The sequence below is a fragment of the Mercurialis annua genome, linkage group LG4, assembly GCF_937616625.2.
Source record: "Mercurialis annua linkage group LG4, ddMerAnnu1.2, whole genome shotgun sequence".
In the NCBI taxonomy this organism is placed as follows: Eukaryota; Viridiplantae; Streptophyta; class Magnoliopsida; order Malpighiales; family Euphorbiaceae; genus Mercurialis; species Mercurialis annua.
Window position 1 is genome coordinate 40,757,567 of NC_065573.1, and position 283,745 is coordinate 41,041,311.

At 30.7% G+C, this 283,745-nt stretch overlaps 36 protein-coding genes and 3 long non-coding RNA genes across 49 annotated transcripts; 22 read left to right on the forward strand and 17 right to left on the reverse strand.

The window, feature by feature from the left end:
- The first annotated feature begins 2,396 nt into the window (after positions 1–2,396).
- Positions 2,397–3,874, forward strand: LOC126677978 (RNA polymerase II transcriptional coactivator KELP). The gene is made up of 3 exons (XM_050372801.2): positions 2,397–2,768; positions 2,850–2,955; positions 3,579–3,874. The coding sequence occupies exons 1-3, from the start codon at positions 2,514–2,516 to the stop codon at positions 3,668–3,670; spliced, it is 453 nt and encodes a 150-aa protein (XP_050228758.1). The 5' UTR covers positions 2,397–2,513; the 3' UTR covers positions 3,671–3,874.
- A 69-nt stretch (positions 3,875–3,943) lies between these two features.
- Positions 3,944–6,232, reverse strand: LOC126677976 (probable protein phosphatase 2C 55). Of its 2 annotated transcripts, none has more exons than XM_050372798.2 (4): positions 6,054–6,232; positions 5,366–5,693; positions 4,659–4,811; positions 3,944–4,457 (listed from the first exon to the last, which is right to left on the reverse strand). In XM_050372798.2, the coding sequence occupies exons 1-4, from the start codon at positions 6,116–6,118 to the stop codon at positions 4,170–4,172; spliced, it is 834 nt and encodes a 277-aa protein (XP_050228755.1). In that variant the 5' UTR covers positions 6,119–6,232; the 3' UTR covers positions 3,944–4,169. The 2 variants fall into 2 exon arrangements, with proteins under 2 accessions (XP_050228755.1, XP_050228756.1); XM_050372799.2 differs by having other exon boundaries at positions 5,366–5,652; positions 6,054–6,220.
- Positions 6,233–8,799: 2,567 nt separating this feature from the next.
- LOC126679170 (uncharacterized) lies at positions 8,800–9,577 on the reverse strand. Its single transcript, XM_050374123.1, has one exon. It carries the CDS (start codon positions 9,452–9,454, stop codon positions 9,110–9,112), a length of 345 nt encoding a protein of 114 aa, XP_050230080.1. The 5' UTR covers positions 9,455–9,577; the 3' UTR covers positions 8,800–9,109.
- A 3,807-nt stretch (positions 9,578–13,384) lies between these two features.
- LOC126679433 (uncharacterized protein At3g28850) lies at positions 13,385–14,978 on the forward strand. The gene has a single exon (XM_050374459.2). It carries the CDS (start codon positions 13,630–13,632, stop codon positions 14,716–14,718), a length of 1,089 nt encoding a protein of 362 aa, XP_050230416.1. The 5' UTR covers positions 13,385–13,629; the 3' UTR covers positions 14,719–14,978.
- Positions 14,979–18,726: 3,748 nt separating this feature from the next.
- LOC126677549 (B2 protein) lies at positions 18,727–21,735 on the reverse strand. The gene is made up of 5 exons (XM_050372223.2): positions 20,780–21,735; positions 20,576–20,676; positions 20,399–20,482; positions 20,203–20,313; positions 18,727–19,059 (listed from the first exon to the last, which is right to left on the reverse strand). Exons 1-5 carry the CDS (start codon positions 21,531–21,533, stop codon positions 19,018–19,020), a joined length of 1,092 nt encoding a protein of 363 aa, XP_050228180.1. The 5' UTR covers positions 21,534–21,735; the 3' UTR covers positions 18,727–19,017.
- Positions 21,736–29,344: 7,609 nt separating this feature from the next.
- Positions 29,345–29,800, forward strand: LOC126678707 (uncharacterized). Its single transcript, XM_050373602.1, has one exon. The coding sequence runs from the start codon at positions 29,345–29,347 to the stop codon at positions 29,798–29,800; it is 456 nt and encodes a 151-aa protein (XP_050229559.1).
- Positions 29,801–35,748: 5,948 nt separating this feature from the next.
- LOC126676632 (uncharacterized) lies at positions 35,749–37,246 on the reverse strand. The gene is made up of 2 exons (XM_050370867.2): positions 36,994–37,246; positions 35,749–36,926 (listed from the first exon to the last, which is right to left on the reverse strand). The coding sequence occupies exon 2, from the start codon at positions 36,782–36,784 to the stop codon at positions 35,825–35,827; it is 960 nt and encodes a 319-aa protein (XP_050226824.1). The 5' UTR covers positions 36,785–36,926; positions 36,994–37,246; the 3' UTR covers positions 35,749–35,824.
- A 6,657-nt stretch (positions 37,247–43,903) lies between these two features.
- LOC126678708 (putative FBD-associated F-box protein At5g56700) lies at positions 43,904–45,219 on the reverse strand. The gene has a single exon (XM_050373603.2). The coding sequence runs from the start codon at positions 45,142–45,144 to the stop codon at positions 43,930–43,932; it is 1,215 nt and encodes a 404-aa protein (XP_050229560.2). The 5' UTR covers positions 45,145–45,219; the 3' UTR covers positions 43,904–43,929.
- Positions 45,220–52,276: 7,057 nt separating this feature from the next.
- LOC126676332 (3-oxoacyl-[acyl-carrier-protein] synthase I, chloroplastic-like) lies at positions 52,277–55,424 on the forward strand. The gene is made up of 7 exons (XM_050370511.2): positions 52,277–52,662; positions 53,293–53,651; positions 53,801–54,232; positions 54,314–54,601; positions 54,829–54,930; positions 55,025–55,091; positions 55,174–55,424. The coding sequence occupies exons 1-7, from the start codon at positions 52,515–52,517 to the stop codon at positions 55,239–55,241; spliced, it is 1,464 nt and encodes a 487-aa protein (XP_050226468.1). The 5' UTR covers positions 52,277–52,514; the 3' UTR covers positions 55,242–55,424.
- A 17,739-nt stretch (positions 55,425–73,163) lies between these two features.
- LOC126676140 (auxin response factor 9) lies at positions 73,164–77,697 on the forward strand. The gene is made up of 14 exons (XM_050370274.2): positions 73,164–73,630; positions 73,716–73,834; positions 73,999–74,094; positions 74,260–74,316; positions 74,436–74,588; positions 74,680–74,764; positions 74,889–74,979; positions 75,070–75,234; positions 75,337–75,450; positions 75,540–75,612; positions 75,735–75,888; positions 75,999–76,564; positions 76,666–76,853; positions 76,973–77,697. Exons 1-14 carry the CDS (start codon positions 73,582–73,584, stop codon positions 77,109–77,111), a joined length of 2,049 nt encoding a protein of 682 aa, XP_050226231.1. The 5' UTR covers positions 73,164–73,581; the 3' UTR covers positions 77,112–77,697.
- A 3,137-nt stretch (positions 77,698–80,834) lies between these two features.
- Positions 80,835–86,127, forward strand: LOC126676139 (cellulose synthase-like protein G3). Its single transcript, XM_050370273.2, has 6 exons — positions 80,835–81,617; positions 83,467–83,616; positions 83,696–83,821; positions 83,990–84,439; positions 84,695–85,042; positions 85,433–86,127. The coding sequence occupies exons 1-6, from the start codon at positions 81,021–81,023 to the stop codon at positions 85,988–85,990; spliced, it is 2,229 nt and encodes a 742-aa protein (XP_050226230.1). The 5' UTR covers positions 80,835–81,020; the 3' UTR covers positions 85,991–86,127.
- Positions 86,128–88,398: 2,271 nt separating this feature from the next.
- Positions 88,399–95,912, forward strand: LOC126677031 (cellulose synthase-like protein G3). The gene is given in 7 exon segments (XM_050371458.2): positions 88,399–89,025; positions 90,586–90,735; positions 91,391–91,516; positions 92,447–92,896; positions 93,442–93,642; positions 93,645–93,791; positions 95,182–95,912. Coding segments are annotated over 7 exon segments (2,199 nt in total). The 5' UTR covers positions 88,399–88,449; the 3' UTR covers positions 95,731–95,912.
- Positions 95,913–95,973: 61 nt separating this feature from the next.
- Positions 95,974–108,076, forward strand: LOC126677032 (cellulose synthase-like protein G3). Of its 3 annotated transcripts, XM_050371459.2 has the most exons (6): positions 95,975–96,706; positions 103,785–103,934; positions 104,238–104,363; positions 105,146–105,589; positions 106,650–106,997; positions 107,411–108,076. In XM_050371459.2, exons 1-6 carry the CDS (start codon positions 96,083–96,085, stop codon positions 107,957–107,959), a joined length of 2,241 nt encoding a protein of 746 aa, XP_050227416.1. In that variant the 5' UTR covers positions 95,975–96,082; the 3' UTR covers positions 107,960–108,076. The 3 variants fall into 3 exon arrangements, with proteins under 3 accessions (XP_055961553.1, XP_050227416.1, XP_050227417.1); XM_056105578.1 differs by lacking the exon at positions 103,785–103,934 and having other exon boundaries at positions 95,974–96,706; XM_050371460.2 differs by lacking the exon at positions 104,238–104,363.
- LOC126677034 (uncharacterized) lies at positions 98,037–100,264 on the forward strand. The gene is made up of 3 exons (XR_007640471.2): positions 98,037–98,659; positions 98,797–99,005; positions 99,151–100,264. It is a non-coding gene; the product is annotated as an uncharacterized LOC126677034 (long non-coding RNA).
- Positions 108,077–108,100: 24 nt separating the features above from the next.
- On the reverse strand, positions 108,101–110,358 carry LOC126677033 (probable E3 ubiquitin-protein ligase RHA4A). 2 transcript variants are annotated; one of them, XM_050371462.2, is made up of 3 exons: positions 109,940–110,358; positions 109,762–109,838; positions 108,101–108,727 (listed from the first exon to the last, which is right to left on the reverse strand). In XM_050371462.2, the coding sequence occupies exons 1-3, from the start codon at positions 110,162–110,164 to the stop codon at positions 108,373–108,375; spliced, it is 657 nt and encodes a 218-aa protein (XP_050227419.1). In that variant the 5' UTR covers positions 110,165–110,358; the 3' UTR covers positions 108,101–108,372. The 2 variants fall into 2 exon arrangements, with proteins under 2 accessions (XP_050227419.1, XP_050227418.1); XM_050371461.1 differs by having other exon boundaries at positions 109,762–109,847; positions 109,940–110,357.
- Positions 110,359–115,374: 5,016 nt separating this feature from the next.
- Positions 115,375–117,370, reverse strand: LOC126677807 (30S ribosomal protein S6 alpha, chloroplastic). Its single transcript, XM_050372596.2, has 2 exons — positions 116,976–117,370; positions 115,375–115,804 (listed from the first exon to the last, which is right to left on the reverse strand). Exons 1-2 carry the CDS (start codon positions 117,333–117,335, stop codon positions 115,565–115,567), a joined length of 600 nt encoding a protein of 199 aa, XP_050228553.1. The 5' UTR covers positions 117,336–117,370; the 3' UTR covers positions 115,375–115,564.
- Positions 117,371–117,566: 196 nt separating this feature from the next.
- Positions 117,567–120,354, forward strand: LOC126677806 (26S proteasome non-ATPase regulatory subunit 8 homolog A). Its single transcript, XM_050372595.2, has 6 exons — positions 117,567–117,748; positions 117,865–117,943; positions 118,157–118,259; positions 118,721–118,984; positions 119,534–119,645; positions 120,071–120,354. Exons 1-6 carry the CDS (start codon positions 117,644–117,646, stop codon positions 120,209–120,211), a joined length of 804 nt encoding a protein of 267 aa, XP_050228552.1. The 5' UTR covers positions 117,567–117,643; the 3' UTR covers positions 120,212–120,354.
- Positions 120,355–125,030: 4,676 nt separating this feature from the next.
- LOC126677804 (protein ABIL2-like) lies at positions 125,031–128,470 on the forward strand. Of its 2 annotated transcripts, none has more exons than XM_050372592.2 (10): positions 125,031–125,282; positions 125,394–125,547; positions 126,027–126,109; positions 126,220–126,370; positions 126,907–127,006; positions 127,213–127,293; positions 127,406–127,448; positions 127,539–127,627; positions 127,788–127,888; positions 128,075–128,470. In XM_050372592.2, exons 2-10 carry the CDS (start codon positions 125,443–125,445, stop codon positions 128,243–128,245), a joined length of 924 nt encoding a protein of 307 aa, XP_050228549.1. In that variant the 5' UTR covers positions 125,031–125,282; positions 125,394–125,442; the 3' UTR covers positions 128,246–128,470. The 2 variants fall into 2 exon arrangements, with proteins under 2 accessions (XP_050228549.1, XP_050228550.1); XM_050372593.2 differs by lacking the exon at positions 125,031–125,282 and adding an exon at positions 125,712–125,939 and having other exon boundaries at positions 125,482–125,547.
- LOC126677802 (uncharacterized) lies at positions 128,187–133,640 on the reverse strand. Of its 3 annotated transcripts, none has more exons than XM_050372590.1 (13): positions 133,379–133,640; positions 133,005–133,278; positions 132,830–132,904; positions 132,434–132,508; positions 131,685–131,782; positions 131,028–131,277; positions 130,740–130,837; positions 130,170–130,302; positions 129,953–130,015; positions 129,640–129,741; positions 129,088–129,209; positions 128,742–129,000; positions 128,187–128,589 (listed from the first exon to the last, which is right to left on the reverse strand). In XM_050372590.1, exons 1-12 carry the CDS (start codon positions 133,484–133,486, stop codon positions 128,842–128,844), a joined length of 1,557 nt encoding a protein of 518 aa, XP_050228547.1. In that variant the 5' UTR covers positions 133,487–133,640; the 3' UTR covers positions 128,187–128,589; positions 128,742–128,841. The 3 variants fall into 3 exon arrangements, with proteins under 3 accessions (XP_050228547.1, XP_050228545.1, XP_050228546.1); XM_050372588.2 differs by having other exon boundaries at positions 129,953–130,033; positions 133,379–133,638; XM_050372589.2 differs by lacking the exon at positions 128,187–128,589 and having other exon boundaries at positions 128,627–129,000; positions 129,953–130,033; positions 133,379–133,638.
- Positions 133,641–133,689: 49 nt separating this feature from the next.
- LOC126677803 (cyclin-dependent kinase E-1) lies at positions 133,690–136,319 on the forward strand. The gene is made up of 2 exons (XM_050372591.2): positions 133,690–133,847; positions 134,294–136,319. The coding sequence occupies exon 2, from the start codon at positions 134,377–134,379 to the stop codon at positions 135,793–135,795; it is 1,419 nt and encodes a 472-aa protein (XP_050228548.1). The 5' UTR covers positions 133,690–133,847; positions 134,294–134,376; the 3' UTR covers positions 135,796–136,319.
- Positions 136,320–147,562: 11,243 nt separating this feature from the next.
- Positions 147,563–152,498, forward strand: LOC126676927 (protein NLP7-like). The gene is made up of 5 exons (XM_050371267.2): positions 147,563–148,113; positions 149,118–149,689; positions 149,889–149,936; positions 150,070–151,000; positions 151,149–152,498. The coding sequence occupies exons 1-5, from the start codon at positions 147,765–147,767 to the stop codon at positions 152,288–152,290; spliced, it is 3,042 nt and encodes a 1,013-aa protein (XP_050227224.1). The 5' UTR covers positions 147,563–147,764; the 3' UTR covers positions 152,291–152,498.
- Positions 152,499–152,709: 211 nt separating this feature from the next.
- Positions 152,710–155,156, reverse strand: LOC126676928 (bidirectional sugar transporter SWEET4). Its single transcript, XM_050371268.2, has 5 exons — positions 155,047–155,156; positions 154,918–154,954; positions 154,338–154,716; positions 153,635–153,754; positions 152,710–153,064 (listed from the first exon to the last, which is right to left on the reverse strand). The coding sequence occupies exons 1-5, from the start codon at positions 155,087–155,089 to the stop codon at positions 152,885–152,887; spliced, it is 759 nt and encodes a 252-aa protein (XP_050227225.1). The 5' UTR covers positions 155,090–155,156; the 3' UTR covers positions 152,710–152,884.
- A 7,725-nt stretch (positions 155,157–162,881) lies between these two features.
- Positions 162,882–166,029, reverse strand: LOC126677382 (protein KINESIN LIGHT CHAIN-RELATED 1). Its single transcript, XM_050371958.2, has 3 exons — positions 165,039–166,029; positions 163,787–164,695; positions 162,882–163,318 (listed from the first exon to the last, which is right to left on the reverse strand). Exons 1-3 carry the CDS (start codon positions 165,710–165,712, stop codon positions 163,084–163,086), a joined length of 1,818 nt encoding a protein of 605 aa, XP_050227915.1. The 5' UTR covers positions 165,713–166,029; the 3' UTR covers positions 162,882–163,083.
- Positions 166,030–167,918: 1,889 nt separating this feature from the next.
- On the reverse strand, positions 167,919–169,098 carry LOC126678709 (F-box protein At1g30790-like). The gene has a single exon (XM_050373604.2). It carries the CDS (start codon positions 169,077–169,079, stop codon positions 167,919–167,921), a length of 1,161 nt encoding a protein of 386 aa, XP_050229561.1. The 5' UTR covers positions 169,080–169,098.
- A 4,856-nt stretch (positions 169,099–173,954) lies between these two features.
- Positions 173,955–177,339, forward strand: LOC126677538 (luminal-binding protein 5). The gene is made up of 8 exons (XM_050372211.2): positions 173,955–174,146; positions 174,642–174,909; positions 174,994–175,208; positions 175,297–175,539; positions 175,632–176,111; positions 176,200–176,354; positions 176,444–176,526; positions 176,620–177,339. Exons 1-8 carry the CDS (start codon positions 174,092–174,094, stop codon positions 177,122–177,124), a joined length of 2,004 nt encoding a protein of 667 aa, XP_050228168.1. The 5' UTR covers positions 173,955–174,091; the 3' UTR covers positions 177,125–177,339.
- An 804-nt stretch (positions 177,340–178,143) lies between these two features.
- Positions 178,144–183,503, reverse strand: LOC126677537 (glutamine-dependent NAD(+) synthetase). Its single transcript, XM_050372209.2, has 13 exons — positions 183,054–183,503; positions 182,656–182,961; positions 182,352–182,575; positions 182,120–182,223; positions 181,788–181,922; positions 181,058–181,226; positions 180,363–180,498; positions 180,047–180,185; positions 179,603–179,779; positions 179,148–179,315; positions 178,766–178,861; positions 178,549–178,677; positions 178,144–178,469 (listed from the first exon to the last, which is right to left on the reverse strand). The coding sequence occupies exons 1-13, from the start codon at positions 183,245–183,247 to the stop codon at positions 178,263–178,265; spliced, it is 2,184 nt and encodes a 727-aa protein (XP_050228166.1). The 5' UTR covers positions 183,248–183,503; the 3' UTR covers positions 178,144–178,262.
- A 10,120-nt stretch (positions 183,504–193,623) lies between these two features.
- On the forward strand, positions 193,624–197,310 carry LOC126677110 (glutamine-dependent NAD(+) synthetase-like). Its single transcript, XM_050371566.2, has 13 exons — positions 193,624–193,728; positions 193,856–194,059; positions 194,190–194,495; positions 194,580–194,803; positions 194,892–194,995; positions 195,081–195,215; positions 195,297–195,465; positions 195,540–195,675; positions 195,773–195,911; positions 196,001–196,177; positions 196,291–196,554; positions 196,644–196,772; positions 196,865–197,310. The coding sequence occupies exons 2-13, from the start codon at positions 193,866–193,868 to the stop codon at positions 197,027–197,029; spliced, it is 2,142 nt and encodes a 713-aa protein (XP_050227523.1). The 5' UTR covers positions 193,624–193,728; positions 193,856–193,865; the 3' UTR covers positions 197,030–197,310.
- A 2,952-nt stretch (positions 197,311–200,262) lies between these two features.
- On the forward strand, positions 200,263–201,739 carry LOC126676822 (uncharacterized). The gene is made up of 2 exons (XR_007640426.1): positions 200,263–201,330; positions 201,530–201,739. It is a non-coding gene; the product is annotated as an uncharacterized LOC126676822 (long non-coding RNA).
- Positions 201,339–205,885, reverse strand: LOC126676821 (glutamine-dependent NAD(+) synthetase-like). Its single transcript, XM_050371111.2, has 14 exons — positions 205,761–205,885; positions 205,470–205,675; positions 204,648–204,953; positions 204,323–204,549; positions 204,142–204,245; positions 203,903–204,034; positions 203,487–203,655; positions 203,112–203,247; positions 202,874–203,012; positions 202,464–202,640; positions 202,263–202,385; positions 201,935–202,030; positions 201,736–201,864; positions 201,339–201,655 (listed from the first exon to the last, which is right to left on the reverse strand). The coding sequence occupies exons 2-14, from the start codon at positions 205,661–205,663 to the stop codon at positions 201,494–201,496; spliced, it is 2,094 nt and encodes a 697-aa protein (XP_050227068.1). The 5' UTR covers positions 205,664–205,675; positions 205,761–205,885; the 3' UTR covers positions 201,339–201,493.
- An 886-nt stretch (positions 205,886–206,771) lies between these two features.
- On the forward strand, positions 206,772–214,880 carry LOC126676820 (ABC transporter F family member 3). Its single transcript, XM_050371110.2, has 18 exons — positions 206,772–207,097; positions 207,583–207,795; positions 208,112–208,301; positions 208,473–208,681; positions 208,791–208,949; positions 209,221–209,349; positions 209,438–209,539; positions 209,632–209,778; positions 210,251–210,313; positions 210,420–210,466; positions 210,585–210,644; positions 210,755–210,837; positions 211,919–212,013; positions 212,324–212,410; positions 213,224–213,311; positions 213,560–213,645; positions 214,321–214,383; positions 214,521–214,880. Exons 1-18 carry the CDS (start codon positions 206,894–206,896, stop codon positions 214,638–214,640), a joined length of 2,145 nt encoding a protein of 714 aa, XP_050227067.1. The 5' UTR covers positions 206,772–206,893; the 3' UTR covers positions 214,641–214,880.
- A 1,191-nt stretch (positions 214,881–216,071) lies between these two features.
- LOC126676368 (uncharacterized) lies at positions 216,072–218,539 on the forward strand. The gene is made up of 2 exons (XR_007640273.2): positions 216,072–217,425; positions 217,714–218,539. It is a non-coding gene; the product is annotated as an uncharacterized LOC126676368 (long non-coding RNA).
- Positions 218,540–221,229: 2,690 nt separating this feature from the next.
- On the forward strand, positions 221,230–225,044 carry LOC126679240 (probable trehalase). Its single transcript, XM_050374228.2, has 11 exons — positions 221,230–221,954; positions 222,032–222,151; positions 222,763–222,878; positions 222,966–223,066; positions 223,152–223,261; positions 223,355–223,427; positions 223,510–223,677; positions 223,750–223,837; positions 224,084–224,183; positions 224,262–224,475; positions 224,579–225,044. The coding sequence occupies exons 1-11, from the start codon at positions 221,359–221,361 to the stop codon at positions 224,669–224,671; spliced, it is 1,779 nt and encodes a 592-aa protein (XP_050230185.1). The 5' UTR covers positions 221,230–221,358; the 3' UTR covers positions 224,672–225,044.
- Positions 225,045–236,332: 11,288 nt separating this feature from the next.
- Positions 236,333–238,921, forward strand: LOC126679258 (short-chain dehydrogenase TIC 32 A, chloroplastic-like). The gene is made up of 8 exons (XM_050374246.2): positions 236,333–236,859; positions 236,937–237,168; positions 237,258–237,337; positions 237,437–237,593; positions 237,709–237,790; positions 237,936–238,023; positions 238,105–238,151; positions 238,547–238,921. Exons 1-8 carry the CDS (start codon positions 236,739–236,741, stop codon positions 238,754–238,756), a joined length of 1,017 nt encoding a protein of 338 aa, XP_050230203.1. The 5' UTR covers positions 236,333–236,738; the 3' UTR covers positions 238,757–238,921.
- A 1,832-nt stretch (positions 238,922–240,753) lies between these two features.
- Positions 240,754–243,978, forward strand: LOC126679510 (uncharacterized). Of its 2 annotated transcripts, none has more exons than XM_050374557.2 (12): positions 240,754–240,952; positions 241,027–241,295; positions 241,387–241,460; positions 241,542–241,636; positions 241,842–241,939; positions 242,072–242,155; positions 242,327–242,407; positions 242,547–242,630; positions 242,749–242,844; positions 243,071–243,150; positions 243,310–243,398; positions 243,547–243,978. In XM_050374557.2, the coding sequence occupies exons 1-12, from the start codon at positions 240,838–240,840 to the stop codon at positions 243,897–243,899; spliced, it is 1,518 nt and encodes a 505-aa protein (XP_050230514.1). In that variant the 5' UTR covers positions 240,754–240,837; the 3' UTR covers positions 243,900–243,978. The 2 variants fall into 2 exon arrangements, with proteins under 2 accessions (XP_050230514.1, XP_050230513.1); XM_050374556.1 differs by having other exon boundaries at positions 240,755–240,952; positions 243,544–243,978.
- A 1,055-nt stretch (positions 243,979–245,033) lies between these two features.
- On the reverse strand, positions 245,034–246,217 carry LOC126678116 (myb-related protein 308-like). Its single transcript, XM_050372997.2, has 2 exons — positions 246,078–246,217; positions 245,034–245,819 (listed from the first exon to the last, which is right to left on the reverse strand). The coding sequence occupies exons 1-2, from the start codon at positions 246,208–246,210 to the stop codon at positions 245,149–245,151; spliced, it is 804 nt and encodes a 267-aa protein (XP_050228954.1). The 5' UTR covers positions 246,211–246,217; the 3' UTR covers positions 245,034–245,148.
- A 2,466-nt stretch (positions 246,218–248,683) lies between these two features.
- Positions 248,684–253,400, reverse strand: LOC126677730 (uncharacterized). 3 transcript variants are annotated; one of them, XM_050372493.2, is made up of 9 exons: positions 253,087–253,400; positions 251,577–252,816; positions 251,374–251,464; positions 251,112–251,269; positions 250,965–251,016; positions 250,640–250,719; positions 250,457–250,550; positions 249,780–250,338; positions 248,684–249,306 (listed from the first exon to the last, which is right to left on the reverse strand). In XM_050372493.2, exons 2-8 carry the CDS (start codon positions 252,771–252,773, stop codon positions 249,788–249,790), a joined length of 2,223 nt encoding a protein of 740 aa, XP_050228450.1. In that variant the 5' UTR covers positions 252,774–252,816; positions 253,087–253,400; the 3' UTR covers positions 248,684–249,306; positions 249,780–249,787. The 3 variants fall into 3 exon arrangements, with proteins under 3 accessions (XP_050228450.1, XP_050228451.1, XP_050228449.1); XM_050372494.2 differs by lacking the exon at positions 248,684–249,306 and having other exon boundaries at positions 249,596–250,338; positions 253,087–253,142; positions 253,310–253,373; XM_050372492.2 differs by lacking the exon at positions 248,684–249,306 and having other exon boundaries at positions 249,596–250,338; positions 253,087–253,399.
- Positions 253,401–270,489: 17,089 nt separating this feature from the next.
- LOC126676131 (dof zinc finger protein DOF4.6-like) lies at positions 270,490–272,280 on the forward strand. Its single transcript, XM_050370260.2, has 2 exons — positions 270,490–270,678; positions 271,049–272,280. The coding sequence occupies exons 1-2, from the start codon at positions 270,655–270,657 to the stop codon at positions 271,916–271,918; spliced, it is 894 nt and encodes a 297-aa protein (XP_050226217.1). The 5' UTR covers positions 270,490–270,654; the 3' UTR covers positions 271,919–272,280.
- Positions 272,281–275,043: 2,763 nt separating this feature from the next.
- Positions 275,044–278,464, reverse strand: LOC126679339 (uncharacterized). The gene is made up of 3 exons (XM_050374354.2): positions 278,076–278,464; positions 276,537–276,685; positions 275,044–275,418 (listed from the first exon to the last, which is right to left on the reverse strand). The coding sequence occupies exons 1-3, from the start codon at positions 278,250–278,252 to the stop codon at positions 275,277–275,279; spliced, it is 468 nt and encodes a 155-aa protein (XP_050230311.1). The 5' UTR covers positions 278,253–278,464; the 3' UTR covers positions 275,044–275,276.
- Positions 278,465–279,053: 589 nt separating this feature from the next.
- On the reverse strand, positions 279,054–281,397 carry LOC126679394 (BTB/POZ domain-containing protein At3g05675). Its single transcript, XM_050374411.2, has 2 exons — positions 281,177–281,397; positions 279,054–280,586 (listed from the first exon to the last, which is right to left on the reverse strand). Exon 2 carries the CDS (start codon positions 280,508–280,510, stop codon positions 279,206–279,208), a length of 1,305 nt encoding a protein of 434 aa, XP_050230368.1. The 5' UTR covers positions 280,511–280,586; positions 281,177–281,397; the 3' UTR covers positions 279,054–279,205.
- Between the last annotated feature and the right edge of the window lie 2,348 nt (positions 281,398–283,745).

Below are 283,745 nucleotides of genomic sequence, written 5' to 3' on the forward strand. Positions count from 1 at the left end.
CATCTTTTATTTATTGAACAAAGTCAACGCACCTCCCTGAACTTATAACACATGATCATCTAACTCAATTTATACTTTTTTAAGCAACCAACCCCAAAATTTTTCATTTTTAGATCAAACATAATTATATTTTTAAAACGCGTAAAATACAAATCGGAGGTGAGAGATGCAAAATAATAATTAGATGTTTTCCTAATTATTGCGATATAGTTATTCTAAATCTATTTTTTAAAATAAAAATATAAATTATCGGGTTATTTGACCCAAAAATAAAGAATTTTAGGATTGTTTGTTCAAAAAAGTATAAATTGGATTAGATGATCTCGTGTCATAAATTTAGGGAGCGCGTTGGACTCTTTGTCCTTTATTTATTAGATGTGATATATGTATTAGTATTCATTTCTTGAATTGATGACGAAATTGTAAATGGACGGCCATGATAGGTTCCATCACGGATTTTGTTTTTAAACCCTAACTCTAGGGCTTTATGAACCGACAGAAAAAGCAACTTCTGTGCACGCGGCTGTACAAGAATAACTCCTCTGATTCACTCCGAGTCACAGACACATCAACTTTACCACTTGCAAAAAAAAAAAAAAAAAAAAAAAAAAAAAAAAAAAAAAAAAAAAAAAATTGGAATAAAGACAACAAACTATCAAAAGCAACTTAATAAGCAATCGAGATGAGCAAATTCTCAAAAGATCATTGCAATCAAATTTAAACAACAGTTATCTTTGTGTTGGAGAATGAAGGTAGTAACCGCTACAATGCGCTAGAAGATGATCTTGATTATCATAATCATGAGTACTCATCATCAACTTTTGAAGAAGCAGAAAGTAATTGTGACGAGGACACCGATTCCGCCCGCCGTTCATTATCCATTGCCGCTCGCCAACAATATCATGCAAAATGAACCCATTCGGAAGAGCAACCACCACCGTAAGTAAATTAGAGAAATAACCGCCATCCATGAAGAAACTGTGCAATAACCGTCCTTGACAATTTGTTGATTGTGGGATCTCTTCGACGACAACAGCGTTAGCAAAGGCTACAAGATCACATACAGAAGTAGCATGACCTCCACTGCCTGCGCATCCACCCACAGTCTCCTGCATCTTAACTAATTTGACAGGTTTATTAAAATTGATTTGTGAGACAAAATTATGCATGCAATTGGAGTATTACAGGTTTGATCCACTATACTCATTTTACTTTATGGTTCTATTTTGGATTTTTTTAAATGTAATTCACCAAATTAGTCTCCTGTTTGTTCATATGATTCTTTGTTTTTGACTTTGTTTTTGTTTTTTACTATTGAAATTATAATAATTAATATTGATAATGCTAATGACTATTATTGGATTCAGTTTTTTAAATCTATCCAATCTCTTACTAAATTTTACAAATAATTTGATAAAATAATTTAGATCTGATGAAATTATTTGCTAAACATATGAATCAACATTTCTACGAAATAGTAACTTTTCAAAGAGGTTAATGAATTTCAGAGACTATTTTTTGTTAAAAACTCATTGTTTGAAACAATTAATCAAATGATTTGCAATTTAGATCTAATCAACATTACAATTCATATATTTCTATGCTTTGATAAAATTACATAAACAGTTTTTTTTTTTTTTTTTTAAAATAACCGCCATCTTACCAATTGTTGTTCCTGCCTTTTGCTAATGTCCAATATTTTATTTCATAATTTAATTTAAAGTTGAAGTGTTAATTATTCAACTCATAGTTATAGAATTTTATAGAATCTGAACTGGTTTTTGATAAGGAAATATATATTTCTTATTAAGTTTTACCTATTAACCAAAAGAACAATCTCAAAATTGCTACAAGTTACAATTAACAATTTGATTTAATTGGATATTTCATATCATTGCCAATTCTTATCAAGTTGATTTTGATAATTTGTTGTTTCTATTCCATCCCCAATTGGGTGTTTATTTCCTCTTTATGAATAAAATATCACATATAAATACTATTTTATAAATTAGAATTGCTAATATTTTCTTTGTTTGTGTTTTTTGGTTTTTTGGACATGTACATCTAAAATGGGATCTCCAAGCATTCATTCTCTCCATCGTCAATTGATTCAATCATGTGTTTCTACAAATCAAGGTGATATTTATATTATGTCATTATATGTCAACAGTAAGTTGGTTTTTCTATAAGTAATTTATTTATTTTTGTTGCTACCGTTCGTTTAGCAAATTATGCAAGTTTTGCTTTTTAAGTTGTTAAACGAATGTGCATTTGGATGGCTCAATTAGTAGTCGCGAAGTCCACTTTATTTTCCTGTGTTTAAGAATGGTTCATCATCTTCATGAGGTGGCCATTCTTCTCATTGTTATATATTGTTATCTTTGGCAAAAAAAAAAAAAAAAAAAAATAAAAATAACAAAAAAAATCAAACGTCACCAAAAAAATTTCCTGATCCGGAAATCAAATTCATTCCGCCATTAGACTGTGTTGATTCAACACCCAAAAAAGAAAAAATGGAGCCAAAGCTGAAAATAGAAATAGAACAAACTGTTAGGGAAATCATAGAACAATCAGATATGGAAACCACGACAGAAGGTCAGATTCGTAAAATAGCGTCGCGAAAACTCGACCTTGACCTCAATCAATCGGAATACAAAGCCTTTGTTCGTCACGTCGTTAATAACTTTCTCGAAGAACAACAGTCTAAAGAGGAAGCACGTAACAAGGAGCCTGAGTATGACGACGATGGTGATCTCATCATTTGCAAGGTCTGTTTTTTCTTTTTTTTAGTTTTAATGTTTTTATTTGAGCTTTAAAATGTTTGTTTTTGATTTGGAATTTTTTTGCAGCTATCGGATAAGAGAAAAGTGACTATTCAGAATTTTAAAGGAACTACTTTAGTGTCTATTAGAGAGTTCTACAATAAAGATGGCAGAGATCTTCCTACTTCTAAAGGTTTTTATTTTTCTTTTTAATTTTGTTATCTGAGTGTTATGTTAAGGTTTACATTGTCCGAAAACCTAAGTGTCCAATATATTTTTAAAGCGGGACATGTTGATTGAATGAAGTATCCGTGCTTACTAGTTTGTTATTAATTAAGAAATTAATTTAACTGAAAATGCTATACTGATGGTATCAGATTAGTTAAATTATTGTACTATGCTTGTTACTGCCAAGAGATTATAATGTTTGGGCTTCTTGAATTAGTAATTTGGATCAACTGTTAAACTGAATTAGACTAAACTAAACTGTGTAAGGTTTAATGATATGCTATGTTATATGAAGTTTCAGTCTTCTTATTTACTGCATTTCTGGATTGCAGCGTGTTATATGATGTGCTCAAGCTGCTTGTTTTATGTATAATATCAATATATATTTGATTTGAATTAAAACTAGGTTTATTTCTTACAGTGACGAATAATTTAGCCTCAACTGTGTGTATTGTGTCTCTTTGTTATGTGTTGAAATTGGAAATTCAACTGTATTTCCACTGGGAGATAGTTGATATGAACTTTTCGTGCTGCTAATATGAAAGTTCCGATGGTACTGATACTACTGAACTTCTGCTATTTGTTCAGGGATTAGCTTGAAAGAGGAGCAGTGGGCTGTCTTAAAGAAGAACATGTCCGCAATTCAGGAAGCAATTAGAGAGATGAAAGAAAGGCTGTGACAACTTGCGCATATTTTGGTAATGAAATGTCGGACTCTTGTTCGGCATGATGACTTTTGAACCTTGTTTTGTGGACCTTGTCGTTTCGACAATGCAGTTAAGTAATGCATGATGCTACTTTTGTGGATTTGTAATTTGTAATGCAGACATTGCTAGTTTCTAACTGCTGGTATGGTCCTAATCTATGAAATTGCCTTTACTAAATGTTTACATTGCTTATTAGTTTTTCTTTGAGCATTAGTTGTGGAGATGAATTCTAATATGGTATACAAATACAGGAAATAAATATTTTTATTTAGTGCTTGTTTTCATCAACATATACAGTTGGCTTGGCCACTCTGGTTCTGGCCAAAACGAGACTGAAACCGCCAGGCGATTTCATTTCAGGAACCAAGACCGAAACAAAATGAAGGCTAAACATTCTGTCCATGTTGCTTCTTAATAGGAGCATTAGGGAAGCAAAAAGCAAAATTAGTGTTCACTGCTCAGAGACCTAATACTACGAACCAATAACATAAGAAACAATGACAGTTATGTCATCTTGTTTTCCTCCAGGATTATTACGTCCAGCCTTGGTAGAAGCTCGTGAAAACGGAGTACGAGCATTTCTATCCATTGAGGTTTTATAGGCATACTCAGCTACTGTCCAAGCAATATCTTCTGGAGCTAAACCTTTCTCTATCCCACTTCTTGCTGCTGCTTCAATGCGACCTTCAGATAAGTTATCAAAGAGCCCATCAGTACCGGCAATGACAACATCTCCGGGTTTCATTGCGATGTCGAACACCTACATTTGAAGGAAGCAGTTGTATGCATTAACATACTATTGGAAACTATGCATTATATAAATGAAAACGGCGAAGCAGGAAACGGCGAAACCATATATTTTTTATAAAAAAAATAGATAGAATTTCAGAGTTTCCAAATTGTTTCTAGAAATGGAGAAATGGAAATGAATATGCGATATGGGTTATCCAATCAGACATACCTGTGCTTTTTTTGGACTGTTAGCAGGATCATTGTTATTTTGCAGCTGATATGGGTAGTTGAAACGATGTTGTTGAATTGGTGACTTGTATATATCTTCACCCTTTCTTATCAGCATAAATCCACTATCTCCCATATTAACCACCTTCAAGCTCTACAGCAATGAACAACCACAACCGATTACATATTACAATTAGGGTGTCAAATAGTTGGTGGGTCGAGTTTGAGTTGTACCGTACCAATCCACTCTAGTAGTACGATTGTGGTTAACACAAACACAGATCCTGTTAGTAATCGTGTCAACACAGAAATTAACGAGTTATGCTTGTCAAATCGTCTAATTCAGTGAGTCGATTAACATGTTTATTATGTATGAAATGAATATGGATCATATCAACACGCCACGTTTAATCCATTTATTTAAATAGTTCGAATATGATTAACACCAATATGACATGTTTAGTATATTTATTGATAATGTGTTGGGTCAGGTTACCATACGACACGACACGTTTTAAAAAACGAGTTGAATAGGCTTGTGTGTCAATCCGTACACTACGTGTTTTAAGCCATGTCATATATAGATTGACTCACATTTAACCTCAACTCTAATCCATTATTTTTTTCGTGTTAGTTTAATCATGTTCACGTCTCATCATCCATTTTGACACTCCTAATTCCGATCAAGGAGAAAAAGTAAGTACGTACATTGTTTTGGAGTGATAAAATGCAAGCAGTAGCGGAGCCTTGAGATTTAGTTGCTGACCATGCTTTTTGCAAGACTCTGCTAGGATCAACTTCATCGTCCGGTTCCTCTCGGACAGCAATTTCAGCATTAAGTATAAGTTCTCTTGCATAAATTCCGGCGTCGACGCCTTTACGAGACCAACCACCGACACCATCTGCTAAACCAATTGTTTGCTTCTCAAGATTGATAAAATGTGCATCATCCCCTTGAGGTTTTGACTCTCTATCTTTTGAGATATAGAAAGACCCTGATACCAGCATCAATTTCTCTCTGTTATAATTAGTGTCACTAAAAAAAAAGGAAAAAAAAGTGTATTAATGCATATTCCAATCATCCTTAAATCATAAAGGTCACATACAAATAAAAGTTTAACGTTTCGCATTTCTAGCGATTTATGTACGAAATAATGTCGTTTTCCTTTTGCAGTTTTTAGCGAATGGAAATCTCATATAAAAAATCAGCTGGGTTTCTATATGAAACAAAAATAAATTTTGAAGGGGATTGAAATGAAAATATCTCATCAATAATAACAATAATTCTCATTGTTTACTCTATCAAACACTATATGATATCATTGATTTATGTTTTATTGTGATTTGTGATATTAAAAAGAAAAAGAAAAAGCAAGCGTAATGAATTTGGGCATACTCATCTATGTAATCATAGTCTATGTCTTCATCACAAATTAAAATGGCGCTGTCGGCGGAGGACATAGCGGTGATCAGATCGGAGCTGTTCACAGAGGAAGAGGAATAAACGTGAAGAGTATTTCGGAAGATTTTGTTGAACTGAGTAGTTAGGAAGATAAGTTACTGTATGCTGTTAGAATTCAATACAGTCAAGAATACTCATTAAGTTAGAGCAAATTACTTTTAAACCCTCTGTATATGTATAATTTACTTTATTTTATTTTATTTGAAAATCAAATAATATGAATTTTTATTTTTATTTCGTTAATATTTTAATTCTTTTGTATATTTTTAGTGTTAGTCAGCTAATTACAAAAATTTAACTAAAAGTTTAATTTTAATATAGTTCTTTATACTTATTTTGATTCAAATATATATAAAAATTATATTTTCATAAAATTGAATAGTTTCAAAAATCCAATTTGATAAATATTCCTTCTTAAATTTAAGATTTAAATTTTACTTCATTTTTTTTATTTTTCTTACTAAAATATTAAAATATCAATAAATACTTTTAAAAAAAATTGAAGTGTTAATAAATATTAACTTAGTAAATTGAAGTCATTAAATTTAATAATAATAATTATATGATTTTAATTTTATACATATTAAAATGAAAGGTTAAGGACTAAATTAAATTTTAACTTTTTAAATTAAATCTTTTAATTTAACTAATTAAATAGAAAAACTAAAACGTTAGCAGAAATAAAAGTAGAAAACCATATCAATTGATTCTTTTAATAAATGGAAAAAAATATAGATTATGATATATATGAGAGACCAAAGAATTATTTGTTCATTAATATATTAGCGATAAAATCGTAAAACAACTAAGATTTTTTTAAATACTAATAATAATAATAAGGCGATGTTATTAGGTCAGAATCAGATCGGTCATAAATCAATAAAAATTAGTTTCAACCCTTCAAGTTGTCACTTTATCAAAAAGCTTAAACTTACATATTTTGAAGAAAAAAAATTAATTTACTTCCATCTATTTATCATAACATCTGAATTAGTTTCTTTAGTTTTATATTTATATTTATATATACTTTTATTTTTTTATCAAAATCTCTATATTATATTTTTTTTCTATAAATAATTATATACTTTCATAAAAAAACGGAAAAAGATTAAAAAAATTTAAAGTTGAAAATTTTAATTATTGATATTGTAATGATGTTGTTTTGGTTGATAAGTTGAAACTCTAATTTTTCTAATTTGAATTTTAGAAAATTATTAGAGTTTGTTACTTTATTTTTAACTGATTGTAATATCAAAATACTTATAATTATTATAAGGACTTAAAAACTCTTTATAAAAAAAAGTTTTTGATAATACCTTTTACCTTCTATTAATTACTTTCTGGTATTTTTACCCAGAATTATTCTGAAAAAAATGAAATTCTTTTAGAAATAATACTAGGGCCTAATCATGAAAAATATTTCATTTTTTCGAGTATAACATTACTTTTAAAATTTTAAGTTATAACTAAATTTTTAATTTTTAATTTTAATTATATTATTTAAATTGGAGTGAAAATTGCTCAATATATATTATTTCATAAATTGAAATTTTTAATGGTATTAAAGTAAATTTGAATAACATAAAACAATATAATATTTACATTTAAATTATTTTACACTCCAATTGAAATAAATGGTAATTAAAACTGAAAATTAAATAATGAATTAATATTGATGATTATAAAAATTAGGATTATAAACAAAAAAAGTTAAAATATATTTTTTAAATGATTGAATATAATAATAATAATAATAATAATAATAACAATAACAATACTCTCTTTCTCTCTCTCTCCATTCTGTTCGTCAATTTTCTAGTTTTTAATACACAAAAAATGTTTCTTTTGTATTAAGACACATTTTCCGTTTTTATCCTCAATATTAATAAATTTAATATATGTGTTTGTCTTTACCATATGTTTTCTTGCGTGTTGAATTTGTGACACTTGGCAATTTTAAAAGGAAAGTTTCTTATCAAATAATTACACAAAATGCACTAAGGCCTAGCCCAAATAGTTAAGACTTTTTAAGTGCATTTTTAAAGCTTTGGTTTCAAATTTTAGTAAGATCATATAAAATTTGAAAATCTAACTAGTAACCATAAACTAATAACATAATTAAATTCTACCTCAGTCCAAAAATAATTACACAATATATTTTACGTCAATTTACGCAAGTTTGTTTATAAAATAAAAATACAAACATAATTGCTATAATATATTAAAAATTACATTTTTTTTCTAAAAACTCATATTTTTATAAAAAACGGACAAATAAAGTATTCATAAAAAAATGACGCACAATTTTCATAAAAAAGGACACACAACCAAATCAAATATTCAAAACAATAAACTCGGTATAGCCTAAGAAATGCATGATTCCACTTTTAGTGTTGCAAGATCATGATCGATATAGCCCTAAGAAATACGTAATTCCACATTTACTGTTGCAAGATCATGATCGATCTTTAATTTTGGATTCGTATATAAATTATAATTGATTTGTACGTCATCAGAATTTTTATCTCAAAATGGAGATAAAAAGTATAATATAGATCATATCTATTAGAAAGTTGAAATAGGAAATTAAGTAATAAAATAAAACATTAGAAGTTTTAATAGATGTGACAACAGTTTTCATGCCTGCTCTTATATATCAATGAGGAAAGATCAACAGAAATACTATTCTAAACTTCTATTTTTTTCTTTCACGAAAAAGAACACACACATAAAAGCTAGCATTAAGCATATACATGTAATTAAACATTACATTTACCTTATGCATTGCTTATATTTACATCATACTTAGAAGTCAGTTCTTCTATAACTATAACACTAAATATCAATATTTATTTCTTCCTATGATCACTAGGCCACACCTTAAATATCCGTCGCCAAAAAATTCGCATCCGGGTTATTTGTGACGAACAAATTCCGTTGGAAAACGTAATTTCCGACGGATATTTCCATTATCCTGACGGAAAATTCCATCATGAATCCGGGTTTTGATGATCAATAGGAGACACCTTGAATACATTTGATAATATGCTATGCTTCCATGGCACTCCCCAAGAACTTTTGCTTTTCCTAGGTGCTATAGTAGCTGAACTTGCAGCAGCCATTCTCATCTTCTCGATCAACGCCTCAGTGTTCCCTTGTTCAGACAAAATTTCCTCCAACTGCTTGGAACTTATTACCAACTTCACTTTCCAAACTCCATCACTTTGTTTTGACCGCAGAACCTCCATGGCTGGACCAACCAGTGCTTCTCCAGTGTCGCTTCTGTCAGGAAATTCAGCAGCAAGAGCAACCCCTTTTAGAGAGCAATTCCCCATTTTCAAAATTTGATTTACAATTTGAAGAATATATCAAATTTGCATATATATATTGAGTGGAGAGACAGTGAGAAGTGATTGTCAGAAGAGACAATGCGATTCTGCTATTTTTCAAAAATTAACCTTAATCGGCGCCCATGTGACTACAGACCGTTGAAACCATTAATTTAAGTTAAAAAGATGGAAGTGATGTGATCTAAGGCTAATAACACCAGAATATATGGTTAATATATAGTAATAGTAAGACACAGACAATTTTATTAGCGGCTAAGTTCAAATTTCTGTGCTAGGGGGAGTGTTTTTTCCATTTTTTTTACCTTCGATTCTCAAGATAGGAATCTATAAACTGCGACAAAAAAATTATGGTGCATCTGTATTTTATAAATTTGTCCTAAGAACGCACGGACAGAAATTATTGCGTATTCCATCGTCATCTATTGTCGAGTTTCTTTTTTAATTAACATATTAGTATATTAGATCAAACTTTAAGGCATTACGAAGCTTAAAACATTTTCATAAATAAATGACATCATATATGAAACTGCAATCCAATTTAAAAAATTGACCACAATATTGATTAATTTTATTCTTTTTCTGTTCCGATAGAGTTGTTCATTTGCTCTATGTTTTAAGAGTGTAGATGGTATTCAAACAATTTCAGCACTTAAAATGCGATGTTAATTTCTTTAAAAGAATTGTTTAGTTGTTTATTATTTTTAAAAATATCAATTGTTTTTTCTTTTGAGATTTTTTTTTTAATATAATATAAGTAGTATTTCATTTGCATCACCAAATTATCAACCATTCAAAATAACTCCTGGGCCTTATTTCCAATTCCAAGAGGAGTGAATGGTAAGAGAACCTCCGGCCCATTTTAGATGGCTTAATATGTAGTTTAACTTCTGAATTTGTATTTTTTTTATCCATCTCACCTTTAAATTTAGCATGTCACTTATCGAACCTCTGAACTTGTTAAATAATCCTATTTGACTTATGAACTTGATAAATACGTAAATATTGAACCCCTCCGTGTCCACCTGTCACTTGAAACATTTTAGAAAAAATTGTGTACGGAGGGGTTCAATGTTTACGTATTTATCAAGTTCAGAGGTCAAATTGGATTATTTTACAAGTTCAGAGGTTCGATAGGTGAGACGTTAAATTTATGAATTAGATGGGTAAAAAGATGCAAGTTCAAGGGTCAAATTATATGTTCAGCCTATTTTAGATAGTATCAATGCAAAGCTTGAATCTTTTTATTTCTTTTTCCGGTATATGAACATATATGAGGTGCTCTTAGTGAATTTTAACTATAAAACAACAATTTTAAATTTTTTATATTTAGATTAATTCTTATTTGAGCCGAATATTTTTTTTACAGGAAATAAAATTTTATGTCTAAATTTTAAACGGATACATATCAAATCCGTAATCTCATTTAAACTAAAAAAATGACAAATCAACTCACATGGGTATTAAGATTTGAATCTTATTAGTAGTAGTATAATGAGAAAATTAGGAAAAATACTCTCTTTTTGAAAACAATATGATTTCCTACCTCAACAAGAAAAAGATAGAGAAAATACCTCACCCTTTTAATATAGTTATTTTTTTACTCTAACACATGTTTATATTATAATTATACCTACTTTTTATTATTATTTTACTCTAATCATATTTCTTTTACTCTTATCATATTTATTATACAACCTGTCACTTTCTTCTCTCTCTTTCTGTTTCTTCTCTCTTTCTTCTTCTTTCTTTTCTCTGGTTTCTTTTTCTTTCGCCATTTTTCTTCTTCTTCTTCTTCTTTATTCTTCTTTTTTCTCTATTTTTATTCTTTTCTTCTTCCTCGTTCCTTCATGGATTCGCCGTCGCTCCGCCATCGTTTCGCCGTCGCTCCGCCATCGTTTCGCTGTCGCTCCGCCGTTCTTTCATATTTGATTTTAGCGATTTTTTTTTAATTCGTGGTGTTCTTTCATATTTGATTTTAGCGATTTTTTTTTTTAATTCGTGGTGATAAATACACTTTATTTTAACTTTCAGATTTAAATAAATTACTCTTAATTTTTTTCAACTTTAGATCTAAAAATCTGCATAAAAACGATGTTATGATGAAAAAAAACGATTTTCTGCCAAAAAAACAGCATCTGATTATCATATAATTATCACTGCATTATCATGTCATTATCATAAAACTGAAGAAAAAAATATTTTTTTAATAAAAAAAGTCTGATTATCATATGAGTATCACGGCATTATAACACTATGATAACTAGATGATAATGAAGCATGATGATAATTGGATGATAATGTATGTGAAAATATAATTACAAAAAATTCATGATATTAGTGATAAACAGATGATAATTAAATAATAAAGTTACGATAATAGTATTGGAAAAAAAATTATATAAAAATTATGATAACTAGATAATAATAAAGTATGATAAGGTTATGATAATTGGATGATAACGCACGTAAAAATATAATTACAAAAAAAATCATGATAACCAGATGGTAATTAAATAATAAAGTTATGATAATTGGATGATAACGCACGTAAAAATATAATTACAAAAAAAATCATGATAACCAGATGATAATTAAATAATAAAGTTATGATAATAGTATGATAATATGATACTTATAAGAAAAAAAATTACATACAAATTATGATAATAAGATGATAATGTGAAGATAATAGTACGATAAGGTTCTTATCGATAATAAAATGATAATAGTATGATAATATGATACTTGCATGAAAAAAAATTACATAAAAATTATGATAATGAGATGATAATAATCTGCTACATACAATACTGAAAATGGCATATGATAATAAGATGACAATGCAATATGATACATTGATAATTATATGATAAGGTGAAACTGTGATAATTATATGATAATGTAATACTGTGATAATATGATAATGTATTTTGTCTAATATTATCCAGCAATATCATCACATTATCATATAATAATCTAATACATACGATACTGATAATGACATGATAATAAGATGTCAATGCAATATGATATACTGATAATTACATGCTAAGGTGAAGCTGTGATAATCATATGATAAGGTGATACAGTGATAATCATATGATAAGGTGATACAGTGATTTTATCTTATATTATCCAACAATATCATCACAGTATCATATAATAATATGCTACATACGATACTAATAATGACATAATAATAAAATGCCAATGCAATATGATACACTGATAGTTACATGCTAAGATGAAGCTGTGATAATCATATGATAAGATGATACAGTGATAATCATATGATAATGTGATACTATGATTTTTTATTTAGTTAATATAATTTTTTAATATGTTATTAATATAATAAAATTTCTAAATAGTAGCATATATTTTTAAACTATAAAATATTTAATAATACTAAAATAAATAAATAAAAAATATTTTATTTATTAGTAATTTATAATCTCCATATTTGTTAATTTAAAAAATGAAGAAATAAAAAAAATAAAAAAATTGGACATTTGAATAAATAAAAGAAAATTTAAATTTGTTAATAATTTGTAGTGGCCCATGCATGAGAGAGAGAGAGAGGGCAAATGGCACATGCATGAAGCAGAGAGAGAGAAAGAGAATGTGTCAGAGTGCACATTTTATACTCAGAGTAAAATTTCAATTTTTTTACACACGGGAGTATAAACACAAAAGAATAAAAACCGTGATGTATTTTTATTGACTTTTCCGCTTTGAGGTATAAAACCCTATTATTTTTCTTTTTGAGGTAAATTTCTAAATCTCTCTAGTATAATTCGCATTTTTGTCATTGTATGAAAGAATTATCCTTCACACCTATAAGGCTACAACCACAAACCCTCCCCCAAGTCACCTATCAGTCCAAGACAACCATGCACACTAAATCCATCTCATTATTTGTCACCAATATACACTTCCACTTGGCCAATCCACACACCATACACCAATCTTAAGGCTCAAATCATATTCCAACTCACACAATTACACTCTGATTATGAAACTGAAGAGTATGGTTGAAGATAAAGCAAACTCCACCACAAATTAAACCTCATTCCTCTCCTGCCTACAAAACCCTACAATTCATTTCTTTATTAAGTTCAATTTTTCATCATCTTCTCCAACACAAAAATATTCGAAATATGGGATGCACCTCCTCAAAGGCAGTTGACGCCACCGCAATACAAGTGTACCGACCACCGCCCTCAAGCTTTGCTGTTTTTGATATCAACTCAATTCAAGAACCATGGCTCGCTTTCGATATTTCTGCTCAAGAAAACCAAGAAAAACCTAACCATGTTCCTGCTCCACTTCTTGAAAAGCTCAACAAGTTGGAATCCGACACTCCTCATTCTTGGGACGAGGTTAGCAAAGTCCTGGAAGATCTTAAACCAACACTCCACAACAAAAATAACCTTCTTGCCCTACCAGCACCGCCACTAAAGGCGGACGCCATAAAACCGCCGGCGAAAGATAGCTCCGCTGAAAAGAAACAAACCCTAAAGAAGAACGCGTCTTTTCATACACTTGAAGAACTCGACACCAAACTATCTTCAAAAGAACCAGAACCCAAGAACCACTTCAGAAAAACAACTGAGTCATCATCACCAGTTGTTGTCGAGCCACAAACCAACTCAGGAAAAGTCATCAAGCCGTTGAAAGACAACATATTCATATTAAGAGACAAGCAAGAAAAAGAAAAAGAAGGCAAATTAGCGAACTACGACAAAATCAGAAGATTCGACCCGTTAAGTGACTACCCAGAGAAGATTCCACCGAATGGAGGAGCTGACTCAGTGGTAATCTACACGACAACGTTGGGTGGCGTACGCAAAACGTTCGACGATTGCAACCGTGTAAGGTCATTGTTGGAGGGACACACAGTGCTGTTTGACGAAAGGGATGTGGCGTTGCATGGTGGTTTCCTGAACGAGTTGCGAGAGTTGCTGGGTGAAGAAGTGAGTTTGCCTAGGGTTTTTGTGAAAGGAAGATACATAGGTGGAGTTGATCATGTGGTTGAGTTGAACGAGTTGGGTAAACTCGGTCGGATATTGAATTGGGCACGTGTGGAAAGAGGGATAGGAAGACAAGCGTGTGAAGGGTGTGGTGGAGCGAGGTTTGTGCCATGTTTGGATTGTGGTGGGAGTTGTAAGGTTGTAGTGGATGGAGTTAAGGAGAGGTGTGGTAAGTGTAATGAAAATGGATTGGCCCTTTGTCCTCTTTGCCTTTGAAATATAATTTTTGTGGTGTTTTTTTTCATATTTATAAATATATTTAAATTAATTATTGATTTTTGCCATTTTATGGCTACAAGTGGATGATGTGATTGGTGGTGGTGGTGGTGGTGGTGTGGAGGAGCTTCTAAGTTTGTAAATTATTTATATTTCATGTAATGCTTTTGAATTTTGATATACTAAAGACCATAATATTAGATTTAAGATAAATTGTAAATTTGGCTGTAAGCCTATAATGATATAATGCTTGTATGCTACTCTCTTTCTTTCCTTCTACAACTTTACATTGAATTGTACTAATTCATGGTACTAAAAAGTTTGTGTAACTAAATTAACATTAAATTAGTTTCAAAAATTAATATATATTTGTACAAGTCGTAACTTGTAAGCCTCTGTAAGGAGCGAAAGTCACATTTATTAAGTAACAAAAGGGATGAAATATTAACTCCAATGCACATGAGTTGATAAGACGCTTTTCTAATTTAAATGAGGTTGCAGGTTCGAACCGTATTCATGTATGCAACCGTTTAAAATTTGGGGCTAGAACTTTGCCTCCCGCTATCCGTCTATAGTGGGGATTAATCAGAATATGAAAGGCTTAAAAACACCGTCTCATAATTGGAATCTGTTCAAAACATCTCATGATGATACCGAAAAAAAGGAATGGAATATTGCTTACAAATAATCTCAAAAATCAAATCCTTAAATTCTTAATCAATAATTTAATGAAATGAGAAACAATAGATAAAAGGTAAAATTAATTAATATATCCACAAAAAGGATAAATTAGCTAATATGTCATGAATAAAAAAAATTAACAGTCTGGTCCAACAATGTCACATTTTCAAGAAATTATTTCAGAGAAACAAATAAAATAATGGAGAATTTAATTAATAAATTTAAGATATACTTCAATATTTTAAGGAGAAATTAATTTTTTATAAAAGAGTTTAATAACATAAATCTTAATTTGCATAAGCTTAAATAAATAATTTCTTCAAATTTTATGAATTCTTATGTATTAATTATCTATTATAAAAGTAAATGAAGAGACTAATGTATTTATACGGATTCAAGCCGTATTTTTTCTGTACTACATAAAAAATTTATACAATAATACAATTCAAGTCGGCGTACAAAAATCAGGCATTATGCGTTCGACTTTAGGTTGGTCATTTGAGATAAAATTAATTGTCCAAACTCGGCTCAAGACAGATTGAACTAGGGGTGGGCATGGACCGGTTAACCGGTCCATGAGGATAATTTGTAAACCGGTCCATTGTAATACGGTTTTTAAAATTAAAAACTTAAACCTAAAATTTTAAACGGTTAACCGGTAAATTGGTTAACCATAAAAAACGGTTCGGTTTTTCGATTTTGCGGTTTTTAACCATATAACCATTAGAAAAATTAAAGACAAAAAAAGATATATTTTTAATTCTATTTGATTTTTTAGCAAACAAAAAAAAACTATAGAAATTCAAATTATATTAAAAAAATATAAATCTAAACTATCTTATAAATAGTTAAGTCAATGCAAATATTTAAAACTATTATTATTTACAAATAATTTATGAGTAATATTAAAACTAGGTTTGTATTTTTTGAATTTTTTGTAGTGTTGTTCACGTCCACTTTCTACTATTTATAAACTTAAATATTCCTATTTTTGTTAAGTAAATATTTTAATAAGGAAAACAAATTTCTTTTACAATATTTTCATATATAAAATCTCCTAAAATATATAAATATTCCTAAATAAAATATATGTCAATATATTTTTATATTTAGATTTTATTGTGTATATTATAAAATCAATATTATTTTATAGATCATAAAATATATCTTATTAATTATTAAAAATATATGAATATATATATATATATATAAACCGGTTAACCACGGTTTTTAAAAATCCAAAACCTAAACCTAAACCATTAACCATGAAAACTAAAAATCAAAACCTAAACCTAAACCGTTGGACTGGTTAACCACATTTTCCGATTCGGTTTTTCGGTTTCGGTTTGGTTAATCGGTTTGACCGGTTTTTTTGCCCACCCCTAGATTGAACTGATACCAAGACTCATAATCAGAGCTAACCGCTTCTAAAGATAATATATGTACTAATATTTATCTTCCTTAAAAAAGTTTAAATTTAAAACATTTATAATATATGGTTTTATTTTTATGCTAAATTACTATATTAAATTCAAAATTCTTATATTATCCCCGATTAAAAAACTCCAAAAAGAAATAATATAATTGATTACAATTTCAGTTAAATTTTTCTATTAGTATTTAATAAAAAAATTGAGCGCAAGGTTTAAAATTTTGCAGTTACATTTTTTCTATAACACTTAATAATAAACACTCAATTAAAAAGATAGTTAAGTGACAAGATAAACAATAATTTCTTTGATGAAAAGATGAAAAAAATATCTTATTTTTTCTTATCTTTGTGTTTCTTCCATCTAAAAAATCAAATAAAAATCATAAAAATGAAAAGAGAAATCAACAAATTAAAAAGGTAGAAAAAGTTTTTAAAAACACAATGTGTTGAATATTAATGAAAACAATTATAATTAAATAATTAAACATTTATTGAATTTCAAAATTTGGTGCATACTATATTTGTTCAAATTTGACACTAAATATAGCCTAAATCTGATATTAATTATAGCATTATGTATAGCTAGATTTTTAAATGTCTTTCATAAAAAAAAAAAAAACTTTTAAATGTCAATATTAAATTATAGTCTTAGCATTCTATTTTGACATTATAATAGGATTTTCTGGACCATAGATAAACTACTAAGATTTTGACAAATAGCTTCCAAGAACAGCTAGAAGATTTTTGAATCACACTCCGTTCTTGATAGCAACCATCTTAATAATTTAATTGATCTATCTATTCAAATAATGTTTATGACTAATTCCATGAAAATATTAATAACTTTATAGCTAAGTCCATTTTTGAGGAATGACAGATTCATGAGATTGCTCATCTACATTGATATTTAAAACAATAGTTTTCAACATCTTGAATAGGTCTCAATACTGCTTTATTATGTTCTTTCTTCACCCTTTAAGATTTCTTTGCATATAAAATCTTTTGTGGAGAATTAGTCCTTTTTTTGCCAAATCTATTAGAATTGGTTTAACCGCAAAAAAATCCCATTTTTGACTCTCTTTTCCACGGTCCAAACTTTCAAAATTATCAATTTTGACAATTTTTTCGACTTTTCATTTCAACTGTGACCGTTAATCCAAATTGGAGTGAAGAAAAATTCAAATATCTCTATACGTAGCTTTATACCGTTTTAGTCTATTTCAAACATGAAAGTTTAAACTTTTTTTTCACTCCAGTCTAAGAAAATGATTATAATTGAACTGAAAATTGAAAATATACTAAAATTAATACTTTTAAACATTTGAATTATATAAAAAAAAGAAATTCCTATAATTTTAACACATTTAGAAATTTGAGTATGGTTCACATAGTTGACAAAGGAGGGCAGCCCCCTTTCTTGGACTTGAAGTTTAATATAGCTGCTCTAACCAACCCATTGACACATTGCTTTTCCTTGATTGGTGGATCAGTCTTTCAAGTGCCTAACTAATGCAATTTTCAACTATCCACCACCACCTATCTTATTGCTCACTTTCTAACCTAAAATTTCTAACTTTTCTATGGCTCTTCATTAACAATGCCTGATTCTTGTGAGTAGGATTTGCAAAAACTGAATCAAACTAAATAACCAAATTTGTAAATTTTATCTAATTTGATTTGACATTAAAAAAACTATTCAACTTAAAACACACATACAATTATTTAAATAATGCTATATTAACTTCAAGATTATTCATTTTCAGAGCATTGTATGCACATACAATAAGCTCGTGGATGATCGTGTTATTTATCTCTCGTTCTATGTTTTGTAACAGTAACTATGTCGAATTTGAGTTAATGAAATAATCCGAATTAAAAAGATGCACATATAGAGATGCAAAAAGCACACCTTAGGTATACATCAAGTCCTATATATATAACTTACATAAAAAGTTCATCTTTAGCATAATTTTGCTTATTTATATGCCAAACCAGAGAGCAAAAACAGCCATTGATACAAACAAAAATATACATTACATTAGGCTGGAAAATTATATCCTCAGCTCTTGTTCAACTTTTCAATATATTAAAATCTAAATAACTCTTTTTCATTTTTTTTATTCTGTATCAAACTCTTCTCTTCACCTTGTATGTGTATCTCTATGATTATCTGTATATCCAATTGTTCAAGCGTTCTGCTCTTCAAATATGTCCAGGAGAGACAGAGCCTGAATAAAAACCAACACGAAATGATGAGTAAGATTACTAAATCATGTCAACTATTCAAGACTAGCAAATAAAATATAACAAAAATTACTATCATTCCTAAATTTAGATCAAAATATTGTTATTTCCTCCAGAATTTTAAGAATTCATTGTTACCTTGACTCTTAGATATTAGATTAAAAGAACTCTATCATTAAAAGTTTCAGTTAAATAGATCGAAATCATCAGTGAGAGAACACAAAGAGTTCTTAAAATTCAGAGAATGGAACCAAAAGATCGACGAGCAACGGTGAAGTCTTAAAAAATTCGACCTAATCACTGGGCACGGTGTTATTCTAAGTATCTCTGAGCTAATCAAAGAGACACTGTTGAGTTCTAAGTAGTTTTGAGCTAATCAACAAGACACGGGGTGAGTTCTAAATAGTTTTGAACTAATCAACAAGACACGGGGTGAGTTCTAAGTAGTTTTGAGCTAATCAACAAGACACGGGGTGAGTTCTAAATAGTTTTGAACTAATCAACAAGACACGGGGTGAGTTCTAAGTAGTTTTGAGCTAATCAACAAGACACGGGGTGAATTCAGAGTATTTATGACCTAATCAACCAGACACGGTGTGTTCAGAGTAATTTTGAACTAAACAACAAGACACGGTGAGTCCTAAATAGTTTTGACATAATCAAAAAGACACGGTAAGTTCTTAGTTCTGAGTAATTTTGACCTAATCAAAGAGACAGAAAATTATGAGTCATTTTGATCTAATCAACAAGACACGGTTTGATTTTGAGTAAATATGCTCAAAATTTGACCTATTCAACGAGACAGAGGTATTTCTTGAGTCATTTTGATCTAATACACGGTTTGATTTTGAGTAAATTTGACCTAATCAACGAGACAGAGCGAGTTCTGAGTCATTTTGATCTAATCAATAAGACACGGTTTGATTTTGAATAAATTTGACCTAATCAACAAGAGACAGTGAGATCTGAGTAATTTTGACCTAATCAAGGAGACACGGTGAGATCCGAATAATTTTGACCTAATCAACAAGACACGGCGAGTGCTGAGTAATTATGACCTAATTAACTCAATTAGAGTAATTTTCCTTTACATTTATAAGATTGAATGTGTTGACAAAGTAAATTACCTCAGGGATGTTGAGTTCAAGTCTGAATTTAGGGCCATCATAGTGGTGAAGAATTGGCCTGAAAGAGTCCTCTTCCAGGGGTTCACAAATTTTCCTTGTAACAACTCTAACCTGAACCAAGGAACAAATTAACTTTATTTACACCAACACGATTCAATGCTTAAAAACACCTAAACCGTCCAATTCCGAAACATACCTGAGCAGGAAATCGAGATTCTCCATGGCATTTCTTATCTTCCCAGGCAGCAGGATCAATGTTTGTTCCTCCAAAGCTTGCAGCCTAAACAAACCATCCGCAATTACAACATCAGATCATTTTTAACCAAAATTGACAAATATTGAAATATGCACAAAAGAAAGAACAAACACAAACCTCAAAGACTCCATGGAGTTGATGAGTTGAGTAGTTGTAGAGGAAAAGAGGCAGCCCTGGAGTAATAGCCCTCACTGAATCTCTGTAACGAGGAGGCAAACCTGAACAAAACCAACAATTCAACAAACAGTTCATCAAAATCCAACCTCAGAACCAAACATTCAAACCCAAAAACAGTCATAAAAATTGACAAAGAAAACTTACCAAAAAGCTGCCTCTTGAGATTCTCTTGCATGGTATCATTATTACAAACAAAGATATACCCACCAACAGTTTCATTTCTCGGAAGAGCTTCAGTTGGTGGCAGTGTCTTAAACCTCTTATCACCACCACTCTTAGTATCCTTACCATCATTATTATCACCACTAAACTTTTTATTACCGTTCTTCTTATTGCTAGGTTTAACTCCAACTTCATCTTCACCTTTGTTCTTATAACCCTTAACATTAACATTAAGATTATTGTTAACATTATAATTACCCTTTGATGGATAAATCCCCTTATTAAACCCACCATTAAGGGTAACATTTTTTGGAGATCCAACACCACCAAGAACTTGACTTATAGGACCAAGATCATAACTTTTCGGACCAGATCCCATTTTCCAACTACTGTTGAATCCATTCAGATCAGAAGATCCTGTCTTCCAAGTATTAATATTATTGTTGTTGCTGTTAATATTAAAACCAGGAGAAGCAACAGAATTACCTGACTTTAACTTCCAATCATCATTACTGAATCCATTCAGATCAGAATTTTTTGGCTTGGGAAAAGAATTGGTGTTATTGATAGCTTCACCACCAACTCTTACATCAAAATTTCTTCTTTCGTCTGGCCTTTTTGATAGATTATTACTATTGCTCCATATTGAATCATTGAGTGATAAATTTGCTAAATTTGAATTATGCACCCTTAGCTGATCACTGAACTGCCAAAATGATTGCTGATTGTTCTCCATTTTTAAACACGAGTTTACTTCAAAATCAAACAAAATACCAAAGATATGATAAAAACACTAACTGGGTATTAAATTTTTTAAGAAGAGTATAAATGAAAACAGGGGAAGCTTTGCAAGGGATTGATGAAAGAGAGAATAGAAGTGGGTGCGAAAGGAAGTGTTAAATAATGCTTAAGACAAGTTCAGACTAAAGAGATGGGAAATTTCGAGGAAAGTGAAGGAATTTGAGAAATTTAAGGGATAGCGTGTGGATTTGTCAAAGTAAAAATTTTACAAAACAAGAAGTTTTCATTTTAATATCATTAATTTTAATATGATTTTTTATTTAAAATTTGATTCAGCTTGGTTTAATTTAATAATAATATATTAAAATTAATTAATTAATTTATTTTTATTTTTATTTCTATAAAAAATATTTATTTTATTTAAATAAAAATTAAATTAGAAATATATTTTACCATTTAATTGCATAAAACTAACAGTATCTAAATTATACAATAAAAATAGATTAATTTTAATTTTGTAATTTTAACTTAAAAAATTAAATTAAATATAGTCAAAATTAAAAATATATAAAATATATTTATTGCGTCCTATTCAAGAAATATTTTTTTTCTCGTATTGTCATATTAAAAATCTATATCATATTTTTAGTATCTTTTATATTATTTTAACTGTAAATTAATGAGTATAATATTTTTTTTTTGAGAAAAGTGAGTATAATATTAAACACAATTTATAAAACCAATATTAATATGGATAAAATAAAATAAAAATTAAGTTGAAAAAATATATTTTTATCGTAAATAGACTGATAATTCAAGATTTGATTTAATTTTTTATCGATTTGATTCCCGAACACCCTCCTAAATTAAGTCCTTAAATTTAATATTTTTCTTGTTTTACCAGTCGGATTAAATTGTTTACATGAGAGTATAAACCAATTTGTTGTGTTTTAATTTACTTAAAGGGTAATTGATTCTAGGGGTTACTGTACTTTTTAAAAATTGCAAAATGGTGACCGAACTTCAAAACATAACAAAATGGTTACTAAACTTTCAAATATGTGATTTTGGAAGGTTTTTAAGTGTTTTACGGTCAAATTATACATGTGTAGTAATCAAATTTTGATTATTTATGACAAATAATACCTTATATTTCATATATACATGCAATCAACAAAAAATCGACTCGAAATATTTTTCTTCAGTGACCAAAAATCCTTCTATGTTAACATAACCAAATAGTACAGTAACCAAAATGTTACGTATTGAAGTTCGGTCACCATTTTGCAATTTTTGAAAAGTACAGTGACCTCCAAAATCAATTACCCTTACTTAAAATTTGTTAGTTATGTAGGAGGCAGATAAATATATGTATCGGTTAGTTGAGGTGAAAAGGAAAAGTACGCGGTATTGGTATTGTGGGGTAGGGAGTGGTGGCCCACGTGGGTGACGTGTCAGATGCAGAGGCGAAGAGAGTGTTTATGTTACGTGTTACTTTCTAGAAGCTCTTTTTTGCAACTTCTTTGGCATTACCTGCCACCTTTCTTCTTTTCAAAATCTCTTGTTGGATTTTCAAATTCATTTTGCTTCCTTAAGTGTTAAGACTTGAAAATAAAATCCACATTATTAATTTAATTTTAAAAAAAAAATCAGTAAAAAAAATGTTAGTATATTGTTATTTTTAATTTTGATTTATTAATTAAGTATAGCAATTTTAATAAAATAAAAAAATAACTGTTTAGAAAATATTGTTTTCTAATTTTTAGATAGAAAAATTTGCTTGCTTATTTTGATACTTTTAATATTAATATTACTAGTAGTACATGCATTGCCTTAATAGCATAAACGTTGCTGTGAGAGGGACATTGATGTATAGAAACAATAAACACTTGGCAAACTTTAAGAATGTGAGTGCGGTTGAGAGATTTATGGATTTACCTAAAAAAAGAAAATAATTTGAATTTCTACCTCAACACGGAAAAGTCAACAAAAATACTCCATGATTTGGCCACTTTGATATTTTTACTCTCCATGTCTAACTTATTAGAATTTTACTCTGCCTTTATTATAGGCTTCTCTGACACACTCTCTCTCCTTTTCTCTCTTTTTTCTTTCTCTTTCTTTCTCTCTCTCTTTTCATACCTGACGTCTCTTTCTTTCTTTTTTTCAAACTTTTATTTTGTTTACTTGTTTCAAACTTTTTTCAAACTTTTTTAAATTAGATATTTTTTATTTCTTCATACTTTAAATTAACAAATTTACTATTATAAATTACCAATAAATAAAACATTTTCTTTTCATTTATTTCAGTATTATTAAATATTTTATAATTTATAAATATATACTACTATTTAAATATTTTATTATATAATAGCATATTCAAAAATTATTTGAATTAAATAAAAAATTACAGTATCACATTATCATATGATTATCACTGTATCACTTTATCATATGATTATCACAGTTTCATCTTAGCATGTAATTATCAGTGTATCCTATCGTATTGTCATCTTATTATCATATTATTATCAGTATCGTATGTAACAGATTATTATATGATAATGTGATGATACTGCTGGATAATATTAGACAAAATCATATTATCATGTGATTATCACAATATTATATTATCATATGATTATCACAGTTTCACCTTATCATATAATTATCAATATATCGCATTGTCATTTTATTATCATGTCATTATTAGTATCGTATGTAGCAGATTATTATCATCTCGTTATCATAATTTTTCTGTAATTTGTTTTTATATAGGTATCATATTATCATACCATTATCATTTTATTATCAATAAGAACCTTATCATACTACTCTATCTTCACATTATCATCTCGTTATCATATTTTTTATGCATTATTTTCCATATAGGTATCATATTATCATACTATTATCATAACTTTATTATTTAATTATCATCTGGTTATCACTGGTATCATGAATCTTTTAGTAATTATATTTTCACGTACATTATCATTCAATTATCGTATTTCATTATAATCTAGTTATCATACTGCAGTGTTATATGATAATATTACGATAATAACATGATGATCAGATGTTGTTTTTTTCATGCAATGTTATGATAACAAAATGATAATATAGTGATAATAACATGATAATCATGTTATTATCACTATATTATCATATTATCATACTATTATCACAACTTTATTATTTAATTATCATCTGGTTATCACTGGTATCATGAATCTTTTTGTAATTATATTTTCACGTACATTATCATCCAATTATCATACTACTCTATCTTCACATTATCATCTCGTTATCATAATTTTTATGCATTTTTTTCTATATAGGTATCATATTATCATACTATTACCATTACTTTATTATTTAATTATCATCTGGTTATCACTGGTATCATGAATCTTTTTATAATTATATTTTCACGTACATTATCATCCAATTATCATAATCTTATCATATTTCATTATCATCTAGTTATCATACTGCAGTGTTATATGATAATAACATGATAACCAGAGGGTTTTTTTCCTGCAGTGTTATGATAACGAAATGATAATATATTGATAATAACATGATAATCAGAGGTTGTTTTTAATAAAAAAAATCAATTTTTTCTGCAATGTTATGATACTTACATGATAATGCAGTGATGATACTCATATGATAATCAGAATCTGTTTTTTTTTTGCAGAAAATCATTTTTTGTGTATAAAATTGTTTTTAATGCAAATGTTTAGATCTAAAAATGAGAAAATTCAAGAGTAATTCTTTTAGATCTGAATATTAAAATAAATCGTATTAATCACCACGAGTTGAGAAAAAAATTCCAAAATTAAATATAAAAAACGGCGGAGCAATGAAAAAACGGCGGCGGAGCAATGAAAGAACGGCGGCGGAGCGACGAAGGAACAGCGGCGGAGCGATGAAGGACGGCGGTAGAGTAAAGAAAAAAATAAAGAAAGAAAGAAGAAATAAAAAAGAAGAAAAAAGAACCAGAGAATAAGAAGAAGAAGAAGAAGAATAAAAGGATGAGGAGAGAGGAGAGAGAAAAGGAAAGACAAAAATAAAAAAAAAAGCCAACTGTAACATGATAGGAGTAGGAAAAATATACTTGGAGTAAAAAAATAATAAATAGTAGGTATAATTATAATATAAATATGTTTTAGAGTAAAAAAATAAAAACATTAAAATTGTGAGGTATTTTTTATATCTTTTCCTTGTTGAGGTAGGAAATCAAATTATTTTTAAAAATAGAGTATTTATCCTAATTTTCTCTTAGAGATAAGCACACATCTGGATGGGAAGGCCCGCGCCTGGATGTCGGCAGGACTGGACATCAAGAGGCCAACCAACAAGAGAAGAGGTACACTTTCTTATCTGGGCTTTTTCAAAATGTTTTGAACTTTTGCAGTCCAAAAAATATGTTTTGAACTTTTATATATATATAAATGTTTTGAACTTTTATATATATATATATATATATATATATATATATATATATATATATTATTGAATATATATTAACGCTATATTCACATAATATATTTTATATTAATATATTATCAATGTCATTTTTTTCCTTTTAACAAAAACTGAAAAATCAAACCAAAAAAGTACGGTTAATTGGTTCAAAAATTTAGATTTAGGTTTTAGTTAATATTTTGTATGATTAATGGTTTAATTTTAGAATTTAGAGTTTTAAAATCGCGAGTAACCGATTTATATATAATATACATTTTTATAAATTGTAGTTGTTTTCTTTATACAAAATAACAATAGCTCATAAAAAATTGAATTTATTTTACTATTGTAGATCTAAATTTCACAAATATATTTTATAAATCTTTTTGTGAAAATTCCTTTAAATATTTTGTTGTGATGTCGGATGGTAAAAGTGGAAGTCAAATAATTGTCAATAGCAAAATGAGCTTTGAAGCTTGGCCCAGTCAGTAGGGGTGGGAGAAAGATTATTTATAATCACAATATTTAATAAGTAGTCTCAAAAATTCTTATTTATCAAATATAAATTTGAAAGTTAAAACTTTTTCTTGTTGCTGTATTATCCATTAATTATAATAATTCTTTGTTGTTTTTTTGGATTGGTTTTAATTAGACCATACACCTTTTCAAATAAGAACTTTGAAAATCTTAACTATATATATAGTGTTAATTAAATTGTTCCATAAAACTTGATTGATTTGTTCTTTTATCTTTTAACTATATATATTTATATATCTAATAGACTAGATGAGTCGACAACACTGAGCAGCTCGAGAGCAGGGGAATTGGATAAAAGGTGGTAAATAAATTCGCCAGAGATGTAAGCATTTACCAAGCGAAGAGAGACGAGCGATGTGAAGCTGCAACCAGAGCCTAACCGCTGCCGCATTGGTTTTTCCAGATTAAAAAACGTACTGAAATCTATTGACAGGCTCTTTACTCTCTTTTTCATGCCCGTGTGGTAAAGATTTAAAACCTGATCATGGGGCAAACGAATCCTGAGTTCGGCAATAGTTGGTGTTTCAGGTTGTTTTAGACTAAAGTTCAGTGTCTTGGCAAGATTGTATTTACTTTTCTCATCGTCTGGATACAAATATTCCACAAAGGTATGTTCAAAGAATTCATCAGAAATAAAAAGGCCTCTCAAAAGAAATCTCCATCGGCGTGACAGAATGCTGGTTAATACTGCTTCTTTGACATTCAGGCGAGACAATATGATCACAAGGGTATCATCAGGCAATTCATTAATGTAAGACTTACCTCTCCGGCACCTTTTCAGATTGTCGTCGCCTATTTTGCTGTCCAAGATTTAAAATGGGAACCAAGAGCTCAGGGGAATTTCAATCCCAAAACATAGAATTGGATGCTCTTGCTAAGCTATCGTTGTGTTAATTCAGTTAGCAAATTATATTGTTGAATCATTCAATGTGGATTAATCTATTCTAATCTTAAGGGAAATGAGAAAAAGAGAACACTAGTACAATAATATAGCAGCAGAGTTGATTATTAATGAGCCATTACAAATTGCACTATAAAAGCGGTGAATTGAATTAAAGTATCTCCAACTCGACCGATAGAGGCAGCATGGATTTTAGATTCTGAATCCGACAAGTAGTAAATTCGTTGTTCCTGGAGGCGCAAGGCCTGACACTTATCCTGTGAAGATTTGCAGCATAATGAGCTAAGTAAGTGCAGAGTTCATGATAAAAATAGTGACCACTAACTCCAAAAATCTCAACCACCTTAAGACATTGATGCTTCGGACGTCCGGTATAATCAGAATTCCAGCTAAGCTCATTATCATAACGCCAATATGCGAAATAATACTCCAAGTTAAAGGATGCTTTGGTCAAGACAGGAGAGGCATCTAACAAGTTAAAGCAACTATGTAAATCTTCAAGGCAATCTCCATCTAATGTCAGATTGATTTCCTTTAGGTTTCTCATCATTAAGGGTTCCTTAATCACAATGCAGCTACAAGATACTCGGGTCAGACAAGGAATATCCTTGAAGATAATGTTTATATCTTTATTGCTTGGAAAAAGCTCGAGTGATTCAAGATGCGGTGCTGCAGATATTTCAAGTGTCCGAATCACATTACACCTCAATTCAAGGTGCTTAAGCTTCAGACAAGGACCGCAAAATTTCAAGTGACCGAGATCGCCTGGTGAGCCGACAACACTGAGCAGCTCGAGAGCAGGAGAACTAGATAAGAGGTGGTGAACCAATTCAGCGGAGATGTTTGCATTTTTCAAGCGAAGAGAGACGAGCAATGCGAAGCGGTAACCAGAGCCTAACCGTTGCATTGGTCGTGGCGGATATATCTCCACCGATCTGAAGTCTATCAAGAGGCGCTTAACTCTCTTATTCATGCCCATAGCGATCAAACTATGGAGTTCGCGCTGGTAAATATGATAACCCCAAAGATAGGAGAAATGGATCCTGAGTTCATCAATAGTTGGTCCTTTATGACGTTGTTTCAGAATATTCCGCACTCTCTTGGCAAATATGTTTCTCCATGGCTCGATTAACTGCTCCTCAGGAAACAAAACTTGCGCATCAAAATCTAACACGCCCGAAAGGTAGTTCCAAAGAAATCTCCATCGGCGTGATAGAATGCTGGTTAATACTGCTTCTCTCAGATTCAGGCGAGACAATATGATCATAAGGATATCATCAGGCAATTCATTAATGTAACACTCACCTCCCTGATGCCGCAGGCTCTTGTTGTCGTCTATTTTCCCGTCGAAAACTGCATCAGAATGAAAGGCTGGCTTTGCTTCAATTTCCAGATCATTGCTGTAAGCCTTCCCCTTCTTGTTTGCAATCATAATTGCCCGTCGTTGTTGAATTCAGGCTGAATTATTATTTTTCTCTATAACTAGGGTTATTGCGAGTTGAATTAGCACGATCATATATTTATATAAGGCCTAATTATTTAAAAAAAACTCCACCTTGTAATATTTTTTCGTTTATACCCCGATCTAGGAAAAAATTTATTTGTACCCTTTTTTTGATTTTTCGTTTTCAGCTATACCTCAAAATTTATTTTTTTGACAACTTAATTAATTAAAGGATGCAAATATTACAACCAAATAAATAGAAGGGTTATATTATACTTTTTTTCTATTGGTAAAAATATAAACAAATCCTTAAACTTTAAAACTATTCAAATTAATCCTAAAAATTAATTGTTTTAAAATTTTTATTTAAAAAACTTCCGACCCACCATAGTACTCCTTCGAATAACGAATCCGCTATCAAAATCCGATTAATATTTTTTACGAAAACAAAATGGCCACGCTAGGTTTCAAATCGTTCAACCACACACAAATCCCATCAATTTCAAAACCAGTAATTCATCTTCCTCTCAAAACCCAGCTCAAATTCCCCAAAACCCAATCAAAATCTCTTCTCTACGCAACAAACAACGACCAAATCCAAGAACCCATTAACCCGGACCCGCACACCAACGGGTCACCGGAGAATGGCGGAGACGGAAGCGGCGACGAAGAGAATGATTTGAAAGCAAATAGAAAGAATCTGTTGTTTAATGTGAAGCTGGGTGATTTGTTTCTGGACCCGGATCCTGATAACATATTGGCCGTTGGATTGACGGGTATACTGGCTTGGGCGAGTGCTCAAGTTCTGTGGCAGCTTTTTATTGTTTCATTTGTTATTCTCACTGCTGCTCTTAAGTATTCTTTTATTGCTGCTTTTCTTGTTTTTATTCTTATTACTCTTCTTTAATCTATACATTTTCATTCTTTAAATGTTTATTTGAATTGCTCAAAATTCCTATTTTCAAGCACTTTTTTAATTGTCGGAAACGGGGCTCCTTCTGGAGGAGGAGCAGCGGGCTCCTACTTCGGACGGAGAGTCGGAATTTTTTTTTAATTTAAAATTATTTATTTTTACGGTTTTGTATTTAATAAATTATTGATAATTAATATAAATTAAATAATAATTAAAAGTTTAATTTTATGAAGAAGAAGGTATTTTTGTACCATTAATTACATTAAGGTCTAATTAGAATATATGTTAAAAAATGAAGGACTATTTTAAACTTTATTTTATATAAAAAAATTTCAATTTAATATTTTAGGGTACAGTTGAAAACGAAAAATCAAAAAAGGGTACAAATGAATTTTTTCTAGGTCGGGGTATAAACGAAAAAATGTTACAAGGCGGGGATTTTTTTTAAGTAATTAGGCTTTTATATAATTCAAGAAAAGGATCAATTAGTGCCTCAACTTGGAACCGTTATATTAAAATAGTCATTATTATCACTTATCAGCACAACTAAGTAAAAGAAAAATTCTTATTTTCGCATTTTGGATCACTTTTACCCCTCTATAGGAAGTGTTTTTGATTAAAAAAATGTCCCGTGGCGAAAATATTCTCAAGTTGTGCCACATCCGAAAATAATCCCAGTTATTGCGGATTGGTTGGCACTTTGCTAATCGGCGATTAGCAAAATAATTAAGACCAATGTCATATTGTGGATTGGTCTCAAAAAATTGTAAAAAGTGACAAATTAAATGAGAAAAATTGTGATAATCTTTTAAATATATATATATAATTAAACCCACAAAAAGCCTCGCATTTGACAGTTAAAGACCATTTTCAAAACCGCTTCACGTGCGTCACTGTTGTAGCTATCGCTATATTATTGAGGCGGTTCTTGAATGCGCCAGGGTATGCCAGGCACTTAATAGGGCCGTTCCTGTAAGCAAAAACCTATCAGAGGTGTATAGGGAGGGATAAAGAACTGTTCTTGTAATCTTTGGAAGTAAATAGGTAATTAATTTTTGTTATTAAATCAGATTTAAAGGTGTCGTTTCATAATTGGAATCCGTCCAGAACACCTCATGGTCAAAACCAAAAAAAAAACAGTAGTCATAAACACATACAGAGAAACAAAAGAAAATGAAAAGGTTACAAATATTCACTATTTACAAAATAATCATCTCATGAAAGATTCATCATCTAAAATAAAGGTCCTTAAGCTAGCATGATTCATCTCAAGAGCATGTGCTTCTGTGTTGAAATCCCACTCATCTATGGGATGACTGATCAAGGTTAAAACAGAAAATAGAGTACTTAAGTGTCTATGCAAGGCAAAAGCTATGTATTTACTAGAGATTCACATCAGCAACTATAAACTATAGCTTAGCAAAGATTAGGTTAGCACACATCAACATTAGCAGAATCGCGATCATATAGATCTGCATCAATGTGCAGATTACTTGACTAAAAATAATAATAGACTATTGACTTCTGCTAAGTTATTAGTTTTATTATTCAAAACTACGTAGTTTTGGTGTTTTGTTAAATATAAATTTTAGAATTATATAATATATTTATATAAATAAATTTAAATACGAATTAGTTCACGAACATCTAATCGAGTTTTAAACGAGTTTGTTCACGAACTCTTATTCGAACTTGTTCACGAACTTGTTCACGAACTTTTATTCGAGCTGTTCGTGAACGTAAACGAGCCGAACACCACTATGTTCATGTTCGGCTCGTTTATATTAACGAACGTAAAATTAAGCTCGATCTCGGTTCGTTTAGAATACGAACGAACATGAACCGAGCTCTTATCGAGCCGAACACCGAGTTGCTCGCGAACGGCTCGGTTCGTTTACACCTCTACTTGAGTGCAACCAAATACGTATTCTTCTTTAAATTTTTAAATCAAATCAACAACCCATAGAAGTTTACCAAAATGTTTTAATTTTCTATCAATCCTCTAATTTCATTTCCTTTAAAATTAGAACCTAATTCTCTAATCTAATTTCCATATATTTAATCTTTTAAAATCAAACTAATATATAAGTAATTGTCTTGCAGTGATCAAAATTAATATATAAGGTTACTGTAATATTTACTATTACTTTTATTAACGTAAATTTTTATATAAATGATTCAGAGTTATTATCATCAAAATTCACCAACTTTACATGTTTTATCATTTTAATCAAGCCGTTTAAAAATTATCATTTTGACCTCTAAAAAAATCATCATTTTCATACACCAACTATCAATTTTTCTCAAATACATACACAGATTAAAATTAGGTGAAAATTACTGAGGTGTCACTATTCAATTCGTTATGAAATGTCACTGAAATGTCACTGTGCGGTCGCTAACTCAGTAATTTTCCCCGAATTTTTGTACGGTGTATGGATTTTAAAAAACATTAGTAATCCGTATATGAAAATAATAATTTTAAACGGCGTGTGAAAAAACGTGTAAAATTGGTGAATTTTTATAACATTAACCCATTTATTATTTATATGTAGCCCGTGCTGAAAAAAATTCCTGGATCCGCCACTGAAAAGAACAAAAGGGCAAAGTTTAACTTGAAATCTACCTATATTACAATTCGACAGCGTCCATGGCTAGATAAGCCAAGTTCAAACCGTACCTCTGTTCCATAACGAGGCATGCAACTTGAAAATAATCACTTTTCACCAGCTGATATGAATGGAAGAATCTTATAAAAAAATCATAAACAGTTGGTAAACAACATAACTACAACGTTTGGTTCAAGATTGGAAATGTGAATCAGAATGGGAATCGGAATGAGAATGAATGGGAATGGGAATGATTGTTTTCATTTTTTGTTTGGTTCAAAATTAGTGTAGGAATGGGAATGGATAAAGTTTAATAAAAAAATTATTTATTATTTATTAAAAATACTTTTTTTATTTTTTTTTAAATATTTTTTCATATAAAAAAATTAAATTATTTAAAAAAAATAAAAAAACTATTTTGAAAAAATTAAAAAAATATTTTAAAAAAAACTAAAAAAAATATTTTCGAAAAAATTAAAAAAATTATTTTCGAAAATATTAAAAAAATTAATTTTTTTTTTAAAATAAAAATTATTTAAAAAAAATAAAAAAATAAGAGAAAAGGGTCATTTATGCTCTTAAAGTTTGCTTCTAGGGTCAAGAAAGTCCTCAACGTCCGGAAAGGTTCAAATATGCCCCCAACGTTTTAAAAAATGAACAATCAGGCACTCCAATTTTGACAATCAGATCCCCAACGTTTTATTTATAAGTCAAAATGCGGGCTTGGTTGTTCACTTTTTAAGACATTAGGGGCATATTTGAACCTTTTTAAACGTTGAGGGCTTGCTTGATTCTTGAGGCAAACTTTAGGGGCATAAATGACCCTTTTCCCAAAAAATATTAAAAAAGATTTTTTTTTATTATTTTAAGTATATTTTTTAAAATAAATATTTAAAAAGTTTTTTTTAAATAATTATATATTTATCATTTATTATTAAAATATTTTGTAAAATTTTGATTCCCATTTCCAAAAGTTCATTCTCATGGGGTAAAGGGGGGATGAGTGATTTCCATTGAGGGGGTAATCACATTCCCATTTCCTAGTATAATTTGACAAAACAAACATAAATAATGGGAATCATTCCCATCCCCATTTCCATTCCCCCCTTTTTATGGCGAATCAAACAGTCCCTTAGAATCTTCATTATACACTTTTAATTAAAGGCAAAAGGTCTGAAAAACTACCGACCTTTCAATTTTTTTTCAATAACACCCTCACCTTATAATTTTTTCAATAGCACCCTATTTCGTATTTTTCGATTTCAATAGCACCCTAAATTTAAAAAAAAAAGATGATTTTATTATTATAAGGATTAAGCTTTTTAAAATAATTAAATTTAAGGGTCATTTTATACTTTTTTCTACTTGAACAAATTCAAATAAGTCCCTTCACTTAAAAACCTTTCAAATAAATTCAAAAAAATATATATTAAATAATTTAATTTTAAATTAAAAAAAACGAACCCGCTCCGCTCGTCTTCCTCCATGGAATACCAGCAGATCTGGTCTTTCCACATGGAAGACCAGATCTGTTGGTCTTCAATGTGGGAAGACCAGCAGCTCGCTGGTCTTCCTCGGAAGACGAGTCCTCCGGAGCGGGTTCAGTTTTTTTTATATTTTGAAATTAAACATTTATTCATATTTTTTTTTATTTTGTGAAGAAGATAGCATTTATGTATAATTTAAAACGTTGTAGAATATTTAGAACTTATGATATATATGAAGGATTTTTTTTGAATATTAACCAAATGAAAATAGTTCAATTTGATGCTTTAGGGTGCTATTGAAACCGAAAAATACGAAATAGGGTGCTATTGAAAAAATTACAAGATCAGGGTGCTATTGAAAAACAAATGAAAGGTGGGTAGTTTTTGAGCCTTTTTGCCTTAATTAAATTATTTTGTAAACTTGATTTTATTCTTTGTCTAATAGATTTGTTAAGACTTAAGTAGCAATATGCCCCCTGAATTTGTAAAGAATGAACAATTAACACATATATTAATTTTGTGGGCAAATTAGTACACGAACTTGGTGATTATGGACAATTTGCCCATTTTGACAATTTGTCCCCTCAATTTATAAGTTAATTGTCTTTTAATTTGACAATTTTCCCCCTTAATTTGTAAGTTAATTTGTTAAAATGGGCTAATTGTACATAATTATCAAGTTTGTGTACTAATTTGCCAATAAAGTTAATTTATGTGTTAATTGCCCATTGCTTACAAGTTGAAGGGGTAAATTGCTACTTAAATCGATTTGTTAATGTACTGCCACAGGTAGTCCACTGAGTTACGCTCATTGTAGCTGCATACATGCGATATATTTCTTTTAATCATTCAATAAAAAGTGGTGTACTAAGAGGCAAAGCATTTATTAACGAAGTTTAAGTTAAGAGAAGAACACTAGACAATAATAGCTGCTGAGCTGATTATTAATTAATTTTTCATTATAGTAGGTACTGTGAAAGAAATGAATTGATTTGAAGAAGTCTTATGCTTAAAATCATTCAAGTATCTCCAACTTCACCGAATGAGGTGTTCATGTTCGGTTCATGTTAGTTCAAATTTTGAATGAGGTATTCATATTCGGTTCGTTCGTTTAACTGATAAATGAACGAGATCGAGCTCGTGAACGTATTAAACATTCAATTTAATCCTTAAACTTTCCATTGCCTCACACATTACTTCCTAAATCTTTTAAACTAATTTACAAAAAATTTAGGGTGTTATGTAATCTTAGAAAACTCTCCCGTAGTTAAATGGAGCTCAAACGGCTTTAGTTAGGATATTATCATCATATTAACTTTAAGGCCATGTTTGGTTCATGGAATAGGTCCGGAATAGAATAACTATTCCGTATTGAATAGTTATTCGTCACTTTGTTTCATGGAATAGTAACTCCATGGAATTGCTATTCCATGATTTTGTGAAATAACTACTCCTCTCAAAAAGTAAAGAATAGTTATTTCATTCCTCGTTGAATATCATGCTACTGCATTCCATAAACCAAACATGGGCGTAAGTAATATATGTTTGAGCCCAAGGTTTTTTGTTATTTCATACAATGGTTTGTCTCTGTCTCAGCAAGTGTATTTGTAAATACGACGCTATTTTCTTCTACTAACTCTATGACCTGTTTCTGTCCTTAAACTAGTTTATGCACAAATTGTGTTTGTGTCAAAGATATTGGGATCCAATTGGTGTCTGCTTGTTTAAGCTCCAAGTCAATTTGCTCTGAAAATGGAGCCTAATTAGCTATTGTTTTGGTGATTCAGTTAGCAAATTTGTTGGTGAATGATTCAATGTGGAATATTGAATGTAAACTTAAGAGACATAAAAAGAAAAGAGAACACTAGAACATTGATAGCAGCTGAGTTCAGTTGACTATTAATGAGACATTACAAAAGGTACTAGAAGAGCAGTGAATTGACTGAAAGTATCTCCAACTCGACCGAGGGAGGCAGCATGGACTTTAGCTTCTGAAGCCGACAAGTCATAAATTCGTCGTCGTTGTAGGCGCAAGGCCTGACCCTTATCTTGCGAAGATTTGAAGCATAGTGAGCTAAGTAAGTACCGAGTTCTTGTTCATATTCGTGACCCCTAAATCCGAAAATCTCAACTACCTTAAGACATTGATGCTTCGGACGTCCGGTATAATAAGAAAGGTTGCTAAACTCATAATCATAATCCCAATATGCGAAATAGTCGTCCATATTAAAGGATGCTTTGGTCAAGACAGGAAAGGCATCTATCAAGTTAAAGCAAGAATGTAACTCTTCAAGGCAATCTCCATCTAAGCTCAGATTGATTTCCTTTAAGGTTCTCAACATTAAGAGTTCCTTAATCACAATGAAGCTACAGGAAAGTCGGGTCAGAGAAGGAATATCCTTGAAGATAATTTTTATATCTTTATTGATTGGAAAAAGCTCAAGTGATTCGATATGAGGTGCTGCAGATATTTCAAGAATCCGAATCTCATTACGCCTCAATTCAAGGTGCTTCAGCTTCAGACAAGGACCGCAAAATTTCAAGTGACCGAGATCGCCTGATGAGTCGACAATACTGAGCAGCTCGAGAGCAGGGGAATTCGATAAGAGATGGTGAATAAATTCCGTGGAGATCTTTGCATTTATCAAGTGAAGAGAGACGAGCAATGTGAAGCTGCAAACAGAGCCTAACCGCTGCATTGGTTCTTGCAGAATAAAAAACTTTCTGAAGTCTATCAAGAGGCTCTTAACTCTCTTTTGCATGCCCATAGTGATCAAACTATGCAGTTGGCGTTCGAAAAAACGATGAACCCAATGATCGGGCAAACGAATCCTGAGTTCGGCAATAGTTGGTCCTTGATGTTGTTTCAGAATATTCATCATTATCTGGGCAAATTCAGGGCTCGATGGACCGATTAGCTGCTTGTTGGAAAACAAAACTTGCGCATCAAAATCAAACACGCCCGACAGATAAGTCCAAAGGAATCTCCATCGTCGCGACAGAATGCTGGTTTTCACTGCTTGTCTGAGATTCAGGCGAGACAATATGATCATAAGGATTTCATCAGGTAATTTACTAAAGTAATCCTTACCTCCCTGCTGCCGCACGCCCTTTTTCCGATTGGTGTCGTCTAACTTCCGGTCGAAAAGTGCTTCAGAATTAAACGCTAACTTTTCCGGATCATTACTGTAATCCTTGAACTTCTTGTTTGCAATCATATCTGGTCTCGGAGGATGAATTCAGGCTGAATTATTCTTTTTCTCTGTAACTAGGGTTAGTGCTTTGGCTAAAAAAAAAGCTAGGGTCAGTGCTTTGGCTAAAAAAAAGCTAGGGTTAGTGCGACTTGAATCAGCACACTCAAATATTTATATAATTGAAGAAAGGGATCAATTAACGCCCCGACTTGGTACCGATTATTAAAATAGTCACTAGTTATAAATGGTAATTACCTAAAATACATGTTTTGGCATTTTATTTACAACTTTACATTGCAAGTTTTGACTTTTATTTTCTGACTTTTTTTATTTACGAAAAATACTTTTTTTTTAATTTCACAAATACCTTTTTCAGTTTTCAATTTCGATTTTCGGTTTTTTCGGTTCGGTCGACCGAACCGACCGGCAGTTTTTTATATAGCGTAAGATTAGTGTATATAGTGTTAATTTTTATTTTTTATAGATTTTTTTTCTGAAATTTTTTATTTTATTTTTTATAGTGTAACAGTAGTGTATATATAGTGTTTTTATGGTGTTTATATAGTGTAAAATTAGTGTATATATAGTGTATAAGTAGTGTTAAGTGGTGTATAAGTAGTGAATAAGTAGTGTATTTATGGCATTTTGTAGTGTTTTTTGTGGTTTACACCATGAAACACTGCAAATATATCATAAACACTGCAAATACACCATAAACACTGCAAATACACTATAACACTGTAAATGCACACTAAAAACGGCAGATATACACTATTAATACACCAAAAATACACTAAAACGTAAAGGAATCGTAAAATTATTACAAATGCACCATAAATCAATATTTTTTTTTACAAAATCAGTTGCAATAAACAAATATATGAATAAGAGAAGACAAAATAAATAATTATATAAATAATAGAACAATTTTATAAACAAGAAATTATAGATTTATAATAATTTATTTACAAAATATTTAAATCATTATAAAAAATTTAAAGTATTACACAAATCTAAAAACGAGTCGAGAAATCCATAGCGCGAACGAACTAGCGCGAACGGAAAAGACGAACGGAAAAAGGACCGGAAACGACGGAAAATCCATCGGAAGTAGCACTACAAGAAAACAGGGTTTTAGCGACAGAAAAATCCGTCGCTAAAGCCTTACAATCCGTCGCTAAAGCCTTACAATCCGTCGCAAAAGACCTTTTGCGACGGACGCGGTCCGTCGCAATTTTATTGATCGCAAATACAGTTTATAAGCATCACATCGCACAAGCTTTTTTAAACATTAAAATAGCTTGTGTGTTCTTTTAATTATGAACTGAATAAAGTGTTATTTGGAAATGAATCTTTTAACTGAGCTGTGATATGCTCTCTCTGTCCCAAATTAATAGGCACTATTTTAATTTTTTTATCTCAAATTATAAACACTCAGTAATTAGTTTATTAAATGATTGTCAAACATATCTTTATTAGTATAATGATTTGAGAAGTCAACAAAAATTTATAAAAATATATAGATAAATACTACAATAAATAAGGACAATCACATAAGAGTTCTATAAAATCATTTTACTTAAAGACATTTAAGTTCCAAATTATTGTATCTGTCATAAAATTGTATATCAATTTGAGATGGAAAGAGTAACACTTTTAGTTATCAAATTTATTTATTTAATTATGATGTAGCTAATTTTTATAATTATTTAGCTTTATTTTTATAAAATAAATGTTATTTTATTTATCAATTATAACCAGATGAATTATTCTCATTCCATTATAATATATTCAAAGTATATTAAAAATAAACATTTATAAAGAAAATTTATGATGCTATGCTAAAAAAATCTTATAGTTTATAGGCAGTGACAAACACAAATATAGTCCAAAATTTTAAACCTTTTGTATACATATATAAATAATACATTCCCTTCACATGTTTTTTTTACACAATTATAAAGTTTGGAATTCGCCAGTGAAAAATCTGTTTGGCAAGCAAATAAACATAATACATATATCTAAATAATTATGTTTCAAACCAATATTTGAATATCTTGATATGTTTTTTTTCTCTCTAATGTTGATTAAGTAAATTTTGAAGAATGTGTATTTTACTATGAATAATACAGGGAAAGGACAAAATATTACAAGAATTCAATATATTTTTGTCTAATAATATGAGCTATTTTAGCGGATAAAACTAGTTAAATAAGCAATCTATTTAATTTATTAAAAATATCTTATACATTTTTAATATTACATCGGCTTTCAGAATTTAACATTATTATTTGAACAAAGGATCACTTTAGCCCCTCAACTTGGCACAAAGTATCAAAAATGTCCAAATTGGCGAAACCTGATCTTTTATCCTAAACTTGTCAAAACCGGTACAAATACACCCCTATGCTAACATGGCACCTTAATTGGAGAGTGGGTTTCTAATTATTCATAATTTACTTTAATTAATCATATTTTACCATTAATTAATCATAATTAAATCTTAATTAATCTTAGGGGCCTTTTTTAACTTTTTACATCAAAAATAAAAAAAAAATTGATTTCCAGCGAGAATCCTCGCCGGAGAAGATGATAACAGATCGCGTTTTGCGATCTGTTCTTGTTCTGAGAACAGATTGCAAAACGCGATCTGTTCTCAGAATAAGAACAGATCGTGCGATTTGTTCTCTGCGGGTAAAAAAAATTAAAAAAATTTAATTTTTTTTGAAAAAGTTAAAAAATTAGGATTAATTTGTTATATATGTAAAAATAAGTGTTAATTTGTTATACATGCAAAATTCAGGGGTTAATTTGCTATTTTAAATTTTTAATTAGAGGGATTAAATTATTCTTTTATTATTATTAGGTATTAATTTAAAATGTTTTAGAAAAATTAGGATTATTTTAAACATTTTTCTATCAAAAACCACCTTCCTAAAATGAAACCACTCTTAAAACCGGAGAGTGTGTCTCACTCTCTTAGGTGAGAGTGGGGAGGGGGGTTTTTGTACCAAATTTGATAAGTTCAGGGTAAAAGTGATACTGTTTTGCTAATTTGGACGTTTTTGATACTTTGTGCTAAATTGAGGGGCTAAAGTGATCCTTTGTTCATTATCATTTGCTTCCTATTTTGGAGATATTCTAACATTTTCCTATTTTGGAGATTTTTTTGTTGTCAAAGATTTTGGAGATATTCTAAACACGTGACACAATAATGAAGCGCCACATACATTTATGAAATGCTATGAGTTATAACTGAAAGTGGGATATTAAAAAAAAAACGTAAAAGAAATCCAACGGATTAATTAATGAAATATGAGTTGAAAGTGACGTGAAACTGAAAGTAAACGTTACAGTTGCACAAATCCAACTTCAATATGGATTTATTTCAGCGATATAAAAATGAAAGGTTTGTTTCAGTTTCTATTTTGTCTCTGTGTTTATCTCTGTGCTTTGTCTGTGTGGCTGTTCTTTGATGTTTTTCTTTGTGTCTATGTGCGTATGTGTATGTGCTTCTATGTCTTGGCTTTTGTGAAATAATTAGAGAAGAGAAAATATATTATTGAATCGAATGATGATAGATTGATTACAAGCATATATATATAACTAGAATAGTTCTAATCGAATAAGAACTTCTAAGGATATGAACCTTTAATCATAATAGGAGAAGGAGATATATTCCAATACTCCCCCTCAAGTTGGAGCATGAGGATCGATCATGCCCAACTTGGACAATAACATAGTAACAATTCGACCATCAATAAGACTAAACTTGTGTTTAGGCCAATCGATAATTTTCAGTTTTAAGACTTGATGGTCTTCTTTAATATTTGCAGTTTAAGGACTTGCGTCAGTCCCAATTAATAATTTTCAGTTTTAAGACTTGATGGTCTCCTTCAATATTTGCAATTTAAGGACTTGCGTCGGTCCCAATCAATAATTGGACGAAGAACATTCTTCGTAGTTTTTGCCTTTCTGAGCCACCGGGCTAATTTTAAGACCCGAGTGATTCGAAGGGTGAAGATAACATGGAGACTTGAAGTGCAGCGGCGGCGGCGAGTATGGCGGCGGCGGCTACATCTTTCTTTTCCATATAAAGTAGAAAAAAAGAAAAAAATAGAAAACAATAATAAACTAGTAACATATAAAAAAAATATCATTGGAGACTTGAAGTGTGGCGGCAGCGAGTATGGCGGCGGCGACATCTTTCTTGTCCACATAGAGTAGAAAAATTAAAAGAAGAAGAATACAAAACAGTAATATATAATAAGAAAACGAAAATTAAAAAGAGGTGTGAGGTGATTTTGGTTAAAAATAACCAAAATCGCCTCCCTAAAATAATAAGATATGTGCGGAGATCAAGGATCAATTTTGCTCTGATACCATGTGAAATAATTAGAGAAGAGAAAATATATTATTGAATCGAATGATGATAGATTGATTACAAGCATATATATATATATATATATATATATATATATATATATATATATATATATATATATATGTATATAACTAGAATAGTTCTAATCGAATAAGAACTTCTAAGGATATGAACCTTTAATCATAATAGGAGAAGGAGATATATTCCAATAGCTTTATTCTTCTGTTGCTATCTAGTCCAGGGTTTTGTTTGTGTGAAGGTTTCAAATGCATTTGTAAGTTTATGTCTACTGCTCTCATTTCAATTTTAATTTTCCTTCTCTCATTATTATCTAATTTCTACCACTGCTTTTGCTCTTCTCATCTTGTTTTCAGATGCCTTGCTATCAGGTGCGATGTGATGCTTCTAAAGTTTGGGTCCATCACAACCCCCATTTTAAGCTCTGTTTTTGGTGGTTTGTGTCTCCATTCTAATCCACTTTTCTAACCTATTTAATAAAGCTTGTGTGTTCTTTTAATTATCCGTCACTAATTACGTTGCCTAAACACAGCGTTTTGGTTTCAATACAATTTAGTGACAGGAATAAATTTCCGTCGCTATATTTGGGAAAACCAAATGGCGCCTGGCTTTCCCTCCAAAAGCCCGCCAATTTAGAGACGGGTTCCGTCGCTAAATTGGCGGGCTCACTCCCGCCAGATTTTCCCCGTTGTTAGCAACGGATGTAGCATCCGTCGCTACATCCGTCGCTAACACATGATATTTGCGACGAAAACTATGTCCGTCGCAAATGTCCGTCGTGAAACTGATGTTTTTTAGTAGTGTAGACGAACGGAAGCGCAACCGGAAAGACGAACGGAAAAGACGAACAGAAAAGTAATTGGAGGAGATAAACTGAAAATCAAATGAAAAAGAAGAAGATAAAAAGAGAGAAAAAGAGAGAAACGATTTCTTTATATAGTGAGTATTTTTGATAAATAAGTTAGCTTATTAGGTAGTCTTGTATAAGAGGAAAAGATGGGTTAAAATGGTATAAATACTTTGTCAAAAACAGGTATTTGAAAAATAATCCTTAGTTATAACTCTCGCGTATTTACGTGGAATCATATTAATATTTATTTAAGTAATAAATTTATTGAAAAACATATATAAAATCAAAAAAAAAAAAACTGGACTATTTCTGTTAGTTTATTATTAAGATATTTTCATTTAAAAATAAAATGTATATTATTTTTTTGAAAATTGGAGAAGGAGCATTTGTCAGTGAACTTAAATCCACGATCTAGCTGCTTTTAAATTGTAAAAAATTAACAAATATAATGACCAGAAATAATATATTAATAACTTTTTTTGAAAAAATATTATTCATTAGTGTCGTATGGGATAAATATTATTTAAACTAGTTTTAAAAAGGCTTAATGACGCAAAAAAAATCACGAATCTTAGCGTGTTTTGCAAATTTAACATAAATTTTTAATTTTAATAAATTAATACATCAACTTTCGATTTTTTGCAATTTTAGCACCGAACAATTTTCTGTTAGAAAAATGTTGATGTGACGCCGGAACAATATGTACACATCAGCATTTTTTTCTATTTATTTGAAGAAAAAATGATCAGTGTCAAAATTGTAAAAAAAAATTATTTAGTGTATTAATTTGTCAAAATTAAAAGTTCGTGTTAAATTTGCAACGTCATTGAGCTTTTTAAAAGCAGCTATAGTTGAACCCACAAAAATGGAAAATAAACTAACCTGGCCTTTGACATTAGCCAATTCAGCAGATGTTGCCTTGGATGAAATAGCCGGGCATCACAGCATCTTCATCAACGTCTGAGAGCATAATATCCATCACCAATGTAATCAGTTTCACCATTATGTGATCTTCATTCAAACATATTTTCTACTACTATTTATCATCAAACTCATATTGAACACAACCCGTTCGATCAATTTACTTACAGTGATTACTTGTGAGATTGTGCACATCTTTCAATAATTCCTTGTTGCTGTGTTTGCCAATACCTTAATAATTCCTTGTTTTTTTTATTCCATTTGTTTGTTACTTTGCTTCTGGGATTGGTTTTCAATTTTAATTAGACCTTTGCACCTTTTTAAATGAAAACTTTTAGAATATTCAGTATACACTTTTAATTACATTACTAAGAGGCAAAGCGTTTATTAACGAAGTTTAAGATTAAGAGAAGAACACTAGTACAATAATAGCGCTGAGCTGATTATAGAAGGTAGGCTATGTTTGGAATAGCTATTTCATAACAAACTATAAAAAAAACGAAATAACTATTCTTTACTTTTCAGAAAAGTGTTTATTCCACAAAATCATGGAATAACAATTCCATATAATTATTACTCCATGAATCAGAGTATATAATATTAATTCTAGTAGCTATTTCATTTCGCACTATTTCATGAACCAAACATAATTGTACTATATCATTCAAGTATCTCCAACTTCACCGATGGAGGCAGCATGGATTTTAGCTTTGAAAAACGACAACCCTCAATGCCCTCGTATCTGTATCTAGAACCCTTGACACTTATCTTGTGAAGATTTGCAGCATAATGAACTAAGTAAGTGACAAGTTCATGATCGTTATCGCTACCATTAAATCCGAAAATCTCAACCACCTTAAGAGACTGATGCTTTGGCCGGCTGATAAAATCATGGTGCCTGCTAAACTCAAGGTTTTCGTATGGATCGGACCAGAACATTCTAAAGGATGCCTTGGTCAAGACAGGAGAAGCATCTATCAAGCGAAAGAAACTATGGAAATCTTCACGGAAATTTCCATTCAATGCCACATGGATTTCCTTTAGGTTTCTTATAATTGCAGGAAAATGTGCGCTATGCTCATAAACCCTATCAGATCTAAAGGACAAGGCCATCATTGTAAGTGACTCTAGTTGAGGACACAAACTATTAGTTACGAGTTCCTTACAGAAAATGAGGCCGTAAGAGACTCGGGTTAAAGAAGGAACATCCTTGTAGAAAATGTTTATACTTCTGTTGATCGGATAAAGCTCGAGTGATTCGAGATATGGTGCTGCAGATATCTCAAGAACCCAAATCGCATTATACCTCAACTCAAGGTGCTTGAGCCTCAGACAAGGGCCGCACAGTTTCAGATGATGGAAATGGCTTAGTGAATCGACAATACTGAGCACCTCGAGAGCAGGAGTATTGGATAAAAGGTGGTGAATCATTTCAGCAGAGATATTTGCACGTACCAAGCGAAGTGAGATGAGCGACGTGAAGCTGGAAAAAGAGCTTAACGGTTGCATTGGTTGTGGCGGATACATTCTGAAGTCTATCAAGAGGCTCTTAACTCTCTTTTTCACGCCCATATCGATCCAACTGTGCAGTTGGTGCTCGCAAACTTGATTATCCAAATGCTTGGGGAAGCGAATCCTGAGTTCAGCAATAGTTGGTCCTTGATGTTGTTTTAGTGTGTTCCCCACTGTCTCGGCAAATATGTTTCTCGATGAACCGATTAGCTGCTGGTGGAAAAACAAAAGTTGCGCATCAAAATCAAACACGCCCGACAGGTAGGTCCAAACAAATCTCCATCTGCGTGATAGAATGCTAGTTTCTACCGCTTCTTTGAGATTCAGCCGAGACAATATGATCATAAGAATATCGTCAGGCATTTCACTAATGTAATCTTTAGCTCTGTGCTGCCGCACTGCTTCAGAATTAAAGGCTGGAATTTCGAGATTATTACCGTAAGCCTTCCTCTTCTTGTTTGCAATCCTAATTGACCGTCTCATATTTCCTCCATCAGGTAATTAAAACAAAAGGTTTAGATTTATAGGATCTGATTTCTGAGGACTCTTTTATCGATAGTATCCTCACATATTAATCCACCTATACCATCTCGAATTAGGACTCTTTTTAGTTTCTGGAGTCTTGCTTCTCCTACTCAGATTGTTTTGGGTAATCACTACTAGGCGTTATTGTCAATATAATCCTAAAGTTTTACATGCCTTTCAATTTTATCACCAATTTATAGATTAAACAAAAATAATTATAAACTTCCGCATACTTTTCGATTACCATAGCCTTCTTTTAAAAAAATTAATATTAAACTTCGGCCTCATTTAGTTCATTTTAGATTATTTTTTGAAAAGTTAATTTGTCAAGAACTTTAATATACGTTTTAAGTTAAAAGATACAATTTTGTTTTTGTTTTATTAAAAAAAGTAATAATTTTTTTTCTTTTCATTAGAGCATCTCTAAATGCAATGTTATAAATGAATGTCAATTCTCTAATTTAGCATTTTATTCTTAAATTTCACTCCGATGCAATGATATATCTCATGCTAAACTTAGCATATACTATACTTCATGCTGAATTTAGCATTCAGTATAGCACATGCTAACTTTCATTATTTGACTGCTTCTTTACAATTTTGCCACAATTTTAACCACATTTATTATTTTTAGGGTTAATTGATAAAAAAGTCACGAACTTTACACGAAATTTCATTTAATCATGACTTTTAAAAGTTGTCATTTAAAGGCACGAACTTTCATATTGTTTCAAATTCATCATTTCAGTGTATTTTTATTGACTAAATTTTTCACTAAATCATTAATGAAAGACCCAAGTTATTAATCAACATCAAATCTTATTATCTTTCGGTTAGAGTATTTAGGATTAGGAATTTTTAGTTAGATAAAATACACCGAATTTTACTTTGGTGATAGATTTGAAATAAAATGAAAGTTCGTGCCTTTAAATGACAACTTTTAAAAGTCATGATTAAAATGAAATTTCGTGTAAAGTTCGTGATTTTTTTAGGAATTAACCCTTATTTTTAGCTTTTCTGTTTTATTAAAACTCTTCAATTTCTTTCTTTTTTCTTTCTTAAAACATTCTGCATGCATATTTTTTACGTTCCTTTTTCTTGATCAATTTTTTTATAATGGAAGAAACAATCCAATATAATGAAAAACGTTAAAAAATCTTTTATTGTTAATCAATATATAATTATTCGTAATTCTTGGATGGCTATTAAGATCTAATTATAGGTAACTTACAATCATGAAATCAATTTTGAGATAGAGTGTTGGATAATAATATGAAGAATGTCAATGATCAAAGTGTACGCTTAAAAAATTAAATTCAATCTCGTTGGGGAATCATCTTGAGAAGTTGCAATAAATTTCATGGATATCTCATTCAAACCGAAAATAGAAAATAAAGCAGAATGACTAAAACTGATACAGTGAAATTTATATATCTAATACTGCTTTTACTGTTATTGTTTTTATTAAATTTTAATTTTCAGATATGAGTTTTCGTTTAATTAATCAAACATGCTCTTATTTTGAATTAAATTTTGGACGGCCGCAACCCACGTTTTCATTGGTCAAAAAGATAGTTTGTGGTCTTCCATGTTTGTTTTTTATTTTAAAATCCTATAGAAGTGCAATAAGCACAGCTATGCCTTTTTTATTTCTATAGTTCAGTGAGGTACTATTTCAATCATGCTCTTTAGTTTTTTTGGTTATGTGCATATTTATGGATTAAAGACTTATTTTTTTATGTATAGTTTTAGGTTTTCAAATACTGTTCTTTGAATATAATATTGACAAATGACACAATTATGTGATAAACGTTTTAAAAATTTGAAGTTTTAGAGTGCTTGAAGTTGTCATTGGTAGCTTGGAATTCTTAATTTTTGTTTCTCAGGCATGTATGAAATATAGTAGTTTTTTTGGTGGATAAATGGTTCGGTCAATGGCTTGAAACTCAATGATGAGATACTTTCTGCTTGATCAAGTCAGAATCTTGATGATTAGTTAATATTGAATTGAACTTGATAATCTGTTATTCAGCCAACTATTTAGTAACCAAAATTGATGATTTTATTATTATTTTTATTAGATTTTAATTTTTATTATTAATTTATGTCTAGGTTCTTCAAGCAAAAATGTTGTACGTGGAACTCGAGAAAAAAGAAATTGCATTTGGACATCGTTGGAAAAGTTTGCAACAAAGTATAAAGTGGCCTGACTATACAGAAAAAGAAAAACTCTACAATAAACTATCCCACCGATGCTTTTCAATCCATCTTCTCCTTCTGAAGATATGGAAACGCCTATTTCTGTAGACTCTAATAATGATGCTAATGAGTCAAAATCTGAAAGACCAATAGACAGAAAAGTTACAAAGAAATCTAAAAAGAGAAGCAAGGTAGTTGATATTTGTAATTCACGTTTATGTGATTTGATGTGTGAATTTAACAAGTAAAATGTTGAGACTCAACAACAAAAAGCTTTAGCTGAAAAAAAAATTACAAATATTGAAAGAGGCAAATGCCAGAGCGCGTAGAAAAACAGGAATAGAGTTGAAACTAATAAAGGACAAGCATGAAAGCGTACAACAAGAGAAGGATGATAAAATAATGATGATGGATACTTCTAATACGGATTCTATGACAAGAGCTTATTATGGGGAAATTCTTAGGTATACTTAGTCCAACACGTTATTTATGGAATAAATCTATCATATTATTACACGTCATTAAAATAATAGCACTATCGTAATATTACTATTCAAAAGTGTAAACAAGTAATAAATAAAATTACGATATTGCCACTATTTTAATGATGTGTCATAATATGATAGGTTAGGCCACAGATGACGTGGTAGACTAAGGGCATCTCCAACCTAATTCTAAAAAAGAGTTGGGGCCCACCATTTAGAGTTGGACAACTCCAACTCAACTTTAAATACCCATTTTTTAGTGTTTTTGAATAGTAAACTCTACATGTAGAGTTTCACCATTTACATTTTTATAAGGACTATTTTATATTTTTTCATGTTTATCAATTATTAATTTATCCTATTAACTTTAATTTATAAAATTATGTCATTATAAATTGTTGTCGAGATTGTTAGGCTTTTTTAAAAAAATTGTGCTTATTCACTTTCAGTATGAGCACGAATTTTAGGATCTTAAATAGCGTTCAAGATATATATTATTAAAAATATTAATATTTTATTCAATTTTATTTAGTAAAATATATATTATTATATGATAAAAGTATTTATTTAAATTTTATAATTTTACTATTGATAAAAAATATATATTTTTATTTTTAGGATGAATACGTAAAAAAATTTAAATATAAGTTAAGTTGTTAAAATAATAAAATAGTATAGTTTTAAAATATTGTTTTAGAGTTGGAGATCGAGTCAGATTTAGCCAAACCTTTAAAAGCCATCAGATTTAGCCAAATCTTATATGTTATGTGTCAATTGTAGCCAATTTTGAATCGAACCGAAATTATTGCCCACATGTCATCCATGTCATCTCCAACTCAGCAAAATTTGCTTATATGGCATATTCCAAACTACTAACCCAACTTAATCAAACCAAATAATAAACCAAAAAAAAAAATCAAATCCAACTAAATCAGATTAATTATTAATTAACATATTTTAATTATCTCAATATTATTATATTAAAAAAATCAATGTCACATTACTTCGACCTCGCCATTTTTTCCGACTCTGATATATATATATTTAAAATAATTAATTATTTATAATTAATAAATTAACATCACGCAATTTTGATGCCTAAATTATATTATAATATAAAATTACCGATGCCTAAATGATTTTTTAACATAATTTCTGAAAAAAATTAAATAAAAATTTTTAAATTTTTTTTATCGGAAATTCAGACGCACCGTGGTGGTGGGTTTGTCAAAAAATGTCAGACCCATCACCTGTGGGTCTGTTCTGAACAGACCGGTGGGCCGGTGAACTATACAAACTAGATAATTTTCATTAATATATCATAATTAATAATATATTTTTTTAAAACTAGAAAAACTCATATATAGGAATAATTTTTTTTATATTGTTATAAGAACAACTTATATATAATACATTAAAAACAAAAAGGGTAAATCCCAAATGTGATGTTAAAGTGCGAAAAGCCGGCGGCGGGAGTGAATGATGGCGGTATCGAAAATTTCAGAAGGAATTTTATTTCGCGAGAAAATCTAGTTTAATTAAATTAATTGAAATTTATAATTAGTTAATTAGAGAATATTAATAATTTTAGTATATATAGATTTTATAGTAGTAAAATTAATTAATTTGATTTGTAGATTTGATTTGATTTTAGTTTGATAATTATAGATTTGGTTGGATGAAGGGGGTATTGCCATGTCAGCAATTCGCTGACTTGCCAGTGATATGGCATTGACGGATAAATTGGAAAAATTTGGTTCGATTCAAAAAATAGCTATAAAAAGTAATAAATGTGTTAAAATGGGTTAATCCCGCGACTTTTAAAGATTTGATGGTAACTGACAAAAGTGATAAACATTTGGTACTTTATGGTATTAACCTAAATAAAACTACTATTATAATTACTTTTATTTTTATTTCAATATTTAAAAGATCTATTTCACCTAATCACTTTCAATTTATATTTTCTAAAGACTAGCATGCTCTTTTGAGAACATAATTAAAGTTTTGTGTTTTTTTTTGTTAAATGTGAAAATTGGTGCCAAAATTGAAAGACATTCAAAATTTAAGATTATGTTGGCAATTATACTATTAGTGACTAAGAGCATCAACTTCTCTTTTTTATACTTAAATTTAGCATCAAAACCAGTGACATATTATATCTAACATTTTACTTGTTTAATTTAATTTTTAATGTAATATATTTCTGTTTTTATTTTCACTGGCCTAAGAACAGTTCCAATGGGCTAATTCCGATTTTTGAATTCTAAAGCCATAAATTATTTTTCTATTTTTATTTATTATTGATAGATGCCGAATCATATTCTACTTACAATAGAGCCGAGTCGCAGGAGATCTACTTCAGACGACCCCAGACTCCCACCAAAAGGGCCGAATCAAGATAAACCAGTGGCCGAATCCACAGGATCCGCTTCGACTGGAATATATCATTCAACAAGATAAAGACCGAATCCCTGAGAACTCGGACAAAGCGCGTCGACCCTGAAATTCGGATAAATCACCAAAATTTACGCGTATTCGAAGTATCTTTTTTATTTGGATACAAATTTCAACTTAGAAAGATAGTCTCCAACTTAGAAAGACGAGACTATTTAGAAATATCTTCCTAAATCGGACTCCTGTCTGAATAAGAAAAGACACTCTTATTCAGGGTCAAACCTTACTAAATAGGAATCACTTTCCTATTCAATATATACAAAGTATACATTCAACTATTATAAAAAGAGTTTGAGGTATGCCTAAATACACAATTTACAATAAATATAAATATTCTCCCTTAAGCCTAAACTGACTTAAGCACCGGAGAGCTCATCGGACAAACCGTCCGATTAGCCATCTACATTGTTTTGCAGGATTAACGCCGTCGAGATGCCATAATCCATCAATTGGCGCCGCTGGTTTATCTTGATTCGACCCTTTGGGCGGGAATGTGGTGTCGTCTGAGAGTAGATATCCTGCGACTCGGCTCCATTGTAAGTAGAATAGGATTCGGTATCCATCAATTATCATTTAATTTAATATTTATCTAAATAAAAGATCGTATCTCATTAATTTAGGCTTTTTTTATGAGTGCCTGACCTCTATAAATAGCTCCTAAACTCAATTATCAATCAAAACAACTTTGGTCTTGTGTTTTTATATCTCCAATTCCTATGATTGGTTAACTTAAAAATAGGAGCAGTTTAAATATTAATTTTGTATAATTTCTTAATTTTCAGATTAATTTTATCTTTTAGTTCGATTCAATTTAATCAAGTTCTGTTCAACTTTTCGGATCAAACCGGTTAAAATATCGAGTCGTATATGGTATCGATTTATAAATTTAAAAAATTCGAATTCGAGGCAAACATCTGAATCAGTGTCACAAGTAATTAGTATGATAAATATCTTATTAGTCTAATCTTTCTATTTAAAAACTTTAAATTGTATTTTTACAATTTTGTAATTATATTCTTTTTAATAGGACATATATTTTAAAACTTAGAAATAATTATAATACTGTATTAAAGTGAAATTTTAAAATTTAACATTAAATTATAAAATTAGCACCTCATTTTATGCATTGTATCTAAAAATTTGATGTAATATATTATTTGTTCTAGATTTATATTTTACCAAAATTATCTTAATAGAATTTTAGTTATTCAATATTTTATTTATTATTAATTTTTTTTTAAAGTATATTTTATATAATAAATTTATAATATTATAGGTCAATGTTATAAGCGCTACGCTAGATAGTAAACTGTTAAAGTCATGAGTTCAAATACTCTCACAAATGAGAAATTCTTAGGTGAATCAAGTCCACCACATAGAATTATGAACCATCTATTTAATATGTGACACGTGACGTGATTATTTACATGAGCCAATTAATAAAAGGCACATAAATTCTAAATAAAACACATTAAATACTCATTAATTAATGTGCCTTTTATTAATTGGCTCATATAAATAATCACGTCACGTGTCACGTATTAAATGGATGGTTCATAATTTTACGTGGTCGATTTGGTTTACCTAAGAATTTCTCCATACAAACGCTCCGCTTCCCAGTAAAATTGATAGAGGAAAATAGAAATTTACATTATAGAATGGCCGAATTTCCTTTTTGATCTTTATAATTTCTACCGCCTCACGCAATGCTAAATTAGCTAATTAAATTTTCTCAAAAGAATAAAGCGGAAACAAAATTAAATGCAGGCATGAATATATAGTTAGGCATTTATATACCATGCCAAAATTTGCAGCTTGTTATTAGTTGTTAGAACTTTGAAGTAGTTAAGCGGCCACAACGAAATGAAGAGACCAAACCAGCAAACACTTTTTTTTTCGCAATCATCGCCCAAAGTTTCTTGTTTCACAAACAAACTTGGGGCGGATTCTCCGAATTCAAATCAGACCACCAAACAAAACTGTGTCTTTGGTTCCACTGATAACCCAAAGTTTGAAAAGCTTTAAAGATTTCGCATTTTTGGAGCAAAATTCAAGAGTTTGAAGAAGATGGCAAGCATTGCTGGCATTTCTTCTTCTAATGCTCTGATCAGAAACAATGGAGTTTCTGTTACTCAGTTTAATGGGCTCAGACCATTGGAGAATATGCATGTGGCTACAGCAGCTATAAACCAAATTGGCTTTCTTTCTACTTCAGGTATAGTTCAAGGTGTAATCGTGTCGAGTTGAAACACGTCCAAGCTCGACTCCACTCTCGAACTCGGTCTAATTTTGTTATTTTAGGAGCTCGAGCTCGAATTTAGTAGAATATTCAAGACTCTGCTAGACTCCAATCGACTTGATTATCTATATGAATACTTAATGTTTAATATAAAATTAAAGATATGTATAATTTTTTTGATAATTAAAAAAAACTAAAGTTGATTAGTCTAGTGAGCTTATGGAGAGTATTTTGATGCTCGAACTCGATTTCGTCAGGTAACTCAAGTACTTCGAACTCGAGATCGACTCGATATTAGTCGAGTCGAATTCAAATATTTTTTCGAGTCAATCTCGAGTAGCTCGGGAGTTAGGTTGACTCAGTTATACCCTTATTATTATCTCAATACAAGCAATTGCCTTAATTATGGTTTTATTGGTTTTTTAGAATGTGTGATTATTAGGTTCAACACCATGATGAATATTTTTTGATATGATTGTAAATTTTGCTAGTTAGCCTAATTCTTTATTGAGATCATAAGCCTATGCTGTGCCATATCATTTACTTCCTCTGCAGTGGCATGACAAACTGAACTTGAATCTAATTAATTTAATTCAACATATTCAGCTACAAAATCTAGAACAATCAGAGCAATGGCTTCAACGAATGTTTCAGCTCCGAAAAGAGAAACGGATCCGAAGAAACGAGTTGTTATAACAGGAATGGGACTAGTGTCGGTTTTTGGCAGTGACATTGATACATTTTATAACAGACTTCTTGATGGAGAGAGTGGGATCAGCCTAATAGATAGGTTTGATGCTTCTACTTTTTCCGTTCGTTTCGCGGGTCAGATTCGTGATTTTTCTTCCAAGGGATATATCGATGGGAAAAATGATCGGCGGTTAGATGATTGCTGGAGGTACTGTCTTGTTGCTGGAAAGAGAGCCCTTGATGATGCAAACCTTGGCTCTCAAGTTCTTGAAAAAGTAAGCCATTTATATGATTCACATGTCGCAAAGTCTTATGATAGCACTTTCGGTCACAGTTCTATCACAAAGTTGTGAGGAAAATTCCGTCACAAATTGATAGTTCTTTTGTTGTACATAAGTTAATTAACTATGAATATTTCGTCTAGATGGATCGTACAAAAACCGGAGTGCTTATAGGAACAGGAATGGGAGGATTAACAGCATTTAGCAATGGAGTTGAAGCACTAGTCCAAAAGGGTTATAAGAAGATAACTCCATTTTTCATCCCTTATTCAATCACCAACATGGGCTCAGCATTGTTAGCTATAGACACTGGCCTAATGGGTCCTAATTACTCCATTTCAACTGCTTGTGCAACCGCAAACTATTGCTTCTACGCCGCGGCTAATCACATCAGAAGAGGTGAAGCAGACATAATGGTAGCCGGAGGAACTGAGGCTGCTGTAATTCCAACTGGCATCGGTGGGTTTATAGCTTGCAGAGCATTGTCGCAGAGGAACGAAGATCCCACTAAAGCTTCAAGACCATGGGACAAGAATCGCGATGGTTTCGTAATGGGAGAAGGCGCTGGTGTTCTGGTAAATTAATCAACATAACCTCGGTTTATTTGATCGTACGAGTTTATAAAATGTACAAGTAGTAATTAATTCTGATAATAGGTAATGGAAAGCTTGGATCACGCGATGAAGCGAGGAGCCAATATAATTGCAGAGTACTTAGGAGGTGCTGTAACCTGTGATGCTCATCATATGACTGATCCTCGGTCCGATGGTCTCGGAGTTTCATCTTGTATAACCAAGAGCTTGGAGGATGCCAAAGTTTCCCCTGAAGAGGTAAACTATGTTAATGCTCATGCAACCTCAACATTAGCAGGAGATTTAGCTGAGGTTAATGCCATCAAGAAAGTCTTTAAGGACACATCAGAGATCAAAATGAACGGAACCAAGGTAAAATTCGTTTATCCAATTCCACATACTTACGATATATTTAGCACAAGAATTGAAACACTGAAATGAAAAACACCCAAAACGAAAGAAACATTGTTTATGAAAATAGGTTAAAATACATATTTTAGAGTTTTAAAAGTGTTTTCGAAAATGAAAGACGCAGCGCTGAAACTTAAGACTGGAGAATTTTCCGTGGAACTAATATTATGATGTTTTCTTGGTGTTAGTCAATGATTGGACATGGGCTTGGAGCTGCTGGTGGACTAGAAGCTATAGCAACCATAAAAGCAATAACAACAGGATGGCTCCATCCAACAATCAATCAATATGTAATTAACATAAATATTTACATCAAACTCCGAATTTGGAGCTATTTTGATGATTCTCCATTTCAATAACAGTTTGTATTATGAATATTTGTAGGATTTGGAGGCTGATGTTACCATTGACACTGTCCCTAATGTAAAGAAGCAGCATCAAGTTAATGTTGGTAAGTGTTTATATGATCCTGTCCGAAACTGCAGTCTTTATATGTTGCATTATAGTTTTGACAAAATGAAATTTGATTGCAGCTATCTCAAATTCATTCGGGTTCGGTGGACATAATTCAGTGGTTGTTTTTGCTCCATTCACGCCTTAAAATCTCATGCCAAGCAACAAATATTTGGCTCAAGGCTGATTGAACAATAACGGATACGTTCATTATTTTTGCTACCACATTCAAATCCTAATTTTCATTTCAATATCTTGTAACCTCCTTTGATGATCACATTGGATTTAGTGTTTATTAAGCTAATAAAAGGCAGGATTCATAATATTTCAAGACCTGAGCTCACACCATTTAATATCACATAAACACAATAAATATTTGCTTTATTGAATAGTATCATCAACATTGCAGTTACCTTTAAAACTGTACAGTTAATATATAGGAGATGAGCAAATTGTCAGTTCCGTTAAAAATTTATCGATTTATTATAACAGAATTAATGGAATTATTTCATTTTTTAACTGAACTAACCAAATTATCAATTTATTCGAATTAATCAAAATCTATAAAATGCAAAGCAAACCGACCGCATGAGTAAGTTAATTTTGGTTAATATGGTTAAACATATAAAACATGTAAAAAAAATTTGGTTAATTCGATTAACAAATTTTAAATATTTTAACCGTAATCGTAAGCGAAGTAATTTAACCAAACTAACTAAATTAATCAAACGTACAATATTTAGTTTGAGTCGTCACTCTCTGTGTATGGCTGTGGTTGCAGCCGCAATTGAATCAGGTGTCGTTCTCAATCCTTGTTCGATTTGATGGAACTAGTTAACAAAAAGAACAGTAAAAGCATAAGAAAAATAAGGAAGAATAAATTGAAGATTAGAGAGAAAAATATGGGTGGAAGTGGCATAAGGAAAAAAGTGTAAGCATGGAATCAACAAGTTGGCCATCACAAAGATATTGTCAAGCGAATCATTATGTAAGGAAAAGACAACTGCTGCTCCTTAAAGAGGTTCTATTGGTTTAAATGGTATCATCCCCTAATTTTACTTATTCTCTTCTCACCGACTTTTTAATTATAACAGTTATTGAATTGAATTCAAATTCCCACTTGCTATTAGGTGTTAATTACTGTTTTAGCCGGTGGATTAGCCGAATCACCACGTTATAGAAATGGGGTACTTTTCTTGTTTCAAAGATAGAATCTAATTTAGGTTAGATACTCTATTATGTTAAGTAAGCTTTAATTTAACTGCGATTAAAAGTATATATATTTGCTCTTAATAAGTAGTATGATGATTAAAAGATTTTACTCCTATTTGGCGATGACACGAATCCAAAATTTATTAGTTTTAGGTGGAATGATCTTACCATTTGAACTGTATTTCTTTTTAAATAGAACTAAACTAGATTTATAAAAAATATATATATTTTAAGAGAAAATTATTCTAACACCTCAACACTCACCATAATTTTGCATTTTTTTTGTTTTTTTTAATAAATGAGTGATCCTTAAGTTTAAATTCCGTTAACAATTAAAGTAAAGAAAAAATAGATATAATTGTTGAATTTATCAGTTCGGTTTAATTTTTCAGTTTGGTATATTTTTTTCATAACATTATAATATTTTTATAGATAGTACAATATATATCGTAATTGAGTTAAATGTAAATGGTATACTAGTATGTGTCCAGAATTAGATTAGGCCATCATTAGCTAAACTACTCTTGAATACCCTTCAAGTCTAAGAGCATCATGTGCTTTTAAGTAAAGCCAATGATGGATATGATTCTTTTGTTTAGTTAATTATGAGAATATGCCTCTATAGGGAATATTCAACTTGGTGATCCATTCTTTCCCTAATATGTATTCCATGTAAATAAATTTTCAGTAGTGTTTATTTTTAAATTTTCACTTGCACCTTTTTCTTATTTACTTGCCTTCTACTCCAAGTTGTGTATAGGGTATAAATTTAAGATTCAGCCTGATTTATATTTAAATATGTATCAAAATCAACTCATAGTAATATTTACTCCCTAGTTTAGATACTAATAAGATTTCTTTTTCTACCTTAAATAATTATATAATAGTTCATTTTCAAAAATAATTATATAATAGTTCCTTTTCCATCTGATTGCACAATATAATTTTAATAAAATTATTCACAGATAAAAGCTCGATCAACTGATATTGTAGTGTTAAAATTAATAACAACTTAATTAATTAATAAATTAAATAAAAATTATGTATCACTTATTTTTAATGATAAAAGTTCATTTAACTATGTCCTGAATAATATATAGTACTAATACACTTGTTAACATTTCATAATATTTGTATGTAATGTAGATATTTTGTAGACATATCTACTATATATATATAAAGCAGGACGTTTTTTCCCATGGTTTGAAAAATTGACACTTGGCACACTCCTATTCATTTTGAAAAATTATTATTTTAATTGTTTTGAAAAATATCTGTCATATTTAAAATATTTACTAATTATAATAGGCATTACTAAGGTAGTAACAAATGTATTAAATTGCTAATATTAGTATCAATAATTTCAAACGAAATTTTTTTAAAGGTCAATAAATTGTATAGCTCATAAACTTTGGTCAAATAACCTAAGAATAAGTATGCCTTTGATAAAAAAAACTAAGAGTAATTATCAAAATTAATTTTACAGTTACAAAATTTAATATACTCATTAACATTCAAAATTTAATACTCATTAACATTAAGAAAAATCTTTTGATATACTCATATATCACCATTATATATATCTATACTTTTATTCTTATTCAATTGGTAAGTTTTTTATACTTTCTCTTATTCATTAAATTTTTTTCTTTACAATTTTTTAGTTGTTCTAATTACTTCTTTTTTGTTCTATTATTCAAATACTATGCTCTAACTAATAATTTTTTATGCAGATATTAAAAGGACTTGCTGAATAGAGAATAAATCAACAAGTTTTATCACCATCTTTGTCTTCAAATTTTTAAATTTTTTGTTCTCATTTATCTTTTTTTTATTCGTATGTAGAGCTTTTATAATCATTCTCATTTTTTTTTTGTTTTTTTTTGACATTTATAAACTTTTTTTTTAAAAAATTAATATGGCAAGATCTATATGTTTAGTTAATATTTGACACTCTCACAATCATCTCATACATTTTTGTTTTAAATCTTCTTTTCTAAATGTGTGTGGTAAGAATAAATTGATTTATTAATCTAATTTGGCAATATTTGTTTTTTTTTTAATTTCTCCATATTTCTTTATAAATTATATGGTAATATTGGAGAATTTAATACATCAATTGAATTTCTATTCAAATTTGTTTGGTAACATTTTTCTTTAAAATTAAAAAATAATTATTTTTAATTGGTATGACAAAATCGACGAAGTTGAAATATTACTTGATTTTCTAATTTAATTTATGGCAAGATCAACATTTTTTTTAGTTGATGGTTGACACTTACGATCATCTCATATATACTTCTTTTCAATCTTTATTTCTAAATGGGTGTGGTAAAAATAAATTGATTTATTAATATAATTTGACAATATCATTCTTTTAAATTTCTCCATATTTCTGTTTAATCTATATGGTAATATTGAAGAATTTAATTATTTTATACATCAATTGATTTTCTATTCAAATTTGGTAACATTTTTTTCTTTAAAATTGAAAAATGATTTTTTTTTAATTGGTATGGAAAAATCGGTGAAATTGAAATATTACTTAGTTTTCTAATATAATTTAGTAACATTTCTATCTTCTAAATTGTTAAATTACTTCATTGTATTTGTTATTATAAATTTGGTCAAATTTAATGCATGTACTGGTCTGTTGAGCTAATTTTTTTTATTTGTATTTGATAAAGGAAAAATGATTAAAATTCAAAATAGAGAAAATAATAAATTATAATCATACTCTTATTAATTTGTTTTTAATTTTTACAACATTCCTTTTTAATTGGCATAGTAAGATTTAATTGACTTGTTTAATTAATTTTATAGCATTTTTTTCTTAAAATTGCAATATCATTTTATTGAAACAAAATTGCAATGACATAGTTTTAAATTGATAAGGTAAATTGGCGAATTTAAAGTTTTAGTTAGTTTTTAAAAGCTTAGAACTATGACTTTGATTTTAACAATATTCTTTGAATTTGGTAACAGTTGACAGTTTAAAAATATGAAAATAATATTAATTATCAATTGTGTAGTATATCAGTATTTGTTTTTTGAGTTTTAATTTATAATTTAATAACTAACAAAATAAATTGATATATCAAAATTTAAAAATTAATAAAATTAAATAGAAAACGTGCAACGCACGGGACAAATGCTAGTCTTATATATGGATAGCTATTATGCAGTATTCATTGATTTAGGTTTAATGTTTAAAAAAATCAATTTTTTTTGGATGCAGTCAGTTTTAACTAAACCTTTTGAAGATATTAAATATACCGAATTTTATATTTTTAAATTTTAATTATAGCTATTTATTCAATTTAATGATAATTTTTTAAAAAAATTAATTCTAATCAAACTTAACCCTTCTTTCTTAAAAAAGAATTGAATTGTTAGTTGAAATTGGAATATATTTATTCAAAATAGGTTAAAGGTATTACTTTTTTTTACCTAATTAGCCCTTGATATTATGTAATTTAGTACAAATTAATTAAAATTAACATCATTTTTTAAGATTATTGTTAAGCCATAATTTCTCCCAGACAAGGCATGTCAAGTTGTCAACAATCCCATTTTAAAATTCACTTTTCAACTTAGATGCACAGCTAAAACTTACTGGTAAAAGATCAATATTTGTTTTACATAATTCAATGCGGTTTTTTGAATGGGTGTCGACTGTGAGATGACACCTTTAAACCTTTTATATATTCAGATTAATCTCCGCTTGAACTAGGTAGGTTCCTTACAAAACGGAAAGCTCTGACTCCAAATTTTAAACGGCTGCATGCAAGAGTATGTTTCGAACCCGCAACCTCACTTAAAAAAGAGAGCGCCTTATCAAATCATTTGCACCTTAGGGTTGAAAATCAATTATATTAATGAGTAATTTTTTCTAATTTTCAGGGGCACCCAGTATCCTCTTGGATCTTGAGTAGGTCCGTCGCTCGGTTTCAGTTATTTGAATTTTAAATATTGCAGAAAAAAGTAAAATTTTAAAAAAAAATGTAGAGAAAGAAAAGTAATTATGATCTAAAATTTGGGGTTGATATAGTAATTATTTCTTAATTATAGTTGAAAATTTACTTTTTATAGTTCAGAAGACATTTAAAATACTAAATAATTTTTGGATGTAATAATGTTTTTTTTATAACAAGGAGAAATCATAAAAATATGAAGAATAAATTATTATAAATCTATGGTATAATTTGAAAAACGTTGATCAGAACATGAATATATAGCAAAATGACTAATTAGTGGCTGCACAAGCGTCCCAAAAGACAGATTCATAATTGAGCAGAGCAATGTATTATGTAGGTGGTTGGGGAGCTTATATAGCATACAAAATTGGGTCAATTTTTGTAATCTCAAACAATAAGACCTTGTTTTCAGTCTGATCAGTACAGTTGAACCACTTGGTATATTTACCCTTCAAATTGTTGGTAGGTAAGCTAACACCAAAGTCTTCAACCTCATACATTCAACTCAAAAAATTAAAAGAAAAAATCCATACTTAACTTTTATGAGATCATTTTGATGATTTTTTTATCTATACTGAGTCTATGAACGAGGCGTTTAAATGTCGAAAATCTTATATTAAATTGATAAGGTTCTCATTTCTAATATTTAATTGATTGAATACATTATGACTTTTAAATAAATTAGAAGCAAATGATAAAAGAAAAAATTATTGTTAGACTAAATTTTCCAAGTCAAAACAATTGAGATCAATTTAAATATCAATTATATGGCTTTTATTACTGTAAAATATTGTTAAAAACGTAAGTTAATTTTCTACTACCAATTAAAGAATTAAGGTTATGCAAATTTGATCCAAAAGAATAAACATAATTATCTTTGAAAAAGTATATTTATTTTGACTTTCTCAAATTAATTAACTGCTCACCAATATTAAATTTCTGCTAATTTCGTAGATGTAATTAACAATTTTTGCTAACATATATGAACCAAGTTTAATTACTAGTATCACTTACTATAATTTTTTTTACTATAGATTTTGTAGATAAGAGATCGCTTGTAGTAGAAATTAAAACTACAAGTCTACAATTTTAATAATGCTGCAAAATATTAATATTATTTGAATTACAATTCATTCCTCGCATCTTAAAAAATTGGATTCACTAATGATTATAGTGTTTTCTAATTTTATTTATTCCAAGATAAGTGTTCCGTACGGCCATGCCTACAGGAGTAGCACTTATAAAGTTATATTCTCCAATCATCAATTATGGCACAAAGCTTATCACGACTCAATGGCAAATTAGTCATTATGTGAGGTCGATACCCTCTTTGACCTACTTTTTGGCACTAAATTCATTGCTAATAGGGCTTTATTTGACCAATTAGTCAGCAGTAACATGGACATTAATTTTGTTAGTGCTAAGTTAATTCGTGTTAGTATATTATATTCCTTTATGTCCACGATAGACTGGTTTTTATTTTAAATTGTTTAAATTGTAAATTTATTTTCATTATTAAAACTAATTAATTAAATATATTCTCAAAATAGAGATTTTTTATAACTATCTGAAAATAAAACATTTACAAAAATGTGGACAAGTTTTTGCAGTTTTCCAAAATACTAAAAACAAGGAAAACAAATACACATAAAAACGCTATTTATTGGAGGTTCAAATTCATTTTTCTTTTCTCTTCTATTGTGAAAATGAAGAATTTAATTTTTATAATTTTAAAAGATGATTTTTTTTAAGTTTCACTTAATCAATTATTATTCCAAGTTAATTAATTCTGTAACATTCAGTATAATCTAAATTAAAGCTGTTATTAATCGGTCAAGGGGGAACAGTATTTTTGGAATTTAGCATAACTTTCACAAGATTTTTGGACAAAGAAGTTGGGAATCCACATCCGAAGGTAGCAAATCTTTTTGTAATGAGATCCAACGGTGAGGGAAGGTTCAATAAGGTCAAAAGAAGGTCAACTCGTTCTAACAAAAGGGATACCAAATTCCCACTCGAGCAATCCTACCTTCAAATATTAAAAAAATCAATACCATACACTAATTAAGTTTCATAACAAAATATGGAATCAATTGAAAGGGTGTTTATATAAAATCCCACTAATTAATCAATTTCCTAAAAAACCCATGATTGTCCTCACATGAATTCCAACCCAAAATGCCACAATTTTGTTTAAAAAAAAAATAAATGATTTGTTAATTGTTTTTGATAGCTATCCACCAACATTAAATTATACCTTAATTGCAATTTGTTTATCTTTTAGGGCTACCCCACATGAGAAATTTTCAAATTCTACACAAGAAAACGGGAGAGGCTAAACTTTCAACCTGTGTATTAAAAGTACTTTCTATCAAATTTTAGGGGTTTAGATTTGGTTTAATAATTTCTCACACAGTTCATTTAAAAATATGACATAGTTAAGTGAGTCTGAATTGAATTATATAAACTTAAATTATTAGCAGATCAATCTATTTTAAATATGACTCCCTCCGTCCCATTTTATTTGTCCACTATTCTATATTTGTATGTCCCAAAATGATTGTCACATTTGTATTATATACACATATGTTCCTCTTTTACCCTTTATATAAATGGATATAATTTATAGAATATTGTGTACCATAAATACATATGTTTGACTATCTTACATTTTTAATTAAAATATTAATGACTACTTCTTTTCTAATATAGTAATTCTAAATTAACTCAAGAATCAAAAAGGGTATAAAGGGAAGAATTGTTAGTAATTAAAGTTTTTTTAATATGTATGAAATTAGAAAGTGGACAAATAAAATGGGACGGAGGGAGTCATATTTAACTCATCTTATCCACAAGACATTCAAGTTTATTTAATTATTAATTATATTAATAAACTAATATATATATATATTCAAATATTCTTATATAATACATCCAATAAATATATGTTTTTATATGAGTTTTGTGATTGATTTATTTAGAATACATAGAGTATCAATTATTTTAGAAAAAAAAAACAAAATTCATTAAACATTTGATTGTAAATATTCAATCATTTTATTGTGTGAAAATTTATTTAAATATTATGATTTTTTGGATATTATATTTAACTATATTTATATTTATGTATAATATGTATATATAAATTAAGTATTATTTAAGATAGTTAATATATTACTATAATTTAGGCTGTTTAGAAGAGTAAGTTGGGTTGAATAGATTTCATATATATTATGATCTAATCTAATATAGTTATTAATAATATAATTGAACAACGGCAAGTAACCATAATGCTTTTATTTTAAAATTTTAAGACAATTACTTATAAATATTTTTTATATTTATAATATTGTCATTACATGCATTTTGTGACCGAGTAATACAAATTATTGTTTTATTTGAATTTAGATTATGGAAATGCTGATCGTCAAACGACTAACACTTTATTTAAATTTTATTTTCCATTTTAAACTCATTGTCAATTTCTGTAAAATTTTATATTAATCTATGATTCTCTTGAATATTTGGCAGTTAAAGAAAATGCGCGTAATCATATGCAACAAAGATTGTTCCCACACTAGTTATCTTTAATCTCTTTTTAATTATTTAGAAAAAGAAAACTTTCAACTTGTGGAGGCTAAGGGCGGCCATAGAACACCAACCAAACTGGTCTCCACATGGGGTTTACATTATTATAACATAAAAATCTTATCACCAATCATAGTACAAATCAATTTTAATTGCGTTTTATTGCTAATATGAAAAATTAATATATTATTAAGGATATATAATTATAGGTCTCTTTCTTAAGAAGAGTGTAAAGCATCCCTTGTTTTAGGGGCTGGTGGGGAATTCTACAGCATGTCCCTTTTAGAGACAAAATCACTTATGACGTCACGATGGTTCCATTTTAGCCCTATATATTTTATACATTATTTTTCATGTGATAATTTTAAATTTGCAATTTTAATTTATGAGCTATTCGATCACTTGGCTTACTTTTATTTGGTTTAATTTAGTGTCAGAATTCATTCATTTGATATATATATTAATGTCGTTTTACCTGTTTTACACGTGTCTCGTAATATGACTCGTCAAATAATAATAACATTTATTATGAATTAAAAAAAATTATATTTAATTAATAATTATTTTTATAATTATAAGTCATATTTAAATATTAAATAATTATTAAATAGTAGACAACTAATATCTAATTTATAGAGAATATAAATAATAATTAAATTAATAATTTATTAGAAGTATTTTATCTTAATTCAAATTTTACATGATTGAATAATAAGTAAAATAAAAATTATTAAAAATGTAAAAAAAATTGTATCTTGGATAATTTATGAATTGAAAATACAATTAATATATCAAATAAATAAATTTAAAATACCATAATAATAACTACGATATAGTAATTAAAAGTTATCAATGTTTTACGTGCTTCAAATTGGATACATCCTATTCTACATGTCTAAAGAGATTTTGTGTTATAACAAGAACTACAATCTGATCTTAGATCAATAAACTAATAAGCCACAAAAAAATCTAAAAATATCTCCTTTTGAACATCTTTTTCATAAATCTAGATAAACAATATAGAGACTTGCCATTGATTCCTCGGGTCTCTAATAAAGCTCAAATGACCACATAATTACCCACTGCTTCAATTTGAACTACTTCTACCATCAATTTGCTTAACTAGGCTAATATCTGAAGCATCCTCTAGACTAGTGATTCTGAACATCTCATAACCTCCTTGCAAACAGTAGTCCAACTATGTAATGTACAAACATGCCAAATGTCAAAACTTACACTCAAACCATAATTGTTCAAAATGTGAGCATAAATACTTGAAAATCTACAAGATTCTGCGACCATCAACACATGAACCATTAGTAGATTTGAACCAGGAATCACTTCACCAACAGACATTATATTTTCCATATAAAAATTGTACATATAATTTAAACTAACTACCGACCCGTGGTATGAAACTTGAGGAAGTTGGTTTGGGTAAGAACTCGTCATTTGAATGACTCTTGATTGTGGATATATAATAGGCTGATTCTGCATTACAGTGTCAACTTGCATCCAAGTGGCATTCGGTTGAGCAACCTGAAAGCCATCAATATATACTGATGATACTTCAATTTTATTTCCATCAAACATATTTGAGTCACCCCCACAACTGAAACATAATCTTGAGCAGTAAACATATCGGTAACATATGATTTTTGTTATGCAACATTGTCTTGAAGAATAGGCAGCCTCCACCCATCCCCGGTAATCCAACCCTTCCTTAGAAAGGCGGATGCTTTAATCTGATCAATGCATCGTACAAATAGACGAACATCTAATTTTTTCAAATCCAAAGTGAATTCAGCTAATTTGAACGGATACCCTAACTCGCTGAAGATTTATGCGAGTTGCCCATGTGGTTGCACGCTGGATCTCACCACAATGAGTCAAGTTATCTGTATCATATTAAACTCAAACTCTTATGCATTTAATTATTTTGTACTTCTACGGAAAAAAAAAGCAATCATAACTCAATTATAATTCTATTACTTGCTAATTTCTATTTCTACATTAGAATTAATTTTTTTAGAATTGAACTTGTTAATTTTATCATTTCCTTAATAATTATACCCTTAATGACGTCTATTATCGTAATTTTTCCTGCTCCCCCCCCCCCCGCCCCCCTTTCACACATATATTATAGTTATTAATTTTTGTCATGTATAAAGGTTTACTAAGTTTTGATTAATAAATTATCAAAATTGTTTAACAAATCATTAATTAAATGATACATCATCAGGGAGATCGACATGTGATTTGGAACATTTCAAAATCTCCTTGCAACAACTTTCCTAATTACGCACGTACCAACATTCATGCTTTTTAAATTTGGTCAATACACTGAACAAATAGATCAACATTCATGCTTTTTAAATTCAAAATGAATTCACCCAACTTAAACGGATCTACTAAAGCTGCCATTTGAATGTGGAAAAGTAAGAAATGAGGCAGTGGGTCGTTAGGTTAAATATCCGAGTTTATGCCTTATTTATCCCAAAAATTAGTAGAAATCCCACTTTAGCCTATGCATGGGAAATTTATTCACTTTGTGCCCTTTTCCCCATGCAACTCGCAGAAGTCTTCTGCGAGTTAGCCTAACTCGCTGAAAACTTCTGCGAGTTGCCCATGTGGCTGCATGCTGGATCTCATTTGCACGCTGGATCTCATTACAATGAGTAAAGTTAACTGAATCATATTTAACTCAAACTCTTATGCATTTAATTATTTTTTACTTTTACGAAGAAAAAAAAATCATTGTTTTTAGAATTGAACTAGTTAATTTCATTATTTTCTTAATAATTATATCTTTAATGAAGTCTATTATCGTAATTTGCATGTCCACTGCCCCACACTTATAGATAGTCATAGATAGATAGACTATAGATAGATATATAATTAATTAATTTTAAAAATTAAAAAAATAATTAATTAATTAATTTAAAAATTAATAATATAATTAATTAATTAATTTTAAAAATTAAAAAATATAATATTAAATAAATTTACAACTATATTTATTTAAAAATAAAATTTATAGAATCTATCTGAACAAAACGCATTTTTAGTGTATCAAAGTGTCCCGCAAAATTATTAAAGTTGATAATAAAAATGTCTTACAAATTAAATACTCCCTCCATTCTAAAATAGTTGTCGCTTTAGGGAGATTTTTTTGTTTCATAATACTTGTCACTTTAGACTACCAAGAAAGCATTTATTGCTATTTTTCCACATATATCCTCATCAATTCATTGAAAGAATACAAAAATACAAATAAAAAATCATACTAATTAATGTTAACAAGTTTCAAGAAGGGCTAATTTAATAAAGATACTTACTCCCTCCGTCCATTTTTAGTTGTCGCTTTAGACTAAATTGTTAAGATTAAGAAAGTGCTTATTTTGTCTTAAATTATAAACATAAAGACTAATATAACCCTATTTATAAACTCCATTATTGAAAATTTAGTTTTGAAAATAGAGTTATTAATCCACTATTAGATGATTTAGTTTTGAAAATTGAACTACCATTTAATAAAGTGATTTAATAAGAAGGTTAAATTTGGAATACTATTGTAAAAATCACATAGAAATCCTAAAGTGACAACTATTGATGGACAAAAATATTTTACTAAAGCGACAACTAAAAATAGACAGAGGGAGTATAATTTTAGACATATTTATTGATTTCTTAATTTGTGTGAAAAGGGTTAAAGCGACAACTAATTCAGAATGGAGGGAGTATTGTGTACTTTATTATGTATCTTATATAACCTTATGGGCAAATGCTCAAATTAGATCCTCAACTTTTGTAAAAAGTTCAAATTGGAAAAATTTATTTTTTAATTTGCAATTGAAACTCAATGTTTCAAAAATAAGTCAAATTGAACCCTACTTTGGTATGAACATATGACATTGATATGAACATACTATACTGTTCCAAATTGAACTCTCAAATTAGTAAAACGATCAAATTTTGTCCTTGACTAATATTATTTTTATCAAAATCAAATTTGTCTTTTGAAAAAAAATGAGAGTTCAGTTTGTATCATCATGTTCATGTTGATCCATAAATTTTTTAAGAAATTTGTGTTAACAGTCCACATTATTGTATTATTTCTTAATACACCAATAATTAAAAAATATCACACGTTTTCTCAAAAACGTTTTGATTTATGTTAAAATATAGTGTATTATGATTCTTTTGAGAAAAAAAAAACAAAAAAAAAACAATTGTCCAATTGAAAATATAAAAAATATGGAATTTCGATTTGACATGTTTATTAAAATCAAGGGACCAACTTGGAATTTATCCCTTAAACTTTATGATCCATAATTTTCTAATTACTATGAATAACTATAAATTTTACTTCAATTTTCTATAGCTATAATTGAGCATGGGTTGCATGTCATATTTTCACAACCTTTCAAAACAATGTAAAATTATGGACATAGACTCTTCAAAGAAGGAAGGGTCGTTATTAAGAATTTTAAATATTAATTAATGGACACAAAGCAATAATTAACAAAAGTATTATATCATAATAAAAGACAGATGTCGATCAATAAAGTTATGTATAAGAAATCTGCCTTTGGTGCATAATTATGCATAGAGACAGACAAAGACTCACATATGTAAGCCGTGATTGGTTTGTCCTTATTCTTGCTTCATGTTCTCTAATTAAAAAAGAGCACAATTCTTGGTTTTTAATTCCATAAGCTAAACAATGCTTATCCACATCATAAAACTCTAATTACAACTAAACAAATTAAAGCAATGCTGATGTGGACACACCAATTTATCGTTCCACTTGGACTATGAAACTTCTTGTATTCACACGGGAGAAATTCTAATTTTTTTATATATAAATACTATGTGATATTATTAATCTTTTTAGAAAAAAAATTTATCAAATTAAAAATTATTTAAGCTATCAAGTTAATCTTAATCTATACTATATATAAAAGCACGGATGGGGGGGGGGGGGACAGGCAAATTTACCGAATAATCCTTTTCAGTTTAGTATTAAATAAAGGTTTTATAGTCATTATCTAATTAGTTATTTAATTAATCACTATTGTAATTAAAGTCCTAATTAGAATAGGTAGCTAACTTATCTCCGATTTAGTTTTAATATGTAAAAAATAACTAAATTGTCTCCAAATTAGTAGGAATACCTATCTTTTAGTTTAATTAAACTACAAAATTAAAATATTGTATCTGGTCAATATATTATTATTTAAATTTCTATCTTATTATTATTTTTAAAAATATTATTAATAAAATTAAATTAATTATTTAATTATGGTTATAAAACCAAAAGAAGAATAAATTCAGTATGGAACAAATTTAATAATCGAATATATTATATTTATTTTTACAAAAATTCTTATCTAATTTAATATTAATTATAAATAAAAAAATTGATATAATTATAATAAATTTACTAATATATTCATTGACGTGTTACGTTACGAGCCACGTGCATAGCACGTATGCGAAACTAGTAGCTAAAAAAGCCTTTATCGATGACTGCTTCTGCAGGTCTCATCGTACTGTTATGGAATGGCTCACTCAGATCTGTTGAGTAGTTATTCTAATGTGTACTTTTCATTATATTAATGAAATCCAGCTTTTAGTAAAAAAAAAAATTAATCTTTACGCACCAGTAAATTTTAAAAGTTTGACTATAGTTAAGAAAAATATTATATTAGTTTATACAAATATAATCAACGAGCTGTAACACAAGTATATGTGCGTCAAGCAAATTTTTGCTAAAGTCGTGTGATCAAATCATATTATAAACGCTAAAAATTCATTTTTCATAATAATAAAAACATGTAAAAATAAATTCTTTTATGAATATAATGTGTATTTTATATATAAAAACTTGCTATATTTATTAGGCTTAATTATTTAAAAACCACCCACCTTGTAATTTTTTTTCATTTATACCATCACCTAGGAAAATTTTCAATTGTACCCTATTTTTGATTTTTATGTTTCATTTGTACCCAAAAATTTAATAATTTAATTAATTTAAAGATGGAAATATTAAAAACAAGATACATAAATGATTAACATTAACGTTTTATTATAATATAAGTTAAAAATGAATGACCAATTTAAATTCTTTTTTCAAAGAAAATAGGTCAATTTAACTCATTAGGGTAGAGATGAAACATAAAAATCGAAAATAGGGTACAATTGAAAATTTTCCTAGGTCATGGTATAAATGAAAAAAGTTACAAGGTGGGTGGTTTTTAAGTAATTAGGCCTATTTATTATTGTGAGAGGGATTTATGGGGTTAATGACCATTAAATTGGATTTTTGTTAATTATTTCCGAAATTATCACCCAAAATCATAAAATTCCCAATTTATGGCTTCCAGACCGCGGAACTGTTCCGCGGTTTACACAAACCGCGGAACAGTTCCGCAGTTTGTCCTACGTGGCTCCTCGCTGGAGGAGCCACATAGGCAAAAGCGAACCGCGTAACACTTACGCGGTTTGCATTGCCAACGTGGCAAACCGCGTAAGTGTTACGCGGTTCAACCACTCTGGTCAAGGGAATTTATTCTCTGTCAGAGGGAATAAATTCCCTCTGTAAACCGCGGAAGCTTTCCGCGGTTTACGTCCACGTGGTTCCACCTGCGTCCAGGTGGAGCCTCGTGCTCAAACCGCGGAACACTTCCGCGGTTTATAACAAACCGCGGAAGTGTTCTGCGGTCTGTATGCCACAAATAAAGAAAAATGCATAATCAGGTGCTAATTTAAGAAATTCTCTTAATTTTAATTGCAAAAACGTCATTAACCCGGATTTATGGAGAAAATGGTATAAGTAATTTTATTTTTGTTTATATTTATATGAAAAATGCTTAAGAAATTAAAAGGAAACCTAGAAAGTGATCGCCAATGAGCTCATTTGTTTATGGGAGGGGACATAGAAGGCATTTTAGATTTAGATGTTCTTTATAGGGGACAAATGGAATTGCTGCTTTGTGTTAAAAATACAAAACTAGGTATTAAAATTGGTTTAAAACATTTACAATTTGATTAATTTATCTCTTCATCTCTTCCTTTCGATGATCTTGTGTATTAATGCAAGATATTAGATATGTAATGGCATTTGTGGGTATTGCCACTTATCAAATTTTCTGATTGAATAATTGGGTAGGTAATCTAGGTATGTTAGATTATGCAACAAATAAAGATAAAAAGAATAAAAATATACGAATATATTTATTTAAAATATAATTCCTTTTTTTAATAATTGGGAAGAGGAGAGCGTTTGTGGGAAGAATCGAACCCACAACCTATCAAATTAATGTCTTATTTTTATACTATTTGAGATATAGCTAATAAAGAACTATATAAAACAAAATTTACAAAGTTAAAGGCTAAAGTAAATTTGATGGTGATATATATTTGGACATTTGTTTATGAGCTATTGATTTGTTATTCTTAGATAATATTATTTTGATGAGGGTTTGCCAGTTTATTACACAAATGTACTCCTCCGGTCCATAATATTTGTTTATTTGTTTATTATATTTTTCTAATAAATTAATGAGGGGTAAATATAAAAAAATGATAATTAATGTTCTCTTGATTTTCTAACATGACAAATATTATGAACAAAAAAAATTTCTCAAATACGACAAATATTATGTACCGGAGGGAGTAGTAGATTGTGGTAGAAGCATTATAATTACAAATGTCGACAATAAAATTGCTATTCGTATAATACCATCATCTAATTTTAGAAAAAGTTATCAAGTTTTTATAAATACGATAAATGATTCTTCTAATGATGATAGAAACATTAATTAGTATTAAAAACATTTTTAGCATAGTTTTTATTTTATTTTTAAAACTTAACTTTAATTTATTTGCAATAACTATAATTGGATGACATACTTGAAGTTTAAAGAAGTTGTATATTAAAATGGATAGAGAGACTAACTCGTTGACGAAAATAAAGATAGGAGACCATATCATTTAAATTTCAAACAAAAGGGATTGAAATGTAAACTATGACATATATAAAGGATCTTATGGTAATTTGTTCTAGATTCAGTTATCAAATTCAAAGCTCTGCCTAAAATGGTCAATGATTACGTGGAACTAACACACAAGTGGCAGTGGAGCCTACAAGAAACAACGCCACGTGGAACCACTAAATATAGATGCAGTATGACATGTTAAAATGTGGACCACCGAACCGTTCGCAGATTGTCTCTGGAAATAAAAGCAGAAAACCCATCACAAACCACGTGTCGCTGGACCCCACAACCAGTTATCTGAATGGCAAATCCCGTAAATAACAAATATACTAAAGGTCAAAAGTGGGCGAGAGTATTTAATTTGGAAAATAAAAGAAATCTCCCCAAATTCTGCCGGGTTAACTCGAGCCAACCCTGTTGCCTGCTTCGAAGCAGACAACGAAAGAGACGGAAAGTAACAACGATACGTCACTCTACCCTTCACTAGCTTCCGTTAACCTTTACCACACACAACCATCCCAATTCTATTTATTTCTTTATTAAAATCAATTATATTTATTTATTTAATTATTAATTATACAGTAAAATTGTTAATAATTTCACAGTTTCAGATTTTTTAATATTTGTCTCATTTTAGATAATTAAGCTAATAAATAAATAAATTATATAAAAATATCATATCTTAAATTTTTGATGGTATTATATTAATTTTTAACTAAATAGTATTATACCTGGAATTATAATCTAACTTTATTGTTAGATTATATACATATTATAAGTCATAATTATAATGCTATTTCTAAATTGACAATAAAATTGACATTACCACCAATTTATAGTTTAATCGGTTAACTAATTCAATAAATTCAAAAATTGGACTGTAGTTTTAACATTTTTAAAATAAGTCGAATCAAACTGACTTTAATTTTTATTCGAATTGGTTCTATTCGGTCCGATTAAGTTCTTAAAAACACTAATCCTGGGTAAAACAGCATAGCTTACTTGCTAGGATTTAATTATTATAGCTAAGCCAATAGGTTGTACTAGGTTTTAAATATTGGGATAATTACATCCTCTGAAAGTGCATTACAGCACGAGCTAGAATTAGAAATCCATTAAGCAACCCCACCGTTATCTCACGGCAATAACCACGCCTTCAGTACTATTATTTCCGGTTAACTAGCCGTCCTTTTAACCTGCCGCTCCGGTTAATCCTCTAACCAAAGTTAGTTCAGTTAGCGTTACATTTTCCTTACATTAAAACATTAACACAACATAAACACAAGACAAAGCAAAAGCAGGAGATAAAAATAACAGTTAAAGTAAAGCAAAGCAAAGAACACGTAATATAAGACGCGCGCGAAGAAGCGGTTTTGTTATAACGGCGTTTTTATTGTGTCTCTATTTACACACAAACTTTTTATTTAGTGAGAGAAAAATCAAAATCCACCAAATTTCTTACCCACCTCAATTTTTTAGAGAGAGAAACACTGGTTTTTCAGCTGATTTTAAGTCGTTTTGTAACCGTTCTAAGTGGTTTAGCGTTACTTCTTTTAATTTCTTGGGATCTTTGGATCGTTACAGAGTTGAAGATAAGAGTAACCGGTGTAATTATTGCTGATTTAAGTGTATATATTAAGAGTAATTTTAAAGGGTGTTGAGAAAGTTTGAATCTCTTTGTTGTTGACTTGGATTTTGTTCTAAAATGATGGCTTCAAATCGGGTCGGGTCGTTTTCTCAGGGTGGTAATGAAGGTGAAGTCTGAATGAAATGTTACTGTTTGTTTCTTGGGAAAGTATGGGAAAATGCTGAGAAGTTTTGTTTTTCTTTGGGTTTCAGGTAGAAGCGGTGGAGATGATCTGTATACTGACTTATGGAAGGCTTGTGCGGGCCCACTTGTGGATGTTCCTAAGGATGGTGAAAGAGTGTTCTATTTTCCTCAGGGTCATATGGAACAGGTAAGATTTTTTTGTTTTTTCGAGTTTTTTTTTGGGGTTTTTTTTAGGTATTATGGTGAAATGATGAATGGGGGTTTGTTGGTTTAATTGGGGTTTAAAAGTAGTGGTTTTGTTTTGGATGAGATATTTGAATAAATGTTGCTAATTTTGGATTGTCTATGTAGTTGGAGGCATCTACAAATCAGGAGTTGAATCAAAGGGTTCCTCTGTTTAATCTTCCTTCCAAGATCCTTTGCCGTGTTCTTCATATTCAGCTTCTGGTAATTCACTCTCTGATTTCAATTAATTGCCTTTAAATTAGTTTCCGGCTCTTTAATTTTCGCCTTTTCTATTTGTAATGTTGATTCAATTTGTTAATTTTCCATGGGAATTATGAACTTAATTGAGCTAAATCCGTTATGTGAATGATTGTACTACTTGCGTAGGCGGAGCAAGAGACAGATGAAGTTTATGCACAAATTACTTTGCTGCCAGAAGCAGATGTAAGAACTTACCAGACTTTTTTTTATTTTAATTGCAATACCCTATAATTGTAAATTTGTAATGATGTTCAAGGCTTGATTTCATTATAATGGCTTTGAAATGTTTTAAAATTCTGCAGCAAACTGAGCCTACCAGTCCAGATCCATGCCCAGCGGAGCTGTCAAGACCTTCAATTCACTCCTTTTGCAAGGTTTTAACTGCTTCTGATACTAGCACTCATGGGGGATTTTCTGTTCTCCGTAAACATGCTACTGAATGCCTTCCACCGCTGGTAATTTTTGTTAATGGTCAATTTCTTTTGGTTTTATCCCTTTGATCTCAAAATAATTGTTAAACTGATGTCGTTTTTGGATATTTTTTAGGACATGGCCCAACCAACTCCAACACAGGAATTGGTGGCCAAGGATCTTCACGGTTATGAGTGGAGGTTTAAGCATATATTCAGAGGTAAAGTTTGTATATGCCTTGTTTGTTTATGATGATAAGGATTCTTTTCACGTGACAGTCATGTTTCCTTTTATGGCTGGTTAAATTATTGATCATGTTACTGTCATCTATATCAAATGAACAGGACAACCACGGAGGCACTTGCTCACGACAGGTTGGAGTACATTTGTTACTTCTAAGAGATTAGTTGCTGGGGATTCATTTGTCTTCCTCAGGTATTCAATTTGTCTTATCTTCTTTCTCCAATGTTTTCAGATAATTCAAGGGATGAAACGGCTCTTAACGGTTCATAATTAACTGTTCAGGGGGGAGAATGGTGAGTTGCGTGTTGGAGTGAGACGAGTTGCTCGTCAACAGAGCAGTATGCCATCATCTGTGATATCAAGTCAGAGCATGCACCTCGGAGTGCTAGCAACAGCATCTCATGCTGTTGCAACGCAAACTCTTTTTGTGGTCTATTATAAACCGAGGTAGAACAGATCCTCTTTTGGATTTAAGTCTTAAATATTTTCTTGTTTAAAAATCTCTATTGTATGCGTCAATATGCTTACTGATCTTCTTTAATCTATCAGGACAAGCCAGTTCATTATAGGCTTGAACAAATATTTAGAGGCTGTCAACAATAAGTTTGCAGTGGGCATGAGATATAAAATGAGGTTTGAAGGCGAGGATTCTCCTGAAAGAAGGTAGAAATTTTTTCATTTTAAAAACATGTACCAAGTGAGTTGAAAAAAACTCGACGGCCTCTAATTTTGATGTTTGTTGATTTATTCAGATTTTCAGGTACAATTGTTGGAGTTGAAGATTTTTCTCCTCACTGGGCTGATTCCAAATGGCGTCACTTGAAAGTAATACATTTTAGATTAAGTTGTAACTTTTTGTAACTCTTTTCTATATATGAAATGAAATAGATGATCTGAAGAATTGATGTCAATAATTATCTGTTCATTCAACTTTTTTCTCTTTTTAGGTTCAGTGGGATGAACCTGCATCTATTCCAAGGCCTGATAAGGTTTCCCCATGGGAAATAGAATCATTTGTGGCCTCAGTTCCATCAAACATGACTCAACCAGTCCCAGTGAAAAACAAAAGGCCCCGACCACCAGTTGAAATTCCCACTCTTGGTAAATATGATAACTCTATTCTTTTTCTTGACTTCCTGCTTGCGAATCAGTTGGGTTTTTTTCTAACATATTGTTCTCTATGCTATGGATTTCCCTTTTATGTTTGTTAGATGTATCTACAGCTGCATCACCCCCTTGGAATTCTCGATTGACGCATTCCCATGATTTAACGCGATTGAGTGCTACTGCTGAAGGCAGAAGGAATGAGAACCATATCATGTGGCATCAAAATCAGACTGATGTTAACAGCCATATCACTTCTATGCCGAGGACTCCAACTGAAGGGGGTTGGCTATCTTCCTCACGTATGAATATTTCTCCGCATCTATTCCAGGAAGAAGACAGCAAAAGTGTCTCCAACTGGCCTGCTGTCTCAGGCTATTCAACTCTGCAGTCGTCAAAGTTGAATGAACCAATCCTTGACCCTGTGGAGAAAGTAAGAAAATCAGAGGCAACTAATAGTTGCCGATTATTCGGCATTGATCTCATAAATCATTCTGAACCAATCAGTTTGTCTTGTGGCACTACTGAAGCACACGTCTTGACTACTGTGTCAGCAGCCGAGTCTGATCAAAAATCTGATATATCCAAAGAAAGGAAACTGGAACAGTTGCATGTCTCACCAAGAGATGTTCTTAGCAGGCAGAATTCTGCTCTCACAAGAAGTCGCACCAAGGTATTAAAAGTTGGACGGTTACTTGAAGTACTAGTCACTATATGAAAATGTAAATGCGTAAGGTTTCTTAAAACGAAGTTTCTTGCACTTGTTGTCAACAGGTTCAAATGCAGGGTTTTGCTGTTGGCCGGGCAATTGACTTGACCATGGTAAGAGGGTATGACCAGCTTTTAGACGAGCTAGAGGAGATGTTTGACATTAAGGGGCAACTGCACCCTCGGGATAAGTGGGAAATTGTTTACACTGACGACGAAGGGGATATGATGCTTGTTGGAGATGATCCATGGCCGTGAGTGTTTAGTACTGTTAATTTTCAGAAATTAGTACAATTTGCAACATTTTAGCGATAATATTACCATCATACCATTGCTTAGTCGTAATTATTGTTCAATTTGCATTATGATTCAGTGAATTCTGCAACATGGTTAGAAGAATCTTAATATGCTCAAGTCAGGATGTGAAGAAGATGACAACCGGAAGCAAACTACCAATGTCCGCAATGGAAGGCGACGGGACTGTAATAAGCTCAGATTCAGCTGATAACTAAGTCACGGGGCTACAGCTTTCCAGTTTCCGCCAGTTATGTTATTTTTTTCTCGTGGCTTGCTGTTGTTGTTTGTTTTCCGGGTTACGTAGGGTTGCATCTGGAGGAAATGATTAGAGGGAAGATTGGCTAGTAGCAAGGCTCAGTTTTTGTTTAGAGCTAACTACCTAAAAGAGACTCTAAAAGATTAATATTTAACTCCGGTTCTAATGTAGTGGGATAGTCTGTACATGTTTTAGTATTTGATGGTAGAGTGTCTGTAAATATATTTGGAAAATGTAATTTTGGTTCTTGGAGTGGGAAGTGCCAGCTCTCTATAATGGGCTCTACCTCTACGGAATAATTAGCAACTGGATGGTGGTGGAAGTGCAGAGCAGTGACCCATTTCCTTTTATGTGTGCTGCTCTGAGCACTGTGGTGTCACGGGTTTGTGTTGTGCGGTGTGGTCTCATTTTTATTGCTTTGTTTGGGCAGGCAAAACATGATGTACAATGTAATGGCCCCATGGGATGGGAAGGACAGTGTTGTGCTCTCTGTTGTGTTCCATGTGTTGGTCTCATTACTTCTGCAACACTTTTACTTTCCTTCAGAGGAGTGAGGTGAGGACCCAGTTTGCATTCATTTTTTTGTGGAATTGACCCAATCTCTATGCACTTATTTTCTTTGCAGCCCCTCACTATCTTCACCAATCAACTACTTACATATCATCAAATTCATCCAAAATTTTAACATTCCTCTTCCAATATCTTTTATAAAAAAAAAAATCAAACGCACAAGATCTAAAATCTTCATCAGTGGAACTCTTAACATAATTCTAAAACTCAATATTTAAAAACTACTACTAGTATATTTTAAAGAACTCTTAACATAATTCTACAAGCTGTTTTTCCTTTTTACTTTATCTTGATGGAAATTCATGTTGTTTTTCTTTGCGGAAATTCATTTTGTCTTCCATTATAAACGTATAATTCTAACTAAACAACTATGTATATTGGTTTTAGAATTTAATATGTGCATCTTATTCAAGCGTCTTATTAATAATTATATGCTAGGTTAGCTGAAATATATTCTTAATTTCTAAATTGTCACTTCTGTAGTTGTTGGCTCAATGAAAATTCTTATTTTTCACAAAAAAAGATATCAATATAAATTGGCTTATAATCGAGAATAGTAAAACCATCAATAAAAGTACATTGGACGACAAATAAAAGCATTTATAACACAATCTATAATTTAGGATACTCAAAATCCGTGTTTTCGGACTGGGCTTTTTGGTTTGACTGCAAACTGGTGGCCAATTCAGTTTGCTTCTTCTTAAGATCTAAAAATATGGTTTAGCCAATCTGAACTTGAAAAAATTGTATGAACCGTAACGAACTGTAACTCAAATGATATAAACGGTAGACAATAAATTTTCAAAAAATATGGGTTGAATTTCTCCCATGAACGCTCCCCTCCCAATTTATCAAAAAAAGAAAAGATAGAATCTCATTAATTAAATTATTTGATTCATTTATTTTTATGAACCAAACATCGATCTTTTATAAACGTGGCCATGAATAAAATTAATATATAGATATTTTAATTTATTATAGTAATAATTTCTGATAATTTTAGTAGCCCCTTATGTGTATTGTCATAAAAGTGTTTAATTTTTAAACTAAAAAAAACTTAATATTTTAATATAGTATAGATTTAGATGTTGATATAAATAGTGGTAATTTTATGAAATACACCATAAATCAATTTGTTCTTTACAAAATCAGTAGCAATAAATAAATCTATAAATAAGAGAAAGACAAAATAAATAATTATATGAATAAAAGAACAATTTTATAAATAAAATATTATAGATTTACAATAATTTGTTTTCAAAATGTTTAAATCATTACAAAAAACTTAAAAAATTACATAAATCTAAAAACGAGTCTAGAAATCCATAGCGCGAACGGAAAAGACAAACGAAAAAACGACCGGAAACGACGAGAAATCCATCGGAAGGAGACGAATGGAAGCCCGAAATGGAAAAGCGAACGGACAGACGAACGAAAAAATAACCGGAGAAGACAAACTGAAAATCAAACGAAAAAGGAGAAGAAAAAAAAAGAAGAAAACTTTGAGAGAGAAAAAAAGTGGCTATGTAAAAATTTAACCTGAAATGAAATTAAAATTTCTATATATAGTGGGTACTTTTATAAATAAATTAGAAAAATAGGTAGCGTAGAAAATAAGGAAAAGATGGGCCAAAATGCAGTAAATACTTTGCAAAAAACAAATATTTGGAAAATAATCCCGTATAAATATCAACATTTCTGACTGCATAATAAAATGTTTTAATAAGTGATTTGCATTATATCAATGACACACACACACATTACATATAGATATATGTTTACTTATTTTTTTATTGGATGATAATTAACATAATTCATTCAATAGTGATAAATTAATTAATTACAATATTTTTTACAATAAGTAAACATATATCTATATATGATGGCGGATTTTCTTTTATTTTGGCTAATATTTGACAATATTTTTTTTATCAAGATTTCAGACACAAATGGAGAAGTTGTTATTACGACGTCTTTTCATCTTTAAAGAAATTATCAGATTTATTGAAATTTAATTTTTTTATTGATGATGGGAAGCTGAAGTGACAATTATTTTTAATTTAATTTTTCGGTTTATATCGTAAATACTTTTTCATTGAATGAAATTCATATAAAAACTACTAAAGGATATATGTAAGATTTAATTATTTTGAAGGGGTTAAATTTGTTGAATTGTGAAGCCGAAAGTGTTTTACAATTTTCAGACAGATGAAGCAATTATTTTGATTCGACAACCTAACCTCATACTCTATACTTTAACTGATCAACAACCTCAATTCTTATATTCAAGTAGGAATACTCGTTATTCCCGCTTAATTGTTTTTGAAGAAGTTTAAGTTCAAATCAGTGTTTTCAAACCCGGACCGGACGGTTCAACCGGTTAAATCGGGAACCGGAGGCCAGTCCGGTTCAATTGCTGCTTAATACCCGGATTTACGGTTCAACCAGTTTGAACCGGAAAAATCCGCAAGAACCGAAAACCCGTTGGACCGTAAAACCCATCAAACCCGGCCGGTTCACACTAAACCCAAATAAAAGGGATGATTCCAAATGATAGGGGTTGAGAAGATGATGGTTTGGTTGGTTCTCTAGATCGGCTGGGATTTAAGAGATTTAATTCAAAGAAAAATAATAGTAAATCTTTACCTTTTAGTTTATATATGACAATAGAAGCTTTAGTTTTAGTTTATGTATAAGCTTCATTAAAGAGATGATATAAATATATGCTCTTATATTTGGTTTATGTGAAAGCTTTAGTTTGATGGTGAGAAAGATGATTGTGGCGGCTGGGTGTTAATATTTTGAGAAAAGAGATGACAATAGCTAGGTTAAAAAGTTGAGGTAATAGGTTATTTATTGGGCTGGGCCCATATGATTGTTTGTTTTTAAATATAATAAATTTAAGAAAGTCACATGATTAGTTTATTTTGTTTATGTTTTAGATTTGTTTTTACATATATTATAATTTATGTAAATATTTTTATTTTTTAGTTAAACGGTTGAACCAGCGGTTGAACTGGTTAAACCTTGAACCGCTGGACACACCGGGCCTGCTAGCGGTCCGGGTTTTAAAACATTGGTTCAAATAGCGCAAGAAAAGTCAATTACAGTAACTTAACTGTATAGAGTAATAAAATCCTAATCCAACGATAATGACTTGCTGGATTTCATCAAGAAATAAGACCCACGACTCAAAATTTTCAACTTACTTATCCCACTAACCCACCAATAAATACACATAACTTAACCTCATCAATCATTAAAAACCTGTAGAGTACTGAACCAACGATCCCAAAGAATGTCCACCACCACCGCAACCACCAATGCGCCGCCTCTTCACACCGTCAAACCAATGCCTCAGACACTTTTCAACCGTGTATTTGCTCCAATTTACGCTTGTGCCATCCTCGCCTTGCTTTATCACCAAGCAAGCAACCTCTTCTTCTCCACCACCTTCATTTCTTCATCTATAAACTTTATTTTGCTTATCTCCGACCTGGTTCTCGCCTTCATGTGGATCAACACGCAGGCTCTTCGTATTTATCCTGTCCATCGCCAACAGTTTCCAGAAAATCTCAAGAAATTAATGGAGAAGAGTGAATATCCAGGTTTGGACGTGTTTATATGCACTGCAGATCCTTATAAGGAACCGCCGATAAGTTTAGTGAACACAGCTTTGTCCGTAATGGCTTATGATTATCCGACGGAGAAGATTTCTGTTTATGTTTCCGATGACGGTGGTTCTTCGTTGACTCTGTTTGCTTTGATGGAGGCTGCTAAGTTTGCTGCACATTGGCTACCGTTTTGCGACAAGGAGAAGATTATAGATAGGAGTCCTGAAGCATTTTTTCAATCAAAACAAAGTTATTTTAGTCCGGAGTTGGATAAATTAAAGGTGAGATTAATTTCTTATTTACTAGATTCGTTTTTTAATTATTGCTTTGATTGGAAGATAAACGGACCATAAAAACAAAAAGATAAACTGTTTTTTAATTTTGACAAAGATATATTTTAGGAGGGTCAATCATTAAAAAATACGTGCTTTTTCGAATTTTGTAGTTTATTATTATAGTTTAATTTTTTAAAATCGTCAATTTTAATCCTTTTTAATTGTAACTCTTTATTTAAATTAGAGTGAAAGTAGGTTCAAATATGCTATCATGTTTGAAATTTTTTGATAGTAAAATAGTAAATTAGGAAAATATAAAGCAATATGAATGACATATTTACATTTTTTTGCCCTCTATTTAAATAAATACAGCAATTTAAACTGAAAATTAAAAAATAAACTAAAATTGATAATTCTAAAAGTTTGGACTATAAAGGGAAAAACACATAAAAGTGGGTATATCTTCAATAATTAAATCTTTTTAGGAAGAAAAGTGCTTGCCATTTATGTTAGAATTCAACATATACATATACACATATTATATTATAAATTTTCTTTTTGGGTAGATATGATATGATTTGATTGAACATTGCTATATCAATTGGATGTTTGTGAAAAATAAAATAAAAAATCTGGATGTTAATGCAAGAGTGGGATATGCTAGATAGGGTGTATATTCGCTGAGAGATTACTGATTGACTCGCTAATAATGCAAACTGTTCTTAATTACCATATAAATTATAATTAGTCCTCACTATTTTTTTTTGCTTGCTTACTTACTTACTTACTGTAAAGGTTGTTGGGTCTATAATTGGCCATTCTCTTCTTCTAGTTATTTAATTATTTTATGTTTTCTAGGAGTCTAATTGCAGAACTGTTACAACCGTCTGTTTAATTATAGAATTGTTTATTCATTATAAAAAGTAGAAATTTATAATGAGTGGGTTGGTACTTGGTACTATACAGCTGAAAATGACGAGAGATTCTTAGAAAGACTCAGTCCACCACGTCATCCGTGGACTAAGCCTATCATATAATGACACATCATTAAAATAATGGCAATCTTGTAAATTCGTTTATTACTTATTTACACTTTTGAATAGTAATATTACAAGATTGCCATCATTTTAATGATGTGTCATTATGTGATAGGCGTAGTCCACGGATGACGTGGTGGACTAACTCTACCTAAGAATTTCTCGAAAATGACGGTTTCTGTAATATAGTATCAGAGTCGTGTTTCAACTTGAGCTGGAGACTCGGAGTGGGAGTTTAGGTTTATCGAACCCAAAAAAATCAAATCTTTTCAACTTTTTATAATTCTAACCAAAATTTCGAAACTTTATCAATTTAGTCACATTTTAAATGTTTCTAGCGATTTTAGCCAATCCGTTGTAATCAATTTAATAGCGTAATCTCACTGACTCTCTACACTGTAAAAAAATTATGGCCATGACCAAAAGACTCTGCTATCTTTCACTTTTTTATACTTATTATTGCAGTGTGTCACACGATGAGTGAATAGTTCATAATTTTACGTGGCGAACTAGGTTCACATAAGAATTTCTCGTCAAGTAGAGGCCTCTGAGGAATCAGGATAGTCTAATTGCTTGGACAGCCTCAACCGCTCCTACTATATTTTTTTCGTCTTTATAATTGTTAATTGAATTTTTATTACGCAAATTATTCCGCTTTTGTCATTTTATTTTTGAGGAACGACATATAATTTGGTCTAAAAAATTGGAAACAATAATTAATAGAGGGTAACTAAATAACAAAAATTATAGTCTTAATTAAGGTCTAGAGAATCAAATGAATAGTAGTGAACATTATGGATTGGTATGATTTGGCACAGGACATGTACGAGAGCATGAAATTTAAGATAGAGCATGTTCTTGAGAGAGGAGCAGTTGACGATGAATACATTAATGGAGACCAAGACCGAGAAGCCTTCGACAAATGGACCGATAAATTCACAAAACACGACCATCCTACCGTTATTCAGGTTTGCATTTCGCCGCCATAACTAATCTCATATACCTTAACATGTAATTAATAAACCAATTAGCTATAACACTGAGCAGGTTCTGCTAGACTCGAGCAAAGATAGAGACACCACTGGACGTCAAATGCCAAATTTTATATATTTCACTAGACAAAAGAGCAAGACTTTTCCTCACCACTTTAAAGCTGGCGCTCTCAATGCTCTGGTATGTCATTTTCAAAGTTTTAATAACTGTTGTTAATGAAATTTGATTATTCTAGCTAACCGAAGAATGGAACGAACCAAAGCGAAAATTTATCGTAGTTTTGTTTTCGATTAATTCGGTTTCGTTATAACACATAATAACGTTTGTATTTCATATATTTGCTTGCAGCTAAGGGTATCAGCTGCCATGACGAATGCGCCAATAGTCTTGACCTTAGACTGTGACATGTATTCTAACGATCCACAAACGCCACTACGTGCACTTTGTTACATAAGTGATCCTGACCCTCAATTTAATTCCAAATTAGGGTATGTCCAATTTCCTCAAAGATTTCGTGGACTCAACAAGTATGACATTTACGCTTGTTCATACAAACGTCTATATGAGGTACAGCCAATTGGTTTTGATGGCCTGATGGGTCCCAATTATCTTGGAAGTGGCTGCTTTTTCTCGAGAAGAGCTCTGTTTGGTGGTCCTTTAGCTCTAGTGCCACCTGAAATATCTGAGCTGAGACCGGACCATGTTGTGGACACACCCCTCCAGTCCCAATCAACTTTGGCTCTAGCTCATCAAGTTGCAAAATGTGATTATGAGGAACATACTCTGTGGGGCTCCAAGGTAATATTATATATGAATTATTAAATGGTTATCCATTTAGTCAAATCTTGGTTCCAAAGAAATTGATATGGGAATCCGAACTCAAAATTTTGAAACCGAACTAGTCGATTCAGTTAATTTTTTAGTTTGGTTTAGTGTGGACTATAATTTAACTGGATTTTATGTTTAAATCAAACCGAACCGACTAATGAATATATATTGACTCAATTTCAATTGTGAGTTATTTTTTTAATTTTTTGATGTTAACATGTGCAGATAGGATTTAGGTATGGATCGTTATCTGAGGATTTTTTAACAGGATTGCGTATGAATTGTGAGGGATGGAAATCTATATTTTGTCATCCTAAAAGAGCAGCATTTTTGGGTGATGCTCCACTCACTTTGATTGATCTATTGACCCAGCAAAAGAGATGGACTCTAGGAGTTCTTCAGGTTGGGTTCTGTAAATATAGCCCGATTACCTTTGGGGTTAAGCATATGGGCCTTTTAATGGGCTTGGGTTATGCACAATCTACATTTTGGGCTAGTTGGTCAATACCCGTTGTCACATATGCTGTTCTTCCCCAGCTGACCCTTCTCAATGAAGTTCATATCTTTCCAAAGGTATGTCCTCAACTCCTTTTTAGAGCTATAATAATATAATACATTATATGTGATATCTGCACTTTTATAAATTTGAAATTTTAGAATTTAAACTTTTTATTTCTTTTAAATTCGTTTTTCAATTTTTTAAAAATTATTATTAGCTACGTTCCGATCACAGCAGTACTATATCATATTTGCACACATTGTTATTTTTTTTTATTAATATGGATATGAGATTTATTTTTGTCTTTTCAGTGCACACAGATGATCCGAAAACAACTAGAAAAACATTTTTTGGTATATTTTTAAAAGTTAAGACACTAATGTAGAAAAATTAAAAACCCAAACACTAAAAAATCTTTTGATTATAAAATTAAATTACCCATTTGAAGCCTTGATTATGTGCAGGCATCAGATCCATGGTTTCTTCTGCATGTGTTTCTATTTCTTGGTGCATACGGACAAGATTTTCTAGACTTTATCTTGATTGGCGGGTCGATCAAATCTTGGTGGAATGATCAGAGAATTTGGCATATAAGGGGACTAACATGTTACATATTTGGCTTCATGGAGTTCTTCCTTACAACATTAGGGTTTTCAAGATTTGGGTTCAATGTGACAAGCAAAAACATTGATGACGAACTAAGCAAAAGATACGATCAAGAAATGTTTGAGTTCGGAGTTCATTCGCCCATGTTTGTTACCCTAACAATGGCAGCTTTACTTAACTTGAGTGCACTTGTCAAAGGGATGATCGATGTTTGTAGAGGCACCAGTATTATTGAAGGAGCTCTTATGCAAATGCTGGTTACTGGTTTTGCTGTGGTGAATTGTTGGCCAATTTATGGAGCTATATTTTTGAGAAGCGATAAAGGAAAAATGCCTACTGAAACTACTCTTACGGCAGCGTTTTGGGTAAGTTTGTTTTATTTGGCATCGTTTTTTATTCTCAATTTAGGAGCTTGAGGGAGAGTTGATTCGTTTTTTGGTTTAATGATCCTGTTGATATAGGATTCGCATATATTTTGCTCAACTTTCTAAAAATTGGGAGTGAAAGGAGTTTGAAACTGAATGAATTAATATAGCACACTTGAATTTATTTATTTACGCACTGCGCTTTAAATTTCATTTTAATTCATTGCTTTTCTTTATAAAATTGTGGAGGGAGAATGCTTATCCAAAAAAATGAACATATGACATTAGTAAAATGTTGTCGAGCATTTATATTATTTGAATTATACTTTGTTAGTTTTAGTTAAATTTAATAGATATTTTATACTTGAGTCTAATTTATCTTATTTTATCTCTTTATCTGAGATGACGTAAAATGTTTGAAGCAATTGAGGCTGAAAATAACAACAAATTATCTGATCATTTGAAATTGAAGGAGTAAATTAAGTGAAAACGTCTACTATAAGGAATAATTATACAACGCAACGGTTGCAACACGTCATTCGTGCAACAAACCAATGAGGCGTTAGCCATGTGCAAATGTTTAATGATAAAAAAATAAGTAATAAATAAACATTGCCTATTGAAAATGATTATTGGCTTGTTGTAAAAATGACGTGACACATCCGTTGTGTGGGATAAACACTCATACTATAAAGTTATTTTTATTTAAAGTGACTATTTTAAAAATGTGGTTGCTTGAAATAGGGAACTTGGTCTTATTTGATTTTTAGTTTTAGTTTCAAAGAATAAAATAAATTTTGGTTCGATTTAAATAATTAATAAAGTTTAACAGTAATTTGTCTGATCTTGAAATACTATTTTTGGAATTTGAATGAAGTCAGATCACGTGATTGACCACATAACTTGGACGGGTCACAGGTGTGTATATGTACTATGACATATTGACATGAGGTTGAGACCAAATTTTAGTTAAGCACAAGGTATAAAAAAACCCTTGTAGTATTCACAAAAATATAGATTAGCTCTTTTATTTTTTTAGGTATAATTAAGCCCTTTTTATTTTCAAATAGAACAAATAATCCCTTTCATCCAACATTATTAAAAACGCTCGTTAATGGCTGACATGACTTTCATAATCATATAGGAAAAAAGTTCAAAAAAAAAAATTAATGTGTAAAATATTTACCAAATATTTGAAGGGGGTAATTGTCCGAAAAGTAAATTAAAAGGGTTTATTTGTTCAATTTTAAAATAACGAGAGTTTTATTATTCAATTTTAAAAGTACGAGAGTTTGATTGTGCCCAAAAAAGTAAAAGGACTGATCTGTACTTTTGAGGAAAAGTCGAAGGTTTTTTTGCACCTTTTACCTTTTAGTTATATTCTGTATTGGCACAATATATGTGTATACTTGGGCCGGTAATTTTTTACATGATCCGTTAACACAAAACCGCACGAAGTTAATCCACCTTTGGAAACAAAGCTTCCACCCACCAAAATATAAGAATTTGATGTAAGTTTATTAGTAGTATATTATATTGGATTACTTTCCAACAATCCGACCTGCCTTAGTCAGAAGCTTGACACCGAATATGATTGCTCAATAATAGCAGGACAACTAGCATCAATGGTTGCCATCAAATTGATGTACATATACGTCCACTATAATATATAAAACAATCAATCAATTCCTTAACAAAAATAAAAAAATCAATTGACCCTAAAATTTATATTTATTCACGCATTTAACCTTTTGTCTTTAGTTTAATCTAGTTGACATTTTTAATTGCAAAGTGTGCCTTCTTAACATTTAAAATTCTCGTTTTATAATTATTTAACTGCTTCTTATCTAGCTGAAACTAGATCTATTTATAGACCAGATTTTTTTATGTAAATTTAAGCCTATTCTGAATCCGTTGGGGCTTTATATTTCATAATTAAACCAAACACTTATACTTTTATATGCGTACTCGAGCCGCCTTTAACAGACTTATATAAATATTATATAAAAATAAAATCTGCACCCGTCTATAAATTAGCGGATTTTTTTTAAATTCAAACTTTAGTCAGGTTTGAGAAGAAAAATTACTGCTCAAGTCCGGTCTAAAAGACAGGTCTGGCCGGGAAACCATGGGCGAATACCCAGACTCATACACAGATATAGCTGAAACAAGTATTTAGTTACAAATTAAAAGGAATTATTGTAAATTGACATATAATATGACTAAGTCATATTTTAATCTAAATTTGAATTTGTATACTTTCTCTCATCTGATTTTTTGACATTTTAAATTTTCATATAATAAATTTATTACTATATAAGAAATAAAAAAAATATTTTTTATAGAATTAAAAGTTAACTTTTAGAATAATAAAAAATCATGTATTTTATACCAATCATTCAGAATTAAATTATTACCATTTTATAGGAGCCTATAGAGAATTTCTCCTCTTGATGGCCTTATATTATATCATCACCCTTTGGGAACAAAGCTTCCACCCACCAAAAAATATGGAAAACCATTCCCATTTTCACACAGTTAAACCAATGCCCCAAACACTCTTCAATCGAATATTTGCACTAATTTACGCTTGTGCCATCCTGGGTTTACTCTATCACCATACAACAAACCTCTTCTTCTCCACAACCTTACTCTGCTTCTCCATAACCCTAATCTTGCTAATATCTGACCTAATTCTCGCGTTCATGTGGCTCAACACACAGACTCTTCGCATGTATCCAGTTCATCGCCAACAGTTCCCTGAAAACCTCAAGAAAGTACTGAAATCGAGTCAGTATCCGAATTTGGACGTGTTTATATGCACCGCCGATCCGTATAAGGAACCGCCGATAAGTGTAGTGAACACGGCTTTATCGGTAATGGCTTATGATTATCCGGCGGAAAAGATATCTGTTTATATTTCCGATGACGGTGGCTCTTGTCTGACGCTTTTTGCTTTAATGGAGGCTGCTAAGTTTGCTGGTCACTGGCTACCATTTTGCGAGGAGAATAATATTATAGACAGGAGTCCTCAAGTTTATTTCGAATCCAGACAGGCTTCTGTTTCAGAGACCGAAAATATTAAGGTGAGATTTTTACTTGCGGTATATCAATATTGCATATCGGGAAAAAATTTAAGGTGAAATTACGTATATAGTTTTACTAGTAGCTATTATATATTTTCACGAATTATGTGTAAATAATTTTAATCAAGATTTTTAAGTTTATCAGTTATAATAAATTTAAGTAATTTAGTTTAATTTCTTTTAACTTCCCTTTTGAAACAGTGAGTATGATTTTGCTCGTGTGGTAGCCTTTGAATATTTATCTAATAAAATCCGTCAATTGAAATTAAAAGAAAAACATAGAAATAGGACACCAGGTGGACCCATTTAAATAGGATGAAGGGTTAACCGTTCCTCGATTTTTTTTAAGTTTTACCAAATAGGCAAATACTACTTCAAAATTTCAAGTTTTTAAAACATGGTTATTAAATTTATGTGTTTTTACAATCAGCCCCCCAAATTTCTTTTTGTACAATCAAGCCCCCTCATATTAAATTCCTAATGCCGCCCCTGTTCACGTGGCCAAAACTAAAATTAATTGACTGAGTTTGACTATAATTGAATTATTTGTTTAAACTAGCAAGGTTTCTGTTGATGTAATAATTTTTCTTTGATTAAAATTGATAAAAATAACAAATGTTTGATTTCTTGTAAAGTCTTTAGACCATTTAAAACTAAATTAAAACATCATTTTTGTGGCTATAATTTTTTTTGAGGATCTTAGAATAAATATTCTAAATTTTAATTGGGTATTATATATTTGCAGTACCTATACTTCAGTTAATTTTTTTACTATAGTTTTAAAGGGTAAGTATGAGGAGAGGATAACGTAGCAGACCCTAAAATATATATAAAAAGTTATCAGGATCGTCTTATTTGAAGTTTGAACTTTGAACTTTGAAGAAATGTCCACAATGACATGTGAATTAGCAAGAAGACAATAATCAGTACTACTTCTTCTTCAACACTGATGTCATTTTTTTATATACACTAGGAAGCAGTTACTTAACAAGTGAAATGTATACTTAACTAGAGTATAATTAAAAAAAGAAATGCATCTATCATTAAGTCAAAACATAATTCAATAGAGAGATTATTTAACTTAAACTTTAATGATGCATAAACTATTTTTTGGTGCACAATTTAATTATGAACATTAACTAACAATGTATGACTATAAGTCTATAATTTTTCCATTTTTGTTGAATGAGAGTTATGTACCGAAAATATATTTAAAATAAATGAGATATATTTCTCATAAATTATAAAATAAACCGGTTAGATTGTCACATATAATTTTTAGGGATTTATTTATCATTTTGATCGAAGATAAAATATATAAAATCATTTTTTTCTAAAAATATTGCAGTTGTTCGAGAAATTTTAATTAATTAATTTCCGTCACTAATTGACTTTTTTTAGTAGTGACTAATAATTGTATTTTATTTATTAATAATAATGTAAATGTTCGAAAGCTGATCATGACATGTTTATATAATTTCCTAATATTGTTAATATTATTTGTTTTGCAATCGGTTTCAAGCAGCATTACTATGGTTGTTGATTATAATTAATGGACAGATAATGTACGAAAGCATGAAATTTAGGATAGAAGATGTTCTTGAGAGAGGAAAAGTTGATGAGCAGTATATCGATGGAGATCAAGAATCCGAATTCTTCAACAAATGGATTGATAAATTCACACGACAAGACCATCCTACTATTATCCAGGTTTGCAGTTCTACTATATACCCTGATAACTGAGAAAATAAACCATACATTTGAAATTTTAATTTTTAGTATAAACTATAATTAAGATTTATAAATGACAAATCAAGAATTTTGACTGTTTTTTTAATTTCATTATTCTGAATCAAAAAAATTTGAGTGTTTATTTTCATGACAGTCACTTGAACAATTTAATAAAAGACTTTATGTAATAATTGTCCACTATTCAATATTCTGCAGTGTTTATAAGCTTTCACTACCTCAAAATTATTATAGGTTTAGTCATCTAAAAATATCTCATCTTTTTAGATTTTTTTATATATATTAATATACTAAACTGTTAAAATTATTAATTTTATCTTATTTTTAATTTTTAATTTCAGTGTATTCATTTTTTTAACGTGAAGTTTTTTCACTCTAAAAATAATTCAAATACGTCCTTCATATTTAGTGCGTAATCTAAATAATCTAGTAATATTTAAAAAGTACTAAAAATTGAGAAATGTGAAGGACATATTTGAACGTATTCTAAATGAAAAAACTTAAATTTGAAAAACTTGATACAGTTTAAACAGAGAATAATGAAAAAAATAATAAAAAAATGGGATATTTTAATGATGTCAGCATTGTGATTTATTTTGACAAAAAATGTGGACAGGCTCTCTTAGATTCAAGCAAGGACAGAGACATTACTGGTCATGAAATGCCAAACCTCATATATGTTTCTAGAGAGAAAAGCAAGACTACACACCATCACTTCAAGGCTGGAGCCCTCAATGTCTTGGTATGCATTTTGTACTTATAGACATTTAAGAACCCCAAATTAAAGAGCTTTGATAAGGTTAAAAAAATTGCACTTCCTGCAGTGTCATTCTTTTACAGAATGGTCGTTCGGTTCGGTCGTTAGATTTATTAAATTTTGATAATTAAACTTTCATTTTTACATCAACAGAAGATTACCATAGAAATTCAGATCTATAATTTGGCAGTTTAAAATTATTTGGTTACCCAATTTTTATTGTCATATAAGCAGTTGTTATTGCTATATTAATCTAAAAATTCAATATTGTAATGTAATAAATTGAACCATGGAAAACATTTTGTAAATTATGTATAGTTTAATAATTGCAAAAAATTATCTGTTGAGTTGAAATTACTATTTTTTGTAACTAAAATTCTCATTGTAAAAGGTTTCAGTTATTTAAAAACTGAATATTTTAAAATTCAGAGAAAGAAAGAGTAATTCGGGATAATAGTAAGGATTAACACATTTTAAGGACCTTGAACTTTACATTTAGTTTATTTGGTTCATGAACTTCAATGTGGTCTTATTTGATCTCTGAACTTTAATTTTTTAATTCATTTAGTCCTTGAATTTCTATTTGGTTTATCTGATCACTGAACTTTGATTTTTTTGCTTCCTCAAATTTTCAAAGGATAGAAATTCAGGGACTAGATAAACTAAAAAATGTAAAGTTTAGAGATCAAATAAGACGAAATGAAAGTTTAGGGGCCGGATAAACCAAAAACATAAAGTTGAGGGATCAAATAAGACCAATGGAAGTTAAAATACCAGATAAACAAAAAATGTAAGGTTAAGAGATTTTAAAATGTATTACTCCTAAAACTAGTAAATAACATATTTAGACATAAAGATACTTAATCAAGAAGTGTTAACGGTCAATTATTGTTATAATTGATGATTTTTTTGCAGCTAAGAGTATCAGCAGCACTAACAAACGCACCGATGATCTTGACATTAGATTGTGACATGTACTCTAATGATCTCCAAACTCCATTAAATGCCCTTTGTTACCTATGCGACCCAGATCCAGCTTTTGTTTCCAACTTAGGTTATGTACAGTTTCCTCAACGATTTCATAGCATCAACAAACATGATATGTATGCTTGTGCCTTTAGACGCCTGTTTGAAATTCAGGCAATAGGTCTTGATGGGTTAAATGGACCCAATTATGTCGGAAGCGGATGTTTTTTTTCTCGACGAGCTTTCTTCGGAGCTCCGTCGACTCTAGTGCAGCCGGAGATTCTTGAGCTAGGTCCTGACCATGTTGTGGATAAACCCCTGCAATCTGACTCAGTTTTGGCATTGGCTCATCAGGTTGCTGGTTGTGACTATGAGAACAACACTATGTGGGGTTCCAAGGTAAGCCATGAATTAGTACATATTGCTGGATAAATGATCCTAATGGTACTAAATTTATTCATTAGTATATATTGCCATGAATTTTAGTTTTTTCCGGTCAAAATATGTGCGGCCGGATTTTGACATGTGTCAATCGAATTTTACTAGCTTTATTTTGAAAACTTGTCGCATATGTATAATTTCATTTTGAAGTGAATTTTTCAGCGAGATTATGCATAAATGGTAAGTATTAAGGTAAAAAGAATAAAATCTAACTGTCATGTGAACATTTTTGGCCAGAAAATCTTCCGATTGAAAAATATAAAACTAAAATAAAATAAACAAAAGTTTGGGTAACCTCAAAATCAATTACCCATCATAGCATTCGTACCACCAATTTTTGATTTTCTGTTTTAATCCAAAATGGTACCGAATATTTTCCCCGAGTTTTAATTCGGTGCTAAAGCTTTAGTTCGTATCAAAGTGGTACACTGTAAATTTAATTTATATTATAAATCATGCCTAAAATGTAACATAAATTTACGGTAATACTTTAAAATGTGCAGATTGGATTTAAATACGGATCATTGGTTGAGGACTACTACACAGGGTATAGATTACAGTGTGAGGGATGGAGGTCTGTATTTTGCCACCCTAAGAGGGCAGCATTTCTGGGCGATGCTCCGATCAGCTTACTTGATCTTCTGAGCCAACAAAAGAGATGGTCCGTTGGGCTCCTCGAGGTTGGATTTTCTAAGTATAGTCCTATATAACCTTTGGTATTAGCTCTATGGGACCTTTGATGGGGCTAGGCTATGCTCAGTACTCGTTTTGGCCTAGTTGGTCTATCCCCATCATTGTTTACTCTTTTCTTCCTCAGCTTGCTCTTCTCAACAAAGTTTATATATTTCCCAAGGTATGTTCTGCAATTCATAATTTGCCAAATTTTATTTTCGCTAAATAAATTAGCATATTCAATATATTATGAAATTGATGAATATATTTTGAACAAATGTTGTATCAGTTTCATCCCATAATCTTATAATTTATGTCAATTATATTTAAACAGTAAATAATGTATAAAGGATCTAAATGATAAAAATAAATAATATTATAGTTTTTTTAATTTATTTAAATTATATAGTATTAGTTTGTAGTTTGAGAATTTTTGAAAACAATATTATCTATCTAATGTTATCAACATTGTTATCATTGAATTTTTTTTGGAATTTTCATGTTAATATCAAAAAATAATTACTTTTTCTCCTCTAATATTACGTCGCAACTACTGATGTTCTTATAATTTTTAAAAGGGAAATTGGCAAAACAAATCCTAACGTTTCACCTTTCAGTGATTTAAGTCTAACGTTTAAAACTTTACAAAGCAAATCCTAACCTTTCCAATTTTTGCATTTTGTAGCCTCATTTTGAATTCCAGTTATTTTGTCATATTTTTTAGGATACATATTGCAGAAAGGAAAAAGGTTGGGATTTTATTTACAAAATTTAAAACGTTGGGATTTAATATGTCAACAATATGGCTGCTACATGCGCAAATAATCGCCGGAAAATAGTTTGGGCTACAAAATGCAAAAATTGAAATGGTTAGGATTTGTTTCGGGACGTTTTAAACGTTAGACTTAATTCGATAAAAAGATGAAATGTTAAGATTTATTTTGCTAATACCCTTTTTAAAAAGTACTAATTAATATCGTTTCCGTACTAATGTTTGATCAAAATTTTGCAGTACTTCTTTTAATTAAATATTTTTTATGGTCAAAAAACAAAATTAGCGCATGAACTTATTTTTATTTCTCAAAAATCCAATAATAAAATAATTTGAATATTTTCTAAAAATATTTTACATTTATTCAATAATATAACAACATATTTACAACTGTTTATATACCAAAAATTGTCAAAGGAAAAACAATTGAATTTTTTAAAAATCATGAAAGAAACCTAATATCAAAAAAGAATAGTAAAAATTCTTTATTTAACTTATTATTAATATTTTCTCCAATTTTGACTAATTTATCATAAATCTATGTTTAATACTGAATTATAATTTATTTTTTTATTTTTTTTATGAACTATATTGTAATTGATGTAAATTAAATTATTAGATCCAAATGTTAAAATTTTTATTTATAATATATTTATAATTTTTTCATATTTATGAATATATTAATTAATTAATTTATTGTGTGTGTTTTAATATCTATTGAGCTACAGTCAAAGTACGTCATACCAATGTATATTATTAAAGTTGATCGAGAGTGGCTTCATATTTGAGTCATGTGCAGGTATCAGATGATCCCTGGTTTGTTGTGTACGCATTTTTAATTCTTGGAGCATACGGACAAGATTTGCTCGACTTTATCTTGACTGGTGGATCGGTCCAATCTTGGTGGAATGACCAAAGAATTTGGCACATACGAGGACTCACATGTTACTTATTTGGCACCATTGAATTCTTACTTCATACTTTTGGGTTTTCAAGATTTGGGTTCAACGTCACAAGCAAAGTAGTTGACGATGAACAACACAAACGATACGAGCAAGGCATCTTTGAATTTGGAGTTCATTCACCCATGTTTGTTACCCTAACAATGGCGGCTTTATTAAACTTGGTGGCTTTTGTCAAAGGAGGGTTTGATGTTTCAAGAGGCGTCGGACGTTTTGAAGATTTGTTTCTGCAGATACTGATTGCAGGGTTTGCTGTGGTGAATAGTTGGCCAGTTTATAAAGCTATATTCTTAAGAAGTGATAGTGGACAAATGGCTAATAAAACTACAAATATGGCATCTTTTTTTGTATGTTTGCTTTGCTGTATAGGCTATTTTGTGTTCTGAGAGTCGAGAGTAATGCTGATTATAGTTTTCACATCATGTGCCTGTAATTTAAATAAAAGTATTAGTAGAAAATAATTATCTATATAGTGTGGAAATGAAAAAAATACTTATATTCCATAACTATATTTATGTAGAAAATAAGTATTTAAAATAAAAATATATATGCTACTTTGCTAGTGATATGCCTATTGTTACTTAAAACGAATAATTTGGAAAAATACAAAAAGAAAAAAAAAATCATTTTGGAGCGAGAGAGTATAATTTTGATTATACAAATATTATTTCCACTAATTGAAAGTAGCATAAATAAGCAACTTGTGGTGATTGAGCAGCGCCATAACCCACCAGAAACATGGAAGGCAGCAACATCACTCAAAGTCAAACCACCAATGTTCCGTCGCTGAACACAGCTGAACCTCTACCTAATATACCTTTCAACCGCATCTTCGCCGCAGCGTATTTATTTGCTCTTCTCGCATTCTTTTACCACCATGCACAAACACTCTACTACGCCACAACCTTTGCTTCTATCTGCATAACCCTCCTCTTGATTTCCTCCGATCTTGTTCTCGCTTTCATGTGGGCTACTGCTCAAGCTTCGCGTCTAAATCCAATCAAACGCAAAGAATTTCCTGAGAATCTAAATTCGGTGATCGAAAGAAGCGATTATCCAGCTCTAGATGTGTTTATTTGCACTGCGGATCACACCAAAGAACCACCGATGAGTGTGGTGAACACAGCTTTATCGGTTATGGCTTATGATTATCCGGCGGAGAAGATTTCGGTTTATGTATCGGATGACGGTGGCTCTGCACTCACTCTTTTTGCTTTCACGGAGGCTGCTAAGTTTGCCGCCCACTGGCTACCGTTCTGCAGGGAGAATAACGTTATGGAGAGAAGCCCTGAAGCATATTTTGAATCAAATTATCCTATTGATTCTTCTTCTTCTGCAACACACCAGATTGAGAAGATTAAGGTAAATATTATAACCTTCTTTCACCTCAGTAGTAATTTATCTGCTTCGACTATATTAATTAAACTCGATTACTCCGTATAAGATTAGTAACATAATAATTAATGGAATGAGTAATTTATTACGATATGAGATATTTAGTAAAGAAAATACTATATTTCTTCTTCAAAACAAAAAATACTATTTGTCACAAATCTAATGGAGAGGTATAAGTAAATGCATTTCCTACAGATTAAAGACCTTATAAATCAAATTCAAACGCTTTTCACTCTTTATAATTTTAATTAGAGTTTTGAAATTTTGAAATTTTATTCTATTTTAAAATATTTACAATAGTTTTGGCCAATTTGCTTTAGTTAGGCTAAGATTAAAAAATTAAAATTTAATTTAAAATTATAAAAGTTTGGAAAGGGATAATGAATTTCACGTTGATATAATTCTTAAACATCAAATAGATCACATGAAATTATGCACATTACTATTAAATTTATTGAAGTAAATTGGCTAAAATCGTTGTGAATGTTTAAAATTTAGGCAAAACGCCTTAAAATACTCTCATATTTTAGTATCTTTTTAATTAGGCTTAATCACCAAAAAAAACCCTCACCTTTTAGCCCCTTTTCGGTTGCATCCTGACGTTGCAATTTTGTCAGTTGCACCCTAATTCGCACCTTTAAGTTTCAATTCCACCCTTAAAATCAAATTAGACTTTTTTTCACTCGGAAAAACTCATAAAAACCCTTATAAAGTACTCGTTTGAACTCTTTTCCACATAAAAAGTTAAAAATAGATGACTTATTTTAACTTTTTTCAAATGAAAAAAAGATCAATTTAGTACTTGAGGGTGGATTTGAAAACCAAAGGTGAGAATTAGGGTGCGACTGACAAAATTACAACGTCAGGATGCATTTGAAAAGGGGCTAAAAGATGGGGTTTTTTTTTGGTGATTAAACTGTTTTAATTATATTTGTACCTTTTAAAATTATCAGTTTTATCCAATCTTTCACTTTCAATTATACTACAAGTATTAAATTAGCTTTTTTACTCAGAAAATTTTAAATAAATAATCCATTTTGCATTTTTAATTGAGAAGGAGTTCAAATAAGTAATTCACAAGAAATTTTTTTTTTTTTTGAATTTTTTTCGAGTGAAAAATAGTCCAATTCACAAAATTGGTACAAATGAAAGAAATGCGGTAATTTGGACAAACTTGACAATTTTATAAGATCATAATAATTGAAAAGAAATTAAAAAAAAGTGGTGTTTTTTTTGAGTCATTGTGTCTAAAATTTAAGCTAAAATTATTAAGTTTTAAAAAGTACGGAAAAAATTGATGTATTACAAAATATAGTAGTCCATAAATTTGTGATAGAAACATTTGGCTGTTCTTGCCTCATTGATGGCGTAGATGCCAAATTATTGATGCCAAATGTTTTGTTTTGGAACTAACATCCTGACAGCAACATCTATACTATATTATAATTCTGAACTCTCAAAAACTTGTAACATAGTTGTGACAAGTGGCACTCTATAGTTCTTACATGTGGACTTTTCATACCTATTAATTCTGTCAAAACTAAAGCGTTACCAGACTGGAAATCGTGCGCAGCCGTTACGCGTTATGCTAACATGTGGACTTCTAAAATTCTAAAACACTTTAGGAACTCTTAAATGACAAATTTTAAATTTTCAAAACGTTTCTCTAAACCAAAATACTCTTCTACAACAAATAGATCTTCTATTTATATTGCACCAGCAGCAGAATGGTCCCTTTCCCTGTTTTTTTTGTAGAAGATAGAGAAGAAGAAATAGGGCCTCTTTCTATATCTATTCTTCAGCTTATACTTCAGAAATCACTATTTTTGCACTGTACCTTTCTCTAATCTACTGAAAGAAGAAGAAGAAGAAGAAGAAACGGATTGTGGGATAAAGATATGGTGAAGGTTCTCCCCTAAGGTCACTCCGTTTCTCTCTTTTTTTGCAATTTATTTGTATGATTGAAAATTGCAATGTAAAAATGATTGATCACCAATTGTTTGTTGAAATGCCTCATTGAATTATAATTTTTCTTTTGGATTAAATGACAATTTCAGATTACTGAAGAGCGGTGAATAAGGAGAGAGTGAAGAGGTTTTGCTCTAGATAGAAAGTGGTGTCCACTTACCACTGCATTTGTTCGGTAACATCGTTTCTATTTCTTTCACTTCTTACTAACTTAGTGTTGTTTTTGGTGTTGTAATTTTATGGTTTCAGACGATGACAAACAACACTATGTTGCTTATTGAGGATTATTGATCCTAAGGTACTTAAATTACTGTTTTTTTTATTCTGGTTTCTAAAATTATAGTATGGTGTAGATTTGTTCAAATACTGAAAGGTCTCACACCTATCATTAAAGAATACTTATTGTATAATGTATACTTGCTCTTTCATCTTTAATCTTGCAGATTTATGACTCATTGAAGTCAATATTAAGATGGGCGCACAACAAAATAATGGTTACAGCTTCAAATAAATGTTTGGAAAAGAAAACAAAAGGATATATCCAAAAAAGGGAAGCTCCCTTCAATTTTTTTTTTCTACATTAGTTTCAACAATCTATAGAATTACTTAAAGAGGAAGCTAAAAAGTTATGGTAATGGCAGCAACCACTGTGTTATCTTTAATAAATCACCTCAACCACCGCCTAAGATTGATGGCCTTTGTCTTGGTGCACTTTGAGATCTTGATCTAGCTTTAGCAGACTCTGTTCCAGCCATGTAATTAGGAAATGTAGCATTCCAGGTATTGCTATTACCGCTATCACTAGCGTTTTGATGCAGATTGCCAGTGTAGTGGTATGTGGACCTTAGGCTTGGTGTTTGAGATGGATTGTAGATTTTATCTTCTCTTATGCAGCGCGCGCTTGCTGACCGCACTTAGAGTACAGGCCTGGTTTTGGACGGAGATGGTGTAATGAGAGAATGATGGGCTCTATGTATTGGAGAATTTGGCTGGTGCTGCTGCTGGTAGTGTTGCTGTTAATGATGATGATGATGATTTTGTTTTGTTCTTCTAAAATTAGGTGGTGTTAAATAGGAGTAAGGCTGAGAAGTGTCTATTTCTAAGGTTTTAATGGGATCTATTTAATCAGTTGAAGCTCTTGCTCTTGTAGCCATATTCCACCGGTCAAGCCGCTGCGGTTTTTCTTGCAGCTCATCCACATTGCCTGTTGATGGACTCCTACCAGTCCTCCAAATCTTTAGAATAGCAAAAATAGAACCAATCAGCTAATAAGAAAAACAGAGGAAACATGTGCAAGAAAGGATCGAACCTGTTGAGAAAAAGCATGAGATGGCGTCTTTTCTTGCTTCATTGCAACTGCTTTCCTGTGTTGTAACATGGCCTTCACTTCTTCAATTGTGTGCGCCTCTCATCCCAATTATCTGCTATGTTACTTCCTTCTCTTGACTGCAATAGACATTAATTTAATATTACTAGATACAAGAGACAAATAAAGAGATATACGATTGCAGATTTGCGTTATGTGGTTCAACACAGGTCGATATCTAATTCAATTTACTATTATTTCTACCTCAGTTTTAATAAAATTACACTATTATATTACAGCGTTTTTTTAGAACACTATTATATTATAGGCTAAATGAATTGATTTAGTTAATCTATTTTAATATGAGAATCCAATATATCAAAATTCAGTCATAAATTGGAATGCCAATATGTACAATATAATTAAGCTTTAGTTCATCTTTTATGTTGTTAAGCTCCTAGATTTTAATTTGTAGATATTAAATATTTTAAAATGCCTCTTGAATCTCATTGACTCAACTCTTTCTCTATATGAACAAATTGTTTCAAATGTTTTAAAGAGTATACAGTGTTTCTCTTCTATGTATGATTTTTTTTTATCAGTTTGTTCACTTTCTGATGTTACCCTGTTTAACATAAGCTTTATTTCTTTTAGTAGAAGATCCAACACATACCATCGACCTATGTTTTGTTTCCACTAATAATGTAACACATTTTTTATGTGTATTTGCTACGATTTCTATTTGTGAGTCTTTTATATTTTGATTAATAGGCACTACCATAAGGAACAATACTTAAAATGCTTCGGAGCTCTATGAAGGAATGTAGGCAAGGAAAAAAAACAAATTTGTTGGTTTACCGTGGTTTTATGAACGGTTTTTGCAAGGAGAGGGCTCACTCCTCCCGGCAAGATTTCTTTAAAAGTTAAGCAATCAATTTTAGAGCAAATTACGCTAAGGTTCCTGAGGTATACCATAATTAACAGTTTGGTTCCCCTTGTTTCAAAAGTCTACTTAATTGTCCCTCAGTTTTAATTCTGTTAATTGTTAGGTCCCTCCGTTAATTTCGACACTTACTTTCAAACGATTTGATCCCCCACCTTTAATTTTGTGAACGATTAGGTTCCTCACTTTTAATTTTATTAAACGATTTGGTCCCTCACTTTTAAATGATTTAGTCCCCGAGTTTTAATCCGTTAAACGATTTGGTCCCTCAAATTAACAGAAGGATCTCACAGTTAACGGAATTAAAACTGAGGGACCATTAAGTAGACTTTTGAAATAAGGAGGACCAAACTGTTAATTATGGTATACTTCAGGGACCTTTAAGTAATTTGCTCTCAATTTTATTATATTGTATTAATATGTTATTGATATTAATAAATTCTGTTATTTAAAAAAATGTAAGATTATTATTATTTATAAGTTATAAAATATATATAGTGTTTGAAATTAAGTTGATTTAATTAAAATTAAAGTTTATAAAAGAAATTAGTTATAAAAATTAAAGAGTATCTATTTATTGTTGAAATCTGTATTATATTATTCATGATTACAAATTACAAATATAATATAGTTTAAAAGTTATTTTTCGATTTAACAAATAAGAGTTTAAACTTAAAGTTTTAAAAATTATTATATTAATTTTTTTTTTCTAGCTATATGAATTCTTATGTCACACTTGCTCTTATGATAGTGTATGAGATTGGGGATTCGACCCCCAATTCTCTCGGGTCGTGTTGCCTGATTAAAAATTCTCTAACACTAATAACTAACTCCCGCTAATCTCTGCTAATATTTAGAGTAGGTCTATTTTTGCTAAAAAAATTCATTTATCAATATTTAGACGTTATTAAGTCATGTAAAATTCTATTTTGTAATTTTATTTTAATATTATTTCATCATTGATGTGCTTAATTATAAGAGAGTTAGTTTTTTTATATCTTTATTCATCATTAAGACTATCATCAGTGGATTATTTGTAAAGTTTATGGTTATAGATATTATTTTTTAAATATTGCCTAAAGATATTTCTTATTATGTTCAACATACTTAATTCTATCAAATTTATATTATCTCGAATATTCAATTTATATAATATTAATGTTATTAACAATAAAGTTAAAATTATTTAAAAAAAGTTAAATTTATTTAATTTCATCCGCGCAACGCGCGGGCATCGACCTAGTTGTATTCTAATACCACATGCCGGCTGGCCAAATTACAGTTTTGACCCCTCTTTTTCGAAAACTATCATTTTTTAATGTAAATATATTTTCTCCCAAAAAAATATAAATATATTTCCCTCAATTTTATAAAATATCAAGAACAATTTTTATGCTCTCCGTATATAAGATAAGCTATAGTTTCATCCTTCTTATTTGAAAATTAAAGATTATCTTTATTCATTTTCATTGCCGATAATATTTTAATTACTTCATTTATTTTTTATATTAGGTAACTAAAACAAAGGGAGTTAACCAAAAAATTAGATTTTAATTCAGTCGTCAAATTTATTTTTGACATAAGTATTAATAAAATTTATTTTTGACATAAGTATTAATAAAATTTATTTTTTTATAAAATTTGATAGCTTAATAATTTTAATTTATTTTATTTTACTTTTTTTACATTTAATTTTTTTCTTACTTTTTTGATTTTTTTTCACTTTATTTACTTTTTAAAACTAACAAAATAAAAAAAAATTAACGTCATTAAATCATTAATTTTCATAATAAAATAATTTTTAGAGTTATGTTCAATAAAATACCAAACATTTATCACGTTTGTCAGCTATAGTCAAAACTTTGAAAATCGGCAAAATTAATCCATTTTATCATATTCGTTATCTTTTGTAGCAATTTTTTGAATCAAACCAGATTTTTGCTAGTTTATCTGCCGCGTCAATGTCAAGTTAGCAAATTGCTGATATGGAAACGCTCCCTCATCCAACCAAACTCGTGATAACCAAACTCAAACTTCAAACAAAATTAATTAATTTTATTATTATAAATTTTTTATATGTTATTATTAATATTTTCTAAATAATTTAATTAAACCGGATTTTATCCCAAAACAAAATACACTCCAAAAATTGTTAACAGCGCCATCATGCTCTCCCGCTGCCAGCTTTCCACACTTTGATTGTCACTCTGGCCACCATTCACCGCCATTCGTCTTCTACAAGATAAACTCAGATATGGGTTCAATTTAAAGAAGACGAATCCAGTTGTTCGTCTTTTTTATTGGAGAAGACGAATAGATCTATGTCTTTACCAATGGAGAAGGCGAACCAGTTCATATTTATATATTATTGTCTCATAAAAAGTCGGTTTATGAAACTTTGGTACAATAATTTTATTTAGTTATAGTCATGAATAAAATGACATAAATAATTATAATAAAGATGAAGAATTTAATAAATAAAAATAGATAATTTTAAGTATTTTAACTAATTTTTATGATAAACTAGTCTAGTATTAATTTTATCTACATAATTTTATAAAAATTTATACATATTTATCATAACAAAATTAATTGATTTTTTCTTCTAAATATGTACTAAGTAATTATCTTACTTTAATTAATGTAACTCTATATTTTTATATTTATTTTTTAAATATAATTATCTTAAATTATAAAATTGACAGATTAAATTATATTTTTTTGTCATTTACTCATAGATATAATTATAAAATTATTATTTTTAGAAATTTTGACAATTTGTTTTTAATAATTATAGCATAAAAATGAATAGTCAAATTATTCTACAGATACTATATGAAAGCATGAAAATGAGAGTAGAACATGTTGTGGAGAGAGGGGAAGTTGGAGATGAGTACATCAATTGTGGCATTGAACGTCAGGCTTTGAACCAGTGGACCCATAAATTCACTCGTCAAGATCATCCTACTATTATTCAGGTTTTTATTAATTCCAACTTCCATATTATACAATTGCATATTTTAATTTTAGATTGATTCATGCCATCCACATTTTTAAAAAATATATATAACTTTTAAATGAATTTAACCACTTATGTTCATTAGAACTTGAGAGTATTTGGCTTCTTACGCCGCGAATATTTTTGTGCCATTACTAGCTATTTAAAGAAAATTTAAAAAATTGTTTTTACTTTCAAGATGTTCTCAAATTTAACAATTGGTTTTAGGTGTGGCGTTCTTTCTTTGTCACCAACACTTGCTAATTTATTGATGAACGTGTAGATTTTGTTAGAAAGTAAGAGGAGCAAGGACGTAAGTGGACATTTCATGCCTAATCTTATTTATGTTTCTAGACAAAAAAGTAAGAATTCTCATCATCACTTCAAGGCAGGCGCCCTCAACGTCCTGGTAAGCTATCCTATTAAATTATTAATCATTAGGAGAAGAGTCAATTATACTCCTAAAATTTGACTTCAGGGTCAAATAAACTTTTAGTGTTGGAAAAGTACAGTTATACGCCTAACGTTTTAAAAAATGAACAATCAGACTTCAATTTTGACGCATAAATGAAATGTTGGGCGCTTAGTTGTCAAAATCAGAGGGTCTGGTCGTTCATTTTTTAAGACTTCGAGAGCATATTTGAACATCTTCGGATGTTGAAAACTTACTTGATTTTGAAGTCAAATTTTAAGGATATAAATGACCTTTATTTCTTAATAATATGAATTAGTACATCCAAAATTATAATAGTAACACATACATCATGAAAAGAAAAATATACCAGTTTGTTTTAATAATAGTATAATTACATCAATTATATTCAAATTAGACGATATATAAAATGGGTATAATTGATAAAATAAAATATATTTTAGTTTTTTTTATTTATTTTAGTCCACCATAATTTGAAAACTGCATATTCAAATAATGTATGCTTTTATCATAACATTTAAGAATTATTTTAATTAAATTTGAAAAAAATTATCATAAAAAAGCTCAAAATAATCTATTTTTATCAATTAGACTCTTCATCTTTTAAATTTGAATTTTTTTTAATATAATTCAAAATTCATGGATCAAGCCGATAAATTTTTATATTCATAATATATTTATTAAATCCATCATAAATTAAGAACATAAAATTTATTTTGCATATTAATATTCAACATTACTTATATGTTCTATTTTAGGTAAGAGTATCGGCAGTTATGAGCAATGCACCCATAGTGCTGACTTTAGACTGCGACATGCGTTCTAACGATCCACAAACTCTTTTTAGGGTTCTATGTTACTATTGGGATCCTGAAATACGAAATAAATATGCATACATACAATTTCCTCAACATTTTGAAGGGATCAACAAAAATGATATTTATGCTGTTCAATTCAAGCGCCTGTTTTTAATTCAAGCCATGGGTTTAGATGGGATAAAAGGTCCCAATTATGTCGGAACCGGATGCTTCTTTTCTCGAAAAGCTTTTTCGGGTGGACCGTCGAATTTCGCGTTGCCTGAAGTTGATGAGTTGACATCAGTTTATGCCGTAGACAAGCCTATAGGGTCACAAGAAGTCTTGGCATTGGCTCATAATGTGGCCGGTTGCAATTATGAGAACCACACTTCATGGGGATCTAAGGTTAGTTATCATATAACTCAAATAATGACCAATTCAGTATTCAAAGTTCGATAGATTCATAAATACGTCAAATTGAGTATTTTAAAATTTGGATTTAATCAATTTGATAGCTAACTCAAACCGATTTTAAATATTTTTAAATCCATTTTGAGAAAGTCGCAAGTTCACTTGGCTTTGTTATATAGACTTGGCCACATTCCAATAATCCAAGGGTTCTATTTTTCAAGGTTCGAAAAAGTCATTTTTAAAATTAAAATAAAAAATATATGGTTAAATATACAGCTCAGATAAAAAATTTACACATATACGATATATCTCAAATAGATATCAAAAATAGCTCAAGCGCATTCTCGTGTAATTATTATTTAATTTGCGAGGTGTGTATGAGATGCGTTTAAGATGTTTTTAATAAATACATCATCGTACATAATGTATACAATCTTTGATTTCCGAAAAAAATCAATCTATACAAACTTTGATATATAATGTATGATATATACTTCCTCAATACATAATTTTATATATTTTTAGAAAATTTAACACATGTATCTTGATTTTATATATGCTACAGAAATATTTTAGATACACGTTATATATTTTAATAGATATATGCGAAAAATAATAATTAAAACATGTTAGAAATATCTTCTATAAACATATAAAATACGCATAACTTTTACTTAATGATTCTGATAGCTATGATTAAAATATATCATAAATGTATTAAATATATATTTAAGATGTATCTTTAATACATTTGAGGCATTAGTATTGATGCATTATCGTGCTAATGTGTTTTTTGATGCATTTTCTGATATACTCTGATGTGACGTGTTTTGATTGAAAATGTATAAAATATAATTTTTTTTAAAATTTAAATGTTAGTGTAATAAATGACCCTACTTAGTATTTTTATATATTTCACTAATATTTTGAATATTTTTGTTATTTAGTTTAGTTATTGTCGGTAAAATGAAAATCGTACCGAAACCAGATCCCCACAGTTTTCGGCCGGTTCGAGTCGAGTTCAGAACTTGACATCCCATGTGATAATGTGCAGGTTGGGTTTAGATATGGGTCATTGGTTGAAGACCTGTTTACAGGTTATCGGCTACATTGTGATGGGTGGAGCTCCATATTTTGCAACCCAAAAAGAGCAGCGTTTTTGGGAACTGCACCAATGAGCTTCACTGATTTGTTAACGCAACAAAAGCGTTGGGCCGTAGGTGTTCTTGAAATTGGATTCTCAAAATACAGCCCAATAATTTATGGCATCAAATATTTGAACCCGCTCATGACCCTCATTTATTCACAGTATGCACTTTGGGCCATTTGGGCTTTTCCGATCACCATTTATGCATTTCTTCCCCAACTCGCGATCCTCAATGGAGCTTCTATACTTCCAAACGTAAATCAATTTTATTTTATCTTATCAAGACTTGAATATATTTGACCTAATAGAAAAAAATGTCTATTTAATTGATTATATTAATTTTATTTTATTCTACCAAATAAAATTATGTATGAAAATAATTGTTCTCTCTTTATGATGTCATCATTACTTTAGACATTAAGTCACTATATCATTCAGCTTAACGTCTTATATGAAATTGATTTTTTTTTGCTTAGACCTAGTTCATATTTTATTCATAGATCTATCTAATTAAATGTTATAAATTTTTATCAACTTTCACTAACTTTTCATTTTCTAACATCGAATTGGTTTGAACTCATGAATAATGGACAAGATTTATGTAAGAATCTTTCAAAATAGCTAAAAAAATTAAATTACAATTTTGATTGATTTTTTTTTCATGGCAGGTTTCTGAACCATGGTTTGGCTTGTATCCATTTCTTTTCCTCGGAGCATACGGGCAGGATCTTCTAGACTTTATCACGGCCGGAGAAGGAACATTCCAAATGTGGTGGAACGATCTAAGAATATGGGCAATAAGAGGCATTACATGTTTATTATTTGGATCTATTGAATTCTTTTTGAAATCCTTAGGCATCACAGCACTAGGTTTTAATGTGACAAGCAAAGTAGTAGATGATGAGCAAACTAAAAGATACGAGCAAGGTTTGTTCGATTTCGGAGTTCCATTACCGATGTTCGTGACATTATCAATGGCGGCGATGATCAACTTAGTATCGTTCGTTTGGGGACTAACACAAGTTTTTATCAATGGGACAAATTATGATGGATTAGCTATTCAAATGTTCATTGCAGGATATGGTACGGTGATGAGTTGGCCAATCTATGAAGCTATGGTGTTAAGAAATGATCAAGGAAAAATGCCGGTTAGGATTACTATTACTGCAGCATTTCTAACTTTGGCTCTTTGTTTAGTAGTTTCTTTCATTTTCTAGTAAGTTTTTGTTTGTTGAATATACATCTTTTTTATGGTTATGTTGTCAATTGTTGCAAATAATGAATACAATTTTGTGTCGGTCCTCATATTACTTATATGAATCAAATTTAGTCTATTTAATGTTAAAAAAATTAGGGTGTAGAATCTGAAAAATGGACTATATATGCCCAAACTTTTACAGAACATTTTAGAATTCATTGAACATAGTACTTAAGAATTGTGATACAATGCTACATTCTATCTCACACCAACTGATCTCTATCTCAACCAAAACTGCTTCCATGTAAATTTTACAATTACTGCAGCAAAAAGAATACTAAAGGGTTGATTAATGTATCCATATATCTAGGGGGGTTTTCCTAATACTTTATTACAATTTTCAAAAATAAACCAAAATTTGTCATCTGTATGTTACTGTATTTGAATATGTAAAGCAACAGAATCTTGACTTGCAGCAGAAGAAACATTTTCGTCAGCAGCAGAAACAGAGTTGACTGAAGATTCTTGAATATTTAAGACATGTTGCTGCTGGTCTGTAATTGGGTTATTATCAACCTCTTGTTGTTGTTCATGATCATGATGATCTTGGTCTGATGATTGATGATCAAGTTTTGAGGTGGGGATTTTAACAAAAGATCTACATAGAGGACATGTTGTGTTCGAATGCAGCCAATGATTTATGCATTCAATGTGAAACACATGTTTGCAGTTTGGTATTTGTACCAGTTCTTCTTTTATCTCAAATTCTCCCAAGCATACACAACATCTACCAAACAAAACAAATAAATTCATAAATATTTTATTTTCAGCGAATAAGCATAATTTGTTAGTATTTTAAATTATCTTTCATTTGATTCTAAAAATCCATGGTTGTAATTTACAGAATGAATTCAAAGGCCTTTTTGAAGCAGCTTTGGAATTTGATTCTTTAGAACTTTTCTTGGATAACAAACTTTGTTTATTCATCACTTAAATAGAATCTCTAGTGTTCTGTAATGCGGATATCTCAAAAATAAAACAGCAGAATTTGACACAAAAAGTTAAAAGAACCTCAAATATATAAATGGACCGAAAAATGCGAATGTCATAAGGCACTATTTATTGCCTTAAATTCAATTCCGAAGAATCTTGAGAAAAGGCAACAGAGCAAACAGCATATATACTGTAAGAAATTCAACTTCTTTTAGCCAAATGTATAGTAAAAGTACTTAAAGGAAGAACATAGTTTAGAGTTGGAGTTTTGCAAAAACCGAACCAAGCTGAATAATCAAACCGAACTGGCAAATTTCGTCAGTTTGACATTATAAAAATTCCAGTTTTGAACCGAATTAGTAGATATTATTAGAGATTCTAAATGCCATGATTTATAGAAACATTTTTCTTTAATCCATCTTAATTAAGAAACAAATTGATCATGGATACAACTTACATGAACTTTATTGTATGAGTCATTTTCAAGGGTCCACATGTGTAAATGATGTGGCCTTATCAAGATTAACACTATCTTCTTGACAGTGTGCAATATAAATAATAGATAGCACTAAATAGCAATGCCACCACAATCATTTATAACAAATGTTTATATTATCTTTTTATGCATATCAATTACCAAAAAATAGCACGAAAATAAAAATACTAAAATAAAAATCACCGAAACAAAAAGTTCCAAAATATTTTTTTTATAATAATAAATTGGAGTTTCTTAGAAACTTCCGAAGATGAAAGAAAAACACTGAAATATAAGACTGGAGAAGTTCTCATGCAACATAAGACTATTAATATTGATTAAAAAAAACTCACTGTGATTCTCTTGTTCTTAATTCTTCATCACACAATACAATTGGAAGCTTGTCTTTGATTTCTTGCTTCAAACCAATCTGACAAACCTTAAAACAAAACGAATCAGAAAATAGTTTAATGAATATTTCATTTGCATGATATGCATAATATAAATATATTTTAGGGTCAAATGACATACAGAGGGCAGACGTGGCGCAATTTGATTGGATGGGAGAGTAGGAAGAAGGTTAGAAGGAGAAGAGAGTGAAGTAGCTCTTCTCTTGAGATAGAACAAGTAAAACAAGAGGAAAAGAATTATAGAAAACAAAATAGGAATTGAAAAAATGAAAGCTTGATAGAGTTTAAGTTGAAGTGCTTGAGGATAAAGATGTGTAGTAGGAGATGAAGTTGGAGGATTTGCCATGTTTTATTACAAGAGATTATGTATGAACACCAATGTCTAGTTTAGACTTAGAATTGAGAAACATGTGTGAGATGTACAATTGAATGTTATATGTGCAATTTATATGTTTATGTTTCAATTTTAGGTGTAGTGAAAGAGAGAGGGTAGCTAGAGAGGTAGTTAAGAAGGATTGATATATAGATTTGGAATAAGAAAAGGACACTTTTGTCTAAAATATAGAGCACTAGAGATTTATCAAATTAGACCAATGCTATATACGGTTAATTTTCAATCGTAGTACCTGGATTTTTATTTCTTTTCCATCAAACTTTCTAAATCTTTTTATTTCAAATTATAACCGTCGAGTCTCTAACTTTTAAATGATATAACCAAATTATCATTACCATTCATTTTAAAGCCTTTTCATTAAAAAATACTGACTAGAACACCTACTACTGTTTGATAAATAGAAGTTATAAATACAGAAAAAATATCAACATCGCACCAAAAATATATATAAAAGGAGTTTGTTTAAATTCAATATTGCCGATGAGTACCTTTTTATATTCATGACTTCATATGTCATATCAACTCCATATAGATAAGATTTATTTATAGAGAACAATTTTTATACCATCTAAAAGTTAGGGTTTTACATTTTGAAATTGAAAGAAAAAGACTTAACATAAAAGGAATGGAAAGTTGAGGGACTTTGAATGTAAATTACCTTATATATTCTTTCTTTATGCAATGATGGGACAGGCCCATGTTTCTCCACTAAGACATGGGTCCTCAAAATAAGCACTAGAGATCAATTTATCTTCATTCTTCAGGCATGAACAACATTATCATTAGCAACTCTTTAAATTGCCTGTCCTAGAACTCCATTAATATACTCAAGGTAAAAATGATTGGTCAATTCAGTAAAAATGTTCATTTCATTTCTTAGTGTGTCATTAAAAGTACAAGACCATCCAACTCAAAATTCATTTTACTTCTTAGTATGTCAATAGAAATGCGACAAGTATTTCTACAAAAACTTATGTATCAAGATCAATTAATTAATAGTTTTTAGACCAAATTAATTAATAGTTTTTAGACCAAATTAATTAATTTTTTACCAATTTCTCTCGATTGGATCCAATTGACATAATTTTGAGAAAAAATAGATCCATTTGACCTCAATTGAATTTAGGGAATTTATTTAATTAAGCAACATATATGTACGCGCCGTTATAATTTTATTTCGGTCTACGAATAATTGAAAATGATTTTAGAAGTAGTGTTGATAAAGAAAGATTGAAAGAGAAGGAAATTACATTCAATTGGTACGTTGGCAAGTCATTAGCCTAGCAACCATCAGAAACACAAACATAGGGGTCAGGGATTTAAGTCTCAATTTCAAGCAATCTACTTATTACTGCATTATAGGTTACATCATTCATATTATTTAAAATTGGAAAGATTAACATAACAGAGACTATTAATCCACTTTTGTATAATTAGGTGTGTATGCCTTCCACCGGACATGATATGGTATTGTTATTTGTTAGTGTTAGATGCCAGCCTAACCTAACCTTTAATTAGTTTTAAGGCTAAATTCATCGTGAAGTTTATGTACTATTAATTTTTATTTCACTTAATTTCTAATAAATATTTTATATTTAAATAGTTATTTAATTATTTATTTTATATACACGTGGTTCTTTTGTGAACGAAATTTCAAAAAAAAAAATTTATCATTTGGATTGACATGAAACGACAGGATTTTGTGGCTCAAATGACCATGTATCTATAGCTGAAATTGTTAAGGGGTAATTTAAATGCAAATATTAAAAATCAAGTAAAATAAAAATTAATAGTATAAAAAATTTAGAATGTATTTAACTTTATTTTTATTTATGAGTCTCCAAGCCATCATGGCTCAAGATTATCAAGCTATCATTTAACTATTTTTTTTTCATACAAGGTCTATAAAGGGAATCCGCTCATAATATAGTCATGTGGAGACTCAAACTCAAAATATTTACAACTATCACGATATTAAATTAATGGTACCAAAAAATAATTTCTTTCAATTTTTTATAAACTTATTCAAATTTTTCAAAATTTGCAACTATATTAATTTAATAATTTCGTTGTAATTTTAAACATTTTTTTCCACTTAATTTAGTTGTTCCAATTTTCAGTTAAATTTCTATACTAACTCCTCAATTAGCAAAATTCATTTTGCAATTACAAAATTTAACTCTAATTTACAAAAAAAAAATCAAAAACAACATCAATTTTTGTTTCTATAATCTTTCAGTGGTTGAAATAAAAAAAAGAAAATTTAAAGTTCAAATTAACATATAGATATTATACTGAGGTAAAAAAGATTGATTGAAAAAATTGATAAAATTGTCAAATTATGATAGATTCGCAAATTTTAAACTTCTTAGATAAATTTATTAAAATAATAGCAGCTTTTTAACACCATTAAACCAAAATTAAAATCTTTTAATGGCTAATTTTGAGGAAAAGAAAGGTCCGATGATGAGCAAATGAATATTATATTTAATTAGATAAAGCCCTTTTAGCTATATCTATACTATATATAAAAGCACGGATGGGGGGGACAGGCAAATTTACTGAATCATCCTTTTCAGTTTATTATTAAATAAAGGTTTTATAGTCATTAACTAATTAGTTATTTAATTAATCATTATTGTAATCAAAGTTCTAATTAATTAAAATAGGTAGATAAATTATCTCCAATTTAGTTTTTAGTATGCAAAAAATAACTAAATTGTCTCCAAATTAGTAGGAATACCTATCTTTTAGTTTGATTGCACTACAAAATTAAAATACTCTATCTGGTCAATATATTATTATTTAAATTTCTATCTTATTATTTTTAAAGATATTATTAATTAAATTAAGTTAATTATTTAATTATTATTATTATAAAACCAAAAGAAGAATAAATTCAGTATGAAAAAAATTTAATAACCGAATATATTATATTTACTTTTATAAAAATTCTTAACTAATTTAATATTAATTATAAATAAAAAATTGATATAATTATAATAAATTTATTAATATATTCATTGACGAGTTACGTTACGAGTCACGTGCATAGCACGTAATGCGAAACTAGTATACATAAATGTACTTTTTTTGAATGTATACATAAACATACTTCTGATAAAATAAAAATGAATTAAGAATTTGTTCCTATCTGAAATGAATGGAAGATCTTTCTCCATGTGTTACATTATTTGAAGGTGATTTTATTTTTAGTTTCTATCATTACATAAACATCAGAATTAAGCATATTAAATAATCAGCTGAGAATACTCTTCCATTGCATAATGGATACCACACTAAAGCATGTTTTAAATTAAATTTATTGTTGAACATCCGGAGAGCTTATTTCAGCTGCTTAGCAAATATGTCGCGTCACACCATTAATAAAAATAAAAAAAATTATAATTCTGCATAGTGAATTTAATTCGTGTACCGTGAGCGAAATTAATAATAAAACCTGGCAAAGGATATCAGGATATATCAAAAGTTCAAAATTGGAAGGGCAACAATGTTATGTGTTTTTGAAAAAAAAAACAATGTTATGTGTTTAGTATTTAAGAATAATTGAATTAACCGATCAAATTAAAATTAAATAGAAACTTTCATTTTGTTTGGTTTTCAATTAATTTGATTTAGTCACGTGAAAACTTCAGAAAATTTTGGTTAATATTAGTCGATTCAGTCTAAAATTTCGAATTATCTGAACCGGCCGAATTATATATATATATTGTACTTGTAATTTTCTATAAGACTTATACATCAAGTTGTCCCACGGATTTGTATACAGTGAGCAATTAACACCAAAGTTAATGTTAATGACATTCGATTAACTGATTAATCGACCTGCCAAATTATTTTAGTTTGGTTACAATTCGAATTTTTTTTCCCTCCTTTCTACAACTTGATTATGTCAGGCTTAATAAATATCTTGGTTTACATGATCTAAGACCTGTATTTACTTTTTTTAAACACTTTACATTTTTTTTAAAGAATAGGACATATAATTCACTTTTCTTAAACACTTTACATTATTTTAATGAATAGGACATACTATAATTTATGTTATTACATATTGCAACTTGTCCTCTTTTGTAGGATACAGTTTGATGTGGGTATTGCCTTTTTCACTTTACAATCGAGAGAAAAATCTCACTATTCTTGGTGGATTATGAATGCAACTCTATCTCTCACACATAGTGGAAATTTTATAAGATAAGATTTTTAATATCTAAAATTTCACCACTATTCCAGATTCGTTATTATTTTTTAAAAATAAATTATACAAAAAAATCACTCTTTTGAGATTGTACAAAAATGAGTGCTCTTCCACTGAGTTGTATTGGAGGAAACAGTGAATAGAATCTCTTGGGAATGAAAAAGTGGGTTCACACATATTATTAGATGATGACTGAAAAATCCTATCTGAATTTGTTTTGATTTGATTTGCTACTTTACAATCAACTTCAATTTAAACGAGTTTTGGTTAAGGTTAATGCTCTCCAAGAAGGATCACCAACCATGAAGCTTATCAACATTCACACGAGGATTCACTTAAAATTTCATCAATCTTGATTGGTTTATTGCACGAATAATGGCACAATAATTGCATTGTCTCAGTTGAATTTTCACCGACACTACTTGAGCTTTTTCTTCTCTCCCATCGCCGTATTTTTATTTAAATTCATATTTAGAAAATATCTAGATTTTAGTTTTATAACTATAAAGCATTTTTGTTGACAAAAACTTTGTTTCTGTAAAAGAAAAAAAATTACACTCAAAAGTAGTAATCATCTAATAATATGTGTGAACAAAACTTCGTTTCTCTAAAGCATTTTTGCTAACGAAACTTTGGTGAAAATTTATTGAGAATTCGGAATCATTGAACTCAATAAAATTATTATGCTGAGCTGGTCTAAAAGCCAGAAAAAATGCAATAACATTCAACCTCATGCAATTATCAGAAGGATTGTTCAGCTCTGAAACTTTTTCTGTTTATTAAGCCTGATGAAAGGAAATATAGTTGTAAACTGTTTTGTGGTCAACATTTTCATTTCAAACAAAAAAGATTCAAGCAGGAGTCATCTAAGCTCAGTAAACTAGCAAATACATGGACTTGGAGGCTTTCATTGACAATTTTATACAGGTTAAATACTAACGTATAGTAGCTCAATTGTTAATGGAATATAAAAATGAGCAAAAGCCATCCCGGTTCTTGTACTTGTGGAACAGGTTGCTGGTCTCATTATGTTACAAGGAAAAACAAATTAAATTTCAAAAAGATTCAAAAACATACAGAAATTCTAACCATCTTCCTCAGGGTGCTACGCAAAAGACAGAAAGAAATCATTTCTAAAACTTCCTCTTTCTAATTTTGAAACTGGATGATCGGATAATTTCATCGTCTGTCTTCAATGTTCCTTCAAGTACATCAATGGACTCAGGTTTGGTGAAGTAGCTAAAGAGAAGATAGATACCGTCCAAGTACGTATTAGTTTCTCCTGCTTTGTTTCTCTTCTTGATGCTGTAGGCTAAAGGAATGACACCTCTGTTGAACACCTCCACATACATGCCACCTCCAGCAACAAGCAACTGCAAAATGACCATCATTAGCGGAGGCTAAAACAAGACACACGCAGGGCAGAATTATATTTGTTTCATTTCAGATTGTGCTACTTAGGTACCAACTACATCAGAAAGTATAACAAGAAATTACTAGCAATAGATAGATTCCGCAAAAAAACTAAGGGAACACGGCGGCATTTATCTTAGTCATATTGGAAACCGTCTTCAAAAATGATCTTATTCAGTTATATACTAAACCTCTCCACTGAAAAGTTCCTATCCTTGGATGCTTCTGAGATATCCAGGTTAAAATTGGAGTTAACATCTTAACAAAAGCACAATTGGGAATCATATCCATAAATGTTTTAAAACAGCTATATATTAAACCCCTCTTCTTAAAAGTTTATATCCTTGGATGCTTCTGAGATATCCGGGTTTAAATTGGTTTTAACATCTTAACAAAAGCACCACAAAACTTGATCTGAGACCAACTATCAAAGATTCATTATGGCACATACATAACCAATGTTACATAGAAACAAGCGGGAACAAAATATTAACTCGGACTAACTGACATTTAGCCTGACACTCTCTAAAGTAGAGTAGCAATGACTACAATAACAAAGTTGAGAAAATCGCCAACAAATACTTGGCTTACTGGGCAAGGCCAAAAGCTTCTAAGTTGATGCAATTTTGGATTATCATATTACTACTCATTTATTTGTCTTAATTGTTAGCTTGGAAGAAAGGCATCTAAATGTCTTAAACCTGCCATATACCCAGATCAAGAAGTAATTCCACAAAGTCGAAAACAGAATCCCGAGGTTTAGTTGGCTGTACGAGTGAACGATAATGCTGCTCACTTTAGTACATCACATCCGGATTTTCACCACATTTCTACACTATGTTGAACGGAACCTAATCAGAGTAGTTTCAGCGTTTTGGATTTCATCTCCGTGAAACTCCGAAACTTTATATTTATAACCTATTTTATATAAGAAATTATAGTGTTGCCATTTTCTGTATCATAATTTCTATAATGTACATCTCATGTTCTAAAGTAATGAACGACATTACATGCCAATTGCCATAAATAAAGCTAACCCTTAATTCAATGATTCAACACATACTTTTAGCTTAACTCACATACATTTCAAAATTATTTAAAAATTTAAACAGAGGAAAAAAAAACCATTACCTCCTCGTATTTCTGGGTAAGAGCAAGGCGTTCATCTTCAGACATATCAGGTCTCAAAACCGCCATTGTCTCGTACTGTCGAAGCCCAGGCGGACACTCAGGCATCTCCTTTTCCTCCACAGCTGTCATACCCGACCCACCTAGCGACGACGGGTCATCATCCGACCCGAACCCAGAACCCTCATAAAACGAACCCGAGAAGTCCAACGCTTGAGCCTTTACACTCAGACCAACAACACCATGGCTCTTTCGAAAAGGTTTAAAGGCACGAGGTAGGGATACGGATGGGAATTTGGAGAAAGATTTGGGGCGAAACGGGGATGAATTTATTAGTGTAGAAGTCGACGACATTGATGCCATTCTGCAGACACTGTTTTTTCTCAATCACACTGGCTTTAAAATTGGATAATAGATAAGGAGGTGCTTTTTGCCCACTCCAGCGCACAATAGCATACAGCTTATGGGCCTACAAATCGGCCCATTATAAATATTGGGCTTCATATGGACTCAATATATTACTGAACCTGACAAATTGGGCTTGTTTTGGGCCGGAAAGAGAGACGAATGAAGCCCTAGAGTAAATTCTTTTCTTGAAAAAAAAGCCAGAGATTGTCGAGCTCAAGAAAACGAATCAAGAACACAGCAGAATTTTACAGAGACGCAGAGAGATGGATCCGAAGCTAACAGAAGCATCGCAATTTTTCGAGAGATTCAAAGCGGCTTGTATAAGAGAAGATGTTGATGATTGCAGCAAACTCCTCTCTTCACTCAAGGTTAATTCATTCGTCAACTAATTGAATTCACATAAACCCTAATATTTTGTAATTCAGCTTGATTTTGAATATTTATAGGTGTTTGATTAGGATTTTGTGTTTGTTGTTGTTTGCAGGTGATGCTGACTGAATTTAATAGCTTGCCTCCGTTGTTTGAGCAAACACCTAATGCCATTCATGAACTCACATTAGCAAGTAATGATTTAATGTAAAAAGCTTTGTTAAACTATTATGTGATCAATTATTATAGATAAGATGATTATTATTATGGTGCTTTTGAAAATTTAATAGTTTAGGAATCTGTTTGCTGAAGATTAATTAATACCTTTGTAGGTTTTATGTACGGGATTGGCGTGTTTTGTATTTTTTTATGTGCTAGTTTTATTTCTCACTTTAAGTAACTTTCAGGGGATATATATGAACATGCTGTTCTTCTCAGCGTCAAGATTGGGGATCAGGAAGCTTTTGAAAGAGATTTCTTCCAGTTGAAACCGTATTACACAGATGCCGGGTAAGTGTTAAGGCTGCAGTTTAGTTTTATGATGTATGTGTGATTTACCAGTCTTTGAAGCATTAAAACGTGATAGGATACGATAGTAACTTGTTCTTTGTATATGTTTTTCTGCAATAGTAAATAATGCTACAAAGCTAACAATTACAGGAGATTTTCAATAGATTAATCTTTATGGAGCTGTGATTTTATAGATGTGTAAACATACAGTAGTTTTTAAGGTGTACAAGCCTTTTATAATTGTCTTGAGTTTAGATGAATTGGAGGGGATTGGCATTTGCTTATTTAAGTTAGTGATGCCATTTGTGTAAATGATATCTGAGTGCGAAGTTGTGAATTTATGTCAAACGACACTCATGAAACAGATTGCTTGATACAGACTTATAGTCAAGTTTTAGTTTATGTTATTATGATAAGATGGCGACGTTAACGACTCTTTCTTTTTTTATTTGTTGGAGCAGTAATCGTCTTCCACAATCCTCCCAAGAGTACATGATCTTAGGTCTCAACCTCCTTAGACTCCTAGTGCAGAATAGAATTGCTGAATTCCATACAGAGCTGGAACTGTTGTCACCTGCTGCCTTGGAAAATCCTTGCATCAAGCATGCTGTGGAGTTGGAGCAATCCTTCATGGAAGGTGCTTACAACCGTGTGCTGAGTGCAAAACAAACTGTGCCGTACAAGGGCTATGACTATTTCATGGACCTTTTGGCAAAGACAGTAAGGTAATTTTGCTTCATTTTATTTGAGACTGCAGCATTACTGATTGTAGATGTTAAAGTAGCATCGATGGGTCTGTCCGCAGCAACACACATTTTCTCTGCTTGAAGTGTATTTTCCTTTATGTATGTAAACATAAGATCACCGCCTGTCATGAGTTTTTGAGTTTATTAGTTATATTGGTTGTAGGAATGACAGATTGATCATTCACGGTTTAGTTGCAGTCACCAGTTTGGTTAATATAGATTCATTTGGTGCCCTATTCTGCAAAACTCCAATCTGTTTTCCATGGATAGATTCATTGCTAAATGCTTTTTGCCAGTTTAGGATTCTTTGGTTGCATTAGTTTTACTTTATATATGATTGAGGCATTGAACTTTGGTATATGGCACCTTATATTGGTAAGTTAAGGGTCTTGTAATTATGAGCTTAGTAGTTATAATGTGGGAATCCTTCATTTTGACTTTATTCTAATGCCGACTGTTGAAATCCTTACTTTCATCCTTGTACATTACAATAATTTTACTAGTTTATCTTTATGTCGTAATTCGCAGGGATGAAATATCTGGATGCAGTGAGAAGGCGTATGACTATCTTTCATTAAATGATGCCCGCCAAATGTTGCTCTTCCCCTCTGATAATGAAACTTTGCAATACATCAAGGAGGTACAGAAATCTATCACATCATATATTTGTCAATTTCAACGCCTATTGAGCATTTCACATTGAAGTAATTATCTCACATTGTATTTTGGTACCATTTTTGAACCGATTTTTTGAAATGCCTTGTTCCCTTTTTCAATCATGTAGCAAATAACAAGGCTTGTGCAAGCCTTTGACATGTGCAAGTTAGTTTGCAGTGGTCATAGCTAGGGAGAGTTACTCCAGCATATGAGATAGGAGGAAATGTGCCCTAGGAGGAAAGGTCCCCAAACAAAACTAAAGTTTTTAAATATTTATAATAAAAAGACCAAACCGACTATTTTCCAACTAAAAAACCAAACCGAATCAAACTTTCTTGGTTTTTATTTTCTTTGCACAACCCTATTACCAAGTACATAAATATGACAATGTTGAATTGTGTGATGCAGGAGCATCCTGAGTGGGAGATAAAGAATGGTGTAGTGGTTTTCCAGAAGGCGAAAGACTCTGCTCCTTGCAAGGAAATACCGTCGTTGCAACTCATCAACCAGACTCTGAGTTACGCTAGAGAGTTGGAGCGAATTGTGTAGATAGTGACAATTAGAGCTACCCTGAACACAAACCTTCAACTGAGAATTGTTCCCCTTGAGGATAAGAACATGTTTATCATTTTGTATTGTAATTTTTGGCTGCTCCAGTCACAAAATTTGGTTACGTTGTTTTATTGCTTCAATTGTTCTTTGATTTAAAAAGGCTGAACTGAATTTTCAATTCATAAAAGAATTAATTGAACTGACCACTAATTTTCTATCAAATCGGTTAAACCGGCTGGTCTGATTTGATTCTTAAAACCACGCTAAGGAGGTGATGCACCCAAAAAATGAGAAAATCCGACACTATTGCTTTAAATTGATTGCGACAAATGTTGTACTCACTTGAGCAATTCCTTGTTTGATAGGGCAAAAAAAGTCTTACTAAATTTAGGTTTTCCCCAAAGTGCAAGTTTTACAAGCTAATCATATAAGCCATAACAGACTTAAATCAAAATAATAGTCATCACTTTTTTAAATTTGGCCCTTCAACAATGCTATATATATGAAAAGCAACAAACAGTTACGAAAGCAAGAAATAGAATATCAACAACCCTCAAATAATAGAGACCTCAACTACTATACTATGTCATTTTATTAAATAACAACACCTACTGACCTTTCTAAAATAATATCCAAACTCGAAAACTGTTGTGGCTGTTGTGTATTTAGTTCGAATTAAATCAAAAATATTTTATAATTTTCAAAATAAATTTAGCTAAATTTATAAGAACCTAAAAGATCTCAAACCAAACTTAATTGAATTACTCAATTTGGTAGTTTTTTCGGTTCAATTTTTAACAAAATTTTACTAATAATTAAATTTCAAAATTGAACAGAATCCAAAATTTAATTTTTTTTAATAAGTATAATATCAAATAGAACGTAACCGAAATTATCAATTGTGTTCGATTATTGGATTTCGTTCATTTTGTTTGGTTCATTTTTGCACACCCTTAGTTGTCCCCTTTTTTTTAGGCCTAATGTATTAAAAAAAAACCCCGACCTTTTAGCCCCTTTTCAATTCTACCCTGACGTTGAAAATTGGTCAATTTTACCAAATTATGCATTTTTGTGTTTCAATTGTACCCTGAAATATTAAATTGACGTTTTTTTCGTTTGGAAAAAAATAAAAAACATTCTCCATGTCTAGCATATATTAATTGTATATATTGAAAATTTATTTAGATTTAGTTAAATTAATTAAGAATTTAAATTAGTTTTAATTTGATTATGGTTTTTAGTTAGTTTTTAAAAATAAAAGACTTATTTGTACTTTTTTGAATGGAAATAAATTTATTTTTATCTTTAAACTTACTTAATTAAATGATTTCATCATTTTAATAAAAAAATTGTGAAAAATTAAAAAATTAGGGTACAATTGAAACGAGAAAATGCAAAATAGGGTAAAATTGACCAGTTTTCAACGTCAGGGTAAAATTGAAAAGGGATAAAAGGTCAGGATTTTTTGAAATATTACGCTTTTTTTTTACTACGACGGTTGAATTGAATCCATTACCATAAGAAAAATAATCGTACAGTACAATCATTGTGTCATATCATTCGTACAATAAATCAATAGTGCGTTATCCACGTGGAATAATGATAAAAAATGATAATTGAAAAATTCTCTATCGCAAATGCTCATTGATTTGTTGTAAAAATGACATGGTGCAACGGTTGCATGGGATAAACACTCAAAGAGAAAATATGTCTCAAAAATAGAATTTAGTGCTTGTTATTAGATAATTATGTCTTCTTGTGATGCGGTGGTGGCACGTTTTTAAATTGTTTTGTGTTTTTTTTTGAAAGATTTTAAACTGTTTTGTCATTTTTTTTAAAAGATTTTAAATTGTTTTGTCAGTGACTGTATTAAGTCAATGTAATACAATCATGTAGAGTTCAATTAGATATAATCATATAATACAGTCATGTAGGGTTTAATTAGATATAAGAATAAATAAACTAGTTCTCTAGTGCTCTTATAGTCTTATTCATCCAATTAAATGATTTATACGAGAAATTAGAGAATAGAAAAAGCAACCACTTATTTGGTGAGTATGTCAATTCCAATTATTAATTCACTCTTAATTTCTATCGTTGGATTCATAAATCCCTCTCTTATGGATTCTTGTAGTTGTCATTATAACTTTAAACCCATTCATGAGCATCTGCATGCCCTTTAGTGCGCATTTATCAGCAAAGAGATAGCTCACCCAAGACTCTAATTAGTTCTCCCAGTCATCCAACTAAATCTTATTGTTCACGGTTCAACCGGCTCTGCCACCGATTCAACTAGATAAATAAAAAAATAAATATGATTAACCGGTTCTATAATTTTAAATTTTTTTGATATTTTCAAATTTAAAAAAATTGAACAATTTTTTTAAATTTTTATAAATGAATCGAACTGGCCTTTAGTTCCTTATTACACAGTCCAGTTCGGTTCTTAAAACACCAAGCAGAAACGAGCTGGTGAATCCATAATTGGGAGAGATACATACATACACGGATACACCAGTCTGAGTAATAGTTGAACCATGGTATAGGGTGAAGGAATAATTATACAACGCAACGGTTGCGTCAGTCATTTGTGCAACAAACCAATGACACGTTAGCCATGTGTAAATGTTTAATAATAAAAAAATAAATAATAAATAAAGATTCTCTATCGCAAATGATTATTGGCTTGTTGTAAAAATGACGTGGCACATCCGTTGTGTGGGATAAACACTCAGGGTGAAGATCCTGCTTTTCTCTATATAAGTGGGTCCTTAATCTGAAATTGATCAAACCAGCACATGGTTGACATGTGGCAACTTTTTAGACATTAATGATCTTCCCAACTGGAGAAGAAATAAAAGGGCAAAAAAACTGTTGGTATTTAGCTTTCAAAACAGCAAAGAAAATTTAGCTCTCACCAATGTTTTGAAAACCAGACCGGACCGGCCGGTCGGACCGGGTTAACCGGGAACCGGCTCTGTGTCCGGTCCGGTTTTTGATTAAAATCGGATAGTTTAAAAACCGGTCAAAACCGGTCAAAAACCGAATTTAACCGGAAAAACCGGATTTAGCATAAAAACCGGCCAAATCCGGTTTTGTAAAAATTGGTCAAAAAGCATTCTTTTTTGATAGAAAAAGCATTTTGTGGTCCCTACCATGTGTCTTTGTTTTTCTCTCTCCCATGTGTTTTTGTTTTTCTCTCTCCCATGTGTCTTTTATTCTCTCTCATATAAATTCTTACAACATTAATTATTCTTACACATATTTTTTTTTTGAAATCATCAAATCTCATTAAATCGAATATGAAACAGTTACATTTGTAAGAAATTCGGAATAATTCGAAAACTAAATCCGATGACCTGACATGGAACAGACAACATGCTGCCTAATTCGCAGATCTTACTTACGAAAATAAAAATAAATTATTAACTGTTTCGCTAAATAAGTGCAGTCTTCGATCACTCGTCGATCAAAACTTATCCAATCACCCACAAACTCAGAGCATTCCATTCAATCACCACTTGATAACTCCTTCATAAAAAAGAGACAGCAAACTCCTACATAAAAAGGAGACAACAAACCTTTCACAGAGAAAGGACAACAAACCTTTCATAATGAAAGGACAACATAAAACATTCAGAAAAAAAACAAATAAAACTAATATAGCTCATAAACGATTCCATTTTATTGATGAAAGATCTTCGATCTATCTTCACTTCTTGGTAAATGAATTGCGCTTCGTTGATAGGTTTTAATCCATCAAAAAAATGAAAAAGAGTCGCTATTTATTATATTCTATCAAATTAAAATAACATAAATAAAGGGATGGCTACCGTCAACAACAAAAATCAAACCATTGACGGCAGCCGGAGAAGAAATAAGAAGAAAACTCTTGGCGGCTAGGGTTTTTTTAGAGAGAAAAAAGAGGTTTTGTTAGGTCTTTGCCAGATATTTTTCAGATATTTTTCATATTTTGTAGCTTATTCTTACACATATTAATTCCCTCTTATATGACATTTTAATTTTTATTAATATATATTATTACTCAAAAGATATAACTACACTCTTTCTAATAATATTATATATTCTTAAATATTAATTATTTATAATTATATTTCATAAAAAATAAATTATAATTCTTTGTAAATATATTATCATATTTTTTATTTATAAAATGTTATATCATATTTATAAGTTAATAATTACTAAATTAAAAAAAAATTATCTCTTTCATATAAAATAATTTTTGTATATATTCTTGAATATTATCATTTATAAATTATAATTATATTTTTTATATTAAATTATTTTAAATAAAAATATGATGACATGTTAAATTAAAAGTTATATTTTTTCTTTCTCATAAAATATGATTATTCTATATACACTATGTTTATCAATTATAATTGTATTTCACATGTTTAGTAATTAATTCTGTTTAAATATTCCTCATATTTTTATTTATAAACTTTAACTTTATTTAAATATTTTGTCATATTTTTTATTTATAAACTTTAATTGTATAATTTTAATTTAATAATTATTATTTATTAAAATAAAAAAACTATTTTTTTCATTTAGAAAAATTATTCTATATATTCTTAAAAATTTATCATTTATAATTATATTTTATGTAAAAATATTTAATAGATAATTTAATTTAAATATTATATCATGTTTTTTTATTTATAATACATGTATTTTCAATTTAAATAATTTATATTTATTATAATTCAAAAATCCGGTTGAACCGGTTGAACCGTGAACCCCCGATGAAGCCGGTTCGATTTCCGGTCCGGTTTTAAAAACATTGGCTCTCACATACAAAAGCCTTCACCTTTCCCTCCTTGTCCATCTCATCTTCATAACAAAGTGAAGTGATATTTCACTATCTTACTTTGTTTTTAGTTGGTAATAAGTCAAGTGAAGAAGAGGGCCCTTTTTGATTCTTTCCTACTGTTTAGTGCTATTAAAGATATGATCATGTATACAACAATGACTTGACTCTAAATCAGAAATAGGCTTTGATTTGCATATTTAGTGAGTTAAGAACAAGAAGAGACCCCAGGTTTGTGCTCCATAAACCATTTCTAATACTTGTAGTTTCTTTCCTTTTCTGTAAAAGTAAAACATAACTATCCATTTTAGTTTGTTTAACTTAACAAAAAACAAATTATAGGTGGGTTGATCTCAAGAATTGAAGTAGCCCTCAAGAAGGTTTTGCTGACATGGATGAAAAGACCTCATCATCTTCAGTTTCTGTCCCTCAAGAAGCTTCCAATCATGATGAACTTTTCATGAAACAGAGCATGCTCTTTTCTAATACTCTTAAGGTACACAACTCTCACAAATTCGAATAATTTTCATGACAGTCACCCAACTTCCATATCTCCCATCATTGTTGCCAAGCTTTAATTTTTTTAACTGTAGACTCCTAAATTTATATTTGATATCAAATATTGAATTTGACATCACCTCAGCTTCGTTTTTTTGATAGTAACTTAGCAGCCAGCTGAAATCCTATATTTATGTCCATTCGCCAAATTTTCCGCCATGATGTAATTCACCTATCCAAATAGTACTCCAATTGGCCGCCGCGTTATTCAGTTTTGATGAAAATAAGAGTTTAGGGAGTATATAGTTACAAATTAAGGCTTATGGGCTATAGTAGAAGAGAGGCTGTTAATCAAAATTTCCGCGAAAATCTTGCAAGCTATGCGATTAGGTTCTTTTGTCTTTTTAACTGTCTTTATTTCTGCAACCAGAAATACTTCAGGATTTGGGAAAACTTTAACTCATTTTCACTTTTCAGGATATGAAGAATTTAAGGAAACAGTTGTACTCAGCAGCAGATTATTTTGAAAAATCTTACAGCGAGGAGGACCAGAAACAACTGTGAGCAACACTTGTTTAACGCCAGTATTAAACAGTTGTTAAGAGTTGTTTAAATTGAGAAATAGTGTCATCTAAATATATATATTTTTTCTATTTTCTAACAAATGAAGAGTGATGGACACTTTGAAAGACTATGCTGTCAAAGCTTTGATCAACACTATCGACCATTTAGGTTCCGTGGCATTCAAAGTTAACCAACTTCTGGATGAAAAAGTTGGCAAAGCTTCAGCACTTGAGCTTCAGTTCACTTGCCTAGAACAGGTACCCATCTAAGGTCTACTTGCACTAAATACTGCTACTTCTGATACGTTCCATCTGTATTCACAATTACTAACCTATATTCTAACTACGGACTTCCTATGGACGGACCTACATAGAACATATAGTAGACAATTGCACACCCTATAAATTTAAATTTCAAATAAAATCATTAATATAGAATTTAATAATATAATTTAGACGACTTTAGAATTGTTATTTTTCCACTTTAAAAAAAAAATAGAATAAAATATCACTTATAATTTTGCCCCCCTTGTAAAAAAAATATCCCTCTGCCTACCTCCTATTCAACATCCCAAATCTCTAGCATCAAAGTGTCATCATCGAGACATAATTTAATGCATAGATGTGGGCACAAACTTGAACTATTTCTGGAACCTGTTCAGATCCTACAGGAGACTTGTATCACAGCCTCCCCGTGAACTCATTTAAGTTAGATAATATTGTTGCTCTTTTTTTTGTCTTTTCTGTACTACTATAAATCATTAATTACCTTTTTGTTTTTGCTGGCATCGTAGAGACTACAAACATGCCAAGAATATATCAGCCACGGCGGCTTTTCTCAACAGTTTTTGGTGGCACGAACTCCCAAGTACCATAAACGATATATCTTTCCAGGCAAATATTTTGATCTCATTTACTACTCACAAGAGCAATGGCATAACATAGTTGATTTGATAATATCATACTGTACTATTTTATGTTTACGGATAGATGAGGATTATACTAAAATCATATGCTTAAAATAGAATCAGTGAAAATAATTAGCATGGCATTTTCCTATGTTGAGTTGTCACTCTAAAAAAATTAATAGAACTTTTCAGCTGAGGAGACCATAGATATTAATTCAAAATATCACAGGAGAAGCTTCAGTGCTGACTACAGCTCTTATCAGTTCAAAAATGGTAATCCTAATTTCTATTATCGATAATAATTTTAGCAAATCTAATAGTCTATTATCAATTCCAATATATTGCCTCAACAATGATTTCTATTCTCATCTTATTTCCTGGCAAGCTATTCGAGCAAGAATCAAAGGAACCTCTCCGTCTGTTTCCAGGTAATTTGGTGCTGTTAACTTGAATGAAATTTCACACCTATCATGTATGCTTCACTATGATCAACATCGATGTGTGTAATTTTAACGCAGAGATGGGCGTCCTAGATTACAGTCTCCACAGGTTGCCCCAAAACCAGGAAATTTTACATTCGCACCTACTTCAGTCAACAAAAAAACAGGTTCCAAGAAAAAAAAATCCTTTTGGTTTAAAACAAGGATCAAATTTGACATGCTGACTAACTTTTCTATAAAGCTTTTTTTCTTTTCTTAACTATAATTCCCCAGCATTGCTTTACCTTATTGTTTTCATACTATGCTGACCAACTTCCTTTTAATCAGATAAAAGAACTTCTTCTCCTCAGCGATTTCAACTTATACGTTCTGGAACTCTTCTTCCTAAGAGATCAAAATCTCCAAGTAATACTAATGACGTACGACGGGTAAGGTCATGCCTAAATTAAATTGGGAATTACAACTGTAGAACTATATGCTTCTTTCTAGTTCATTCTGATATAGAGATACTACTCTAAATTTGTAGAATGCAATAGACATCTAGACATCACATAGAGGAATTTCTTGTAAACAGTGATTCTGACCTTAAGATGATCTTTATCCGATCTTTTCAGTATCCATCAGAGCCAAGGAGAGCAGTTTCATTGTCTACATATCCTGAAAGAGGGGGAGGAAATGAGATCGATTTGTATTCAAGCAAAAGTAAACGACTCTTTAAGGCGTTGCTTAGCATGCGCAAACCCAAAAAGGATCACACATTTTACAAATATTTGGATAATGTTTGAGAGAAACTAGAGGCCCTGTTTTGTGGACGCTTTTGTTCTGAAGCTGCTAAGTGTGTTGTTTACATTTGCAAAGTACGTTTAGCCTTCCCTTGAAGCAGTTCTGACAAATACACTAGCGCACCAGAACTAGCCACGATTTAATGTAGCGTAAAAAAAAAAAACTAATTTTCAAAAAAATTGGACGGCACGTCACATTCTAAATAAGAGCTTGATCTAATTCTATCACTTAAAGTTTGCTAATTTTTGTGCAGCTTAAACAGTTCCTATACATATGAAGTTTATATTCCTAGAAATTTATAATTTTGCTTTGTCCTCTTATCATCCGTCATAGGGGAGATGATAACCTGAACAACAAACAAAAAATCATTTGCAAATCCAAAGTTAGACAAGAGAGAAGTATTTAAAACAACCAAGCATTTGAATATTTACACGAAATTTGACAAAATTATTCAAGATATACAAGGCAGAACCAAAAGCACGATCTTTCGTTACTAACCTGTGACACAATTACCAGAATTTGCCATTAAATCAATAACAATGCTAGGTATGTGTAAGCCAAGATTGTTAGTGTAAGGTTGTTAATCATTATTGCAATCTCAAAATCCAAGGTCAAATGTCGGCAAATCATCTATTATTTTTTCACACTTTAGCTGCTCAGTCTTCTTCACTTTATCATCACTGGCTGGAATTGAAAAACCAGAAGCAAAAGCTTCATCACAAGGTTTAAAGTTGGCCTTTTCACTATCCAGATGAGACTGCAAAACAATTTACAATAAAATCCTTATGTTCAATTAGTCCATCATTTATAATAATAGTATATGATAATCTTTAGGAGTACAAACCTCGGTATCTGAGACTTGACACTTAGCAGAGGAAACTGGTTCAGTCATGTTCTTGTCAGAACTCACCACATCAACACTGTCCTTAATAATAGGCTTTTGGAGAATGGACAAGATCTGATGAACTGGCAATGATAGAAAAGACATGCAATTAGTTTAGCATACAAGTACTGGGCAAAGCATCATGATAAAAACAACTTTCAGTAGGTCACTGCACTGGATATTCTACCTAAAAATATTTGTCTTCAATGTACCGAAGAAAAATTAAAGAACGTGGCATTGTCTGAATAAATGAAGCATCAAGAAAAATATTTGCCAATAATGCAAGAAAAACTGAAGAAATGAACAATAAATAAGTGGCATTGTCTGAATAAATGAAGCAATCAGGAAAATATAGGATCAAAGATGGAAATTTTGCCTAATTTAACTTCAATATGCTTAATTTAGGTGGCATAGGCAGGCCTGTAGTTGTTATCTCGTGCAAAGCCTTTACAGAAAAAATATCTATTTTGCAATAAAATATTTTGAATATGATGAATGTAAGAGTGAACCCACTGCCGCGTAAGGATTTGTTTGTCGTAGCAATCACGTTTGTCTGGGTCCTGCCCAAATCTGCACCCTCCCCTGACTGAGCTATTTTTTGAACCTTTTCTGTCCCTAAAGTCCAACGAAATTCCAGAAATTATCATCTCTAATAGCATTAAATGTCAAGAAGAAATAATGATCAGCTTGAAATCGAAAAAGTAAAATTATAATGCCAACAAAGGAGCGAAAGACAAGGTGACACATCTTCTTGTATTTTTTATGCATGGTCATGTGTAAGCTCGTCAACAAATCTGTTTTACACTTTCAAGCAATTGCGACTCACCTATGTTGGACATGTTTAAATTTGAACTTGCATCTTTGCTTGAACAAGCACTGTTTGAGGTGTCTGCATAAGTCGATAAAACTGAGAAAGATCACAGACTATGATATTATTAAAGCAGGCTTAAACTGAAAGTGATAATCTGTCCAATTTAAAAACCCTGGACACCATTAATAAATACGTGACTGATCAAACAAGAGTTTTGATTGAAATATCTTACCTTTGGGATGATGTGGCTCACCAACTTCCACTAGATATTTTGGCAGCACAATTGCACATCCGCTATTTACATCTTCAGATATACTGATGAATTTACTGCTCAGGATGGTTTTATCTTCGTCTAGTAACGTTAACTGCCATATCCAAAACGATTACTAAACTTAGAAAATAATAATATGAAAGGACAAAAAAACAGACATTTATTCCTTATTTCATCACATGAGAATAAGTGAGTTGAGCATAAGAATAGTAGTAGATAAAATGGCAATGACAGAACAAGTTGTTGTTTCCTTCTCCTCCTAAGTGGGTAATTAATAATTATGATGGGTCTTCTTAGATTCCCATCATTTCCTGAAGAAAAGGATGCCTCATGTAGTAACAAGTAAGTAGCTTAATCAACAAGCAGAGTTCTCAAGTTCAAAAGTGAGAAATCTTTTTTATAATCCTCTGCATCTGTTTATCACTACTGCTGAAAGAAATTTACAAGTAGATGTATGAAATGTCATGCACCCCAAGAATATAGAAAGACCACTTGTTTGTGGGAGATACAGTAATGTAAAGCCAACTCTACCTGCATTCTGTAAGAACCACAAGAAGCAAGCCTAAGGATGCCACTGTGGTACTTCTTGGCCTTCTGAGTTATCTGACTAGTGTAAAGAACATACCACTCTGCAAAATAGGGGGAATATGTGAAAAACTATAGTTATTAGACAAGGTTCCCACATTGCATGCCGATTTTATCAGATATATAGCTGAAGATGCTTTGACTAGTGAAAATGGAAAGTATCAATATAAATATGAATCTATCTCTACTCGCCAACAAGGACCATTGTGATTACAGAAGCTCATGCTAACTGACCTTTCTCATTGAACTTAGATCTGTTGGCTTCAAGATGATTCTGGTGTCCATTTTTTATCCCATTTTTGCCCACAACATTAACAAAGTTTTCTTGAATGCCCAAATCACCAGAAAGCCGACTTTTCCTTTCAGGTTCTCCAATATCCACCAAATGAGCGTCAAATTTTATGGATTCATAAGATCTTATTAGCTCATCTTTCTTGAGAAACCTAGTACCTAAAAGTTCCCTTCTTTCATCATATAGCATAATCTGAACGGACATCCCACAAGAATAAATTCAAGGCAATAGATATCCTCACAAAGAATACAAAAAACTATAAACAACTGCTTATATACAATACTTGTCAGCAAAAACACATAAAACCAATTTAGCAATGAACTGCAGTTGCAGATATTTCTTGCAAAAGCACCCAGTCAATAAAATGGTTAGTTGTTCCAAAGGCGACATTTAAAAGTGGATGCTTCTGTAAAAAATAGCTGCAAGAGCAATCCCAAGCAAAACCTGGATTATATATAATACATTAAAAAATAACAAGAAACAGATATATATAAATATATATAATCATGAGCAACTGGTGTTTAGCGAGCCTACAAAATGCATGATACATTGAAATAAGTAAATAAGATGAGCAGCTAAACATGGTGTTTGAAATTTACCTGCCTCCCAAAGGATCCATTATTTGCAAGCCTCAAGAAGCCATCATGATATTTCTTAGCCTTTTGAGTCATCTGAGTTGTGTACATGACTTGCCATTCTGACTTGAAATTGGGAACATGTTAACAAGGAGAATTTTCAAAAAAAATAAATGGTGCAGACAGAAGTAATTAATACTGTAGAACAACCATTATACCAAGAAAATAGAACATATTGATGAAATCTTTGGCCAAAGAATGTTATGCAAACCATCGGTTCTGAAAATCTGACCTAGGCAGAAGTTTCTTTATAAAATAGGTTATTATTGAGCATGAGAAAAGCAGGCAAACTTTTTACTTTAGTTGGAAATGAACACATAAGGTCATTTAATCCTATCAAATAACCACTCAATTGAAAAACTTAAGCTTAAAAGTGGTAACACGTATAAACCTACTGCATCTTGTGCTGAGATATATATTTAATAAATGAATGTAGATTACCAATTATTGAACTCTAAGTCTCGATCATAGAGGATAACCATTCAACCCAAATGCTGAACTTATTATGTGAGACTCTAACAATGGTTTTGTTATCTCCAACAAATTCAGATTCATAAAATTGAGAAGCAAAAGCAACAAAAAAAACTATCAACCTTCCATGTCTATAATAGTCAATAGGTTTCTTATTCAGCAAATAATTCGTAAATCACCTTAGCAGTAAAATAGTAAACCTACTTACTACTTGAAATCCAGAAGCAGCCTTGAAAACTAACCTGTTTCCTCGGTTTTTACCGTCTCTGGACAGCTCTGAAATGCTTCATATCTTTGCACTTCACTCTTCTTGAACTCTAAAGAAGTAAATTACAATAAGACCAAGGTAAGAGCTCCTACACAAAGTGTTCTCTAACTCAATGTCAGTAACTGTAATCTAGAAGGCGTTATTTGGACAGATTATGCGCATATAAGAGTTCAATTTTATTATATTCTTGCAAAACCTCATATATGTTGCATGATTTATATTTCTTTTAAAATTGCATTGTTTTTCAAAGATGAAAGAATTAAATTATAGCAACTGTGACCTTACCAAACATAATCCAATTCATTCAATTTTTTTGACTTTCAAAAAATTATAACTGTGTCAAAAAGAGTACATATAAACAGAAACTAACCTCTTATCATTTTCTTCGACGGACTTATATTATTCACCGGAATATTCCTTTCCACCACATCATCCTTTTTATCCACTACAATGAAAATTGTTTGTCAAAACACAAACAATTAATAACAAAATATAACATAAAAATAACGCCAGCAAAATATCAAATTAACTACTATGCAAATTACCAGAAGAAGAATTTTGAATCGAAGGACTTCGAAACTTCTTTCGACGAAGAATCAAACTAGGTCTAGGCGTCTCATCGATTTTCTTATCCATACTATGCAAATTCAAATTAGGTTTTGTCATAGTTTTCTTATGATCAAAATTAACCTCGCCTTCAGGATCTCCAACATCAACTAAGTAACTACCAAACGTCAGCGTTTCACCGGATTTGACGACTTCTTCACTCTTTAATATCTTGCATTCCAGTAGCTTCTCGCAATCATCAAAAAGCTTGACCTAAACAATCGCATATGTTTTTAGTACAAAATATTGATTAAAGAATAAATGAATAACCTAGTTGATGAGAAACTAACAGCACAATAGGACTGATTCGTACCTTGTTGGTTGAAATGTGATGGTCTAAGAAACCGTCTTGATAGATTTTTCTCTTTTGTTTCATGTGTTTCGTGTAGGTTATGCTCCATCTGTTTTTCAAATTCTCCATTGTTATATTTTTGGTGTTGCAGAGATAAAAGTGTGTTTCTGAAGTTGCGATTTAAGACTGTAAAATTGTAAGGTGGCGGGAAAGGAAATAAAAGAGGACGGCAGATTAAACGACGCCGTTCTATAGCAGCTACGAGACGACGTCGTGTAGCTTTCTGCGAAATAAAATATTGTAAGCGCATTTAATTTAAAAATAAAGTTAAAGCAAGGGTAAGAAACAAATAAAGACTCTGACCAAACGACCAAACGACATGATACAGAGACGAGGATAGAACTCATCAAAATCCCCTAGAAATCAGATTTTCTAAAGATCAACGAGTGAATCAGCTCCAGAGCACAAAGAAATCAATACCGTTTTGGAGGTAATATTTGAAATTTATGCTCTTCTTTGTTCTGTCAGCTGCGGTAGATTTCAAATCAAAGAAAATTTGTGTCTCATAATAATCCTTTCTTTATAATTTTTTCTCGAGTAATCTAGTTATGTTTCTATTTGGGTGGTTGTGTTTATGTGCTTATATTTTTCTATCAAACTGTCTGTGTGTGGTGAATGTGGAAATCTTGGGATTTAAATTTTATTTATTTACAGTGTATTGTACAGCTTTCTGTGGAAAATGATAATCTTGTTTTTTTGGTGAGCTTTTTGAAATTTTATAGATACTATTATAAAATCTAATTTATAAACAAGGTGATGCAAATGTGGCCTTACAAGAACTGTACTTAAAAAACTATGCATCTCTCCAATTATTTGATTCTACGTGTATGGATGATTTCAGCATTGAAATTTATGCCCTTGTCTATGAAACTTCAGGGGGGGGTTTAGAGCTACGCTGATAACAGCTTCAACAAAAAGACTCTTGCTTTTACAACATCCCGAGCTGTTATGCACAAACCATGGGAGATGGAAACACCACCAACAGCAATAGAAGTAACAGTAACAGCGAGAAGCCAGAATGGTTGCAACAGTATAATCTGATTGGCAAGATTGGCGAAGGAACCTATGGTCTTGTATTCTTGGCAAAGATCAAGGCTGCTGCTAATCGTGGAAAGTCTATTGCCATCAAGAAATTCAAACAGTCCAAGGATGGAGATGGTGTTTCCCCTACTGCTATTCGTGAAATCATGTTGCTTCGCGAGATCTCGCATGAAAATGTTGTGAAGCTTGTGAATGTACACATTAATCATAATGATATGTCACTGTATCTGGCTTTTGATTATGCTGAACATGATCTTTATGAAATTATTAGGCATCACAGAGATAAGAACTCTCAGGGCACTAATTTTATCAATCAGTATACAGTAAAATCATTGCTGTGGCAGCTGCTCAATGGACTGAACTATCTTCATAGTAACTGGATTATACATCGAGATCTAAAGCCATCTAACATCCTGGTTATGGGTGAGGGAGAGGAACATGGGTTTGTCAAAATTGGTGATTTTGGACTTGCAAGAATATATCAAGCTCCGTTAAAGCCATTATCTGATAATGGAGTGGTGGTAACCATTTGGTATCGTGCACCCGAGTTGCTTCTGGGAGCAAAGCACTATACTAGTGCTGTTGATATGTGGGCTGTTGGATGCATTTTTGCTGAACTTTTGACTTTGAAGCCACTTTTTCAAGGGTCAGAAGCTAAATCCACGCCAAATCCGTTCCAGCTCGATCAACTCGACAAGATTTTTAAAGTTCTAGGCCATCCTACCCTCGAGAAGTGGCCTTCTCTTGCACATCTTCCTCATTGGCAATCAGATTTGCAGCATATTCAGGCACACAAGTATGAGAGTGCTGGACTACACAATGTTGTGCATCTACCACCAAAAAGTGCTCCTTTTGATCTCCTATCTAAGATGCTTGAATATGATCCTCGAAAACGTATAACAGCTGCGCAAGCTCTAGAACATGAGTACTTTCGGATTGACCCTTTACCAGGGCGAAATGCCCTTGTGCCTTCTCAGCCCGGAGAGAAGGTGATCAATTATCCAATTCGTCCTGTAGATACAAATACAGATTTTGAAGGAACCACCAGTATGCAGCCTCCGCAACAAATGTCATCTGCAAATGCAGTTTCTGGAGGTATGCAAAGTGGTCATGGAATGGCCAATAGATCTGGTCCTCGACCAATGCCGATGGGCATGCAGAGAATGCAATCCCAGGCTATGGCTGCTTATAATCTTGCACCTCAGGCAGGGATGGGTGGAATGAATCCAGCTGGCATGCCAATGACACGGGGTGTTGCTTCCCAGCCACATCTGCGGAGGAAAGAACCTCCTGGATTGGGGCCTGGATATCCTCAACAGAAATCGAGACGCCAATAAGAAAATGATGTTGGAAGGATTCTTTTAAAAACATTTAAGGCCGAGTCCAACCCGAAGTTTCTTCAAACTTGCCTTGGCGGTCAGCTGATGCACTGTGCACCTTTTTCTATGACATGGTAAGCCACTTCTGTTTTTGAGGTAGCTTAATTGAAGCTTACACAGAGAAAAAAAAAAGATAGTTATCATATACAATAGGTAAGCATATCAGCGTGCTGGCTAGGAGAAATTACTGTGTTATGCTAACAATGAGTTAACCTAAGAATTTCTTGCTGGCCAGAGGTTACTAGAAAATAGTTGTATTTGTAACCATTATGTAGAATGTCATTTCGTAACATTTCAAAGGGTGTATGAGCTTGATATGAGACAAAAAAAATGTTTCTTTGAGCACAATACTTGTAATTGCCATCTGGTTCAAGCAGGCAGCAAGAATTGAACTTGCAGGAAATTGATTTTCTCAATTTTAAATCTGGAATGTACAAACCTAAATTCCCCAAGTATGAAATGAGATAATTAACTTCAAAATATATTTTAGAGTAACATTTTCTGATTGAATAAGCAAGCTGCAGCTACTAGGGACTTGCATCTGTGGGTTCGGTCATTGAACTAAATTAAGCGTAATCGAATTTTTTTTCTCAATTTTTGTTAACCAAATCGAACTAAAATAGGTGTAAATCGAAGTATAATCATGCTGAAATAATTGTTTGATTTGGTAAGTTGTTTTAGTTTATTGAATAACTGAATTTTATAATTATTGATTAGTAACAAATAAAATTTAGTTAATAAAATATTTTTGGTGTTAATCTTTAATTATATAAATTTAGATGTCAAAAATATCTTAAATTTCTAAATAATTACAAAAATAACATAATATATATAATTCAGTTAGTTCGGTTGATTCGATTAATTCAGACACTTCATATTGAAAACCGAACCATTAACTAAAATTTTTAAAATTATGAACCACAATCAAACCGTATAAATCAAAAATTGCACCTGATTTGAATTTTGATTTCATTTGATCGATTAATTCGGTTATATACTATGCCCCTACCAACTGCAATATATATATGTATATATATATATATGTATGTATATACATATATATATATATATGTATGTATATACATATATATATATATATGTATGTATATACATATATATATATATATGTATGTATATACATATATATATATATGTATGTATATACATATATATATATATATGTATGTATATACATATATATATATATGTATGTATATACATATATGTATGTATGTATGTATATACATATATGTATGTATGTATATATATGTATGTATGAAATATACAAGTCTTGCTTACAAGATAAGTACAAAGATACAGCTAATTGCAATAGAGATACATGACCCCCTTGATTGATTATCACCATCCCAAAAGTATTGGAAGAGCAAGCCTTCTTCTATATTATGTTTGACTATGGTTTTCTTTAATTATAGTTTTAATTTTTATTTCTTACAACTTGCCAAATATTTCTTCATTTGATTCTGCTTTCTATTCTGAATTTCCTAATACAATTGTTTATTTCCTTTTCAATTGCACATCATTTATAGCAGTCTAGTTGTTGTAGTAAGCCTCTAAAATTGTTCATCCAGCTGACCTCCATTTTTTTTCATTTTTAATCTGATATACAATATTTATTTTTTTGGTTGACCCCATGCTACTGGAATATATATCACATCAAACATAATTTTATATAAAATTTCATAAATATCTCCTGTACATTTTTCAAATAACCGTAAGCATTTGTATTTTTCAATTAAAAATTAATAATATTTTGAATAAGTATAACTTGTACTACGATTGAATATAAAATACTATAATTGTAGCAAGTGAGAGTCTAATCTGATAGCTAGGTCGCTCCAAAATGTACTAAGAAATAATAAATTTGCACCTTGATCTATATATGTAATACGTTTAGATTTTTTGACTTATATTTGTCGTAATTAAGAAAAACAATTATATAAACCTAATTAGACATGTATGATTATGAATTATCCATTTATCTTGTGATATATCACATTAATTAATATAAAAAGTAATTAATGGATATTACATTAATCATGGTTAAAAAAATCATCAATTACTGTTGATAGATTATCATATTAATTAATGTCACATACTACACGATAAGTAAATGATTCAAAAAAATTATATGGCGAACTTAATTCATATAATTGGAGGCATCTTACTCTTAATGTTGGCCAAAATAACTGCAAAATTGATCAATTATTTGCACAATGCTTGATTATAAGTGTATTTAGAGTTGGTTTTGTTCAACTTATGATTAATTTCATGGCTTGACATATCCATTTAGAGGTGGCCACGGTTCATAATCCGGCGGTTCCGGTTCGGAACCGCCGGGTCACGGTTCAAGAAAAAGTGGAACCGGCCCGGAACCGCCTAAGAGACGGTTCCGGTTCCGGTTCCGGGTTAAGACGGTTTAGAAAAAAAATTAAAAATAAAATTAAAATTTAATTACTAAAAAATGTAATTTAACAATAAAATAACTCACGGAGATAGTATTACAAGAAAATAATTTTTTTTTAAAAAAAGTTAAAATATTAACCAAAACTTTTACTAAAATAAATATAACATATATTTTATTGCAAAAAGTAAATATATTATATAATAAAGATATAATATATATTTTAAAGATATAATATATATTTTAAATATATAATATATATTTTAAATATATAATATATATTTTTTATTAACGGGTTCGACCCTTGAACCGCCGGTTCCGACCCGGAACCGCCGGATCACGGTTCAACAAATCTGGAACCGGCCCGAAACCGCCCTTTGTACGGTTCCGGGCCGGTTTTAGTCCGGTTCCGGGTTTGACCGGTTCCGGTCCGGGTTTGACCGGACCGGTTCCGGGCCGGTTCACGGGCTGACCCGGCCCATGGCCACCTCTATATCCATTTCGTCTTACTAAATATGGAAAATGGGTTTAATTATGAGATCAGCAATTGGGATTGACTTTTTATTGTTTGCTAAAAAGGTTCTTCCATTTTTTTTATGTCTTATTGACGTGGTCAAGCACTATCAGAAAATAAATATGGGATCACTGATTAAAGGTACTACCACTTTAATTATTTTTAACATATAGTTAATTTTTACATTATATTATAAGTTTTTGTTTTTATTTTTCTAATTTGTTTTTAGCCGACTCCTGATCTATGATGTTTAGTGTAATGTATTTTACTTGTCTTCTTGTATTATATCATCTTATGTCAAAGACTATTTTGTAATAAAGTAATTTACTGGAGAAGGTGGGATGTCAATGGGTACACATGATTGGCCATGGATGATTCGGATCTCAATTCATGAAATAGTTTAATTAATTACGTCTTATAATGTAGAGTTAGTGGTAGGTTTTTCAAACAAGAATAATAATTTTTGCATCTAATATATTTAATTAGTGTTGATTTAGATTATGGAATAAGGATTAAAGAATAATATTGATTGTTGTAAATTTGATGCAACATCCTATAAATTGGGATAAATCTGGAATAAAATCAAAATTTAGTACATATGGCATAACATTTAAATTAACATGGTCGACATAGATCTCTTCTTAAAATTGTTTTTAGACATTGCATTGAAACTTTTTTATATATAAAATTTATTTATCCAAAACATAATTCAGTAAAACAATTATAGTAGAAAAACCCTAACCGTCTCTCTCTTTTGAAAAATCTCTCAAATTCTAGTAAGTTTTCTTCTTCTTCATTTTGAGGGTGGTTTTTAGCCATTGGCCAAAAATCACCTCACCAATCTCTCAAATTTAGTTTTTTTCATAGTTTTTATCTTTAGTTATTGAATAAAGTTTCTTTATTGGCCAATTTTGGTCTAGATCTAGAAATTATTTTCTACCATAGTATTTTAATTGAGATTAGATCTAATCTAATCGAAATTAAGAGTGGTTTTTTTCATCTTTGGAGATGAAATTGTTTTTTCGGTGCAAACGACTTGGATCTCTGAAACAATTATAGGCAGCATCTTACGACGGATTTCATCAAGTACAGATATGTTTTGCGTCAATATCGATGATGTGTTTAATCTTCAAGAGAACAGATGTATCACAGAAGATGTGATCAGTCGTGTCGAAGTTAGACTTCCTTAGAACGTTCAATAAATATAGATTTTATTATTAGATCTAGTTTTAGTCTACAATTTTGGGTGACCCTTGGTGGTTAGTTTAGCCCTAGTCGATGACTGTATTTTTACAGCTCTTATCATTTTTTCTAGAATAGTTGACTCAGTATGTTGAGAAACCGTTCATGTAATTTTCGTTATTATTAATGGAAATTTTAGCTTTTGTTAAAAAAAAACAATTATAGACTGAGTACGGAAAAATATTTAGATCAATATCAAAATAAGAAACAATGTCAAAAGGAGTACCAAACGAGTTTTTTAAATTGTGGATATGAAAGAGAAGATAAAATAAAAGATGATATTTAAAATTTTCATAAATGTTCTTTTATCAGTGTGTTAAAAACCAAATCAGTGACCGAACCGGTGAAACTATCAATTTTCAGTTAAACCAGTCGAGTAGATTACACCTAAAAACAAATTTAAAACATGAATAGGTCTCACCGATTGAATCAATGATTCAATCAGATTAACCGTCGATTTGCCATCAGCTCGGACAGGGTCAACAGGTTCAATCCCGTTCAATCCGATTATTTGGTGATTTTCCATTAATTTTATATTTAGTATTCATTTATCATATTATTATTTGCTGGATCAAATTAAAAATTAAATATTTGTTGCATGTTTTCAACATATCAATTAAATCACAACACTTATAAAATAGAAATAGGACCTGAAAATTGAAACATACATGTATATTTTTGTGTTGAAAGTACATTTGCAATTAAGAAAACAATCAATTGTGAAAAAGAAAAGAAAACTCTTGAAATAGACACTTCAAGTGGATCATACTTTGCTGCTGATTGGATTCTTTTTTTATATCTCCATAAAAGAAAAAGAAAACTTGTGTACCATTTTCTATGATTACTTCTCTACCCATACTCCACAAAAAATGTGAAATAATTAAAAGTTATCAATATTCTATTGGAAATTAAAATACAAATTTAAAATACAATCTTGGAGATTTTGTTCAACATGGATATTGGAATATTTAGATCCCTTCACCACTTGATTATTTCTTTCTTGTATAAAGATTCTTAATGTCGTCATAATTATTTAAGAAAATTAAAAAAAATCCAATTTAAATATTATTGAAGTAATAAAAATAGTGAAGGGGATTTGGACAAGATTGACCATCCCTGCCTCAACATAGAAGACAAATACAAATTAATGAATGGAAATTGCAATTACTTTTGGTGGAAAATTGCATCATCAAAACATCAACAATCCCACTTGGATCATATCAAATGCTTTTAGTTTTCTCCTTCATTCGATTGCCTATTCGGCTGATCTCATATTTATGATTAAAAATGCCTTTTTAGGAAGATATTGAAACTAAAAGTTTTTCTTTTTGAAATGAAAATATTAGCAGCTTTCAAAGTTTTCTTTAAAAAAATGTATGTATATATATAATTCTGTAAAATGTAAAATTTCTGGAATATTTGTAATGCTTTTCCAAATTATCAGTCCTATAAGTAATATATACATCAGTGAGAAAAAATCAAACCAAATCCTAAAATCGAACTGAATCAAACTGTAAAATTGAACTGAACCGAATCAAAATTGAGAGTTGGTTAAAATGGTTCGGTTCAAAACTTACGGTTTTCGATTATGGTTTAATTTTAGGTCTCGGTGAACCGAGCAGAGCCAAAAAAACAAACTTCCATATCTATGTATATAATCACTATATTTAATAAAAATATTAATTAAAAATATAATTTTAATAATGGTAAATTCAAAAAATTGTGTTTTTCGTTTTAGACCGAAACGAACCAAACTGAAATGTTGGTACATTAAGCCAAAATTTTGACACAACAAACCAAAGAAACCGTAAACCGAATTAAGAAAGTTTGTTTTCCAATTTTATTTGCATACCGAACTAAACTAAACTCGCCCCTAAATTTATATCTAATTATGAGCAACATTTTAAAGATTTAAGTGATGTTGCACCAGTTATTAATTCTAACTATTAAATGAATTAAATAATTAGGGCTAATAATTTCCAAAATGGTTTGTTTATACAAAATTAAGCCTAGGTGGAACTAACATGAGTTTGGATCATAAATGGATCAATCTGTTTATGATATAATTAAATAACATATTAAACTCATATAGTTTATTTAAAGCACATATAAACATGTTTATTAATTATTAATTAATTTATTTATTATACGTAACTCAAATATATCCATAAAATAATAAATATAATTTATTAATTATTTTTGGGTGTGGGAATATTTATTTTTATTAAGAAGATTAGATGTTTGGTTATACTCAATTTTATTTAAAATATATATTCAACATGTTGAATTAAGTATTACTTTTTTTAAGTAAATGAGATAAAAGAAATTGCATGTTTGAGTCTATTATTGACCTTTTTTATCAAACGAGTAAGACAATTCGACACGTGCTATCCTGTTAACTAATTATATCGTGTTGTTTGATATTTTAATACAACTAACTAAATGTGTCGGATTCAGATTAGAAATATATATTTTTCTTTAAATGATATACGACACGATGATACAAATTAACAATCCTATAAAAAATTAATAGATGGATCTCATTCTAATAAATAAATAAATACACTGCTTTTACGGTTTAACTGATTTAATAATTTTGAGTTTTTATAATTTTCTATTCGATTAAAAAGGATAAACCATATTTTTAATTTTTAATTTTTTAGTCTTCGGTCGAACCGGTTGAACGGACCAATCTGGTTATGAAAACAATGATAGTATGTTATTCATCAAAAGGAAAAGGAGGGATGGTTTTAGTGTTTAAAGAGGGTGATAATGAACCGCCCTAAAATCAAGAGCAAACAAAACACTCACAAACAAATTTGAAACAAGTGGGTCAATGTTGCCCCACCCACGAGACTACTGGTTCTCATATTTATGCATAAAATAAATTAGGTTATAAAACATATATACCGCACGTTGCATTAATTATGTCTTTTTTCATCTTGCCTTTCCCTTAAAAGAGACCCAACATTTTTTATGAAATTTCCAAATTAATCTCATCGTGACCAAAATTAATCAAGGTTAGAGTGCGTAACTAAAATAGCAATATGCCCCCTCAACTTGTAAACAATGGGAAATTAACATATAAATTAACTTTATTAACAAATCAGTACACGAACTTGGTGATTATGGGCAATTTTTCCCATTTTAATAATTTGCCCCCTCAATTTGCAAGTTAATAGTCCCCTCAATTGCAACTTGCTTCTTAACTTGTAAGTTAATTTGACAAAATGGACTAATTGCCCATAATCACCAAGTTCGTGTACCAATTTGCCAATAAAATTAATTTATGTGTTAATTGCTCATTAGTTACAAGTTAAGGGGGGAAATTGTTACTTAAGTCGCATAAAATCAAACTGAAAATTAAACCATGAACTTCAAATTGATCAACTTATTTAGAAAAAAAATGTAGATTTGAAAAGTTATTCAATAGAATTTATTAAAAAGTTTTGATCAAATCAACTAGAACTATTATTTAAAAATCTGTATTTCATCATTTAATAAATTCATAAATAAAATTTGATACGAAATGAATACTTTTATATATAGATTAAAAAATACATGATGGCCCAAACAATTAAAGTGTTTTCCTTTTTTATTATTTCTAACCAAACTTTTTAATTTTATTAATTAATAGTCTATTTTTTTTTTTAAAAAATACTGTAGTTAACTCAATTGAAATTGATTTTCTCACATGAAAGTCATTAAATAATTATATTTTTACGTGTTTATATTTTTTTTAGTTGGGTGAACTTATATTCAGCCACTATTCAATGACGGGAATACATTTTAAATTTATCAAGTGGAAAGAAATAGCTAAAATTGAAATAATGTCCACCATATCTTGTTATAATTTATTATAATTGGTAAAACAAACATTTATATTTCAGCTCATCCTTCTATTGTGGTATTTAATTAACTTCTTTAAAAAATGCTAGATTTTGATTTCAAATTAGGTGATATTTTTTTAAAAAAAAAGGTGATAACTTAAAATTGAACAAAATATAAATAACCTCTAGAGACTAGTAAAGGAGTATCTTTTCTGACTCAAAAAAAAAAATACAAATAATTTTAAGAAGAACAAAATTTTCTCCGCTATCATCATCATCATCGACCTCGATGTGTCCATAGGTAAATATCAATTTGCATACACATTTCTTATTTGGACGGCTGTGGTTTTTCTTTTCAATTTTGTTGTTTGTGTGCTACCTACCAAAATTAAAGGCAACTTTGCAGTAATATGTTTTACTCATAATTAGACTTAATTATATTTTTTTCCAGAAAAAAAAGCCTAGTTAATGATAGTTTTTACCCTAATAATAATCTAAACCAATCAATAAATCCAAAAAAAAAAGTATAATATCACAAGAAAATTAGTGAATTAATTTGTTTGGTTCCTGCCCAGCATTATTTGAGGTTGATAAGATTAATTTGTCATAATCGAAAATTGGCCCCATCATATCTAATAAAATCAATTCTATTGATCCTATCCATATTACCAAACAGCTTTCATTTGCATTATTTATACTCTATATTCCCAGTACTAATTATCATTAGCTCATCCAACATATAGATATTTTATTCTTAATTGCTGTCATTAACATTAAAAATAATGTTAATGAAGCTTCCCGCCTCTAAAGAAGAATATAGTTGGTTTAAGAAGAAATACAGTTTTGACTTGAACTTCAAGTTATATTTTAGCCATCTTTTATGATAAAAAAAAAATTAATCAAGCTAATGAATATATCAATATGTTTTGATTATGAAACTACTCCCATTATAAACCTACCTTTCTTCTTCTGATCAGTAGTTCCACTAATTAAAATTATTGCTTTCCTGAACATAAAATTATGCCACTTGTTATTAAAAAAAATTTACAACTAATTATGAATGAATTGGTGGGGTAGCAAAGGGATAATAATAAGCGAAATATAAAGCAAAATTTTATTAGTTTTTCTAGCTTTCTCAGTATTAACTTTGTTTGATGGGGACAAATTATAAATATTTAATAGTTAATGCTAGTTTAATTTAGGAAGAAGTGGATTTCCAAGAAAAGAAAAGAGATATGAATTTGTCCTTATTTAGAATTTGTGAGTAAATGATGTAAATTCGTATACAATCATACATAGTCTACATAGCATGAATATATGTTATGCTAATAACAAATACTCATTCCGATCCATAACATTTATCGTATTCAAAAAAAAGTCTATAATATTTATCACTTTTTTTTAGTATAAAAAAGAGTCAAAGTCTAAAAAACCTAATTCGATTGTACTATCTTAATATCATGCACTATCCAAGACCTTAAACTATCCGGCGGAAAGGTGTGACGATTATCGCCAATCAAAAGATAGAAGCTAAATGGTCCGCATCAAAATTTGCTTCTCTAAAAACATTCATGATGACACAGTCTAATCTCTACCAAGTATAGAATAGATCGCCCCCAATATATTTGAAAAATGTCCTGCTATCTCTCTTGCGATGATCTTATTGACAACTAAGTGTTATCTACTTCAAAACAAACCTTCCTACTTCTCAGATTTCAGGCCAACTTTAGTCCATGAAGAACTCCTCTTAGTTCTTCCCCAAACACAGTTCCTGTACCAAGTGTAGCACCAATTGCCGAATTCATCTTTGGCTATACCGCATAATTTAGTTATCCTAGTAACGGGACTAAAAGCACCATCAAAATTAATTTTAATCCAATCATGAGGAGGATACTGCCAACGGATTTGCAGAATATGTGTAGCTTTGCCAACTCTCATGGCCAAATTCAACACAAGACGAGCTTGGTTAATATTATATATCAATAAAGTGTTTATCACTATTTTTTTCAAATTACTTTTATTAATTTATTGAGAGAATGCAATAACACAAATAAATAAAATAATTATAAATATCAACAAGTCTAACGATATAATTATTTTAGTAAAAGGTTTTATAAATTAAAATAAAATATTCATTATTTTTTATTTTTATGTCAGAGCCAAATGTGATAAATGTTATGAACCGGAAAGAGTGTTAATCACCCCTTTCGTCCTACTAATATTATTCGCTTATTTCAATTAATGATAAAGTTGCAATTCTTCCATTATACTTGGGATAAGATAAACCTTTTTATAACCGTCATTATATTATTTAATATTCATTACAGTGAAATATTTAAGAGATTTATTAAAAAATTCTGCTTATATAATAATTGAATTATTAACCAAACATTTGTTTAGTTTTATATAATTGATACAAATTTAAGTGATCCATTAAACTTTAATATATTATAAGAAAATGGATACATTTGAGCAATCACATTATTTTTTTAAGTTCACTTGAAATATTTGAAACAATAATGTAATGTTTTCATTAAAATATTGTGAATAATTGAATGACCGTGCCTCCAATTTCTCCAACAACTTGTTTGTATTTGTTCTATTAAAAAGGGGAATACCATATTCCAACGAAGGAAAAAAGCTATTGTTGTTCTTCTGTAATTGTTATCTGTTGTTATATAGAAATACCTTTTATGGCAAAAAAAGATGAAGGAAAAAAGATGAAAATAAAATATGTAAATGACAATAAAGATGGGTTGGATTGGGATCAATTGCTAATGCTTTCCATTTCTAAACATGCATCGCAGCAGCCAATTAAATTTATTATCATAACATTTATTTATTTGATCAACATATTTTAAAGGTGAGATTAGATTAGGAGGGGACCGCTGATGACGTAATATTATATTTACATACAAGCCGAGTCCTATACCAAGCTCGAATTAGAGCTCGAAAATGTTATATAAATTTAAGTTTTAAATTAAAATGACTTCTAAGTTATTTGAAAAAGATAATAAATTTGAGTTTAATAAAAAAATAATTATTATTTTTGCCAAATACATGACTTAAAATCTTGGATGACATAATATTTCTAAAAAAAATGTCGATGACATAATATTATTAGGAGTATTATGTTTGTCTATGCATAGTAACTCAAAAGTATTGCTTCGCCTGCATTTTGATTGGTCCTAAACTCCAAGTTAAACCAGTTGGTCCATTCCATTTTTGCTTTCTTTTTTCTTATACTTTTTACTAATTTTCGTACAACTAATTTGCCATTTTAAATACCAAACATTTACTCTTACCAATCATTTACTAACGTTTTACTTAATTGCCTTAGTCATATGGATGATGTCATATTCATATTAAAAATCAATTAAGTAGTAAATATTTTAAAAGTTCTTCCTTCATTTCCTTTTAATAGGAAAACATTTTTTTTAATTAATATGTGCAATTGAGGAAAATGACTTGATAAAGATCAAAGGACTAATTCATTATATATATGTTGTCATAAATTATATGATACCTATTGGATGATTATTAATTAAGAATTTTAATATATATAGATTTAAAAAGAATATAAAACAAAAATAAAAATAAGAAGAGAATGAATGGCACACCTAAAAAGAAAGAAAGATAAAACATGGGACCAAAACCAAAGCTTACAATAGTAGTGGGTACAGAAAATAAGAGCTCAGAATTTTTTTTAATAAGCATTTTGTAATGCAAGTAGTACAACTATAGGATTCCATGGAATCACACACTGCAAAAAATTTACCCACAAAACACAAATACCCAACTCATTGTCTCTCTCACATTACATTATCATCCATATCTCTCAATAGTACACCAAGAAAATTTAAAAAACTTTCTCTGCTAAAAATCTCATAAATTTCAACACATATTTATACCCACCAAAATGCCTGAGCAAGAAGATGATAGCAAGTCAAAGGACAGTACTGCAGTTTATGGTTTTGGTGGTGTTGGAGAAAATAATCTGATGGACATGGATCTTGATCTTGAAAATTCTTGGTCTTTAGATCAGATCTCTTTTCTTTCTAATAATAATCATCATAATAATAATTTTAATAACCCTTTATCACCTTTTCTTTTAACTTCTTCTGACCACCAGTTACCTTGTTCTCCTCTCTGGGCTTTCTCTGATGCTGACGATGATAATAACAATACCAATAAGTTTGCCACTTCTGCCGCCGCTACTTCCGCCGCCGCTGGTCTTCGTTTCTCCGATTACCCGTTATTAGTCGCATGTCAGTAGTTTTCTTGCTTCTTTATCTACTGTAGCTATGTTAGTTTGTATTTTAAATTTGCCTTTTTTTTTTTTAGCTTGAAGTTCGGTTCTTTCTTCTTTAGTGATTGATTCTGACTTTTGTTTTACTTGAAAAATGTGTTTTGAACTTTTGGGTATGTATTGATGATTCATGTGATGTTTTTCTGGTTATGATTGGTATTTTTGTGGTTTTGACTTTATTGGGGTTCGGTACGGTTTACTTCTTTTGGTTGGTTTATTCTGCTTGAATATGTACTTGTCTGTATTGATTTTGTGGAAATAGTGCTGTAAGCAAGTGTTCAACTTTGGAAAATCTTTGCCGTATTCAGTACCTATCTGACAAATTTTAGTAGTATTGTAAAATCTTTTTAATCCTGAAGATCTTGGAATAATCCCATTCTCACATGAGGCAGTGTATCAAGAAAGAAGAAACTAAAAGATAATTGTCTATCCCTCAAAAAAACAGAAGATAATTGTCTATTTGCTTAGCTTGGCATTTGTGGCCTGAATTTAGTCCACTCTCCCCGACGGTTGTTGTTCCAGCTCATCGTTGTATTAAGCTTTATTCCCATTAATAAGTTATGTTTCTATCATTTTAACTGCATAATTGCTGAGCTTTGTAGTCTGAAAGTCATAAGCCACATGTTCTTGCTTTTTGACCATCTTGTAAGTACATTAGCTATGTTCAAAATTTCTTGAGAATGCTTTTGAAACTCCAAAAATCTATATTTGTAATGTTTTTGACAGGGGAGGGAAAACCACGGGAAAGAGACCCCCCCCCCCCCAGTTTAGAGACTCTGGCTAAATCAGAGATTGGTTTAGCGATAAAAGAAACACGTGCCATATCCCTCCCCACAGCCACAACATGTTATATTTATAATGTATTCTTGTAAAAGATGTCCTTTTGTTGTTTCCCTTTTCAACATTTTTGTGTCCGTGCTTTATTGTACCCTAGCTTATAACCGGAAATGTTACCTAATGCAGGTAATCCCAATTCAGGTACTGAAGCCCCGGCAGTAAGTGATGAGAAAAAGAAGCTTCCTTCTCCACTTTTGGGATTGATGCCAATTGACAATCCAGATGGGTATTGTATAATTAAAGAGAGGATGACACAGGCTCTCAGGAAATTTAAAGACTCAACCGAACAGCATATTTTAGCTCAGATATGGGCCCCTGTGAAGAATGGGGGACGGTATGTGCTGACAACTTCGGGGCAACCCTTTGTAATTGATAGTCATAGCAATGGACTTCATCAATATAGGATGGTCTCTGCAATGTATGTGTTCTCAATGGACGGGGAGAGTGATGGTGAACTTGGGCTTCCTGGCCGTGTTTTCCAGCAAAAATTGCCAGAATGGACTCCCAACGTGCAGTATTACTCAAGCAGGGAGTATTCACGGCGTGATCATGCTCTCAGTTACAATGTACAGGGCACTGTGGCCTTGCCAGTCTTTGAACATTCAGGGCAGCACTGTGTTGGTGTTCTCGAACTGATAATGACTTCACAGAAGATTAACTATGCACCTGAGGTTGATAAAGTCTGCAAGGCACTTGAGGTTGGGTTTCGCTTCCCTTGTATGTTCATTAATTCTAAGTTATCATTGCAATCAAGTCAGATATGTTGCATGCCTGCATTAAGATTTCATTAAAAAAAATTTGCTTTTTTTTTTTGGATATATATGTGGTCTTTGGCAAAAACATTTATATTTAATCATATTGGGATTCCTCAATAACGTAATTTTAGTTGTTCTGCAGGCAGTAAACTTAAAAAGCTCAGAAATGTTGGATCATCCAACTGCACAGGTGAGCCCCAACCATATAATCTATGAAAGATCTTAAATATATTTTATAAACCAGAAAGATTCATCTTGTATGCTTCTTTCATTCTTCCTCCCTTGTTCTCACAGATGTGTGCTTGGCACTGCTTTTAAACCAGATTTGTAATGAAGGTCGTAAAAATGCATTGGCAGAAATATTGGAGATATTGACAGTAGTTTGTGAAACTCACAAATTAGCTTTGGCTCAGACTTGGATTCCATGCATGCATCGCAGTGTTCTAGCTTATGGTGGCGGATTTAAGAAGAGCTGTACGAGCTTCGATGGTAGTTGCAATGGCCAAGTTTGCATGTCCGCAACCGATCTCGCATCTTATGTTGTGGATCCTCATATGTGGGGTTTTCGGGACGCCTGTCTTGAGCATCACTTGCAAAGGGGCCAAGGTGTTGCCGGGAGGGCCTTTTTGTCCCACAGTGCATGCTTCTGCCAAGATATTACCCAATTCTGCAAGACTGATTACCCCTTGGTACACTATGCGCGCTTGTTTGGATTGACTGGTTGTTTTGCAATCTGCTTGCGGAGCAGTCATACTGGTGATGACGATTATGTTCTTGAATTTTTTTTGCCTACTACAATCTCAGATAGTTTTCAACAGAAGGCTTTGTTGGGCTCCATATTGGCAACAATGAAGCCGCATTTCCAGAGTCTTAAGGTGGCTTCTGGAATGGACCTTGATGAGGAGGAGGGATTCGTTGAGATTATTCGTACTTCCGCAAATGGCAGGGTGGATTTAAGCCTTGAATATGTTCGAATACCCCAGTCTCCAAAATCTCCACCTGATGCCAACGCATTGCCAATTGAAGATACCCAGATGCAATCAAGGAAAAACCCGTTAGTGGAGGACTTGGATGTTGTAGATAATGAATGTAATCCTGGTCATGCAGAGGGAAGCCACACTCTTAATCTTCTGGAGAACAAAGGGACCAAAAAGACGTCAGGGAAACGTGGGAAAACTGAGAAGACAATCAGTCTAGAGGTTCTCCAACAATATTTTGCTGGGAGTCTTAAAGATGCTGCGAAGAGCCTTGGTGGTATGCTTATACACTTACATATTCTTGCTTGCAATTTAAGTTTTATCATTTCAAATATGAATAATTCTTGTATGTTGAAGCTGGAATACTGTTTTCTGTGGCATATGAATTATATTTCTTAGAGAAGTGCTGGCCTTGTGCTTTTCAGTTTGCCCTACTACAATGAAGCGGATCTGTAGGCAACACGGGATTTCTCGCTGGCCATCTCGAAAGATCAACAAGGTTAATCGATCCCTTTCCAAGTTAAAGCGAGTGATTGAATCTGTCCAAGGTGCTGAAGGAGCATTTGATTTGACACCCCTTGCTACAAGTCCACTTCCTGTTGCTGTTGGTTCTATTTCTTGGCCTTCAAATCTAAATGGATGCACTCAACAAAACTCACCAAATTGTAAATCCCCTGAGCCTCATGTTGAAAAGATCGGGTCACCCATATGCAAAACGCCAGAGAGCGATGGAAGGACTGGGACTGTGGATCATCTAGGAAGTAGAATACTGAGTCGAGAAGAACTATTCCATCAAAACGGGTTTTCGCCAGAGTTAGGCCAAAGCTCTAAGAGAATAAAAGCAGGGAGTGGCTCTAGAGAAGAGAGTGTTGGGACTCCCACCTCTCATGGTTCATGCCAAGGCAGTCCAGCAAATGACAGCATGCCTGCAAAGGATGCATCGTTTTCTCCTGCACGCGAACAATGCAGTAAAGCCATTGGCTCTCCTGAATTGACATATCAAGCCAAAGGAGAAACAAATATGACATCTCCATACTTGATTCCAGATGCTCTTGTGGCTCGAGAGCCTTTTCGAGAAATGTTGATTAGGGATGCTGGGAGTTCAAAAGATTTGAGAAATCTCTGTCGTGCAGTAGCAGCAGACGTGTTTGTAGACGAGCGAGTTCCAGAATCGAGTTGGACAAATCATCCTTCTCAAGATTTACCTTCCCCACAAGTAATGGCTGCTCTCGAACACGCAACGGCCATTGTAGCAACCAGGCAAGAAATGAAGAGCGTAACCATAAAGGCAACTTACAGAGACGATATAATAAGGTTCCGTATCGCTTTGAGTTGCGGGATAGTGGAGTTGAAAGAGGAAGTGGCCAAGAGGCTGAAGTTGGAAGTAGGTACATTTGATATCAAATACTTAGATGATGATCATGAATGGGTTTTGATAGCTTGCGACGCAGACCTTCAGGAGTGTATTGATATCTCAAGATCATCAGGCAGCAACATAATCAGACTATCAGTTCATGATATGAGTACCATTCTGGGAAGCTCATGTGAGAGCACTGGTGAGTTATGATTAGTTTGTACATACATCAGGTTAGAGTTGGTAGGATTCAGGAAATTGAATGAATCTATAGATTTTGGTTCCAAAAAGTTGCTTGAATTGTAAGAAACTTTCCATGGAATTGTAGAAATCCCCACTTCTTTGTATTTGTGATAGTGACTGGTATAAATTCATCATCCCAGTCAATATATATATTTATGTATAAGCAGTTTTGTTGTAAGCTTTCATTTACAACTCAAAGCATCTGATTTTTGTGCTAAGTGCTAGCATTTAGAGGATACATAGTGCAAATTATTAAATTAAAAGCCGGTTTTTGGTTCAGTTCGGTTTTGAACTTAAAAATATATTTAAGTTAATGTTGTTGTAATTTGTAAACGTTTTGGTTTGGTTCGGTTTCAATCCAATCCAAAATCTCAAAGCAAAGAAAGATATTACCAAAACATAAACTTGATTATATAAGGCCAAAAAAAAAAACCATTGCTGGGCAAACATAGCACATTGTACTATTTATGTGTTACCCAAAATGGTGTTACAAAGAGTAAACAAGACAATAATAATAATAATAAGTAGAGAAAAATAAAGTATTTGAACTACTGTTTGATTGTATTAATTGAGAGGTTCAGGACCTGTTCTTTTCGAATTTGCATTGCCATTTACAACTATTTCTGATAGTCCCACTTCCACTTTCCCTTTTCTTGCTTCCATCTGCCTCTTTGTTGATTTGTAGAACACTGCATATAGGGCCAGTTGGGCCAGTGCAAACAGTGTACCCAGCCCATTTGGAATCTAAAACAATAACATCAAACAGTGAATTCTTTTCGGTAATAAAAATATAAAAATTGGCCAAAAAAATTTAAATCGAATTAATTGGTAAAATTTAGTTTAATTCAGTTCGGTTCTTAGTTTAACTGAAATAAAATTTTAAAGATAAAATTTAAATAATCATGATATATAAATTTTAGGTATCAAATCAAAACTAAATAATATATGTATCATACATTTTAATTATTTTAGCACATAAGAAAACAATGCTATATAAAAAAAATTAATATTACTTGAAACTATTTATATTATATATATGCAGTTCAGTTTCTTTTAATCAAAATCCAAACTAGATCCTAATTTTTATAAATTTAAAACAATTAAATCAATCAAACTATTTTAATTTGGTTTTTCAGTTTTATCGGTTCGGTGCACACCTAATTAAATGATTCATTAAAATCCTTTTAAACATAATTTTTGAAGAGAAGAAAGTTTTTTAGTTAGACCGTGTGTATATTATAATTACTTTTAAATAAAATAAAAACCCGATCTAGGTAAGAATTTTCCGAGAAGAAGTGAGAAAGAGGTAATTACAATGATGAAGGGGTCAAAACGGATGAAAGCATAACAACTCCAGGCAAGACCATTGGCAAAGGCAGCAAGAGATAGTGTAAACGGCATGTACTCCACACTTTTTGTTGTAAGCACCATTTTCTGTGTATATGCAAAACAAATTATTTTTTCTCAAAAATACCTATCTCAGATCCGGTTCATATGTTATTCATGAACCGAACCAATTCAATATTAGATAAATTTACACATAAATAATCTATGAACCGGGTTTAAATAAGAATTTATCTTATTATCCTATAAGGTAACAAAATATTTAATACCTGAATTGCAATTTATACAAACAAGTAATTAAACTATTAGACATATATGTACTAAATCATATATTCATTTCCAAATCAAGTCCAGGGCCATTCTCTCAAAGAAACAACAAAGGTTCATTTCACCCCTTCAATTTGTCATAATACAAAATAATATCCAAAATCTGCATTTCATGATAAACAAACCCACAATTTTTTAATCTTAACCCTAATTTGGGCCACTTTATCAATTTTAAGGTGTAAACTGACCAAAAAATTTAAAAGCTGTATATTTTTTTATCTTTTGTGATAAGTTGAAGGAGTGACATAACTCTTTGTTGCTCTAAAAAACACATAAAATGCATGTTACATAAATTAGCAAAGAAAAAAAATGAAAATTTTACAGCAACATAAAGAAGAAGACTTACAATGACTGATAATGGTGAGGCATACATGACGATGTTAAAGCAGATGCAGACAATTCCGACAATCATAGACCTTTTCTTGGTGGTGTGGGCTAGAGTTAGTACGAGAAGAGCAAGAACAGCAACAAAAACTACTTCAACTATAATTATTAGAACCACTTTCAATCTCTTTTTCTTGTCTGAATAAATGATAAATATAATTATATAGATAATCTCAATTGCTGTTCCTGTTCCATTTATGGTTATAACCAGCAAGCTTTTTGGGTGCACCATTGGTAATCCGTACAGTACCCACACCATGCAGTTCACCAGTGTGGCGAGATATGGAGTTGCTGAGTACTGTTCCACTGCCTTTTTCTTCCATATTTGCACAAAAGTTGGCCTGAGATCAACCATTACAAAAAAAAACAAGAATTATTGGATTTAATTTAGCTTATTCAAGAAAATTTATTAATTTTTATGAAAGATTTGTGACTTTTCTGCTTGAAAACTCAAAATTCAGTTGAAATGATTTAAATAAAATGTAGGTTTGTTTTTGTGTTCTTGAAACTCAAATTGTTCAGTTGTTATATAGGTTTCTTACACTGGCGATAAGAACAAGAAGAGTGAGATGATGTTCCCTGCAAATTAAAAAAAAAAACATATCAAAAAAATTAAGAATTATGAAGGTTAAGTATCGGAGTATTTATATTGAAGAAAATAAAAAAAATACCAAGAATGCCAACAACATTTCTAGCAGTGTCTGAAGAAACCATGGCTAGAAATATAAAAGTAGAAGAAAATATGTGCTTATGTTAAGAGATTTTGGTGAAGAAATATAGAGTGAAGGGTCAGATATATATATAAAGAGGAGGGTCCAATGAGACTATTCATTTATCATAGGTTAAAAATTATTCACCTAATGTTTAGGTGCTTTAACTTCTTATTAACTTAACTTTTTGGAATTATATATATTTTTCACTTATTATATAGTTTTAGTTGGTTTTTTAGTCTCTGGGTCATTAATCATCCGACTGGGAATTTTTCCATTTATTGGTATTTTGTAAATTAGTCTGACTGTATTTGGATAAGATTATATAGAGTTTCTTAATGTCAATGACTCGTTTAGTATACTAATTTTTGCTTATTTGAAGGTAAAAATAATAATTATATTTTAACCTTTGTAGTTAATTTTTTTAATTTTGGCATGTAAGTGTACTCCCGTGATCTCTAATGGTAGGGTTTGCTTGTATAGTTTGGACTCGTTCGAAATGAAATGCATGGATGAGTTAGACAATGACTCAGTTGAAAAAAAAAAGTAGAAATACTTGGCAACTATACACATTATGCAGTTGTCACTTGCTTCGCATGTATCATAGCCAACACAGTTCAATCAAAAATATTCCCACAAAAAGTGTAATAATATAGAGACTTTTTTCATCTTAAGAGTGTCAATGAAGAATATAATCATATTAGTCCAAGTGCAAAGAAGAGTATAATATAACCCCAAAGCGCACGTGAGTCAGTAAGGCGCTCTTCTGATTTAAGTGAGGTCGCGGGTTTGAACCGCACTCATGTATGTAGCCATTTAAAACTTGGGGTCAAAGCTTTCCCTCCCGCAAGAAATCTACCTGACTCGAATGGGAATTAATTTGAATGTGAATGGTTTAAAGGTGTCGTTTCATAGTTAGAACTCGTCCATGACACTTCATAAAATTACAAAAAAAGAGAATATAATATCATTCGGTTTAAGTAATATATGATTTTTTTAATAATTACAATATTTAGTGACGAAAAATTGGTTGACACCAATTTTTCTCGTTATCAGTCTATTTTTTTACAATGTGAGATTTAATCTTAAATTTTTGTTAATAAACTGAGAATTTGATGTCTTCTAAGAATTCATGTATTTCAATATTTTAGGCATATGTATCTTTTGACAGTCTTATTTTGAATCAGATAAGATCACCTGTTGAAATTATATATTTTTTTATTATTATTTCTTCTAGATTGCTTCATATTCAGAGTTTTGTATCAGGAATTATTATTAAGAAGTAAGGAGTTTTTTTGCCACTTCATATCAACCGTGATAGCTATTTAACTCAATATATATCAATTAATGGAAATTCAAAATAGTAGGTAGTTTTAAAATATTGAAAGACAATTGAAAAAGAAAAATGAATGGAAAAGGAGAGATAGGAGTTTGGCACTACATTCAAGATTTTCAAAACCCTAGCTAAATTGGCCCTCTTTAAGTTACAGAAAATGACTGCTTTCTGTTTAAATGGTTTCTCAGAAAATGACGAATTGAGAATTGAATTGGAGTTTGTCCAAATGCATATAAGTTTTAATCTTTGTCAGGTTTGTTGTATGGCTGCACCAATTCTGATTTGTGGTTAGGTCAGAAGTTTAAGTGAAAAGCCAAGAAAATACACATGTTTTCAGTTAATATAGTACATGGAGCATTGACCTTCTTATATATTGTTTTTTAAATTTTTATTTCATCATAAACTTAAAAATTCAATACATGAAGTAACAAAGGCTTTATTCCTCGATAATATTAAGTGAGCCATTTCAAAATTAAATAAAACCTGTTGAAACACTTCATTAAATATGACTTTTTTAGCTACAAAAAATGTCATCTAATTATAATTATAATTTAATTACTTTTTAAAACTTGATTTTCTAAAATTGAAAAACTATAATAAGAATATCTACTCATATACTACTCTAACAATGGAGGAATTTAACATGTATAAGAATGCGATAATTTTCATCAAAATTTAAATTATAATAATTTATGAGCAACAACTCTTCCATAGTTGCTCATAGTCTTAGAATCACTGCCATATTATTATTAAATGCCACCAAAATATCAAACCATAATTAAAATTTTGTTTATTTATTTATTCATAAAATATCGAACTACGTCAATCAATATAATTTTTTTTAATATATAATTTGTTTAAAGAATAGTATAATTTTTATGTATTCAAATGATTAAAATGTATGAAATATAATAATTTGATTTAAATTTGATTTCTAAAATTTAAATCAATCAATGTTTTATTTTTAACCTTTAATTTTATAAAAAAAATATATGTGTGTTTTCACTTAAACCGAATTGCAAAATTTACTCTTTAGTTTGACCAAGTTTTTATTTTCTTTTAAAATCAAATAATTTTTATACTGAACTGAACCAATCAAACTGAACTTTATTCTTTAATTTGGTTTGATTTCTATTTATTTACAAACATAACAATTTTAATATTAAACTACTGAACCAAATCGAACTGACTGATAAACAGCCCTATACCTACAATACTTAAGCGGGGTCATTCATTAATTTTATAATAATTAATTAGCAACTTCATGAAATAAATACAAGTCAATAATATGATACCAAAATGTTCACCTTATAATGGTACATCAAGCTACAAATTAAGAGGTACTCTTTTTTTTATTATTCTTTTTTGGGTATGAAGAAAAGGATTGCTTTTGCTGCTTTTGCACTCTATTAACTCTTAAGCATCCTCAGTTAGATATAGTAATATAAAAAAGTTGATTGTCTAATTTTCATAAAAACAGAAAGAAATTTTCAATTTTTGCACATAAAATTTGCAATATGATCTCTAAGGTAGTTTAGTAGGAAATATGATATGGTAAATGTGCAGGTAAATCATGGCCAAATTGTGAAATTGGCATGCATTAAGTGTTGGATATCAAATTATCTGGTCATTCCTTAAGGAGAATTTGTTACAGATTTTAATGTGCATAGCCTTTGAAAAACTAAAAAATAAAAGGTCAAAACATTTTATATGTAAAAAAAGTAATTTCTAGGAGAGTTTTGCTTTCTCTAAATATAAATATTGTGAGTTTTGATATTTCATAACTGACTTTTTTTTTATAATTGGTTAGGGGGGAGTGCTTGTGGGAGGAATCGAACCCACAATCTAGCAGTTTGCTGCCTAGCGCTTATACCATTTGAACTATAACTCATTGGTTCTCATAACTGATAATAATAATACATGTTCCTTTTATTTCCAATTAATATGCATTATTTAATTAATATTATATATATCTTTATTATCTATATTAACGTATTTTATATAAATTAATTGATTTATTTTAATTTTTATATTTATTTAAACTGTCTATCAATATAAGGCGGAGTAAATACTTATGTGGTAAATAATTTAGGAAAAATGTATAATTTTAATACACAAATGGACCTTGATGATTTTTTATATCTTAGAGTGGTAGATAAAAAAAGACAAAATTGACTCCTTTTTAACAAAATTCCATGTTGTCATAATCGCCATTGATGTGGACGATATATGTCGTACACGTAGAATTTTATTCAATTTAGATATGAATTATTTATTTTTATTTATAACGTTTAAAAATTTGTTAGAGGGTTCATTTTGTCACTGTATATATTAGCCAATAGTTTATTACTAGTTTATAATGTTTATTGTTGTGCGAGGAGAATTCTATAATTAAAATTTAAAATTTAACATGAATATTTAAGATGTAATTAGACTAACTTAATGAAACGAAATGATTATTGCTTGAGAGAGGAAATAAACAAATACTGAACCACTAGTTTCCATATTATTTTTTATGAATACCAATAGTTTCTATATGTAGTTACAATAATTTACGATAATTAACCATGGTCCCTATGTCTTATTAAAAATAAAGATTTAAAGAGGTGAATATGTGCAAAATCATAAAGAAAAAAAGGACAAACGATGGACAGAAAAGCAAACTAAAATACAAGAGCAACTAAAAGAATAAATATAAAAACATTAATTCCGTGATCTTCAAAAATAGAAAAATCCAAAGGAGTGAGGTGATGCTTAAGAATTGCATGAGCATGCATATTTTGTTATTTATTCAGATGGACAATTTCAATTTGTTCTCCTTCAAATTAGTTTTCGAATTTCAAGAAATACGGCAATTCCCCATTTTGTAAATTTATCAAAGGTTGTTTAGTATCGGATTAAATCAGAATACTAATAGTAGATGATCTTTAAATTCGAATGTGTTCAAAAGAAGAAGAATTGAAACCTTAAAATGAGATGTTAATAGTCCTTATTTGCAACAAGAGTAATTTTCTTATTAATTTATAGGTTGATTATGTCATGTTCACTATTGCACTCAAATTCACAAATTTTCTTTCATTTTATTTTGGTGATAGGTAACATTCTTAGGATATTTTCGTACCATGTGAACCAGATTCCAAAAGGACTAGTTAAGATTTTCCCTTTCGATATAAACTCTCTACTAAGTCCATAAAAAAATAGAAATTCTTGTATCAACATAATATATTTTTTTAGATTAGATGGTATCGAAAAGCTAAATCTTTTCGATTTTTAAAAATCCGTCTTTCTGCCAATCAAGTCAATATTGTTCTTCCTCTATGCAAAATTATATTATTCCTCGGCTGATGCCTTAATATGAGAATCCAAATCATTTAAAAGTTGTAAATCTATTCCAATTTGACCAATTCGCCAATGCCTTACATATTTACTGTCATATAAGCCTTTCCAAATTGACAATAAATATGTAAGTTTAATTTATCTGAACCATATGACATGTTAATCCGCAATTTTTTTTGCTCGAATTTAAAATAATATAACGTATTCAAGTGCCACATAAATACAATTAAATCAATTTTGTACGGCTAAATGGAATAGTAAATCATTCATTCAACTTGAAAGGATCCTGATACATACGTCAGTCGTGCTATTCCCCTCAGTTTTCTTTGCCAAGATACATAGTAAATTTTAATCAATCACATTTATAAAACATAGGCTTCTTCTATATTATAATGTACGATTATGCCCTTTATTCCTTCAATAATCAATTTAAAACCCTAATTATGCGAAGGGCCTGCATAAATCAATAGGGCAACTAGTTAACAATCTAGGAGCTCTATCTTTTTACCAAATATAAGTATGCAAGACTCATTAGTTCTCCGGCATTTAAACCATTCGTGGCATTGCATCTTTCTAGCACATCAAATCAGTCCCTTATGAATCAAATTCTGATTTAATGGTTCCTATTTTTTCTCTTCATGAAAGTGACAATTGATTAAGATAGACCGATGATGAAAGACTAAGGGTAACTAAATCGAGTCAATTCACGAGATATTCAAAATCAAATTGATTAATATCGAGTCAAATTAGAGTTCGACATATTCAAATTAATTATTGAATCGAATTCTAGCATTAAAATATTTGACTCGATGAACTAGCGAGTTTTATTTAATTTACTTTTTATCCTTTCTAGCTAATTGTATAAATTTATAATAATTTCTTTACTTTTAGGTAAAAGTATTTTATATATCCATATTTTTGATAAAACTGACAAATATATCTTTAAATATAATTTGTCAAAATTATAATTTATGATAAATTTGTTGAATCCTCATTTAAAAACTATATTTGAGATTTATTTTTACAGTAATTATTTTGATTTTACTATGATTATTTTATACAATTGATTTTTTATTTCAATATAGGATGATTTATGTGAGTTTAGAATGAAAATTATATATGTTTATGAAAATAAATTTAAATTGAAAGATAAATTTATTTGTCACAAATTACAAAATTGACGAATCAAATCGTCATATATTATTCTTCAGGATAAACGTGTCATTTTTGTTGAATGTGTGGATATTTAAAATTATTTTACTTTTTCTTTATAGACATTTTTTAGAGCATAATAGTAATAAGAGATTGGAGAGTTCATTTTTATCTAAAATTTAAAGTTTAAATGTTTATACAAAAAATTGAGTCAAATCGAGTTTGAATTTTAATTATCCTACAAATTCCAACTAAATCTCTTAAAATACAACTCGATCAAATTCGAGTTGAGTCGAGTGACAACTTAGCAGTATTTCAATTCGACTGGGCTCAGTTACACTCAATAATGTAATCATGTTTCTTTCAAAGACAATAATGGCAAATAGATGAAGAATAATGGCAGTGTCAAGTCAAGTCACCAACATTCTTCATATCTTCTTCTTGTTCTGTCTTAATTTTGTTTGCTTGATTTGGAAAGGCTTATATGTACAGAGTCTTGACCTGTTTTCACTAAATGAGGGTTAGGAGCACATTGTAATAATTTGTGCTCCTTCTATTCTCCATTATGCATGAGAATATTCGCCTGCTAATTTGTGACCACACCTGATAATTTGGTTTGGTAGAGAAAATTAAGAATAAGAACAGAATGCTGGTGGAAACAGTCTGTCTAATTGGAGTTACATATATGCAAGAGACAAGAATAAATAAAGAGATTGGTGGTTTCGGAAATTAAAGTCCACGGATAATTAGGAGTGACCAAAGGGTCGGTTCTCATTGATTTAACCAAAATTAAATTTTAATCAAACCAAACTAACTAACTATCCACTTTCGTCGAAATCAATTTAGCCGAATTAACTAAAATATAAAATAACCGAACTGACTGCATTAGTTGGCTGATTCAGTTTATAGAAATAAAAATATAAAATAACCGAACTGACTGCATTAGTTGGCTGATTCAGTTCAAAGAAATAAAAATATAAAAATGATAATTGAATAAATAATATAATTTCAAATATTTAATTAATTCGGTTAGTCAAAATTTTAGTTGACTAGAATGAATTAACTAAAAAAATTAATTAGTCAAAATTGGTCGATTAAAATTTAAACCAGTTAGTTTGGTTTAACCAACCGAATGATCATCCCTACGGGTGATAACTATCAACTTATTGAATTTATACTAAAATTAAATATTTTCTCCTGTATTATGAAAAATCACTTTTCTTTCTATTGCCTAAATATTAAAAGAGAATTTTGACCTACTTCATTAAGTTAATTATCATAAAGTCTACAAGCTTAATTATGGGTAGAATCGAATATGGTTCACTCAAGATTAAGATTTTCAAGGACCTAACTTTGGAATTGTTGACGACATCCATATCTTTTATTAAGAGTTGAAATTAGTTGGTTTAACAGAGTCGCGTCAACTCGCAGACTATTAGAAAGCTGCTCGAAAATAATTTCAAATCAACTCGATTAATATCAAGTTGAGTTCGAGTACGAGCTACTCGAGTTAGTTATTAAGCCGAGCTCAAATTTTAAAATACTCGACTCGACAAACTTGTAAGCCTATTTGACCTTAGTTAATTTATTTGTTTATCCTTCATAATTATAGTATATATTTACAATAATATTTTTTACTTTTATATTAAAATTTATATTTTAGTATTTATATAGATATTCTATTGGATCAGTTCTCTAATATTCTAACAAGTTCAAGCTGGAGCTCCTAAAATAAACTCCACGTCGATTTTTGAACTTTAAATTTTAGAATCGAGTTGAAGTCGGCAGTGTTTCAACAGGACTAGATTAAACCCCTGAGTTGGATGAATGATGATGAACCATTAAACTATACTGTAGTTTTTAGCAGGACAGCTATAATGTAATGGGCCTATGGAAAATTATTACAAGCCACAGTGCAACTAATCAGAACATGTAAAATCATATTCATGAATGAAACATTAGAGACAACAACTTGAAAAAATGAACAATATTATTCTTTCCGGATAACAACACAATCAGTTAAAACAATTAAATGCAGCAAACAAAACAGATTTTCAAGCTCAAGAAATAGGAAAAAGAAAACCCACAAGATTACAACAATAGTGACACTATACATGATCTTCTATATGTTACAGAATGTGCACGTGTGGATAAAAATGGATGGTTAAATATTTTCAAATTCTAAAACCAAGGCCAGGCCACCTCTTCGTCGACTCTTTCTTCGTCCTCTTCGAGTTGTTATCGATAAGATTTTCCAGTGATTTTGCCTTTTTGCTACGAGATTTGCCTGCTTCTTTGAGAAGCTCACCAAGCCTCTTCTTTTCGTCTTCAAAATCAGGATTTGCAATCCCGAGCTTCTCCTCTCTTAATTTAAGAACATACTCCAGTATCTCAATTGCATCATCAACCCTGCAGTGAAGGCAACAGAGTTCAACATCAAAACAAAGCCATGTAATATCTAGCTAAAACAAATCTCAGATAGCTAAAACTTTCAACAAACACGAGCAACAGACAGAGTAGTGACGGAACCAAGTAGCTATACAAATCTTAATGAAATGCAAATTTACTATTTTAAGATTTATCCACAATGCTGGCTTCAAGCTACCAGAAAGTGGATAGTATGCAATTTAAAGATTAAACTCCAAGTAAAAATTTCTTAAATTATCAAAACACCGAGAATATAGCTGAAAAGGTGTAAATTTTGCAGCAATCTTGCACAAGGATAACAAACCGACCTCATTTGAGAACATTGAGCATAGAGCAACAATTGAAGTAAAAACATAAATTCAATAGAGCAGAGAATAAAGTAATAGTCCAAACAGCATAAGCATTCATCTCCACAATAAAGCATATTGTCAAGGTAGAAGTTGCATTTACCTCCCCATGGCATCATAGGTTGCAGCAAGATTGCTATAAACTCCAAGGGTATCTTGATTACAAGGGCCACACTCCTGCTCCAGAATTGTTCTTGCTTCTTCAAACAACTCGGCAGCCTCATCTATCTTGAAGAGCTGTACACAAGCCAAGCCCATCTGGTTCAGCAAAACACCAAAGAAGGCTGATTTCCTCTCCCCGCTGCTTCTAAGTTTAGTTACAGCACTCTCGAAAGAGTTTCTTGCTTCTTCATATCTACCAACCATGTAAAACATCACTCCCATTCGTGCTTCTATTCCTGCAATGGTGCTTTGCTGTCCTGGTTTGTCCTCCAGTAATTTCATTGCCCTCTGCAAGAGCTTTAAAGCTTCCTCTGGCTCATCGACAGATTCATAAATGGCTGAAATCTCAGTCAACCCACCGGCAATTTCTTCTGCTGTGGTTCCAGGCACGGGTTTAGCATATATTCTGAGAGCATTTTCACAATAAGACTTTGATTCTCTGAGCTTTCCAGTCCTATTATATAGGTCAGCAAGCCGAACAAACACAGAGGCAACAGAAGGGTGGTTGTCACCCTTTGATGACTTAAAGACGGTGAGCGCCTTTTGGTAAGAAAAGACAGCCTCATCAAAACGGCATAGAGACATGTATATATTTCCAATGCTGATGTCGATAGAAGCAACCTCATTGTCCTGTCCATTTGCAATCATGGCCATGCTGGCAAGAACAAGGTGCTCAAGTGATGATTCATAGTCTCCTTTTGCCTCGCATATGAGGGCCATAAGTCTGCGATCAGCTGCCTCTTCAATAGATGCCGGTTCACTATGCGCTCGATGAATTTCAAGAGTCTTCTTGGACAACTCTTCTGCTTTATCAAAGTTCATGGCTTGAACATGAGCCTCAGCTAAATACCTGGAATTTTCCAAACAAATTCACCAAATTCAGTGCAAACACCAACAAATTTACCAAGTTCAGATTAATCTATATAGAATCTGATTTTCACACAACTGTTTCAATTCTCTAACAAAACGACCAATCTCCATATGCCAAGCAGTAAGCACAAAAAGCCAAGAAAAAAAAAGGAAAAATCTAAAAATGGCAACTTTATCCTTAAATTAGCCTAAAAACAGCAATCTTTATACTAAAACTTACCAAAAATAACTCAGATCAAAACAAAATATACACAAATAGTTAAAATGCCAAATCCCCAAATCACAAAACAAAAATCTAAAACGAAAAAAACACATTAATTAACCTGCAAGTTTCTCCAACTCTAGGATCAGTCTCACCCAAAGCCTCAATCTGAATCTTAAGCCCATCCTCATAGCACCCAATAGATTTATCAACTTGACCAAGCATTGAATAAGTATCACCCAACTGCATGTGCCCAGAAAAAGCAGCCAGTGCATGATCCATACCTCTACTCAAATCAGGCACAGTAATGGCCCGTTCAAGAACAGGAACCGCCTCATCAAACCGCCCCAAACTGCAATAAATAGCAGCTAAAACATGTAAACTCATCACAAGATCCAAACTCGGCTCTCCTTCAACAGCGCATCTTTCAAAAGATTTCGATGCTCTAATTGCATAATCTAACGCTTTACTTGGCCCTTCACCGGAGGCTATAGTGTCCCGTGCTAGTTTCAGTAGAAACGGGCCGAGATCCGGGTTGTCGAGAGATGCGTCCGCTTGGAGAAGTGGGTTTGGTGAGTCGGGTTGGGGTTTTTTAGCTGAGCGGGTGGGCGATGGTTTAGATCGGGGCGATGGAGACGGTGGTTTCTTATTGTTGGGTGTTGGTGTTCTTGTTATGGAGGATTCGGGTCGGGTTTGGGGTGGGGTTTGGGTTTGAGTTAGTGAGTGGATCTCGGGAACAGAGACTCGTAGTGGCGGCGCATCTGGTGGCGTTTTCACCGAGACAAGACCCGGCATTGTTGTTCTTGCTTTGGGATCGGAGATTGCAGACAAAGAGAGTGAGTTAACTCGGAGATTGAAGTGGTTACTAAAAAAGGAAGTGACAAGAATGCAGTTAAGAGAAGATAGAGATCTAAAATCCTGAACTTGAAGATGAGAATCTTTTTGTTGGTGTTACCTGCGGCTAACGGGTACGAAGTGGTAATTTTGAGGAGTAGTTTTCTTTACTGATAATGTGTTTAAGTGATGTTTAAGGTGGCTAATTAAGGATGTTTAGTATTTACTGTGACTACTGTTTGTTTCAGATGGACTTTAATATGGCCTTTGTTTTGTCACTGTCGTGTGAGATCTTGATTTTTGAGATTGGGATCGAGGTTAAAACTTAGGGTAGGTGTATAAATGGGATATTTTCAAAATCAGTACATATTTAAATATTTTTTATTTATTTAATAAAAAAAACTAATTCTTATTTTAAATTCAAAATAATTTATAATTTATAGAAAGGAATTTCATTAATGGTCGCTGAACTTCTTTTTTAATAAACGTGGAGAGAGAAGTGCTGTGGGAGGAATCGAACTCATAACCTAATAAATTGTTGCCCATCGCTTTAATTATTTGATCTATAGCTCATTGGTTTGTTGAACTTTTTTAAATCTTCTATTTTGATGTTTAAATTTTTATTTGTTTTCTATATTAACATTTTAAAATGTATTAAATAATTGCTTTTAGCTAATTTTCGGTGAATCAAACTCGCAATCTAATAAATTGTTGCCTAGCGCTTTAATTATTTGATCTATAGCTCATTGGTTTGCTGAACTTTTTAAATCTTCTATTTTGATATTTAAATTTTTATTTGTTTTCTATATTAACATTTTAAAATGTATCAAATAATTGCTTTTAGCTAATTTTCGGTCATCGGTGTTCTAAAACAAAAATACTCTTCTTTGATTTAGATTTTTACATCATATAAATAAAAAGACGATTGTTTATGCTGTTTGAATTATAGTTACAGTCAGTCCTCTAATAATTAATATACATGGTAGACTAAAAATTTATTAATTATTAAAATTATTAATTTATAGAATATTTTATGAGACATAATATTACAAACTGATTTCCTAAAATTTTATTAATTATTAAAATTATTAATTTATTAAATATTAAAGGGTCTACTGTATATAAGTTACCCTAATTTTATTAATAGTCTCGGAAAATAATTTAAAACAGTCGTAAAAGTGAGTAAGGAATTTTTCATGCAGTAGTGTGTGGCCGCTGTCCACGTGTTGAAATCATATTGCTTTTGCGTTGTAAAATGAAAAAAGGCTGTTTTGTTTGATTGTTTTGCACTTTGCTAAATTTGTTAATTCAAAGTTAAATGATTCAATTTTAGCTATTCTAATTTATTAAAAAACATTTTTTATATCTTAAATAAACTAAAGACTTTATTCTCTATTTTTCAATCAATTAAAAATAATATTAATTCTGTTCAATTCATAAAATGTTTATAATGTACAAGTTCATATTTAATTAACCTAAAATTGAAAAACAGAATTAGAGAATTCAAGTGTTTATTTGTTTTAGATTAAAATTTCTGAAATAAATAATTACGAATTTTTGTGAAATGGACATTTAATTTACTTTAAGATTGAAATTATCTCAAGTTTATTGAACATTCATATCATGTCCAATTAATATATATCATTTCTTATGAAATGGCGGAAACAAATTACTTAATATATTTTTTATTTTTTATTTATATTGTTCATCTTATTATAAAAAAATATAATTTGATTTATTATCAACTTCATATCAATTAATGTGAATTAAAACTGAGAAGTAGAAGTGAGAAATAGTAGCATCTTAGCTCTAAAGTATCAGAACAGTATCCCTTAGTTTTTCTAGGTCCGGCCCTAGGCCTAGACCACTAAGGGCTCAAAATTATTAAGACCAGTATTTTTTTTATGCCGGTGATTGATAAGAATATATATAATGGATATAAAAAGTTATTTTGTCAAAAATTAAAATATGCATTAAAATAATACAAATATACAAATTTCGATAAATAAAAGTGTCAATTCAATATTTTCTTTACTTGAAATAAACCTATTAATTCAAGAACAACACAAATTAATACTACAAATTAATCAATAATAGCAATAGCATACAATAAAATAATCAAGATCCATTGATAAACTTAATATAAGTCGAAGTCAAGAACGTGACATTATGGTAATGGCTGAATATTTTCGACATAATTAGTGACAAACACAGAATTACTAGACAAATCAAAAGAATCATATTCAGGCAGGCCAGTTACCTTAACCCTTCTGAATTTAGCTCTAACTAAATCATAATAGTACACAAAAAAAGGTGTACATAAACACTGAGGCACCATCATAATCTCACCCGTATCGATCGAGCCAGCAACAACATAATTCTGTCCCGAACTCGTTTGCTTCAAAATTTTAGGAAAATTAATTGAATGTTGTGTCCAAATCTCTCTCCCGAAATCCTCCAGCACCCAAAAGCAATAATCATCGGTTTTAAATTGATAATCAACTATAGCTAATCGTCCTGCTAATCGGATCAAACACGACGTTTCGACATGACTCGGTGCGCCTCTCGGTAAATTAATAGCTCGAATTTTCTCCGTTTCGACATTAAAACATATGAGAACTGCAATTCCCTCGTACGAGCCTAAGCTGAGCCATCCTCTGAAGAAAATGATACCGTTAATGCAGAGACATTCGCGTTGAGCATAGTATGAAGGACCTTTATATTCTATTTTTCTCCATTCTTTTGGACCGTTTATAGTGTAAACCCTATACACAGTGTCTGATTCTTTGTACTTACCCCATGAGTTTAAAACTTTGTATTGCTTGTTTTTCGGGTCAAACCCTATAAAGTTTACGCAGAACGAAGTACAGGCGGCAACAGGTGAGTTCACCGGCACGATGTCGTTTAGAGTAACTGCTTGTCCTGTACTAGGATTGCAAACTGTGGCACGGATACCAAAATCCATGCAGACTACACCGTTAGTTGACTGTGTAGTGTAGCGTGAAAACCGTGGAGGGACTTTCAGGCAGATGGCGACGGCGCCGCCATTCTGGTCCGCCACGAAGAACATCTGTGATGACTGGAGTTTGGTAGAGCAAGTGATGAGAAGGCCTGGTTTAGGGATGTGAATAGGTTTATGAATGGCGGCGAAAGATGGGTCGGTGATAATGTCGGAGCAGAATTTAGCTAAGCTTTTGAATCTGACTAGAGATTTGACGGGAAGTTTTGAAAATATTGCTATGATTATATTACGAGGGATCGGTTTGGACGATGACGGTGATGAGTTTGGTGGTAATTTTCTTTTCTTAATCATCATGTTGCTGGTCATGGGAGACCAATTCTGTAACATTTTGTTAGCTATGGTGTAATTGTATTGAATGTTTAAACAAAATAAGGGTTATAAATATTTAAGGCATTTCCTCCTCATTAGGAAATATAAGCAATTCATTCCAATTTTGATTTTAAGCTCTGGTCAGCCATATTAAGAGCAGTGAATCAAATTGGCGGATATTCAGAGCAGTGTTTTAAAAATCGGACCGGCCAGTTTAATCGTTACTGGCAACCAGCCACCTATCCGATCGATTGACTAAGAAACCCGGTCCAACCGCATTAAATCAGAATGAACCGGAAAAACCAGATTGAACTGTAAAATGAAAAACCAGATTGGACTGGACGGTTAAACTTATTTCTACTTTTAACTTGTCTTGACGACCAAGTTAACACAACTCTTCTTAATTTGTAAAGCAAACATGTCTCATTATTTTTTATGTCTTGCACAGCCGCAGGTGTAAAAAAAATAAAATTCTACATAAGACCATTATAAAGAAGGCTTAATCACCAAAAATCCCCCCACCTTTTAGCCCCTTTTCAAATGCACCCTGACGTTACAATTTTGTCAGTTGCACCCTAATTTACACCTTTGGTTTTCAATTCCACCCTCAAGTACTAAATTGATCTCTTTTTCATTTGAAAAAAGTTAAAATAAGTCATCCATTTTTAACTTTTTATGTGGAAAAGAGTTCAAACGAGTACTTTATAAGGATTTTTATGAATTTTTCCCGAGTGAAAAAAGTCCAATTTGATTTTGAGGGTGGAATTGAAATCCAAAGGTTCGAATTAGGGTGCAACTGACAAAATTGTAACGTCAGGGTGAAACTGAAAAGGGGCTAAAAGGTGAGGGTTTTTTTGGTGATTAAGCCTATAAAGAACAAAAATTAGATTTCAAAAAAGTTTTGAATAGAATCAACGAAATTATAGCTAATTATTGAGTTTCCTATTTGTTTAGTAGTTGACATAATTAAATCTTTAGTCATTTATTTTCTTCCTAAATTAATTTAACTAATTTAGCAATATAAATATTAGAGGCACATTATTTGATAATATATTTGTTTCTTTTTTAACTTTTATATGAGCTATATTAGAGGAAAATCATTTGGATTTATTTTGATATTTGTACTTTTTTCTCTTTTTAATTTTAACAATATTAAAGGCGCATAATTTGGGTATTTTATATTTGTTTCTTTCTTTACTCTAATGTTAGCAATATTAGAGGTAAATTTTTGGTATCAACTCAAAAATCAATCAAAAATTTCCGACTGGAATCTATAACCATCGGGCGTTTAAAATTTTCTCTAAAATTTCCACTTAACTGGTTAAACCGGCAATCGAATCGATTAAACCGACAGTTGAACCGGTTGAATTATTATCGAACCAACAATTGAACTGGTTGAATCATTGGTCGAATCAGCTAAACCGTCCGACCATAAATCGGTATACATATCGGTTCAGCTGCCGGTTTAATTTTTAAAATAATGATTGAGAGTAACAATTAGATATGTATGTAAAAATATAATGCTTTGGGTGGAAGGTGGTAGGTAGAGTTGAATATTTTCTTAAATAGGATAGATTCATATTTAGATTGTAAATTATTCATATATATATAAATTATATTTTATTTTAAAGCATCGTTTGAATTAAGGCACCGTTTGAATTAAGGATTTTTAAAATCAATGGATTTTAAATCAATGGAATGTGAAATTTATGAATTTATAAATTTCACCGTTTGAAATGTATTTAAAATCCATGGATTCATAAGTATATATATGGAATAATTAAATGTTAGCGCAATTTATTATTCATAAAAAATGATGGATTTTAACTTTTTCACCTATTAGGTGAGAATTTAAATGAGATATTTTGGAGTATGAAAGAATTTAAAAATTCATAGATTGTCATGTTATGTTTTTGAAACAATGGATTTCTGTCAAATTCATGGATTGTGCATAATCCATGAATTTTGTTTCTCTAAAATCCCTCAATGCAAACGGTGCCTAAAGGGATTCATATAATTAAAATCCATAAATTTTATATAATCCATGATTTTAAAATAAAAATCAATGTTTAGTATAATAAAAAATATCAAATATCCCTGGATTGTCACAAATTATAATACACCCACCTCTAAAATTCTTCATTTAATTTTTCACCAAAGAGGTGAAAAAGTTGAAATCCACTATTTTTTAAACATAATGGATCGTTATAATATTTTAGTATTCTAAAATACTCTCTATAAATCTTTTAAATTTTTTATTATATCAAACAGATGGAATTTGCCAATTCATCAATTTTATATTATGTGGAATTTAAATTCATTGATTTTATCAAATTTAAAATCCCTCAATTCAACCGGTATCAATATGAAGTGGTGTTTTTAATTTTTATTTCGGTTTAATGTTTGAATCAATTTTCAAATAATTGTTAAGGATAATAAACTCTCTGGTTCACTGGGATTATTCTGTGTTATAAAATAGTTACTAAACATTATTTTGCTAATGGTCACTGAAATATATTCATCCATACAAAACGCATTATTTTCACCTAAAATGCAGCGTTTTTGTTTACGTGGCAAGCTGAAATTATAAGAATAATATAATTTAAAGAGTTTTTTTTATAATTCACGATAAATTTAGTGTATAACAATAAAACCATTTTTATAATAAAAGTTATAATTTAGTGACTATTTTATAATAAAATGAAATTTAGTGATTATTTTTTAACTAAGAATAACTCTAATAATCCAGAATGTTTAATATCTCAGTTATTAATAATGATTTAATTAACGTTGGCAGAAGCATAAACTCTAATTTAGGATGGTACAGCATATTGTTGGTTGGACGACACGTCATTTGACTTTACTTCTTTTAATAACTCTTTGTCGCTTATTTTAAAAAGAATTAAATTTTATAAAAAATTATTAATTTTATATGTTTTCTCATTTTAATTATTGCCGTTTAAAAATCGTCATTTTCATACACGATCTATCATTTTTTTCGCAAATTCATACACAGTTCAAAAATCCGGTGAAAATTGTTGAGTTGACAACTGGATAGTGACATATCATAACGAATCACATAGTGACACGTCAACAATTTTAAAAATCGATATAATTAAATTTTATTTTTAGTTGATTTAAAGTTTTGGTAAAATAACCGGTAATAAATTAATTGACTTTTTTTATCGCCATAAATTAATGAGTAATACTGTATAATCCAACTCTTTTAACCCACCTTCTTATACCGCCTGACGTGTCAGTTAAAGAGTAGATGTATTAAATTTTGTTTTTTGAGATATACACTTTTGGGTGGGTATTGGACGAATGAAATCCTGCCACATAAGGTGGATTATTGAAGGTGGGTTAAATAGGTGGGTTATAAAGCATTTTTCTAAATTAATTTACTTGAAATTATAAATTAAGGGAAATGATTGGGCCTTTGCTCGAATATAGATTGGATCATGAAAATTATGTAAGGCAGCTCCTAGATCGGGTCTAAAAGCGTCCAGTAAGATCCAGGGTCAAGTATTCTATTGGAGAAATTTTACAATTAAAAATAGAAAAGAAAAATATAACTGCCGCACAATCGAGAAACTTCAGCTTCTTTTCTCATTTTTCTTTTCTTTTACGGATTGATAGGAACACTGATGCAAATTTATTGCTCTTATACAGTTCTAAACATTCAATTATTTTCCTCCATTTCTTTTTTAAATTAACACAATATAAAACATTCTAAAAGCAAATACATATTTAATAAATCAAATAATAAATCTTCCTAAAAATTAAATAAAATCAGTCTGTAAAATAAAAGTATATAGCAATCATATGTAAGTAAACAAAAAAAAATACACATTAAATTACAAATATGTAAAAATCAGAATAATAATAAACAATTAAAACATATGCAATTTAACAAATTATAATTGATGGATACCGAATCCTAACATACATATTATGGAACCGAGTCGCAGATTATCATCAGACGATATCAGACTCTCGTCCAAAGGGCTAAACCGGATGAAACTGACAACTGAATCTATGAGATTCGCCTTTACTGGAGTAAGTCAAATCACGAAGATAAGGTCGAATCTCCTAAAGACTCGGACAAAGCGCGTCGACCTAGGGATTCGCCAAAACGACCAGATTCACGGAAATCTTTCCTATGTGGATATAAACTCAAACTTAAAAAAATAAACTCTAATTTAAAAAAATAAATTTATTTAGAAAGATATTCTTGAATATGACTTTTTTTCTAATAAAGAACTACACTCCTATTTAAAGTCGGACACTATTAAATAGAAATCACTTTTCTATTCAAAATTCACAAAGTATATATTCAATTATTATATAATAATTTGATATATGCCTAAACATACAACTTTCATACTCAAATTGATGTTGCCTAAACTGACTTTAGCATCGAACAGTTACAGACCATTACCGTCCAGTAACCTTCTATCCTGTTTTGGAGGTTAATCCAGCAGATTAGAAGGTAGACTCCATCAATAATAGATTGGTGTATAATAAAAATAAGTTAGAACCGGTTTATCTTTACACTTTCCAATAATTAATATTATAATTTTGTGCAAATTAACCGTAAACAATAAATAAATAAATTAACAAACAGCCCTAGAGGGGGCCAATGAAGAGCAGTCCAAAGATGAAAATAAAAAGCAAAAACAATAAAGGAAGTGAAAATTAGACACGTAAAGGCAGCCAATAAGAAACGGCCACGGTCATCACAACACAAGAATGAATTCAATTGGCTGAATAATAAGTAGCAGAGCTCTGATTGGTCCACATCATCAGAGATGACATGTTCTGTAATTACAGCCCTAGCAGATTAAAAACCCCCGTTATTGCGCGATTCAAAGGACTCCATTGTCAACTAACTAAATATTAAAAAGCTCCCTTTTTAAAACGTTCTAATACTCACCCAAACACATCACTTTGAAACTAAAACAAAAACCAGAGCGAAGCGGAGGAGAGGAGAGAGTTGCACTCGAGATATGGCTGGCTCTTGGAGAGCACGCGGTGCTGTTGTATCAGCAATTCTTCTATTCGGTCAGTCTTACAGATCTCATTTTCCATTTCCATTTCGTTTTTGTTTTTAATTTGATTAGATGATTGTTTCTTATTATTACTATTATTAGCAGCAGATTAATGGATCTGATTTGGTAATTGTTGAATGATAAGTTAGATCTGTGTTTGTTTGCTTTGTTTAGTGTGTCATTCATCACTATAAGCAGGGAAATGATGATCTCTTGTGATTTATAAAACGACACCGTTTAGCATTTTTGAATTAGAAATGTTATGATCCTTAATCGATACCTCATAATGATCCATGCTAATGATTAGATTAATATAACGTACTAATCCACAATGCCATTTCTTAGATCTCAATACGCTTAACATTAGCTGTGAGGTGCTTAGATTTGGATCCATTAAATGTGTGACATGTGGCAGTATTAAAGGAATATAACCAATTATTAAACATTTTAACGTTCTAATTTGGATGTGATGAATTTATTTGATGCGAAATTGTGTCTGGCATTACAGGATGTCTGTTTGCAATTTCGATTGCGAAAGAGGAAGCTACGAAGTTGGGGACAGTGATCGGTATAGATCTCGGAACTACATACTCATGTGTTGGTGTTTACAAGAATGGTCATGTGGAGATTATAGCCAATGACCAAGGTAATCGTATTACCCCATCTTGGGTTGGTTTCACCGACGGTGAAAGGCTCATTGGTGAGGCTGCCAAGAATCAGGCAGCTGTCAATCCTGAGAGGACCGTCTTTGATGTCAAGCGACTTATCGGAAGAAAGTAATGTTATTCGACCTGACTTTTGTTTTTTGAATTAACCAAGTGTTACGGTTACTGACTCCCTGAGGCTTTGGTTTTCTACAGGTTTGAGGACAAGGAGGTCCAGAGGGACATGAAGCTGGTCCCTTATAAGATTGTTAACAAGGATGGAAAGCCTTATATTCAGGTTCAGGTTAAGGATGGAGAGACCAAGGTCTTTAGTCCTGAGGAGATCAGTGCTATGATTTTGACCAAGATGAAGGATACAGCTGAAGCATACCTAGGGAAGAAAATTAAGGATGCTGTGGTCACAGTTCCTGGTTAGTTATATGGAAATAGATGTTATTCAAAAAATTGTATTTAGTCTTTTGTTTATTTGCTAATTTGGTGTTCCTGGTCAAACTGCAGCTTACTTTAATGATGCCCAGAGGCAAGCTACCAAGGATGCTGGTGTTATTGCTGGGCTTAACGTGGCTAGAATTATCAATGAGCCGACCGCTGCTGCTATTGCCTATGGTTTGGACAAGAAGGGTGGTGAGAAGAACATTCTTGTTTTTGATCTTGGTGGTGGAACATTCGATGTTAGTATCTTGACAATTGACAATGGTGTTTTTGAGGTTCTTTCAACAAATGGAGACACTCATTTGGGAGGTGAGACTAGGCTCTTTATTTTCCAGTTTTGTTTTTTTTATCCTATCATGCGCAGTTTTGAGCATATGCTTATGTTATATATATTCTTGCAGGAGAGGACTTTGATCAGAGGATTATGGAATACTTTATCAAATTGATCAAGAAAAAGCACGGAAAGGACATCAGCAAGGATAACAGAGCTCTTGGAAAGCTCAGGAGGGAGGCTGAACGAGCCAAGAGAGCCCTAAGCAGTCAGCATCAAATTCGTGTGGAAATTGAATCACTTTTTGATGGCACAGATTTCTCTGAACCACTCACAAGAGCCCGTTTTGAAGAATTGAACAATGATTTGTTCAGGAAGACCATGGGTCCTGTGAAGAAGGCAATGGAAGACGCTGGTTTGCAGAAGAATCAAATCGATGAAATTGTTCTTGTTGGTGGAAGTACAAGAATTCCAAAGGTTCAACAACTCCTTAAGGACTACTTTGATGGGAAAGAGCCCAACAAGGGTGTGAACCCCGACGAAGCTGTTGCTTTTGGTGCCGCTGTACAAGGAGGCATCTTGAGCGGAGAGGGTGGTGATGAAACCAAAGGTAACTGAGTCATTTATCTATCAACTGTTTGCCGACTTTTTGATTTTTAGAAGACGGCCTGCTGACTGGTTTTACTTGATTAACGCAGATATCCTTCTCCTGGATGTGGCACCACTTACCCTTGGTATCGAAACAGTTGGTGGAGTGATGACCAAGTTGATTCCTAGGAATACTGTCATCCCTACCAAGAAATCTCAAGTTTTCACTACTTACCAGGATCAACAGACTACTGTCTCCATTCAGGTATAACTATCATCATCATATATTTACTCGCCCTTTGTTTTATGCTTCAGCTGAATTGTCAAGCTTAATTGCTTCTGCTATAATGTCAGGTCTTTGAAGGTGAGAGGAGTCTTACAAAGGACAATAGACTGCTCGGGAAATTCGATCTCACCAGCATTCCTCCCGCTCCAAGGTCTGTTTCTGATATGTTTTTTTTTTTTTTTTGCCATGTGCTTAAACCATTTGGGCAGAGAAGTTTAACATTCTTTATATTTTGGCTGAACAGAGGAACCCCTCAAATTGAGGTTACTTTTGAAGTTGATGCCAACGGTATCTTAAATGTCAAGGCTGAAGACAAGGGCACTGGTAAATCTGAAAAGATCACCATTACTAACGAGAAAGGTCGTCTAAGCCAGGAAGAAATTGATCGTATGGTCCGCGAGGCTGAAGAGTTTGCCGAGGAAGACAAGAAGGTGAAGGAGAGAATTGATGCTCGCAACAGTCTGGAAACGTACATCTACAACATGAAAAACCAGGTTAACGACAAAGACAAGCTCGCCGACAAGCTTGAATCCGAGGAGAAGGAAAAGATTGAAACCGCCGTGAAGGAAGCCCTGGAATGGCTTGACGACAACCAGTCAGCTGAGAAGGAGGATTACGATGAGAAGCTGAAGGAGGTTGAAGCTGTGTGCAACCCGATCATTACCGCGGTGTATCAGAGATCCGGTGGAGCCCCAGGAGGTGGCTCAACTGAAGAAGGTGAAGATGAGGACTCACACGATGAGCTGTGAGAATGTTTGCTTCCGTTGCTGAGAAGAACGTAGGGTAGGATGACGATGATGAGGATGAGGATGGCTGAGAATAGTGTAATTTTGTTTTTATCTGATGGTAGAAGCAAAAGGGAAAGGAATTTTCCCTTTATTTTGCAGTTTCTTTTTGGAGGTTGAAACACATTGAACATATCCTTGTTTATTAATTTTGTAATTCTGTTATTTTTGTTTTTAAATCCCTCTCTCTAAATCCGATACGCAATAGTTGATTATTGCTGAGTCCTTCTATGTATTAGATAAAATGCAAAAAAAGCACATGGATTGAAGAAGAAAAAACTTTTGTTTTATATTTACAAGATATGAACTAGAATAAGAGTAACTCTTATATCTGCATTGTTTCTTCATCTTTTTTAATCTACGTCTTATATCAATAGTGATTATAATAAATGCCATAAACTTAACTGTCTAACACAGCCGCTGCAGCTGGAATTCTACTGGATCTCCACCGATTCTCCAACGGAAGCCCGTCCCTGATCTCAATCTATCAAATAGGAAAAAAAAACGTTACCTGTTTGATAAAAGTCCTAGGAGAAGAAGGTTTAGTTTCACAAGCACTAACTCAAACCTGATGTGTATGCTTATAATACAATTATCTATGCTCTTTGTAGAATTGGGAACTTTACGAAAGCTAAATTCCTGCTCGAACAAATGGAGTTGCCGGGGGCTTGATATTTTTACTTACACTATAATGACTATATTGATAAATTCTCATTGCCGGGGTTTTTGTTGCGGGGAACGGGGGAAGGTCCCCTTTTTCACTTTGCTTATATGTCATGAATCTGGCTCTAAAGTTATATGATGTTGCATGTGCTTATACTAGTCAAACATTTTGGTGCTGCTCTTTTCTCTTTCTGTTTGGAATTTGGATACATATCTTGCAATTGAGTTACGTAACCATTGAAGTTGAATATCAGTACGTTCTACTGACTGATTGTTGAAGGTGTTTTTATTTCATGAGGAAGAGAAAAAGCATTCGCATATTTCTGAGTCAAAGATGCATAGACTTTTATTAAATTGTCTACAATTATTACAAAGAACTGCATCAAACAATTTAATGATACACAATAAGATGAGCCCAAGCTTCATATTTTTCCTACATTCAGAGGCCAGCTCTTGGATCGCCTGAGCCTGCTGCCACAACCCCCATCCCTTCTCCGTTCGACAATGTTCCATTAGATTCCGGCAAAGCAGATTTCACCTTGTCCAACTCCTCAACAAGTTCATCTATCTTTTGAAATTGGTAGGGCCATCTTACATTGTATAGAAACTGTCGAAGATCAAATCTATTGTCCTCCGGCGAATAACTCTGCAAGCAGGGTATCCTAATTAGTCTTTCTAACAAAGTTCCGAAAAATACTTTATCATAGAATTTTCTGTTGACATACCTCAGCATGATACGAAGGTGTTAAGACCGTCATTTTGTGACGATTAATTGAATAGTACTTAAAGAAATGCTTCACTTTCTCAGCAACCTCTGATGGAGTTAACTTTGAACCCCATCTATAGCAAAGATTCTGTAAAAATCATCATCATGCACAAACAAGTGAGATTTTGAACATGGTATGCCAGTTTATGAGAGACAAAAGGAATATGAAAATATACCTGGAACATTGATACTGGCCCACACCGGTAAATTTTTCGCAACCTGCCATAAACTGAGAGCTCCTCGTATGTCATTCCCATGTCCACTTCATCAAGCTGTCCATGGCAGAAGAAAAGCGGTAATTATCAATTAAATAGAAGTAACTTTTTCTGTCCAAGTGTGAGTGATGCACAATCCATTTAACAGCAGTAATTCTGTATGCATAATTCTTTTTTTTTTCTTCTGGAAGTAGCAGAAAAGCAATATTCTTGAAGGATGATGCAATAAACAGCCACGTCAGCCCACCCTTGAAATTTTATCTATTCACTTTCACCGGCTGGCTTTGAAAGAGGCAGGGGAACAGTTGAATATGATAAATGAGTGTCATTACTGAAATATTACCTGAGTGTAATCCGCACGTATAGGCTCTAATTCAGCAGTTGGGGGTGCTGCTTCAACGTCTGCCAAGGATGAGTAACCTAAATGTATGGCAGCCCATCGCAGGAATGCCCGAAGATCCTGCTTGCTAATACTCCCAATTGGATTTATATCGGCTGCACTACAATCATACTGCAAAAGCGACAAAAAGTGAATTCTTATAGAAATATAGTTATGACATGGTCGGTTACATCATCATCATACAAATAAATGTAGTAACATAAGAATTAATGCCAGCGATATTTTTCTTGAAACTTATGAAAAGATTATATTAGAAGATCGAGTTCAAAGGAATAATTCTACTCCAACTAGACATGGACTGTTAAATGTAGTCAAGTCTGCTTATAAGGAAAAGCAGTTTGCTTTTAGGATTTAAACTGTTCAACATTTGCCTTTACACAAGTCAAACTAATTTTTACCTTTGTCAGATATCCACGCAATCCTTCATCGACATTAGAGCTACCCAACACAAGATAAAATCCTGGCTTATTATGAACCCAGGGCAAGAGCGAGGCTAACATGAATGCTAGCACCATTCTACTTCGGGCTTGAATGTTCTGCAGCCCTAGATTCTCAACGTGAGAACCGCCATCTAACTGTGAAAAGAAAACAAAAAGAAAATCTTAGAGAAGTAAACGCTCTCCTACAGGCTGAGTAATTCCGAAACATACAAAATCTCACAGTGAAGCAAGCTGCAAAACCACTTTATCCACCAACAAATTATAGAAGCACGATGTACATAGCAGTGTCGTATAAAATAATAATGCAAGAGTCCAGATTGAGTTTTTCTATTTTTTGCATGGAGTCAGATAATGGCATAGAATATACTGAATGGATATGGAAGGATGTAACAAACCCTTTACCTTATAACGTGGTCGCTTTCCGGTTACTTTTTCAAACAAGGAGAGAAATGCTGAAACAACACCATCTATTGGAACATCAAAATGCCATGAACCAATCTCATTTGCCAGAACCTTTGCCCGCGTTCTAGTGGACTTGGAGCTGTAAAAGGGAAAAAGAAAAGGCAAATAATATTAAACAACGTTATTGCAAAACAATCTCAATATGAAATTTTCAAAACCTTTATTCAATCCATTAATGGAGATATATAGCTGCAATTTAAAAAACTACAAGCATAACAGAAAAGAACAAAATAGAAGTCGTCCAATATGTACCAACCTGTTTTCGGACCCCATATATATAGTATAAAATATGCGCCTTGCAAATTCTTTACTATCTGTTGGAAATTGCCCGTTGGTGTAGCGCCCAATACGTATGGCATCAGCTTTTACTTGTTCATCCCCATTTGCAATCTCTGCAAGCAACGTTTAGAACCAAAATAATGAATAATGATCACAAGATTTAAGGCAAGTTTTTCTAGGCAATTAAAAAAAAACCTTCCTATCTCTACTGCACACATAAACATGCTACCTGGCAGAAGACATTATCTGAAAACTTATATTTTGCACTTCTACCAACACTGGAGACATAAACTCAGAACTCTCAAAACAATTGCTTCAGCTAAACGCGTATAAGAAACAAGTAGTCCCAGTATAAGGTTATAGTATCGAAGGCCAAGATTAATTCCAAAATCTAAATTCTTTCCAGGACTATAAATAGGCAACACCGAATAATTTTGTATCAAAGTAAATGTTGTCTGTTTGCGTGGATCAGCTATACAAATCTGTCGTTGTGGTTAGCCAGTTGATATAGGCACAAGAAATAGTTTTCCACACCTAGTTGTTAATATACATGTAGCTAATTAATTAGAGGTACTAAGTTTTGTATCTGGACCTCAAGTTGATTGCTTTAACTTGGATCATTTTATAACATAGAGTCTACAGCACTAGTTCAATACATCAACTTAAACTGACCTTTGACAACCAGTTGGCACATACAGCCAACAATAGCAGCCACAGAGGAGCTATCTGCCCCACCAGAAAGTGGAAGCAAAAATCCAGAAGCTCCACTTCTTCTTAAATAGTCCCACAGCCAGCTACCAGGACCAAAAGCTATTTCCTCTTCGGGCAAATGATAATTGATCTTCAAAGGAAAAAAAATCATTGGTTAAGATAAAAGACTTGGTAAGAAGACCAGCATATACCATGATTAAGAACTTAGAGACAACTGTCAAATATTTTCAATTTTCACATATAGAAATAAAATTCAAAGACATAACCACAACAGTAAATAAAATGAACCCTTGTATTGTACAACACGTAGATGCCTATGAAGCTTACAAAGTCTGAGCTTTTAATCAACTTCTCCAGTTGAAGTGACCAAAGATTGCATGAAGCTAGCAAAGACATAGGTAATGCTGTTTTAATGCAGGCAATTCATACTTAAAAATGATGAGCATTTCCCTCTGTTAAAAAATTTGATAAGCCATTTGATTCTACGAAAGGCTAAAAAAAACAAAAGGCAATTCTATGATCTGGGAAACACTGGAAAGCAGGATCTTAAAGCATATGGTGGCAGAAAGGATAGCAATTTCAAACACAAACTTCACTAAGATGAGTAGAGAGTAAAATTACAGGCAAATAATTTAGCTGTTAACACTGAGTAATATTTGATTTACGCCAGTGTTATGCATCAAGAACAGACCTTAATAGGGCTTGAAAGGGGCCGTTGCAGGTCAAATGTCTGACAAAGATTGTAAGGCACCGCTACTGATTTTACACTGGATTTGGAACTTGCTTGTTCCTGAAAACTACTTATAGATCCCCTTAGACTAGCAACCTGCAAACACGAGGCAGCAGGCATCAAAACCACACACGTAAGACAAATAATTTGAACACAATAATGTAATGTTTCAACAGAGCATGAAATTTTATCAAGTAAAAAGAAATCAATTAACACGGAGTTTAATATTAGCGAAATAAGTAGGGAAAGAAATCCATAAACAGGCTGTCGTGCAATATAAAGGTAGAGCTTACCGCATCCAGATCTACTTGCGCAATGACAACCTCAACATCCCTCAAAGAAAATTGTGACCCTTGAGCAACCACTTCTCCATTTACCACAACACCAGAACATCCATCTGCAACAAAGAAATTTTATAAGGAACAAACAGCAAGTAAAAAAGAATTGCAACAGTCGTATACAAACTTCTTGGAGACTTCTGTCCTATATAAAAAGAACAACAGCACTAAAATTGAAGAGAATTACCAAAATAAAGACGGCCACCATCACATCCTTGGTGATTACTGTACATGTAAACCCCTCCTCGACCACTAGTAGCGCCAATAAACGAACGAAGACGAAGATCAAGCTTCCTCAGCTGATGATGACTTCCACTAGCATTCATGAACACTTCAACCCCATTAAGAGCAAGCTCAGCATGAGGAGGGACAGGAGTGAAAAGTTCTTCACAGACTTCAGCAGCAACAGCACTAAAGAACCAAACCAAACACCATAACATTACTAACATAACAATACAACCAAGACCAAGAAAATCAATTAAACTACTTACGTATCCAAAAACTGCAGAAATCCATAACCAAAAGGCACAGAAACTTGATTAATAGCCTTGGAAACATCACTTGGAAGCAGAAAGTCCACAAGCTGTTCACTTTGCTTCCAAGCAGTGAACCATCTTAGCTCCCTATAATTACCATCATTAGCAAGCCACATTTTTGGTCTTATCATTAAAATCTTCCTATTCAGACACAAAATTTGACAATTATAACGCTCTGATCCTTTAAGAACAGGCATCCCAAAGCTGCACAACAACCCATCAGTCCAGTCACCAAGTAAAAGCTCCTTCAAACATTCCCATCTACAAAAGCCAACCAATTGACCAAAATTAAAAACAACACAAACCCAACAACAAAAATATAAAAAAGATTAAAACTTGGAAATTAAACTTACGAGTGATAAACAGTATCAATTTCCAAGAAATGATCTTCACAGCCATAGCCAGTAATTTCAAGCTCAGGACCAAGGCGAATAGCGGCGCCAGCTTGTTTAGCTTTGGTAATAGATTCTTTAATGGTGTTTAAATTAAACTTAAAGTCCATAGACCACTGATTCAAGTTGCATACTGCAACTTTCAATAGCCTCATTTTTTTTTTTCTTCAAGAAAACGTTAGTGGGTGAGAGTGAAGAGGAGAGGGATCTTGCGATATAGAAGCGATGGAATCTAAATTTGGTGATTGTTTTGTTATATAGGATTTAGCGAGCGGTGTAAATTTATATTTTAATGAGAGTTTTAGACATTTTAGTCACGTTTTAAGTGATTTGGTGGTCTGGGATTCCACATTGTGCAGCGGGGTTTTGAGTTCTTGGAGATGTAGAGGCATGTGTCGATATATAATACTCAGCACGCCAATTTTTTTCGATAGTAAGCAGGATAATGCTCCAATTCAACACTTGTGATTCTTATATTCTCTCCATTTTAATTTCATCGTTTTTTCTTAGACAATTTTTTTTACTTTATGCGAAAAAATATTTACAATTCTACTATTATAATTTGAATAATTATTCTCTTTAATTATATATTCTTTCATTATTATCAATTAATAAATTTATTATTTTGTAATTTCCTTTTAAGTTTAATAAGGCGTTGATATTTTTAAAATTTATAATAATTCTATTTAAATATTCAGATAATTAAATAACGGTATAATAAAAAGTTAAAAAAATAATTAATTCAAAATTAATTTTTTAAATTAAACTTTTTTATTTTTATAAAAGCGAGTGATTTTTTATTTATTGCGGAATGTGGATGCATAACACAATCATGACCGGCATTGAATTCATAATCTATTGCTATTATTGTGTAGAGTAAATGGAAATACAAAAAATGTATTTTCATTCTAAAAAAAATAGAAAAAATTAATTTGCATAAATTTTAAAAGTAATAATTAAATTAGTTATATTTATTAACTTTGTATTATATTCTTCATTTAGTATTTAAATATTCTCAAAATTATTAATTTCATAATGAAACACCTATTACTTTTTTAGATCAAGAAAATGTTCATTCTAAAAACTTATATTTAAACTTCAATGTTTATGCAATAAAATAACTATTAATAATAAATAAAACATTAAACAAATAGTTGTAATAATTAAAAACATAAATATCTTGTTTTAATTTAAATATACGTAACTATTTTTTATGACTCCTACACTAAAACGTGTGCAATGTAACACTTGTGATAAGAGATGTTATGTATGCAATAGATGGGCTTAATGGGTGATATTTTAATGGGCTGATACCATCACAATGTGGGCCTTTAGATGGGGTTGTCCTTTTTTTTTTTAAAGAATGACAATTCCATTATTTAAACAGAAAATTGAAAAGGTTTTGTTTGATTGTTAAGTGAAAACCTTCATGTTTGCATACGCTCCTCCTTAGTGTTGTTTATATACCTTTTAAGTTTCAACTCGCATCAGTTGACATCTTAGATTCCAACAAAGGTTCATTTTACCCCTTCAATTTGGCAGAAAGTATAAATTAAAGACAAATTCACAGCTTTAGACAAGAATACTCACAAATTAGTTATTTTGGCTCATATTACCGCCTTTGATGAGAAGGAAAAAAATAATTGGAGACATTAAGACTGAGATGCCAGCAAACTATTGATCCATTTGGAGTTAAAGAGGTCAAACGAGTTAAAACGCCTATTTTGAGGCTATTTTTGCAAGACGCCTAATTTAAAGATGTTTTTATTCAAAGTTATGAGCTTGATCTTATTTGATCTTTTATTTCAAATTGAAAGGCCGAAATGAACCTTTGTTGTTTTAATTCCATTTGATCATGTTGCTTACATAATATGAAATGGACCTTATGATTACTTTTAAATATAAATAAATTTAATTTTGTTTACTTATCACCGTCGGATGAAATTTCATCACTTTCATCTAGTTGTTAAATGAACGAAGTATCGCGAAAAACAAAATAATCTAGAATTTTTCATATGAACTACTTAATTTATTAATTCTCTTATATTATCGATAAAGGTAATAAATTTCTTATCTAAATAAATGAATGATTGTATACATTCTGGATTCGATATCTCAAAATAAAAATATCGATACATGTAGTACCACTCCCTAATGACTTGGAAGAAGAAGAACAGGATCTTATCATACATGTAGTACCACTTATTTTATTTGATGAAGCATTGAAACTTATATACCAAATATAAGACAACTGTTGAAAAATGTCATTCAATGACCTTATGAGCTAGACACTATACAATAATCCATTTACCATGGAAAAATGTCTCATTTGCCAAATATTTTAAGATTTTAAAATATTATTATTTTGATCAATCATCTTTTAAAGTGTTGTAAAGTATATTCATGTTTAGTTTTTAATTGACATTGCACAATATTATATATGTCAAATAGGATAAGGTTGTATATGTACACGTATGCATATAATATTCTGCCATGCTATTTCTAGATAAGTTGTGGGTATATTTGATAAAAATTAAAGAAAAATAAATCAAATTAGTAAAATTTTAAAATCACATTATATTAATTTGGCAGATGAACTATAGTTATCGGTAGACAAAAATATTTTGACTAATTTATGTTTGGGTCTTTTTTTCTTCGTATTTTTTTCTAGGAGCAGTGAAGTTGTTAATTTTTTGATAGAGTCAATTCTTTGTTTGGTATTGATACATTTTAAATAAATTTTAAATAATTTTATTTAATTTACTTAAATTTTATTTTAATTTTGTATTATTAATCAGACTATATTAAAATAAAATTTTAAAATTATTTAGAAATTAGATGACTTTTTAAAGTAGAATTAAATTGAATAAATTATATATTTAAAAATGTTTTTTAATTGAAGATAAGTGATTTAGTTGTATTTTGCTTTTTCTTGTTGGGGTGAAGATTAACCCTGACCTCCTTAAAAAGATCTACAAAGAAAGGAAATATAATTATTAACCATTGAAAAGAATTTACCTTTAAACTGTTTTTGATCTTTCATTACCTTTCATTATTATTTGCCTTTAAAAGCAAGAACAAATATTTTTTGTTTTTAATATAAAGTAAGGTTCAATTATACCTCTTGCTTTCGTTTGCATAATCATTCAATTTTTTGTTAGCTCAATTATTCGATAAATATTTTAATATGAAAAATATAAAAATAGTGAAATTAATTTTGCAATAATATACTAAATTATGTAAAAATAAAGATAGATAGTGGAGAAAGTAGTATAATTATTGGCAATGAATGGATGATTTTGAATAGAGAAAATGAGTGGGGCTATAGGTTATTATGATTATGCAGATTAAGCCAATATTTTGCCATAAGGTTATATCCATATTCGACAGATTTGCGTGGGTACAGAGATAACATTATGCTATAAATATAATACTATATGTTATCTTTTATATAATTTATATTGATAGTGGAACTTCACTTATGTCATTTCAATTATTCATATATCAACTCTCGGCTAAGGCTAAACGTGAAAAATAAGGTGGTTGTATAATCTTTATTCTTTCGAGGATCTATCCACTTCTTGGTGTGGGCAGCACAATCTATAGTTTTAAGTTTTTAACCTAGATAACACGGAAACAGCACGAAACAGACATGAAAAAATAACATATTTTTAAAAATAAATAACATGATACATGGAAAAATATAAGAGTTTTCAGTTCCCGAAATGTTTTGGAAACGGAAAACGCCAGTTTGTCGAAATTCCATGCTTGCTAGAACCATTCAAAAAAAATCATATTTTTAATTTTTTTGAATAGTATCATAAACCTTAAATTTTAATTTTTAACTACGGTAGACTTGGTAAAAAAAAACCCGACTTATTTTTATAATTCATAATATCGAATAATTTTTATAAAATAATACTTATTTAATATTATAACAGCGTATATTATAATTTTACATCAGATTTTTTTTATTAAATTACCAGTGTATCAAATTATAGAGTAATAATTTCTGTCTAACAGTTAATCTGACTGCACCCAATAACATAATTAATTGCAGATTGTTTGGAATAAATTTGGTTTTGAAAATTAAATTGACGGATCATTTGATATCCTAGAAAAAGGTATCGTATAATAAGACTCTGTTGCGGCATCTTGGGATGGATAACTCTCCAATACATATGCATAGCTAATATCGCATAACTATATTATTTAATTCCTTCAATAAAAAATCATATAGTACCACAAAATTAAAAAAAAAAACGGAATGTACCCACAAATACTGATTTCATTATTGACATTAGATCATCATATATGAATTGAATAATTTGCGAGTTATTTAAGAAAATTTAAATTAAATTACAACTCATGAAACTAGCAACTGTAAATAATTTTGAAAGAGTTTTTTAATGTAGAAAAAATAATTTTTTTTATTTTTTACGTGGCTTTTATGTCATTTTAATTTGTTGGATATAGTATTTATATCGGTAGAGAAGATTTGAACCCACGACCTAGCAGTTTACTGCTCAGCACTTATAACATTTGAGCTAAAGCTCATTGTCATTATTATTTGTATGCAACTAAATTTTAAATTTTAAATTTAAATATCATTTGAGTTTAATTTTTTTTTTTTAAAAAGCTATTTTTAAAAATTTAAGCTCAACCAAACTCGGGTTTATATTAAACTTTAAACTCTACTTTTTCGGATTTAAACTCGTACTTGACATCTAAAGCTTTTTATTGGATTTTTTTTAGGATCTAAAGCTTATTATGTTGGAGGAGGAGACACTTGAAGATGAACAAACAATAATTTATGAGAAAGAGAATAAATAAACAATAATAGAAGAGGCATTAACTCAAAACAAAGCTGATGGTGACAGCTAAATCATCTGGAATTTGGTGGATTTGGCGTTTTCTCATATTAGTTGGTTGGGTTATTTATGTCCACGTGCATAAAAATTTATCATATTATAAAGATTAAATAAATTGATATTTTAATACTATATTAAAGATAATAAATTTACCTTTAAAATATATCAATTTAGTCCAACGGTTTTATAATTTGTGTTATTATATCAAAATGTTTAATAACATAATAAAATTAATTAAACAATACATATATTTTATTTTTTATTTTATTTTACAAACTGGTTAAAAATTATTAAACATAGTTTAATAAAAATGATGATATGATAAAGTCATGAATTTGTTAGGGTGTCATAGATGATAGACCTTAAAGAATATTGGACCGCTGTTTAAAAAAAATACTAAACTGAGAAAAATTGAATTTTCTTTTTAATAATTGGGGATGCGTTTATGAAAAAAATAGAACTCACGACCTAGTAGTTTGCTGTTCCACGATTATATTATTTGAGTTATAACTCATTAGTTTTAATATAGTTATTTGAAAAAGAATTTCCAAAAAACCGATAAAACTAAATTTGTGAAGAATATTTTTTGATGCAAGTTTTATTTTTCTTCCTTTATTTTTCACTTTGGGAAAGTTTAACCGGACTTTGTATTTTTTATTTTATTTTTATTGATTGAAGAAATTTGGTTTTAATGACTCCAAAATTTTACTTTAAAATATTAAGATTATTTTCTGATGCAAATTTTGTATATCTTTTTTTATTTTCACCTCGGTGAAGTTTAATTGGAGTTTGTATTTTTTTATTTTATTTTTATTGATTGAGGAAACTCAGTTTCTTGTCTATAAAATTTTACTTAAAAACATTAAGATAATAAATTATATTTTTTCACTAAAAATTATACGCTGTATTTTTTTTATTGTTTGGAAATAGTTAGTTTAAAATGTAAAATTATTGACCCAAACAATTATCATATTTGGTAAATCTGTTAATATAATTTAACAATAGTTATAAATATATTAGTTCATTTATTGATTATAAAATCTAAAATTATAGTCTCAACACTAATCAATTTTTTTGTTTCTGATTAATAGCTAATAAGAGTTAAAACATGTACATTAATTTGCCAGTAAAATTTGTGAATTTTTTAACATATTATGTATTATTGAAAGGAATATGATTTGGAGAGATCCGGATCCTTATAGATAATTATTATGGGCCATTAATATAAAATAAAACAAGACATATCTTCTTCTTCTTTAAGTTTGTCTGCCAAAACCATTGCATAATACAAATAGAAGTGATGCCTGCAAATGAATGGATTAATAAATTATTTGGTTTTGGACTCCGCCAGTAACTATAAATTGTATATTATCGATATTGGCAAATGATATATCCACGAATGTGTTCAAAATAGTGGATTAAATAACATTTTTTGTTTATTATATTTCAGAATTTGGTGAAGAAAATCAAATAAGACTGAACAAATGATTTGAAAAGAAAAAAAATAACATCCTAAAATTAACATTATAGTTTGTTTTATCCTTTCAACTTTAACTCATCCAATAATTTTCCCATGCTTAAACTCTAATTTATATACAATGTTCAATTATTTTCTAACGCTTCATATAAGAGTAAAACGAGTAAAAATATCAAATTAAGGACATTAATTTTTATTGAACTTTAGATTCCATCCTTCACTTTTAGGGGGGCTGGGGGATCCTAGTGGCCTATAATGGACAAACAGAAATGGAGGCACTATGATGGGTAATATTGACGATTGTGTTGCTTATATGGGCTAAATATCCATTTTAAGGCCATCTCCAATAGTCCCACGTCAACAAAAAAATATTAAAAATTTCAACCATTCAAAATACCCCTAATTTAATTTAAAAAAAAAACTAAAAAAAACAAATAAACGCAATCTAATATAACCATTCGATTAACTCAAAAACCGACCCAACCACCACACCCACCCAGCCACCGCCGTCGTCCCATCACCGCCAAAAAAAATTTCTGTCATCTTCTTCAATGACTGATGACCGAAAAATTTTCTGGTTATCAAAAAACCTTCAGATCTGTTCTTGAAACAGATTCGTCGATCTGTTCCTCAAGAACAGATCCATGGCGGATCTGTTCCTGAGGGGATGATCGAAAAATTTTCCAGTCATCTTTAACTCGGAGAAGGTGACAGGAAAATTTTTCGGCGGTAGTTGGGTCGGTTGTTGAGTTAATCGAATGGTTTAAATTAGATTGGGTTGTTTTTTTTTCTTTTTCTAAATTAAATGAGGGGTATTTTGGGTGTTTGAAATTTTTAAGGTATTTTGCTGACGTGGCGCCGTTACATTTTTTTTTAGAATGACAATTGACTGGAAAAAAAAACGGCACCAGGGCTATATATTTTGGTTATATTTGAAGTTTAAGGGGTTTTGTGAGCGCCACCACAAAAATTAGGAGGTTTTGTGTTCGTTTTCAAACATTAGGGGGTTTTGTGATCCAACCCCCAAAAGTCAGGGACCATGAATGATTAATAACCTTCTCTATAAGTACTCCAAATGTAGGTAAGGTTAAGTTAAGATTAATACTCCACTTTTTTAATATATATAATTTCTGCTAAACGAACAATAAAAAAAATGAAGGGAGTATTTTTTTTTTCACTCATGATACTACACTTATTCAATTGTATTAGTATTGATGAAGGTGAAGGAATTCATATGAAAATTAAATTATTGTCGTTTATCTAATCTAAAATAATATTATTATTGTTTATTATTTAGTTAACATTCAATGTTGTTATTTATTTATTCTACAACCTCAAACTAAACCAAACTAAATTTATCAATTTGGTTTGAGTTTCGGTTCGATATGTCTTTACACATTCTAATTATTTTCCGACAGTCCATATTGTAGTACTAGTTTATATACTACTTTTTATCGTTCATCAATAAAATTATTGGTCGATCCAATTATGGCCACTTGCATCTCTCTTCTGTAATGGTAGGCCGCATTTGTTTATCCATTTATTTATTTTTTAAATTTAAGCATGTGCGCAATTTTTGATCTTCATTTTTTCTTTCAACTAAGTAGCTAGCTCCTGATCTGTTTAGGTGGGAAGTTAAGCTCCCTAATTTTACTTGTAATGCTCTGTATATGCTTTAATGACTATTAATCTACTTCTTCATTTCTAAAAAATATAAAAGTTACTATATTTTTCGTATGAATATTCACAACAGTCAAATATTGATTGAACGAACTGTATTAGTGTAGCTACTGATTTATAAATTTCCAATTACAGTACGATTGATTTGTACAAAATGATTATGGAATAATTAATTTTCCAAAAGTTAATATTATATTCATTATTAGTTTCAACCTTAATACTAATACATATTTATGTTTGTAATGTTATGATATTTAAACATGCAACAATACTACTGATCGAGATTGATGTATGTCATATTGTGCGGCCATGCAAAAAAAAAAAACTTAAAGAAGAGTATAAAAGAAAGTTTCTAACAATTAATTTTGACGGATAAGTTAGTATACATATGATAAGGTAGGTAATTAAAACAAAAAGAGAGAGGTTGAACAAAAGATAAAAAATATTACATAGAATTTGTTTATAAGTATGTATATGTACAACTAATCATGTTTTTCATTAAATTTATATCAATGGTGAAATGTACTTTTTATTTTGTTTAGACAACTATGTACATAAATATCCGTCTGAAGATACAAGTCTTTTACATAGAAATTTATCTAAATATATAATAGCTACGTATTTTTACATTAATGATCCGTGAATTCTTCATTGCTGATTTTTGTTTTATCAATAAAATCAGTGGTATTTTAAACTTTATGATGGTTTTATTTTCTGATGGATATTCCAAATTTATGATATTGTTGTATTGCAGTTTAACTCAATTATTAACACTATGATGGAAGCTCAATTATTTGACAACAACATTTTGTTTTGCTTTTGGTTATAAACAGTGATAATGCACTAGTTTTTAGCAGCATATGCAAGTGTTGAGAGCTGTTACTGATGGCAAGTTATTGACAAATATTTAATTTTATTTAAAACTTTTGCATTTTTTTATCAATTACGATCAATTTTTTTATTTTTTATAATTATGTCCAATTTAAGCTTTTTTGTTTGTAATTATGACCAAAATGTTTAATTTTATTTTTTAAATTCAAACCTTTCAATTGTTTATCAATTGCGATCAAACATTTATATTCACTCTTCCTAAAAGTTAGACAATTTTTAAAATTTGGTCGTAATTGATAAAAAAATGCAAAGGTTTGAATTTAAAAAAGGGTAAATTCCATAAAAAATTATGACCTTTACATGAAGTTTCATTTTAATCACGACTTTTAAAAGTTGCCATATAAAACCATGAACTTTCATTTTTTTTCAAATATATCACCAAATTGATTTTCAGTGTATGTTTTGCTGATGTGGCAACCGGAATCCGGCTGATTTGAAAAAAAAAATGAAAGGTAAAAATACACCGGAAAATAGTCGGTGATAAATTTGAAAAAAAAATGAAAGGTCATGGTTTTATATGGTAACTTTTAAAAATCGTGATTAAAATAAAAATTCATGTAAAGTTCGTGATTTTTTATGAAATTAACCCTTGAAAAAATGATAAGTTTTAGTTACAATTGCCAAAAAAACTTTCAAAATGGACATAATTGTAAAATTTTAAAAATTTAGTCATAATTGATAAAAAAATACAAAAGATTAGATTTAAAAAATGATTAGGCCATATATATATATAATTGGTCATGTAGGATTATAAAAACATTTATTAATTAACTACACATGATATTGTTAAATATAGTTAATCAATTAATAAATAATTCTTTTATAAAATTATATATAATATTTCCTGATCAGCTAATTACATTAAAAAATATTACGTATGATGTAACCAGTAAATGATTTATAATCTTATATATAGCAAACTTATAAGAAATTATCCATTTCAGAACATAAGGGAAGGGGAAAATGGAGCATGGTAAACCCACTGTTCCAATTAGTATGGAGATAGCCATAGGTGAAAATGACACCACCAAATGCTCCATCAAATTTTAGTAAATTTTATTGTCTTTTTTTGTTTTTCAAACACTCCATGATTATTGTTCCAAAAGTAAAAGAAAAATTAGTTAATTGCATTACTTTGTTTTCCTTTAATATGTTTTCTCATTAATTGTATATACAGGGGCATAATAAGGAATAAAAAGGGATAAAAGAAGAACAAATTATTACGAGACCTCTTATATTTCTTATAATTTACGTTTTAGTCCCTCAAATTTAAAAATCAAACAATAGAAATTTTCATTTTTATTTTCATCAACAGTTTAGAAAAATAAACATAAATAAAAAATATGTAACTAGAAACATTATTTACCAACGAGGAATCCAAATACAAAAGATCTAACTAGAAACATAAACACAAATAAAAAATTCACTATATTAAAATGTGATGGAAATACATATAATATGATATATGGGCTTCACTAAAGAGAAATATAGGTAGGCCGATCCAACGGCTAATGAGTTAATCCAGCACGTGGCACATATCATAATTCCTTACAATGATTTACGGTGCAATTAACGAAATATGGCTTCAATATCATTGTCCAAAAATTACTATAAATAGGAACTCACTGTCTCTTCCCACTTCAAACAAACCAGACCACCATCACTCTCTTTTCTTCTCCTGCTTCATCTTCTTGATTCAAACATTATACACTTAACGGTAAGAATATTCATAATCTAAGACATAAATTAAACAGAAGCTTAGTTTAAGGTTTCCACTTTTGTCTGGTTTAATTTAAGTTTTAAGCTTGTTAATGTTAGTTTTTTTTTTTTTTTTGGTGTTGAAGGATTAAGAAAATGAGGCTTTTGAAAGTAGCAACCTGCAACTTGAACCAATGGGCAATGGAATTTGACTGTAATTTAAAGAACATAAAAGAGTCCATTATTAAGGCTAAAGAAGCTGGTGCAGCTATTAGACTTGGTCCTGAGCTTGAAGTCACTGGCTATGGCTGTGAAGATCACTTCCTTGAACTTGATACCGTCACCCATTCGTAAGCTTCTTCTACATTTTCCTCTCTTTATTTTCTTTTAGTTCATTAGAATTTCACCACAGTTGCACCGGAGTTTCAACTATATTTTTTGTCTAAAAAGCAAATATTAATAAGCTACTTTGATATGCAGATGGGATTGCTTGAAAGAGATTCTTACTGGAGATTTGACAGATGGGATACTATGCAGCATTGGGATGCCGGTGATCAACGGATCGGAACGTTACAATTGTCAAGTTTTATGCATGAACAGAAAAATCATAATGATTCGTCCAAAGCTGAGGCTGGCCAATGATGGAAATTACAGAGAATACAGATGGTTCAAGGCATGGAAGCAAAAATACCAGCTTGTTGATTTTCAACTCCCTACTGATGTTGCTGAAGCTATTTCCCAGACATCTGTTCCTTTTGGCTACGGCTACGTTCAATTCTTGGACACGTAAGAACCATTAGATTTCATTTTTGTTATCATATAAGAATTTTAATGTCGAAAAAGATAAATATTAATTTTGCTTTGTTTTAGTGCTGTTGCTGCTGAAGTTTGTGAAGAGCTGTTCACTCCATTCCCTCCACACTCTGAGCTTGCACTGAACGGAGTTGAAGTGTTCTTGAATTCGAGTGGAAGCCATCATCAGTTGAGAAAGCTGGATCTTCGTGTTCGTGCTTTGAAAGGTGCTACACAGACTCTTGGAGGAGTTTATATGTACAGTAATCATCAGGGATGTGATGGTGGTCGTCTTTACTACGGTATACACACACTCCAATTTACATATAAATGACTAGTTATTTACGTATTCGAATGTATAATTGAAAGAAAATGATTGATCTGGTGCAGATGGGTGTTCTTGTGTTGTTGTAAATGGAGAAGTTGTTTCTCTTGGCTCACAATTTTCTTTGAAGGATGTGGAGTTAGTTGTTGCTCAGGTGGATTTGGACAAGGTAATTAAACATGGTACAATTTGATATTGCTAATGTTTGTTTTTCTTTATCTTCTGTCAATAATTGTGCATTTCTGTGATGACAGGTTACCAGTCTTAGAGGATCTGTGATTAGCTTTCAAGAACAATCAAAAGGCAGATCTACATTAAAATCAGTATCAGTACCCGTCAATCTTTGCCAATCTTTTGACAGACAAGTTGCCCTTTCTAATCCCATTAAGGTTAGCATTTCATTTCTCCACAAAAACAAAGACTGTTGCTAATTTGCAGATCAATTAACCGCGTTTGATGATAACTTGCAGATCAATTATCACTGCCCTGAGGAAGAAATTGCACTAGGCCCTGCTTGCTGGCTATGGGATTATCTGAGAAGAAGTGGAGCTTCAGGATTCTTGCTTCCTCTTTCTGGTGGAGCTGATAGCTCCTCTGTCTCTGCCATTGTTGGCTCCATGTGCAACCTTGTTGTCAAAGGTAGCTATTTTTTCGTAGGACGCATGGTGTATATTTTAAAGATGCTTGTAATTTAATCTTTGGAGTTTTTGCAGAAATTGCTGAAGGAAATGAACAAGTCAAAGTTGATGCAATTCGTATCGGATGTTATCCTGAAGGGCAATATCCTACTGATCCCAAAGAATTTGCAGGCCGCATATTTTACACTCTTTTCCTTGGAACCGAAAACAGGTTAGACTGTGTTTCTTGTTGAATCTTCAAATTTCTTAGGTCTGTTTTAGCTTGTGTTATGATGACATGAACTAACAACAATATTGATGTTGTGCAGTTCTCAAGATACAAGAAACCGTGCACTGAAACTTGCTGCTGAAGTCGGTTCAAAACACTACAATCTTACAATCGATAGCGTTGTTTTATCGCTGGTCACCTTCTTCCAAAAGCTAACTGGCAAGCTACCACAATATACGGTAACACAAAAAGTCATGTTTATCAATTCTCCCATTGCAGATTAACAATTTTATTTCATTACCAATCTCAAAATAATCATTAATTGCAGGTTGATGGAGGTTCTGAAGTTGAGAACTTAGCACTGCAGAACATTCAAGCAAGAATCAGAATGGTTATAGCCTTCATGTTGGCCTCACTCTTGCCGTGGATCAATAATAAACCGAAGTATCATCTCGTTTTGAGTACCTCCAATGTCGATGAAGGACTCCGTGGTCACTTGACAAAGGTAGATCAATCTTATGAAATTATTAAATATTTTGTTTGATTTGATTTTCAGATATTAGTAGTATTATCTGTAACTTTCTATTATAAATATGCTTAATGACATTTGTTCTGCAGTATGATTGCAGCTCAGCAGATTTGAATCCTCTGGGAAGTATGAACAAGACTGATATTTGGGCGTTTATGCGATGGGGAGCTGTGAATCTTGGTTATCCAACTCTAGCTGAAGTGGCCGATGCTCCTCCAAGTGCTGAATTGGAGCCTATTCGCGAAGACTACAGACAACTTGATGAATTAGATATGGGAATGACTTATGAAGAACTCTCCATGTATGGAAGGTTGCGAAAGATTTTCCGTTGCGGCCCTGTCTCCATGTTTAAGGTATGACTTGCTAGCAGAATGAGCGCAATGTATAATGATAATACATTCATGGATTCAGAAATCTAATGTTTCACATTTTACTGTTGCAGAATTTGTGCTGTGAATGGAGCACAAAATGTTCCCCATCAGAAGTGGCTGACAAAGTCAAGCTTTTCTTCCATTATTACTCCATCAATCGCCACAAAATGACTACTTTAACACCTTCCTACTATGTTGAGGTATTTCATAGTTCTATGTTTATTACTAGTATTACTACCTTATACTGTCTGTCCGTCAAGAAGTTAACTCGAAAATGTTCGATTTCTTGCAGAGTTATTCAGCAGAGGACAACAGATACGATCTTCGCCAATTCTTGTACAATATTTCATGGCCGTACCAATTCCGAAAGATGGATGAACTTGTTGCTAAGTTAGAAGGCAACAAAGCAAATTTAAATAAGCAACAGCCATTGGATGTTCCTGCAAATGGTCATTAGCTGAAAAGCTTCAGAAGTCCTATGGTCCAAGATTATAACCTCTATGGACTAAGTGTGTGCAAAATAAGGCTTGTAGCCATAATTTTTATTTTGCAATCTGAATTAAGCCATAGATTGTGGATCTTTAAATCATCGGAAAAGTGGTCCTGCAAGAATTTTCAGGCAGGATCATTTGATATTTATGGATCATATATATGCAAGTGTCAATTCTAAGTGCTTTGCCATGTATTTTAACTTTTTGTTACCGATCTATTAATAAGAAAAGTTTGCTTTTCTTGTTATATTTCCTCCATTTGATTCTTTTTTGCAAATTGGAAAAATTATTGATATTGTAACTTGAAGCACCCTCGAGCACGAACGGGATTAAATTTTTAAGCTCAAATTTGAACGTTATCTGAGCTACTTGAGTTTGAGTTCGAACTCGACTTGAATTTAATAAAAAAATAAAAACAATTAATAAAATTTATTAAATTTTATGCATTAGAATATTCTTCACTATAAAATATAAAATTCAACAAATTAAGATGATAAACATCTAAATATAGAGAATATTTTATTATTATTATTATTATTATAGGTATTTAACAAGCTTATATAGATTTGCGAGCCTCTAATCTCACTGGAGCTTGATTCGAGATTAAACTCAAGTAGCCCGAAAACGACTCAAATTTGAGAAAATTACACACATATACCAAAAATTCCTAAAATATTTACCAAAATTCTATTAAAACATATTGTTTACAAAAATACCACTTATAAAATTTAAAATACAACAATACTTAAATTTCCATACTTATTTACAAATATCTATATAAAACATATAAAGTTGAAGTGAAAAACACTGTACATTGTACAGTAATTTCACTTCTCCATTATGTCCTCCTATTTGTTCTTCTTCTTCATATTTGTGTTGTCCATTTTAGTAATTTCCAAGCATGTCTCATATAAATGCCCATATCTTCTGCGTTTAATTTCCAAAAAACCAATGTGTATTTACTATTTTTTACATTTTTGTCTTTACATAATCATTACCTTTGCTTTTCTATTTACGAAACTGCCACTAAATTAATTAATTTTGTCGCTGTAAATAACCTCTTAGTAATTAATGTTAGTACTAATATATAAACTAATGATAATTATAGTATTTTCAAATTTAAATTTAATTTTTTTTGTTTATTTTTTTTGTTAAATTAAAGTATTAATCATTTAATTTTTCGATATAAAATTATACAATATACATATAGTAATAAAAAAATTGAAATTAAATTTAGTTATAATTATTTTTCTAATTGTTTGATTAATGTTAAAATCTCATTTATGTTACATTCCATTGTTATATTTGTTGAAAACCTTCTAAAATAACAATTACTATGATATATAATTTAGTATTTGGAGGGTCATTTTAAATATAAAAATTAAAATTATTTTATGATTACATGATAACTATATATCAAGTTTTGTATTAAATTAGAGATATTAAATAGAAATAATAAATTATTATATAATATTTTAAAATGGAATATATTTAAAATCAATTTTTTCAAATCTATATTCAAATAATGTCTTTTAAATATAATTAATTCTTATAATAGGTGGTATTTAAAAAAAAAACAGTACAACCTATTACCTTTCTTTGCTTTTATTATAGAAATATTCTTTTAATGTAATGTTTTATAAAATAAGATTGATTGTTAGGTTTGAATTTGTATAAAATTGGTCACCGCCTATTTTTTTATTTCAAAAACTCCTCTAATTTTTATTTTTAAAAAATATAGTTAGTAAATTTGAATTTTTGTATAAGCGGCTTTCCATATAAATGTTAGAAAATGAAAATCGTTTTCTTGCCCAAAACATCTTCCTTTATATCGTTGGTTATATATTTTTATTTATTTATAATTAAGAAACCTAATTATGTTTACTAATCAAAATTTTTATAGTAATTTATATATAAAGGATTATGCTCTATATTATTTTCATCACTAAATATCAGTTGGGTACAAATGTTACACTAAAATAGTATAATTTTATAAAATCAATTACAGTAGATGACATGATTTTTTAAATTTTGAAAAAAATGCTATTTATATTTTTTGGATTCTCTCAATTTCAAATAAGTTTGAGGAGGTCATATTCACGAACTACACCGTTCATTGTAAAATGAATGGTGTAGATTAATTTGATTAAAATTTTACTTTTTTGATCTACACCGTTCATTTTGTATTTAACGGTGTAGATCGTGAACATGGCCCACTCAAGTTTAAAATGAACTTGAGAAAATCCCAATCCATTTTCCATACAATAATAAATCATTGATCATTTTATTTATGAACTTAGGTCATTTTAATAATTTTCATTAAAATAATATAGATAATTCAATAAGTAATGTTGTGACTTTTATTTAACTAACTTCAATACTTTTTTTATCTAATAAATTTAACAAAATTCAAAATATTTAACGGATACATAACGGTAATATAACAACTCTATTTTTTACTATATATACTCACTTTACTATTTGTTTTCACTACACAATTTATTTCATTCTTTTTATAAAAAATTTATAGTCTTTAGAAACAATTCAAAATAAATTCGGTTTTAGTTTTAATTATTATAAATGTAATTTTATTGTTCATTAGTATGTTTAATCTAGCATCAAATTTTTTTTATTTCTTTTTAATTTCTTTTTGTATTTTTAGTTCTATATTTATTAGGTTTTGCAATAATTACAAATTATGAATTATAAATGTGAAGATTAATAATATATTTATTTTTTACTATATAATTAACACGTTTATTACATATTCTATTTCATTTGTCTAAACCACTTTATGAGTTTCAAGTGATTGGTACATAATCACTTCTTTAAGATTCAGAAACATAAAGGAACGAGAACCGAAAAACTATATCCGAATTGTTATAGCCTGGCCCCAATGCGCAATTTCATTTTTAAAAAATTTCGGAATTAGCAAGAAAGACACTCTGAATCCAGTTCCTTCGCAATTTTGACAGTTTTTTTAACTATAATCGGCTTCTTCCAGCAACATCTTATGAAGTCTGTCGATCTCTTCAACATATTGGTGATGGATCTCCTTTGGAAGTAGTATTTAGTTTGAAGACTGCGTAAATAATTACTATAGTGTTCGAGTTGTCTTTAAATAAAAAAAAACGGTTTTCCCCGAAGCAACGCGAGGGTCTCGTACTAGTATGTATATATAATTGTTTCTTTTCAAACACCTGCTCTAATCAAAACACAGAGAACATCTTACATTAACCAGAATATATATAGTAAGTAAGTTTGTATACACAGTTACTACAAATTTCGTATATATAATTTATTAATTTCATATAATAATAAGAATTATATTCATTTGAAATACAGATCTGAAAAGCAGATCAGTTGTAGCATGATTTTTTAAACGGGAAGAAGCTTTGCAAGAGCATTAACCCCGATGAGGCTGTTGCGTATAGTGCTTCTGTCCAGGCTGCAATCTTAAGTGGTGAGGGTAATGAGAAGGTGCAAGAACTCTCCGGCTTTTTTGATAAACGTAGCAATTACCACAAAGAAGAACAAGTGTTCTCGACTTACTCCAAGAAAATTCAAGAAGGGCAACGGGTGAGGCGGCGGCGGCGGCGGTGCGATCAGATCTACTGGAGAGAAAGAACTCGACGTTGCTTCTTGGGAGAAAGATGCGACCGGCTTTGTTGCTCTGCTTAACGGAGTTACTGGTTTGAAGAGATGCGGCGGCGGCGGCGGCGGCTAAGAAACCCTAAATGGAGAGAAGAGAAAGAAACAAATAATTACTCTTTCATCTTTTTTTAAACGGTTTTGCTTTTTTCATATACAAGCATAGCAGTTATTTATTTTAGGAATTTTAAGTTAATAAGTAACCTTATCTGAATTCAAAAAAAAAAGTAACCTTATCTTTTCCTCTATAATTGTAATTAAAAAACAAAACGTTTTATTTCTGTAATATACGAAACTTAAAATGTAAATACAATTCAAATATTGTATTACTGTAATTATTTTATATTTTCTTTGTTTTGGGTGTAACTCATGAGTAGCGAAGCCCGACTCTACGTCCCACATAACAGAAAAGCTCGAAATTTTTTACTTTGTAATATCCCATGGTTCATTTTTTTTTCTTTTTTACCACTTCACAACGGAGATATAATTGATTTTGTCAATCAAATTCAGTTCTATAAACAACCAATTTGTTGTTTTGAGAAAAATGGCCTTCATTCAATTTGTGAAAGAGTTAATTGAATTGTTAGGTTAATTTTTGGTGCAAGTTAAAGAAAAGGTAAGGAGTTGATAAAACTTCGAGTTGAATTGCAAGCAGAGGAAATGACAATGAGTATTCTTTCTGTTCGACCTAATGTCTGAGACAGCAGAAAATCTCCTTCATATGCACACAGATCAATTATTGTTTTGCGATTGCTTTATTGTTCTGCTGCTGCAAATTTTTATGTTTTGTATGATCCATTTGCTGTTGTTTTCAGATTTGATTCGGTAACATCAGCTTCAATCTCCTCAACTATTTCATCAATCTTGCGGAACTGATAACTCCATCTTGTGTTATACAGAATCTGGCGAAGATCGCACCGATTATCATCAGGTGAGTAACTCTGCATGCATTTGGATAAGCTATAAGTTTCTTGAATAATACAATTGCAAAGTTATTTTTGATAATTGAAATTGAATTTACCTCAGCATGACAAAAAGGTGTTAAGACAGACATTTTGTGCCTGTTAATTGAATAGCACTTGAAGAGGTTTTTTACTTTATCAGCCACCTCTGATGGACTTAATGTTGAACTCCATTTCTGGCACAGAGTCTGTCACCAAGCGTATGTCTGTAAGCTTTAACTCGGTTATAATAATAGACAGTGATATGCGAAAACAAACCTTAAACATTGAAACCGGCCCACAACGAGAATTTCTTCTTGATTTTGCATAAACTGAGATTTCTTCACTTGTAATTTCCTTTTCTTTATCATCAATCTGTTAAATGCAGAGTGTAAGTATATCAAACTGGATGATACAACTGTTAATAGTGCAAATCCACCCATGTAGCATCGAAATAGAAAAGCTGAAACGTAAAAGGCCCAAATAGAAATCATTAAAAGTTTAGAGTTTTGGAGTTTAGAAGCATTTCCGGAAACAGTAACAAAACACCGAAACATTTGATAAGTTTTTGTGCAACATAGCAAATCACAACAGAAATTTGACTGACAGGTGCTTCAGTTTCTGCCAAGGATGAGTAACCGAGATTATTGGCAGCCCAGTGTAAAAACGACTTGAGATCCTGCTTATTTATGCTTCCTATTGGATTTAAATCTCCTGAAGAACAGCCATACTGCAAAGGAGTATCAAGTGAATCATTTAATCCAACAATATTAGAATATGGTTCACTTGAACTCCACAATGGCAGTACCTTAGTTAGCTGACCGGTCAATGCTCCATCCACAGTAGAGCTACTCAAAACAAGAAGAAACCCTGTCTTGCTTTGAACCCAAGGCAAGAGCGCGGCTAGCATATATGCTAGAACCATTCTTATTCGATCTTGAATGTTCTGCAACCCTCGATTCTCAACTTCAGAACCCCCATCTACCTAGAAAAACAAAAGCCAGATTTACAAAATTATATGAGCCAATTCATGAGCTCTTAATCGAGCTCCTATATGAGCCATCTCGGGTGGTATTAATAGAGCTCGTATACAAGCTCATGAACTTACATGAGCCGAGCACCAATATGCTCAAGCTCAGCTCGATTAAATAAATGAACATAAAATATAATTCGATGTCAGTTCGTTTACAGCCCTATATATGACCCGTTCTTTAGTACCTTATTGCGTGGTCGCTTTCCAGTAAGTGCTTGAAAGACTGATAAGAGTGCAGAAACAAGACTGTCAATCAGAACTTCAAGATGCCATGAGCCAATATTATCTGCTAAATCTTTTGCTCGCTTTTTTGTGTCTTGAGAACTGCAGAAAATGAAAGATGTTACTTCACTACACTAAAACAATCTGAATCTGAAACAAAAAAACTATCACCATCCAATCATTTTGTTTACATTGGCTGACCTGTTATCGCAGCCCATATATACGGTGCAAAATATGCGCTTAGCAAATTCTTTGCTGTCTGTAGGGAATTTTCCATCAGAATAACATCCAATTTTTATTGCATCAGCTTTGACTTGTTCATTCCCATTTGCAATCTCTGCAAACTACCATTTCATGAGTAGTAATCACAAAATATAAGGACAATTAGTAATTATTTTGCGGAAACATAAATGATGAAAAGGGAAATGTTTAAACGGAAAACAAAGAAATTATATTTTTTTAATAGAATACATTATATATAAAGTTTCAGAGTTTCAAAAGCATCTCGAAAACCGAAAAGCTGAAACATAGTACTCGACTAGTTTACGTGCAACATAGAATCATCCTAGAGTTGACCTTTGACAACAAGCTGGCACATGGAGCCAACTATAGCAGCTACAGAGGAGCTAGCCACTTCACCAGAAAGAGGAAGCAAAAATCCCGAAGCTTCACTTCTTCTTAAGTAGTCCCATAGCCAGCAAGCAGGACCCAATGCTATTTCCTCCTCATGAACGTACGGCTTGATCTGTTGACAATAGCCATAGCCAAATTTAGCAAACTTCGAGTAACAATTTCCCTTACAATTTATGTTGCACAGAAACTTGTCAAGTTCTAAATTTTGGCATTTTGTTTTCGTTAACGGAAACAATTTTTAAAACTCAGAAACTTTACATTTATAGCATATTCTTGCTGTTTCCTATTTCAGTGTTTTGACTGTTCGTGTTTCCGTGCAACATGGCTTAAAGTTTGACAATTACCTACTTGGTACAGACCTTAATGGGGGTAGAAATGCAGGCTTTTGGGTTAAAAGGTTGGCAGAGAGCACATGATGCTGCTACTGATGGTATTCTAGTTTTTCCTAGTTGTTCTCGGAAAAGACCTGAAGATCCTCGTTTAGCAGCAACCTGCCATTGAGCAGGACATTAGTTGGTGATAACAATGGCAGATTCTGGCATCTCATAAGAATCACATGAAACAAAGTCTTAAGCAATCACAGGCCTAGCATATGTACCGCATCCAAATCTACTTGAGCAACCACAACCTCAACATCCTTTAAAGAAAACTGTGAGCCTAAGGCTACTACTTCTCCATTTACAACAACACAGGACCATCCATCTGCAACAAACAAATTCTAAGTAACATTTCAAATATCAATCCAGGCTTTAATTAGTCTTACGAGATGAGTATCGTACCGTAATATTGGCGACCGCCATCACAGCCTCGTTGATTGCTGTACATGTAAACTCCTCCAAGACTACGAGTAGACCCAGTTAAAGCAGGTAGACGAAAATCAAGTGACTTACCTACTTGGTGAATACTTCCACTTGCATTCAGCAAAATTTCAACACCATTGAGCGCAAGATCGTCATGAGGAGTCAACGGAGTGAAAAGCTCTTTACAAACTTCAGCAGCAACAGCTCTATATAGGAGATAGAAAAGATACAAACATTTATCAAGAACACTAAAATCTATGTACTTATTGCAAGTATTATGAACCAACAGTCAACTGTTACTTACGTGTCTAGAAATTGAATAAACCCATAACCAAAGGGTGCTGATTTTTGAGATATAGCTTCTGAAATCTCAAGTGGGAGCTGAAAATCCACTAGCTGATCATTCTGGTCCCATGGTCTGAAATATCTGAACTCTATGGAACTGTCACCATTTGCGAGCCTCATTTTTGGTCTAATCATTAGAATCTTCCTATTCATACAAAAAATTTGGCAATTGTAGAGTTCTGATTTATTCAACAGTAGCATTCCTATGCTGCATAGAATTCCATCACTCCAATCACCAACAAGAATTTCTTTCAAGCACTCCCACCTGCCACATCCATAACTTGTGTTACACGAGAAAGGATTTAATCATGTTTCATAGTTCAAATCAAATTGGAGACACTACGGGTGTAATCGAGCCCAGTCAAATCGAAAGACTATTAAGTTTTGAGCTCGGCTCGAGTATAAACTTTTTAAGCTAGTAACTCGAACTTGATTGATTTTTATTTTAGTTGGAGCTTGAGCTGAGTTCATTTAAATAATTGAAAATTGAGTTCCACTCTATTAGCATAAACTTTTAAAAGTTAAATTTTAAATTATCAAAGCTCGATTCACGAGTTTGTTTGAGTATCTTTGAACTCGAACTTGATAGTTGACTCAATAGTTGACTTGAGTAGCTAGAGCTCGAGCTCGAGTTTGACAGTTGACTTGAGCAGTTCGAACTCGAAACTTGATCAAAGAGTGATAACACCCTAAAGACATCATTAATTCTAGCTTGAACTCGTTTCTTGAAGTTGAACATTCATTTAAAAAAAGCAGAAAAATGGAGAAGAAATGAACTGACGAATGAGTGACAGTATCGAGTTCAAGAAAGTGATCTTCACAGCCATAGCCAGTGATTTCAAGCTCAGGACCAAGTCTAATTACTGCACCAGCTTCTTTAGCCTGAGCTATTGATTCTTTAATGTTCTTCAAGTTACCATCAAAATCCATGGCCCATTGGTTCAAGTTGCATGTAGCTACTTTTAACAGCCTCATGATCTCTAAATCCTTCAAACCAAAAGCAATCACAAACCATATAAATTTTGATTCTGTTTATCAAAATTTAAAACAAAAAATGGAATTGAAATCTTACTCTTTGACAAATGTAGCAATGGGGTGATTTAGATGTGGCCCTGCAGTTCTATCCCCTGCTTGAAGAATCACATGATCACACAGACAATATTATATAGCTTTAATCACTTAAACTAATCTGATTAGTGGTGACAGTAAGAATAGAATAAGCAAAAGGTGGTCTTTGATTGGTAAAAAATAAAAAATAAAACACGAACATTGCATGTTTAATATTGATATAGTATTATATAAGCCATAATTGAGATCCGCGCTAGCCTGGTAATTTTCACTTACAGTCCTTGATATTTAAGTTATTTTTCATTGAAGTCCCTTTATTTATTTTTATAACCAGAGAAGAGAATCTATGACATTACGTAAGGAAAAATAGCAGAGATATTCAATCAAATGTATTGGCTAGTTTCACTATCAAGTTTAGCTTATTAGTGCTAAATGGCTAGTTGCGAAATTAGATGGTTTGTGTATAAAATGGTGCAACTTCATTTTCTCTGTATAAAACTAACAAAAACTAATATCACACGATAATGAATGTATGCTAATCATAGATTCCTTATATTGTATGAAATTAAAGAATACAGCTTCAATCTTTTAAAAAACAAAAATCTCTTTTTATAAACCATCTTATTATAAAAAAATATATACCATAGAATCTCAGAAACACATTTTAATTATTGAATTCTAATTTTTTATTACATTAATAAATACCCTCATATCTCAAATTGATAGGCAACACTTATTAAATGACTTAGTTTATTTAAATAAAATAAGTTAATTATTAAAAATATTCCTTTTGTTTTTATTTCATTAAACATTTATTTAATAACTTTAAATTTTAATTCATTTTATAATAATTAATATATATATATATATAATATTTAATTATTTAACTAATGATATAAATTTTAAATTTAAATAGTGTGTAAGAAAATTGAAAGTTATGGGCCGGATTTTCGATAGGAAAGGAACCAATTTGTTTTGACGGGCCGATCGAACTCTTAGAATAGGTCCAGCAGGAAATTGAGCGAAAAACCCCATCGTCGAAATACGACGACGTTCCGGCTAATCCAAGCAAAACCTTCTGCAACAGACTCGCCTCTTTCTAATACAGTGGAGGAGCTCTGTTGTTCCAGTATAGTCATGACGGAGGTGGCAAGTTCAGTGGTGCACGAGGTGCTGGGTCGCCGTGTCGAAGACGTGGATCAGCCAATAGTCGATTACATAGTAAACGTCCTCGCCGACGACGATTTCGATTTTGGCGAAGAAGGAGAAGGCGCTGTTGATGCTATCGGTGAACTCCTTATCGGCGCTGGTTGCGTCTCCGACTTCGATGAATGCCGTCTGGTAAATATACCTTTCCATTTCAATCATTACTATCAAATTCATTTTAATTTGCCTTTCCTATTAAATTTTATTAAAAGTAAGTCTTATACTGGACACTGGACGGTGAGTTTCTAGATTCATTTTCTCCAAAATGCCTTAGACATAATTGAATTATAGAAAATACAGGCATAAGGACTTAATATATGGAGCTTATGAATTGGATTTAGTTCTTGTTAGGAACTGCTGCTTGATAACTTAAGCCAAGCTAGATACTAAAGTCTTGTTAGGTCTGGCGTATTTCATAGTTTTGCTTGCTGAGAAGATATGGAGAAATTATAACTTATTGAAATTTGGGAGTAAATCGACTCTAGTTGTTGATAAATCGGCTTGGTGATTTATCACTTTGTTTTATGTACATGTATTTATACAAACTTTAATTTATGATGGTGAGTTTTAAGTCTGGTCTGTAATTTCTCTATCATATCATTTTGTGGAAATTATGGTAGGTTTGTGGAAAATTATCTGAAAGGTTTGGAAAGCATGGGTTGGTAAAACCAAAACCAACAGTCAGGAGCCTTACAACGCCCTTTAGAATGAACGAAGGCATGGATGAGGCTGTTCCAAAGAAGAAGCCTGAGGTCATTGATGGTCCTGTGCTGACTGAGCGTGACCGTGCCAAGCTAGAGAGGAGAAAGAGGAAGGATGAACGTCAAAGGGAGGTAAAATTTTCCCTTCTCTTTTACCATAATCATATAAATGTAGTTGTAATTGAATTAGCTAGACTTTACTGTATCTCATTTTTATTTGCATATGCTTATAGCAATTGGTGAGATTCTGAACTTTGGTTTTGCAATTTGGTATTCTTGTAGTTTCATTTATTTGAAATTGGTGCAAATATGAAATGTTCTTTAAAATGTATTGCACTAGCTCACTCTTCTTAATATCTTTTTTCTTATTCAACCATTAATGTTTCCTTTGTTATACTTATGCGTAGTTTTTTTTCTTTCCCTACTGCAATTCCATATAATTAAACAGGCACAATTTCAAGTGCATCTAGCAGAAATGGAAGCAGTTAGAGCTGGAATGCCTGTTGCATGCGTGAATCATGAAAGCAGCAGTGGTCCAGCTATCAAGGACATTCATATGGAGAACTTTAATATCTCTGTGGGTGGTCGTGATCTCATTGTAGATGGTTCAGTTACTCTGTCTTTTGGAAGGCATTATGGTTAGTTTTATGTCATTTTCCACATGGGCTATTTTCCCCCGGTGTCAGTATTGCAAAAAGAAGAAAAATGAGAAGACATCGAAAATAAGAGGGCTTAAATGCTGAAAGTTCATCTTATTTGCTTTCAAGTTGACAATTCATCATCTATTCCTTGTTGCAATTTTCTTGCAGGGCTTGTTGGGCGGAATGGTACTGGAAAAACAACTTTCCTTAGACACATGGCTATGCATGCCATTGACGGTATACCTTCAAACTGCCAAATCTTGCATGTTGAGCAAGAGGTGGTTGGCGATGATACATCAGCGTTGCAATGTGTTCTAAACTCTGACATTGAAAGAACCCAACTTTTAGCAGAAGAAGCTCGTCTACTCGCACAACAGGTGAGTTTGTATCTTTTAGTTTGGAGAAATTCACAGCTATTATTCTTCAATTCCACATTTTTTGACCAGCCCTTCTATTCTCATTAAAATATTGATGATATTCCTTAAGAGGGACATGGACTTTGAGGGAGAAAATGGAAATAGCAAAGGGGATCATAATGGGCCAGTTGACAAGGATGCTTTTTCACAAAGGCTTGAGGAAATATACAAAAGGCTTGAGTTCATCGATGCAGATTCTGCTGAAGCGCGTGCGGCTTCCATTCTTGCGGTCAGTCCTCGATTCTTTCTTTGTGGAACTATTGGAACCCAATTTAGTTGGCCCTAAACGTAAACTGGAAACTTTAGCTGAAGAAAATATCACGAATAATTGAAAGTTGATTACAAAATGTTTGGAGAACTGAAAATGAAAATTAGAAGAAAATAATGGTTGTGTTTAAACTTTGAAGCAGCAAGAATTATGGAACCCTGTATTTGACTTGATTGAGTACTATTTTAACCCATTGAAACAGCTTACCTCATTATTCCTTGAATATATGCAGGGCCTGAGTTTCACTCCAGAAATGCAGAAGAAAGCAACAAAAGCTTTTTCTGGTGGATGGCGAATGAGAATAGCTCTTGCTCGTGCACTTTTTATAGAGCCTGATATGTTGTTACTTGATGAACCTACAGTGCGTAATATAGTTGATTATATTTTTCAGTTCAAATAGGTAGTTTCATGTAGCATGATTTGTTTGTATTTTGTATTCTTTTCTGCAGAACCATCTTGATCTTCATGCTGTTCTATGGTTGGAATCATACCTGGTGAAATGGCCAAAAACATTTATAGTTGTTTCTCATGCTAGAGAATTCTTGAACACGGTAACATCACATGCTGCTGATTGAAGACAAATGTTATACATTGTCATGATATTAGGTCTTCATTATCTAAAGAAAATTGTTTTAGTTTTCAGGTGGTCACAGATATTCTTCATTTACAAGCGCAAAAACTGTCAGCTTACAAGGGTGATTATGATACTTTTGAGAGGACTAGGGAGGAGCAGGTTAAGAACCAGAACAAAGCAATTGAGGCACATGAGCGAGCAAGATCGCATATGCAGGTCTTAAAGTTGGACATACTAAATATGCTGTGATTCATCATTTTTTGTTTTAATGGTCTGCATTTTCTTTGTTTCTTACGTCCACTATTCACAGTATTATTTTAACTTGTTGTTTTTACTTGTGGAATCCTTTTGCATGGAGAGGCACACAATGTTTGCTGCCTTTTTTATTTTGGTTATGAAATCTGTATGCAGGCTTCCCTTTTTTGTCAGTCCATTTACCGACTCCCATCTCTTAAAAAGAAATTCGAAAGCTGCACTCATGATGTCAAATTTACAAAAAGCTTATCTTTACTGTTTTTCAATTACGTACTTTAACATTTCTCGCTCTTTCTTTCCATATTTACTTGGTGCTTTTTACTTTATTATGCATGGTCACCGAGTACATTTGTCATTCAATGTGCAACTACATCCATGTATCTGAATCATAATCTTGTTTTTCACCTACAATTGATATGTTTCCTTCATGCAGTCATTTATCGATAAATTTCGTTATAATGCAAAGAGGGCATCTCTTGTCCAGTCAAGAATTAAGGTACTTATATTCATTATAATGGGTGTTCTTAGACTGAAGATTTTTAGAACTTGTACTGCTACTTTGCATGATACATCTATACTCATTCTTTCTCCTGTCTTCTTAGGCACTGGATCGATTGGGCTGTGTAGATGAAATTATTAATGACCCAGAGTATGCACTGCTATCCTCATTTACTCTAGCTGGCTCATTTCAGAAAAGTTGGCTTGTAATTTCTCCTCTTATCCTATTCAGCTGGGAGTCATTTTTCCTTTTTGTTTTTTCTTAACAGCTACAAATTCGAGTTCCCAACTCCAGATGATAGACCAGGCGCTCCAATTATAAGTTTCAGGTTTGATTTGCAGCTCATGTTGTAGAATCTGAATGTATTACATGTGCTAGTGCTTTGTTTTACTTCAATCAAAAGAATGCTCAGTTCATGTTCATTGAATGTGAGTGCAGCGATGCTTCGTTTGGTTATCCGGGTGGCCCCATATTGTTCAGGAACTTAAATTTTGGTATCGATCTGGACAGTCGAATTGCAAGTAAGCATGGTTGTCTTTATGATTTGTTTTATTTTCAGCAGTACATTTTTCGCGTGTAGATTTATGTCAATTGAATTAAGATTCGCTTATCTTCTAATGAACATGAGAGGTCATGTTAAATTTATTTACACCTATACTTGAAAAAATGCCAGATGTAGTGACCATGAGATAATCTTAATCCTAATCAACTGTAATGGTTGCAACATCTCAAAGCAATTAATGTATGAGATCATTTCTGATTAGGTAATAATTATTTAAAAATAATTCCAAAGTGAAGTACTGCTGCATGTTTAAGTTATTTAACTATTTCTTTCTCTGTTAAATGCCAATTTCATCAAACTATAATTGAATGAATAGTTTTAATATGTTGCTAGTACCGGCAGCCACACGGTCAGAATGATGTCAGTGCGGCCGCGCATGGCTTCCATATTCCGATGACTTTAGCAATATAATCTTTTTTATTATTAATTTTGATAATTTATATTTAATTTTGAATCAAGCAACCCAATACCGTAATAATTTCTAAAATTACTTGAAATTAAATCCTCAAATTAATCTAGTATTTATGTTAATTGATTATAAATATTTTGAAAACTAAAAATTTATTGAAAATTGTATTTTTAATTTTATGCATTGATTCGAAAACTGATATTTTTTATTTGTAATTTCTATAAAAAAAAATATTTAATAGCTAAAAATTAATTAATTCTTTTCAAATATATAATGCTAATTTTAATAGTTATTTATTTGTTAGAATTGTTTTTTATTTATTAGATTAGTGAAAAATGAATATAATTACATAATATACAACTTTTACTTAATTTTAGAATAATTTATGCTAAAAATAAATTTAGGGGGCTAAATTGAATATAATTAATTTCAATTGAATTCTTTGATGATATCAACATTTAACGGAGGGGAAACAATCAAATAACTTACACTTCAGGAGGAAGGTAATTCACTTCTAAAAAAAAGTAGGTATGAACTAGTATAAGGGATTTTAGTAATTATCCCTTAACGTATTGATGTTTGCTACAAATATTGGGCAATTCCTGATTTGTTGATTTTAATCATAATGCAGTGGTTGGGCCAAATGGCATTGGAAAATCAACAATACTCAAATTGATATCTGGAGATTTGCAGCCGGTGTCTGGCACTGTCTTTCGTTCAGCAAAGGTATCTTGCTCTTCTCTTCGACTTATTTTTTGGATGCTACTTTGCAATTAATACTTCTAAATATAAAAGAATTTGTCTCATAGCTGTAGAAGAGTTTGTTCTTATAGCTCATTTGTTAATTTTAAAACTTGTCTCTCTGCATGTAAAGAAAAAATTGAGAACAGTAAAACAGCCTGTTTACTCTGTCCGTTCTGTTGTAGTGGAGATTTCAATTTTAACTTTCTGTTGCAGCAAATAAAGAGCTTTATCAAAAAAATTGTTTTATTTTTATTTATAAACGTGACAGAAAGTTGTATTGTCTTGTTTGCAGGTTCGCATTGCGGTGTTCAATCAGCACCATGTTGATGGACTTGATTTATCTTCCAATCCCCTTTTATATATGATGCGCTGCTTCCCAGTGAGTTCTTGCTTTGAATAATTTCATTTCAATTCTAATTTTTCTAGGGCCCTTGTTTCCTCGTACTTTATTTGAACTCATTCTAATGGGACGACAGCGAGTGAATAATTTATTGAACTCTTGTGGGAATAGTGGATAGAAATATTGCTGCCACATGTTTTTCATCAATACCATAAACTTTTACTTTATAATTTTAGTTAACATTTTTAAAATTTGATATTCAACTGGTATCTTATGGTGTTCTGTTAAGCCTGTTTCTTTCATGAGCGGAACTCCAATTGATCAAATTATTATTAACATACAGAAAAATTTACTTCTCATTTTTCTGTATTTTGAAGTGTTTAGTAGGTCAAATATTGAGTGATTTGAGTATTATCTTTTTTCATCACTGAATTGAAAGTCTATTCTCATAAATGGAGATTGAGACTCCAATATTATATACTTATTAACCAATAAATGAATTATATTTTTAGAATAAATTTTCTTGAAGACTAGCTTAGTAACTCATTTAGCTTGGATTTGATTAAACCTAAAATGCCTCAACTTTCGGCCTTTCACTTAATTAAAATAATTACTTGGCAAGATTCAGTTCTTGTTCTGTAAGCCACTATCAGATCCATATTATCAAGAAACTTCAATCATCCAAACCCAAAAAGTAGCAATTTATGTGTGTAAATTGGTATACCTGCCTTTAGCTCTTTGGAGTAGGATTTAATTCTTTGAAGCATCTGAATTCCTTAATGAAAGACTTATTTTTTTTTTCGTCATTCTTAATATTTTTCAAGCCATTTACTTTGAGATTTGTTCACATAGGGCGTGCCTGAACAAAAGCTCCGAGGTCACTTGGGCTCCTTTGGTGTAACTGGAAATCTGGCACTTCAACCGATGTACACTTTATCTGGTATTTTTATCTATCCAGATCCTGCAACTTTTTGTACTGTGTTATGATGATTTAAATTGATCCTCAAGCCATGATGAATTGTGGAAGTTCTGCTTATTGATTGGTGATGGCTAGCCATGATGGCTGTGCAAACCAGATGCTATTTACATGTGCCAGGATAGAGCCAATATCAATCAAGACTTTTAGAGTAGTCTCACGTGAATCTTTTGTCAGATATTCTAAATTTATAATTTGCAAATGCTCAATAGGTGGTCAGAAGAGCAGGGTTGCATTTGCGAAGATTACCTTTAAGAAACCACACATAATTTTGCTTGATGAGCCATCCAATCATCTTGTAAGTTCCTTATCCTTTACATCCATTAGCATTTTTTTAATGACCTTTATAGTATTGTATATTTATTAGTTGCTGACTGGGTTGGCAAAATCAGTTCAATGAGCTTTTGAAAGAGAAAAACTGCTGATCCTTTTCTATAGTCTATGTAATTTTCATTGTAATTCCGTGCATGCACATATGTTAATGCATGATAACATTTTCTGCTAAATGAACCTTTTTTCTCTCTTCTGATTTGATCCAACTGGAAAGTTGCACAGTTTGTGGGAAGATGTGAATCAGGTTTATATGGGCAAGTGCCCACTTCATGGTACCTCTTAATGTAATACGTTATGTGAATGCTCAAGAGTGTAGCATGCGTTAAATACACCACATAGGGCGGATGTTCCCAGTTTATTATTTTTGGTCGATACAGCCACAGCCATAGGCCAAACTACGTCTATAGGTTGGAATTGCCCATCTTATAATTTAAACTTTTTAAAAAATATCACAAACATCTGATTGCCCATCTTTATAAAAATATATTCAAATATATATCTTATATTTTTGCCCATGCTATGAAAATTATTTGGATCCCCCATTGGATGCAGCTGTACCCTTTTCTAAGTATGTGCTAGTACATCACGTTACAAAAATATTTCAACTGCTTTCTGACAATTAGGCGCATGCTAAATGCAGGATTTGGATGCAGTAGAGGCGCTAATCCAAGGTCTTGTCTTGTTTCAAGGAGGAATTCTGATGGTATGATGCCTGTTATCTTGACTCCTTTTTTATGTGTGTCAATGGATGGAAATATCAAAACAAAAATGTTAATTTGTTTGTGAACTAAGTATGAAAACAAGTAAAATGAAGCAAACTGGGATGTTTGTTGCTTGCAGGTGAGTCACGACGAGCACTTAATATCAGGGAGTGTAGAGGAATTATGGGCGGTGTCAGATGGAAGGGTGACGCCTTTCCAAGGGACATTCCAGGAGTACAAGAAGATACTTCAGTCATAATAGATTGATTGCTACAACAGATTACATATGATGGCAGAAATGCTGACCATACAAGCAATTTTGATGTTAGCCCCCGTCATATTTGGAAGTGCTTTGAACTTATTGTATAATTGGAATTGTTTTACTTATGATATAAGATTAAGCATCTGTGGGGTCATTTTTCTAAGGACATTATCTGAAAAGAAAAAATTGTGATAATGGTTTTTTCTGTATTTAAATACAGAAGTTTTATTCATCTTACTTTGCTGCTGCTGCCATATTATATCAAATGATCATGAAAAGAAACATTAATCATCTGAAATATGCTTAAAAACCTTATATAATGTACACACAAACGTGTGTGTGTCACAGCTATAGATGATCGTTAGGCTGGATTATAGCTGATTATTTGGCTGGGTAATAGTCCGGTCGTTCAGACTCCAGTTTGAGCTGAATTTGGACACTCATTTTTTGCCAAGCTGAGTTTAAGCAGGTTCTGTATTTTTATGCGAAAATTTTAATTTTAAATTTTGATTAATTCTTATATGATTATGAAAATATCTATCTAAGAATTTAACTAAAAAATATTAAATTTTAACTATGTTTATTTCGGGTTTAAATTAAATAAAATACCTCCAACATTGACATCAGCTCAACCTTTTTTTTTTGTCAAAAATGATAATTGACTCTTTCGATACGGAGATGTGTTTCAAACTCACATAAACTCTTAATGCACTCAAAGGTGCCTTAACCATCTAAATTAACCTACATTGGCATCAGCTAAACTTAGACCTGGCCCAAGAATGCTCAATATTATTTTATTATTTTGAAATAAAATGCTCAATTTTGAACAAAGAAATAATTAAAGTGATAATAACAATAGCTAAGAATTAATTTGAATTAAAATATGGTTGTTATATACATATATATAAACAATAAATCTTGTTGCAGCCACCCAAGTGTAACCGTTATTGCATTATTTTATTTTATTTTTCCTTTCTTGCTGTTTGCTATCATCATCTGATTTACAGACCAAAATCCCCGCCCATTTTGACTCTCTTTATCTTCTCCTCTCTTTCCTAAATCAAAATTAGGGTTTAGAAAAAATCCCCAAATTTAGTTCCCTTGTTGCTCTATAGTCCGTAATCAATCAGCTCTATTCTGCAATCAAAAGCTTCCTAAGAAATGGAAAACAACGAAAACACAAACAACAATAGCAGCATCGTGTCGATGGAGAACGTAAACAATGTGGCCAATTGGGTAAGCGCCACTGTGATCTCCGCATTTTTCTCGTCGCTTGAACGTTTCTCTTGTGTCAATGTCTCTACTAATGATCCCGATGATGATTATGACGATGAAGACGAAGCTAAGGATCGCCCGTTCAATCTCTCAACTAATCCTATCCGAAGCGACGACGTTACCAATCTCCCTGTTTGATTCTTGTTATTATTATAATTATCTTCTCTTTAAAATCTCCTATATCAAACCCTTATTGTTTCAATCTTTATGTTCTGTTTGCGGATTTTTAGGGTTTTGTCATTATTATAAGTATAAATTTACATGCAAATCATTTATATTATGTTTATGATGATGGGTGTTAAACTCTTTACCATATGTGGTGGCCTTATTGCTTAATAAAGCTTGTCTTTGTAATTTGTCTGTGTTTATCGTTTTAGTTTTATAAAAGGTAAGGTAAGCAACTTTGGAACTTGAAGCTGAAAAAATTGGAGTTTGACGCTATATATGTTGATTCTAAGTGCTGTGCATTTACTGATTTATTATTTCTGATGTAATGTGCTGTTTTTTGAAATGAATGTGCACAAAATTCATTTATATCAGGCACATGCAAGTATCGCAATAGATGTTTTGAAATATGTATGTGTTTATGCGTGTTTTTAGCTGTTCATGGACATATGGCAATAGTGATAAAAGAGAGCATGACGGAGCTGTGCAGTGCAGCATAACAGGGAGGTACTCGAATTCTGATAGTTTTTAAGGTTAAATGAAGTGATGAACCAAAAATGTAGCTCGGCTTGTTTGTTGTCATTAGATGGTGCAACAGGTGCTACATTTTTGGTCATAGGGTTTAGTTCAGTCTCGTTTAAATGACTACTTTCTGGTGTCCTGGAGAAGGTTTTGCTTTCAATAGGCCCTCAAAATTTGTGATGAATTATGCTGATTGTGAACTCCTATATAGGAAATCATCAGTTAAGGTTTGTTTTCAAAGCCTAGATTACCGACCGAGTTGTTGTTAAGGAAAGATTCTGGGTTTGAACTTATCCCTGATTTCAGCTGTAGGTTTTATAAGAGATTCTTATGTGAATATAGTCAGTCAGGCAACCGATTTTTTCTTGTATTTGATAAACCCACCTCTTTTTAATTATATGGGAAATCGATTGTCCACAATGTGTGGGGATGATTGAGTTGTATTGATGCAGTTTTATATGAAAATACGTAGAGAACTAGATTTTAGGAAAATATATAAACTTTTCTTGAAAAAACAAGAGTATAATGATTATGCTAGCATCATTTTCTGTTTGTATTGCTGTATTTGCATTCTATCTGCTATTGCACCATGCACATTTCTCTAACTCCCTATCTATGTCTTTCCAATTTTATGCACATTTGATTGCTAGTATAAACAAAACATAAGTGCTACTTACGATGGCATTGTTAAGCAGGATGCCACTTCCATGAAAGCCTTACTTTACCAGCATCAGTCATCTTCATTCTCCTTCCAGCAAATTAGCATGGTGATGCATCGTCTAATTATGTATAGCCTTGCTCTGGTCCCCTTCAATCCCTGGTTAGTTGATTGAACTCTTGTTTTCCTCTCCGAGGAAGAAGAAGCTTTCTTTCTCTTGGAGTTCGATAATTCCATGTTTTTTACTCTTTTCTTTAGTGTTCCTTTCTTTTGCACTTGTTTGTTACTCTCATTATAAAATAAAGGCTTTCTTCTTCTTCTTTTTCTTTTAAGGATCTTTTTGGAGCAGTTACTAGAGTTTTTATGTCCGTTTTATTTTGAAATCAGTAAAAAATGGTGTGAGTGGCAAAGCAATGACCTGAATTACTGACCCTAGTAAGCTTTTTGCAGTCAACAAGGAAGCTGGTCTTTTGTCATCAGCTTCCCTGGTTTAACATCCAGGTTTTCAGGGTATTTGTCTCATCTATTACCCATATCAGTAATACTCTTCCTGGTTTTGTTGCCTAAAAGACAAATGAATCACTTGGCCTTCTAGACAGATTCAGTTATTATTGTCTGTTTGCAGTCTTTTTCAATACCTTACCTCTAAATTTTGTGATGCTTCAATTGAAGCAGTCATTTGTGGTGAGTATAGCCTATATGGCAAGAATGAAGACCTGTCATTGTGACATTTTTCAATGATTTTATTTATTCAGGGGTACTAATTTAAACGGTCAGCTTCAATAACTTGTGAAATGGCCGTACATTGTACAACCTGGTTTTGAAGCATGTCATCATTATAATTGTCTTTTCAAAGTTTAAGTTGGTGATGATTTCTAGACTTGAATTCTGCTAAAGTTTGTTTCCTGGTGTTCTTTAGTATATATGAGCTGTGTTTTACAATTATTACCTAGATTTCCTTTATTGTAATTCGGTTACTGTAGTAATGCATATATTTTGCAGAAAGTTCAAATAGGGGCTACATGTCTGCCAAATTTCAGGGAAGCAAGCTAGTTTAGCATTTTCCTTTACATAAAGACGTTAGTGGGCTGGACCTTTTTGGCACAGGCTATTCATTGGCACTTGGTTAGGGTTAGGTAGTGGTGTAAACGAGCCGAGCCGAGCTTGATTTATACCAAGCTCGAGATCAAATGACATGTATGCTATCGGGTTTGAGCTCAAGCTTGAACCAAGCTTGCCTTGAGTTTAATAAAGAATTAAAACAATTATTAAAAAATTGTCATATTTAATACTTTTTTTTTATCATTTTAAAACAAGGAATTTAACAAATTAAGATGATATTGACTTACATTTAGAGGTATAAAAAAATTGCTATGGTAAAAAATGAATAATTATTTTATTTCTTTAAGAGACCTGTTTAGGTTAACTAGTCTCACGAGCTTCTCTAATTAATACTCGAGTTTGGCTCAAAATGAAATTCGAGTAGCTTGGGATTGGCTTACATTTTTTGAATCGATTCAAGTAACTCGAGTAGTTCAACTTGTTTACACTCCTTCTCTGTTTGTTTGAATAACTTTTATGTAGGATGTCAAGATTTGTCAATATAGCTCCAGTGATGAGTTAGAAATGTGGTTCCAATTTCTGAAGGAATATAAATGTCGATCTAGATATTATAATAACTTTGAGGAGCTTCAGTTTCTGGTCCCAATTTTATGTTGGTATCTTCTTATTGTCCGTTTCTAGATAAAGCTTAATGTTGTTAGGATCTTAAAAAATGTCACATTCTCAGCCTTTCTTGTAGAGTTGGTAGTTTTGATATTGGGTAATTGATTCCGACTATTATTGAACTTTCCAATTTTTTTATTTCATCACTAAGTTATTATTTTTTTTCTTTTTGATCATTGAACTTTTTTCTTCATCTTGGTATTTGAAGCCCAAAATGCTTAGGCAGCAGCCGGAAACTGACATATGGCAATTGGATTTTACTAGTTTTATTTTGAAAATTAATCACATATAATTTCACTTTAAAAATGAGTTTTTATGTCAAATCATGCATATATGGCAAGTTCTTAGGTTAAAAAAATTAATTCCGGCTGCCACCTAAGTATTTTGGCCGGAAAATATCAAAATGAAAAAAACTAAAAATTCAGTGATTAAAAGGAAAAAAAAATAGTTTAATGACTGAAATAAAAAACTCAAAAATTCAATGATTATCAGGATTCATTACCCTCTGATATTTCCTTGTTGCATTTTAAGTCCTAATCTCTCAAATATGTTTAGTCTTTTCAATAATTATACTTCAACCTTGCAAAAATGTTAGACTTTAGCCTAACTCTTTTTTTTTTTATCAAGAGATAGTCATATTTTAGATTAGTTGTTAGATATTAATCTATTCTATGTTAACCTAACTTCAATAAGCAATTTTCAATTATACCAAGCTAGTCATATTTATCACAAAAATAATCAACTTTCTTTTTTGTCATTTTCGACAAAACCTAACCTTTTCTAATCGAAATATGCTATGTAAAATTAGAGTAGAACTGACAAAATTAAAAGGTGGTTAAATGTCAAAAAATGGTATTTTATAAAAAAAAATGACTAGCTGAAATGTTTTTATAAAAATTGGTTTAAAATTGTCAACTTTTGAATGTCGGCTATAAATTAAAAAAAATTATTCCTTCCGTTTTAATAGAGTTGTCCACTTTATTTTTATCACACAGTTTAAAAAAAGCAATTATTATTATTTATTTTATAATTTTTTTTTTCTTGTCATTATCCTTCTTTATTATAAATTCCACTTGTAATTTACTTTCAGTCACCTCATTAGTGGACTTTAAATAGGAATAATATAGAGAAATTGAGTCTAAAAATTGGTTATTTTTTGAAAGTGGACAAGAGTTTTGAGATAATTTTTTTTAAATGGACAACTCTACTGGGACAGAGGGAGTAGATATTTTTAGTAATTAGACTGTAATTTAATCAATTTAATGAATTTCTTGTTTTACTGTTAAATGGACTTTCTTTTTCCTTTTTTATTATTAGGAAGGAGGAGCGTATGTAGGAAAAATTAAGCTCACGAATTTAGCAGAATATTTTTCAGTGTTTATATCATTTTAATTTGAGAAAATTATATAATACATTTATCAAGTTATGTTATTCGCGCAAAAAATCAATAATATATTAATCACGTGGAAAATTTAATAATAAAAAATTATAATAATTAAAAAAAATTATTATAAATATTTATTAACTTGTTGAAATATGATATGGTATAACGGTGGTTTGAGATAAACTCTGTTTAATTTGCCAATGGTAAAAAAAAACAACCTAGTCAGCCAGAAGATGAAGATAAGAAGGATAAGAATTGTTGTGACACATAGATTTGTGTATGGTGGATGACTATTGAGGAGACTTCCACATCATATTTGGTTACTTTGCACATGTTTTTAGTTTCAGACATCAAGTACGCATTCCACCTCATTTATGCTCAACACCTTTGATTGTTTGAGAAATCAGTTCACCACGTCATTCGTTAAATAAGCCTATCACATAATGACACGTCATTAAAATGATGACAATCTTGTAATATTACTATTCAAATATGTAAATAAGTAATACACGAATTTACAAAATTGCCATTATTTTAATGACGTTTTATTATGTTATAGGCTGTTATAGGCTTAGTCCATAAATGACGTGGTGGACTCAGTCTATCTAAGAATCTCTTTGTATCAAATATTATACTACAAAAACTAATCTTAACTCAGTTTTAAAAAGCAAATATTATACTTCCAATGGTCACAAAAATTTAAAATAATTCTACGTTAATCCACCTGAATCATCGGAGAAGCTACCCATAATTAAAGGTGTATAATCCACTTTTTACTTCTTATTTCCTAATTAAGATATATTAACTAAATTGTCAAAAGTTATAAAATAACCCAAAATTTCGTTCAACGCACAAATCTTGATCATTCGACAAACAAAGAAAAATACAAATTGCCGGCTGAATTAGGCTGAATTTTCTTAAATATAAAAGGAAAGTACGAACAGGGACTCTTTTTTTTTTTTCCTTGTTCGGAAATAAACTTTACAATGCAAAACTTCCAATCTAAAAATCTTAATCACGTTTCTGTTATACTTTTATGTCTATTACCAATCATGACTTCATCAAAATCTTTGTCTCCAAGCAACCACTTAGCTCCTGTAATGCCAACCACACCTTTGCTCACGTTTCTTGAACATCTTCAACAAACCGCTCTCGTTACTTTCGGCGACAAAGACTTTGACCCTAAACTCTACGTTGATTTCTCATTGAAGTTTAATCTTTCAGCCACTCAGAAAGCTTTTAACAGGCTTACAAGGACAGGAAACGGTACCGTTTCTGTGAATGATTTACAGGAGTTTATAGCAAGTCATTTTAATGGTGCTGGTCAGGATATTGTGTACCATCTTCCTCCTGATTTTGTGGCTGTTCCTGATGGGTTCTTGCATAAGGTTGAGAATCCTGAGGTTAGGAAGTGGGCTCTTGAGGTTCATTCTTTATGGAAAAATTTGAGCCGGAAAGTCTCCGATGGAACCAAGAAACGTCCTGAGTTGCATACTTTGCTTCCTTTGCCGGCCGCTCCGGTGATTATTCCGGGGTCTCGTTTTAGAGAGGTTTATTATTGGGATTCTTATTGGGTTATCAGGTCAGTGTTGGTTTGGGTTTGATTGTTTTAATTTATGTTTTTAAGTATAATTTAGCAGCTTCGAAATTGGTATGCAGGGGATTGTTGGCTAGTAAAATGCACGAGACTGCGAAAGCTATCGTGACGAATTTAGTTTCGCTTGTGAATACTTATGGTTATGTACTTAATGGAGCAAGGGCTTATTACACCAATAGGAGGTAAATTCTGGACTCGTGCTCTTCGTTTTATCTTCGATTTTTGATGAATTTTTGGCTGGTATTGTTTTTCCTGCCATTTAATAGGCTGCATTTATTCATCAAAATCAATGCATGATTTCATTCCATGTTAGGCATTGCCAAACAGGAACATTAGATTAGGATATCAAGTATGATGGAAATTTCATATTGGAAAAATATGAGTAGAATGAGTAATATGTAAGCGGGAACAGTGGCGGACTCAGAAATATTTTATAAGGTGGTTAAAATTATATTTAAACTTTATAAGATGAGTAAAATTGAAAACAAATAAATTTTAAGGTGTGCAAACTATATAATTTAAGATGACAAAATCATATATTTCAATTCCATATCAACGTTTTTTAAAGGGACTCAAAATTATAAGATGCGCGGTTGCCCACCATACGCTTTTCCTAGGTCCGTTCCTGAGCGGGAATGAACATAGACTATGGTATTAGGTTGTATATGGCGTTAGGTCTATTGTTGTGGTTCTATTTCGGCTCATGACTGGATTCTCCCCGGTTATTGCACTCTTTCTGGTCGTGACATGTTATATTTATTTTGTTTTAATGTAAACTTGGGTGCTATTGCAGTCAACCTCCTCTCCTGAGTGCGATGGTTTACGAGATATATAAACGGACCGGTGATATGGAACTGGCTAAAACAGCATTGCCTGCATTGCTCAAGGAATACCAATTTTGGAATTCTGGTACTGTCTGATATTTCCTTATGTTTTTCTGCTTCATTTTCTGTTTGATTCAACTTCTATAACTGTTTTGATGTACTCTTGTTGTAGATATACATAAGGTCACCATTAAAGATGCTCAAGGCAATTATCACAACTTAAGTCGGTATTATGCGATGTGGAATAAAGCTAGGCCTGAATCTTCAATCATTGTGTGTTCTTCTGTTCGGTTTAGTTCAGTTGGCATAGCATCATACTGTTGCACATCATAACTTATTTGCTCATTTTCTCTGTCAGGACCAAAAATCCGCTTCCAAGTTTGTAAATCCGTCAGAAAAACAGCAATTTTACCGAGAATTGGCTTCAACTGCTGAATCTGGTTGGGATTTCAGCACACGATGGATGAGGTAATCCTTTGATCCGCATTTAGTGTTTTACTCATTTACTGTTTTGGAAAATTGACAGTTGAAGAACTATTTGCATCTGTTTTACTGTTTCAGGAATTCTTCAGAGTTTACGACATTGTCCACAACATTGATTTTACCTGTTGATTTAAACGTATTTATACTTCAGGTATGAGTCGTAAACGCTTGATCAAGAGATCGTACAATAAATAATGTCTGACAGAAAGTGTTTGTGTCGTATAATTGCACAGATGGAGCGGAACATTGTGTTCTTGGCAAAAGAAACAGGAGAGAAAAGCATTGCAGAACGCTTTTCGGAATATTCTAAAGCAAGAAAAAGGGCAATAAACTCGGTATTCTGGAATGACAAAATGGGACAGTGGCTCGATTACTGGATCACCAATGACACTACAAGCCAGGTCAGAACTTACTCTTGCCTAGTGCTGCAAAACTTATATTGTTAGTCTTAACAATTTATGCATTTTCTTCAGGAATCTCAATTATGGAAAGCTAGTAACCAGAATCAGAATGTGTTTGCTTCAAATTTTTCGCCTTTGTGGCTTAACACGTTCAATTCAGGTCAGTAACTTTCAATTTTCATTTTGAAATACTGCAATACATAATCGTAGCTTCAGTTCAATGAGCACGATAACCCGAAAACTGCCTGAAACAATAAAAATCAGCCGATTATGAGTAAAAACCGGTAATTGATGTAGATTTCCGAATTAGCTTTGATATGGCATATTATGAATTCCGGAATTCCAATGCATTAAAGATTACTGCTCCGCATCAGATACTAATTATTTCTTTTGTGCATAACTAAAGATACTGTTCTAGTGGAGAAAGTCATGAAAAGCCTACAAAAGTCGGGCCTGGTTCAAGCTGCTGGAATTGCCACTTCTCTAACAAATTCAGGACAACAATGGTAAGTATATAACATCTTATCATTATTCATCCTTTGATGTAAAAAAATTTAATAGTTAAATGTCAATTTTATGAACAGGGACTTTCCAAATGGTTGGGCTCCACTTCAACATATGATAGTAGAAGGTCTAGCAAGATCAGAATCAAAAGAAGCAAAATCATTGGCAGAAGATATAGCTGCTAGATGGGTGAGAACCAATTACATTGGATACAAGAAAACCGGCGCAATGCACGAAAAATACGATGTAGAAAAGTGTGGAGAATCCGGAGGTGGAGGTGAATATATACCTCAGGTATACTCACAATCTTTAATAAGCCTAACTGTTCAAGAAAATGTTGTCTATTTGTGGACCTTACTTGACCTATTCCTTTTCTTGGTGTTTTATGCATATGCAGACTGGTTTCGGGTGGTCTAACGGAGTCGTATTGACATTCTTGGAGGAGTTTGGATGGCCGCATGACCGGAGCATAGACTGCTCATCGACTTAGTTTGATTAATATATACACTACAAAAAAAACTATCAATTTATAACTGCCAAATTTACGACGGAATTATGATAGAAAGTACTATCACAAAATTTTGTGGCAGAATTTCCATAAATTTGGCAGTCAGAAATTGATATATTTTGTATAGTGTCCTAGAATGAAAACTTTCAGTTTGTGTTTGTAAACTTGCCTCTTGTCAAGCAGAGACGAGTGAGCAATAGCAAATCAATACAATGCCGTGTCTTAGTTTGTATGCATAGGATAAAAGTCAGTGTATTGCCTAAAGCAGAACGAGTACAGGGTAATTATTTTGTTCCTCGGGTATGTATTTATGGTTGGTCCCAGCAATAGCAATCAACACAAAGTTTCTCTGAAACCATCATCAATGACATATATACATCCAATTATTGTTCCAATATAATGGGAAAGAATAAAGGGTCATTCCGGTCCCTCAACTTGTCATCGGATCAATTAGGCCTCACTAAAGTTTAAAAATTGTGGGTGTTAATTATGCAAATCACCTAAAAGGACTATTATTGATTATAATTTTCCATTTGATTTGAATTGTGTAGATAAGAAGATTAGGTTTCCTGATCATGACACAAAGCTTGGATATGCACTAGAAGCAATATCAGTACTAATTAAGAAAAAGCATGGATAAAAATAAGAATAATAATGAATATTCCAAAGCTGGTGGAGTTAGTTGCTTAATACTTAATTAGTTTATGTCACCATCTTAACTAAGGGACTGACAAATGACAAGGGATTATTATTACCCATGTTAGTCTTAATTAATCACCCCCAAACAAGATTAGCACATAATTTATAAGCCAGTCATACTCCAACTCAAATATGCACATCTTTGTGGACTGATTGCATCACTAAAAATTATAGGGCCTATATAGTGGGTGAAAGTGGTGGGTCATTTGGATCTTCTTTTGATAGATTTCCTAATTAAAGATCATAAAATTATAAACTACAAACAGAATGGAATTAAGAAAAGCCTAGCAAGATTTTACATACCTTAATTGTGTTTGTTTTGGGTATAATTAGGACAAATGTTATCTCCTATTGGACATATACAATACCCAATACACTCATATATGCAGTGATACATAAAACTACAAATAAATATTAAAGAAAATGAGCGGAGAATCCAGTGTTTCAAAAATCAAATCAGACGATTCAACTAATTTAGTTGCAAACCGCAAACCAGACTGATTTAATTTTTTTCTAAAATTAAATTCTCGATTCAACTTTTTGAATCAAACAAAATAAAAAAATATTAGAACTAATTTACTAGGTGAAATGTGACCATTTATTAGTGTTGAATCTATATGCTAGTTATAATTGTATACATGTGTTTAAACTTAAAATGTGTATATTAATTCTAAAAATATAGTTGAACTTGCGGTGAACCATAAACCGCTACCCCAGTGATTCGACCATCAGTTCGGTTCAGAACCCACAAGGTATCAAGGAGGTTTCATCCAGTGATACTGCATGTCTATCATTTAAGTTAGGTATAGATGTAGTTCATGCCATATAAACACATGGGATCTTTTTAAGTTTAATAAACAGAGAACCTTGTTTTATAAGAAACCATTAACAAAATTAATCATATATTTTAATTTATAAGATAAAGTGGGCTATTAAAATCTTAAATGAAGAAGGTGGATAGATGATTAGTCTCATCAAAACCCAAAGATTAATTTTGAACAAGAGATTGTAAAGTTAATTAAGGTCCTAATTTTAAGGGAAGGGGACCCTATAAGATTCTGGGTTCCCACATAAAAAGACCACCAAATTGGCAATCATTGAAGATTTGTATTATACAATAACAATATTATAATTCAACAATACTTTGCATATAAATATAATTTCATTTTTTAATTTTAGAATAGGAAATGAATGAGTGGGAAGTTATGAGCGGATGTGCAATGTCATTGATAAATATATGATCATATTTATAATCTAATTATAATTACAATTTCATATGATTCTTAACTAATTTATGATTCTCCCTTTATTAGTGCATTTTAATTAATAGTCAAATAGAGTTGGCTAACAACACACCTAAATTAGAGAATCAAATATACAAAATCTAAGGTTTGATCTGATTGGGTGTGTCCGTATGTACCAGAAAAATCCAAATAAAATCAACTTTTTGGCTATAAGGTGTGTATATAAATTAATTTCATGTCACATTATTGTATTACCAAAATGATATAGATTAATTAACTTTTATCGTAGAGATTTATTTGTTGTCTAAATCATGCTAAAGTAATTCAGTCTTCTCCATGCTGCAGCATCTCTATCACGACTTGATTAAATAAATCTTAACCAATCTTTAGCCATTAGGCATCATCACTTACGTATAGTATTAATCAGCCACACGAAAAAAGAACTTCATTCGTATTCCAGTTTTTTTTTTTTTTAAACACATTAATTTGACCAGATTTCGATAAGTATTTTTGCGGCTAGTTAGACATATTTATTCTTTAAAAAAACGATTTTTTTTCTTTTATGGTCAAACTTTATCTTTTTTTAATAAAAATATATCAATCAAATTAAGCTACAACTGACGAAATTAAAAGGTTTGATAATAAAAAATAATTTTTAAAAAATAAATAATTTGCTACAACAAGAATGTATATATCGAAATTCAGGAAAAATTAATGTTTTAAAAGATTGAGTTATAAAAAAATTTGGATATTTTAATTGATTAGGCTAAAAAAAATTAGCTCAAAAATAATTGATATAATCTGAGCACACTGGAAATCAATAAAAAGTGACGGATTCAAAAATATTTATGATGTATGTGAAGATTTAAATTATACAAATATCTAAATTTTTAATTAGTTAACTAGAAAATATTATAATAATAAAATAAATTTTTAATAATTATCTTTTGATGATTTTTTATATGTCAAAATATTAAATAATTATATATTGTTAATTACTAAACTTACTTTTTTTTTTTGTAAGTTTGGCCACTAATTTGATTATTATTGTAACAAATAAAATAAAATTTTACTATTATTATAAAAATTAAAAAATTTAATTTTTAACAAGTTATAAAGGTTTAATTTTTGTCACCATCATACCAATTACTATTTTTATTCTTAGGCAAGAACATAATAATTGAGGTCATGAGTGTGGTTCATGCACTGAAAATATTTGATCCAACTGATCAACAATCTTTTGAAATACTAATTCACATTTTATTTTCACCTTATGTGTTGACTTCCAAAGAGTAATCGTAAACGTTAACTCCCTAATCATTGGCTTACCTAAATGATAGTATACTTTCTAATCATTAATATATATAATGAATTAAAAATTTATTAATTATTAAAATTATTAATTTATTAAATATTACTATATAAAAAGTAATATTAAAGTTGTTTCCTAAAATTTGATTAATTATTATAATTATTAATTTATTAAATATTATATAAAAAGTAATATTAAAGTTGTTTCCTAAAATTTGATTAATTATTATAATTATTAACTTATTAAATATTAATTATTAAAAGTCTACTGTAATTAATTACTTCACACCAAAGTTAGCTAAATTACTTATTTTTACCTCTAACAGCAATAAAATAGACAAATACAACTTTGAATAAGTCTTTACTAAAACAAAGATCCCACATCCTAATTAAGAGATAATTAGAAAATATTATGATGAAAAGATGTACAAAGTACAATTAGCCCATGCACGCTTTATATCACCTAAAAAGATATTTCTAATAAAATATTCCCAGTTCATAATCATATCTAAACAATTCAGATTTAAGTTTATAATTTTTTTAAAAGGATTATTCATAGAATTGGGTAAAAATTGTCTAAAATGAAAGGTGAAGTTTTTTTTTTTTATCAATATGTAAATGTGGTGCTTAAAACGCTGAAGGGATAAAAAATGATAAACAAAAAAATAACATTTTCATAAGAAGACCTTGAGGCTTGAGTCTCACATTTACTCATTTAGTACTCAGTAACTCACCTTAAATATTAAAATGACTTTACTGATTGTTACTAAAGTCTAATTAATTTGTTCAAAACTATTTTATTACAAGTGAAAATTGACAAAGTATCATGAGAAGGTGCAAATAATAGAATATATAACTACTATATAACAAGAATATAATATTTTAAAGTTCACACGGTTAAATATAACGTCTGTATTTATATCCGAAAAAGAAGATTCATAGGTGGAACGAGCAATATATAAAAGCGATTTCTTCTAGGCCAAATGTCGTAAAAAGGCCAAACCTTTCATAAAAGTTTCACAAAAGTCATGACCTTTCAATTTTGTCGATTTTGGCCAAAAATAAATTATTTAGTTTCAATTGTAGCCAACTCTCAATTTGATTTCAACTTGCCTATGTGACACCTATGTGGCGCGTATGTGACATGCCAAATATTGAAAGGTCGGAATTTTTGTGAAACCAAATAATTTATTTCTGGCCAAAATCGATAAAATTGAAAGGTCACGACTTTTGTGAAACTTTTGTGATTTGGCCTTTTTACGACATTTGGCTTTTCTTCTATAATATTTGAAATAGATGCTTTTTCCAATGTTTGGAAGATGAAATTGGTAGGAGCTACTAAATTTTTGGAGATAAGATAAAGAGATAAAAGAGAGTTGAAAAGTTAGTTATTGTAAGGTGTGGGGGTTGGAAGCTGATCTTCATGTCATTTAGTTTTCTTTTCTGCCTGTCAATCTAAGGTTTAGTCAATGTCTATGCCATGTGCTTGTCTTGGAAGAAAGCCTGTATTTGGACTCATTAACCTAAATCTCTCTTTAATTACAATAAAATATATATTCTGTTAATTATATATGGACTAACATATGGTTGGCTTGATTTGATGTTGATCTCTACTTAGTTATACCACTATATTTTCATTTTCTTCTTGCTCTTCACGAAATTGATTCGGCTGTTCTTAACAATAGTAGATAGTTGTTATTAATGATATATGCTACTAGTTGATATATAGGACTTGTTTGATGAATTTTAATTAGATGTTGATGCTCTAATTAGTTGTTAATTCTAAATTTTTGAATTATCCTATTTTGGTTGTTGAATTTTGATTTTGGTCACAATACATAAATTTTGAATTGATTTTTGGTTTATTATATATTTACTTAAAATAATAAGTTATAAATAATCAAACTCTAATTGTTATATGTACTTGTAATTTAGTTCAAATCAAAATAACTTCTTCATTACAATAACATCAAATTTTAGTCCATAAAATAAAATAAAACAAATCAAAATTTAATGATTAAATAAAATGATTTAAAAATATAGTGACTTTCGAAATCAAATAACCTATGTTTATACCGACAAATTTCCATTTTTTTGGCTTAATGGCAAAAAAAATCCAAACATTTACGACTTGTTATAATTATATCCAAACCTTTTAATTTTTACAATAATATCCAAATTGCATTATTTTGTTGCAATAATATTCAAATTGCACTTTTATGTGAATTTTTTTGAGTTTGTTGCCATTTTTTGGGACTTTTACTATATTAGTATGCATCAAAACATAATAATAGCCTAATAATATCTTAATTGAAAATAACAAGTTTAGCCATCAATTTGACTATTATTGCTATAAAAAATGCAATTTAGATATTATTGCAATAAAAAAATGCAATTTGGATATTATTGTAAAAAATAAAAGATTTGGATATAATTGCAACAAGTCGTAAAGGTTTGGGTTTTTTTTATCACCTGGCCTTTTTTTTTGTTCATGCAATTGAGACACTGAATAAGCTTTATGAATTTAGGCAATTATATTTGGTGATGGATTGGCAACATTTCTTTTTATGTGAATTGCAAGATGAAGCTTTTTCTTCTCTGGTTTGGATCATATTGTCGCATGTCCCATACCAGCTGGATAGCTTTTCATGAGAAAGCCCTACTCCATTTTTTTCTCCATTTATTTATCTTTTCTTTCTTGGTTTTCTACTTTTCCTTTAAACAAAAAATTTCCCATTTGTATTATTAAACTTCCCATCAAACAAAACAATTTCCATTACAAAATACTATTTTTTTTTAAAATAGCAAGTATTGTCTATATTTGAATAAACAAAAGATATTATTCTAAATTAATCAAAATGGTTGAAAGTGAGTTATTAGTCGCGTAAGAAATTCAAAAACCGGATTTACTATTTATTCATATATAATCCATTTTATTTCCGATGAATGTATATTTTCAAATCCCGACTTTTAAAAACACTGGATTAAATTAAGAACTCTTTAAAAAGAAAGTGCATATTGATTACGATGAGGATGGAGGAAGGAATGTGATGTGAGCATCGGTCCCGGCCAGGAGGATGTATAGTTAACATTTCTATATCTTTTTGCCTTTAAGCCACTCATTTCTCGAAACAATCTCTTCTTCATACAAATTGATAAATGTGCCCCCATCAATTAATAATACACCCCTTTATCAAAATAATAGTAGTACTCCTTTTTTATTGAGTAATTGACCCTTTCTGTATACACTAATCAATATTTAAAACTGATGATAAAAAAAAATCAATATTTAAAACTAATTTTCATAAAAATCAAAGTAACTTTAAACTAACATCTTGAAAGTATCATGGACATTTGTTAACATTTGAATATATGATTTTTTTTAATTATTGAAAAGGGTAGGGGTCGTCATGGTTTATAAATCGGCGGTTCTTATTTGAAATTGTCAGTTCACAGTTGAAGCAATACTAGACCGGCCGATTTCGGCTCACGATTCTAGTTTTGACCGATTCCTAAAATAAAAAAAATATAATTAAATTAAATATGTAAAATTAAGTTAAAATAAGAATAAACTTTTAAACAAGTGAGTAACTACATAAAATTTGAAAAAAAAAACAATTTTTAAAATTTATTTGTAAAAAATACTTTGATTTTGAAACTTTATTTTTTTCACTTTTTAATTGTAAATTTTTGGCCTGTATTATAAATATACCCTTTTCTACTTTATTTTAGAATCCAATTAAAACCATCGGAAATTTATTTTAAAAACGGTTGCAAACTGTATTTTCATAAACCATTTGAGACTCTTTTTAAAAAATCGTTTTAGAAGCGGTTGTGTTTTTAAAAACTATTTAAATACGATTGTAAAATCCACGCTGGTGATTTAGAATGGAAAACGAAAGCGCAAAAGTAAAAAAGTGAACTCTGACATGCATTGGGTAGTATTTCAAGTGACAAGATGTTGGCTAATTTTTATAAGTATTTTTATGGTTTTAGGCATTTTTGTAAGCATTCTTAAATATACTTAAATTAATAAATTTTGTTTAGTTTACCATATCTTTTGTTAATTAGTTAAATATATATATGTTAGATATCATCATTAGTGGTTAATATTAAAAAAATAACAATAAACTTAAATAATTAATATGGTATACATAGTACGTAGGACACAAATACATATTATTAAATGGAAAAACATTTATGATTAATATATAAAATGAATATTACATTTTAGTAATTAATCTTTTATACATAGCAGGATGTAATCAAATACACTATAAATAGAAATACAAATTTATGGTTAATATATAAAAGAAAGACTATATTTTGATAATTAATTATATTTATATAATATATATGGTAAGATATATCAAACATAAAGAAATAATCTTATATATATATATATTAAATAATATTATATATATTTATAATATGATATATTATAAATAATAAAATATAATGTATGAATAATTGACTATATATACATATATAGTAGATAATTTTAAATATATTTTTTAAAATATCTAATTTGGAGTTGCAACTGCCAATTTAGAAACAAAATCAACCGAAAACATTTGATGAAATGTTAAATCAAAGCCAATAATTTAGATTTCAAAAAATGTTAAATCGATTCTAAAGTGACATTCTTTCAGTTTCGAGCCAGTGGATTTTAGTTTAAATTTAATCTATTTTGGTCAGAATCGGGCTGATTTCGAGTCAATTTACAATTCAAATCTCCCTATAATATCTCTTGAAAAGAGAAATTTTTGACACCTATAAAAAGATTTGATCGCATAATTTTAAAAATTATTTTAGAGTGTGTATCATTCGATTTCTAGCTCATTGGTTGAAATATCGTTCATTTTTTACTGATGTAACACCAATAATATGACTATTTTTGTTGGCGTGATAATGACTATCGTTAATGTTTCAACATAGTTAACAGAAAGTGGTTAAGATTAATGAAAACTAGACGTAAGCCCGCACATTTGTGCGAATCAAACTAATATTTAATTAAAAAACTAATTTATTTTAGAAATTAATACAAATAAATATTAAAATATCATAATTTACAAATGGCTTAATTTCTTAAAAAATCCCGACCTTTCATCCTCTTTCAATCATACACTGACGTTGAAAAGTTGTCAATTTTACCCCAGTTTGCATTTTTTTATTTCAATTGTACCGTAAAGCATAAAATTAACCTTTTTTTATTTGACAAAAGTTCAATAATTTATTTTAAAAATGGTCAATTTAATATAAAAAGTTAATCTAATGCAAAAAGGGTCAATTTAGAGAATTTTTCCCAAATAAAAAAAAGATCAATTTTATGCTTTAGGGTACAATTGAAATGAAAAAATACAAAATAAGGTAAAAGAACTAAAGATTCAAATAAATAATTCATTATATCATATGGTTCATGTATTAATTGTTTTAGATTAAATATAAGATATTTTTTTTATGTAAAATATTTTATGTGAGTTGAAGATGTTTGATAATTTCATTTAACACTCAACTTCAAACAAATCGGTATATAATAATTTTCCAATATTTAACAAATTTCAATAAATAATTTTAGTTTGTTTATGAAAATTAATATTATAATTGTGTATTTTTTTCATTAACAAAAAATGTATATCAAAATTTAGTTACAAAAATACAAAGTAATAAAATATTCAAGATTGAAATAAATAGTTTATTGTGTCATGTGGTCCTTGTATTATTTAGATAAAAAAAATAAGATTTTTTTCTATGTAAAATCTATTTTAGAGTTGAAATGTTTGATAACTCAATTTAACATTTAATTATAATTTTTAATATGTAATAATTTCAAATAAATAATTTTATTTTGTTTTGTATTTATGAAAATTTATTGTTATTATTATTGTATATCTTTTTCATAAATATTATTTACTGTATTAATTATGGATATTTGATTTTGGTGCCAATATGTTTTAGGATCCGGTTAAATTTTTTATGTGTCACTTTAAAATTTAAGTTAACTTTCTAAAAAAATCTAAGATAACAAATCTCAAAGCATGTATTCTGATAAAAGAAATCGCAAACTTTGTTGCATTTTTTAGATATATGAGATTCTCTGTTCTCTATTATCTCCACACAGCTGCATGCCCATCATAATACATAAAAATCAATTTCATTTTCTGTTGAAACAACGAAAAATCGAAAAGAGTTTATACCTTCAATTAAGCTATAACAATTAATTTTTTAGCAGAGCTATAACAGTCAATTAAAATAATTATTACTGAATATAAACACCCAATACAAATAAATTTCCAACTATATATAAACACATTAATCAATAATCAAAATATAGTAAAATTCATCAAATGTTAATTAATCTTGTCATATAACCTAAGTAATCAATAAATCATAGCAGTTTTACAACCCACATCAAGAAAAATAAAATTAAAAAAAGAAAACTTACTATCTTTTTTGTAGAAGGAAATATGTAACGGTTGAAAATCTCACTATTTGCAGCACCTCAATTAATTAGGAGAATTTATACTCTCCCATAATCTCTAAGCAACATTAATGCCTGCACAATAAACTAAGATCAATTAGTAATACATATATGGACGTCTAAAAAATCAGCAACATATAAAAAAAGGTGAGATAAAAAGAGAACGGAGATAAATATGATTTTATAGGTGGATGAATTTACCTCAATTACAAACTCATTAAGATTGCAATAGTAATTAAAAATTGAGTATTTGTAAAAAAATGGAAACTTATAAATAAATCTTATGATTAAATTTTTTTTTTTTTAAGATATGATTAAATTTAATTATCCTCAACAAATAACAAATCTATATAAATAATAAATAAATTTAAATAAGTAGTTTAAAAGAACTGGGAACTCATGAGAATGCTCTATTTGGTGAGAATCAATGAGGAGCTTCCGTTGGTCCTCTCAATTATATAATATATAGATATAGATATAGATAAAATGTTACTTATATGTAGAGTAGTAAGATTTGAATAAGAATGATTGACCAGGCAATTTTACATTCCGAGTAAATGCCAGATTCGAGGCCGTAGGATTGACCGATTTGTAAAGCCTCACGTGCGATTCCTCTTTGACGATACTCACTCTGCCACCTCTACCCTCGTGCCTATCTTCTTTCTTTCCTTTTAATTAATCGCCGACTCATTCCCAACCACTCGCCGTCTCCCCCTTGCCACCAATCACCCCATTTGATGCTTCATAATTTTTCCTTTTCATTAATAAAGATTTTATGAATTACTAGTAGTTTTTTAATCAACCATCATAGAGTTGTAAATATAAAATAAAATATTCAGTAATCATTTGCTCAAGTAATTCATCTGAAATTTTTGTTGGACATTCTATTTCCATTCTAAATTGAAGTTAATTTAACATAAATTTTAATATTATATTAATCTATTAAAAGATATAATATCATCTTATTAAATATACTAGTAATTTGTATTCTTAGTTAGTAGTTCTTTATTGTATTATACTATAATTAACAAGATATATATGATAATTAATTAATTAATCTAAGCACAAAAGATAAAAATTATGCATATCAATTTGGGACAAAAAATAATAATTACTATAATTGTTTGTGTTGGTTATACGTGCTTGGCTCGTGGCTCATAATTTAACTCGTTAATAGAAATGTATTTATATAGATTTATTGATTATTCCTTTTTATCATTCTACTAATATATTTTCACATGCTATGTATGACATCTCAATATATAAATATTAAATTACTATTATAATGTTAAAATTTAAATAAGTAGTATGGCTTATAATATTAATTATTTTAAAGAAATTTTTCGTCCATAATATTCATCTGCTCAAAAATAATTGTTCACTTTGTCATTTTCATAATTTTAAAAAATAAAATAAAATTTTATATATTGTTTTTAATTTTTAATTTTTTTCTTATTATATAGTGGATAATTATTCAAAGTTCAAACCACTTATTCTATTTGAAGTTATTAAGAGTAATTATATATTTTCTAAAATTTCTTGCACCAAAAGAAGGATTTTTCTTAAATTTATCATATAACTGTCGTTTGTTGTAGTATAAATTTATTTTCTTTCCAACATTGCTATATTTTTGTAGGTTGCAACCACAAACCGGAACATTGAGAGCGTCACATTGTGTCACTCCCCAACGAAGGGCACATGAGAAAGAAAACCTCATAAAGGCAAAATTTGACTGTTTATTTATGTTTAAAAAAACACCCTCATTCAATCCCAAGTAAACCTGTACCACTCCTTACCCAAAAACGCCGATCAATTCCCGATTTTCTTTTCCATTTTAAAATCCAACTCTTGTTTGTCATCTTCCCCATATAAATAAAAGCTAATCCTTCTCCTAATGATTAAGTTTATATTAAAATGTACTAATAAACCCCCAATCATGCAAATGACAAATGTATAATCCTCCAGTTCAGATTCTCCATCTTCTATTTCTACCATTATAAAATCCCACTCCTTTTTCTCTTTGCTTTTCCCACTAACAAAATTACAATAAACCCACTCTCTCTCTCTTTCATTTCCATTTCTCTGTATTATTTGAGTTTATCGAGTAAATGCAAAGCGGCGTAGGCTGCGAAACCTGACACTAAGCATACACAGTCACTGATCACTATTGATCTACTGCTCTTAAATAGCTGCAAAAGTCAAACTTCTAAAATTTGATTCCGTTTCTAGTCAACCAAATTACTAGTCAAGTTCAGTTGTTTTTCAATTGCTTTCTAAAAACTAGCAAAATCAGTATCATAGAAATATATTTAAAATGCTGGAAACTGTAAAGTACCTCATCGGCTCAGCCGGTTCGAGTGGCTTCGGCTCTAAATCAACCGCCGAACAAGTAATCCACGGTTGCGATCTCCGTTCCACCACCGCAATTATCACGGGTAAGCTGATCATCAGCTACATGCGTATATAGTTTTTTTTTTTGATGTGGCAGTGTCTGATGTGTTTTTTTTTTCAGGTGCTACTTCAGGAATAGGCGCGGAGACGGCGAGAGTGCTGGCGAAGCAAGGAGCGAGGCTTGTGCTACCGGCACGGAACATGAAAGCGGCGGAGGATGCTAAATCGCGTATAATATCAGAGTTTCCTGACTCTAAAATCATCGTCATGGCTCTTGATCTTAGCTCTCTTAACTCCGTGAAAAACTTTGTTGCTGAGTTTGAGTCTCTTAATCTGCCTCTCAATCTTCTCATGTAAGCTAGCATTTACGTGTAATATTTTTCTGTTTGGATGCCTAGAAAATACAAAAAAAACTGATTGATTTTATTTTTTTTAAAATCAGAAACAACGCAGGAAAATTTGCACATCAGCATGCAATATCAGAAGATGGAATAGAAATGACCTTTGCTACTAATTATCTCGGTAATCAATTAAATCAAGCAAAAATTAACGCTACTTTTTTTAAATCTTTTTAATCAATTTACTGATTGTTAATTTCTTCATCAAATGAATTGATTTCAGGTCATTTTCTGTTAACAAAGCTGTTACTGAAGAGCATGATAGAAACGGCAAAAGAAACGGGCATCCAAGGAAGGATATTAAACGTTTCGTCTAGTATTCATGGATGGTTTTCCGGCGATATGATCCGATATCTCGGAGAAATATCCCGAAACAAATGGTAATTAATTAACTAATTAGTAGTAGTATTAAATTTCATCTTTGATTTGACCTGTTAATTTTTTTTTCTCGTCTGAAATTTGTTGTCGTTTGGTTTGTTTGATTTCTCTCTCCAGTCATTACGATGCCACACGTGCTTATGCTCTCTCCAAACTCGCTAACGTTTTGCATACAAAGGAACTTGCTCAGAGACTGAAGGTATTATATAATATATTAAATCATGATTTAGGAGTATTATTTTAATAATTTTATGCTGCTAAGAAAAAAAACGAAATTTGTTGTTTTCTTTTTATATCTATTTTTGTGTTCATGATTTGATTGTATTGAATTTAAATTAATGCAGCAAATGGAAGCCAACGTGACAGTCAATTGTGTGCATCCAGGAATCGTACGAACCAGACTCACCAGGGAACGAGAAGGCCTAATCACAGGTAAATTAACTTAATTACAGGAGTCACTGTCTTCAGTAAATATTGATTTATTTTATGTTTAATTGTAATTTATACATGCAGATTTGGTGTTTTTCATGGCATCAAAGCTCTTGAAGACAATTCCCCAGGTAATAAAAACTGAGTTCGATCTTGATGTTTCGGGATGATTGGTTCCGATAATCACTGGACTTATGAAACTTTAATTTGTCTCTTTTAGAGACTAAATTTTAATTTTATTTTAACGAAGAGATTTTTTTGTTTAAAATTAAATTATGTATGTATGACAATTGGTGTTTGATTGTTTATAATAATTTATATCTTATTATTTTATGTAAACACACAACTAGCTAAAAATCAACTTGATATTTGCATGTTAGTGACAAAAAAATCATTGTTCTTGAAATGAAATTAAAATTTAACCACCGAATTAAAACAAATTAAAGTTCGATGATCAAAATGACTTTTAAAATCAATTATCGTGATATTTTGAGACGGCATAACTGATGGTGGTGTATGTGCACAGGCTGCTGCTACAACCTGCTATGTGGCTACTAGTCCGAGAGTGGTGAATGTTAGTGGAAAGTATTTTGCGGACTGCAATGAATCTTCAGCGTCGAAACTGGGATCCAGCTCAAACGAAGCTTCAAGATTATGGTCCGCCTCTGAAATCATGGTCTCTAGAGACCCAAAAGCAGTTTTTGACCCACTCATTGCCCCTGAATATGGTGCCTAAAAAGGGTTAATAATTATTAGGAAGGAAAAAGACATGAAAAACAAATCAAGTATATTCAGAAACGAAAGATATTTAGCATAATATACAATTGTATACAGCTTAGAATATGTTAATATGTGATATATATAATGCTTTAAATGTACTGGCTATTTAGTTTGTTGCTAATTTCTAATTAGTTGGCTTAATTATATAATTTGTTGCTAATGATATGTTTAGATTGGCTTTGTTATATATAATTGTACAATGATTATAATGAAATAGAGGTAATGCTAAATGAAAGTGCTAGGAAGTGCCCTACAAGAGCATGCATTTGAATATTGGTATCATTAATTTGGGTTAGGTGTCAACATATAAAAATAACAAGTTTAAGATTTGATTCAAGAGCTGATGAAGGCAGGAAGAGTCCATAATCAAGGATTAAGTTAGTCAAATGAAGATTAAAAGAAAAGAAATAAGAAGTGAGCAATAAGAACATGGGGTGGGTTTAAAGCATGTGGTGGTTGATTTTTGAAGAGTATCTTGGAGGACGATATGGGACCATACTAACATGCGCCAGGAGATTGGGGGTTGGAGGGAAACATATATCCTTTAAGGAAAGAAAAAATTCAACTCTACGTCTATTAGTATTTTGACAATTTAGAAAAACAATTTTTTAACAACTAAATTACATAATATCTTTTTAATCAACTAAAGCAATTATCGTGGCAGTAGTTATCTTAAAGGTGTGGTCATGAATAATGACAGTTTTACAGCAGCTCTGTTTAAGAGCAGTCAGAATGAGTAGCCCTAGTTCCTGCTTAAATAATGCCATTTTTCTGTTTTTGAGAAATTGACTGGTTGTGGGCGATGAATGCTATCATGCATCTAATTTCTCCGGACCCAGGCATTGAGGGAATGCACCAAGGACCATTTTTGATACATAATGCTTCGCATGCACATGCAGTGTATGCCTTAAAATGAACTATTATCATTTCTTTCCATATTCGATTACAAAAATACTCCAACAAAATTAATGATGCATTCGTACGACTCTCTTTTATAGCTTTGAAGCTTTGGGTTTATGTTCTCACATTTACAGCGAGTTTAATCTTTCTTCACATTTGGACTGCTTTAAAATTTAAATCCCATCATATTGTAAGCTGAGCTAATTTTTAAAGGCATCTTATTTTACTCCTAAATCAATTTTTTTTATTTAATTTAATATCTCACTGGATTTTTTTTTAAAGAATGTATAGTATTTCTATGTAAAATTGTTTACTTAAAAAGTGTTTTTCTCAATTTTAGATGGTCGGAGTAAGGCATTAGGATTAACTATGATTACTATTGTTTTCATTTCTTTATAGTATTTTTATAAAAAATTTCAAGCGGGTATTTCTTTAAAAATAAAATCATCCATATTTTATTATACAATCGACCCTCTGATAATTAATACACATGGTGGATTCATATTTTAATATTTTTTATACTAGAGATACTTACTTACTTTAATTTGTTTATCTGATAATTTCTTTTAAAATTTCTCAAAAGAATAAAAAAAATCATAATTTGATGGTATTTTAACTTTCACTTTATGAATTAAGGTTAGTATTGCCTCAAATAAGTCATCAATTGTTATATATTTCTATAAAAAAATCTCTCTAATAATTAATATTCATGTAGAATATATTTTGAATTTTATCAATTATTAAATAATAGAATTATTAATTATCTGACGTGGAACGAAGTTGGTTCTCTCAATTTTCTATTAATTATTAGAATTATTAATTTATAAAATATTAACTATTAGAGGGTCGACTGTATTTATATTTTTTTAAAAACCTCAAATGATTCTTGGTATCATCAACCCTTCTTAAAAAGGCCGACAGTATTTATGTTCAAACCTTCTCAAAATAAAACCTGGGCCAGCTAAAACCCTGAAGCCCATAATACAGTTCTTCTTGGACTAAATTGGAGCCCAAAGAACAAAAACTAAGATGACCAACTATTAGCGACGTTCAGTATGAGAAACAACGACGCTCTCTTACTCGCTCCTAAAACCCTGAAACTTCCTAAAACCCCCTAAACTTAGCAATCAATCAGAAATGGCCACTCAGAAAATTCTGACTCCAGAAACCCTCCGCTCTGCCGCCAAACAATCTGAAGGATGCCTCGTCGTTCCGGTAACTCTCCGTCGGGCAATAAAAAAATACCTCAGAGGTACTTTTTCAATTTCATTTCTATTTATGAGCTCGTGTTTGTAATTTTAACTAGAATTAGGGTTTAATTTTTAGAGCAACAAGAGCCACACATGAAGAGAAAGGTGTTAAGATTATCAGAATCATTTAGTACAATAAAGGACGTTAATCTGATGTTAACGGAGACAACATCAAGAGAGCTCGTTGATGATCCGTTGAAGTTCACGGAGGAGCGATCTAAACGGTGGAAAGTTAAAAGTAGTTACGGTGATATTGGCTTTAAATACACTGATGATGAGACTGTTGCTTACGTTGCCTCACGAATGCCTGCTGTTTTCTCTGCTTGCTACAGAGTTCTTACTGAAGTATTTTTTTCTCATTTGCTCTCCTACTTTGATGTTAAATTTAATTTAATTTTGAGGTTTTTTAGTCATTTTAATAATTTGAATTAAACAGGTCAGAAGGAGATTGCCTGATTTTTCTCCAACTAAAGTATTGGATTTTGGTGCTGGAACTGGATCAGCTTTCTGGTAAGTGCATGATGAGATATAGAGATAGTCGCAGTGGTGAATTTTTTGTTGTTGATGCTATTTTTGAATATGTTGTCATAGGGCGACGAGACAAGTGTGGCCTAAGTCAGTGAAGAATGTTAACTTAGTGGAGCCATCCCACTCGATGCAGCGGGCAGGTAGAAGCCTTATACAAGGTAATTGCTGATTGTCTTTTTGTTATGTTTAAAATGTCTTTGGTATGCTCTGTCTGTTGGCTCACGTGGATGATGGCCTGTGGGCTTCAAATTTATGAAAAAATGAATATCACAAGTGTATGTTTTTATGGGACTTCTTTGGTTACCTTGGAGAAATGCACAATTTAGCAAAGCAGGGAGACTAACGTGTTCTAATTCTTTTAAGGTCTGAAGGGCTTGCCACTTATTCATGGCTATGATAGCATTCAAGCTTTAAGTAAGAATGTCAGCAAGTCTGAGAAGAAGCATGACCTTGTAATTGCTGTAAGTTTTATCCTTGTTGATGCAATTGTAAACCTTCTTGAAGTTTATCGTTTAGGGTCACTCTGCACTGGTAGAAACTTATTTTACCTTTTTGTTACTAACTATTCATAAAAAATTGACACTGCTGTGAAGTCCTATGTGCTTGGGGAGATACCATCTCTGAAGGATCGGATTACTACAGTTCGCCAGCTTTGGAATCTCACAGAGGATGTTTTGGTAAGTTTCTTGATTGGCAATGATTTTATGTCTCAATCAGAATATGCAAACTTGCTGAGGATTTATTGTTTATGTTATGTTGTTGAGATATAGGAGGACACTTACTCTTCGTAATCACATAACTTATGATTTTTTTGCCTTAATTTTTCCTCAATCTTAAATGTTGAGCAGGTTTTAGTTGAACCAGGAACACCACATGGATCAAATATTATTTCTCAGATGCGATCTCACATATTATGGATGGAGGAAAGAGTGGGTTCTTTCCTTTTGATATCTATCCACTTATCTTAGATAGATTTTGTGTTATACACATTAACCTGTGTATAACAATTTTTCCTGGTTTCTAGTATCTTATTCTTGCATGCATATGTGTTCGTTTGTGAAAATTCAGAAACACCGCAAGTCTAAAGTCCAGAAGGGTGAAGCTTGTAAAGATTTGGTATCTGTCAAAAGCAGCGCATTTATAGTTGCTCCTGTGAGAATAATGTCCTTTCCTCTTTCATATTCCGTATTTTGAGATCAAATATCGATCAACTTCTATGGTGGTTCATCTCCTTTCTCTTAGTATTTCCCTAACAGAAGTCTTTGTGCAGTGTGCACATGATGGGCGTTGTCCATTGCAGAAATCTGGAAAATATTGTCATTTTGCTCAACGCTTGCAGAGGACATCATCACAACTTGCATATAAGGTTCGTTGATTAGAAATCTTCTATATAAGGTTGTTGTGTAGATTTTTTAGAGATGTTGACAGTCTATGCAATGTGACAGTGGGTAGCTGTTGAAAATAAATGTGCAGTTCCATTTTAATTCAAGGTCTATTCTTTATATGTATAGGCTATTAGTTGCATCATTCTTTTGAGAGTTTAGTGTAAATTTGTAATTGATACTGCTGCTATTTTTATTACTGATTATCAGCGACCCAAGGGCAAGGCTCTACGTGGTTTTGAAGATGAGAAATTTTCCTTTGTGGTGTTCAGACGAGGACAACGACCTCGGTTGGTATTCTTTGTCCTCTGTTGATATTTGTGAATTCTATTTTTTAGGAGAAACTTTAATTAAAATATGGTTCTTAAAGGATGCAAGTGCCGTCTTATCTATAATTTTTACTAAGTAAATGTTCCAACTTCCACTATGACAATGACTTATTTGTATAGGTCATCCTGGCCTCTAGATGGAATAACATTTGAGACTCTAAAGCAGCAGCGTGCTGACAGAAAACCTGAAGATCTTGAAATTGATTACGGTACATTTAGCAATTTTGTTCTCGAAACCTCAGAATGAACACACTTTTTTGCACCACGATATTGGCAAAAATTATTACATGGGTGACTATGAATTCTGAATTCTAATTCAAATACATCTCCACAATTTGCTGTTTACCTTGTCAGAAGAAGACCTAGTTGAGCAAAATGAAGCCGGTATTATCCCATACGAGGAAGTGGATGCACGTCACTATGATTCTGATGCCATTGAGACGGACATTGATGATGATAATGATGAAGAGGATGAAGAAGAGCAAGAAGAAAGAGCTCATGCTGATCTCGGGGGAGGTTGGGGAAGGATAATTTTCTCACCTGTTCGGAGAGGCAAGCAAATCACAATGGATGTGTGTCGACCAGTAAATCAGAACAGCTCAGAGGGCTTATTCGAACGTGTAGTTGTTACTCGGAGCAACAATCCTGCATTGCATTATCAGGCCAAGAGATCTATGTGGGGCGACTTGTGGCCATTTGAAGCAAAATAAGGTGTACATTTCCTTTGTAAGCTCTAATGTAAATTAAGTTGAAATTGTAGTAATTTGAAATGCCAATTGTATTCTTTCATTTTTTTGCTTCTCTGTTTTATTATTGTTATTTATATATTTTAGTGTTTCTCTCCATAGAAAGAGAGCCTGTTTGTCAACAAAGTACATTTTTTCAAGGGAAAATAAGAAGAAAATGGGTAATTATAGAGCTTTTTCAATTTGTCTTGGCTGATTTATCAGCTTCCTCTTAATTCAAAGTTGTTTTTCAAAAAAAATAAAAAAATGAAGGTGGTATCTATGTTAGGGATCAATTTCTCAGTACTGGAAGTGACAATTCAAAATTTCGAAGTCAGGTTCCAAAGGATGTTTTCTTATTTTTGGGCTATCAGAGAATTTTTTTTTAAAATCCTCTTAGTTTGGATAATATGTCAGAATCAATTCGCTGATAACTTTAATTCCAAATTCATAACACAGAAACAAACACAAAAGTACAGAACTCTCGTTGGGTGATCGTATTTTATTGATAGAAACCTATGATGTTTACATTTATAAACAAACACTACTTCTGTTCTATTTCTATAGATTTTGTCTAATTTGGCCTCTCCATTATATTTTAACTCAACTTTTTCTCATATACGACCAAACGATTGTATAAGCTTTAAATAAGGGCTTAATGAATGAGAAAATTCAAACCTTTCCAACTTATTACAATTTTTATCAGAGCTTTAGAACTTCACAATTTTAATTCAATTTCAAAAGTTTGAAACGATTTCAGTCAATTCATCCCAGTCTATTTAATAATGTGTGTCCGGTCCCACGTGGTCTTCATTATGACAAATAAACTATATTGACGTAGAATCTATATGGTTTAGAAATTGGACTAAAAATGTAAATATTTTATTGCGCTGGTTTGAATTGCAAAAAGTAGAAAACGTTTAAATTTTTTGATCATTTAGGCTTTGCCATGTTGGCATGATTTTTTGACAGTATGAAGGTCATATGAAATTAGGCACACGCTATTCAATCAATTGGGACGAACTGGATAAGAGCGACGTGAACGTTTGAAATTTGTTCTAAAATTAAACTTCAATTAAATATGGTAGAAAGATATCTTTCAGGATTATTCTTGTGATTTTATTACTCTTCCCTTAAAGGTACAAGCAATGGGAAATCTAAACAAAAGGAAGCAACAACATTATTCCATTGCATTAGTGCTCTGTTCCTTTAATTTCTTAAAATATAAAAAAACTCAAACCAATAGTGAATCAATAAAGCAGTCCAACTCAGCATCAGTATCTGTTTGTAGAAGCTGTTCATATTCTTCAAATATCTCATCCAACATGTTCTCATTTGTTTCTATGTCGTTTTGGCATGAAGACACATACCCATATACAACATTTTGATCATCATTGGGTTCACTTATCTCTAAACCAGACCATTCCCATGGAAGATTTTGAACCTCTGCCTCATCAAACCCTGATGATCCACTTTCCTTGCTGTTCAAGCTAACTGAGACAGCTGAAGAAACCCTAACTGCCTTTGGAAGATGAATCTTGGTCTTTGTATAATTCTCTTCATGATTTGCATTTTCTGGATTTTTACCCTTCATCTTGTTAAGTTTAGAGATACTAGTGTTGTTTCTTGGCTCACAAGTAACTGAACATTTCTCTTTATTATAAGTTGCTGATGAAGTGTTCTTGTTGTTGAGCCTTTTGCTGAGATGGGAGTTCCAGTAGTTCTTGATTTCATTGTCCGTTCGGCCCGGCAATCTTCCAGCAATGAGGGACCAACGATTACCGAGAAGTGTATGAAGGCGGATGATTAGGTCTTCTTCGTCGGAAGTGATGTTCCCTCGCTTTATATCTGGCCGGAGATAGTTCATCCATCGCAGTCTGCAGCTCTTTCCACATCTAAGCAGCCCTTTCCATGCACATCAAATTTCAAAGAGAAATGTAGCAACAAATTGACTCAAGTTTTTTTTAAAATATGAACCAAAAAATGATACGAACTTTTGGAGAAAATGTATCGAAATTGACTCAAATTTTTAAAGAAATATGTATCAAAAATTGACTCGGATAAAAATTGACTCAAATTTTTACAAAAAATGCATCAAAAATTGACTCGAATTGTTACAGAAAAATGTACCGAAAATTGACTGGAAATAAGAAGATTAATTACCAGCTTTCTTAGGTAGAGATCTCCAATGGCCTTCACCATGTGCACGAATGTAGTTGATAAGAATTTTATCTTCTCGAGCAGTCCATGGACCTCTATGCAAACCCACCTTAGAACAGCATGGAGTTCTTCCCATCTTAACATATAATTTGGAGTTTTGATATTTAGCAGTATATTAATTATATACACTTAACAAAATTAAAGCATAGAGAACAAATGTGCCAACTCTAAATACAGCTTCTTTCTCTTATATACCCATGATAAGGTACGTCCAATTTAAGATTATACTCCTAATTTTTGATTCCCTTTTGATCATAAAGTTCCAAATTATAGCTACAACTTTCCCACACGAAATATAACTCACAATTTCATAATATCGTTCATTATACAAATTTGAAAATTCGAATTCCGAGACTTTTTTATAGTGAAAAAATACTTACATGAACCTAGTTCAAGTATTGCTCCGACTATTAAGCCAGCACGGAACTATTTTCATTTTAATTATATATTTTGAATATGCAGTTAAGTTATATTTTTGATTTGCTCTTTTATGCTACATAAATGTTGATTGATACATAAATATGCATTGTGATATTGACAATGTTACACACAAACTATTTTTTTTGTAATTTTAAATACTGGGCGATTTTTCGATAAATGTTAACCAGTACATCAGAAAATATGCTATTCTTCCATCACATAAACATTTTTTAATCAAAACATTATTCGGTGTTTTGAATTGTAATTTTTTTTATAATTCGTGTTTGCATTATCAAGTTTAAAGTTGGTGTTGTAAATTTTAAATACGCTAAAATTTATTAAAAAAAAAATTAGTATAATTAATCCTTTAATATATTTTTACTATTTTTGTGTGAGAAAAGGGGAAAAGGGAGAAACTTGGGTGGGGCAGAAGTGCAGGAACAAGTAATTAGTTAAGGAAAAGTGGGGTTTGCTTAAAAAAAGTAAAAGCATTTTATACAATTTACTTGGGTGCCTATGGTCCATATGTCCATTGCCATTTTCAATTTGCTTGTTAATGAGAGACGATAATAATTATTTTACCAATTTTTACTACTTTTATTACCATTCACAGTCTACTACGTGAATTCTTTTTTTAGAACTCTGTCTGACATCTATTGCCTTTAATAACAAACATTATTTTTACAATTAACATAATGTTTTTGAGCATTTGGATAATTAGTAGCTTGAATTTTGAAATCGTGAAAGTTTGAAGTAGTATTAGTATTTGCTTTTATGAGTAACAAGTTTTTACCACTTCTCAACTCAATGATTTATTATTTGTACGATAAGCGAAAGAATATAACTTTGCATAAATTGGATTGATGTGTCAATTAAGTGAATATCTATTTGATTTTTTTTAATAAAAGGTCAATCCGATTTTTGAAGTTTTCGACCATTTTAATAAATTAAGGACAGTATTTTTATTTTTTGGTCGATTAAGGACAAAATTATATAATATAAACAAGTTCAGGGACTGGATGACTCAATTTTATCCTTAACGGATCTATAATATGAGAGTATTGTCTTTAATTGACTTAAAAATTTTGAGAATATTGTCCTTAATTGACTTAAAAATTAAGAATATTGTCCTTAAATGATCAAAATGACTAAAAGTAAATTATTTGATCTTGAATTGTAAGTTAAGAGACCTGGTCCACCTCTTTCTCATTTCTTTATTAAAACTTTACTAGCCATACATCACATGGTGGTTCCACCTTACTGGTCACGGTTCATAAACCATCAGTTTTAGTTCGAAACTATCAATTCAAAAAAAAAAATTCTCCCTAAAAAAATTGCTCTCCCTTCACTCTAAAATACTCCTTTTCATCTTCATCTTCTTCTTTAAGGGTGGGAGAAGATGATTTTTCCGGTTAACCGGAAAACCATCTTCTCTCCGCCCACAACACTATTACTTATAGATCTACTTTTCTTGGTTCAATAAATTTTATTTTAAGGTGTTTGGTTGTTTGGATTTTATTTTGATTGAATAAATTTTTAAGGTTTTCACAAAGTTTTGATCCGATATTTTAGATCGTTCAAGAATTTTTAGTTTACGAGATTTAGATCTATATCCTTGTAGATCTAAAAATTGGAAGATGGTCTTTGATATTGTGCTTGCTTCTTACTAGATCTACTTTTTGAATTCATGTTGAAGATGACACTTGAAATGCTTGAAGTTTTAAGGATAAAGCGGTTTCAAGATCGTATTTCAATATTGGATCTATAAATATATTGGGTGACCCATTTAGTGGTTTGTAAAGTCCTTATCAATAACTGTATGTAATGCTGTATTTACAGCTCTCATCACTATTTTAAAATCGTTTTTCAACTTGTTGAAAATCCGTTCATTTATGTAATTTTCGTTATTATTAATAGAAATTTTAGCTTTTGACAAAAAAAAAAAAGATCCCAACAAAAGTGGAACCCAAAGGTTTTGGTTTAGAGTTCCAATCCGGCCTGTTTGAAAAATTAAAAAATTTAAACCTAAAACAATAATGAGATGAGAGTAATCATTTTTAACTCTAAAAATATAAACATATTTAAACTTCATAAACTTGAATGAAATTTAATCAAATTAGATAGAAATATGAACATAAACTGAAATTACAATTTATGATTAAGGCAATAAACAGTATTACATTAGTGGCTTAATTAGCAAAAGATTGGAACGTTTACACTGCTGAGCTAATCTTTTTTATAGTATATACTATATAATTACACTGCTGAGCTAATTAATGAGCCACTAAATTGAAATTACAAGAATCCACTTAACCTGTGATTCTTTAAAATGGTTTTTGAGATGCAAGCCATTCTAACAAATTTCCCAAACTTGAGAATTTCCAATCTGATTATGATTTATAGCTTGAAATTAAATTTTAGTTGGTTTAATAAGGTTTTAAAAAAGTTATATATATATATATATATATATATATATATATATATATATATATATATATATATATCAACTGCCATGTCAAACTCATTTGAAGAGGATATACTTTAACTTTGTAAATTATAATTTAATTATTCTCTTAATTGACATGTTATATACCATACCGGAGAGTTTGGATATTAGTAGTGAAGTTTCTTCATTTTAAAGCTCATAATGCAAGTCAACTAGAATTTTAATTCCAGCAAATGCATTAAAGAAGCTGCTAAATTTATTGCAGATACACAGGAAACGACAAGTGGAGCGATGCAATTGAAGAACCTGTAATTTGAGCAAAAAATATTAATGGTGGGACTTGATTGTTTCTAAAAGTACCACATCAAGCACCTGCAAACTGGCCCAACAAATATTTAGAAAAGGATAAAATAATTAATTTTGGCTCTTTAACCTTCAAACTATTATTATTGACAAGACAAACAACATAAAAATATTGGTGACATCATCATCATCATTCACTTGAGTTTCTGTGGCCTCAAAACCCTGCCTTAAAGAGCAAGAAATAGTATGGCTGAACTCAAATTTTAATGCTCAGTGCCAAGATGACTAACTATAACAGATCAAAGAATCATTTGATTAACATGTGTAATATAATCCAGTAAAAATTGTGACACCCAGATTATAAATAAATATACCAATATTGAGTCAATCCAACTATAATACACTTAATTTTGAAGACTCATTTATCATATATGTTATATGTACTTCCCTGAGCTCTGTATAGCAAAAATACTTACCTTTCTGTTCAAAGACGAAGCGGTAACCCGTAATTCAGGTACGTTCTAATTCGTCCATCCCAGCCGGCTGTTACGACAACAAGACCCCAGAGGTGAGGAGAACTAAAGATACTATTGCATGCGCTCTTCAGAAACTTGAACTCTTTACACTTTGTAGATGAGACAGCAACCGCGCTTGACTCGGGAAGCTTTTCTTCAGGCCAAGTTGCGGATCCTCTTGTCAGTGAATCAAGCAATAACCCGCGAGTGAGAGAGAAACAATCTGGAGAAGACGGATGCATTTTGTCGTTCAGCTCCCCGAACAATTTATCTCTAGTAGATGTCGGAGAGACAAGTGGTCCTGGTAAGGCTTCCATACCAGGCCAAGGTATAGCGATAGATGCATTTTGAGATGTGAAGTGTTCGTGAGAATGAATTTTCTTTACTCGAGGATTCTTTTCTTGGCCGCTGTAGTTCCAGACATGTACATTAGAATCTTCGCTTGTTGAGACAACATGTTTCCCGTCACAGGTAAAGGATGCAAACATTTGGTTTGCTGCAGTACCGATGCTACTAGATGCTGATATCGAAAAACAGTTAGAATCCGATACTGATAATTAATGAGCTAACTTCTTGCATGATCATGAAAATGGATCAGAAAAAAACGTAATATATCAAGTTAAGAATAAAATACTGACCTCTAAATTTGCAAACAACATCCATGCCGGAGAGTACACGTATTAGTGAATCAGCAGAAGTGACGACTACTTTGGTTGGATCACTTGGCAAGAACTGAAAGATAAAATCATGGATAAGGCTTTATATTATAAATACATTAGCAATCTCGATGAAACTCGTTAAAAGAGGAAAAACTCGACCACCTTAAAGCCAGTAATCCTTTTGCCTGTCAACTTCTTTTTCCCCTGCAAGGATATTTGACCATCCAGTCGTAAATTATTATCTGCGCAATAAGAAACAATGATAAGAGAAAATTCAGCCAGACAGATGTGTATGCAAATATAGGAACCCGAAAATGAAAACCAATCTACTAATACATAACAAAATCTACAAAAGAATGTCCCTCAAAAATTATACAAAAAGCATAACTGCTTAGCGACATAACTCCAATTTCTAAATCTACCAGTCTGCAAGTTTTGTGGTTACTATTAAGCAATGAAATTTTGCTTTATATCATATAAACCATACCGATGATATCGTAAAAGATGCAATTTCCAGTCATTGTGCCCACTATTCCTCCCTGCAAGAGCCAAGGGTGAAAAACTTTAACCTTGATAAATTAATCTAACAGAAGGTTTTCTATACCCAGATTTGTACAAAAAGACCTCTTCCTACCTTTCCACAAGGACGATAACATACTGCGGTAACTATTTCCCTTAAAACAGTATAATCAACAACCAAACAACGAATCACTTCCCAGATGCGAACTTTTCCATCAACCGAACCACTGATGAAATAGTTATCATCGACAGGATTGAAGTCCACACAAGTCACTGCAATGATAATGGAAGATTCAACCATTAGTCTAAACAACAAAAATCAAATTGAATAAAGAATAACCAAAACAATTTTATAAACTTGTTCAGAAAGTACACACCATAATTATTATGAGAAAACACTCTTAGACATCTGTCGCATCCCACTTGCCAAAGACGAACCGTCTTATCAATAGAGGATGATAGCAAAAACTGCAGCATTGAGAGACGACATATGAATAAGTTAGACTTCTACAAGTTGAGGAGAGTTTATGTGTATTAGAAGCACAACCATAGATTCAGTTTATTTCCAGCAGAAACTAACCCTTTTCTTAGACCACGAGAGATCCAAAACTTCACCACTGTGCCCATGGAACTCATGCAAAGGCTTCTCCATTACCCTAAAAGTATTGGGTGGAAATATGACACAGGTCGAGTCTGATGATATGTGCTTTTTTGTCTTATCAATTTTCATTTTATCCACATCAAGAGAAGCAATTTCAGAAAGGTGATTCATTGTAAAATACACACATGACGTATCATTGTCTTGGATGCGAAACTGGTCCACTCTATCATCCTCAATCACCTTCCACACACGAACAACACCGTCTTCGCCACCAGTTGCCAAATAATGACCATCGGGACTAAATTTCATAGTCAAAATTGATCCATTGTGTGCAAGAAACTCCTGTCCAGTATAAAGAGAAGACAACTCCTTGGAGCGTTTTTTAGATGTATGAACTTTAACTCTTTGCATCTTTGGCGCTGCAGAAGATTCATGATCGTTATTTTTCGCAGCCGGAACCCCATGTTTATCAGCCATTCGTGTAGAATGGTCCAGTTTTCCTAATCTTTTTAACCAACTCCTCTTTGCTTTCTTTTTCACTTCCATCATATCTCCTGCTTCACTAATAAATGTTTTCGAAAGACGCTGAATCAAAGGAGAAATCCCAATAATCCTCTGAAATTCTTCAAAACTAAGAGATTGATTCGAGCCCAATTTACGCAATCTACTTAGCATCCCATCTTGATCAACTTCATCCACAACAAATTCTGTTCCATCATCCAAATTTCTAATAATATACACAGAGTTATCATCCACTGAACCATTTTCAAACGATTCCCGAGTTTCAAATGATGGAGAAGAAGACATTGGAGAATCAGTCGACAAAAGACCGTCTCTAGAACCCGATGTCCTCAGCACTGTTCCAGTAGTATCCCTCAATCTATCAATGCCCAGTTGAGTATTAGTGGAGGACTCATCAGTTGACTCCTCCCTAGGGATAGAATTCCGATCCAAATCTGAATTTATCCACTTCAGAAACCTATTCCGTCGATCATCAACACTTTCCGGCAACTTAGTCCACATATCATAGTGTGAATCACTTGAAAAACTATAATCAAATTCAACAGTAGAACTGCAATCCTCATTAAAACTTGACCCCAAATCAGAAACTGAAGAATTCTCCTCACGACTGTCAAAAAATCTTACTTCTTGTTCTTCCTCACTATAACTCCCCATTTTAAATCACTATTCTTATATATAATATAATCCCATCAAAATCCTGAATCATTTAAAAAGGAAACAATTCAACACAAAAATTCTCAAGCCTAGATCTGAAATTGAACAGTTAGCATCTCTAAGGTCTAAAAATGAAAATAAAAATAAAATCATAATCCTTATCTAATGAAACATACAAATCAATATCCAAAAGTAGATAAGAAACTGATTGATTAATTAAAAAAATTTAAACACAGAAATAAAAAGAGATTGGTTGCAAGTGAGAAAATAAAAAACAAAAGTAAAAAAGACAGAGTAACAGATTAGTACCAACCTGGATTAGCGTGAAATTATGTGTAAAAATCAAAACCCAGAAACCAAAGCGCACATCTGAGGAGAAGAAGTATCCAGTTGAGGAGGCAAACAAAATTAAAAATTAAAAAAAAAGGTACAAACAAATATTAAAATTGAGAGGCGCAATGGCCTCCTCGGTGTTAGTGTCGGTACGAATCGAAAAGGTAACAAATTTTGTGGTTATTTGAGATTGTAATACAAACCCTTTTGTTGGGACATCAATTCAAAGGTTGTTTTGTTTCATTTCCTTTATTTTGTTCGCTCATCTCACAATTCAAACAGTAAAACAATAATCCTCTTTCATTATTTTAACATAACATTTTAATTAACTTTTTAGTTTTACTGGTGTTGTTAATGGTAATAACAAGAAAAAGTAGTTGTCCACCTAGATCCAAAGACTTGTCCTAAATTTCATGTCACTAGAAAAGTAAGGAGTAATGAAGCTTCTTCTGTATTTGTTTTGGTTGACTAATTATGACTATTCACCATAACATACTTATCATTCTTTTTTAGTCTTTTTTTTTGGTCACACAATGCGTTCAACACAGGTCTTTGACTATCGATTTATACTGTACATTCCTAAATATTTATCGATATCGAGTGTTTATATTGTTTGAATTAACATAAATTTGACGGTTTTAAAACATTTTCTTTTAATATAAGAAGAAAAAAATTAACTTATTACTTAATGTACATTTAATATTTTTTAATTTTCAATTTTTTAATTTTTTAATTTTGTGAATTTTATAACTCGGCATACAATATTTTCAATCGGAAAATATTTTTATTTTTAGCTAAAATATTGATTTTTTTTAATATTGTGAAACGAATTATGGTAATGGCAATAAGACTATAAACAACAATGAAAAATCTTTTACTTACGGACTATCACTTCTTAATTTTTTGAAGAATACTTTAGAAAAATTATATGCAATTTTTTTTTCTATTATTAGAATATGTTTAGTTTAATTTTTTATTTTTAAAACTAAATTTATAATTTAAAATCTGTAATATAAAAACATTTATATTTGACCATTTTGGTAAGAGTCGTATTTTATTTTTGCAATATGTCACTCGTTATTATCGAGAAATTATTTTGTACTTCATTTAATACAATTTAACCTTTCGAAAAAAGAAATACATACCTAATAAATTTAAAAGTGAAGAAAATATAAAGAATATACTATTTCAATTTGACAAAAAAATATAAGGATATACATGTATAAGGTCACGCACCATGCGTGTTTCTTTTGTTAGGTGATGTAAAAAACCATATGTTTTAATAGTTAAATGTGACTTTGCTAGTAAATATAAATATTTTAATTCGAACAATAAACTGTTGAAAATAAATACTTGTTTTTCTTGTATGTGTACAATACTACAATAGATTATATCATGTGAAGCTCACGAGATTTATTAATTAGTTAGCCAAATACAAATATGTTCTTAGTCAAATCCGATCTCTCAAGGCATGTAACATAAAAAAATATTTTCTGTTTGTTCACATTTGATTGAATTTTTGTTATTTTTTTGTGTTCTGGAAAATTGTTTTTTTTTTATGTTTTACTGGTATATGATAGTAGTTAACGCGGATTTGAAAAAATTATTAATTTCTTTTATTATTTAAAAGGAAAAAATACTTAAGAGAGGACGTGAACTCACGATTTTAACAGAATATAACCCAGACTTTTATTTTTCATGCACAGCCAAAGAAAGTGAAGTTATGCATGATTAAAAATATTAGCCTCTTCATAATTAAGTCATTACTGTAACCAACTTTAGTCTATAATACCAACCAGAATAACAGAAAAACAATTGATACTCTTATAATGCATGCAACTGTTCAGTTCATTATTATTATTATTTATAATTATTATTTTTAAGAATGAAAGAAAATGTCAATTAAAAATAAATAAAATTTGTTAGTTTTGTTGGAAGAATAAAATTATGCTGATCAAAGTTGACCGCTGACCATTGAATATGAATTTGTATATTTTGTAAAATTATAAAATTGATTTGTTGATAGTGAAATAACCCTTAATTCGGGTAAAAGTACGTGAGATGACTAGGCTTAGGGCTGGGCTTAGTCCAACTAACTTGGTGAATATGGATGGAGATGAAGCCCAAGACTGTTCCATGTTCATCGGCCTTTTTACAATAATCAAATTGCTTGCTTACATAACATAACATATGATCCATGGATAATTTAGAAAGGGCATCATCCCTTATAGCTCATCCAAAATCAGCGGCAAGGCAATACTCCAAAACAAGTCAATAAGCCCAACCAATTTCAAACTAAATTCATTAGCTTCTAACACAAACTTTTTGTTTGATTAGAAGTACTACAAATAACAAATTGGTCCCTCTTCTTTTACACTTTATTTTATAGTTTAATTTTTTATACTTCCACCCTATCCTTCTTGGACAATGGAGATAATCTACTGCTAGTACGTATATCTTCAATCCTAACTCCTACAGTAAAATCTTCAATTTCAACTCTGTAATGTAGTTTCAGTTTGAAATTGTGAATAATTAAAGTTCAATTTTAAAATTAATATATTTTTTCTTATTTTATTTAATTTAGTTTCTACAATTAACATTTTATTAAAATTATTCTTATATTTTGATTAAACCGAAAAATAAACAAAACCACAGTTTATCTTCTAATTCAGTTTGATTTTAATTTCTTCAATAACCAATCAATTTTAATATTTTTACTTCCGAATCTAACTGCCCTATGCACACCCCTATTTATGCCACAGTTAAGTTTATTAAGAGTTTCAAGCTATGTAAATTCAGTGAAATCAGCACAAGTCTCGCTCCATAATAACGAGCTAGGTAGCACAGACATTTCATTCAATCAACGTGTCCCGTTTTTAAAACGTTCACGGTTATTTGAACACATGATAAACTAATAAATATATATTTAAAATATAAAATTGATAATGAGTTAATTTAAGGTTATTTAAACGCATGATAAACAAATAAATTTATATTTAAAATTTAAAGTTGATAACGAGTTGATTCATAGTTATTTAAGCACATGATAAACTAATAAATGAACATTTAAAATATAAATTTGACAATAAATTAATTTACAATTACTTAAACACATAATATAAATTAAAGTTAGTTTTAAAGTCATTTTATTCTATTTTCACTTAGAGTATGATAAAATAAAATAAAAACATATGATTTTTTTATTAATTAGTTATAAATGTTAAATAATTAAGAGTTAGATTTGAAGTTTATACTAGGTTGATAATAAGCAACTAATATTTTCGAATTATATTTAGTTTATATTCACTTTATAAGTTGATTTTTAATATTATAGACATTTGATTAAAATATCAAAACTGACACTTATACCCTCATGTTTATAAATGTATTACCGTGACTATACCATGTACTGTATCATCTAAAACAAGGATAGTCACGAGCAATGGTGATTGGTTTAGCAGTAGACTTTGTGAGTGGGGAGAGTAGTTTCATGAGGAGATTAACTAGTATGTCCGAATTTCGAAGGAACAGTAGAGGCACCAAAAAAGGGATTTAATTTTTTTTTGGAGATATAAATGAATTTTTTAAAAATAAATTAAGAGATTTTTGCAATTTCTTTTAGCCATTAATGTATAGTTTTAGAAAAAGTGAGGTATATAATGTAATTTTCTCAATATAATATTAGTTCAGGGCTTGAAATGGAAAATTTGAGGGTTTATATCTTGAGATGAAGTTCAACTTAGTTGGGTAAATTATGAGGCCTCACATACCCACCAACCATGTGATGTGGGTATCTTCTATTTATGCTTAATTCTTAAGGCCCTCCAATTATTTTAGTACTACATTGCAAATTAATTGATTTCACTGCAAACAGTTAAGATGTCCTTATCTATCATATTTTATTTTTCATTCCATCAACTATTTACAAACTAGTCGTAACCTGCGCATTTACACGGAATTAAATTAGTATTCAATTTAGATATTAATTTATTTAAAAAATATATGAAAAATGTAAAAAATTATAATTTGCAAACTAATAAAATAAATAATAAAATAAATACATATTATAATATTCTAGCAATGAATTTTTTTATTTGATATATGATACATTTTTTCTAATTTATATTCCATTTGTATTATAAAATATAATACAAAATATGTGCTTAATAATAAAGGGTTGCAAATTTATTCTTTCTTTTATAAGACTTTTTCGGATTATAAAGTACTTGCACTAATTATATAAAAAATATGTTCAAAAAAGTTTATTCACTTCAATTATTGCACACTCTAATTGATATAATATTTAGATCAAATAGGTTTAATTGTTATAATATGGACGTTTGTTCAATTCCTCCCACAAGCGCTCCCCCTCCCCAATTATCAAAAAAAAAAATATGGACGTTTGCAGGTGAAGTAAGAATGAACAATTTATCTTAAAGAACAATTTATAAAAACCTATTTTAAATAAAACACTTATTTTGTTAAAATATTTTTACTAATGGATATTAAAGAGTCCCACATATAAAAAAAGGTCACAAATAGAGTTGAACCGAATAATATTATTAGTAATAGAACACCTATTTATTCTCTAACCAATCTGAATAAAATACCTATTTAAACTCTAATTTCTCTAACAATGAAACTTTGCAGCACAACTCATACAAATCTTATTTCCACGGTTCTTTATTTGCTTCAATGGATAGCTACACAAAGTATGGTTTTCGACATTAATTGTCAATAAGGAAAAATTACAAGCCAATAAAAATATTTCAGTATGGTATTCCTAAAAACTATACCTTCCCTTTATTAATTGGCAGATAACAATTCTATTTAAAAGCTTATTTTGTCTAACATTAATTAAAAGCTTATTTTATCTAACTTTAATTATTTACCCATGTCTAGAAAAGCATGAAAGAAGAGTTCTAATGGTATAACTTGAGATCCAATTCCATTATACCAAATATATTAAAAAAATATGTAAATACCATTTAAACAATTAAATTAATTAAAATAAATATTCTGAAAAAAATAAAAAAATAAAAATGCTTTATTTGGTGAGAATCAATGAAACTTCTAATTTTTTCCATATTTCATTTTCTTCTTGACATGAAAATTAACGAAGCTCATCAAATAATTCAGAAAATACACATCAAAAGAAAATCAATGTACCAAAACTATAAAGCCATCCCTATAAATTAAATCTCAAATCTCAAGAATACAAAATATAGTTAAATACATTCATTTTAAATTGGGAACAAATTAGATAAATTTTTAATTCAGTGCCCACTAAAAAACGATGGAAACATTCATAGAAAAGAACAATGGAAAAAAAGAAACAACATAAAGAAAATAAATAAATGATATGTTAATAAAGAAGTTAATCAAAACTCAATACACTTATATGATACGAATATTATAAAAAAACTCAATATCTGATTGAAATAAAAAGATGAAACCTTGAAAGAAAAAATTTACCTCTGTAAACAATATAACAAAAGTGATGGAGCATTAATTAGTTTAGACTCTTTGATCTTCATTTATGAGAACTAATAAAAGATTTTTTGTTTAGTGAAACTACAATGAAAGGCAGACGGATAAACATTTATATGAATTAATTAATATGAAGAAACAATTTATATAAATTAAGAATTTAAGTGTAAGTTAAATAGCCATTTAAGAATTAAATTTAAATAAGTGTTAATATAAATTAAGAAGTTTAGTGTAAGTTAAATAGTCATTTAAAAATTAAATTTAAATAGATGTTTTTAAAAAAGTGGGAACTTACCAAAAAGCTGTATTTGGTGAGAATGAATGAGAGGCCTCCGTTGGTCCTCTCAATTATATAATACTAGTCGTAAGCCCCGCGCATTTGCGCGGAATCAAATTTCTATATAATTTAAAGTATGATAAAATTTTAAAAATATAAATAATTTCAAAAAATTAAAGCGTTGTAATTTGTAAGCTACTAAAATAACAATATTAAAATGCATTCAAATAACCTTAGTAATTAATTTTTAAAATTAAAATATATTTCAATAACATTTTAATTTTTAAATTATATCTAATTTGAAAATTTTTAAATTTTATTTTTATACCAAAACCTTTCATTTTTTTATCAATTGTTACCAGGCGTTTATATAAACTTTTTGTAAAAGTTAGACAATTTTCTCATATTTGGTCGTAATTGATAAAATATGTATATGTTTGAATTTGAAAATGAAACTCAAAGTTTTGGTTACAATTGCAAAAAAAAAAAATGCTTTTATATTAGACATAATTTTGTAAAAATTAAAGTTTTTGGTTGTAATTAATATAAGATGTAAATATTTAGATTTAAAAAATAATAGGCTTTAATAAAATTCTTAAATGAGCTGTTATATTAAAAAACTGACATAATAGATATTAGGCCTAATGTCTTAAAAAACCCCGACCTTTTAGCCCCTTTTCAATCATACCCTGACGTTGCAAATTTGTCAATTTTACCCTATTTTGCATTTTTGTGTTTCAATTGTACCCTGAAAAATTAAATTAACGTCTTTTGCATTTGGAAATTTGTTTAAAACATTCTACATGTCTCGCATATATTAATTGTATATTTTTAAAATTTATTTAAATTTAGTTAAATTAATTAAGAATTTAAACTAGTGTTAATTTGATTATGGTTTTTAGTTAGTTTTTAAAAATAAAGGACTTATTTGTACTCTTTTGAATAAAAAAGAATTTAATTTCATGTTTAGACTTGATTAATTGAATGATTTCATCATTTAAGTAAAAAAATTAACAAAAATTTAAATATTGGGGTACAATTGAAAACGGAAAATTCAAAAGTGGGTAAAATTGACAAATTTTCAACGTCGAGGTAGAATTGAAAAAAAGTTTAAAGGTGAGGGTTTTTTGAGTGATTAGGCCTAGATATTAACACCTTTTAAAGCTTATTTTCAAATTAAAATATCAATTGATATAAAGTTTTGTATTTTTTTTACTGATTCCATAGTCTATTTTTTTTTTTTAGAATGAGGTAGGATTTTATTGCAGAAAAATATGAGCCATTACAATGTCTTGCAACTCTTTTGTAACAACACTATCTGAAATAATATCTATTCTATTTTGCAAACCCCATTTAACTAAAGAATGAGCTAATCGATTACCTTCTCGTCTAACATGAGAGAATGTGATTTCATCTATCTTGTTTCCTAGAGCCACAATGTCTTCTGCAATCAACTGACGATGATCTATCGCGCTTTCATCTACCTTGTTTCCTAAAGCCACATAGTCTATTTATTAGATTTGTAAGGTTATACATACTAACTGCTTTCACTAAATTAGTTAGTAAGGTTATATATACTAAAATTTATCTTTACATAACTAAAAATTGTCCCATTTGTAGGGTTATACATACAAAACAACCATATAATATTTCATTACAAATCATCCATATTAAATAAATCGAAAGATCGTCAAAAAAAATTATATAATATTTATTTTTTAAATGAAGAAAATATATCAAATAAATAATACTTTGTTAAGGTTAAATATTTGTCAACAAACTTACCAGTTTATCAATGAGAAAAAAATGGCAAGCCAAGAAGAAATCTATTTACTCAAAAATATCAGTTTGGTTATAGTCGGATGTAAATGAATAATGCGTATAATAAAATAATAATACCTCGTACATTTCAAGCCTGGAATGGATCAAATTCTCAAAGAGAAAGCTGCCTATATCCCTGCAAATGAAAATATAATTGCGCATTAAAGCATACTCGTATGACAATTGTTGAACATACAAACAATTCATATGGCAATTGTTTTTAAATAAAAAAATCACACATATATAATGCACAAACTAAAGTTGTATCATTGCAGAATAAACCGAAGTTCTCATCGTGGCTTTTATGGATAATTGATGTCATATACAATTTATAATAAAAAAGTTTGATTGATAAACAATGACTAAGTAGTTTATTAGAAAACAAATACTGCAAAACGTGGTTAATTATCATTAAAAATAATAAAATAAAATTAAGTTGTTTAAAAAAGATGGGAACTAACATAATTGCTCTATTTGGTGAGAATGAATGAGAGGGCTCCGTTGGTCCTCTCAATTATATAAGTATATAGATATAGATATAGATAAAGAGTGAGCAAAAAAAAAAGGCAAAAAAAAGCAACTAATGACAGACAATAAAAACAGAATAATTGGAACGATAAAAAATACCAAAAACTATCAAAAGATAAAAAATAACAAGTAATTGACAATTAAAGAACAATTGTTAATTATGATCCTGCTTTCGTTCCTTAAAAGTTCAAAGTTTTTGACATGTACATCATAGGGCATTTTAATACTCTACTAATCTTGAAAATGAACAATAAATTAACATGGTAATAAATGATATTATTGGGGTGCTGATAAATTAAGATTTGAATAATAGGAATACAACATTTTGTACTTATTTTAAAATGGTGACCATTATAAATGATTATCTCAATGTAGAAATGATGGTGTTTTTCTTGTAGGTTAAGCCACATTGCAATAGAGAGATATTTGGTAATATTTAGAATTGTAATTCTTTTAAAAGCAATCGAATTGCATTGGTTGACAGCTCTTTTTGATTCACATGCATTAATTAAATTAGAGTATAGTACATCAAAGCGTATAAATATGTAGATTCAAATTGTGAACAACCTAAAATGCATGCAAGTGAATCGAACTTAATAATAAGTCCAATGACTTTGATGGAGTCATGTTTAGTATTAATACCAGTATTAATTAATTGTACTAAAAGCCTATATAATTATTCATCATCAGAGATTTAGGGGGGGCCTTCAAATATCTCATGTCTAATGTAACAATTTAAAGTCTACAATATAATACTTACATTTTGCATTTTATTTTTTTATGAATTAATATAATTTTCATATGAATTTTTATATCTAGTATCACAACCAATTAATATGAAATTCATTTTAAATTGAAATTTAATATTCATAAATTTATAAATTCTTGTACCAATGTTTTTTAATAAAAAAAATTCACTATTTTTTTCTTTCTAAAAATCATCTCTAAAATCTTATTTTTAAAAAATTATAAATTTTCTTCTAAAAAAATCGCGGGGTTTCCTCCAACCTGATTCCCCTTATGTGGCTGGAGTTAGCATAGCAGTAATGGATATGGAATAGCCTGAAGTAGTTTGGGCACGTCTTCATCAAACTCTCGAACAAAGAAAAAATGCACTAAAGAGAGTGTCAAGCCAAGCAACCAAGCCAAGCGTTACGGTCTCTTTTTGTTCTTCCTAGACACACCCACCAAATGAAACTTTGTCCTTTTCAAAAGATTTTTAGATCCAGGGTATTTTGCTGCACGGATTTCCTATTCTCAAAATATTTGTTTGTTTTTTATATATATTTTAAATATTTTACATTTTTTAATAAATCACAAATTCTAAAATTAATTTGTCTATTTTGTTCTTATTTAAAGTTCCCTATTTATTATTATTATTCTAAAAATGAGCTAGTCATAATATCAATAACAATATAATAATAAAAAGTAAAATAAGTTTTTAAAAATTAAAATGCTGATCAATTTTTGTTTTAAATTATGTGAAAATGGACATACGTTTTTTAAGAAATAGGTCGATGATCTATATTCTATAACATTTAATTAATTTTTCTTTGAATTTTTTTTTAATCCTTTCTATTATGCTAGATATGAAATGATTTTTGTTTTGTGAACGGAGCCAAGGTTTTTTTTTTTAACGGAACGGAGCCAAGGTGGAATGCAGTATCACATGCGATCCACGTCGATAGAGGGCAAAAGAATGAAGAAAATAAAGCAGCCAGCCACAGCCAACAGAGGTATTAACGGATTTTGGCTATCTTTAAAATCAGACCGAAAATATTCAATACCGAAAAATATCAATTGATCATTAACTTTTTCCGAACCGTACCAAAAATTTTATCAATACGGTTCTGCATCTTTTATAAATAACCGTACTAAAAACCGAACCGTACCAAATTTATACCCAAAAAACCGAAAATTATATATATGTATATTATTCTATTTTTAATTTGATTAATATGTTCATATTAACTTTAAATTTCTAAACATTAAATTTTTTTTTATAAAACTAAGTAATATATATTAAGAATATTAATTTATATAGCCCGCACAGATTTGGTTTAGCGGTCTAAGTCTCGGACATCTGGGCGCTAAAGATCGCGGTTTTGAATTCCGGCTACGCCCTTTTTAATATGGAGTGGTTAAGGTTGGATTGCTGGCCATTATAGCGGAATTACCAGGTATGTGGGCTTGCGGGTGGTTCACATCCCGAGATTTGACAATGATATTGTACTGAAACCATTAAGACCGAACTCCCGTACCGAATCATACTGAAAAATAAAATTTCCAAATCAAACCGATTATTAGTACAGATCCAGAGATCCAATTTTTGATAGCCTCTGTTTTTAGTTTGGTTCCAGAATTTGCCAATTCCTGAATTCACCAGAACTGTACTCACCCCTACCAGCCAATACCATGTTTGATATCATCAAAACATAATTTTGTAATTTTTTTACTTACATTTAAACTTTGGCAAGAAAAAAACTTAATTTAAATATATGAAAAATATGACACTGTTGATATCTAAATTTTTAAATCTAATATTTCATTGTTTAGATTTTATGTTTAACACTTTTATTTTATTTTTAGAAAATATGTTAAATAATATTAGATCAAAGGTATAAAAAAATATTAAGTTGTCTAAAAAGAACACGTAAGTTTTTTAGGTCATTAGAGCCCTCAATATTTTTAAATGGTACAAAAAAGTCCTCTAATTTTTTAGAAAGAGCTGTCAAAAGCCCTTTTAGTTTATAATTTGAACACTTAACCCTATATTTTTTTGTTTATTTCTCCGATTTTTTTTTGAAGTGAAGATTTATGATTCTAAATAGAAACATTTAGGGCTTAAATAGATCAAAAAAAACTTCAAAGATTTATATGTTTTTTTTATAACTTGAAATATTTTTTTGTACCTTCTGTGTAAATATTATTAATCATTTTTGAATCATTCATGTGTTGGATAAGATAAAATTATAATAATATGTACAAATAAATTATAATATATTTTTTATTCGAATTCTACATACAAAATTATATTAATAAATTTTTTTATATTTTAATTACTAGTTTAGTTTTCGCAAATACAGCTAAAATATTTATTGGATATATTTTAAAAATTTAAATAATAAAATAATATCTTTATAAAAATTCAAACAATATTGATATACATTTTTAATGTATTATTCAAAAATAAAAATATTTACATAATAATTTTAAATTTGTTTCCGAATGAAGTTTAATTAGTTCGAGTGACTAATTCTCTAAGTGTACTTTTGAATTATGGGCTCCGAAATTCGCTGCCGCCAATTTAAACTAATTTAATTTTAAATATATTTAAGGTCTAACCACTCAAAAACCTCTCACCTTTATCCCCTTTTACTAATATACCCTGACGTAGGAATTTCTTCAACTTTGCTCTAATTTTTCCTAATTTGTCCTTTTATATTTCAATTGTATCACAGATCATTAAATTGACCTCTTTTCACTTACAAATTTTTTTAAATAATCCTTTATTTTTAGTCTATATTTTAATTAGACTCTAATATTATTAATAATATAAAAAATAAAAAATTAACTTAAAATTTTTTATAAGTGAAAAGAGGTTAATTTTATACTTTGAGGACAATTGAAATATAAAATAGCAAATTAGAGTAAAATTGGAGAAATTTTTACCTCAGAGTATATTTATAAAAAAGGATAAAGGTGAAGGGATTTTTTGTGATTAAGTCTATATTTAACACTACCAACTATAACTCTTTTATCTGTTAAATTAAATTATAGATATATTTATTATTAAAAATGGCCAGATTCTGAACATAGGTGGGCATATTAATTTTGAAAAAATGGTGGCATGCGCAAGCTTTGGGACCCATAGCTTTCCACCTCCACTGCCGCCCACTGGGTTATGTACACACAAACATAAACAATTCTACTCTCTTTTGCTTTTTTAGTATCAAATTTCTGCTGTAGGAATGTTATCTTCTTAAGTCAACATCATTCTCATGTAAGGCTCTAATTAAACTGAGTTGCTCACTAATTATTAGGTTTACGAGCAATTCGTATATAAATTCGTTTAATGTCTTATATAATCTCGATTAAAAGTTCGTGAACTTTGCTCGTATTAGAGCTCGATAAAGAGTACACAAAGTGGCTTACGTAAGAATTCGTATAGGAAAAAAGAATGTGTACAATGTGAGTCTGTGTAATGAGAGATACCCCCACCCACATCAGACGGCTTCTGTTCGCCGCCACTCTTCATTTGTATTATACGGTGATGGCGGTTCTCTACTCTACAATCAGCAACCATAAATATATATATAATTATTACATCAAAGAATGATGATTACTTACTGTTACTTTTACACAGCAGTAACTCAAAAGTGATGATTATCATCATATATTATAAGGAATTAATTTAGTGAATCCAATCACCACCGTTTAGTCATTCAAACTTCAAAGAGATGATATTGACTGCACATACACTACAATACCTATATACAGGCCAGCTTTATTTATAGCAAAAGAAAACGAAGAAGATGATGAACAAGAAAGAAGAAGGACACCTCACTCTTATTTTTCTTATATACCTGGTTAGCGGTTGACGAACATTTTGGTTGTGATTCTGACCATTTTTTATAGAGAATTACATTTTTTTGTTTTGTTTAAAGCAAAAAGCGACTCTATGCTATATTTTTTTTATTAATTATTATGCAATTATTATATTAAACATATCTTATATTTACGAATTTAACCAATAAGTGAAAAAAATAGAATTAAATTTTATCTTTATCTACTTTTTTTAAGAATTGTTCTTATTTAATTACACGGGACGTTAAATTTTTAGTGTCACTAAATTTTCGTGTTATTTTACTTTAGTCACGAAAATTTAATTTTTTAATTTAAAAATGAGAAAATTATTCTAAGATCTTTCACATTTGTCATAATACATAGTTTGGTACCTTTTATTTAAAAATCAAATGATTTAGTATCTCATTTTCAATTCCGTCTACAATTAGGAGCTTATGTTAATAATAGAGTCATGACTATTGTTGACTCTTTAAGTAGTTCATGTATATCTTTTAAATTATTTTTTTTAATTATAGTACTTTCTAACAGTTTTTAAATTAATAACATTTTTTAATAAAACAAGGAGAATCTTTTACAAAAAGAAAAATATTGATTGAATTGTGTGTTTTTGTTTTATATAAATAATAAGTAATATTATTTATTTTTCTATATTTTTAATTTAATATCTTTATCTTCTATTAAACATACACAGTATTTTCTCAAAAATATAATCTCATTAATTATATACTAAAATAAAGCATTAAGAGAATTAAACTGGATTTTTTTCCTAATTTGCACAGTAAGGTATTTAATCTTTTGTTGAATCCATTATAGATATTTTTACTCTAAGTACTAGTTCATATACTATTATAATTTCTCTAATGACAAATATTTTGGGTCAAATACATCATATGACAAGTTATTTCAAAAAGGATATTGCTCAATTTGTTGATTTTAGGTCATTAAATTTTAATTTTTTAGTTGAAAAAAATATTTTTAATTTATAGATGTGGCCATCTGAATCAAAGTATTTAAAAAATATTTTTCACGTCAACAAAATTTGGTAATATTTGCCGATGCGGCAAATATTTTTTAACTTAGATGGTCGCATAAGTAAAATAAGATTGGAATTTTTTTTATAAAATGATATTGCAGTGTGGTGATTTTAAAAAAATAAATTTAAGTTCAATACACTACTAAAATGTTTGCTTTTAGCGACGGATTTTTCCGTCGCTAAAAGCATGAAATCCGTCGGGAAAACGTTTCCCGACGGATTTCCCGACGGATTCAATCCGTCGGCAAAATCCTCGTCGCTAAATTTTTGGCGACGGACCAAAAAATTTGGCGACGGATTTTTCAGAAATTGCCGACGGATTTTAGCGACGGATTTGAATCCGTCGCTAATTACCGACGGATTTTAGCGACGGATTTAAATCCGTCACTAATTACCAAAAAATAAAAAAAAATTAAATCGTAAAATAAATTATTATTATTTAATCGGTCACACACCCGTCACACTCCGTCAACCTCCGTCCCCCACCCGTCCCCCGTCGCCCTCGGGTACCCATCCGTTGCCTCCATCACCCACTCGCAATTTTTACAAACTTCCCAGTAGGTCACCCATCCTTCCCACTGCTCCCACTCATTGCTCTTTAACTTTGAAGTTCTCCCGCGCGTATCTCCACCTGAACCAGCTCAGCTTCTTGTTATATATATATGTATTTTTATATTTAAATGTAACTAAAAATGACAAATACTTCCTCCCACATTTTAATATAATTATTTTTTATAATTAATAGTTATTTTAAATAATTATTAATGAATAAATAAATAACAATATTTTAAATATTTATATTTATGTTATATTTAAATAATATTATATATAATTAAAAAAATAATAATTATTTTTTCTTTAATAATTATTTTTCTAAATAATTTTTTGATAAAAAATTTATTTAATTTAATAATTTTTTACGATTTTTTTTATTTTTTGGTAATTAGTGACGGATTTAAATCCGTCGCTAAAATCCGTCGGTAATTAGCGACGGATTTAAATCCGTCGCTAAAATCCGTCGCTAAAAACAGATTTAGCGACGGATTTGAAATCCGTCGCTAAATACATCAAAATAATTGGCGGGAGTGTTCCCGCCAACTTTAGCGACGGATTTTCCGTCGCTAAAGTTGGCGGGAACATTCCCGCCAATTTAAATGACAATTTAGCGACGGATTTCAAATCCGTCGCTAAATCCGTCGGTAAAAAAAAATTAGCGACGGATTTTGAATCCGTCGCTAAAATCCGTCGGTAAAACACAGTTTTTTAGTAGTGATATTCTTTTTAAAATAACTTGAAAGTTTAATTAGTCAAAAAGAATTTGACCTCAAATCTTTTTGAGTGGTTTAGTTTTATATTTTAGGAATAGTGTTTTATGCTTTAAAATTGTCTAATTAACATACATGTCATTTGATGCATACATCTAAAGTAGGGTTATTTGGAAAAGGAAGAAACTCTCATGCTAAATTTGGAAAAAAAATAGATCCAGGTTAAAATTCAATTGAAGATAGAAAGACGGTTTGTATAGTTTTAAGGTTTAAATGCATCAAAAATTACCAATTTAATTTCATGTGTTTTGCATATTTAACATAAAATTTTACTTTTTGTAAAAAGGTACACGAACCTTTCAATTTTTGCAATTAAAACCACGTTTGCATTTTCTTTAAAAATTGTTCGTTTTACACCCAAAAGGGTGCCGTTTTACATCCAAAACGGTGCCCGTGTCTTAATTGAAAAGTTGGAAAATTCGTGAACTGTTTTGTCAAGATTAAAAATTGATGCTTAAACATGCAAAACACGCAAAAAATGGTGATTTTTGTTGTATTTGGGCCTAGTTTTAAAACCAATTTCTAAATTTTGCACCTTACTTGTTTCTCAGGACAAATAGTACTATAAGAAATTGAAAGCATATAATTATAGACATCCATAGATTTCAAACGTAGTAATTACCAGCTATAAATGTTTATATTTATATATCCCTAGATCAATTGATTACTAGCTAGCTTTATATATGTAATTATAAAAAATAAAAAAAAAGCTAGATTTATATATGTAGTTTCAATTTCGTGTTTAAACAAATGAACATTAATTAGAATTAATGGTGTCATTAGCTATTAAATGGATAGGATTATAGAGTTGTGGTTGTGATGGTGAAAGTAATTAAATTTTTTCAATTAGCTTTATGGCATGAAAATCTCAAATATGTCAATAAATCAATCGTTGGTGAAGTCAAGTCACTTCTGAATTCTTGTTTTGGCCTACAGTTAATCTTGAGTTTGATTTAATGGTTTTTCCCTTTTAGAGAAACAAGTCATAATTATTAACATTTAACATTTTAATAAAAACAAAATAAAGATGAAAACAAAACTAAAAAGAGCTAGACATCATCAAAGCTATGTGTTTCTATTGGGTTTCATATATATTTATATCTAATGATATCAATGTAATATTGGTATGGTGCAGATCTTTGTTGTTTCTATTTTTCTCACATCTTTTGAATAAACATATTATTTATAATCTTTGGTTAATTTATATAGGCTTAATTACTTAAAAACCACCCATCTTTAACTTTTGTTTCGTTTATACCCTGACCTAGAAAAAAATTCATTTATACCGTGACGTATGTGTTTATGTTTCACCTCTACTCCGAGGTACTAAATTAACCTCTTTTCATTTAGAAAAAAGTTTTAAATAGTCCTTCATTTAGAGAAAAATTCATTTATAATTAAACTCTAATTAGTTTAGGTTAAAAATGAAGAACTATTTTAAACTTTTTTCTTAATGAAAAGAGGTTAATTTAGTGTCTCGGGGTAGAGATAAAACATAAATACATACGTCAGGATATAAATGAATTTTTTCCTAAATCAGGGTATAAACGAAAAAAAGTTTAAGGTGAGTTGTTGTTCCTAGGTCAGGGTACTGTTGGAGTTTTGATTAAATCATGATGCATATCTACACATGGCTAGTCATAGGCTACACTATTGATTAACAATAGATAGATACCAAATTTATCTATTACAAATAATTGCGCTGATCAATATCTAACACATATTAAAATAAATGTAACAGTCCTAAATTAATTAAAATTTTAGAAATAATCTCAACAAATTTTATTAAAAATTTAATGGGCATTCACATATTAAAGTATTTAGAGATAGATAAATTATAATCTTATCAACCATTTTAGATATTTTGGATGAATTAATCATTTGGTATCTTTTCTCATTAATTTATTAAAAGAAAACTTATAATCAATTATATAATTAAAAATAATGAATGGACACAATTAGTCAATCTTTAATTATATTAAAAGACTTTAATTTAGTAAAGTGTCATAATGCTTTTTTAATATTTATAAAAGCTTCTGAAAATGAGTGAGATGGTGGAAACCTAGCTAAACAAGAAGAACAAAAGAGACTGAATCTTAGGTAATGACGTTAAAAATGTCAATATTACAGGTGAAAAATCTGAGTTTGTCTACTCCCAATATTATATATGTAGTCAGCAAAGAATTATATGCGTTGATCATAATACATAATCACAATAAAATACTTTAATATTTATTTACACAGACAAATATTCCCCACAATTAAAATATGTTGATATTGTTAATTAGAGAATTAAATTAACATAAACCCCTCCTTTTTCTCATATATACAAACACAACCCATAAAGCAAGCATTAGAAGAACTTCCACTCAAAACCATTTAAAACTTTTGTTGAAACCAGTTCTCATAAAAGATCAAGAAAAGAGAAAAAGTCTGCTTTTTCTTTTTGTTTTCCGTAATATTTCAAAGCCATCTTCAGTTTCATCTATGGATACTGCTCACTGGCCACAGGTATACATAGATCTACTACCACTTATATTTTTTCTTTTTGGATTTTCTTGTGAAGAAATTAGCCCTAGCTAGATCAAATTGAAATATTTATGGTTTTTGTTATTTCCATGAGTGTGTTCATGGCAGCTGGTGCAAGTCCCCACTAAATTTGGATTTAGTTTCTATCAGTTTCTTCACCTTTTAACTTAATTTCTCTTTTGCTATGAGTTTGAGTTGATTACTTTTTATTTATTTTTTCCTTTTTTAAAGTGTAAAGTATAGCTAAATTGTTTTATTTGTTTGTCAGTCTGATTTCTTGCTTTCTTGAATTGGGTTCTGTGTTTGATCTTTAAATCTTGAATTACAATTTTCTTTTTTTCTCTTTTGTTAGGAGATAGTGGTGAAACCAATAGAAGACATAGTAACCAATAATTCATGTCCAAAACCTGCAAGTAGTGGTGCTTTAGAGAGGAAATCAAGAACTCAAAAAGAGCAAGTGTTGAACTGTCCAAGGTGCAATTCAACCAACACAAAATTCTGTTATTACAACAATTACAGTCTTACACAACCTAGATACTTTTGCAAGACTTGTAGAAGATACTGGACTGAAGGTGGTTCTTTAAGAAACATTCCAGTCGGTGGCGGTTCAAGAAAAAACAAAAGATCATCGTTAACTTCATCTTCTTCATCTTCTTTAACTACTTTAACTACCACTTCCTCATCTTCTAAGAAACTTCCTGATCTTGTTAGTAATTTATCTCAGTCTTCAGCTCAAAACCCTAATAATAAGATGATTGAAGGTCAAGATCTAAACCTAGCTTTTCCAACAAGTTTCTCTGACCTAATTCAAATGCCTACCATTAATGAAGGTAACAACAACAGCAGCAGCAGCAAGAATTGTTCTTCTTCTTCAGCTTTGGAGCTTTTAACAGGAATATCTTCAAGGGGTTTAAATTCTTTTATGCCTATGGGAGTTCATCATCATCATCATGATCAAGATCCAAATTCAGTTTACTCCTCAGGGTTTAATATTAATCCTCTAATTCAAGATTTTAAACCAACTTTGAATTTTTCTCTTGATGGGATTGGGAGTGGATATGGTAATCTTCAAGAAAATAATAGTGGGAGGCTTTTGTTTCCATTTGAAGATCTAAAGCAAGTTTCAAGCACAAGTGATCACCATATTGAGCAGAATAGAGAGCAAGGAGATTCAACCGGTTATTGGACAGGAATGTTGGGTGGAGGTGGTGGATCATGGTAATTAATGATAAATCATATACATATATTAATATTATGATCATATCTTTAAGAAAATAATTAATCTTGGGGTTGGATTTTAATTTTCTTGTTAATTGGATTTTTTAAGGTGGGTGTTTGGATTTCTTGATTACTAACAAGATAGGATACATGGGTTTTGGCTCTATATATTAGCTTCCATATTTTAAATTTCAAGTATGTTTCTTTGGGAAAAATGTGAAGCTTATTTTAGATTGGCTTCATACATGGGGAATTATGTATTAAAGAGCTAGCTTAGCTACAAAATTATGTATCATGGGTATAATGAAGAAAATAATGTGAAAATTTGTAAGGAGTTTGATGGATGGAAGACCTTTTTTTTTTTCATTCGAATTGTTTTCTTACCGTCTACATGTATTATATTTTCAATGTGCATTTTCTTCTTCGTTTTCTTCTTGTTTTTATTATGTTTTAAACAGGCTTTTAAATGTAAGAAATGGTCTCATCTCATGTGGACTGAGAATGTTGCAGACATATGATTTGTAGTAGCAGGTGGGGAAGTTGGAGAAAGATGATCATTGATGAAATGAGATGAGCCAGGTAGCAAATTTTAGTTTTTTTAATATTATAAAAAGAGAGATTAAAATTTAAAATTTAAAATAAACGGAGTTGAGATGAAGTGATAATAATTCTTTTTCTTTAATAGCTATTTCAAATTTGAGCATGGAATATGTAATAATTTTAAAAATCTTTTAAAAAAAGTTTTATCTCGTAACGAATAATATGTTGTTAGGTTAAAATTAGTCGAGACAGTCGCTATAAAAATCAGATATAAAATGAATTATATTTCGTCGGGTTAAAATTAATCGAGATAGTCGCTCCAGATATCTGTATCATAAAAAGTTCTAAAACTTAGAGCCACTGAACCTGCCTCAACTTCAAACTGATGATCACTTTATTTATTTCTTTCTCAATTCTCTTGTTTAAATTATTTTATTGTGATATTGTGATTTCTTTAATAATTGAAAAGATTGAGAAAGATCTGAGAAACCCTTAATTCTTAGGTCTTGGTTTTCAGGGACCCACAAACATTCTCCTAGACAAGTGTGCTACAGAATAATTCATCCCACTAAAGTCTGATCCATCATCCATCTAGATCTACACTTCAAAATTGAAAAATATTACTAGTATTTCATTTTTTGTTTCTTTGCTGTAACCCACTTAGTCCATAAAATAACTGGCAAAAAGTGTTATATGCCCCTCTATTATGGGTGTTGAATTTTTTTTAAGTATTTTTGGTACCAAATTTAGAGGTCTATTTATATTATATGACCCATTAACCCTACCTCTTTGGCATATACTCATTATCATTTTTCCTTAATTGCAGAGGATAAACTCTATAATTCAAAGTTTTTCTACAGTAAGAAAGCTATATTTAGGTGAAAATTAATATAAAAGAAAGGAGAATATAAGGTAAAAAAACAAACAAATGGTTGTTAATTTGCTTTGATATACTTTTTCCCGAAAAAGTATAATTAGAGCAATGATGCAAAATAATGTTTTATTGTATTTCTTTGTCTTCATGGAAATGTATAAAAAGGAATATTTTTGGCCTAGCTTTTAATAGCTAAACATTTGATAGATGTTGCATATATATACTTACTTGAAGAAATTGTATAAATGGAAAATTGAATAATTTAATTTTGTTCTATATTTGTTGTGTATTGTTTTTCACCACGCCTTGTCTTTTTGAAGAAAAGTGTATTTACTTGTTAGATTACTATGTCTCCATTATTCAACTACTCTTGTAATTACGTGTTTCAAGTTTTATGCTCAATTTGCAGCACAGAAATGGACACAGAGGATGAGATTCGAAGTAGCTAGAGAAAGCAAATGATGATAATGTTTATTTAGTTTTATTAAAATTCAAAGATTAATAATGGCTGTTCAAATTTAAAGAATTGAAGTGTTTGAAGTAAAACTCGTCAGTTTTTAGTCTAATTGAAACCGGTGTTTTAAGAATCGTATATATCAGACCGGCCAATTTGATCAAGAACTGAAAGTCAACTATGTTTAATTTTTCTCAAAAAATGGATTTCAAGTTCCATATCTTTCAATCGAAAAAAAATTACATTATAACAATACAGTTCAAGAATAACCAAAAAACTCTCGAGAGCCTACCAAGTCCAACAAGTCAAACCCGATCAACATAATTGAGTAACATCAAGAGCAAAATAAGGTATGTAGAAGACCGAACTAGACGTCATACGCAACTAGCACATTTTAGATATACCAAAATGTACAACTCATCATCAATATATAAATCGGTGAGAGGATCACATAATATATAAATCGGATCACCCTTATTTTATATTTTTTCTCATCATTTATACTTACGTAGCGTTAGAGTGAATCTCTCTTCTAGTATTTCTTTGACGTTTGTTCATCTTTTCAGCTTTAGATCCGATGTAAGAGTTTTAATCCGAATATTAAGCAATGTATCACTAAAAAATTGAATTTTTTCTAATTGATTTAACCATAAAAACCAATATCTCTGTATTGACTAGTTAAAATGTGTCATTTTCTAATTTTCAATTTATTTGTTAGCTAAAATTTTATATAAATTTATTCATTTTTTATTTAACTGGTTAAATCGTAAATTAATAGCTACAGCTAAATTTTTAAAACACCGATTATAAGAATAGTTTGATTCTCTTACAGTTTATTCACTTTGAGATCTCGCGTGGTCCTGTTCAGATAAAGTGTGTAAATAATTATCCAGTTAAAGATGTGTTCATGTGGTCGATCATGAGAGTTAGATGTGAGTGGTTAGAACCAAATTTATGGCCATCTTGAAATGGCATTTTCACTCACTTTATCAGTAAAAAAACGGAAATTATGGCAGTGACATACTGCCACGGCAATTTTCCAACTACCTGGAACTCTTTTTTAAGCCTTTCTTTATCCAACTAAAACCTGATCTGATGACGCAATGAGTTTTAACTTGGTCAGAGCGTATAGGGTGTAGAAGAAAATGACACAATTCTCTCCGTCATTCTGTTCGTTTTTCATTTTAAAATAACAAATATTCACTGACCCGAACACAATCCGTCTAAATAATGGTATCAAAGCTTCAAATCCGAACACATGTTTATTTAACAAAGGAGAATGATATGATATTGTAAGCATCTAGCCAGAATAATACAAGCAAAATTTAGTGCTTTTTCTTTAAACCCAGGATGTAATCAAGGGACGTATACATATTTGCTTCACAACAAAGAAAATAATGCTAACCCTTGACAGTTTTAGTATCTGTACAGGGACAATACCAGGCATATCAGCATGCCGAAAAGTTGACAGCAGAAATTTAAACATTCAGTTTTCTAGTTGTGACCACCATTAATTCCGAATATGCGAACCTTGTGCATGTGTGGGAACTTTGCCACCACCAATACAAATACTGCTAATGTGTTGAAGAACAGCATTGGATTTTGATAGTCTGTCGTATGTGAAGCTATCAGATACCTGCCAAATGAAACATGGGTGAAACTTTGTAGCAAAGGCAATACCAACTTAACGAAACACAGCCTAAATGATCTTTTGATGACCACCAATCACATGCTACTGAGCAAGTACACTGGTCCATCTAGAGTTGAAAAAGAAATGAAATCTTAATAATTATGCCGTGGGATTTAAGGGAAAATATGCAAACTAAGCAACATAATTTCACTAAAGGACTTATCTTACAAGAAAAAGTGCTTAGATAAAAGCCAGCATAAGGGCCCGGCTTATTATGCAAAAGCAAAGCACTGTCCAGTGATAGACATATCTACTTTATAAACAATCATGACATACTATTCTAATAAACCTTCAAGGAGACGCTTTATCTACTAGGAAGATCGAGTAAAAAAAAACAGGGGGAAAAGTAACAAAATAATAATTTGGCATAACATATTAACTGCACTAAAAGAGTAAAAGTTCAGCTTCCTTTTGAATTAGTTTAGCATACATGCATCTACTTTTCAGAAGTCTGTACTGCATGTACATTCATTTCAAGGCTAGACAGACCTCTCTTGTAGTCTAGGCCAAACCTAAAATGCTGACATATTTAACTGAAGGAATGAGTTTAATTTACAAATGAAAGAGTGGCAAAGAAACACATTCTATCGCTAGCTCTTCAATTATCCCTTCCATGGAGAGAAGAGTAAGAGAAGGCAATATATTTTACTTGCACTAATACATACAGAAAAAAGGCAATTGATAGTTTTTTTTTTTTGGCTATTTTCTGAAAGATCAAATTCTCCCTAATTTGTTGGACAATACTCTACACAGTTGCCGCAATACATACAGATTAAGATCAGTTTCTAAGCTCCAAGGCAGGATATGGGGGTGAGGAGTAGAGAAATAGTATTTTGTTGATTATGTCCATAACAGCTCTGGCAACTTAAGAATATGTCTAATGACTAATATGCAAGCTTTTAGACAGTAATCTATAACTACTGGGACACAAGTCATCCAATCAAAAGGAAAAATGATTTGAGAAATCAATGGCATAATGCAAAATCATTCATCACAGCTTCCAACCATCAAGACATTGTATATGTTTCAAAGTCCAATAATAAGACATACAGAAGAGTACTTACAAAACTACAGGTACCACAGTCAAAAATTTCCTATTCCGTGTCAATTGTTTGCCATTTTCTATCTGCTCCCACCAAGTCAGACCGTTGTAGATTCCCTGGTCATCAGCAAATGGAGTCCCCTTCTTCCAGTGAAAGAATTGATAAGTAATCTGAAACAAGACACATCAGTGAGCAACAAAATAAATATTGCAGAGAGCACAAAACCTCAAAAGAGAAGTGATTTTTATTTCTTGCCCATGGCTCTTGGTGCTATAAATTTAAAAGATGGAAACCAATAATCTCTTTTGAATATAAAATCTTCTTTCTATGAGGATAAGCAGTTATTTATAAGTATATTCTTGGAATAAAGCAAGAGCAGATAATTTTTCCATTAATGTAAGTGAGTTTGATAATGAGACATCCGGCTGAAGAATGAAAATAAAATAGTAAATAGTAGCTATAACATGAATAAAAGAAAGTAAAACATATGGATAATTTGAAAAACATAGTATTTTACATATCTGCATCTATCAAGGTCAGCAAGTACAACATTCAGAAAGAAATATCTTAGGGGATGGCTAAAAGGAACAATGTGCAACTTTCAGTCAATAAGTTCTTGTTGAGGGAGAATCGAGGATCACAAAAATATGCACTCAATTTGAGCAGAAGTACTGGATATTACTGCTAATGATAAGAGGACAATGACTGATAGAAGTTGGAATCCTGCTCAGTTTGGTAAACAAAATTAGCAAACTACCTTCCAAGCCTAACCGTATAATATGGCAACTCTGAGTTATATGTAAAGTTACGGTGCAAATCAAAGCTCAAGCGTCTAACATTTGACAGCTAGTTCGATGAACCATTTTAATTCTCTAACGATGTTCATATATAAATTCTCCAATACTTGTTCATATTAAATCATGGTTCTATGGCTCTTAAATCAGAGTGCAAATAGAAATTTGCTAATGCTTTGTTCTGACTAAATAATGGTTCTATGGCTCTTGCATCACCTAAGGGTTAGTCTAAGACTTCAATTTACATTAAACTTTTTCTGTGAACTATAATGGTCAGCCATACTTCAGTCTAACATCCTAGCTGAAAAATGTCAGCCTGCTCATAGTCAGGATTACATATGCATTAATTTTACATTCAGCACAGTATTGAACCAGCCGACCATACTAAGCAATCAAACATTTGTTGAGCGCAAAGCTAAGGACAGTTATTTCCATACACCAATGCTTCTACACGCGGTGTTTTTAAGCCCGTCGAACAGAAATTAAAAAGAGCATTCAAAAAATCTCAGGCTCTTTATTAGTCAGTTCCTTTCAATTTCATACAAGGTGCTGAAATAATCTCAGGCCTAAAAGACAATTCAACTAACTCAGCTTCTAAAAAATAAAAAAACCTAAAACCTATCCAGTTCAAAATCATCCTAATCCAAACTAAAAACATAAGCAGATCCATAAAAAACAACATAAATGTTGAATCATCGACCAAAACTAAGCAAATCATAAAAAAAATTAAATAAAACCTAATTTTGGAAATCGACAAGTGACTTACAGCAAAATGAGCGAGATGAACAATGGTCCACGCCATACCAGCAGAGCAACCAAAGACAGATAGAAAAATAAGCCAAGAAATGAAAACGATGAGAATATAAGTAGTCCAAACTCCGGGGTATGTGAACCATTCCGTGTTGCGGTTCACATCTATGGTTGTTTCAGTTTTCACATACATATTCTTCCTTCTCTTGTTTATCAGATATGATTGGATTAGGTTAGATTAGATTATTATTGTGATTAGGGAGATGAACAAACCTAATTGGATTTAAGATTAAGAGGGTGACCTAGTCAAAGATGGGATTAATTTCTGTATTTGGTTTTTCAGGTAGGTGACGTTGTAGAATAGAAAAGGAAAGGGATGACCTTTCAAAGTGAGGGGTATTATGGGGAATTAAGTATTGCTAAGTTGGACAATTTTATAAATAGGATTAGAGGTGTGAGCTGGATGTAAGGGGATTTCATGGGTTGTTCCTATTAAGTTCCCATTTGGATTTGGATTTGGATTTAGATTTGGAATCATTTTGTATGTTTATTTAAACCCACCAAAAGTGGTCATTACCATCTTAAAACAAAGTATAAAATGGGGGTAAAAGATTAACAAAAATATAATAATGGAAACAAAAATATTTTTGTGATATTTCAAAAGAAAAATGGGATATGGGATGGCATAAGTACTAAAACAAACTTATCTTTCGTTCAATTATTTTAACTAAAGGTTTAATTGCAAAATATGTTATAAAATTTGACCTGTTTAGCAATTTTAACACAAATATTCTTTCATCCTTAATTATTTATATCATTTACTTTTTCTTTAAAACGCATACTCCAAATTTTTAAAGTAGATTAATGCAAACACTACAATATAAATTGTTATGGGGTCCATATCAATATTATTTTAAAGAGGAAGTTAACTGGTATTTTCAAATTACAAAAAATAATAATTTCTGTTTTAAATTGTCAAAACTAAAAATTCGTGTTAAAATGCAAAAGACGCTAAAATTTATTATTATTTTGCAATTACCCCTTAAATAAATTTAAAAGGTGCTACTTAAATTTCAAAGAGACCCTCCTTATGTAGAAGCACATTGATGAATAATTCCGTACAAAAAACTCAATGGTAGAACAGCATTAAATTGATAAATCAAAGGCTGATGTATTTTCAACCTTGTCTAATCCCTCTACCAGTCTTCTTTTTGCCGACTTTGTTCTGTAGCACCAAACCTCAAAAGCTTCAGTCAGGTCAGGATATCTAACCTGCTCAGCTTTCATCCAATCTGTTAGGATTTCAGCTTGATCATTCGATGGCAATGCCAGTATCATAGACACGATTGCCCCCTCGATACTCTGACATAGATCTTCATCCATCTTGTGGGGAAAAGTCGAGTCATCGCTACTTTTCGAATCTACAAGAGGTTTCAACTTTCGTATATAAGGTAGCCATGCATTCAATATCCGCACCCTGCATGGTGCTGGAAGAATCACATTTCCATACCCTACTGCTTCTAGTACCTTGCTTGTTACTTCAATCAATTTTATTTTCAAACCCCACATCACATAATCGAGTCTCGTGTCTTCAATAATTCTCAAGATATTGCAGGAGATGTCAGCCCAATTTGCAACGAAGTCCTTCATTAGCTCCATTTTTGGAAGTATGTTACACAACCATTGGAGATCAGATACACTCTGCAACGCTTTAGCCTCTGCTGTCTCGTATACAAGGTCGGAACACAAAAGCAGGGAAGATAATTGCTTTTCAAATGAAGAAAATATTTCAGAAAGCCCCATTTTCACAACTGATTTTACTTCATCGTCAGCTGTGATTAATGGCGTGTCCTCATCTTCCCCTAACATGTATTCTACTTGTTCTTGAGCAGAGATTCTAAGCTCGTCACCAAATGGAGGACACGAACCACCAGTAGATGTGGCAAAACGAACTGCTGAAACAAAAACATTCTTTGTAGCACTTAAATCTACGGGTTGGATCCTGGATATTATTGGCATAGCTACCGATCCCAGTTTTGAGACCACTTTCAAGATTTCTTCCTCTTCTTTATCCTCCCAAGGAACAGCCTCTAGGTACTGATTGCAGCTCTTAGTAATATCTTCACAGCCAAATGCAACCGACACCTCAAGTACACCAACAGCAGACTTAACCGAATCTAAGCAGTTTAGAAGCATATGCACAGGCATATATAGCAACTTTAAAAAGAAAACATGATAATCATAATTAACCTCCGAGCATTGAATCTGAAAAGATGTTCCAGAGTCTGGATTAGAGACCCAATCTGCAAAGAAGTTGCACTTGTTAACTAGAATTGAGGAGTGACAGTAAAATATCTCAGGTCTTCCTTCACGATTTCTCAAGCAAACAGTAAAGTCACTCGTGCTCTCATCTCCAAGTCTGCAAGACCCGGCTACTCCAGTTTTTTCCATGTGTAAATAGGAGGATTATATAATTCATCATTCATGCCTCATGGATTTAAACGAATCAGCATCCAAATTGTTTTATCTGGAAAGAGATCAACATTAATGAACACAAAATTGAGTTTGAGGCGTATTTGTTCCTAAATAGCCGGAGAAGTTCAAATCATTCAAACAACTATCATGGGTATGAATTGAGTAAAATGTGACCAATTAATAAATGCTACGAGTTAGAAAACACAAGTATAACTAGTAAAAACTTCTCAAGTCAAAACACAAATGTTCTATGATAACAACAGAAGGTCATAGTTTCCTTACTAATTTATCAATTACCGAATTCGAGGCTTCTAAACAAGAAAAAGATAGATATCGAATTGATATTCTACGCTATAAGAGTACTATTTTACATTTAAATCCATCAAGGCATCAATAATTGTAGTCAAATTAAATCATTTGGTACCTCCAATATCAGAGCCTTTAAACAATCACTAAACTAAAAATTATCAATGGTTTTACAAAAATCAAATTCCATTTTCTTCTCTAATCCATTCTACCACATTCTTGGCAAACAAACAGAGCTCAAATAATGCTATAATTACAGTTTCAAGAACAAGATTCATCGATCCACAGAAAAATCTCCAAATTGCTGAATTTAATAAAAATGACAGTATCTTTTACCTTGTATTAACCAATTGAGTTGCAATCAGAGGAGACGAGAATCCACCTTATAAGATTAGCTAATTTGGGTAAGACTCGCTCAATTGTTTAGGTCTTGTTTAAAGATGCATACTGCAGTGGCGAGAGACCAATTTTTTTTAAAAACGACGGATGTGACACTGAAATGGATATTGAGTTTATGGAAGGGATTGTAATTTGAGCTAATTGGAAGGGCTAACTCTATTGCAAGGGAATTGCTGTTTAATGGGTAACAAACGATTGGTACAAACGGCTTGGTTCAGTTCCTACTTTAGGTAAAGTTCGGAGTTCGGTGTTCGGTTCGGTATAAAAACCGAAAAAACTGAATGAACCGAAGTTTAATATAAAATATATAACTTTTTTAAAAATAATATACATATATACTCATATTTATATGCTTTTTGTCTTTATATATTTATTATTGTTGATATATGAATTAATAATTGTTATTTAAACATATATGAAAGTATATTAGAGTCTAATTATTTAATATTTGAATTAATTTTAATAAAAAAATAGAAAAAGTAATTAAATTCGGTTTTAACCAAACCGAACCTAACCGAACCAAAATATTTCGGTTTGATTCGGTTCGGTTTTTTTACTTTCAAATTAAAAGTTCGGTTTGGTTCGGGAAATTTCCAAACCGAAAACCGAAAAAACCGAAAATTATCCCACCGAACCGACCGATGCTCACCCCTAGGTACAAAGTAAGTGCGTTTTGAGTTATTTTTTACTTTAAATATTTCAATAGGCCGAGAGCTTCCATATCGGCCATCGGGCGAGCTATTTAAATTTTATTTTGAGCCGAGTTCGGGTATCAATTGCTGAAGCAAAGCTTATAAGACTGGAGAGGTTAAACGATCATAAACATACTATTTGTAAACATAAAATAAAAAGTTTTTTTATTATTAAACATACTATTTAGACATTTAATATTTTTTTATCAAATTTGGCCTTAAGCTTATATATTTCCCGTCTTTTAAGGGGAATTAGATTTATATAAATTATTTATCTTTATAGTGTAGGTTAAGAAAGGCTGGTTCAAATTCGTATAAATTTAGTTAATATTAGACCAAACTGAGTTTCGTTTTTAAACAAAGGTAGAATCTAATTACATTGTTAGACCGTTAGTGTTAGATTTTTTTTTAAAATCGAACTTAAACCACTAGCTTTTCTAATGCTCCAAACTGAAACTTCATAAATGCACTTGCAGAGTCTTGATAGTTTGGGCTAGGCCTCACTGCTCTATTCATGCTTACTTTACTTAGAGTCAATCTTGGCTACTTTTGAATACTAGCTTAGGCCCGAACTTAAAAGAACAGTAGCAGGAATTGGCCCAACAACATCCTCTTCGTTTTGCTGGGATCTACTAATACATACGTAATGTTCAATATCTACAGCTTCTTGCTCTTGTGTTATGTAAATAAAATAATTTTAATCTAATTAGGTTTAATTTTAATTTTTTTATTAATTAGATATAAAATGTTTGTCAATCACAGAAGCACTACACTATACTTTTCATAAATTTCCCATGTAAGCAACAGTTAGGGTCCATTCCATTAAGCCCACTACTTCTGTACACAGTACACGTGCCAATAAGCAGATCAATGTTGGCACGAGTGTAAATGCACAAGCGAAAAGCATTTGATGACGTTATTAAGCATCATCATACCTGACACAGTCATCGTTCTGTCCAGCATAATACATGACGTGGCAATAGACGACCAATAGAGAGCAAAGACATTACATTGCATCATCCTCTGAGAAGGTGGGTCCCATGCTAAGCTGTGAGCCCCACGCCAGAATACTGAAGGGATCGGCCACTTGTTCCCTACAATGGCAACACCTATGCTTCAGCTTACCTCAAAATAACCGACGTCTGATTCAGAAATGGAGTCAATCAGCGTCCATATCGATATCCACGTGTCTGGTCGTTTAAGGAAATGAAAATGTCCATCACTTAGTTGCAGATCTGAAATAAAATGGACCGTTTGATTGGTCCAATTTGTTTGGATGTAAGTGCAGGTGTCTCTCTCTCTCCCTTTGATGACTATTAATGGACCGGCTTGGATTCCCAATACTTTCATCGTGTTGAATCGATAAAGTGGCAATTTTTTTGAATGAAAATCATGTACCCAATACGGTAAATTTAGATTATATCCAATCAAATTCATTTTTTAAAATAAATTAAAATCTGATTTTAAAACTAAATTCTAATTCTTTATGTAAGTTTAAATTTTATTCATGCCTAATGTTTATTATACAATCTCATCTGTATTTTAAATTTATACAAGTTTAAATTGATTTTTAAAAAAAAAATTAACAAAGCGAGCTATTCTCGAGAGGGACCCGAAAGTCTTGGGTAGCCAAACTATGTTTATGAATTTGAATATATATAAGTTTAGATCCGGTCGGGCTCAATTTAAATCGAACCACATTAAATATATTAAATATAAAATTTTAATCATAATAAAATAGTATACATTTCGCTTGTTAAAAATAGATAAATAAACCCATGAATCTCCTTCCTTAAATTCTTTTAAACTGGCAA

What these genes read in the sequence shown, in the direction of transcription:
- LOC126679394 (XM_050374411.2), bottom strand. Translation starts at nt 280,510, where the DNA reads ATGGAAAAAACTGGAGTAGCCGGGTCTTGCAGACTTGGAGATGAGAGC.
- LOC126676821 (XM_050371111.2), bottom strand. Translation starts at nt 205,663, where the DNA reads ATGAGGCTGTTAAAAGTAGCTACATGCAACTTGAACCAATGGGCCATG. An exon ending in GAAAGCGACCACGCAATAAG is followed by an intron (nt 202,641 to 202,873) that starts GTACTAAAGAAC and finishes TTGTTTTTCTAG; the next exon opens with GTAGATGGGGGTTCTGAAGT. An exon ending in TGACCGGTCAGCTAACTAAG is followed by an intron (nt 202,386 to 202,463) that starts GTACTGCCATTG and finishes ACTCCTTTGCAG; the next exon opens with TATGGCTGTTCTTCAGGAGA.
- LOC126679339 (XM_050374354.2), bottom strand. Translation starts at nt 278,252, where the DNA reads ATGTATGTGAAAACTGAAACAACCATAGATGTGAACCGCAACACGGAA. An exon ending in TTCATCTCGCTCATTTTGCT is followed by an intron (nt 276,686 to 278,075) that starts GTAAGTCACTTG and finishes GTCTTGTTTCAG; the next exon opens with ATTACTTATCAATTCTTTCA. An exon ending in ACTGTGGTACCTGTAGTTTT is followed by an intron (nt 275,419 to 276,536) that starts GTAAGTACTCTT and finishes TTCATTTGGCAG; the next exon opens with GTATCTGATAGCTTCACATA.
- LOC126677802 (XM_050372588.2), bottom strand. Translation starts at nt 133,486, where the DNA reads ATGGAGAATTTGAAAAACAGATGGAGCATAACCTACACGAAACACATG. An exon ending in ATGGATCCTTTGGGAGGCAG is followed by an intron (nt 131,278 to 131,684) that starts GTAAATTTCAAA and finishes ATGTCCGTTCAG; the next exon opens with ATTATGCTATATGATGAAAG. An exon ending in GTGGTTCTTACAGAATGCAG is followed by an intron (nt 130,303 to 130,739) that starts GTAGAGTTGGCT and finishes TGGATATGGCAG; the next exon opens with TTAACGTTACTAGACGAAGA.
- LOC126679170 (XM_050374123.1), bottom strand. Translation starts at nt 9,454, where the DNA reads ATGGGGAATTGCTCTCTAAAAGGGGTTGCTCTTGCTGCTGAATTTCCT.
- LOC126679258 (XM_050374246.2), top strand. Translation starts at nt 236,739, where the DNA reads ATGCTGGAAACTGTAAAGTACCTCATCGGCTCAGCCGGTTCGAGTGGC. An exon ending in GAAATATCCCGAAACAAATG is followed by an intron (nt 237,594 to 237,708) that starts GTAATTAATTAA and finishes TTCTCTCTCCAG; the next exon opens with TCATTACGATGCCACACGTG. An exon ending in TCTTGAAGACAATTCCCCAG is followed by an intron (nt 238,152 to 238,546) that starts GTAATAAAAACT and finishes GTATGTGCACAG; the next exon opens with GCTGCTGCTACAACCTGCTA.
- LOC126679510 (XM_050374556.1), top strand. Translation starts at nt 240,838, where the DNA reads ATGGCCACTCAGAAAATTCTGACTCCAGAAACCCTCCGCTCTGCCGCC. An exon ending in ATCTCACAGAGGATGTTTTG is followed by an intron (nt 242,156 to 242,326) that starts GTAAGTTTCTTG and finishes AATGTTGAGCAG; the next exon opens with GTTTTAGTTGAACCAGGAAC. An exon ending in AGACGAGGACAACGACCTCG is followed by an intron (nt 243,151 to 243,309) that starts GTTGGTATTCTT and finishes TTATTTGTATAG; the next exon opens with GTCATCCTGGCCTCTAGATG.
- LOC126679240 (XM_050374228.2), top strand. Translation starts at nt 221,359, where the DNA reads ATGCAAAACTTCCAATCTAAAAATCTTAATCACGTTTCTGTTATACTT. An exon ending in ATACCAATTTTGGAATTCTG is followed by an intron (nt 222,879 to 222,965) that starts GTACTGTCTGAT and finishes CTCTTGTTGTAG; the next exon opens with ATATACATAAGGTCACCATT. An exon ending in TAAACGTATTTATACTTCAG is followed by an intron (nt 223,428 to 223,509) that starts GTATGAGTCGTA and finishes ATAATTGCACAG; the next exon opens with ATGGAGCGGAACATTGTGTT.
- LOC126676140 (XM_050370274.2), top strand. Translation starts at nt 73,582, where the DNA reads ATGATGGCTTCAAATCGGGTCGGGTCGTTTTCTCAGGGTGGTAATGAA. An exon ending in CTGAATGCCTTCCACCGCTG is followed by an intron (nt 74,589 to 74,679) that starts GTAATTTTTGTT and finishes GATATTTTTTAG; the next exon opens with GACATGGCCCAACCAACTCC. An exon ending in CCAAATGGCGTCACTTGAAA is followed by an intron (nt 75,613 to 75,734) that starts GTAATACATTTT and finishes TTCTCTTTTTAG; the next exon opens with GTTCAGTGGGATGAACCTGC.
- LOC126677033 (XM_050371461.1), bottom strand. Translation starts at nt 110,164, where the DNA reads ATGGCAAATCCTCCAACTTCATCTCCTACTACACATCTTTATCCTCAA. An exon ending in TTGCGCCACGTCTGCCCTCT is followed by an intron (nt 109,848 to 109,939) that starts GTATGTCATTTG and finishes TTTTGTTTTAAG; the next exon opens with GTTTGTCAGATTGGTTTGAA. An exon ending in TTAAGAACAAGAGAATCACA is followed by an intron (nt 108,728 to 109,761) that starts GTGAGTTTTTTT and finishes TTTGTTTGGTAG; the next exon opens with ATGTTGTGTATGCTTGGGAG.
- LOC126678707 (XM_050373602.1), top strand. Translation starts at nt 29,345, where the DNA reads ATGGCCACGCTAGGTTTCAAATCGTTCAACCACACACAAATCCCATCA.
- LOC126676632 (XM_050370867.2), bottom strand. Translation starts at nt 36,784, where the DNA reads ATGATGAATATTCTGAAACAACATCAAGGACCAACTATTGCCGAACTC.
- LOC126676332 (XM_050370511.2), top strand. Translation starts at nt 52,515, where the DNA reads ATGGCAAGCATTGCTGGCATTTCTTCTTCTAATGCTCTGATCAGAAAC. An exon ending in TGGCTTTCTTTCTACTTCAG is followed by an intron (nt 52,663 to 53,292) that starts GTATAGTTCAAG and finishes CAACATATTCAG; the next exon opens with CTACAAAATCTAGAACAATC. An exon ending in GAGAAGGCGCTGGTGTTCTG is followed by an intron (nt 54,233 to 54,313) that starts GTAAATTAATCA and finishes TTCTGATAATAG; the next exon opens with GTAATGGAAAGCTTGGATCA.
- LOC126677976 (XM_050372798.2), bottom strand. Translation starts at nt 6,118, where the DNA reads ATGTCCTCCGCCGACAGCGCCATTTTAATTTGTGATGAAGACATAGAC. An exon ending in GACTATGATTACATAGATGA is followed by an intron (nt 5,694 to 6,053) that starts GTATGCCCAAAT and finishes CTTTTTTTTTAG; the next exon opens with TGACACTAATTATAACAGAG. An exon ending in TTTTATCACTCCAAAACAAT is followed by an intron (nt 4,812 to 5,365) that starts GTACGTACTTAC and finishes TCATTGCTGTAG; the next exon opens with AGCTTGAAGGTGGTTAATAT.
- LOC126677804 (XM_050372592.2), top strand. Translation starts at nt 125,443, where the DNA reads ATGGATGAAAAGACCTCATCATCTTCAGTTTCTGTCCCTCAAGAAGCT. An exon ending in TAAACGATATATCTTTCCAG is followed by an intron (nt 127,007 to 127,212) that starts GCAAATATTTTG and finishes AGAACTTTTCAG; the next exon opens with CTGAGGAGACCATAGATATT. An exon ending in ATACTAATGACGTACGACGG is followed by an intron (nt 127,889 to 128,074) that starts GTAAGGTCATGC and finishes CGATCTTTTCAG; the next exon opens with TATCCATCAGAGCCAAGGAG.
- LOC126678116 (XM_050372997.2), bottom strand. Translation starts at nt 246,210, where the DNA reads ATGGGAAGAACTCCATGCTGTTCTAAGGTGGGTTTGCATAGAGGTCCA. An exon ending in ATCTCTACCTAAGAAAGCTG is followed by an intron (nt 245,820 to 246,077) that starts GTAATTAATCTT and finishes GTGCATGGAAAG; the next exon opens with GGCTGCTTAGATGTGGAAAG.
- LOC126676139 (XM_050370273.2), top strand. Translation starts at nt 81,021, where the DNA reads ATGTCCACCACCACCGCAACCACCAATGCGCCGCCTCTTCACACCGTC. An exon ending in CTGGCGCTCTCAATGCTCTG is followed by an intron (nt 83,822 to 83,989) that starts GTATGTCATTTT and finishes ATTTGCTTGCAG; the next exon opens with CTAAGGGTATCAGCTGCCAT. An exon ending in AAGTTCATATCTTTCCAAAG is followed by an intron (nt 85,043 to 85,432) that starts GTATGTCCTCAA and finishes GATTATGTGCAG; the next exon opens with GCATCAGATCCATGGTTTCT.
- LOC126677978 (XM_050372801.2), top strand. Translation starts at nt 2,514, where the DNA reads ATGGAGCCAAAGCTGAAAATAGAAATAGAACAAACTGTTAGGGAAATC. An exon ending in GTGATCTCATCATTTGCAAG is followed by an intron (nt 2,769 to 2,849) that starts GTCTGTTTTTTC and finishes ATTTTTTTGCAG; the next exon opens with CTATCGGATAAGAGAAAAGT. An exon ending in AGATCTTCCTACTTCTAAAG is followed by an intron (nt 2,956 to 3,578) that starts GTTTTTATTTTT and finishes CTATTTGTTCAG; the next exon opens with GGATTAGCTTGAAAGAGGAG.
- LOC126679433 (XM_050374459.2), top strand. Translation starts at nt 13,630, where the DNA reads ATGGGATGCACCTCCTCAAAGGCAGTTGACGCCACCGCAATACAAGTG.
- LOC126677807 (XM_050372596.2), bottom strand. Translation starts at nt 117,335, where the DNA reads ATGGCATCAATGTCGTCGACTTCTACACTAATAAATTCATCCCCGTTT. An exon ending in TTACCCAGAAATACGAGGAG is followed by an intron (nt 115,805 to 116,975) that starts GTAATGGTTTTT and finishes GTCATTTTGCAG; the next exon opens with TTGCTTGTTGCTGGAGGTGG.
- LOC126677032 (XM_050371459.2), top strand. Translation starts at nt 96,083, where the DNA reads ATGGAAGGCAGCAACATCACTCAAAGTCAAACCACCAATGTTCCGTCG. An exon ending in ACCAGATTGAGAAGATTAAG is followed by an intron (nt 96,707 to 103,784) that starts GTAAATATTATA and finishes ATTATTCTACAG; the next exon opens with ATACTATATGAAAGCATGAA. An exon ending in CAGGCGCCCTCAACGTCCTG is followed by an intron (nt 104,364 to 105,145) that starts GTAAGCTATCCT and finishes GTTCTATTTTAG; the next exon opens with GTAAGAGTATCGGCAGTTAT.
- LOC126676928 (XM_050371268.2), bottom strand. Translation starts at nt 155,089, where the DNA reads ATGGTTTCTTCAGACACTGCTAGAAATGTTGTTGGCATTCTTG. An exon ending in CCTCACCATTATCAGTCATT is followed by an intron (nt 153,755 to 154,337) that starts GTAAGTCTTCTT and finishes GCATATACACAG; the next exon opens with AAAATGGTGCTTACAACAAA. An exon ending in GTTTTGACCCCTTCATCATT is followed by an intron (nt 153,065 to 153,634) that starts GTAATTACCTCT and finishes TTATTGTTTTAG; the next exon opens with ATTCCAAATGGGCTGGGTAC.
- LOC126676131 (XM_050370260.2), top strand. Translation starts at nt 270,655, where the DNA reads ATGGATACTGCTCACTGGCCACAG. An exon ending in ATACTGCTCACTGGCCACAG is followed by an intron (nt 270,679 to 271,048) that starts GTATACATAGAT and finishes CTCTTTTGTTAG; the next exon opens with GAGATAGTGGTGAAACCAAT.
- LOC126677803 (XM_050372591.2), top strand. Translation starts at nt 134,377, where the DNA reads ATGGGAGATGGAAACACCACCAACAGCAATAGAAGTAACAGTAACAGC.
- LOC126677549 (XM_050372223.2), bottom strand. Translation starts at nt 21,533, where the DNA reads ATGGAGAACAATCAGCAATCATTTTGGCAGTTCAGTGATCAGCTAAGG. An exon ending in AATCTCGATTTCCTGCTCAG is followed by an intron (nt 20,314 to 20,398) that starts GTATGTTTCGGA and finishes TCCTTGGTTCAG; the next exon opens with GTTAGAGTTGTTACAAGGAA. An exon ending in TTGAACTCAACATCCCTGAG is followed by an intron (nt 19,060 to 20,202) that starts GTAATTTACTTT and finishes GTTTTTATTCAG; the next exon opens with GCTCTGTCTCTCCTGGACAT.
- LOC126678709 (XM_050373604.2), bottom strand. Translation starts at nt 169,079, where the DNA reads ATGACCAGCAACATGATGATTAAGAAAAGAAAATTACCACCAAACTCA.
- LOC126677806 (XM_050372595.2), top strand. Translation starts at nt 117,644, where the DNA reads ATGGATCCGAAGCTAACAGAAGCATCGCAATTTTTCGAGAGATTCAAA. An exon ending in AACTCCTCTCTTCACTCAAG is followed by an intron (nt 117,749 to 117,864) that starts GTTAATTCATTC and finishes TGTTGTTTGCAG; the next exon opens with GTGATGCTGACTGAATTTAA. An exon ending in CCGTATTACACAGATGCCGG is followed by an intron (nt 118,260 to 118,720) that starts GTAAGTGTTAAG and finishes TTGTTGGAGCAG; the next exon opens with TAATCGTCTTCCACAATCCT.
- LOC126677537 (XM_050372209.2), bottom strand. Translation starts at nt 183,247, where the DNA reads ATGAGGCTATTGAAAGTTGCAGTATGCAACTTGAATCAGTGGTCTATG. An exon ending in ATTGATACTGTTTATCACTC is followed by an intron (nt 182,962 to 183,053) that starts GTAAGTTTAATT and finishes TGGCTTTTGTAG; the next exon opens with ATGGGAATGTTTGAAGGAGC. An exon ending in GGCCAGTATCAATGTTCCAG is followed by an intron (nt 178,678 to 178,765) that starts GTATATTTTCAT and finishes TGATTTTTACAG; the next exon opens with AATCTTTGCTATAGATGGGG.
- LOC126676927 (XM_050371267.2), top strand. Translation starts at nt 147,765, where the DNA reads ATGCCTGAGCAAGAAGATGATAGCAAGTCAAAGGACAGTACTGCAGTT. An exon ending in TGGATCATCCAACTGCACAG is followed by an intron (nt 149,937 to 150,069) that starts GTGAGCCCCAAC and finishes CTTTTAAACCAG; the next exon opens with ATTTGTAATGAAGGTCGTAA. An exon ending in TGCTGCGAAGAGCCTTGGTG is followed by an intron (nt 151,001 to 151,148) that starts GTATGCTTATAC and finishes TGTGCTTTTCAG; the next exon opens with TTTGCCCTACTACAATGAAG.
- LOC126678708 (XM_050373603.2), bottom strand. Translation starts at nt 45,144, where the DNA reads ATGCCTGACGATATTCTTATGATCATATTGTCTCGGCTGAATCTCAAA.
- LOC126676820 (XM_050371110.2), top strand. Translation starts at nt 206,894, where the DNA reads ATGACGGAGGTGGCAAGTTCAGTGGTGCACGAGGTGCTGGGTCGCCGT. An exon ending in ACTTCGATGAATGCCGTCTG is followed by an intron (nt 207,098 to 207,582) that starts GTAAATATACCT and finishes AAATTATGGTAG; the next exon opens with GTTTGTGGAAAATTATCTGA. An exon ending in CTAGAGAATTCTTGAACACG is followed by an intron (nt 209,540 to 209,631) that starts GTAACATCACAT and finishes TTTAGTTTTCAG; the next exon opens with GTGGTCACAGATATTCTTCA.
- LOC126677538 (XM_050372211.2), top strand. Translation starts at nt 174,092, where the DNA reads ATGGCTGGCTCTTGGAGAGCACGCGGTGCTGTTGTATCAGCAATTCTT. An exon ending in GGGTGGTGATGAAACCAAAG is followed by an intron (nt 176,112 to 176,199) that starts GTAACTGAGTCA and finishes TGATTAACGCAG; the next exon opens with ATATCCTTCTCCTGGATGTG. An exon ending in AGACTACTGTCTCCATTCAG is followed by an intron (nt 176,355 to 176,443) that starts GTATAACTATCA and finishes CTATAATGTCAG; the next exon opens with GTCTTTGAAGGTGAGAGGAG.
- LOC126677382 (XM_050371958.2), bottom strand. Translation starts at nt 165,712, where the DNA reads ATGCCGGGTCTTGTCTCGGTGAAAACGCCACCAGATGCGCCGCCACTA. An exon ending in AGAGTTGGAGAAACTTGCAG is followed by an intron (nt 164,696 to 165,038) that starts GTTAATTAATGT and finishes GGAAAATTCCAG; the next exon opens with GTATTTAGCTGAGGCTCATG. An exon ending in ACCTATGATGCCATGGGGAG is followed by an intron (nt 163,319 to 163,786) that starts GTAAATGCAACT and finishes CCTTCACTGCAG; the next exon opens with GGTTGATGATGCAATTGAGA.
- LOC126677730 (XM_050372493.2), bottom strand. Translation starts at nt 252,773, where the DNA reads ATGGGGAGTTATAGTGAGGAAGAACAAGAAGTAAGATTTTTTGACAGT. An exon ending in GTTATCGTCCTTGTGGAAAG is followed by an intron (nt 251,017 to 251,111) that starts GTAGGAAGAGGT and finishes TGGCTCTTGCAG; the next exon opens with GGAGGAATAGTGGGCACAAT. An exon ending in AAAGGATTACTGGCTTTAAG is followed by an intron (nt 250,551 to 250,639) that starts GTGGTCGAGTTT and finishes TTTATCTTTCAG; the next exon opens with TTCTTGCCAAGTGATCCAAC.
- LOC126677110 (XM_050371566.2), top strand. Translation starts at nt 193,866, where the DNA reads ATGAGGCTTTTGAAAGTAGCAACCTGCAACTTGAACCAATGGGCAATG. An exon ending in CTTGATACCGTCACCCATTC is followed by an intron (nt 194,060 to 194,189) that starts GTAAGCTTCTTC and finishes TTTGATATGCAG; the next exon opens with ATGGGATTGCTTGAAAGAGA. An exon ending in GTGCAACCTTGTTGTCAAAG is followed by an intron (nt 195,466 to 195,539) that starts GTAGCTATTTTT and finishes GAGTTTTTGCAG; the next exon opens with AAATTGCTGAAGGAAATGAA.